The sequence below is a fragment of the Paroedura picta genome, chromosome 6, assembly GCF_049243985.1.
Source record: "Paroedura picta isolate Pp20150507F chromosome 6, Ppicta_v3.0, whole genome shotgun sequence".
NCBI classification, from domain to species: domain Eukaryota; kingdom Metazoa; phylum Chordata; class Lepidosauria; order Squamata; family Gekkonidae; genus Paroedura; species Paroedura picta.
Genome location: NC_135374.1, coordinates 9,826,758 through 10,115,115, shown reverse-complemented (window position 1 = coordinate 10,115,115; position 288,358 = coordinate 9,826,758). Strand labels below are relative to the sequence as shown.

Genomic DNA, 288,358 nt, shown 5'->3' with positions numbered 1-288,358 from the left:
AATGAGTAAGATGCCAAGGAATTGCTGAGCTGGTGGTATCCAGAAAGCTGCTTCATGATGCAATTTTCCTCCCGACCCCCCCCAATATTGCTAATAATACAATGCAAAGAGATCCCTGACAATGAGAATGAAAAGGAGAGCTGACTTTGGCTTGGGGAAAAAAGATGCTCGTTTCTGCACATCTATAACAGCACAGCCTCTTGTGGCACAGAGTGGTAAGGCAGCAGAAATGCTGTCTGAAGCTGTCCACCCATGAGGATGGGAGTTCGATCCCAGCAGCCAGCTCATGGTTGACTCAGCCTTCCATCCTTCCGAGGTCGGTAAAATGAGTACCCAGCTTGCTGGGGGGTAAACGGTAATGACTAGGGAAGGGAATGGCCAACCACCCCGTATTGAGTCTGCCATGAAAACGCTAGAGGGCATCACCCCAAGGGTCAGACATGACTCGGTGCTTGCACAGGAGATACCTTTAACAGCACAGCAGAAAACTGGCCATCTGTCGGAGTGCCACGCTGTCTGCTGTTCAAGGAAGAAGCCAGTGAATAAGGATGGACATGAACTTAACCATGAAGCAAAATTCACCCTGTTCGTGGTTCATGAACCGAAATTCATGACAGGTCATCTGTCACAAACTCCCACAAAGTTTGAAAGCAGAATGTGGTAGTTGGAGGACAAAGCAGGGGTTTAAAGAGACTCCAAGTCTCTTTAACCCACTGTTTTCCGTTTCCGATGAAAACTGCAAAATCAGCTGCTCTCCATTGTTCATCTTCTGGGGACCTTTTTGTGCAGTCAGTTGTTTTTTGGCCTTTCGGCAAATGCTGTTGAAAGGGACTGTGGTGTATGTGGGGCCGTGAATAAGTTCAGTTCACAAACGAATCTCCCAGTTTGATTGAATTTGTGGTTCAGTTCACGGTTCGGGAATCAACCATGAACCATCACAAATCACACTTTCCCAGTTTGTGCCCATCCCTGGAGGTGAAACCTGTTGGGCCACAGGGACAAGAGGAATGTCCTTGGGAGAGTCCTTCACAACATTGTGCAAGGGGTGAGAGAATTAGTGGGGTGTCACAAGATATCGGTTCAAAAAGCTATTTAAAGGGCCCAGGGGTAGTCAAACTGCGGCCCTCCGGATGTCCATGGACTGCATTCGCTGGCAGGGGGCTCCTGGGAATTGTAGTCCATGGACATCTGGAGGGCCGCAGTTTGACTACCCCTGCTTTAAAGGCATCCCCCAGCAGGAATGGGCAGAAATCCAATTAGGCTGGAGAACAGACAGTATCTCTGCACTGAATTTCCCAAATTAACCTCTAGCAAGATTCATGTACCTGCATTTTAAAGTGGGGGAACCAATTGGTGTTTTGTATTGTATTTGCTCCTGTGGAATGGATCGTGGGTCGAAATGGAGACAGCTTCAGCTACGTTAAGGACTAAACTGAACATGAAGCGGGAAACCCATGTTCTGGATTTCCTTTTTTTTAATGCTCAAAACCACCAAAGGAAGGAACAGGCTGGCAGTAGGAATTGGGTCCAAATCCTTCCCAAGCAGTATTTTTTAATCTCAACCCATTTTCCCCTCCCTCCACCAACTGCTACATGCCCTGCAGGGGGAACATACCAGGGCAAGATGAATTTGTAGCCAATGCAGTTCAGACATTCCGTTTCAAAAGCCTCCGTTCCTCTTGTTAGGGGGCTGAAAAATAAATTGGCTCATAGCAGATAGTATGTAAATAAATGCCAGTAAATTTTAATATGGGTTCGAGAAGGCCACAGGGAGGAGAATTGAGATTAAACTGACACCAAACCTTTCCAGTCATCAAAGTAAAACAAAATCATGGAACGGAAGAAATTCTCTGATGCGCTTCCACTGAGAAACGAATTAGATTTTTTTCCCCCCAAGCCCTATGTGTTCAGGAATCAAAATTGAATAAAACAAAATGGAAATGAACTTTGGAACAAACAAACAAACACACACACAAACAACCCCTGTATCTGAAATTATTTATTTAAATATTCACATCAGTAAACAATGGTGCTCCTTCCAAACTACAGACGTCCTTGGTGCTGAAATGCATTTCGCCCCAGTATTTATAGAATCAAGGCGATACTAATTAGGTCTACGTTCTTCTCATGGCCAGAGGGCAAAATTAAGCTCCTTTAGCAGCCGGAACAGACACAAAGAAGAGATGCAGGTGTGAGATGAGTCCCTTCCCAGAACCACTATAATTCAGCTCCTAGGAAATATAGGGGGACCAAGGCAGGGGAATACAGAGGAAGCTGACGGCCTCCTTTACAACCAGAGTTGCCTTAGAGCAAGGGTGGCTAAACTGTGAATCTCCATGGCTGATTCTGCACTTTATTTTTTCCATTGTGGATCCTGCTGAATTCAGATCGATTTGAATTTGGGTCTTCCTCTATTTCCCCCACCCCCAATTGAAGCAGAAGGTGTTCTGCAATTGATTGGGAAAGCTCAGGTAAGGGAGGGGAGCCAAACACAGCAGGTGTCTCTTTCTTTTCTTGAATGAAGGTGGGAGGGGGAGGATTGGAGACAACAGATGAGGGGGAATAAATCCAAGAGGCAAATCTCTGCTGCGGGAAGTTAGGGCTTCTGGAGCACAGTCACTTTAAGGGAAGCCTTGCAACCGGGAACCAGGAAGTCTTTGAAGTGTCGCCCTGGCCAATCAGGGAAGACTGCTTTGCTACAAGGCACGGAAAAGGAAGTTAATTTGCAAAAAGCAGAAATCTGCACACTTACTGATGGCCATTTTTCAAATATTGAGGGTTACATCCACTTCTGGATATCGTGGGGGCAAGGTAAGGTCACTCTGGATCAATCATGCATGTTGCAGAGGGAAAATTTAAAGCGCCGAAAATCAAAATGGAAATCGAATTCAGTGTAGACGAGAGGGATTTACTCAAGCTGTCAGTGGATAAAAAGCCCTGTGCAGACTACACCCATATGTCCATGGACTACAATTCCCATGAGCCCCTGTGGTTATGGAGAGCCAGAATTTGGTCACCCATGCTATAAAGCCATAAGGCATGGAAGAGCACAGGCTGGAAATGCTTTCTCTGAAACAGGAAGGGACAAGGAGGTCATCCCAAGGGGAAGGGGAAAAGATACAGGTCAAATCCATTCTGTTTTCTTTTAACCACCTATTTTCTAACTGAACTCCATCATGTTGGCAGCCATTACCACATATACAGAGAATAATGGGCCAGATTCCCCCAATCAGGGGTATGGCCATCTGTTGGAGGTTGGAGGTGGTGAGCTCCCCCTCACTGGCAGTCTTCAAGCAAAGGCTGGATACACATTTTTCTTGGATGCTTTAGGATGCTTAGGGCTGATCCTGCGTTGAGCAGGGGGTTGGACTAGATGGCCTCTGCGGCCCCTTCCAACTCTATGATTCTATGATTCTATGATTCTATGCTTCAGGGTGATCCTCCACTGAGCATGGGGGAGACTAGATGGCCTGTATGGCCCCTTCCAACTCTATGATTCTATGATGGATCATTTCTGACTATTGCCGTTTCAGGACTTAAACTGCCTCTTCTTAGTGCATATTCTTAATCGCATATTGACATGATTTCCTCTCGTCTGTGAACAGAGAAGACAGCCAAATGGTCCCCTTCAAAGAAGAAGATGAGGCCCAAAATGCTTCAGTGCTTGCGAGGAGAGGAAGGGGTCATGAGGACAAGGCCTCAGCGAATTGTGGCCAACAACTGATTGCATATTTGCTTATAGCTCTCCTATGTACAACAAAACCATAGTCCAGTGGCACCTTTAAGACCAACAAAGATTTATTCAAGGCATGAGCTTTCAAGTAGAAGCCCTCTTCCTCAGATTAAGTCTTCGTTGGTCTTAAAGGTGCTAATGGATTCTGATTTTATTGTGCTACTTCAGACCAACACGGCTACTCATTTGAATCTCCTCTGTAGACATCTTTATTGAACCCAAAATGTTTCCCATGCAGTTCAATCTCAAGTGAATACAAACATATCCCAAGGGCTGTTTTTCCCCCCAATTTATCTCTCAAACCTGTTATTCATTTTCATTATGTGTGGCATAATGGGTAAGAGCGATGGCTTCTAATCTGGTTTGATTCCACATGCAGCCTGCTGGGTGACTTTGGGCTTGTCACAGCCTTGATAGTACTGTTCTCACAGAGCTCTCTCAGCCTCACGTCCCTCACAGGGTGCCTGTTGTGGGGAGAGAGGGATATAAAAACCAACTCTTCTTCTTCATTTGCTCTCACACTTTGCCTAATAGTATGAACTGATTGCTTCCATTCCGTGACATAGTACCTGAGAAAGTTTGCACGCTCACAAAAGCTCATCCCTTGCATAAAACTTGGTTGGTCTTAAAGGTGCCCCTGGACTCAAAACTTTCTCTGCTGCTTCAAACCGACAGGGCGGCCCACTTGAATCTGTCTTTAGCTATTTCATTCCCCATCTGGCTCGTGTAAGGTTTCTTATGATATATGAAGAAGTCATGCATGGGCTAGTCCCGGTTCCAAAGAGCCATCTGCTGGAATGGCAAATTTCACTTCGATGCGCTTTTTCACTATTGTCATTAATGCAAAAAAAAAAAAAAACACACAAAAACCCCCAAAAGAAAACAAATCCTGCGTCTTGACAAATGCATTAATGTTCATCGTCTTTCACTGGGCTGTAATGGCTTTTTTCCCATTAATGAGCCCTTTCTTGTGTGAGAGCTCATGCAAACTTCTCCTTTTCCATTAGAAGACCAGTTTGGTGTCATTACTCCTTGTGGTCTCGTTTTCAAAATCAATTACGCCTCTATTATCTGTAAGATCACGCGGCACTTTATAGGCATGTAAAGTTTAATGCGTGGACTTCAAACCCCTTGGAATGCAATTTCTCCCCATTATTTCTCACTCATTTGGAAATCAAGTTATACGGCCAAGCGCCCTGCAGATATTTCAATTATGAAATCGGCTTTATTAAAACAAATGAGAGGAAGTGGCCATTTGAAAAATCCACGAGAATCTTTTCCTCCCTTCCCATCCTTAGAAAATCTGTTGTGGCAAGTAAACATTATCACCTACAATTATGGAACTAACTTATATGTTTTCACATGGCGTCTCCTTTGTTCCTTCAAGCAATTGAGGGTGCTGAACGTGATCCCCTTTCTCCTTCATTTTGGTTTCACGTGAGGCTAAACAAAAAGGAGCTCTGACTCTCAAATGCTTATACCCCCCAAATATTGTTGATTTGAATCTAGCTGTATAACGTTGTGAGGTTGCTTTGGCCAAGAGGCTGTAGAAGGCCCAAGGTGTCCCATTGAGAAGGGCTGCAAAATCTGGGGGTTGCAAACACAGCAGTTTGCATCAGAAATAATAAAATAACAATAAAACAATAACAAAGATAAGAGTCTCAAATCCTCCCCCGGAGACCACCCCATGAGGCTCAATAGCCTGACCAAGTTCTATACCATAGGGTGGGAAACAGATGTTAATCCCATGAAATCTCCAAGGTTTCTGGCAGTTTGGTAGAGGGGACATCTTCTATGCCCTGGCTTCAACGCCTGGTGGAAGAGCTCCATCTTTCAGGCCCTGTGGAACTGTGATAGCTCTGTCAGGGCCATCAGCAATCCCAGGAGCTCATTCCATCAGGTAGGGGCCAAGGCCAGGTTTACCTCACCTGGGCCAGGGATTACCAACGTGTTTAGACTAGCAGAGCGGAGAGAACTGTGAGGGACATTAGGGAGTTAAGTGGTCCCACAGATTCACCAGGCCCAAACCGTGGATGGGTGAGGCACCCAATTATTCTGGGTATCCACTTATTATGGGTGAGGTACTGAATCATTCCTTTTTTAATTTAGAGGAATACAACATAAATGCTACATATGATACACTACAAAACTGCTATTTAGAAAAAGGATACACATAAAGCTTGCATTTAAGAAGAAGAAGAAGAGTTGGTTCTTATATGCCACTTTTCCCTACTCGAAGGAGGCTCAAAGTGGCTTACAGTCGCCTTCCCTTTCCTCTCCCCACAACAGACACCCTGTGGGGTGGGTGACGCTGAGAGAGCGCTGATATCACTGCCCGGTCAGAACAGTTTTATCAGTGCCGTGGCGAGCCCAAGGTCACCCAGCTGGTTGCATGTGGGGGAGTGCAGAATCGAACCTGGCATGCCAGATTAGAAGTCCGCACTCCTAACCACTACACCAAACTGGCTCTCTTAATGTTACAGACTGCAAATTGCATTTCCCCCATAGTTAACATATCCAAACCAGTGATCACTTGTTTCTTTCCATCTCAGTTTCTGCTGTTGGTTCTTATATGCCGCTTTTCTCTACCCAGAGGAGTCTCAAAGCAGCTTACATTCGCCTTCCCTTTCCTCTCCCCACAACAGACACCCTGTGAGGTGGGTGAGGCTGAGAGAGCCCTGATATTACTGAAGAAGAAGAAGAGTTGGTTCTTATATGCCGCTTTTCTCTACCCAGAGGAGTCTCAAAGCAGCTTACAGTCACCTTCCCTTTCCTCTCCCCACAACAGACACCCTGTGAGGTGGGTGAGGCTGAGAGAGCCTTGATATTACTGAAGAAGAAGAAAAGTTGGTTCTTACTGAAAAAGAGTTGGTTCTTATATGCCACTTTTCTCTACCAGAAGGAGTCTCAAAGCGGCTTATAATTGCCTTCCCTTTCCTCTCCTCACAACAGACACCCTGTGAGGGAGGTGAGGCTGAGAGAGCCCCTGATATTCCTGCTCGATCAGAACAGCTTTATCAGCTGGCTGCATGTGGGGGAGCGCAGAATTGAACCCAGCATGCCAGATTAGAAGTCCGCACTCCTAGCCACTACACCAAGCTGTAAATATATTACAAAAAGTAATATTTGGAAGTCCAGTGCTTATTGGTGAACCCCATGTTTTGAAGGCCAACCTCTTCTCCGTGCTGTGTGGTTTCTATGGACCATGTAATGGCTTTCCCCTGGTCCACAAGCTTCCAGTATATTGGGACTTCTTTCATGAAGAAGCACAAAGCTGTCAAGAGCTACGAAAGACCTCCAACAAAGATTCTTAAGGTGTCTGTTGTGGGGAGAGGAAGGGAAGGCGATAGTCAGTCATTTTGAGATATATGAAGCCAGTCACAGTTCTCCCAGAACTCTCTCAGCCCCACCAGCCTTACAAGAGGCCTTTTATGGGGAGATGAAGGGAAGTCAGTTGTCAGCTGCTGGGACACACATGAGGCCTGCTCGATGACTTTGGGCCAGTCACAGGGTGTCTGTTGTCGGGAGAAGAAGGGTAGGCAATTATAAGCCGCTTTGGGGCTCCTTTTTGGTAGAGAAAAGCAGGATACAAAAAAAAAATACAAAACCCCAGCTCTTCCATTAATATTTTTAAAGCTTGAACGGATAGCTACTTTTTCCTGGTTAATCTGTTTAACTAAGTACTCCACCTTGCCTAAATTGTGCATATTGAAAGCGAATAGTGTGATCCTCGCTGTAAAGTGAACCATTCAACTGCCGATTTCATGGAACACCCACGGGAGATTTAACTTTGGATGGGACTGAATGAATGCCGATTTAGGTTCAGGTTTCTCTGTGGGTCTTTGCAAGGAATGGGAAGAAATTCAACCAAGAATGTATTCAGGCTGCAAATTGGCAATTTGAATTTTGTTGCAGCATGGTTACAAAAAGAGAGAGAGAGAGAGAGAGAGAGAGAGAGAGAGAGAGAGAGAGAGAAGGAAAGTCGTTTAATTAGCTCGCTAGGATTGCCTCCCAAATGCGGAGAGGGCCGCTGGAGACCCCGAAGACGGAGGCTGTGGCCTCATTATTCACTGCTTTCTTCTTATAGATGCCACATTTAAATAACAGAATTTGCAAAAAAGGATCACACTGCCTTTTGACAAAATAAAAGCACCCTAAGTTACACCAAGCTGTTCTTAAGGGAGCTGGATATTGAGGCCGAGAGGCTGCCCCTATGGAGAACGATGGCTCGAAAAGAGCAGAGAGTTAGTTGTGCAAGAGGTCTGTTTGGAAAGGAATTAAAATCTGCTTTTGGAATGGCTTCTTGCGTCAGGAGCACGAGGCGTATGTCAGAGCCCTGTCAAATTTCTGGCAGCTGGCAGAACATTACAAAGTCCTTTGCTGTGTGAATGCTGGTAACCAACAGCTGCCATTTTGGTGGTGTTGGAATAGACAACGTCCAGTGTACAAAGAAGAAGAGAAAAAGACTCTGCAGGGGGCAGCAAGAAGACTGTTATATAGGATAGTGAGGTCAGGACCTTCTCTCCCGTTCAGTGTCATTCTTTGGCTCCAGATTGCTGCTCTCAGGGGCAATTTCCTGCTTCTTCTCAGAAGCCACAGTGCCAATCTATTCCAACTGGGCCCACCTCCTGCAGCAGCCATTTTGTGGAAGCCATTTTGAGGAAACCACTGTGTGGCAGCCATTGTGTGGTAGCCATTGTGGGGAAGCCATTTTGAGGAAACCACTGTGTGGCTGCCATTTTGTAGCCGCCATGGTGTAACAATCATTTTGTGGCAGTCAATGTGTGGAAACTGTTGTGTGGCTGCCATTTTTGCGGCTGGGTCCACCTCCTGCAGCAGCCATTGTGTGGCAACCATTGGGTGGCGGCCATTTTGTGGCAGCCATTTTGAGGAAACCACTGTGTGGCAGCCATTGTGTGCTAGCCATTGTGGGGAAGCCATTGTGTGGATGCCATTTTGTAGCCGCCATGGTGTAACAATCATCTTGTGGCAGTCAATGTGTGGAAACTGTTGTGTGGCTGCCATTTTTGCGGCTGGGTCCACCTCCTGCAGCAGCCATTGTGTGGCAACCATTGGGTGGCGGCCATTTTGTGGCAGCCATTTTGAGGAAACCACTGTGTGGCAGCCATTGTGTGCTAGCCATTGTGGGGAAGCCATTGTGTGGCTGCCATTTTGTAGCCGCCATGGTGTAACAATCATCTTGTGGCAGTCAATGTGTGGAAACTGTTGTGTGGCTGCCATTTTTGCGGCTGGGTCCACCCACTGCAGCAGCCATTGTGTGGCAGCCATTGAGTGGTGGCCATTTTGCGGCAGCCATGGTGTGGCAGCCATTTTGCGTCTGCGCTCACCATGCTGTATCAGAATCTCAAAGGTGCCTGCAGACTCAAAAAAGCTGAGGTCGCCTGCTTCAGTGGGCCAATAATCTGACACAGAGAGACACATCTTTGTAAGTGCCTCATTTCCAGTTATCAGACCTCTCGCCCAGAACTGCACACAAGTTTGAAGCCCATGGAGAGACGGGGATCTTCTACTTTAAAACGGAAGCAGTGATGCGTGGGTCTCTTGAATTGTGCCTCCTCTGGGGCCCTTTGTGTGATTTTCTTTTCATTTTTGCGTACTGCTTATTCGAACGCTCCACCATTAGCTACCTCAGGCCACTAATCATCCGCAATCCTCATTTCTGAAACCAACATGGGTCTTTGGAAGGCCGGCTGCAGTAGCTGAAATGAATGACTAGACACAGATTTTAAAAAACCATTCCGAAGCAATATCGCCATCTAGGAGCTCCCCAATATCCGCTCAAAAGCACAGCCGTGGCTTAGTTTCAGAACCTCATTAAGAAAGCGGCAGGACGTCGCTGCTGAGAGCCCTACACTGCTTCTAATTAGCTCCCATTTTGTAATGAGGTGCTGCTGGAGTGAAGAGGGTGCAGCCCTCACTGTGCCTCATTGCATCCAAAGGGAATTTTGCCAGAATGCAGCGAATCTCCATATCCAACCGACAGCTGGCTGGTGTTGTGTTGGGAATTCCACCTCCCCCCCCCAAAAAATTCCCTTTTTTAGAGGGAGTCATTGATTCCTCTTACTCTTTTTTTCTTCTCTTCGCCAAGAGGGCTTTCGCTTTATAGAGAAACCAGAGCACCATTTCATATATTCAGCCTTTGCCGTCGTTCGGCAGGCTGGTGCTGGAGGAGGTGGGTAAGAAATTTTGAAGCCTCCGAAACTGTGCCTTAATTAATTAATTAGTTAGTTAATTAATGTATTTATTCCCTGCCACTCCCAAGCTGGCTGGCTTGTGGCGGGTTACAATGTTTAAAAGCCCACAATATAACACGAATAAAATTCCAATCCCTTAAGGAGAAGTCCTCATTGGACCACCCGCACCCCTTTCCCATAGCTCAATGCATCCTTTCTAGCTATCCCGTGCCCCTAGGGGGGGGGGATATGGGGGTCAGCATGTTGTCCCATCTGTGGCAAGGGAGAGCCCATAGATTTGCTCCAGCCTCAATCAGATACCTGGCGGAAGAGCTCCGTTTTACAGGCCCTGTGGAATGTCGAGAATTCCTGCAGGGCGCTTCATTCATTCATTCATTCATTCATTCATTCATTCATTCATTCATTCATTCATTCATTCATTCATTCATTCATTCATTCATTCATTCCATTTATCTATAGCCCTCCCCTAAGGCTCAGAGCAGTTCACATGAAACAAAGGAACAAGAAACAATACAGAGGAAATGAACCTTGAACCTTCACAGAATCAGTCTCTCCGTCAGATGGCTCTCCAGCCTCTGTTTAAAAATCTCCAAAGATGGAGAACCCACCACCTCCCGAGGAAGCCTGTTCCATTGGGAAACCGCTCTAACTGTCAAGAACTTCTTCCGGATGCTGAGACGGAATTTCTTTTGAAGTAATTTCATCCCATGAGTTCTGGTCTATCCCTCTGGGGCAAGAGAGAACAACTCTGTTCCATCCTCTATATGGCAGCCTTTTAAATACTTGAAGATGGTTATCAGATCCCCTCTCAGTCGTCTCCTCTCTAGGCTAAACAGACCAAGCTCCCCCAGCCTTTCCTCATATGTCTTGGTCTCCAAACCCCTCACAATAAAGGGTCACAATAAAGAGCTCAAATTACTTCCAGTTTCTGTGCCCTCCCCACAAACTCTAAAACCAGAGCAACCAAAAAAACTAAATTAGGAGGGTTTTTTTTGTGGGGGGAGTTCAGTTGTTTTGTGGGGGGAGTTTTTTTGTAGGAGGGGTTTTTTGTGGGGGGAGTTCAGAGAGCCAATTTGGTGTAGTGGTTAGGAGTGTGGACTTCTAATCTGGCATGCCGGGTTCGATTCTGCGCTCCCCCACATGCAGCCAGCTGGGTGACCTTGGGCTCAACACGGCACTGATAAAACCGTTCTGACCGAGCAGGAATATCAGGGCTCTCTCAGCCTCACCCACCCCACAGGGTGTCTGTTGTGGGGAGAGGAAAGGAAAGGCGACTGTAAGCCACTTTGAGACTCCTTCGGGTAGGGAAAAGTGGCATATAAGAACCAACTCTTCTTCTTCTTCTTTTGCCTCTTATACCATCATGCTGAGATCGCAATAAAAAGCAGTGTCCTGGCTTTCTTTGAACCCATGGATTTGAACACCAACCTTTCAGGACTTCCAAAGAGGAAAGGTGTGGTGAGTGGTTAAGAAGGCAGCCTCTAATCTGGAGAACCAGATCTGATTCCCCACTCTTCTGCACACAGCCAGCTGGGTGACCTTGGGCTAGTCCTAGTTCCCAGAGCTCTCTCAGACCCAGCTGCCTCACAGGGTGTCTGGTGTGGGGAGAGGAAAGGACTTCTTCGGGTAGTGAAAAGCGGGGTATAAAAACAAATTCCTCATCATCTGACTCCACTGTGTTTCTCCACTGTAATAATTCCTGAGTTAAATTCTGTAGCCTGATGAAGGACCTGCTCACAAGGCGTTCCACTATCGGCAGGCTGCCAGCAATTCCCAAAGATAAGAACTTCTCACGATCAAGGGACGAAAAAATAAACGATTATCTTGCCTTATCAAAGAGATAACTTATCAGCAAGCTTCCTGCCCAGTGTTTGAATGAGATTATATTCCAGCAATAATCGGAGATTATAATCTCACCGTCGCTGTTATGTCCTTGATGGAGAGCACGTGTATCACCCTTCCTTCCCGTCTGTAACATCTCATGCACCTTCCTTAGGAACGTCAAAATATTTCATTTGCTTCCACCACCCGCTGTCAGCAACCAACCATTTGGAGTGAGGGCAGGGATACATAAAAAAATTCATGCCACGAGTTTTGGGAGATTGTATTAATTAATTAATTGATTGATTGATTGATTGATTGATTGATTAATTTTTACATTTGTATCCCACCGCTCCTGGCAACTCCCGGCCCAAGGTGACTCACAACAAAACAGTAAAAACAACAGTCTGAACGTATCAACAGTTAAAACATCCCCAACCACAATTAAAACAATCTCATATTAAACGACATCAAGATGGCGGAACGGTACAAAAAAGAAACCCCATAATTCCGCCGCTCCAGACAACATGGCCTACCACGGTTCTCATGTGGTGAGATTAGGGCTGTGCGCTCCGGCTGGTTCGGCAAACACCGAAGCCTGAGGCATCCAGCGCCATGGTGCGGCACAGAGGTGAGGAGCACCGGCTGCCGCACTGCCACCGGTGATGCCCCTTCCCTCTGCGTCACGGCGCTGGCTGCCTCGGGCTCACCAAAGTGGCCAAAGCACGCCGGACTGTGCAATCCTAGGTGAGATCTTCCATAGTATATACCAGGGGTAGTCAAACTGCGGCCCTCCAGATGTCCATGGACTACAATTCCCAGGAGCCCCTGCCAGCATTCGCTGGCAGGGGGCTCCTGGGAATTGTAGTCCATGGACATCTGGAGGGCCGCAGTTTGACTACCCCTGGTATATAGTTTATAATACGGCAGGACCCCAGAATTGTGATTCTGGGCACAATTATGGAGCTGGGACAAAAAATTACATGCAAGTTAGTTACTTGGGTGGGAATGTTATGCTGATCTAGGCTGAATTGTCCCTGCAGCAAACCATGCCAAGCAACACGTCAAGAATAAGACTAGGCAAGTGAGAGTCAAGCAGGATCACAACTGTGAATGCCTAGGAGCAGCGGCCTCTAATCTGAAGAACTGGGTTTGATTCCCCGCTCCTCCACAGGCAGCCAGCTGGGTGTCCTAGGGCTAGTCACAGTTCTGTTAAACATGTCCTTGCATAGTAGTTCTGATAGAGCTCTCTCAGCCTCACCTACCTCACAGGGTGTCTGTTTTTGGGGAGAGGAAGGGAAGGCGATTGGAAGCCACTTTGAGACTCTTTGGCCACTGAAGAGTAGAGTCTAAAAACCAAGTCTTCTTCTTCTTCTTCTTCTTCTTCTTCTTCTCCTTCTCCTTCTCCTTCTCCTTCTCCTTCTTCTTCTTCCAAACTTTCTTGGTCTCAAAGGTGCCAGCGGACCCAAAGTTCATTCAACAGAGCCTCCATTTGTCAGATCAATAGGATACCGCCTGGACTTGCTTGACAATTGTTTGCCAAGAGAGTTGGATGAAATACCATGTTCTGTTCCCAGCCCAAAAGATGAAAGTTCACTCGGGATGCTTATGCCAAGACCAGGCATTCGATCAGATAATGTGTTTTCATTAGGCTTCTTTGATGGAACTACAGCGTGATCGCATCGGGCTACGTGACCTTGCTTTCACACAGGTCGGCTTCATCTCCTGCTTTAATCATTCAAAGGCATTCTGGGAGGGACAGGCTCGGTCGACATGGAGAGGCCCCGCCTTCATCGCAATCGGCAGCGACTCTGCGACGCTGCTGAATTTTTCATGTCCGGTGGGCTTTCGTACCTCGATAACAAGTTTTGTTTTTCTACATTTGTAAAAGAAATGTCATACTCAGCTGCCTCTGTTTTAAAAAGCAAGTGCAAAAAGAACCCATCCATCCCGGCAGCAGAACAAAAGAGGCAGCAGGAGCTGAAAAAAACAAATCTCTGATAGATTTCTGCTCCTATCCTCAAAGGTCAGGCAGACGAAGACTCTGACTGAGATGAAGGTAGACTGAAGATTTATAGACTACCAAGGCTGCTGCAGAAGAGATTTTGCTGCATTATCATTCCAAGGGGCCTTTATCTCTTCCGAGGCAAGATCTGGACAAAACCTGCAGCTGCTTCAGAATGATGAATTGAGACGCGGGGAAAGGTGTCTGGGAACAGCACTGATTGGTTAATACCGGTGACGTTGCCAACCTCATTCCTGGAAATCTTTTCAAGCCTTTTGGGAAAGTTTTCATTTCATTTCGTGCGAGTGGTTGTTTCAACATGAAGTTTCACGCTTGAAAATTCAGGAGGTCAGGCAAATTGAAAATGAAAATTAAAAACTGGCAAATTACCAGTCCCAGATGGCATACATCCAAGAGTTCAGAAAGAAATCAAATGTGAATGTCTCGATCTCCTGATGAAAACATGTAATCATATCACAAAAATCTGCTTCCATTCCTGAGGATGGGAAGGTTCTAAAAGGGTTCTAAAAGTTTCCGGATGACATACAGGAAATGAAAGGCCAGTGAGTCTGGGTAAATTGGGGAATCTAGGCCAGCCTTTCTCAGCTTTTTAACCATTGAGAAAGCCCTGAAACGTTCTTCAGGCTTGGATACGTCCCAGAAGAATATGGTTGGAAATCATAGTTGTGTGCACGCACACCCAGGACCACTCCCCTCCAGGCCCATCATTAGACATCTGGGGGGGGGGGGATTGACATGACCATTGTTAAAATAATGGGTTCAGAGGTGGACACGGACACAGGAAGTGATTTGAGCTCTTCATTATGACCCCAGCATGGTATAAGAAGAACTGAATTGAACCAAAGCTGATTGGATCCAGCAGATGGGATCTAGCCATGCATAAATCAATTACCATGCAGGCTTATGATCCTGCCTTGGACCTCAAGCTTGGTCCTCAGCAGAACTGCAGTTCACTTCTCATACGTGACCAGCAATTAATTTAAAACAGGAGCCATCTGATCTTCTAATCTGGCAAGCCGGGTTTGATTCTGCACTCCCCCACATGCAGCCAGCTGGGTGACCTTGGGCTTGCCACAGCACTGATAAACCTGTTCTGACCGAGCAGGAATATTAGGGCTCTCTCAGCCTCACCCACATCACAGGGTGTCTGTTGTGGGGAGAGGAAAGGGAAGGTGACTGTGAGCCGCTTTGAGCCTCCTTCGGGTAGGGAAAAGCGGCATATAAGAACCAGCTCTTCTTCTTCTTCTTCTTCTTTGAGTAGAGAAAAGCGGCATATAAGAACCAACTCTTCTTCTTCTTCGAGTAGAGAAAAGCGGCATATAAGAACCAACTCTTCTTCTTCTTCTTCTTCTTCTTCTTCTTCTTCTTCTTCTTCTTCTTCTTCTTCTTCTTCTTCTTCTTCTTCTTCTGGTATGAACCATCCCTCTGTTCTGCTTCCTAAAACAAGCCTATAGAGCAACTATTCTTTCTGACGAGGGACATGCGGGTAGGTTGTTGTCTCAGGGGTTGCCAGGTTATGTTTGGATGTTCCTGCCCATTTGGGGGAGGGAGGGGCTTAGGAAGAGGAGGCACCTCATTGGTTGGCATGTTACATTATGCTTGTGATATTTGTTACAATGCTCTCTGTACCTACCCTATGTAAACTGCCCAGAGCAGTATGGAAGGACAGTATAAAAATCTAAATAAATAAATTAGGATATGATACTATAAAATCCACCTTCTGAAGCAGCCATTTTCTCTGTTGCCTGGAAGTCAGTTGAATTCCCGGAAGATCTCCATGCCCCACCTACAGGACGACAACCCTGCCTTGCCAGTTTTCTCCAGAAATACCGTCTGTGTGGTTCAAGTTTTTTTAAAAATAGCACAGGCAGGAAAACTTACCACCACCACCAACAACACCCCTTTTCCTTCCAGTTTGGTCTGGTCCAAATCAGGACCTTTGCAACTGGGCTATTTGAAATAAAAAGGTTGCGGGGTCCATTTACAGAATTCTCCACCTGCCATCTGGTTTTCCTCTCAGTTGCCTTCCCTGGGCTGTACCAGGGTACATCACGCCACGAACTGTGGAGCTGACCCGAACGCTCGTCCTCAAACGCCGCCGAAATGCAAAAGATTGCCAGAAACCCCTTGGCGTAATTTTCTTTTAATTAAGAAAGAGGATCTTGAGCGACAATAGAGAAGAGAGCGCCTTGGCAAACAATGCCATATGTTCGGAGACAGAAAGTGGAGGCCCATTCTCTCGGGTATCAGGGATGGATTGGTTAGGCCTGGAGGGCAGTAAGATGCGGAGGGAACGGAATCTTCAATAAAGCATCCGGGGCTACAGCTGGCATTCTCATTTGCTTTCTTCCCTGCTTCCCTGGGAGCTGTGCTTTTAAAAATAACTTCTCCACGCTTCCCCTTCCCTGTGCGTTCAGCTCCGGAATAAATTCCCTTTTTGACCCATCCCTCGTTTCCCGCTTCTCTCAGTTGGAGATATCGTCGAGAATTGTCAAGACGCCCTAGGAGTTGTCATAGCCGTTCTATACCTGTCGTAAGCAGGTTTGTTCGTAGATCCGGGTCTAAATTAACTGTCAGGAAATTAATGAACAAGCGATTGCTGCATCAGTTTCTTCTAATTTTAACAGCCGAATCACCGTGTGTTTTCAGGAGATGACCAAGTATCATAGAGTTGGAAGGGGCCAGAGAGGCCATCGACTCCAACCCCCTGCTCAAAGCAGGATCAGCCAAAACCAGTCTTTCTCATCTTGTTTACCATTGAGAAACCACTGGAACATTCTTGAGGCTTTGAGAAACCCCAGAAGCGACGCAATCGTCCAGAATATCGCTGGGAAGCATAGCGGTGCACATGCCCACCTGGGACCCCTCCCTTTCCCACACCAACTGTTCTTCGTCTACAATGTCCCATCACTCTGAGGACCGGGAAAGAAAACCTGTCTTCTTCCCCTGGATTAATCTAACTCCTCTGAGCTGCATGAAGCAAGACAATCTCATCTTGTGCTCTGCGGGTGAAAATCTGTTGGTCGTTCCCGGTCCTAGGGAAGCACGCCTGGCCTCGACCAGGGCCAGGGCCTTTTCGGTCCTGGCCCCGACCTGGTGGAATGAGCTCCCGGGAGAACTGCGGGCCCTGCGGGATCTTTCAACGTTCCGCAGGGCCTGCAAGACGGAGCTCTTCCGCCAGTCTATGGTTGAGGCCAGGGCTGATAATAGATCTATGCCTCCCCCAGGGACTCAGGTTCTGGACCCGAAGCAAAACATCATCAGGACCTCCTCTCCACCCGCTAGTAGTGGGAGGGAGGGAGGGGAAGTTGAGCTGCCATTCTTGCCATGCCGGTAATATTGGCAATGTTATTATTGTTTTTATAGGGTTTTAATGGGGATTTGTGATATTGTTACCCGCCACAAGCCGCAAGGGAATGGTGGGATATAAATCTAATCATCATCATCATCATCATCATCATCATCATCTCCAATCCGGTCCTCATTTGTTGAGAAGCAGATCCCAGCCTGGGCAGGATCTACAAAGCAACAATGCAGGAAGTCACTTCAAGTCACTTCAGAACCAACCCCCAAAGCCCCATGAAAGTGCTGACTGAGGGAGGGCTAGGAGAGGTTCATGGCTTTGAGCATCGCCAAGTGGCTTCCTGAAATAAATGGGAAAGCCGATAGCCTGATACCCTCAAGAGGTTCGAGCAGAAGGCCGCCTGATCATCACTCTCTCTATTTAGAAGTGGCAAAATGGAGGCAGGTTCAGGGCTTCCAGAAAGCCCCTGGCCAATGATGTTCATGAGAGCCAGCATGGTATAGATCTGGAGAACTGTGTTTGATCCCCCTTTCCTCCACATGCAGCCAGCTGGGTGACCTTGAGCTAGTCACAGTCCTGTTAGAGCTTTTTCTCACCGAGCAGCGCTGCCAGAGCTCTCTCAGCCCCACCTACCTCACAGGGTGTCTGTTCTGGGGAGAGGAAGGGAAGACGATTTTAAGCCGCCACTCTGAGACTCCCGCAGATAGTGAAAAGCTGGGTACAAAACACATTTCTTCTCCTCCTTTTCAACCAGGCCAGTAGCCAGCGGTTGTGTCGACGTGTCAAGAAGCATTGTTTGTTTCTTTGAAACGGGAGCCTGTAAAATTGGGACCGAATGCCAGCACTGTGAGATAATGACAAAGGTCTCGCATCTGGGAAATCAGTTAGCTCTTCTCGCCTTGGAGGCCTGGGGGCAGCGCAAACCCATTAGACGGCCATGCCCTGAAATTGCGCATCAGGAAAGCGGCCCAGATGACAGCAGTTGTGAAGATGAAGGGCATATCCTCGCAAACGAACAGCTGGCATGAGCCTTACGGCTGCAGTAAAAAGCTCTCCCAAAGAAGTGTTGTGAATGAAATCCAGATCTTCTGAGTTCACAAGAGTGACGTCTGGGAGGGATTTCCATCAAATGTTGAACTTGAAATCTCTCGAGGCCGAAGCATCTCAAAGACATGTTTGAGTATTTGTTTGCACAACTCCCAACGTACCTTTTAAAAAAAGAAAATTTAAGAGATGCTTACATGCCACTTAAATTGCACAACAAGGGAATTCCATTAGAGAAGAAGAAGAAGAGTTGGTTCTTATATGCCACTTTTCCCTACCTGAAGGAGTCTCAAAGCGGCTTGCAGTCGCCTTCCCTTTCCTCTCCCCACAACAGACACCCTGTGAGGGAAGAGAGCCTAAGAGAGACCTGAGATTACTGAAGAAGAAGAGTTGGTTCTTATATGCCGCTTTTCTCTACCTGTAAGCCGCTTTGAGACTCCTTCAGGTAGAGAAAAGCGGCATATAAGAACCAACTCTTCTTCTTCTTCAGTAATATCAGAGCTCTCTCAGCCTCCCCTCCCTCACAGGGTGTCTGTTGTGGGGAGAGGAAAGGGAAGGTGAATGTAAGCTGCTTTGAGACTCCTTTGGGTAGAGAAAAGTGGCATTTAAGAATCCATCCATCTATCCCTCTAAGACAAGCCTACTTACCTAAAACTGTCAACCCGCAAAGATATGGAAGGCTCTTTGGCAATTAAGCTCTGGATAGACCACCAAAATGTGGTTCATAAGCACATAGAGAACCATAGTTCTAAGAGTGGTTTGATAGTGTGCAAATTCTGCAGGTTTTCCTTTTGATTGTTGGAAGATGCAAACGCTGCGATGTGCATGATTCAAAAGCATGTGAAGAACATCCTACAGTGGGCAGTGAGGGAGGTCCATATCACATTTAGATTAGGAACTTCCTGATATTTTCAAATCATCTCCTCCTGTGTCCCAATAGGCTCAGTTGAAGGCTTCCTGCTCCTTTGAGCACATTTCCTGCCTGTTTCCTTCCAGAATGTTAGTCAGTTAGACCGCTGGGACTATCTCTCTCCCCCCTTGCTCACAAACTTTGTTTCCCTTCTCAGTAAAGCTATTTTGCTCTTTTAATCAGCCTGGTGTTCCGCCCTCTTGCATATTTAAACTCGGCCGACATTGACGGCTTACGGAGATCTAACAAACCCACTTGCTTTGGTGCTGTAGCTGTGGAGGTGGAACCGACAGATCAAGGCCCGAAAAGGGGACTTCTGCCTAGATGTCACAACGATCTGAATCCACAGCTGCTACAAGCATCCAGAGACTTCTGCATGCTTTGGACGCTCCAGTGTGAACTGGCCTGGACACAAATGACAAATAGCCACCCGTGCGGTTATCCATCCTTATTCCCTTGCATATTTTCTCCTGTTGCTATCGATCCTTTGGGTGATGTATCCTCATCTGTGAAGGTCTGGCTTTTGCCGGGTGCCATCGGTCCCGTGCCTACAGAGACCGGGCGCTCCTGACCCCATCCCATTGCGCTTAATCAAAAAGCTGTTCAAAATGCATTGATCTCGCTTGATTCCCAGATGGTCTCTGATAATTGCTCCAAACCAGCTGGCCTGTCCAGATGGTACCTCTACCCCCGATCAGCCGTGCGGAAGCTTTTCTGTCTGAACCATCCTGGTTAGCAGCAAACTTTAGATCCATCGGCTCTTGCCAACTCTCTGCTCAGTTGTCATCAGTCCAGCAGATTCGCTTCCTGCGGCCTCCATCCGCGGCCTCCATCCTTCTGAAGTTCACACAAAATAAAGTCTTTCAGGCTTGACAAGACCGTGGCCTTTGGTGGATGAGGAAGGCGGGAGGGTGAATCCATTCATTTATAGAATCATAGAGTTGGAAGGGGCCATGCAGGCCATCTAGACCAACCCCCTGCTCACCGCAGGATCAGCCCAAAGCATCCTAAAGCATCCAAGAAAAGTGTGTATCCAACCTTTGCTTGAAGACTGCCAGTGAGGGGGAGCTCACCACCTCCTTAGGCTGCCTATTCCACTGCTGAACTACTCTGACTGTGAAAAATTTTTTCCTTATAAGGTAAAGGTAAAGGTATCCCCTGTGCAAGCACCAAGTCATGTCTGACCCTTGGGATGACGCCCTCTAGCGTTTTCATGGCAGACTCAATACGGGGTGGTTTGCCAGTGCCTTCCCCAGTCATTACCGTTTACCCCCCAGCAGCAAGCTGGGTACTCATTTTACCGACCTCGGAAGGATGGAAGGCTGAGTCAACCTTGAGCCGGCTGCTGGGATTGAACTGCCAGCCTCATGGGCAAAGCTTTCAGACAGCTGCATTACCACTCTGCGCCACAAGAGGCTCTTTTCCTTATATCTAGCCTATATCGTTGTACTTGTAGTTTAGATCCATTACTGCTCGTCCTTTTCTCTGCAGCCAACAGAAACAGCCTCCTGCCCGCTTCCAAGTGACAACCTTTCAAATACTTAAAGAGGGCTATCATGTCCCCTCTCAACCTCCTTTTCTCCAGGCTGAACATTCCCAAGTCCCTCAACCTATCTTCATAGGGCTTGGTCCCTTGGCCCCAGATCATCCTCGTCGCTCTCCTCTGTACCCTTTCAATTTTATCTACGTACTTCTTGAAGTGAGGCCTCCACAACTGCACACAGTACTCCAGGTGTGGTCTGACCAGTGCCGTATACAATGGGACTATGACATCTTTTGATTTTGATGTGATGCCCCTGTTGATACAGCCCAAAATGGCATTCGCCTTTTTTACCGCTGCATCACACTGCCTGCTCATGTTTAGTTTACAGTCCACAAGTATCCCAAGGTCTCGTTCACATTTAAAGGTGAATGTTCCAAATAAATCCCTAAGGGGTTCTTGCCATTAGCCCATGTCATGATGAACAGTTGTGATCTAGCAGAACATATGGTTTTTTTGCCCAACACCAATTCAGTTTTGTCCTCACAATGATCCCGTGACAGAGAGCTTTTTACCCACCCCCAGTTTGAATGAATCCCTCCCGTCTACACTGAATACGATTTCCACTTTGATTTTGGGCGCTTTATATTTTCCCTCTGCAACAAGCATGATTGATCCAGAGTGACCTTACCTTGCCCCCGTTTCACTCCAGAAGCCCTAACTTCTCTCAGCAGAGATTTGCCTCTTGGATTTATTCCCTCTCCTCTGCTGTCTCCAATCCTCTTCCCCCCCCCCATCCGAAAAAGAAAGAGCCTCCAGCTGTACTTGTCACCCCTCCCCATTCTGAGATTTCCCAATCACGTGCAGAACACTTTTTGTTTAAAAGGGGGCGGGAGTGGGATAGAGGAAGATCCGAGTTCAAATCGATCTGAGTTCAGCAGGATCCACATTGGAAAAAACAAAGAAAGTGCAGAATCAGCCCAGCTCGAGGTTAGCTAGTGAGTTTTATTACTGAGTGCAGACTCTCAGATCCTACCCCGTTGTTTCTGCTTCATTCAGCAGTTTTTCCTTCCAAGCGTTGTGGTGTGGAATCTGGAGAGCAAAATCTCCTGTCAATACAGGGCACAATTTGTTGTATCACAGATCTGGGTCTGCATCAACTTCGGAGCACTTCCCCTTCTAAATAGAACACTTTTTAACATTACCATTAGGTCATGGCGACAGGGAACAATTTACTGTTTCTCAAACAGCAGCCTGTAATGAGATGGAGTCAGAATTATAGCCTGTCGGGGCCTGTCATGTGAAGTCGACCTCCTTGAACAGGTTCCCGTTAATTCTCCTCCGTTGCTGTTCATTTGGTTGAACTTCGGTCTCTGTGGGTTTTCCTTTGCAGTTGAGTTCACTGGTATTTTTTTTCCAAGCTAATTTGTGCCTCTGTGGCCATGTTATTTGAACTGATAAAATACAGAGTGCCATCTATTCTGTTCAACAGAAAAAAGAGAGAACCTGTCCCAGGCTCTCAAAAACTATATAGTATAATATTTATGCAACTAGGGGCAAAGCCCGTTGTCCCCAAGAATACAACGGGCGCTAGAGCTTGGCAGTGGGAAGAGGAAGGGGAGGAGTTGTCCAGTCTGTAAGGGCATGGGGTTGAATGTTGAGGTCTACTGCACAAGGTTGTTGTGCAGATGAAACAGTAGACAAAAAAACCAGTTTCATCTGCAGAATAACGCTGTGCAGTGGCCTCAAACCTGTAGAGAGTTGCAAAGAAGAAAGACACATGGCTTGGCTGTGTCTAACCCCTGGCCAGAGCAGTATTTTAAGTGAAAAGGGGCTTTTCTGTGGCCTCCCTGTCAGCCAACTGTTTGGCAGAAGGGGAAAGCCCCTCCCCCTCAAAAGGAAGGCCCTCAGGCTCCCCTGCGTTGCTCTTGGAAAGGCCTCCCTCCCCTCAGTCAGGGCCTGTCAGAGGCTCCTTCGCAGCAGGCCTGAAGGGAGGGAGGGGGAGGGAGCACACTCTGCAGCCTCCTGCCAGCTCTGTCATGGTTATGAGGCAATTTGCTGTTGGACATGACAGTTAGGACAGCCTTGGGGCGAAAAGGGCTGGCACAGCCTGTCCAAGCCTCTGTTCTCATCCCCCTTGGCAGCCTTACTGACCTCCTCTCCCTGCGGTGGTCAGGAGCAGACTGGCAGCCAGACTGGGCTAGGTGAATGGAATTTTGGTCTGTCCTGGTGAGGGGCCAATAGGAAGGCGCTTTGCACGCCTCCCCATTGGCTGCTTGGCCCTGGATGGACACTTGGCGGGCCCAAGCAGGAGCTGCTTCACTTCGCGGCTCCTGATTGGGCCCTCTGAGTTTTTATCCTGGACAGGGCCCGCCCTAACTCCTCCCCAGGTGGCCTCACCCTTTTATTTAACCACAGGAGCGGTTAAAGATACTCCTTAATAAGATATTGAATCCAACCTCAAAATGTGTCTTATCTCTATTTTAATGATTAATGAAGCAACCCAAATGGACTCTAGATTTGTGCCATTTTCAATGTAGAATTTTCATCATTGGCTGTTTCCTCCTATGATTGTGAAACTTAACCTAGCAAGTTTCCGATATTTCAATATTCATCCAACTCAAAGTTGCAACATGAACTCTATTCAAATAACACCGGCCTTCAGCTCGCAGGTATGGGAGAGCGTTGTCAAGAGACTGCTCCCCGATCATAGGAGGAAACAACCACTGATGAAAATTCAGCATTGAAAACGGCATAAATCTAGAGTCCGTTTTTGTTGATCTGTAGTTATGGAAGATTTGTAGTGTGTAGGATTTAAAAGCATATGGAGAACATCCCACAGGGGGCATCAAAGGAGATGTGGTCCCCAACCTTTTTATCATTGGGGACCGGTCAGTGCTTGACAATTTTACTGAGGCCCGGGGGGGGGGTAGTCTTTTGCCAAGGAACATCGGCGCTGCAGCTTGAGGCCCTGCTCCATTTGCTTTCCCACTGGCGCTCCTGACTTCCTGGCCCCCACTGGGGGGCGCTGCCAGCAGCAGCTGCGCAGTGTCACGCCGAGGGGGAGCCCCAGCCATGGCGGCCGCCACAGAGCACCAAAGGTAAGCTGGCGGCAGAGGAGCAGGGCCTCCCCCGAGGCAGTAGCCGGGGAGGAGGGTGAGGAGGAGCCGCAGCCCGGTACTTAAGTACAGTGCCTAAAATGACCTTATGGTGCCATTGGCTAAACAGCTGCCAATTGAAGAAGAAGAAGAAGAAGAAGAAGAGTTGGGTTTCATTCCCTGCTTTTTAACTGCCAGGAGGAGTCTCAAAGCAGCTTACATTTGCCTTCCGTTTCCTCTCCCCACAACAGACACCCTGTGAGGTGGGTGAGCCCTGATATTACTGAAGAAGAAGAAGAGTTGGTTCTTATATGCCACTTTTCTCTACCCAAAGGAGTCTCAAAGCAGCTTACATTTGCCTTCCCTTTCCTCTCCCCACAACAGACGCCCTGTGAAGTAGGCAGGGCTGCTAGAGAGCTCTGACAAGACTGCTCTGAGAGAACAGCACTATCAGGGCTGTGATGAGCCCAAGGTCTCCCAGCTAGCTGCAAGTGGAGGAGGAGCGGGGAATCAAACCCAGCTCACCAGATTAGAAGACACCATTTTTAACCACTACACCCTGCTGGCTCTCCCTCCCTATCACAGCCTTTTCCAAGTTTTTGCCATGGAGGAGCCCTTGAAATAATGTCTCGGGCTTAGAGGAGCCTCATAAGTGATGTCAACTGACCATGCTTCCCTGCCACGCTCCTGGAAGTGACATCACCGCCCATGTTAACAGGCAGGCTTATGGAGGACTGAAGGGGGGGAGAGATGGGAGGCGGGTAAAGGTGGGAGTAGGAGGGCAGGCTCCAGCTCCTCCTAGGTGCAGAAACCACGGGAAAACTAACTCGTGCTTGGAAGGGGACGAGATGAGCCCCAGCTTGTGGCTAAGGCAGGAGAAGAAAGGCCGCGGACCCCCTCCAGAGCTCCTGCAGACGCCAGGTTGGGAATCCCTGCCCTAAAGGCTAAAAGTGAGAATGCCTCCTACCATCACGGCCATATTCTGCATTTCTTTTGCTGGCAGACTTCTGGCACATCCGTACCGTGATCTTTCTCTTCGGCTCAGTTCTCCAGCTTTCTTGCAACAAGCTGCCTGCGTACTTCGGCTGCTCGTTCAACACTCTGAACTTGATGGCATGTTAGCCGCGAGTCCTACATGGGCCTGATGGCGTTAGGGGAGCCGAAGTGCGAGAACATGAAATTACCTTCCTAGGAAGTCATTCGGTGAGACATTAGGGGAATCACAGCCCTTGCCAAGGAAGTGGAGTCTTCCTGGGTGAATTCTGACACCTGCTGGAATAGATGGGGTAAAATGCAGGCAGCTGACATGGAATATATAAAATAAATAATAAATGTTAGTTTGATACCCTGCCCTTCCCACGGAGCTCGGGGCAGATGGCAACACAATAATGTACGATCTATGAAGTCCTGAAAAACAGACATTGCAATTTCCCCTAGCCAAATCAACAGATCAACTGGGGGGGGGGGATCAAAGTTCTCATAACAGGTCTTCCTCAGTTCCCAGCAGCAGGGCCACAACCATATGCCTGGAGGAACGACTCTGCAGAACTGGTTAAGATCCCACATGGCCCTTCTGTCTTCTCCCAGAGGATTCCTGCAGGCTGGTCGAGGCCAGATTCACCTCCTTTGGGCCAGGGGTCCTAAGCAGGTTTTGGTCCACTGATCATAACACAGAAGAAGAAGAAGAAGAAGAAGAAGAAGAAGAAGAAGAAGAAGAAGAAGAAGAAGAAGAAGAAGAAGAAGAAGAACAACAACAACAACAACAACAACAACAACAACAACAACAACAACTGTTTTTTATACACTGCTTTTCCCTACCAAGACTGTGACTAGCCGGTCACCCAACTGGCTTCATGTCCAATGCTATGGGCTTCACCCTCCAAAACAGCCTTTTTCTCCAGGGGAACTGATCTCTTTAATCTAGAGATGAGCTGTAATTCCACAAGATCCCCAGGTCCCACCTGGCATCCCTAGGACAGTCACTGTCCTCTCTTCCACACACAGTTTGATTTTTACAGTAAAACTATTTTATTCCTTTATGCAGCTGGTGCTCCTCATTCTTGCATATTTAAGCTCTGGCAACAAATTTTTTTTGGATGTGTTCATTGAGAAAAGGAATGTTGACCATTCAAACCCAAGCAAAGCTAGGGATGGTGCAGTTGACTTGTGATGATCCAATAGGGCAGGGGTAATCAACCTGTGGTCCTCCAGATGTCCATGGACATCTGGAGGACTACAGATTGACTACCCCTGCCATGGAGCCTTCAAGGCCAGAGATGTTCAGAGGTGGTTTGCCAGATGCCTGCCTCTGAGTAGCCACCGTGGACCTCCTTGTCAGTCTCCCTTCCAAATACTAGCCTGGGCCAGCTGTGTTTAGCCTCTGAGATCTGGTGAGATCAGACTAGCCTGGACGATCCAGGTCAGGGCTAAGCAAAGTTGCAGCCACCTAACTCCAGTGAGGAGAGGAGATCCTAGAGGAGATCAGCCCGGATTGCTCCTTAGAAGGCCAGATCCTGAAGATGAAACTCAATTACTTTGGCTACCTCATGAGAAGGAAGGACTCCCTGGAGAAGAGCCTGATGCTGGGAGCGATCGAGGGCAAAAGAAGAAGGGGACGACAGAGAATGAGGTGGCTGGATGGAGTCACTGAAGCAGTGGGTGTGAACTTAAATGGACTCCAGGGAATGGTAGAGGACAGGAAGGCCTGGAGGATCATGGTCCATGGGGTCGTGATGGGTCGGACACGACTTCGCACCTAACATAAGGTGACCAGATTGTCCCACTTTTGGAGGGACATCTGGGGGCACCTGGCAAATTGTACTTATGTTGCAAATAAAAATATATATATTACAATACTATTTTTGCGTTCTATGCCTTCTATGAAAATTTTTGTTGCTCTATATAGACAAAATTTTTAATCAAGACCCCCCCCCCCCCCCGGCCAATCGTGTTCTGCTTTACCAATGTTAAAATCTGGTCACCTTAAACTAACAACAACAACTCCAGTGAGTTAGGAGTTAGCAACAGGCAACTTTGTTGAGGATGTCATTCCCTACTGACTGTAGCTATTCCTTTAAATAAGAAAGACAGTCTGATAATACCTAATTCAAGAACACATGTTGATCCATTGATCTGTCAGATTGGGGCCATTCTGATTTGTGGTTCTTTAGTGGGGGAATTAAGCACCGTCATTTTTAATCACAATGGCTCTTTTCCCACTTAAACGGGACGGTGGCATTTGGCTGGAACGCCACCCGACGCTCCTCTCACTTGCAAAATGCATTTGTGTGTCGGGCACGATTGAATTATTCCTCATTTTCTCCTTTTCATATTTCTTCTCAAGGGCATCGTTCCCCTGCTCTTTTTTTGTTGTGATTTGGGCTAAGGGTATGCCTGCACGGTTTGGATCGACAATTTATATGCAAGGGTTGTCATTGATTTGTGTAATGTATAATACTGGTTCACCGCTGCACAAATCAGACTGAGAAATGTGAACGTTGGGGAGGAGGGAAATGACGGGGAAAAAACAGCGAATGGCAGGGGAGAAAAGAAAGATTCACTGGTTCAGCTCACACAAGGAAGCGGCAAGAATGAAATGGAGATTTGGCAATGGACAGATACTGATAATGGATGCTTTAGGCAGGGGCTCATGGGAATTGTAGTCCATGGACATCTGGAGAGCCACAGTTTGGCCACCCCTGGGGGTTGGACTAGATGGCCTGTCTGGCCCCTTTCAACTCTATGATTCTATGTTGGAACCACAACAGGTGGAACGTCAGGGGATCGGGGGTAGAGCTTCCCGCTTCAGTTTGGGGAACCCCTGTAGATGCGGATGGAGCCCTGGGGGGACAGGAACCTCAATGGGATACAATATCATTGGCTCCACCCTCCAGAGCATCTATTTTCTCCAGGGGAGCTGATCTCTGTAGTCTGAAGATGAGCTGTAATTTCAGGGAATCCCCAGGTCCCACCTGGAAGTTTGTATCTCTAAACAGCAGGCAGGGCTGGTTCCAGGGCTTTTAGGGTGGGAGGGGCAGACAACACCCAGGGTTATTGTATTCATAGAATCATAGAATCAAAGAGTTGGAAGGGGCCCTACAGGCCATCTAGTCCAACCCCCTGCTCAACGCAGGATCAGCCCTAAGCATCCTAAAGCATCCAAGAAAAGTGTGTATCCAACCTTTGCTTGACGACTGCCAGTGAGGGGGAGCTCACCACCTCCTTAGGCAGCCTATTCCACTGCTGAACTACTCTGACTGTGAATTTTTTCCCCCTGATATCTAGCCTATATCGTTGTACTTGTAGTTTAAACCCATTACTGCGTGTCCTCTCCTCCGCAGCCAGCAGAAACAGCATCCTGCCCTCCTCCAAGTGACAACCTTTCAAATACTTAAAGAGGGCTATCATGTCCCCTCTCAGCCTCCTTTTCTCCAGGCTGAACATTCCCAAGCCCCTCAACCTGTCTTCATAGGGCTTGGTCCCTTGAAGATAGGTTGAGGGACTAGGGAATGTTCCCTCCCTTCCCCCTCACCCCTACTTATCTGTGTTTCCTTCTCCTGCTCACAGCCCCTAATCTGAGAGGGTTTATTAAAGCTGCTTTAAAATGGTAGCAGCATCCACAGGTTGGACCCATTGATGCCGTCCTAGGAAGTTCGGCTCTCACGTAACTGCAAACAGATGTCAGGGGAATCAAGGATTAGAACCGGGGTTCCCCTGGCACACGCCTGAATTTAACTGCAACCATAGGGAACTGGCACCATTACATTTCAGCTTAAAACATGGAGATAAAAGAGAGAACTCAACCAGCAAAAACCCCGGCCACTGCTCTGCACCAATTCACACTTTAAAGAGAGCGGTGCAGGTGGCTGGAAGAGAACACTGCAAAGATTAAATATGCTGGGCAACTCCAGTTGCGTTTCTATTGCGCTCTGCATTTTGCACGCTTCCTTCCTGCGGAAACCAGAGGACAGCTAGTCTGTCTGTGGCTAGGAGCATGGCTCTGGTGAGCGATTCTGCAGCTCTTCACGTTTACATTTGAGCAATTTAAACATCACTGGCGTGCAAAGTGTGCAACCTTTTAAAAGTGTCTCCATTACACCTTGAGAAATACACACGGATTTTTTAAAGGCAATAATTACTTCAATAAGGCACGCATAAACTGGAAATAAGTTCCACTGATGCCAGGAGGGAGTTGTAGTGGAACGCATAGAATCATAGAGTTGGAAGGGGACAGAGAGGCCCATCTAGTCCCACTCCCTCAGCCTCAAGCATCCAGGAGAAGGATCTGTCCAGCCGCTGCATGAAGACTGCCAGTGAGGGGGAGCTCCCCATCTCCTTAGGCAGCCCATTCCATGGCTGAACTAGACTCAGAGACTCCTAGAGTGGGAAGGGGCCATGCAGGCCATCTAGTCCCACCCCCTCCTCAATGCAGGATCATCCTAAAGCATCCAGGAGAACGATCTGTCCAGCCGCTGCATGAAGACTGCCAGTGAGGGGGAGCTCCTCACCTCCTTAGGCAGCACATTCCACGGCTGAGCTATTCTGACTGTCTCCAAATATTTCCTGATATCTAGCTGGTACCATTCTACACTTAGTTTAAAGCCATTACTGCGGGTCCTTTCCTCTTCTGCCTAGAGGAACTTCTCCCTGCCCTCCTCTAAGTGACAACCATTGAAATCCCTAAAGACAGCAATCATGTCCCCTTTCAACCTCCTCTTCTCCAGGCTAAACAGCCCCAAGGACCTCAGCCTTTATGTACAGGTATATAATTTTTTCCCCAGTGAACTAAATCGATGGTGTTTAAATACACTTAACTATGGCCAGATTATAGAGATTTCAATTTTTAATGTCTCTCATTCAAATCTTGTCCTACCAGAGTGCTCAAGAAGTCTTACACGTGTGACAGGTGAATGCACAAAGAAAACTAAGAATCTGATGCCATCCATCCAAATACCATCAGGATGAAAGCTGAGAGCAAAAGACAATATTAAGCCAGGGGTGCCTACTATAGCAGTGGTCCCCAACCCGCTGGCCGCGGCCAGGTGCGGGGCCGCAAACGCCTTAGTGCCCGGCCGCGGCTCCCTCTCCCCGCCCCCCCCCCCCGCAGTAAAAAACTTCCCGGGCCGCAAGCTTGCGGCCCAGGAAGCTTCTTACTGCGGGGGGGGGGGAGAGGGAATCAGGGCCGCGCCCACGCATTGCGCATGCGCGAAAGTGCCGTGCATGAGCGATTTCGGCTGTGCATGGTGCATGTGTGCATGCGTAGCCCTGTCTCCTATGTGCAATGCGCGGTCCACTCCATGCTGCTGCAGCCAGCACCTCACCGCGGCGGGGGAGGGAGGGTGCGCGGTTGTGCACCCTCCCTCTCCCCTGCGGTGAGGTGCTGGCTACAGCAGCACGGAGCAGCCGATTGGGCCAGCCAGCCGCACAACCCTATTCCCAACCTAGAATTAGCAACCTTCTGTGAAACTATTGCTAAATAATTAAGCTCAAGAGCCAGTCGTCCAGGGGAGCCACCCTGTCTAATCAAGTCCTTCAAACAGGGCTTGTCCTTCTCTATCTTCTCCGCCCTCTTGCCCTCATGAAAAGGACATGACCTGTGGGTGAAGGAGATTCCCCTCCCTTGCCAGATGCCAATTTCAATGAATGAACTCAGTGACAAGACGCCAGTCCAATTAACGCTAATATAGATGAACGGGTAACCTCGGGGGTTCTGCGCTCTGGTCTTGCTCAGTTTTTAAAAGCAAAATACTTGACTTGTATGATCTCTCTGTCCATTCTTTCATAGCCATTAGCATGCAGTGATTAAAACTATTCAAAGAAAGGGACAAACCAGGGGAAATTTGACTGTCAAGAGTCAGAGCGACCCTGTGTGGGCTTATTTGGAAGTTAGCCCTAATGAAGGGGTGGCCAAGCTGTGGCTCTCCAGATATCTACAGACTACAACCGGAACAATACAGGGGTGCACGAAAACCATACAGGACAGAAAAGAACCAGTGATCTGTGCATGGCCAATATCTATTTGGAGAATAAAGCGCGCAAGTAATTTTTAAAAGTCTTGTTTATTCCCTGTCAAATCTTGATAATCGAACCTGGGAGGCCAGATTAGAAGTCCGCACTCCTAACTACTACACCAAACTGGCTTAATTATACCAAAGAGGAGGTTCGATTCTGCGCTCCCCCACATGCAGCCAGCTGGGTGACCTTGGGCTCGCCACGGCACTGATAAAGCTGTTCTGACTGAGCCGTGATATCAGGGCTCTCTCAGCCTCACCCACCTCACAGGGTGTCTGTTGTGGGGAGATTAAAGGGCAGGTGATTGGAAGGCACCTTGAGACTCCTTCGAGTAGGGAAAAGCGGCATATAAGAACCAACTCTTCTTCTTCTTCTTCTTCTTCTATGATTCTAGCCTATCCTCCTAAAATCTGTCTAGGTGAAGCATCTCAGACAGCATTTGCCAGTATATCTTGTGGCAGAGAATTCCATAGGTCAATTCCATGTTGCATCAATATGTCCTTTCATTGGTTTCCACAGAACCAATTGCCTCTCCACAAAGAAGAAGGAGAAGAACAAATGATTTTATATCTTGCTTTTCATTGCCCAAAGGAGTTGCAAAGTGGCGTACAGTCACCATCCCTTCCTCTCCCCAAAACGTACCCTGTGAGGCAGGTGGGGCTAAGAGAGCTCTGTGGGAACTGCTCTGAGAGAACAGCTCTAAAAGAACTGTGACTAGCCCAGGGTCTCCCACCTGGATTTATGGGGAAGAGGAGTGGGGGATCAAACTGGATTCTCTCAATTAGAAGCTGCCACTCTTAATCCCTGACTCTCTATTGGATGCACAGGGGATTAGACAAGCACTTTAAAGAGATCCCTGCAGCATGGGGTTAATTTATTTTTTTCTTAATGAGTGAAACAAATCTCAGTGCGATGCCTAGCTGTTTAATGCGTGAAGAAAACAGTAAATCCAAGAAGCTGATTGCTCTTTTATAGGAGGAAATAAAATTCATGAATAATGGAACTTCAGAGTTAGTGGTTCCAAGACAAGGAATTTCAGGCTTAATAAGAGAAGCTGGCATCTCTTTAAAGTGAAGGCCAAAATGTCTGCCTGCTAATGTCAAAGATCAGCATTGGTACCCAGCCAGGACAGCTCATGGCTTAAGCCCCATAAGAGGCCTCTTAGGGGGGTGGCCATTCACCCCCATTGCCCCCTGGCTTCTGGGCCACCCCATCTATTCGACAGACATAGACTCATAGAATCATAGACTCATAGAGTTGGAAAAGGCCATACAGGCCATCTAGTCCAACCCCCTGCTCAACGCAGGATCAGCCCTAAGCATCCTAAAGCATCCAAGAAAAGTGTGTATCCAACCTTTGCTTGAAGACTGCCAGTGAGGGGGAGCTCACCACCTCCTTAGGCAGCCTCTTCCACTGCTGAACTACTCTGAATGTGAAAATTTTTTTCCTGATATCTAGCCTATATCGTTGTACTTGAAGTTTAAACCCATTACTGCGTGTCCTCTCCTCTGCAGCCAAGTTAGGGGCACATGGTTAATGGGATTAAGTGAACTATTCCCTCAGTGTAAAAGGAATGCCCATTGAGGAGGGATGTCACAGCGGAAATGCACGTACCCCATTGGACTTTCAGGTGTAAGGTTTGTTCGCCATTTGAAGACACCGAGATAGACTTCCCTGTTTGCTAAATAATGCAGATCAACTTCAGCAACCGTTTGCAAATGGATTCGGCCACTGTGCAGTCATTTCGTTAGTGGGCCCTTCATCTGCTAGGCTACAGGTAGTGTCATTTTTCTTGCCCATGGTTAAAGTTTGTATCATTTAGAAAAGCTTGAGTTGAGTTAGTCCGTCGTTTTCTTGGCCAGTAGGATCTACAATACCCACTAAGGCGTTCTCAGTGAACACACTGGGCATTAGCAACAAAATCACTCCATTGAGGTCGCAATAGGAAGCTCATGATTATTCTTGCTGAAACTAAGTTGGTAGGCAATACACTGCTCAATATAACTCAAGAACCCCCACCCCTCAACTGACAACAGGCGGTGTTCCCCCATTCCCAGGAAAAGGCAGGCTCTCCCCCGTTTCCAGAGGAAACCGTACAAACTAGACCTGCGCCCAGGTGCACATGACATCATATTTGCAAGGCTGACTCAAGGCCAGCCTCACCGATATCGTCTAGATGAAGAAAAAGAAGAAGAGTTGGTTCTTATATGCCACTTTCCCCTACCTGAAGGAGGCTCAAAGCGGCTTATATTCGCCTTCCCTTTCCTCTCCCCACAACAGGCACCCTGTGGGGTGGGTGAGGCTGAGAGAGCCCTGATATCACTGCTCTGTGAGAACAGCTCCATCAGGGCTGTGGCAAGGCCAAGGTCACCCAGCTGGCTGCATGTGGGGGAGCGCAGAATTGAACCCGCCATGCCAGATTAGAAGTCCGCACTCCTAACCACTACACCAAACTGGCTCTAAGCTCCCCTCTCCCATAGCTCCATCCGCCCAAGAGAAAATTGGCAATTAGATGACAATACACAGAAGGACAAGGGACACTGGGAGCTGGCACTGACTGGTGACCCCAGTCTGGTGACGATACCAGACTGGTGACAATACCAAGTGACAAGTGAGAGGTCACCGGGCAAGCGAAAAGCAACCATGCAGATTCTGACTCTAAGGGCAGGGGAAAGAATGGAGGTTTATAAAATAATGCATGGGGTGGATACAGAATCCCTCCCCCCCCCACACACACACACCTCTGAATATATTGGAATTCAGGGGCACTCAATAAAATTGATTGGCTGTAGCTTCAGGATGGTTAAATGGAAGTATTTTTCACGCAACTTCTAATTATTTTGTGGCATTCTCCACGCCGAGAGGCAATGCAAAGCAGAGCGACTCCCTCCTAGGTTCATTGAAGTCAAATAAATTAATGGCACAGGAAAATGAAACCAAAATAGCGGGTCATAATTCTAGTCAGAGTTAACAGTGTCTGTTCAGTCCTGTGTAAATATGTCCATTATTTGTGATGAATGAGGACAAGTGGGCCGTATTTAAGAAACAAAATGGATGGCCTTAAAAACAACAACAACCCAGCGGCACTTAAAAGCACACTATTCACACCAGGATGGAGACTTCACATTTCAGCACAATGTGTATTTTCCCCTAGTTTGTATTGATCTGAGGAAAGAGGCCATAAAATATATTTATTGGTCTGTAACTGAACGGCAATTATCAGAAACGTTTCTGCGTAAAGTCTCTGGTTGTCCTTCTCTGTCTCTTTTATTTAAGACAGGCCTGCTGAGAAGGAGGAAGTTGAGGTGTGTCGTGGAGAACAAAAATTATATAAATCTGCTCGATTTGTTTTTCATTACCCAAATTGCCTCTAGTTTACATATAAATCAGAGGGGTAGGTGTGTTAATCCGGAGTGTTCTGGCACCAACCTGAAGCTGAAATCGGCACTGTTCAATGGAAGGCCATTTCATGGAATCATAGAATCATAGAGTTGGAAGGGGCCATAGAGGCCATCTAGTCCAACCCCTGCTCAACGCAGGATCAGCCCTAAGCATCCTAAAGCATCCAAGAAAAGTGTGCATCCAACCTTTGCTTGAAGACTGCCAGTGAGGGGGAGCTCACCACCTCCTTAGGCAGCCTATTCCACTGCTGAACTACTCTGACTGTGAAAAATGTTTTCCTGATATCTAGCCTATATCGTTGTACTTGAAGTTTAAACCCATTACTGCGTGTCCTCTCCTCTGCAGCCAGCAGAAACAGCATCCTGCCCTCCTCCAAGTGACAACCTTTCAAATACCTAAAGAGGGCTATCATGTCCCCTCTCAACCTCCTTTTCTCCAGGCTGAACATTCCCAAGTCCCTCAACCTATCTTCATAGGGCTTGGTCCCTTGGCCCCAGATCATCTTCGTCGCTCTCCTCTGTACCCTTTCAATTTTATCTATGTCCTTCTTGAAGTGAAGCCTCCAGAACTGCACACAGTACTCCAGGTGTGGTCAAAATTTCAGTTTGACAGCATACCAAAACATCCCCATCCTTCTGCAAAAAGACTTCAAAGGGAGATTTCACTGTGACGCTGCTGAGCTGGAATTTGTCAAGACATTTGCAAGGATGTAAGATTCTTCAAGAAACTCAGGGAGATTTTGATCTCGCCAATTTCTGTCCCTGTGAATGGTCATAGAATCATAGAATCATAGAATCATAGAGTTGGAAGGGACCTCCTGGGTCATCTAGTCCAACCCCCTCCACTATGCAGGACACTCACAACCCTATTGCTCATCCACTGTCATTTGCCACCCCCTTTAATCTTCATAGAATCAGCCTCTCCATCAGATGGCTATCCAGCTTCTGTTTAAAAATGTCCAAAGATGGAGAACCCATCACCTTCCGAGGAAGCCTGTTCCACTGAGGAACCACTCTAACTGTCAGGAATTTCTTCCGGATGTTTAGACGGAATTTCTTTCCTAGAGCTGTTTTCTATGCCTCGTAGGCTTTGCCGCTGAGGAAATCTTTTTGAAACAGGGATTTACCAGAACCTTCTTTGGCTTTCAACATCAGCTTTCAGCATTGCTTAAAAGCAGCCTCCTTGTCCATGGATTATTCCCTCTGGATTAATTTTGTTTAGGATGAAGATTTGTTAACATAATACAGATCCTTTTTACATACCCTTTCTTCATCGTGGTCCTAAAAGACATAGATCCATATCTCGACAACACGATTGGTTGTGTCATTTATGTTACTGTTGCCAACAAACTATACAGGAAGCTTTTGCATACGTGTCGTGGAGATTCCGCATCCATGATCAAGCCAGAAACCTATCAGCAATAATCAAATAACCATGTGAATTCCATTTGATTCATCGGTTGCTTAAGCTCTGGGCAAATGGGTGTGTTTGTCAAGAGCTAGCTCTGAAGGAAAAGAAAACATGCTTTTATTGGTTATCTATTGCATTTTTATCCCTATTGCCCTCTGAAGAACTCAGAGCAGCATATATCATGTTTCTCTCATCTATTTTATTCTCACAGCCACCCTGAGAGGTAGGTTGGGGTGAGATAAGTACTGTTTCTGCACTAGGATTTCCATCTGTAAAGGATTGAGCTTTTTCATAACAAAATTCAACTTTTCAGGCGCAGTTCCAAATTGCCCTGAGAGCAAGGGAATCCACAGAAATCCAGTTTTCCGCCATTTTGTATCCCCACCAACTTGTATGTGTTATTACACTTTAGCATTGTAACGCGATTGGAGCAATTTTCTTTTTAAGAAAGATCTCATACTCGGAAGGGGGTGGCATTCAAAGGCAACAAAATGGCACTGGCAGATGATTGTGTAGTTTTGTCACATGACAAAGATGGAAGAGGTTTTTTTTTTTTTTTAATGGCTGCCGGGAAGTTTCCGCTTCCTGTCCCTCGGCTTCAGTGCAGAAACAAATGAGGGCTCAGTTTGGGGGCAAAAAGAAGGGAAAGGGAGTCAAAGGCTCCCAATGCAGAATGTGGAAACAATCCAGGGAGGGATCCCAAACTTTAAAAACAGGAATCATCGCAAAATGACGGCTGGATGAGTCATCAATGCGGAAACGGTCGGAGACTGCCTCAGGGAATTTCACGGCGAAGGGGTAATCAAATCTGGGTCTCCTTGTTCCAGTTCTCCAATCACTACACCACTTTGTCTTTTCAGTGTGTTTCGGCAAAACCCACCCCAGAAGAGGTTTCCTTCTGGGGAAGAATGAGTGAGATGGAATGCCAATTCTAAAATGGCACCTGCCGTCCCAATTGCTCGTATTCAAAAATAACTAATGTTCAAAAAAAAAAAGTCTGCTCCTTGATTAATTCAGGGAGCATTTTGAATAGATCTGAATTATTTTTTCTCCAGCTGATGAATTGCCATAACACTGCAACCTCTGTGGGAGTCTAGACACCATCTACAGTCTCATAATTAACAAGTATGTCTTTGCCCCTGCTGAGTTAAAGATGCTCTCCTTCCCTACGTGATTAATCTCCCAAGTCCTTTGTTTAATTTGAAATATAAACGGGGCAGGAGGAGGGGGAATCGGCAGACATGTTGAGCAGTATCGCGCTGGCATGGTTTCCCCACAGAGTGCCGTTCTTTCTCCCACCCCCCACCCCTGCCAATGGCAGCTCTCCCACACTGCTGGCTCCTGGATTTGGCAACATCTTTAGCTTGCCACCCTTCCAAGGATATAAGGGCCATGTAGGTGGTTCTCACGTGCCTGTTTTCTCCTCATGACAACCTGGAGAAGTAAGTCACTGTGTGTGTGTGTGTGTATGTGTGTGAGAGAGAGAGAGGGGGGGGGAGAAAGACCTCTGTTTGTCACATCTGGGGCATCGGAGTGACACTCTGTGGCAGATACCAAATTTATCATAAAGTTTTTGCCCAAATACCAGAGCATCGCCCTTTATGTCCCGGGTGCAATGACGTCATTTCTGAGTCATATGGGCAGTGACATGGATACATTGCTGAATAGAATCACAGAATCATAGACTTGGAAGGGACCTCATGGGTCATCTAGTCCAACCCCCTGCACTGTGCAGGACACTCACAACCCTCTCGCTCATCCACTGTCACCTGCCGCCCCCTTGAGCCTTCACAGAATCAGCCTCTCCGTCGGATGGCTCTCCAGCCTCTGTTTAAAAATCTCCAAAGATGGAGAACCCACCACCTCCCAAGGAAGCCTATTCCACTGAGAAACCGCTCTAACTGTCAGGAACTTCTTCCAGATGTTTAGACGGAATTTCTTTTGCATTAATTTCATCCCATTGGTTCTGCTTTGTCCCTCTGGGGCAAGAGAGATCAGCTCTGCTCCATCCTCCATATGGCACCCTTTTAAATACTTGATGGTTATCAGATCCCCTCTCAGTCGTCTCCTCGCATAGAATCATAGTTGAAGGTTCTTAATATGTAGTTGTTTTTATGGTCTGTTTGTTGCCTGACAGCTTTTATGGATATTGCTTTAAGATACTAGATGTTGTTTTATGCTTCTTCTTCTTCTTCATCTTTTTTGCCCTGGGCTTGTTTTATTACTGAAAATGATGTGGCTGTTTCCAGATTTGATTGCATTGCTAGACTTTGGGAGCCATCACAAACTGATCTGTGGTCAGGTGGCATAGTTTTAAAAAAATTAAATTGATGTGCAAGCAGGCATTTGGACATGGCTCTCCTCAGATGGTCTCCAGGACATCTAGTCCCATCCCTGCTCAATGCAGGATCAGCCTCAAGCATCCAGGATAAGAATCTATCTATCTAGCCGCTGCTTGAAGACCACCAGAGAGGGGGAGCTCCCCACCTCCTTAGGCAGCCCATTCCACTGCTGAACTAGACTCCTAGAATCCTAGAGTGGGAAGGGGCCATGCAGGCCATCTAGTCCCACCCGCTGCTCAAGGCAGGATCAGCCTCAAGCATCCAGGAGAAGGATCTGTCCATCTGCTGCTTGAAGACCACCAGAGAGGAGGAGCTCCCCACCTCCTTAGGCAGCCCATTCCACTGCTGAACTAGACTCCTAGAATCCTAGAGTGGGAAGGGGCCACACAGGCCATCTAGTCCCACCCCCTGCTCAATGCAGGATCAGCCTCAGCATCCAGGATAAGAATCTATCTATCTAGCCGCTGCTTGAAGACCACCAGAGAGGGGGAGCTCCCCACCTCCTTAGGCAGCCCATTCCACTGCTGAACTAGACTCCTAGAATCCTAGAGTGGGAAGGGGCCACACAGGCCATCTAGTCCCACCCCCTGCTCAATGCAGGATCAGCCTCAAGCATCCAGGATAAGAATCTATCTATCTAGCCGCTGCTTGAAGACCACCAGAGAGGGGGAGCTCCCCACCTCCTTAGGCAGCCCATTCCACTGCTGAACTAGACTCCTAGAATCCTAGAGTGGGAAGGGGCCATGCAGGCCATCTATTCCCACCCGCTGCTCAAGGCAGGATCAGCCTCAAGCATCCAGGAGAAGGATCTGTCCATCTGCTGCTTGAAGACCACCAGAGAGGGGGAGCTCCCCACCTCCTTAGGCAGCCCATTCCACTGCTGAACTAGACTCCTAGAATCCTAGAGTGGGAAGGGGCCACACAGGCCATCTAGTCCCACCCCCTGCTCAATGCAGGATCAGCCTCAAGCATCCAGGATAAGAATCTATCTTTCTAGCCGCTGCTTGAAGACCACCAGAGAGGGGGAGCTCCCCACCTCCTTAGGCAGCCCATTCCACTGCTGAACTAGACTCCTAGAATCCTAGAGTGGGAAGGGGCCATGCAGGCCATCTAGTCCCACCCCCTGCTCAGTGCAGGATCAGCCTCAAGCATCCAGGATAAGAATTTATCTATCTAGCCGCTGCTTGAAGACCACCAGAGAGGGGGAGCTCCCCACCTCCTTAGGCAGCCCATTCCACTGCTGAACTAGACTCCTAGAATCCTAGAGTGGGAAGGGGCCACACAGGCCATCTAGTCCCACCCGCTGCTCAAGGCAGGATCAGCCTCAAGCATCCAGGAGAAGGATCTGTCCAGCCCCTGCTTGAAGACGGCCAGTGAGGGGGAGCTCCCCACCTCCTTAGGCAGCCCCTTCCACAGCTGAACTATGCTGGCAGTTAACATTTTCCCCCTAATATCTAGCAGGTATGGTTCGATATGTAGTTTAACGCCATTTCTGCGGGTCCTCTCCTCTGCTGCCAACAGAAACCTTTACCTCCAAGTGACAACCGTTCAAATACTTAAAGAGAGCCATCCTGTCCCTTCTCATCCTCCTCTTCTCCAGGCTGAACATTCCCAGGTCCCTCAGCCTTTCCTCTCAGGACTTGGTCTCTAGGCCCCGGATCCTCCTCTTTGCTCTCCTCTGCCCCCTCTCCGTTTTGTCCACATCCTTTCTGAACTGAGGCCTCCAGAACTGCACCCAGGACTCCAGGTGGGGTCTGACCAATGAGGTATGCAGCTGGACTATGACATCTTGTGACTTTGATGCAATGCCTCCCTTGATGTGAGAGTTGGGAGGGGCCATCCAGGTCATCTAGTCCCACCCCCTGCTCAGTGCAGGATCAGCCGAAAGCATCCAGGAGACGTCTCTGTCCTGAGGCTGCTTGAAGACCACCAGTGATGGGGAGCTCCCCACCTCCTTAGGCAACCCATTCCACGGCTGAACTACTCGGCCTGTGTGTGTGTGTGTGTGTGTGTGTGTGTGTGAATTTCCTGATATCAAGCCGCAAAGTCTGAGGCCATTAAAGCCCTTCGGTGTTATAATGAATGTCACCACAGTGCTGTTACCAATAATAGGAGCCAATATAGACCAGATTGTTTCCATCTTCATTTAGTTCTATGGCCACCAGTTCTAAAAATCTTCCACATTTGGTAATTGCCCATCGAATATAGAATCAGCCCAAATTAGAATCTACAAATAGACCTGCTCATAGCCGTACTAGCAAGCATGTGACCGGCATTATTCTAATACACGCTTGTCCATCATCTGAAGCAGAAGAAATCTGCCTGCAAGAGTCTACCCGAGAACAATCCGTTTCACACAGAAGTCAGCTGGCAAACTTTCCCCCGCTCTGAGCGGCCGTGGAATTGTTCCCAGTGGAATTTTGCTGCCGTCCTTTGGAAAGGAAAGAATTATGGAGCTCCAGCATCAAGAGGCTGGAGGCATAAAGGGATGACTTTACCCCTTTGCCTTTTTTAAATCAAGCGATGAATATGTATTTTGTTGTCTTTTGTTTTAAGCAACAGGCTTCAGCAACAGGTTTCCAAAGGAAAAACTCTCCTTTTCCCCAAAAGAACATCTGGCGGAGTAGATGATTGTCAATCAATGCTCTTTTGCAGAACACGTGCATGCAAACGCAGGCACGCACGCTGTCACACACAGACACGTACACACACGTACACACAGACACACAGACACACACACCGAGTGAGGGGGATACTTGGGTGTTTCCAAGCCAAACTGTGGGTAGCCGTGTTGGTCTGAAGCAGCACAACGAAACAAAATCAGAGTCCGGTGGCATCTTTAAGACCAACAAAGATTTATTCAAGGCGTGAGCTTTCGAGTACAAGTACTCATCTGAGGAAGAGGGCTTGCACTCAAAAACTCACGCCTTGAATAAATCTTTGTTGCTCTTAAAGGTGCCATTGGACTCAAATTTTGCTGCGCTACTTCAGACCAACACGGCTACCCACTTGAATCTAAGCTGTAACAGTTCAGCTGTTGACCAGTCCTGCTTCCTTAGCATTCTCAGTCAGATCATAGTCTGACAAAGGAAGCTTGCACTCGAAAGCTCACGCCTTGAATAAATCTTTGTTGGTCTTAAAGGTGCCACCGGACTCTGATTTTATTTTGTTGTGCCGAGTGACTAGTTTTTCTCACCCATAAAATGCTTTGCTTCCCTAGTGCCCGCTGCCAAGATGTTTCCGGTGGGCTCAGGGGGACTCGCCATTTGACACCAGGGAAGGCTGGTCTGCAACCCAATTTTAGAGGATCCCTAACCCACTTTGGGGTCCCCACCTATCAGTGAGGAAAGACTGCCCTAGCCTATTCTGTGGTGTGGCAGCAGCTTAGCGACCCTGCCTGGCATTAGAGGGCCTTTTTATTGCTTTGCTGACATCGAAGGAGGCACCAGGGCCCATTCTGCACATATTGGATAATGCACTTTCAATGCACAGGAAAATCCAGCTGCAAAAGTGCATTATCCAACGTGCACAGAATGGGTCTTCTCGTCTGTCCTCAGTTTGCGGCTGGACTAAGGGCCTTTAAAAATAAAAATTAAGCCTCCTCTTTGGTAGAATTAAGCCAGCTTGGTATAGTGGTTAGGAATGCAGGCTTCTAATCTGGCAAGCCGGGTTTGATTCCCTGCTCCCCCACATGCAGCCAGCTGGGTGACCTTGGGCACTGATAAAGCTGTTCTGACCGTGGCAGGAATATCAGGGCTCTCTCAGCCTCACCCCACCCCACAGGGTGTCTGTTGGGGGGAGAGGAAAGGGAAGGCGACTGGAAGCCACTTTGAGATTCCTTCAGGTAGAGAAAAGCGGCATGTAAGAACCAACTCTTCTTCTTCTTCAGTAATATCAGGGCTCTCTCAGCCTCCCCTCCCTCACAGGGTGTCTGTTGTGGGGAGAGGAAAGGGAAGGCGACTGTAAGCCGCTTTGAGACTCCTTCAGGTATAGAAAAGTTGCATATAAGAACCGACTCTTATTCATCTTCTTCTTCTTTAGGACCAAGGCTGAAAGGTCCCAATCCTTACCCAACATCGTTAGGGATGAGTAGGGATCTGATGCTTCTGTCTCTATAACTCAGTTGTTACCCTTTCCAAATTCTTGGCAAACGCTAGCTGTTTGTAGTCTGTGAAATGCCATCTTTTAAGTATTTCCTGGTCCTGCCGTCCCTTTAATCAATAGCACAATGAAACTCCCCGTTCACACGCAGAACGAACAAAACCGGACAATTACAATAAAAACTGTCACAGGAGAGCTAATAAGGCTTTCGAGAAGCCATATACCTTTAATTCAAATGACAAGATCGCATTGGTTGCTAGGAGACGAGCCTCTATCTATAATTGTCGTTTATCTAAGCAATGATGTCTTGTCAGTGCTGGCAAAAAGTTTCCTGAGGAACGCTGCCCCCTCTTCCTGGTGTCATCCAGCTCAAAAATTACATCCTAATGACTTGACTGGGAAAAAGATAAGACAAATCCCACACAGGGCGTGTAATACCAAGGATAAGGATGTGTCTGAACACCAGAAATTGATGTATACCTAGCTGTCAGAGGGCTAGAGGATGGAATATTTCATATTGACAGGACTCTGGTCAATAGAGTAGCTGTTTCAGTGGAAAGCGATTTCAGAAACAGACTAGAACAGGAGAATGCTGAATGACAAGTTCTAACAGCACTCAGGACAATGGAACCCCCAGGTCTTAACAGAGATATTGGGTTCTTATTTTACTACACATGCTAAATCAGTGCTCCCTTGTACCCAGAATTGAACTTCGTTGGTCTTAAAAGTACCACTGGACTCAAATTCTGTTCTCACACCTGTTTGTTAACTCTTTTACTGTCTGTGTGCTATTAGCTGCTCTTCATGGATCTTACCAGCTGCTTTAATCCAATGTCATCTATACCTGTTGCTCAATTACTTATGCAGCTTGCCTCTAATTCCTGGGAACTCATCCACCTGCCCTCTTTCTACTCATATGTAATGGGTGAGGAAGTCTAATACCCAGAATGGACTTTTGTTGGTCTTAAAGGTGCTCCTGGACTCAAACTTGTTTCTGTTGCTTTAGATTGACCCGGCTGCCCAACTGAAGGAGTCTTGTAAATTGTTCTCATTCAAGCGAAATCACCACCAGCGTCTTGCAGGAAACCCGCCGGGCAAAGGAGAAATAGTGCAAAGAAAGGAGGGCTAATAAATCATCTATGGTATCTATGTCTTCTGGTCAGCCAAATAACTCATGAGTGAATGAAGAAGAAGAAGAAGAAGAAGAAGAAGAAGAAGAAGAAGAAGAAGAAGAAGAAGAAGAAGAAGAAGAAGAAGAAGAGTTGGTTCTTATATGCTGCTTTTCCGTACCCAAAGGAGGCTCAAAGCGGCTTACATTCGCCTTCCCCTTCCTCTCCCCACAACAGACACCCTGTGGGGTGGGTGAGGCTGAGAGAGCCCAGATATCACTGCTCTTTCAGAACAGTTTTATCAGTGCTGTGGCGAGCCCAAGGTCACCCAGCTGGTTGCATGTGGGGGAGTGCAGAATTGAACCCGGCATGCCAGATTAGAAGTTCGCACTCCTAACCACTACACCAAACTGGCTCTTGTTCCAGTTGCCCTGGAAACCCCTTGCTGGGGTCACTGTAAACTGGAAGCTCCAAGGGAGACCTCCAGGGAAGACTCTGCAGAGCAAGGCAATGACAAGCCACCTTAGAATCTAAGCTGGGTGGGTTCTTGGAAGGGGCACCCCCAAGGAAGGCTCTGCAGAGGGAGACCACGGCCAACCACCCCTGTTACCCACTGGCCTCAGAAGCCCCTGGCTGGTATTGATCATAAGTTGGAAGCCAAGTTGTGTCACAACGCTGTGTACCAATTTGAAAGGGAGACCACCAAGGGAGACCTGCAAGGAAGGCCCTGCAGAGGAAGGCCATGACCAACCACCTCTACTTCTCACTTGCCTTGCAAACCCCTTACTGGGGTTGCCATAAGTTGGAAGCTAATCAGGGTGGTACTTGGATGGGGGACCTCCAAGGAACGCTCTGCAGAGGAAAGCAATGGGAGACCACCTTAGCAGCCAAGCTGGGTTGGTACTTGGAATGGAGATCTCCGAGGAAGACTGCAGAGGGAGACCAGGGCCAACCACCTCTGCTACTCACTGGTCTTGAAAGCCCCTTGCTGGCATTGTCATAAATTGGAAGCCAAGCTGGATTGGTACTTGGAAGGGAGACCTCCAAGGAAGGCTCTGCAGAGGGAGACCTCTGGAGATGGAGTATCTGGTGTACCAAGTTAAGAGGAAGAAGAAGACCCTGAAGGGGGCAGCAAGAAGACTGTTAGATAGGTCAGAGAGTTCAGGACCTTTCTACCTTTTAGGTGTGCCTTTTTGTCTGTCCCAAGACTGATACTCACAGGGCAATTTCCTGCTTCTTCTAAGGAAGCTTCTCTCACTCCTCCTTTTTCTCTCCTTGAGCTAGGATGTAGACAGCATCTATCCTCTCCTCTGCCCTACCTGAAATGTCCTTCCATAAATAAACCTTTTCCTCCTTTAACCTAAAATACAGCGTGTGCATGTCAATGACTTATCCGCTCTGCCAATCACCTCTTATCCCTTGCCTTGGAAGCCTTCTGCTGGGGTCGCCACAAGCCGGCTGTGACCGGACAGTCCTTCACACACCCATTCCAAGGAATAGCACTTGTCCCTTGATGTACGATCCTATACTCCATTGATGCTGTTCCATAGTGCAAGACGCAGACTGGCAGTCATCAAGCAAAGGTTGGATACACACTTTTCTTGGATGCTTTTAGGATGCTTAGGGCTGATCCTGCGTTGAGCAGGGGGTTGGACTAGATGACCCATGAGGTCCCTTCCAACTCTATGATTCTATGTTTCTATGATTCTATGATTCTATGACTGAATCCCAGGCTCAGAATAAAAATCATTGAAGGCTGTTTTAAAACCACGACCTTTTTTGTCCATTACTGACCTTCATTCGCTGGGGTTTTTTTTCAAACCCTCATTTGGACAGCTTGCAAATCAAGAAGCGAGCCTGATGAACGGCCGTTTTTCCTGGTGCCAAATTTCTCATTTATGAGAGCACTCAGAAGCTGGCGATATTTCTTTCCAACAGGAAACAAATCACATGGATTCTTTTTTTCTTTTTCTTTCTTTTTTTGTAAGCGCTCGTCGGAGAAGCTAGAAATTGCGGAGGTCTCCTCTGGCATCCCTGACCTCTCTTGCCAACGCAGACTGTGAAATATTTTCAAGAGCTTAGCGGTGGCCAGATTTTAATGACCCCAATAATTGTTCCAAGGGAAGCAGAGGCTTTGCTCCTGCTTTTGGCTAATGTTAGAAGCCGTTTGCATCAGGAAACGAGGAGGGGACCTCAGCAACTGGCAGCGTGGCCACAGCAAACGCCATTGAGAACCGGAGTTAGATTTACGGAGGGACTGGCAATAACTGGTTGTGGGAAGCGCCGTCTTCCCAGGACGGACAGAGATGGCTTGCTGTCGCCTGCTTCTCTGTGGTCCCACCCTGCTCAGCTTTCAAGATCGGATGAGATCCGGCTCGTCGGGGCCGTTCAGGTCAAGTGGGAAAGAGAAGAGTTCTGTAAATCTCTTAGGTCCTTCACATCCTCATCTGTGCCTACACAACAGGGCTGGTGCTGTTTCTCAACCTCAATTCTTTGACTCTCAGCCTTCCTTATGGTCCAACTTTCGCAGCCATACATTGCAACTGGGAAGACCATAGCCTTGATTAAACGCACTGACCATATATCAGCCTTTCTCAACTTTGTTTCTGTTGAGAAACCCCTGGAACATTCTTCAGGCTTCGAGAAACCCCAGAAGTGGTGCGACTGTGCAGGATGTGGCTGGGAAGCAGAGCTGTCCACCCATGTGCTGAGAAGGTGGGTAAGATGCTCTCCATGTGCGCACAAGGAAAGTGGGAAGACTGGGAGTTCACTACCAGCTGTGGCAGGATGCAAGCAGATGCATTGGGGGCTTGGCCTGTAAGTAACAACAGCAAGTACTTCAGTTGAAGCCACCCCAACCTCTGTTAAAATGGGGCCTGCCACTGAGTACTTAGAGAACCTTCTGTGTCCCCCCAATCCAGGGCCTGGGGCAGCTCCCCCAGTTGCCACTTACCTAAAACCATCCCTCTGTCTACCAGGACATTCATCTGCCCTATTTTCTGATACCAGTCCAAGTAAAACACTTTTCCCATTTTAATTTTATTTATTTTTCTTGGAAAGGTTGTTGTTGTTTTTAGTTGCAAAGTCATGTCTGACCCATCGCGACCCCATGGACAATGATCCTCCAGGCCTTCCTGTCCTCTACCAATCACCGGAGTCAATTTAAGCTCTCACCGATTGCTTCAGTGACTCCATCCAGCCACCTCATTCTCTGTCGTCCCCTTCTTCTTTTGCCCTCGATCGCTCCCAGCATTAGGCTCTTCTCCAGGGAGTCCTTCCTTCTCATGAGGTGGGCAAAGTATTTGAGTTTCATCTTCAGGATCTGGCCTTCTAAGGAGCAGTCAGGGCTGATCTCCTCTAGGACTGACCGGTTTGTTCGCCTTGCAGTCCAAGGGACTCGCAAGAGTCTTCTCCAGCACCAGAGTTCAAAAGCCTCAATTCTTTGACGTTCGGCCTTCCTTATGGTCCAACTTTCGCAGCCATACATTGCAACTGGGAATACCATAGCCTTGACTAGACACACTTTAGTTGGCAGGGTGATGTCTCTGCTTTTTAGGATGCTGTCTAAATTTGCTATTGCTTTCCTCCCCAGGAGCAAGCGTCTTTTAATTTCTTTGCTGCAGTCCCCATCTGCAGTGATCTTGGAGCCCAGGAAAATAAAATCTCTCGCTACCCCAATTTCTTCCCCATCTGAATCTCAGAGTTTCATCCCGAGAGCCAGCTTAGTGGCACTTTGTAAGGATTTATATCATGTGTGATTTATCTTTGTAGCTGGAGACTTTTTTCTTCTACTTTATCACCTGTGACATGCAAAAAGGGGTCTACATCTCTCGCCCTGGGGGGGCGGTTATCAACCCACAAAGTCTTCCACATCCTACTGTTTCATGTTTCATGAAAAGGTCCTGACCAATCAGAGTTGCAGAGCTGGCTCAATTGCTAATTAGGGGATCCATTTCTAGGTCAAGGAAAGCGATTTGCAGGCAAGGGTAACTTGGGGCTCTTCCGTTTTCATGATTAAAATGGCCATCTCTCCCACGTCTCAGGTTTTCAGTTTTGACTCCCACCTGAGCATCTCTCCAGAGAAGGGAGACATGCCTGCATGGACAAAAGGCTTGTGGTGTGATTGCCAGCAAACAGCAGATGTTGTGTCACTCTGCAAAAAGACATGGCATCTTATTTATTTATTTATTGAATGTATATACGGTCGTTCCAATTGGGCTCACAGCGGTTTACATAAGGGGCCAGGGGAGGGGGCCCCTTCACGGCCCGTTCTTAGGAACGGGCTTTGAAGCTAGTAAAAGAATAAAAACACAATAAAAACCCCATAATGCCCTTAATACATTATTAAAGTCTTCTAAGACTTCTGTGCACACCTGCTTGTGAGAACAACAGCAGAGGTCAGCGGAAGGTTATCTGGCACTAATAGCTCAGAAAGCCAGTTTGGTGAAGTGTTGTTGTTTTATTTATAGGCCGCCCTTTCCAGCAACAATCTCGGCACAGCTAACAACAGTTAAGACAGGTGGCCTCTAACCTGGCGAGCCTGGTAAAAAAGGCAAATGCCATTTGGGGCTGTATCTACAGGGGCATCACATCAAAATCACAAGATGTCATAGTCCCATTGTATACGGCACTGGTCAGACCACACCTGGAGTACTGTGTGCAGTTCTGGAGGCCTCACTTCAAGAAGGACGTAGATAAAATTGAAAGGGTACAGAGGAGAGCGACGAGGATGATCTGGGGCCAAGGGACCAAGCCCTATGAAGATAGGTTGAAGGACTTGGGAATGTTCAGCCTGGAGAAAAGGAGGTTGAGAGGGGACATGAGAGCCCTCTTTAAGTATTTGAAAGGTTGTCATTTGGAGGAGGGCAGGATGCTGTTCCCGTTGGCTGCAGAGGAGAGGACACGCAGTAATGGGTTTAAACTTCAAGTACAACGATATAGGCTAGATATCAGGAAAAAGTTTTTCACAGTCAGAGTAGTTCAGCAGTGGAATAGGCTGCCTAAGGAGGTGGTGAGCTCACTGGCAGTCTTCAAGCAAAGGTTGGATACACACTTTTCTTGGATGCTTTAGGATGCTTAGGGCTGATCCTGCATTGAGCAGGGGGTTGGACTAGATGGCCTGTATGGCCCCTTCCAACTCTATGATTCTATGATTCCCCGGTCCTTCACATGCAGGCGCTGGATGACCTTGGGCTATTCTTAGAGAGCAATTTCTCTCAGAGCTCTCTCAGCCCCACCTACCTCACAGGGTGTCTGTTGAGAGGAGAGGAAGGGAAGGTGATTGGAAGCTGCTTTGAGACGGCCAATCCAGGAGTGGCAGCATACAAATATTATTTATAAATACAATATGATTATGAGGCCTGCTGGATGACTATGGGCTAGTCACGGAAAGATTAGAAGCTGTTCTTATAGAGCAATTTCTCTCAGAGCTGTCTCAGCTCCACCTACCTCGCAGGGGGGTTGTTACTGGGAGAGGAAAGGAAGGCGAATGAACACCACTTTCCATTGACATGCCTGCTTGTCGCTGTGTAAATGCCAACAGGTCATGCCCTAAAAGCGAAAGCTTTTCTAAAGTTTCCAAGCTGGTCGCCTGGAGAACATTTCGATTCACTGCAGGTGATCCAGACCAGCCTCAAGCGAATGCGATGGTTTCTCAATGACTACAAGAATCATCTTGGAAAAATGCAACAGCAATTTCTCTCCTTTTTAAAATGCATTTCGCTTTGTTGGAAAAGCCAGGTGCTATTACAAATGGCAGGTGATGGGAGAGGGCCCATCCATATGTTTCCTTTGGCTCCTGTTCTCATGCATCCGCTCTTCATTAAGCAATCTGTATACAAAATCAGCCGTCCCTCCAGGAAGGGGGTTCCCACCAGAGACAACTTCCCCAAGGCTCTCTCAGCGCGTCTCTATTACGGTTGGCAAACTGCATTCTTTTTCTCTCATTACCACAAGGGCCAACAAAATACCGGTACTCTGCCAGGCCAGTATTTTACTTGTGATGCAGCTGAGCTGATTCTCATCCAATTTGTTCGGTTTTTTTTTTTAAACACACAAACCCCTTAAGAGATTTGGAGATAGTTACTGTAAGCACGGGAACAACAGACCTGTCGGAGATACCGCTGGCCTTAACCTGTGGCTATTTCTTTGCCGAAAATAATTGTAAATGGCCTCAAACAGGGCTCTGAGGAGGTGGCAGAGAAACGAGCTAAACAAACAATCTAATAAAATAATATTTAAAAACTAGCTAACAAATCCTTGGCAGAACTGGTGCAAGCCTCTTCCCAGAAGAAGAAGAAGAAGAAGAAGAAGAAGAAGAGGCAGCAACAGCAGCGTTGGTTCTTACATGCCACTTTTCTCCACCCAAAGGAGCCTCAAAGCGGCTTACAGTCTCCTTCCCTTTCCTCTCCCCACAACAGACACCCTTTAAGGGAGGGGAGGCTGAGAGAGCCCTGATATTACTGAAGAAGAAAAAGAGTTGGTTCTTATATGCCGCTTTTCTCTACCTGAAGGAGTCTCAGTGGCTTCCATTTGCCTTCCCCTTCCTCTCCCCACACCCTGTGGGATGGGTGAGGCTGAGAGAGCCCTGATATTCCTGCTCAGTCACTACAGCTTTATCAGTGCTGTGGTGAGCCCAAGGTCACCCAGCTGGCTGCATGTGGGGGAGTGCAGAATCGAACACGGCTCACCAGGTTAGAAGTCGGTGCTCCTAACCACTACACCCAGCTGGCTCTTGGTGCAGACACGCTGTGAGGTAGGGGAGGCTGAGAGCGCTGTGACAGAACTCCTCTGTGAGAACAGCTCTAAGGGAACTGTGACTGGCTCAAGGTCACCCAGTTGGCGACATGTGGGGGAGGAATCGGGAATCGAACCCAGCTCTGCAGATTAGAGGCCGCCACTCTCAACCACAACACCATGCTGGCTCTCACACGAACACACATGAAGCTGCCTTTTGCTGAATCAGACTCTTGCTCCATCAAGATCAGAATTGTCTACTCTGACTAGCAGCAGCTCTGCAGGGTCTTATATAGAAAATCTTTCACATCACCTACTGCTAGGGCTGCCAGCTCTTGGTTGGGAGATACCTGAAGACTTTGAGGGTAAAGCCAGAAGTGGGTGGCATTTGGAGTCGGGAGGGACCTCAGTGGTGCGTATTGCTAAGGAGTCCCCCCTCCAAAGCAGCCATTTTCTCCAGGGGAACTGATCTCTGTCACCTGGAGATGAGCTATGATTCCAGGGGATCCCCAGGTCCTTCCTGGGGACTGGCATCCAGACCTACTGGCTAGTCCTTTTAACTGGAGATACTGGGGATTGAACCTGGGACCTTCCACATAACAAAGCAGATGTGAGCCACACAGGGGAGAGGAAGGGCAGGCATTTGTAACCTACTTTGAGACTCCTTCAAGTAGTGAAAGTTGAGGTATAAAAAACACTTCTTCTTCTTCTTCTTCTTCTTCTTCTTCTTCTTCTATGGAGCACCTGTCTCAGACTTTAAACTTCAAACCATTGATATGACCCAGCAGACTGGAAAGTTTTTCTTTCGCAGTTTGGGTCAATCTGCAGCCCTGCATTCATTCGCTGGGACTGGTGGCTAAAGGGCAGTCTTCATACTTGGGAATAATCACAGATGAATCAATGCCTATATTATTATGGCCACCAACTTTGATTGTTCAGGCCTGGACGGGAACGAGGCTACGTCACTTCTGGGTGAGGCAGGGACATCACACACTTCCTGGTTCTTCCCTCCTTGGTCCCATCCCCCATCAGCTGGTCCCACGAACCCAACAACCATTCTTCCCCCCTCCCCCAAGGAATGTCCAAACTTGAAGTTGGGGACTCTAGACTGTACCACCAAGGACACCCAACTGACCTTGATGGCCAAAGGGGGACCTAAATCCCAGTTTTCTTAGCCAAAGAATTGAATAGCATTCATCATCACTACAGCTCCATCATCTAACGGTTCTAACCCATCAGCCTAAAAGCAGCAGATTTTGTTTCTCGCTTCCAGGCCCACATGAACGCAATCCAAACTGCTCTCCCCAACTTTGCAAAATTATTTCCTGGCATCGACGTTCAGCTCTCTGTGGTTTGCCCGAGTTTTAAAGTAAGGGATGAGAAAGCAAGTAGAAATAATTCATTTCAAGGCTCCTGTTCTTTATTGGTTGTGCTCCATGCTGGCTTCAGGGCGGTTATTACAAAGCGCACAGCGGCCCCGAACCTAGAACTAGAGGCGAAATTAAGCACTTGATGTACAGGGATGCTTTTTCCTGCCAGATGTTGAAAAAAAAGGAAACAGTACAAGCCACTGTTAAGACTGGGATTTCTCAGCAGCAGACCCAGTCCCAAGTAAAAAACAAATGAACCAACAGACCAGGGATTTCGAGCGCAGTAGCAGATTCCCAATTCCCTAAAGCTGGGGTAGTCAACCTGTGGTCCTTCAGATGTTCGTGGACTACAATTCCCATGAGCCCCTGCCAGAGAATTCTGGCAGGGGCTCATGGGAATTGTAGTCCATTGACATCTGGAGGACCACAGGTTGACTACCCCTGCCCTAAAGCGAAGTAAAATGTTGCAGGAGTCTTGCAGAACTTTACAAACTAATAGGATTTTATTTCAAAATAGGTTGGTGTTTGTGTTTGCGTGTGAGTGTGTAGACTTTAGCCAACAATCATGAAGGTTGTGTAGGATCATAAAAGTCATGGCATAGGGGTTAAAAAGGTCAAAGTAGGATCTGGGAGACCTTGGGTCCAAATCTCAGCTCTGTCATGGAAGCAGGGAGCTTCAGAATCATACAATCATTGAATCCTAGAGTTGGAAGGAACCGCATGGGTCATCTAGTCTAACCCCTTGCACTATGCAGGACACTCACAACCCTATCACTCATCCAATGTCACCTTCCACCCCCTCGAACCTTCACAGAATCAGCCTCTCCGTCAGGTGGCTCTCCAGCCTCTGTTTAAAAATCTCCAGAGATGGAGAACCCACCACCTCCCGAGGAAGCCTGTTCCACTGAGGAACCGCTCTAGCTGTCAGGAACTTCTTCCGGATGTTTAGACGGAACCCTGGGTTGCTGCATCCCCACAGAAGACTGGATCCGGAGGTGGACAGTCCCTAAATGGATCGAGGCAAAAACTTGCATTTCTTTTGGCACAGTTTGGACAAGGGGGCCTTACAAGCACAAGCAGTGGATGGAATATGCAGTGCAAAAAAAAAACAGGAACAATCAGCAATGAAATCACGGAGACATCATCGGTGGGATGGTCTGAAAATCCCTCCTCAAGGATCCCCATCCTCCCAGAACAGCAATATCAGCAAAAAAGCAGTTTTGCAAAATTGTGTGGATCTTTGCCAGCCTAAGCAAAAATGCACAGCATCTGTTTGGAGACTGAAGAGTATATTTGCAGTGAGGGAACCATTTTCGAAAAGATTTATTCTCCTGGAAAACAGTATGGCCCGAAACAAATGCCAAAACAATGCAATTAGGAGTTTTATTGTCGAGGCCCCAAAGTTGGCGGAGCAGCTGCAGATGGTGGGGCAGAACCTCAGCCTGTGCAAATTGGCGTCCCTCCAGTGATTTCAAATGTGGACGTGGGGAGGGAACGATGAGAAGATGAAAGAACAAATGTATGCTGGGCATTTTCCATCCCGGCCCCTACCTCGGGGGTCCCCAACCTTTTGGTACGTGGGGGCCTAATTAGCATGTCTAGGGCCTAAAGAGGGCCACATCTTAAACCAGAATGTAACGAATTATTAACCTCTTTAGATCAAAAGTAAAAACATTCAATGGTAAATGAAGAAATGTTAACTTTAATGCAATCCATTTGGGAACAATATTTTACTGTGGAATCCTTTTATTTAGCTACACATGCTAGTCAGTATGATTTTTGTGGCTGTTTTCTGTTAGCCAAGTCAAGGTTTCTGACAGACACTCTTAAAATGTCATGTAAATGTTCATCTGTAAGCCCTGAGTTACACTTCGATTTCACAATTTTCATCTTGGAAAATGTTTGTTCACGGATGTATGTGGTGCCAAAGACTGTAAATATGCCTTCAGCAAATTTCTTTAGGTTGATAAAAATATCAAGTAGACCCAAATAGAAATATAACAGACTATTTTCTTTGTAAATATCTCTGAGATGATCACTGGTTTGCAAATATCTCTGAGATGATCACTGGTTTGCAAATCAATTAGTTCCATCTGAAAAAAAAAATTACTTGCATCTTCTGGTGCTACTTCAAATGGATTCTAAACATTCTTATTTCCTTTCCAGGCTTATGGCAATCAGTGAATCTGTTCTGAAATTCCACCAGCAATAGGTTTAGTGTGTTGATGTGCCTTTCAACATTGAATTGTAAATTCCCATTCTTCTCAAATTTTAGTCTATTGCAGCTTGAGAAGTTTGAAAAGTTACCTTCACTAACTTGCTTCATGAAAATGTTTAGTTTTGTTTCAAAAGCTTTCAATTCAGTATACATGTCACATACAAGCTTTCTTTTCTTTGGAACGTTTTAAACTGAGGCTAGATAGCCATCTGATGCAGAGGCTGATTCTGTGAAGGCAAAGAGGTGCCAGGTTACAGTAGATGAGCGATTGGGATGTGAGTGTCCTGCATAGTGCAGGGGGTTGGACTAGATGACCCATGAGGTCCATTCCAACTCTATTATTCTATGATTCTATGATTTTCCGTTGCAACCTTAGATTGAATGTGTTCAGATGCTCTGTGATATCGTTAAGAAAGCCAAATCAAAAATCTATTCAGGGTCAGAAAGTGCTTCTTGACTTTTTTCTTTCTCTTTAAGACAGACATCAATTTCATGATGAAGACTGAAATAACATTTGAGGATTTTGGCTCTGCTAAGCCACCTGAATTCTGTATGATACAATACATCATATTCTACATCTATCTCTGAGAGAAAAATTTGAAACTGACAATGAGCAAGGCCATGATGCCTGATATAATTAATGCTAGATACAATAATATGCATCACGCTTTTCCCACTGAATAATCTTACTACACAAAAAGAAGAAGAAGAAAAAGAAGAAGAAGAAGAGTTGGTTCTTATATGCTGCTTTTCTCTACCTGAAGGAGGCTCAAAGCGGCTTACAGTCACCTTCCCTTTCCTCTCCCCACAACAGGCACCCTGTGAGGAGGGTGAGGCTGAGAGAGCCCTGATTTTCCTGCTTGGTCAGAATAGTTTTATCAGTGCCGTGGTGAGCCCAAGTTCACCCAGCTGGCTGCACGTGGGGGAGCGCAGAATCGAACCCAGCTCGCCGGATTAAAAGTCCACATTCCTAACCACTACACCAAACTGGCTCTCCGTGAGCCAATTCGTGAGCCAAACCACCGCGAGCCAGTTCGCTGGGAGCAGTAGTCCAGAAATCAAATTATAAATGAATAAATAAATAAATAACCAAGAGGAGAAAGAAACTCTTTGGGTCCTGAGGTAAGTTCTGGAAGGTTCCACAGCTAGCCTGTTTATGTTCTCTCTGAGGCGCTGCACAGAGCAGCCATGTAAAAGATCGTCTCAGCCAAGTAAGTTGTTCATTATGGGAACCTTAAACTTAGATTGGGAGTCGATTTGTTTTCATCACAGGCAGGGAAGCCAAAAGATCTTGTATTTCATCCAGACTGCAAATTAAACGCTATGGCATCACCTGTGAGGCATTCATAAGCAACCCCAAAGCCTTTCCAGACAATTTGCAATCCCAATTGAATTTTAATGATTTATTCACAGGTGGGCTCCCGAAAGTCTTCTGTGACAAGGATGCGGCATCTTCCTTAAGAAGCTGCATTTATGAAGTCGGTGTACAGCTTCCTTCACAACAAGAGAATGGAATTAATTTTAGGCATGGTTTCTTCCATTTAATTTGAACTAATTGAGGAACCTTTTGCAGGCTTGGGTGCCACCTTGTGATGACATGTGCATACTGCAATCTTTCCTTTATTTCTCTGTGATACTTTACATCCTGTTCTGGGATAGGAAAGCAATGTTAGACATGAACCAAATATGGAAGAGTGAGGATATCAGCCTTAATACAAAATGCCGACTAGTCAACGCCATTGTCTTTCCCATAACATCCTATGGATGTGAAAGTTGGACTCTGAAGAAGGAAGACAGGAGGAGAATAGATGCTTTGGAATTATGGTGTTGGAGACAAATGCTGCGAATCCCATGGACAGCCAAAGTTACCAACAAGAGAGTTTTAGAGAGGAGCAAACCATCTATGTCATTAGAAGGTAAGATGTTGCAGCTAAAGCTCACTTACTTTGGACACATCACGAATCACACAAGTTAGAAAAATCATTAATGCTCGGCAGGGTCAATGGCAAAAGGAAACGTGGTCACTAAAGGATCCGCTGGCTCGACACAATCAAAGCCGACACAGGGATGACCATAAACCAACTAAAAGAAGCAATCAGAAACAGGGATGCTAGAGCTAGACTATAGGTGTACATGGTGATGGATAAATACCGGATGGGAAAAACTATGAGGTTTAGTGAATTGAATTAAGTGTTGCTTAATTAAGGTAAATGAGTGCAGGAAATTGCTGATGAGATTAATCCAAAGTGAGTCAGTAGGTTCTTGGGAAACCCATTGTCCTAAATTTTGCATATACACACACAGAGGGTGTGGGCAGTTCTGTAGCCAGAATTTTTTTGCTAGGGGCAGTAAGCACAGTGTTAAGGGCGGTAGCACAATGTTGGCCTGGGGCCCCCTGGGAGCCCAACCAATGACAACTCCCCACCACATGACCCACAGCCCCTTCCATCACTGGTCCAATTACCCTAGGAAGCCCTGCCAATGCAGGCAACCCCCTCAGCCACCCAACAGCAGCTCATCAACCAGAGGCAGTAGCACAGTGTGGGCCTGGGGACTCCCCATCTAACCCTTGACCCTAATTCCCAGTTGCCCAAGTACCCTGGTGAGCCCTGCCAATGCAGTCCCCCCTCCCCCACTCCATTGACTGACACCAGCCCATCTACCAGGCCCATGGCTCAAGTATCCCCATTTGTGAGCTAGAAAAATTCTAAAAGGAATACCTGTTATTGAAGAAATTGTTTTCTGAAAACAGTTATAGAACCAGGGGACACTCCAGTGAGTCCTCTACCTGTTTACTAGCATTAAAGGGCATGAAGATATTCGAATGGGGCAGCGTTCGGTTCCAACTTTTGCAGTCTTTGTTTGTGTATCTATCGTTCCCATGAGTATCTGCAATAGATACAGAAACTGTGAGCATCACATTTCTGCTAGGCTCCAAAAGGGAACAGAACAATTACACGAAGAACCATTTCCTGGAGATTCTCGATACCTTTCCAGTGCCGTAACAGGATTGTGCTCCTCTGCCAATTATATACACCAGTGGGGGTTTTCTATTTGTTTTTTCCATCAAAAACGCCAACCTGTCCAAGTGGCCTAATGCAGAATAGCCTTTTGTGTTGGGCTAAACCGTTGCAAACAAACACCCACCAACGGGATTCAGTGGCTCCTGCCAGGCATGCTCAGTTGTTAATGAGCATGCTCGGTAGTACTTAGCAGAAAATATCCCTGGTGTGTATTTTGAGCCGCAAGTGTAGTTTCCCCGGCTCTGTACATTTGTCCCATTTCCCAAGAACAGGAGGAAATAGGCATTTGATTCCAAAAGCCCCGCAAATTTCTCTCCTGATCTCAGTGGAGTAGCTTAAAGTTTGGAATTTAATTTCTGAGAACGTTGCCAGCTCGGGGGAAATGGCTTGAATTAGGCCCCTGGCTGTTGTTCCAGTTCTGCTGCGCTAAACTTTTTTTTGCCAGTCCTGTTTCTGATGTCTCCCTTGGGAACTGGTTGCACCCCTGTTATTCGCTACTCATGATAGGCGATTGCCTGTACATCATGCCTAGAGCCTTTTACATGCTTGGCTATTAACTAGAGAGATTTCCCGCAAGAACTCTTCTTGGTTTCCTCTAATCCCTTTCATGGCTAGCCTCTCTCTCACAGTAGCTCCACTGCCCGTTGTAAATTAATACTAACTTAACTATCAAGTATGTGGTTATTGTGTACCGCTCCATTGCTGACTTTCTTAGAATCATAAAGTTGGAAGGGACCTCCAGGGTCATCTAGTCCAACCCCCTGCAGAATGCTGTTTTTGCTAGTTTCCCCATCTCCACGTCATCCAGTCTGTTGTGTGCATAGGTCTGAGACAGGATTGTAATCCTGAGCACGCAACTGGCCAGTGCGGGGGAGAATTCCACCTGTTTGATCCAGTCAGTTTAAAGTGAAGCTGACCAATAGCATATTCCGGTGGGACGATCCTTTTGTTCATTTGTGTATATAAACTGTGGGTCTGTGTGCTTTTCTCAGTTCAGTTTCTACCACTTGTTTCTTTGAAATGGAGTCACAAGAAAGCTGAAATGAACTCCCAGTGTCTGGTCTGGTCTCTGAACCCAGGGATTTAACATGGTCTGTTTCTCAGAACTCCGGGGGCTTCTCCTGTGCCATGTTCTCATACCTAACAAATACACAATCCTAAATCCCTCGTAATGCTTACAAGGACTATTGAGCTCAGACTTGCCCAGGGCGTTGGTCCTGGATTCTAATCCTGGCTTTTCCATGTGATAGTTCCTTAGTTTCCAAAATTCAGACTGGAGGGGAAAGAGGGTCTGCACATTCAGAAGTCTTGACAAGGAAGGGACACAGTTCGGTGGTAGAGTATCCACTTTGTATACTGAAGATCCCAGATTCAACCCCCTGCATCTCTAGGTAACAATGTCAAGAAGCAGTTAATGCACCTTACACACTGAAGAACTGAAGCCAGCATAGACTATGGCAGAGTCTGCACTTACTTTGTTTATTCCATTGTCAATCCTGTTGAATTCAGATCTATTTGAACTCGGGTCTTCCTGTCCCCCCTCCCCCCACTGAAACAGAAAAGTGTTCTGCACCTGGTTAGGTTAGTTCAGAAGGGGGGGGGGAGGCAAACGGAGCCTCTTTCTTTGTTTTCTTGAAGGGGGGGGAGAGGATCGAAAAAGGCAGAGGAGGGAGAAAAAAATCCAAGACCGACAGAAGTTGAGAAAAATTAGGGGCTTCTCCTTTAAGGCAAGCTTGTCACATGAGCAGCTTTGGCCAATCAGAGGTTCTCTACCACAGAGGAGAGCCCAGGTTCAAAACAGCCTGCTTTCTCAAGCCGAATCTTAAAATATTGAGGTTTAAAAGCACTCTAAGATATCACACAATAAAGGCAGGGTTACTCCGGATCAATCCTTCTTGTTGCAGAAGGAAAATTTAAATCGCCTAAAATCAAAATGGAAATTGCATTCTGTGTAGACGGCAGGAACTGAATCGACCTGGGATTGGAATAAAAGCTCCGTGCAGTTTACACCCAGGACCTCAGGTATTTAGATTCACATTCCCATTTACTGTGGAAACTATTGGAATTAACTGCCTTTACAAGAATTAAAATCTACCAGTAGGCAGCCAGACCTCACACTCTTGGTTCAATCCCAGGTGAAGCTCGGTGTGCATCAGGGGAGGCCAAACTGTGGCTCTCCAGATGTCCATGGACTACAATTCCCATGAGCCCCTGCCAGCTTGGACAATGTCCATTGTCTGAGGAAGTCTGCATGCACACAAAAGCTCACACCTTGAATAAAACTCTGTTGGTCTTAAAGGTGCCATTGGATTCAAATGTTGCTCTGATATTCACCTGAATCTATCTCCCCTGTGAAAGGTGGGGCTGAGAGACTTCTAAGAGAAATGCTCCGCAAGAACAGCTCTAACAGGACTGTGACTAGCTATAGGTCACCCAGCTGGCTGGATGTGGAGGAATTCAAAACCAAACCTGATTCGGCAGATTGGAGGCCACTATTCTTAACTACTATCCCACACTGGCTCCCACAGGACAGATATATGAAACCACATCCTCCAGTCTCTATAAATTTCACTGTTTTTTTCAGGCATACATGGCTGTAATTGCTGACCAGGAGAGGGCAGCAGAGAATAACATTTGGTGTTTTAATCGGCCTGCTATATGCTTCATAAAGCAAGAGTCAATATCAGGCACCTGGAGTCCTGTATGCAGTTCTGGAGGCCTCCCTTCTAAAAGGATGTGGGCAAAACTGAGAAGGTGCAGAGGAGAGTGATGAGGATAATCCGGGGCCCGGGGACCAAGCCCTGGGAGGAAAGGCTGAGGGACTGGTGGCCTGGTGGTAAAGAAAACGATTGCAACCTTCCGATTGATCATGCGGTTATTAGAAATCGACTATAGTTTTGCATATTGGTGTGATTGTTTTTGACCCTTGGTTCTTATCAAGAATTCCTCTCCAGAATGCATCTTCCCCATGAGTTGGATGGAATTTTTTGAGCAGGGTCAAGCCGGTCTTATCTGGTATGCAAAGGCCAGAAGGCATGAGGAAGCCATTACAATATGTAAACCTTGAAGCCTGAAGTTCCTGTCAACTGTTCCTGGAAGGCTGGTGTAAGGACTGTAGGGTGTTCCCGGGAGGTGGAGTGGGGAGGTAGAGACCCCAGGCTATTGGCTCATCCTGCAAAGGGCATCATCTTTCCCAGCTTCCAAGGAAAGGGTATTTAGCACTATGCGATCTTATTGTTCTTTGCGCAGATTTGGGAACTCCCCTGTGTCTATGTCTTTGCTGCGGTAAATAAATATTGAAAAGGCTTTTATCTCAGTGTGATCAAATTGGGAGTGTTACCCTGAGTAGGCTGCTGGGCTCTCAGGACTTGGGAATGTTCAGCCTGGAGAAGAGGAGGTTGAGAGGGGACATGACTGCTCTCCTGAAGGATTTGAAAGGCTGTCACTTGGAGGAGGGCAGGGAGCGGTTCCTGTTGGCAGCAGAGGAGAGGACCTGCAGTAATGGGTTTAAACTATGTATAGAATGATATAGGCTAGATATCAGGAAAAATAATTTCACGACCAGAGTAGTTCAGCAGTGGAATAGGCTGCCTAAGGAGGTGGTGAGCTCCCTCTCACTGGCGGTCTTCAAGCAGCGGCTGGACAGATATTTACCGTAGATGCTTGACTGATCCTGTACTGAGCAGGGGGTAGGACTAGATGGCCCACTTCACTTAATGTAGTGGTTAGGAGTGTGGACTTCTAATCTGGCATGCCAATTCTGCACTCCCCCACATGCAACCAGCTGGGTGACCTTGGGCTCGCCACGGCACTGATAAAACTGTTCTGACTGAGCAGTGATATCAGGGCTCTCTCAGCCTCACCCACCCCACAGGGTGTCTGTTGTGGGGAGAGGAAAGGGAAGGCAACTATAAGCCACTTTGAGACTCCTTCGGGTAGAGAAAAGCAGCACATAAGAACCAACTCTTCTTCTTCTTCAGCAAACTCAGGGCTCTCTCAGCCTCCCCTCCCTCACAGGGTGTCTGTTGTGGGGAGAGGAAAGGGAAGGTGACTGAAAGCTACTTTGAGACTCCTTCAGGTAGAAAAGAGTGGCATATAAGAATCAACTGCTCCTCCTCCTCTTCTTCTTCTTCTGTTTCTATATAATAATTTTGCTCATCAGAGTTGGCTTCCTTAACATTCAGGATTCTTGCAGCAGAGCTTTCACTATCCAGAATTATCAGCTACCTCTCACCCTGAGAGTTTAGAAAGTGTTCATTCACAGCCAGTTCAGATCTCCCTAAAATGGGGCAACCTGCTTTGATTGCTGCGTCCGGTTGGGTCAATCTCAGACCTGTCTGGAAAGTACTCTTGTCTTATCCTGGGCCAAAGTCTTTGCCTTCCAAGGCCCATATATTCTGGGTATGGCTTAATCCAGTTGCTGGCTTTGCCTGTAGATTCCAGCCCTGAAATTAAGAGCTGCCCGAGAGGACATTTTTAATGTGCCCCACACAAATGGAAATGCAGAGCCACAAAGGAGGTGGCCTTTCATGGGATAGGTCACACAGAGTTGCCAACCTCTGCAATCTCTTGTATGTTACTCGGGAGACTTTGAGCTCGGCCTGAATTTATCGATTTCACTGCTCGAAGTGCTTTTACAAAGTACTTGGGGTTTAGGCTTTGGTTCAAAATAACCAAGAAGGTTTATTTAATAAGAACAGATCTCTTGAACCGTAAAAGCACAGTGCCACCTTGTGGCAGCATGTGTCAATGCACAAACTAGATCAACAAAGAACTGAGATTTTAATAGGGCAACGTGGATCCGTTATAAAGGGAAGAGATATCTCAAAGCAATAAATGCTTCAGCCTTCTAAATTTCTTACATAATTACCAAAGTCACCCCTGCAATGATTTTTCACCAGCCTTTGCACTTCCAAACTGACATCTCGGCCAGCGCATTGTTATAAAATAAAATGAAGACATGCCGCCAATACGTTGCATAGATCTTTCATACAGTAATTTTTGTTTAAATTAAATGTTATAGCATCTTTATACTTTAAAATCATGGCAAATTTTAAATGTGTGCCGAACAGTTTACATTTTGTAAACGAAATAGCTTATTTTATCTCTTGTATCTTTTAAGCATATTTTAAGTGTATTTTAAGTGGAGCTCCTCCACCAGGTTTTCACTTGAGGCCGACTGACTGAGAACATCTGCTGGGCCCCCCCCCCCTCAGACGCCCTTCCATGACTGAACAAATTTGATCTCCCCAGTGTTGTTGTTATTTAGGTTGTGTCATAAATTGTTACTTGGTTGTTGTGATGTTGTATTGAAACTTGTATGTTATAGATTATTATAATGTTCCATGTAAAATTACATAATGTTCAATGTAAGCTGTCCAGAGCTGTAAAGAATGGGTGGTATAAAAATACAAATAAACAAACAAACAAACAAGTGCTGTTTTCACAGTCAGAGCAGTTCAGCAGTGGAATGGGCTGCCTAAGGAGGTGGTGAGCTCCCCCTCACTGGCATTTCTTGGATGCTTTAGGATGCTTAGGGCTGATCCTGCCTTGAGCAGGGGGTTGGACTAGATGGCCTGCATGGCCCCTTCCTACTCTATGATTCTGTGATTCTGTGATCTTCTCAACTGGAGATCCTGGCTATTGTGCCTGGTCCTTCTGCATGCCAAGCAGATGCTCTGCTTCTGAGCCACAGCCCCTCCCCACAAACTCTGTCCGCCTGAGCCTAGATTTTCTTAATTAACAGAGTTTATTTTTCCTGTACCATTACAGCCAAATCCCAAACTTTAAACTGAGCCAGACTGCTAGTCCCTCTAGTTTTATACATTCTGGCAACATCTCTGCAGGGGCTTTCCCTGGCACATGCTTAATTGAGATTCTGCAAATAAGAAAATACCTGGGATTTGTTGAAAGTATTTTTAAACCTTCTTTCCCAACCCCCAAAACTGGTGCTCAAAGCTACAGGTGGTGGTTGTGAGAATTAAGTTGAGGGAGGGACTATGTGAATAGCCATCTTGAGTCCCTAACCAACGAGAAAAGAGGGACAGACATACCTACACCAGTTTGGAGCGCAGACTCCAAATCTGGTGAGCTGGGTTTGATTCCCTGCTCCCCCACATGTAGCCAGCTGGGTGACCTTGGGCTAGTCACAGCACTAATAAAGCTGTTGTGGGGATGGTGTTTTTAGGCATCAGCCGTGTCACAAATCAACTTTCATGGCCATCAAAAAGAGTACGGTCTTATTAGAAGAAGGGAAGAGGTGCTTTTTTGTACCCTGATATTTTACTACCCAAAGGAATCTCAAAGGTGTTTACAATTCTCTACCCTTCCTCTCCCCACAACAGACACCCTGTGAGGGAGGTGAGGCTGAGGAAGCTTTGAGAGAAATGTGACTGGCCCAAAGTCACCCAGCTGACTACATGTGTAGGAGATTTGGGGAATCAGACCCAGTTTTTCAGATTAGAGGCTGCCACTATTAACCAGTACTCCAAGCTTAGCTCAGTATTACAGCTGGAAAGGCCACTGGGCTGACCCAGCAGGGCTCTTCTGATGTTCTTATGAAGGCCTCAACCTCTATGCCCTGTTGTTGGTTGTCCAGAGGAACTGGTTGGCCCTCAAGACAGGATGCTGGACTAGAAGGACCACTGGTCTGATCCAGCAGGGCTCTTTTTATGTTCTCATGAAGGCCTCAGTCTCTATGCCCTGTTGTTGGCCCTCATGAGGAACTGGTTGGCCACTGTGTGAGGCAGGATGCTAGACCAGATGAACAACTGTTCTGATCCAGCAAGGAACTTCTTATATTCGTGAATGCCTATTTCAATATTTTATCTCCTACCATTATATGGTTTATTTATTATTATACTTCTTTTGCAATGGTGCCTTTGGGAGCAGACTGCGGTAGGAAGGCCCGACACAAGGTTCTACTGGGTCCTATTGAACATCGGGGTTGACTTCTCAGCGGACATGTCTGTGTTTATTTAATTTACAGCCCAAGTTTAGACACGTTTACTCAAAAGCCCGGGGAAATGTGCACAGGGCTGTCACTTTAGGCGTCACCGTGCGCTCAAGAGTGCGAGGACGTGGCCAAAGAATTCTCTCCAACCCCAAACACATGCAACAATTCAAAGAATTTCTTCCCTTCAGAAAATCCACGCCAGCTCAGGAACAACTGGTTTGGGAATTTTTGTCCCATTAATATAAATTGGGGAGGGGGAGGGGGGGTTAGCTGTCAGTCATGGCTCACCAGCCTCCCCCTCCTCCCCGTCGCCCCCATTTTCTGGTTTTCCAGCCAGTCTGCTGTATCTGACGGAAGGTCTGCTAAACCAGGCCCAAATCCCTCCTGTGAAATAGCCTCACGTATCTCCTCAGGCCCTGAGAGGGAAATGCCGTGACTCATTACCCTGCTTGTGCAAGAAGGAAGGGGAGCGAAGGGGAGCGGAGGGGAGGGGGGCAGGGAGGGAACAAGGACTGGATTGAAAACTTCCTGTCGAAACAAAGAAACTAAGTGTTGCTCCGAGGAGCCCTGCCAAGAGTTAAACCCTCTAAATCACAGTGAAATTGCTCCAAGTCAACTGGCACGGAGACTAGTCTTGCCCCAGCTGTCATGGCAGCCATAAATAAGGCCGGGGTGTCCAAGCCACGTCAGCGAGAATTTCGGAAAGCGGGATAAACAACGGTGGAAACGGTTCCTCGGGCGGACTTTGCCGAGTCCCCCTGGCCCCGACTCAAAAACTGGCTCGGTTTCTGGGTTTCGACAGCCTTTCTTAGGCCGAGGCCAAACTAATCGCTAAAACATTCTTGCGGCGAAGTGTATGCAGAGATATAGCCTCGCGCATGTCAAAACCCAAACAGGTAGACTTGTTTTTGAAATAATAGGCGAAAGCAAGCCGACCCTGGGGGGGATGAAGTCAGCCAGGGCTCCGAAGAAGCCAAATCGCTCTGCCTTTGAGCTGGATGTCAGAGTTCAACTGGGAGAATCATAGAATCATAGAATCCTAGAGTGGGAAGAGGCCACACAGGCCATCTAGTCCAACCCCCTGCTCAACGCAGGATTAGCCCAGAGCATCCTAAAGCATCCAAGAAAAGTGGGTATCCAACCTTTGCTTGAAGACTGCCAGTGAGGGGGAGCTCACCACCTCCTTAGGCAGCCTATTCCACTGCTGAACTACTCCGACTGTGAAAAACTTTTTCCTGATATCTAGCCTATATCGTTGTAGAATTTTAATGAATTTTAATGTCCTTTGGGACTTGAACCAATAAATTCCCCTATCGATATGGAAGCAACAGAACTCCTTAATTGAGGAGGAGGAGGAGGAGGAGGGGGTTGGCAATCCGCTTTTTACTACCCAAAGGAATCTGACAGCGGTTCATGACCGGCACCCTGTGAGGCAGGTGAGGCTGAGAGAGCTCTGACAGGAATGCTCTGTGAGAGCAGCTCTAACGGGACCGTGACAAGCTGATTCTGGGAAGGCTTAAGGGGGCGGCAGGTTACAGTGGATGAGTGATAGGGTTGTGGAGGGGGTTGGACTAGAGGGGGTTGGACTAGATGACCCATAGGGTTGTGCAGGGGGCTGGATTAGATGACCCATGCGGTCCCTTCCAACTCTATGATTCTATGATTCGATGCCCAAGGTCACCCAGCTGGCTGCATGGGGAGGAGGAGGGGGGAATAATAATAATAATAATAATGATAATGATGATGATTTTGCTTTCTATCCCACCCTTCCTATGCTCAGGGCGGGTAACAACTATCAATAGCAATGCATTCTTAAAAACAGTATAAATACAATCAAAACATTCTGCTACATATAGCCCCCAACTAAATTCAAGGGTTTTTAAATGTTATTAATTGCATTTCTAGACTGCCGCTCTTTATATCAGAATACCAGTTATTCTAGATTGTTTGATATTCTTGAGTTTTATTGTTTTTACATCAGGGGTTTTAATGGGATTTATTTTTAGATTTTATGTGATATTTGTAACCCGCCACGAGCCTTTGGGGAGTGGCGGGAAATCAATCACAAAATAAATTAAAAATAAAAATAAATACAAGCTTACCTTGTAAGGATCAACCCTGACTGCTCTTTAGAAGGCCAGATCCTGAAGATGAAACTCAAATACTTTGGCCACCTCATGAGAAGGAAGGACTCCCTGGAGAAGAGCCTAATGCTGGGAGCAATCGAGGGCAAAAGAAGAAGGGGACGACAGAGAATGAGGTGGGTGGATGGAGTCACTGAAGCAGTCGGTGCAAACTTAAATGGACTCTGGGGAATGGTAGAGGACAGGAAGGCCTGGAGGATCATTGTCCATGGGGTCGCGATGGGTCGGACACGACTTCGCAATTAACAACAACAACAACAAGCTTACCTAACACAGAAAGCTGCCTTGTATGTCATCAGCTCTTTGGGTCATTCCTATGAGGGCGGTCTAAGATCAGGGGTCGTCAAACTGCGGCCCTCCAGATATCCATGGACTACAATTCCCATGAGCCCCTGCCAGCCTTTGCTGGCAGGGGCTCATGGGAATTGTAGTCCATGGACATCTGGAGGGCCGCAGTTTGACTTATGGAACCTGCCCCTTGCTTTTCTAACAGCCCCCACTAAAACCCAACTAACCCTCTCTTGAAAACATATTGCATCAGCCCTACATTGGATGCTGTGAAGATAACCCTTCCGGCTCGAAAGAAAGTGGGAGGGGAGTCTATCGGGAAGAGCATTCCTGCGGCAGTGCTAATATCTGGGAGGGATTTAATAGAAGCATCTGATACAATCCCAGCAGGAATCTCCTGCCAGAAGCTGCCAAGATACACTACACTGTTCCATTATAGTCTTGGGCAGGGAGTTAAGTGAGACCATGTGATGCTGTGTCTGGGAATCTACTGGCACTTTCCTTGGGAGAGACAATAAAAATCCACCTGCCAATTTTTAACTTTTTTCGTAATGATAATGAAGAATACCAACTTGAGTGGGGTTAGGTTCCGGCTGCTTGTCTCCTGTTTGGTTCCCTACAAGCCCTTGCAAATAGAAAGCCCAGCTGCAGAACACCACAGCCACAACCCAAGAACTAGTGACAAATTATCCGAGTAAAGAAGGAATTAATACAATCCTAGAGTGGGAAGGGGCCAGACAGGCCATCTCATCCCACCCCCTGCTCAGTGCAAGATCAGCCTCAAGGATCCAGGAGAAGGATCTGTCCAGCCGTGGCTTGAAGACCACCAGTAAGGGGGAGCTCACCACCTCCTTAGGCAGCCCATTCCACTGCTGAACTACTCTGTGAAATCCCCCTCCCCGGTCCTCTCCTCTGCTGCCAACAGGAACCTTTCCCTGCCCTCCTCCAAATGACAACCTTTCAAATACTTCAAGAGAGCCATCCTGTCCCCTCTCAGCCTCCTCTTCTCCAGACTGAACATTCCCAAGTCCCTCAGCCTTTCCTCCTAGGACTTGGTTCCTGGATCATCCCCGTCACTCTCCTCTGCACCTCCTCAATTTTGTCCACAGCTTTTTTGAAGTGAGGTCCTCCAGAACTGCACACAGGACTCCAGGTTGGTTCTGACCAACACAGCAGGACATCTTGCGATTTTGAAAAATTTACTTTGTTATTTCTAGCCCGCCCCTCTCCAAAATTGGTTTCAGGGCAGGGTACATCAGTAAGACATACAAATTATTTTGATGTGTTGCCTCCACTGATACAGCCCAAGACTGCATTCGCCTTCTTTACTGCCGCATCACACTGTGTGCTCATATTTAGCTTCCAGTCCACAAGGACCCCAACATCTCGTTCACACACATGGCTACCCAGAAGAGTCTCTCCCATCTGGTATGCATGCTTCTCATTTTTGTGACCAAGATGTAGAACTCTGCTCTTCTCCTTATTGAATTGCATCTTGTTCTCCTTTATCTTCTGGGGAGTTCCCAACCAGGGGTCTGCAGGAGCTCCAGCAGGGGTCTGTGGCCTTCCCTGTCCTGCCTTAATGAACTCAGTCAAAAGCTAGGGAACCCTCTGCTTCCATTGCTCCTCCTCTCCCCCTCTGAAGCATGAGTGAGATCTCTCATGGTTTCCGTGCCTGGAAGGGGGTGGAGCCTGCAGGCCTACTCTCGGCTTAAACCTCCTCCTGTGTCTCCCCCTCCTTTCACGCCTGCCTGTTAATACAGGTGATGTCACTTCCAGGGGTGTGGCAGGGAGGTGTGGCCAGCGGGCATCACTTGCAGGGTTCCTTGAAGCCTGAAAAATTATTTTAGGGGCTCTTCCACATTCAAAAGTTTGGAAAAGGCTATTTTCAAACTGTGGTGTGTGCTTGTGAGATACTGGGAAGGAGGGAGGTCCCAGGAAGCAAAAGGATCCTGCAGCTGGCAGATCCCCAAATATTTTTATTTCGGTGTTTCAGGTAGGATTGCGGTGAAAGAGAAGGCTGAATTTTGCAAACCCTTCTTCCATCAGCCTTGAAAGGTTTCCTACAGCTCTGAGTAAGGGTCATTTGTAAAAGAACAACCCTCTTTTGTCTATTCAAGAAATAGGCTTAGTTCTGCCCCCATCTGATCCTGCGTTGAGCAGGGGGTTGGACTAGATGGCCTGTATGGCCCCTTCCAACTCTATGATTCTATGATCCTGCGTTGAGCAGGGGGTGGGACTAGATGGCCTGTATGGCCCCTTCCAACTCTATGATTCTATGATCCTGCGTTGAGCAGGGGGTTGGACTAGATGGCCTGTATGGCCCCTTCCAACTCTATGATTCTATGATCTTCCGGATTGGAAGGCTTTGTTCTGCCCCATCTTCCAGCCTAGGAAGTCAACATTCCCTTGAAAGGCCATTTCTGTAAATTAACCAGGCCTGATAGGCTATGCCCATCAATGCGTTTGCTGCGCGATCCCTGACTGGCTAGGATCCTGTCATAAATATAGCAGAAAACGTGCCTTAAGAAAGCTGGCAAAACGGCACTACAGCTACAGCAGGAATGGGGAACAGCGACTGTAGTTCTAGGCAGGGGGAAGTCAGACATTTTAAGCTGTAGGGCAGGGGTAGCCAAACCGCAGCCCTTCAGATGTCCATGGACTACAATTCCCATGAGCCTCTGCCAGCATTCACTGGCAGGGGCTCATGGGAATTGTAGTCCATGGACATCTGGAGGGCTGCAATTTGACTACCCTGCTGTAGGTTCTCCTGAAGCATTATGGGCAGCCTGAAAAACAGATGAATGTTCAAGTCAACCCCATTGCAGCCGATATAAGGGTCCTTGGCTGGCTGGCTGGCTTCAAGAAGTTCAAACGCCCCGTTTCAGCTCTCTTCTAATCCCAGAGTCAGATGCGAGCCATGACTCAAAGGTTACACTGCAGAAAGACACGGGAAACATTTGTGTCCGGGCTCTATCTGCTTGTGTCCCAGGAGGACAGCTGTGGCACATGGGGCTCGGAACACGGGACAAGGGGAGACATTTGAAAGAGTGTGATGAAGGAAAGATCCCGCAGAGATTTGGTTAGGGCTTTGTGCGGCCAACCCATAAGTGTGCACCATAAGTGGTAGGAAACAATTCCAGGAACCTTTTCAAGATGGGTGACGGGTCTTTTTCCATGGTGGCCCCTTGCTTTTGGAATGCCCTCCCACAAGGTTCACTTGATACTTATTTTCCTCCCACCTGTCCCAGCTCCAGGTTATAACAGTCCTTCATAGCCAAGCTTTTAAGGGGTTTTTTAGGTACAGGTAAAGGTATCCCCTGTGCAAGCACCAGGTCATGTCTGACCCTTGGGGTGACACCCTCCAGCGTTTTCATGGCAGACTCAATAGGGGGTGGTTTGCCAGTGCCTTCCCCAGTCATGACCGTTTACCCCCCAGCAAGCTGGGTCCTCATTTTACCGACCTCGGAAGGATGGAAGGCTGAGTCAACCTTGAGCCGGCTGCTGGGATTGAACTCCCAGCCTCATGGGCAGAGCTTCAGACTGCATGTCTTGCTGCCTTACCACTCTGCGCCACAAGAGGCTAGGGTTTTTTTTTTAAACTATTTAATGGTCTGCTTTTGGCACAAGGATCATCTGACCTACATTCTAGGCCGTGCAGTGTGTGTTTTATGCGACTTCTATGCCGTCAGTCTGCAGATGATTTTTGAGGCGCTTTTTGCATCGACCCTAGAGAAAGACTGGGGTGGGAGGGGGGGGGGTAAAGATGTAATTTAAACAGAGAATTACCATGTGGCTCTGTGCAACTCTCAACTCCATGGAAACTTTTTCTTCCCAAACAACGAGTCAACAAGGGTGCGTGACAGACATTCACACTTTTCTTGGATGCTTTAGGATGCTTAGGGCTGATCCTGCGTTGAGCAGGGGGTTGGACTAGATGGCCTTTGTGGCCCCTTCCAACTCTATGATTCTATGATTCTATGACACTGCAAGAGAGTGAACGTTCCCCTTGGGAGAGAAAAAAACACACACACACCCTTTCCCAGGACAAGAAATCCCAGGATGGAGAAATGGAACTCCTTTTAAGCCAGGAAGGTTTACATGCATTGCAAACACAGGCAATATTCTTTCCCTAAGGGATGGTGCTTGCATGGTGGAAATTTTACCCGCACACACGCAAATTTCGCAAATGTTTGGTGAGGGCTTTGATGAGGAGCGATCATTTCGGACTAGCAAAATTTAATTCTGGAAAAACAAAATTTCACAAACGTTCGGCGGGGGCCTTGCTGAAGGGCAATCATTTTGCTCTGTCCAAATTCAATTCTGAAAAAACAAATTTCGCAAAGGTTCGGCGGGTGCCTTGATGAATAGCGATAATTTTGGTCTAGCAAAATTTAAATCTGGATATAAGCCAGGGGTGGCCAAATTGTGGCTCTCCAAAGGTCCATGGACTACAAATTGTGGCTCTCCAGAGGTCCATGGGCTACCATTCCTATGAGCCCCTGGCTCATAGGAATGGTAGTCCATGGACCTCTGGAGGGCCACAGTTTGGCTACTAGCCAGTTTGGCCACCCCTGGTACAAGCTTTTGTGTGCATGCACATTTCATCAGGCTGGTCTTCGAGATGCCACTGGACTCAAAGCTGATTCTGTGGCTTCGGTTCAATGCATGAATCTTCATTTTAGCCAGTTTGCCTTTTAAAGATTGCCCTGGGATGGGGTCTTTTCCAGTCTGTGGTGGCAGATCTGCCTGCTTAGAGCGGAAACTGTGCTCTGCTAAGAGGCAATTCTCTGTGTTAGAGAGAAAACTGCACGGCTTCAGCTGGGTTACGGTAAACTTGCTTGCGAACGGAAAGCTGAAATGCTGCTAGACCAATAAACCGAAACTCCCATTCCATTAACCTTCTAGAGCAGCCTTTCTTGACTTTATGACTATTGAGAAACCCCTGAAACGTTCTCCAGGATTCGAGAAATCCCAGAAGTGGTACAATCGTGCAGAATATGGTTGGGAAGCAGAGCTGTGGACACGCCCACCCGGGGCTCCTCCCCTTCCTGTCCCCTCCAGGCCCCTCATTGGCCATTATGTGAAGGGGTGGGTGGGTGAACATGATGACCTTTATTGGCATAAAATGGCAAAGCATAAATCTAAAATTTTAAACTAGTCCAGTTACATATTCCATCATGGAAAGATATTCACCTGTGGTCCTATCATCAAATAAACGTTCCACAAATTAAAAAAATATATATTTAAAAAATTAACTCCCATCCCTTCGGGAAACCTCCGGGAAACCCTTCCAGGGCCATCAAGAAACCCCAGGGTTTCACAAAACCCTGGTTGAAAAAGCCTCCTCTAGAGCAATGGTGACTGAGCCCCTTGGTCCTCTTGGAACCAGATAGTGACCCAGTCTCACAAAGGTGCTCTCTTACAAAAGGTTCTCCCCTTAGGACTTTAGATCTAGGCACTGATAGGCCTATCCAGTTGATATGGAACATCCTTTCAGTTTAGCCTAGCTTTGCCCAGGGCCCAGAGAATATAGAAGTATGGAACAAGAGTTTGTGGGCAACTCTGTGAGCCAGCTGGGTTCTCTCAGAGCTCTCTCAGCCCCACCTGCCTCACAGGTTGGGTAGAGAGGAAGGGAAGGCAATTGGAAGCGGCTTTAAGGCTCTTTGGGGTAGATGAAAGAAGGGTGTAAGAGCCTACCTTTCTTCTTGCATGCATTATTTACTCTAATCAAGATTCCACACAAGAGCCTGGGATCCTCAATGCTCTTTAGGGCAGGGGTAGTCAACCTGTGGTCCTCCAGATGTTCATGGACTACAACTCCCATGAGCCCCTGCCAGCAAATGCTGGCAGGGGCTCATGGGAGTTGTAGTTCATGAACATCTGGAGGACCACAGGTTGACTACCCCTGCTTTAGGGAGCGTCTGAATCTGGTTCTGGCCAACACTGCTGGCTGCAGCCACTATCTTTAGGTGGGCTTAAGGATGCCAATGACTCTATGCCCCTTACATCTAGCCAGTGTGCTGTAGTGGTTAAGAAAGGCAGCTTCTAATCTGGGGAGCCAAGTTTGCTTCCCTACTCCTCCACATGGTGCCAACTGGGTGACCTTGGGCTTGTCACAGCCCTGATAGTGCTGTTCTCACAGAGCAGTGATATCAGAGCTCTCTCAGCCTCTCCTCCCTCACAGGGGGTCTGTTCTGGGGAGAGGAAAGGGAAGGTGACTGGAAGCCCCTTTGAGACTCCTTTTGGTAGAGAAAAGGGGCATATAAGAACCAACTCTTATTCTTCCTCAGTAATATCAGGGCTCTCTCAGCCTCACCCACCTCACAGGGTGTCATTTGTGGGGAGAGGAAAGGGAAAGCGACTGTAAGCCTCTTTGAGACTCCTTCGGGTAGAGAAAAGCAGCATATAAGAACCAACTCTTCTTCTTCTTCTTCTCCTTCTCCTTCTCCTTCAGTAATATCAGGGCTCTCTCAGCCTCATCCCCCTCACAGGGAGATGTTGTGGGGATAGGAAAGGGAAGGTGATTGTAAGCTGCTTTGAGACTCATTAGGACAGAGAAAAGCAGCATACAATAACCAACTCTTCTTCTTTGGTGGCCTCCTATCCAAATACTGAACCAGGCTGACCATGTTTAGCATCAGACCTCTGACAAGATCAGCTAACCTGGACCATTGAGGTCACGAGAACTACTGATGCTTGTGAATACAGCTGCTATAAAGTCTCCCTCCACCCACATCCACATGTTATTTAGAATTGGGGGGGGGGGTTTTGCATACAGAGGTTACGTCAATATGTCTCCAAGCCCCACCAGTATGAGCTCCCCATTCCCAGCAAAGGGGTGAGACAAATCCCTGAGTTCAACGTGGCCTCGGTAGGCACATGTTCAGTTAGCACAGTGGTTCTCCACCTTCCTAATGCCACAACCCTTTAATACCACTCCTCCTGTTGTGGGGACCCCCAACCATAAAACTATGCAAGGGTTCTTTCACAGAAATTAAACTGAAGCTGACCAATGGCATGAAGATCCAGTGTTCATGATTGCATGGAGAGCCAGTTTGGTGTAGTGGTTAGGAGTGTGGACTTCTAATCTGGCATGCTGGGTTCGATTCTGCACTCCCCCACATGCAGCCAGCTGGGTGACCTTGGGCTCACCACGGCAATGATAAAGCTGTTCTGACCGGGCAGTGATATCAGCGCTCTCTCAGCCTCACCCACCCCACAGGGTATCTGTTGTGGGGAGAGGAATGGGAAGGCGACTGTAAGCTGCTTTGAGATTCCTTCGGGTAGAGAATCTAAGAACCAACTCTTCGTCTTCTTCTTCTTCAGTAACCTCAGGGCTCTCTCAGCCTCTCCTCCCTCCCAGGGTGTCTGTTCTGGGGAGAGGAAAGGGAAGGCGACTGGAAGCCGCTTTGAGCCTCGTTTGGGTAGGGAAAAGCGGCATATCAGAACCAACTCTTCTTCTTCTTCTTCTTCTTCTTCTTCTTCTTCTTCTAAATTGGTTTTTTTCCAGGGTTTCTCAGTTCAACTCTGCCTCTTGTCCCATCACGCTGATCTTGCTCTTTTCCACTGCTCCAGACAGACGAACGCTCTATCTTGATCTACCCCGCAAGGCTGTTGTGTAGATGGCAGCCCCCCAGCCAAGCTGCTTGCCCTGCCGTGACCCCTGTTAAAGGGTCATTCAACCCCCAAAGGGGTCCCGACCCCCAGGTTGAGAACCCCTGAGCTAGCGAGTCTCAGCAAGTGACCCTGTGCCCAAATGATGGCCAACCATTTGGGCCCACACTCTGCACAGTGAGCAATCAACTGCTCAACCGCTCCCGTACAAGCAGTCACTGGAAGATGAAACAGTGTCGTGCTGTTAAACACCAAGGAAAACCGACTTCTCCTCCGCTCCTCTGAAGGGCAGGTGCAGGTTCAGAACCGCCGGCGTGAGAAATAAACCCAAAGCGTAATATTTAATGAGGACGCGTAGAATTCTCTTTAAACTTTTGCAAAACGGGCAAAAATAAAAATAATAATAAAAATAAAAATACCGGCAGCTATGTTGGTCCATCTGGAATTATAATAAAATAAAAAAAACATTCAAAGAGCATCGTGACACTTTTATTGGGACTAGTAAAAAATAAACCCTCGCGAATCAGATGCTAACAACTCGGTGACTTTTCCTCGGTCCTAGTGGCAGGGCGGCTGCAATATAAGCGTCATTGTTACAGTGTTTGAGGGGGAGAAAGATTCTGTCATATAGATATATATTATTTATATATATATATATATATACTCTATATCTTCTATCTATCTATATACATACATAATTTGTTTTTTTGGGGGGGGGGAATAACTTACAGCACTTAAGTCAGAATCTGCACAATCAAGCCCGCCCCCCCTCAATCTTTTTCAGGTTCACCAGGAGGATATTTTATTTTTGGCAGGACAGATGGATCCATGCTTCAAACTGCGGCCCTCCAGCTGTCCATGGACTACCATTCCCATGAGCCCCTGCCAGCGAACGCTGGCAGGGGCTCATGGGAATTGTAGTCCATGGACAGCTGGAGGGCCGCAGTTTGACTACCCCTGGATTAGAGAATCCAGCAGGGGTAAGAGGGAAATGGATTCTGAGCAGTGGCCCGCATTCCCTGTTTGCCCGTACGTATGGCCGCTGGACCCTTTCCAAAACGATTCAACAGGTAAACGATATTGATGGAAAGCAAACAGCTTCGTTGTTCTAACAAATCGGCCTGTTTCGCTTCGCTTCACCTGTTGAACTGCGGGCCTTGGATTCCTTTCGAAGGCCACTCGACTGCCGACGCGGCGTGCAGGCTGGCCGAACAAAGTCCGTTACAGACGGAACGATGCATCAGTTTTCTCGAGTTTTTTGCATGTGCTTTCTTGTTGTTCTTCAAAAAGATCCGGTATTTCGCAAGACTTCCGTACACATAACGCGATGTTCCCTTCCCAAGGCGATTTTGTCCCTTGCATTTATCTATCCCGAGGTCTCAAAAACCTTTGTTACCAGGACCTGTGTTTTCGGTGTTTCTTCTCAGTCTTTTGGCGGAAACTCCAGCTCTGAAACTGGATTTAGGAGAAACCCAGTTGTTCTCGGAAGGCAGTTTGCCCCAGCCAAATCTGGACGCGAACAGTCCAGCCATCAATCAAATATGAGATATTCTTTAAACATTTTCCAGTGACTGAATAAAAAACAACAACAGTATTCTCCTCCCTCCCTCCCAATACTATCTGGAACTAGGAAAAAAAAATCTTATTCTTAAAATAAAATTCATAGCGACCACCAATATATATATTCAATGTTCCTTTCGTTTTTTTTTTCTAAATGCAAAAATATTCTTAGTCCTTTTTTTTTTTTTAAACTACCCACTGGAATGAATCAAAACGAATTGTTTCGGGGGAGGAAAAGTGTTATTTTGATTTTAAGCACACTTAGGTACCCTCCTTTTCATTGTTGATATATTAATTCAATGATAGAGAATTCTGTCCAAAAAAATCTACTCTCTTGTCAACCAATCACAGTGATCCAGTGTCAATTTTTTTTTCTCTACTAAAGGCCGGGACAGAACTACAGCCTGAGTTTTCCTACGGTGCTTCTTCGGTATGCTTTGATTGGTAAGAAACGACTCACGGAAACAATTCTGAAGCAGAATACTGTCCCTCTTCCGTATACGCGACGGTTACAATTGATTTAGCTCTCCCGGACAGACATTGGTAAGATTTCTTCACCGGCTGTTGCATCACTTCCAAGACCGTTCAATGGGTAGCTCTGGAGGCTCGACGGTGTATCTTGGGTCAAGTTTAGGGATGAAATCCTTGAAATGCATAGAAGCTTCAGTTCCAAACACATCTAAAACTCTTCTGTTCATCAGGGCAAACCTGGGAGGGGGGAAGGAAGAGATTCAAGATGAAATTAATTGGTCTTCGCACCAATATTGTAAGAAGTTTTGTTTGGGTTTATTTCTTAAATCTGTTTAGCCTGGCGAGAAGATGACTGAGAGGTGATATGAGAACCATCTTCAAATACTTGAAGGGCTGTTACATAGAGCAGTGGTCCCCAACCTTTCTGAGGCTGGGGACCGGCAGGGAACTGACTATATATTATTTGGGATAATAATAGATTGTATCCTTATAAGTATTAACAATTACTTGGCTAAGAAAGTCAACAGTAACTTTTAGATTAGGACTAACATGCGATGGGAACGGAATGTTTTTTTCTTCTTCTTTAAGATAATAACAGACTATACTTTTACATGTATCAACAATTACTCTCTCAGCTGGTTGTTTCTTTTTCTCTTTCTTTCTACCTTTGTAAGCGCTTTATATACAATATAAAAATATATATATTAAAAAAAAAGAAAGAAAAATTGTGGCAAACCAACTTTGGGAAATGAAGCCCTGAGAGGAGGGCAGAAACGTAGGAAACTTAAAACGGAACACAAGTTGGGAGGAAATTCCCCGGGACTCCGATAATGCTGACAATACAGTCACTGCAAAAATGTACTAGTCTCACTCATTCAACCTGGTCTTTCTTCAGAAGACAAATGAACGGTAGGGGCAGTGCCCTTCTGCGGAAGTGCCCCTGTCCCACGGAAATCTCCCTCTGTTACTTACTTACCTGCCCTTTGTTAACCGTAACAGGAATTTCCAGTAGGAAGGTCTCAGGTTCTGAATTTCCATAACAGCCTGTCACAAGAACGCCGAGTTTAGTTTAAACAGCCAGGAACACTCCTGTCAAACTGCTCTCGACCTGCAGTTCTTATTCCCCTTTGTCCGAATGATCTTTTCTTCCTAAGATGTTTCTGCTCATGTACAGTCGGCCAAAGCACCACTGACACAGGGTCAGTAAGCGCCATCTGCCTCCATAATAATATTTCTCAACGTTTCTTCCCATGTGGCGTTTATCTGCACTTCCCTTTGCGACACGGGGCCGAATTGCATGTTTTGCGAACCGCAGGATGGCCACAGGACCTTGCTGCCAGATGAGGAGAAGCTCTACTGAGAACTTCAGGGGGCTCCATTCAGATTGGGACCAGGGTGCCATGGGAGGAGGGCCTCTTACATTCCTCCTCCTCATGCACACCAATTCCTCCTCCTCACGCACACTCCTCCTCATGCACACCTCCTCATGCATACCTACATTCCTCCTCCTCATGCACACTGCCCAAAAATGGCTTTGCAGGAAGATTATTTGTCTTACTAGGGCCCAAGCCCATTGCCTTCAGGAATACAATGGGTGCTAGATTAAGGGAGTGGAGTGGAAGAACTCTGCAGACGGGCTCCCTCTCCCCCCAGGACCTGGAAAGGCTGCAGGCAGCTGTTAGGGAACTCACCGGCAAGGGTAGCTCTCCCGCAGCAGGGATCTGCAGCCTCCGAGCCTCAGAAGGAAATGGATGGAGGAGGGGGTGGTCAGGGGTGGGGGATGGAAGGTGATTGGCTGGCTGCTGGACAGACAGGCAAGCCGGCTGGAGAAGGAGGCACTTGGGGGTGGGACAGCCGCCCTGAGTGGGTGTTAAGCGCTGAGTGGCGCTTAAGCCATGAGACATGCTCCTCCTTACCAGAAATATATTTTGTGGAACAGATTTGGAGGCTGGGTGTGCAAATATTCAGTGCTTTTGGAGTGGGAAAATGCTGGGACGGGGGCAGGCTCCTCCTCCCTGTATGCCATGATTCCAATCTGAATAACTTTTAACTTGAGCTGCTGCAGAGAACTCACAACTGTCCTGTACCTGCGAGCTACCATGGGCAATCGCGTGATAGACAGCTCGGGCTGCAGATGCACGGCTGGTTCTGGTGATGCAAAAGGGACGCCCCTTCTGCAAATCACTTCTCACACAGAGCGGTGCCATGGTGTGAGCAAGCAAGCAACCTGGGAGCTGGAAAGGGCATCCACAGCTCAGTTGAGGAAAGGGAAACGACACGCCTGCATGCATTGGATCAGGGGTAGTCAAACTGCGGCCCTCCAGATGTCCATGGACTACAATTCCCATGAGCCCCTGCCAGCTGGCAGGGGCTCATGGGAATTGTAGTCCACGGACATCTGGAGGGCCGCAGTTTGACTACCCCTGCATTGCATGATCATGAAGGATCATGTGTGCAGATATTGGTTGAAGTGGCAGCGGAAACCGTTCCTTATTGTTTTTAGCATTCACGGTCTCTCCCTTCTTCTGCAGTAGTGTAAAAGCGATTAATGGGGAATGCACAGCCAAGCACCAGGTAAATGCATGACTACGAATGCTTCCACGCACGCCGAATGACACTGCTTGAATCCACTTTCAATGGGCTTTAATGGTCCTTTGCTAGTGGATTTTGCCGTGTCACAACATTAAGAAGAAGAAGAGTTGGTTCTTATATGCCGCTTTTCCCTACCCGAAGGAGGCTCAAAGCGGCTTACATTCGCCTTCCCTTTTCTCTCCCCACAACAGACACCCTGTGAGGTGGGTGAGGTTGAGAGAGCCCTGATATCACTGCCCGGTCAGAACAGCTTTATCAGTGCTATGGCGAGCCCAAGGTCACCCAGCTGGTTGCATGTGGGGGAGTGCAGAATCGAACCTGGCATGCCAGATTAGAAGTCCACACTCCTAGCCACTATACCAAACTGGCTCTTAAATTAAAACATTGCAAAGTGTGCTGAAGTTTCATTACTCAGCGTGCCTCCTTCTCCTCAAGTTTCCTTTTGCTCTACTGTCACCAACTGAAGCGACTGTGTCGGTGCTTAGCTCTCGTGGCCCTTTCTTGGATGCCCAGGGAAAGGCCCATTGCCCCTTTGGGGTCGGGAGGCAAATTTCTGCCAGGCCAGACTGGCCAGGGACTCTGGTTTAGGTGGGTTCATCATCTGGACAAGGAATAGGGGTCACTGTGGGTGGGCAAATAGTTGCGAATTTCCTGCATTCTGCAGGGGGTCGGACTCGATGACCCTGAAGGTCCCTTCCAACTCTATGATTCTACGATACTGCAGCAAAGCGATTTTCCATTCCGACGGAAGACCAAACGCTCACCGCTTGGAAGCAGATTGCTGTGGACACAGCATAGATCACGCTGTCTGCATGAGGGAAATAGGGAACCTTTCCTGCTTCAATGCCTTTGAAATACATAGCCTGAAAAAAAAAAAGAAAAAGAAAGGAACCATCTGTACAGGAGTTTCCAGAAAGGCAGGGGATGCACCGAAGAAGAGCAAGGCAGGTACGCCGCCGTGTCCCGAGAAAGGAGACTTTTCACAGAAGGGTCTGAGCATCCTCTGACTATGTGCTTATGTGGAAGGAGTGGGGGGGGGGGGGGGGAGAACCAGAATTGGGAACAAACAGCTGCGACACAACTCGGGAGGCTGCCAATTGGTTGCCCTGGTCTTAGAATCTCTTGCCATCAGATGTAACTTTATTCAGCCAGTTTTGAACACCTCCCCAAGATCTTCCCCAAAGGTGAAAGGCAAGGTGCTGCTTCAAGACGAAGACAGGCAAAGAACTCTCTGCACAGCTAAATTCTGCACTGCCGCCGTGAATATTGTGTACCATGTATGTAGATCAGGAAATTTCTCTCCGATGCAATTTCAAAAGTACAAAGAGCCAATTGTCACTGGCAACTTAAACTATGTTTTAAATATTGAATCTAACATCTTCAAGTGTTTATGTTGTCAGATCTTTTAAAAAAATATATATAGCATTATTACTGTTTTTTTCTCTTTTTAAATTGTCTTCGTTTTTAATTGCATGTATTTGAAGTTTAGAGCCTCTTGTGGCGCAGAGTGGTAAGGCAGCCGTCTGAAAGCTTTACCCATGAGGCTGGGAGTTCAATCCCAGCAGCCGGCTCAAGGTTGACTCAGCCTTCCATCCTTCCGAGGTCGGTAAAATGAGTACCCAGCTTACTTGCTGGGGGGTAAACGGAAATGACTGGGGAAGGCACTGGCAAACCACCCCGTATTGAGTCTGCCATGAAAACGCTGGAGGGTGTCACCCCAACGGTCAGACATGACTCGGTGCTTGCACAGGGGATACCTTTACCTTTACCTTATTTGAAGTTTGGTCTGAAGGACCGTAAATAGATACTGATTGATTGAACCTGGTGACTGGGTGAGATTCCTCTGTATCTTCCGCTCCCGTGAAAACCAGCAAGCTTTGTTTTCTTCCTCGGCGTCACTAAGTAACTTCAGATGCTCTCTTCTGCTGACTGTGACACATTCGCGCACACGTCCCTCGTATGCACTGAGATCGCTCCGGTGGGAGCAGAGGCAGGGCGCTACATGTTTGAATCCAGGAACAAACGAAGAGGTAAAACTTACCTCCACTAGTTTGGAAGCCAGGTACATGGAGATAGTCGTACTTTTGTAAAACATCATTGAAACTCCTGCCAAGGACCCTGCAGCAACAAGAAACCGTGTTTGTGCTATTGCAGGGAGCAGAACTCTAGAGCCACGATAGCCAAATAAAGTGAGAACCATCCAGTGCCTCCTCTCACCACCACCTGTCTCACGCACCTAATATTTGTGACGCTGCCCACTCTCTTTTTCATTTTATGTTTCCACTCTCTGCTATTTCCTTGGATCCTGGCCAACACCTTGGACTCCCAGCCAACCCTATCCAGTTTCTCCTGTCCCTGTGGCCCGTGAGAACATTCTCCCCGGCCAATCTTTCAGTCCGCATTGCTCACAGGAGCAAACATTCTGTTCCTGACAGCTTCATTCCCTCTGCTGACAGAATGTTTGTGGTCATTCTATGGCATCACGGGAGCTGAGCCCATCCAATGACTTACCCCTTCTTAATGCTGCACGGCCACACACAAAACCCAAAATTGTTCTAAATATGATGGTTGGGTCTCTGGATTTAAGCCATGATCCTTTTGGCATACATAAAAAAAAAAAATTCCTAGTCCTGGGGATTAGGAACACCACAACAGGGGGACTTGTTTGGTTTCCTTTGCCAGCTAAAGACATGTGATGCAAATTATTTTAAACGCTAGACTAGATGTAACAGTGCACAGATTTACCAGCAATAAGTGCATGTAGTTCATCATCCAAGTTCCGCACCCAGCGCAAGAAGCAGCTCGTACCCTGTATTTTTCAGGATAAGCACAGTAAGCTTTGTTAGACGAGACAGCACTATAGTCCAATCACAAAACTCTCTATAAAATCTAAAAAAAAAAATCAAGTAGAGACAGAGTAATTATGACTACAGCCACAGCTCTATGGAGCCCCTTAGTAACAGCTTTGCAACACTGCAATTTATAATTAAAAAAAAAACAGTATTTGGGGCACAGCCGTTACATGAAAAGGTCATTCTTCAACAAGACAGCAAAGCCTCAACGAAATCAAACAGATCTCTTTAGTGTGATTTTTAACACAAGGCAGTTTTGCCACCACCTTAACTTCTTGGATATGGACTATCACAGCCAGAGTAGTTCAGCAGTGGAATAGGCTGCCTAAGGAGGTGGTGAGCTCCCCCTCACTGGCGGTCTTCAAGCAAAGGTTGGATGCACAGTTTTCTTGGATGCTTAGGGCTGATCCTGCATTGAGCAGGGGGTTGGACTAGATGGCCTGTGTGGCCCCTTTCAACTCTATGATTCTATGATTCTATAATGTCTTTCTTGTTCCAGAGTATGCCTACTGCTACGATGATGCTTTGGGCTGATCCTGCGTTGAGCAGGGAGTTGGACTAGATGGCCTGTATGGCCCCTTCCAACTCTATGATTCTATGATCCTATGATCACACCAGTATTCAACAGTTCACAATATTTTACCCAAATCTCTCTTTGCTCCAGTCCACCTTCTGCTTAGTCATCTGTGAAGTTCAAATCTGGAGGTGTGCCAAGAGAAGATGCCTCTACCCCTCCCTTGCAATGTCTTTTGACTTGAAACAGTCATGGGGAATGGCTGTCTGTTCCACTAATACCTCACCAGCACACATGGAGGTTCCAACAGACAGCGGACGTGGTTAAGAGCGGTGGCTTCTGATCAGGTGACCTGAGTTTGATTCCGCACTCCTCGGGCCCATCACAGCACTGATAGAACTGTTCTCACAGAGCAGTTCTGTCAAGAGCTCTCACCCTCACCTCCCTCACAGGGTGTCTGTGGCGGGGAGAGGAAGGGAAGGTGAGTGTCAGCCGCTCTGAGACTCCCTCAGACAGTGAAAAAGTGGGGTATAAAAACCAATCCTACTTCTTCATACAGCACCCCACTGAGGCTGTTTCAGGCCAGGAAATTGGGGCCGGGGGGAGGGGAGGGGGGGGAGGCAAAAATCCTCCCTGCAGTCCTGATCTAAATCAGACCCCGCATGCCTGGGACGGAGCTCACAGCTGAAAACTCAAAGGCGCATCTGGATCACGAGGACCCGGGAAAGCCCAAAGTATGTATTCAGGCCCTAAATCTGGGCTGGATATCTCCCCCTCTGCAAGAAGGGCTGTGTAAATTGTGACTAATCTTCAACTAATGCTCTCTGAAAAGGGAAACTGTTCCTTCCTCCTCCCCGTCTAGGGTTTTTTCTTTAAAAACTGCCTGGAATCTCATGCTAATGGTTATATTTTACAAGAAGGATGATTAACACGTGTGCCGGCCAAACGGACCGGTCCCCAGCCCCGCAGCAAGAGGGATGCAGGTTCAACGCTGCAGCTGCTGGGAATGAGTAACTTTAGAAACCTTTCGCATTCGTTCTGTCTCCCCACCCCCCCCGCCCTCGAAGTTTTCAGCACTTGAGAAACTTACTTTGTATATACTGACAAATGACCCCAGAAAAGCCCCGAGCTGGAAATTTTCTTTGTTGTAGAAGAGCGAGAGCAGCCGGGAAGGTTTCGTAAACAGATGCCGGAAAGCTGACGGGATCCGAAGGCAGCACTGGATCAAGTATCCGACGCTAAACATCCTAATGAAGCCCTAGAGAAGACATTAAGAACGTGAGGGGAGCCGGAGCGAAGGGGGGGGGGGGAGGCGGGAGAGGCCAGCTGTCTTGAGGAGCCCCACCAATAAACCTCCCCATAAAAACCAAAAACCTCTGGAAAAAAAGCGGTCTGCTTTGTGAAACGTTCGCGGGCCCATCTTAGAAACCCAGTTTTCGTCTAATACTCATTTGAGGCCATTAAAGGAAATAGCAAAGATGGCGTCCCCCATACAGATGCAAAATGGCTGCTGAGGGAGGAGGGAAGCGGCCTCAGATGAAAGTCCCTGGAATTCCTACTGATTTCCAGGTGGCAAAGGTCATTCCCCCTGCAAAAAATGGTTGCTTTGGCCTTGTTGAGGTCTCTTCCCCTCCAATCCCGCCCCCTAACGCTGAGTCCTGAGGCTCCCTCGCCAAGGTTACTGGAATTTTCCAACCTGAAGATGGCAAGTCTAGGAGCAAAACTGCTTCTCTTACCCTAACCCAGATCTTTGGTCTGCTATGCCTGGAGGGTTGAGTGGGGACCTCCCGCTCATGGTAGCCTCCAAGCAGTGACTTGACAAGATACATATCCTGGATGCTTTAGGACGGTGGTCCCCAACCACCGGGCCGCGGCTCCCTCTCCCCGCCCCCCCCAGGCCACAGGCTTCTTTTTGCGGGAGGAGGGGAGAGAGGGAAGTGCGGCCGCATGCGCAAATGTGCATACGTGGCCTGGCCATGCATGCTCGTTTGCGGCAAGCACGGCCGCATGTGCGCATACGCGGTCCTTTTGCGCAGGTGCGCATGCACGGCCGTTTCGCGCAGGCGCGTTTGTGGCCGCGCGTGCGTGCATTTGTGGAACGGCACTGTGCGGCCGCCAGGTCGCCCTCCCACACCCACCGGTCCGCAGCCTAAAAAAGGTTGCGGATCACTGCTTTAGGATGATCCTGCCCCGAGCAAGGGGTTGGACTAGATGGCCTGTATGGGCCCTTCCCACTCTAGGAGTCTATGAAACTAGTTCAGCCAGGGAATGAGCTCCCTCTCACTGGTGGTCTTCAAGCAGTGGCTGGACAGATCCTTATCCTGGATCCTTGAGGCTGATCCTGCACTGCACAGGGGGTGGGACTAGATGGCCTGTGTGGCCCCTTTACACTCTAGGATACTATGAGTCTACTTCAGCTGTGGAATGGGCTGCCTAAGGAGGTGGACAGCTCTCCCACCCTGGCAATATTCAAGCAGCAGCTGGACAGAGGCATCCTGGATGCTTGGGGCTGATCCTGCCCTGAGCAGGGGGGTGGACTAGATGGCCTGTGTGGCCGCTTCCCACTCTAGGATTCTATGAGTCTAGTTCAACAGTGGAATGGGCTGCTTCAGGAGGTGGGGAGCTTCGCCTCACTTACAATCTTTAAGCAGATCCTTCTCCTGGATACTTTAGGATGAACCTGACTTGAGCAAGGAGTGGGACGGAATGGCCTGGATGGCCCCTTCCAACTCTGCAATTTAATGAGTGTGTGTGTGTGTGTGTGTGTGTGTGTGGCAGTCTAGGTGCAATCCAAACACTCTCTCAGCCACACGACAGTCCCCCAAAATCATTCTGTACAGGATGTGGGGTGGGTTTAGGCTGCGTTGTTTGAAAGAGACCCCACAGTGAAGCCTCTCTGCTTGTAGAAGGCCTACTGTCCCGTTGTAGCACTTTCCTGGGTTTGCCAGTAGAGAAGAAAGTCCCCTCCCTCACAGGGTGTCTGTTGTGGGGAGAGGAAAGGGAAGGCGAATGTATGCCACTTTGAGACTCCTTTGGGTAGAGAAATATTTGTTTTTACAAAAAACACCTATGCACGCACACAGAAGTTTATACCAGAATTAGACTTGGTTGGTCTCAAAGGTGCCCCCGGACTTTGCTGTACTGTTTCAGGCCAACGCATCTACCCACCTGAATCTACCTTTCAAAAATAGTTTGAACCAGCTCTTGGAAGCCACTGCAGGCTACCCCTCCAGGTTCTTAGTGCAAATTTCTATCGGGCAGATCCTGTTGAGTGATAAATTGCAGTGGGAGTTGCAGTTTAGTAAGAGAACCAAGAGAACGAAAAGAGAGCCTCTTGTGGCGCAGAGTGGTAAGGCAGCCGTCTGAAAGCTTTGTCCATGAGACTGGGAGTTCAATCCCAACAGCCGGCTCAAGCTTGACTCAGCCTTCCATCTTTCCGAGGTTGGTAAAATGAGTACCCAGCTTGCTGGGGGGTAAACGGTAATGACTGGGGAAGGCACTGGCAAACCACCCCGTATTGAGTCTGCCATGAAAACGCTAGAGGGCGTCACCCCAAGGGTCAGACATGACTCGGTGCTTGCACAGGGGATACCTTTACCTTTACCTTTAAGAGAACCAATTATGGGAGGAATCCCTAAAATTCTTTCACTGATGCATTACTTAGAATTAAAAGTATTCTTCCCCTATCTATGGAATATTTTTTTTACAAAGCAACAAAGGGTCTGAACCATACATTTATGGCTCTGCGCTCCTTCTCTGTAAAAATTAATATGCGCGGCAGAAAGCTTTTGGTTTTGAAAGCTTCAAAGGAGTCCTCGATGGGGGAAAGTTACACATTGGTAAATAACACCATTTTTCTGAAGCAGATCCATTTTTCAAAGGGCCAGCAACCAAGTTCTGTTCCAGGACTGCAACTCAATATGAGGCAGCATATTCCAAAAAGAGTTTGGTAATGAAGCAGACGCTTTGGACATCTGCAGAAAAACATTCGGATGGGGATAAAGCAAAGGAAAAGTTTTATTGAGGCCCCCGTCTTTATGGGCCAGCTCGCCTGGGCCTCCGCTAACCCAGCCGAGTTCTCAAAACAGTCTAGAGGCATGAAAAAGTCTTGAGTCCAGAGACGCCATTAAGGCCAACAAAGTTTCAGCGTGGTGTAGTGATGAAAGGCGGCAGCTTCTAATCTGGCCAGCCTAATTCAGCCTGCTGAGTGACCTTGGCCTACTCACAGCCCTGATAGTGCTGTTCTGACCGAGCAGTCCTGTCAGGGCTCTCTCAGCCTCACCCACCTCACAGGGTGTCTGTTGGGGGGAGAGGAAAGGGAAAGCGAATGGAAGCCGCTTTGAGACTCCTTTGGGTAGAGAAAAGCGGAATATAAGAACCAATTCTTCTTCTTCTTCAGTAATATCTGGGCTCTCTCAGCCTCACCTCCCTCACAGGGGGTCTGTTGTGGGGAGAGGAAAGGGAAGGTGAATGTAAGCTGCTCTGAGACTCCTTTGGGTAGAGAAAAGCGGCATATAAGAACCAGCTCTTCTTCTTCTTCAGTAATCTCAGGGCTCTCTCAGCCTCCCCTCCCTCCCAGGGTGTCTTTTATGGGGAGAGGAAAGGGAAGGCGACTGTAAGCCGCTTTGAGACTCCTTCGGGTAGAGAAAAGCGGCATCTAAGAACCAACTCTTCTTGTTCTTGTTCTTCTTCTTCTTCAGTAATCTCAGGGCTCTCTCAGCCTTTCCTCCCTCCCAGGGTGTCTGTTGTGGGGAGAGGAAAGGGAAGCCGAATGTAAGCCACTTTGAGACCCCTTTGGGCACTGAAAATCGGGGTATAAAAAACCAGCTCTTCTTTTTTCCTACAACTCACTCCCTCTTTCCCTTCTTTATCCTTCGTACCTCACCTGTAACTCACTTCTCCCGGTTCATTTAATTCTTTACTTCCCTTGCCCTTCTTCGCTCACTGTGCGGAACGCTCACGAGAGCGATGTCAAATCCGACTGTCGAATTGGGGCTCTCGTAATCCCCGCTCCCCACGGATGAGCCCGCACCGGGTCGATTACGTTCTGGCAGAGAGCAGGGGGAAAGAGAGCGCGGCCAACCCAAAACTAGACGGCTCCGGAGGACAAGAAGCGCCGAGTGGAGCCAAACCACACGCTGAAAGGAGAAGGCAAAAAAAAAAAAACACAAAAACCCCTCCAGGGTGCCTGACTTGAAGGAAAACGCTTTCCAAACCCCAAATGAGGCATGGGGAAAACAAGGCTTTTCAATAAATTAATAGCTCTGGAGCTTGTACAGCTCCCAACGTATGTTGCATGCCCTGGGGGTTTGTGCAGGGAAGAAGAAGAAGGAGAAGGAGAAGAAGGAGAAGGAGAAGGAGAAGAAGAAGAAGAAGAAGAAGAAGAAGAAGAAGAAGAAGAAGAAGAAGAGGAGGAGGAGGAAGAGGAAGAAGAAGAAGAAGAAGAAGAAGAAGAAGAAGAAGAAGAAGAAGAAGAAGAAGAAGAAGAAGAAGAAGAAGAAGAAGAGGAAGAAGAAGAAGAAGAAGAAGAGGAGGAGGAGGAGGAGGAGGAGGAGGAGGAGGAGGAAGGGGAGGAGGAGGAGGAAGGGGAGTTGGTTCTTATATGCTGCTTTTCTGTACCTGAAGGAGTCTCAAAGCAGCTCACATTTGCCTTCCCTTTCCTCTCCCCACAACAGACACCCTGCAAAGTAAGGGAGGCCAAGAGAGCCCCGATATTACTGAAGAAGGAGAAGAGTTGGTTCTTATATGCTGCTTTTCTCTATCTGAAGGAGTCTCAAAGCAGCTTACGATCTCCTTCCCTTTCCTCTCCCCACAACAGGCACCTTGTGAGGGAGTTGGGGCTGAGAGAGCGCTGGGAGAACTGCTCTGCGATAACAGCCGGAACAAGACTGTGACTAGCCCAAGGTCACCCAGCTGGCTGCGTGCGGAGGACTAGCCCAAGGTCACCCAGCAACTGCTCTTAACTACGACCCCAGGCTGGCTCTCCAGAGCCATGGGAGGCCCTTGGAGAAAGAGTAAATCAACAGAGAGTAACCATCTATCAAGCGAGCCCTTTAAGCCGCTCCTCGCAGTACAGCGACTAGTGAAAAAAGCCGCCCACGTCAGTACTGAAGCAGGTATCCAGATGGGAAGTCAAGATGTTGGGCGGGTAGGGAAAGAACGACAAACAGGGGGAAGCCACTGGCAAGCCACCCTTTGCAGAAATGGTAAACGCAACCCCTTCATAAAGAAAATTACAAAACCACGCTGGCCCTTCCCAGAGCAGACGGCTCCTGCTGATCCTGTCCAGACACATCCCGAGGAACAGCCCAACCAAAATCGCCAGTCCCACACGCTGCCGCAAGACGGGAATTCGTTATCCAAACAACAGAAGGCATTCTGCCTCTGCAGAACTGATATGAAGACAGGACCAAGGGACTGCAGCCTTTTCCACCCAGAACCGGATGGAGTATCAGAGATGGATTCCTCCTAACAGGAATTTAAGATCCCGGGGTTAACCTAGGGGGAAGATCATCTCTAACTGCGGCTGACCTCAGTGCGAAGGTCAAGGTTGAACGGAAGCAGGTCAGAGGGGTAGGTGGCGGGATCCGAGCGGGAGGAGATCAGGCCGTTCCAAACCAGTTAGCCGCCGTCCAGCGACTGGCACCAGCAGCACCCATGCGCCGGTTCCAAAATGCGGTGGCGAACCCAGAAAAGCAACAGAAGAGCAACATCGGATGTGGTTTCTTGCCCTGCAGGCGGAAGGGGGCCTTTCCCAGTGTCCGGATATTATCGGGAGCCACGGCGAACCGCAGGAAGCAATCCAGAAATGGCAATGTACCGTTTCGGGGGAAACCACATGCGAGTCGTTTCTGGCAGGCATTTGCAGGCGCTCAGCATGAACCGAAGATACCGAGGCATCGGCTTGCGACTGACTGCACCGTCCAACGGCATCACAGCAAAATTCGCAGACTTCTTAAAGGATGGGTCTGTTTTTGCTGGCTTTTCCGCCGTTTTGCGCTTCTTCAGATCAGTTATACCACTGAAGTGTCTTCTGGGGACCAGGAGGGGAATCGGCATACCTGGAGTCTACTGCAGGGGTAGTCAACCTGTGGTCCTCCAGATGTCCATGGACTACAATTCCCATGAGCCCCTGCCAGCAAACGCTGGCAGGGGCTCATGGGAATTGTAGTCCATGGACATCTGGAGGACCACAGGTTGACTACCTCTGGCCTACAGGGTCTAGAAATCACGAGCCCAGGTTGCTATGTTGCTTTAGGATGCTTAGGGCTAATCCTGCAGGGGGTTGGACTAGATGGCCTGTATGGCCCCTTCCAACTCTATGATTCTATGATTCTATGTCTATTAATCCAGACCCCGGAAGGTGTGGTTCATTTCGAGGACCTCCGAATTGCACAGGAGCACCACAACGCTGCAAGCTCCTTCTCCCTTCTCCTCTTCCTACCAGCCTCCTGATAGTTCCCCTCCCTTTTTAGCGCCCCAGCCTTGAACCTGGCCCTTGAGCAAAGCTCCACCCTCCCCTTCTCTGTTCCCTGCCCTGCCTCAAAACACCTGGGCCCAAAGAGCCGTGATTCTTCCATCTAAGCTTGCTAGCTGCCTCCACACACTCAGAGTTTCCCTGGGACAGACTGGACAGGCTGCGCCCTGTCTCTGAGGCTACTGCATCTTCCCAGCCTGGAGAGCCCGGTTTGATTTCCCACTCTTCCTCCCCAGGCTGGGCGACCTTGGGCCAGTCCCAGCTCTCTCAGAGCTCTCTCGGCCCCACTGACCTCACAGGGCGCCTGTTCTGGGGAGAGGAAAGGAAGGCGACCGTAAGCCGCTTTGAGACTCCTTCGGGCAGTGGGAAGTGGGGTACAAAACACCGGTTCTTCTGCTTCTTTCAGCAACCTGGTCGCACCCTGCCAGGCAGTTTGTTTCCACACCTACCTGCACCCTGATGTAATCTACAATGGACTCTGCAGCACCTTAAAGACTAACAAAACTTGTGCTGGTGGGCAGGAGGAGGAGGAGGGCAGGAGTGGTTCCTGTTGGCAGCAGAGGAGAGGGCCCGCAGAAATGGCTTTAAACTACATGTGGAACAGTAACAGCAAGTTAGCGGGGGGGGGGGGGAATTCACAGTCAGAGTAGTCCTGCAGCAGAATTGGTTGCCTAATGAAGTGGGGAGCTCCCCTTCATTGATGGTCTTCAAGCAGCAGCTGGACAGGTCCTTCTCCTGGCTGCTTGAGGCTGATCCTGCACTGAACAGGGGGTGGGACTAAATGGCCTGGATGGCCCCTTCCCACTCTAGGATTCTAGGAGTCTAGTTCAGCCATGGAATGGGCTGCCTAAAGAGGTGGGGAGCTCCCCCTCACTGATGGTCTTTAAGCAGCAGCTGGACAGATCCTTCTTCTGGATGCTTGAGGTTGATCCTGCACTGAGCAGGGGGAGGGACTAGGTGGCCTGCATGGCCCCTTCCCTCTCTAGTATTCTAAGAGTCTAGTTCAGCAGTGGAATAGGCTTCCTCAGGAGATGGGGAGTTCTCCCTCACTGGCAGTCTCCAAGCAGCAGCTGGACAGATCCTTATCCTGGATGCTTGAGGCTGATCCTGCACTGAGCAGGGGGTGGGACTAGATGGCCTGTACGGCCCCTTCCTACTCTAGGATTCTAGGATTCTATATTGCACAAACTCAGAATTTTATGTTTCAATACTGTTTTTAATCTTCTTCACGTGCACTTAATGGATATCTGTATTTTAATATATTTTGTTGCTCAGCTTTCGGGTTCCTGATTTGTTTTCTTGGAGGGGGGGGCTGTTCCCTTCTTGTTTTTCATTTTACTTTGCCACATTTACTGGCCGAATGTCTTGGCGTTCGCTTCTTCAGAAACAGACAGGGCCTGCCGTGAATGGTCGGTTAGTACTTGCGAGGGTAGGAGGTTCCTTGCTATTTTAAATATACGGTCTGGGGCGGGGGGCGGGGGGAATCTCCGAGATATATTTATCGGGCTGTTCGCTGTGAGTGTATCACTTTCCTTGCTCAGTGGGTAAGAATTTTGGGTGTGATTAAAAGGGACCTTTGCGCGCTGGGAGAGGCGCGGGCAGGCACTCCTCGAAATATGCGTGTGCAGTGAAATTCAAACCGAGGAAGACGGTTTCGAGCTGAAAGGACTTGCGTCTTGAGGAGGGCTTAAGCATACTCAGTGCGGAAAGTCAGGGCCGTGGCTGAATCAGTCCACACATTACAACTAGCTCTAACCATCAAGGGTCTTTCGGTATATTGTCTCGCCCCTCCAAGAAGCTTTTCGCACCCAAACAAAAATAGAGACGCCGTCATGCGCCATGTGCTTTCATTTGCTCGTAGGAAACGTAAGAGCAAGTGATCCGAAGAAAGTCTTTGAGAAGTAGATTCCATTTTCATTATGCCCCCTCAGTTTGGTGTAGTGGTTAGGAGTGTGGACTTCTAATCTGGTATGCCAGGTTAGATTCTGCACTCCCCCACATGCAGCCAGCTGGGTGACCTTGTGCACTGAGAAAGCTGTTCTGACTGAGCTGGAAAATCAGGGCTCTCTCAGCCTCACCCACCTCACAGGGTCTCCTTTGTGGGGAGAGGAAAGGGAAGGGGATTGGAAGCCACTCTGAGACTCCTTCGGGTAGAGAAAAGCGGTATACAAGAACCAACTCCTCCTCCTCCTCCTCTTCTTCTTCTTCTTCTTCTTCTTCTTCTTCTCCTTCTCCTTCTCCTTCTCCTCTTCCTCCTCCTCCTCTTCTTCTTCTTCGTCTCCTTCTCCTCTTCCTCCTCCTCCTCCTCCTCTTCTTCTTCTTCTTCTACTTCTTCTTCTTCTTCTTCCACTCCTTTCTATCTGCTCCGTATCTAGGTACCGAAATGCAATTATTCGAGAATTTGCAACTCTCATCTGCTTGCAATGTCAAAATGTTGCCTGAAAGATTCAGTGGGGGTAACTGAAAATGCAACAAAAAGAACCGCACAGAACTAGTCAGTTTCCTTCTCTCCCATGATGCTCCTGCTATTTCATGACCACCAGCAGCATCTGAATTTGGCTATAGCATGAAGATGGGTAGCAACCAGCGTTTCCCAACACTGCCTTGGCAAATGCCAGGGGATTCCGGAGGTGGTACCTTGTGGGGGACAGAGTTTTGGAAGGGTGTGATGTCACTGCAGTATGACACTCTAGGCTGCCTCCCCTGGTCTCTGTGGTCTTTACCACGGAGACAAGAGGACATTCATCAAACATCATAAACATGGCCATTCCACACTGGTGGGAGTCATGATTTCCAGGAAACCTGCCAACCAACCGGTTTTGACGTACATTCAATAAGGCTGTGAAATCTGTGCTTATTTGACAGCAAGGGCTGGAGGGTGAGCTTCGCGCAGCTCTCCCAGGATGGGGTCGTGTTGCCGACCAGCTGGTAGCGAAGCGCTCCGGAGAGCCGACACATGGCACCCGTCTAAAGGAGAGAACGGCCCAGCGCAACCCAGATTCCGTATCGAAACTATGCAGACGACTCAGCCGCGCCATCTCGTTCACATGCTGTTCTTTGCGCTCGCCGTGGAAACCGATTAAGTGTGAAAATTCAGACGGGGAGAAGCAGCATCGCGCTGTGGCAAATGCAACAGCAGACGCCTCCGCGCCCACCCCGCCCCAGGGAAAAAGCTGGCCTGACCGTTCACGCCTTTGTCCAAGAGGCAAAACCCCAAAGCTGCTGGAGAGCCACCAAAGAAAGGCCGCGAAAGCAGGTGTGCCCACCTGTGTGAGCCAAACCAGATCTCCCCGCACAGTTGGCTCCCGCGTAAAGGAAGAAAACCACCACCGATCGTATTCTTGGGGGGGGCGCGGAGGAGAGAGTCATTTATATCAACCGCCCTCCCTTCGTGCAACAACTGCGCCGTTTCTCCCGTTACCCTTAAAATACATTTGGAGGCTGAGAGCGTCTAAGGGAGCGGGAACCTTGCCCCATGTGCCAGAGAGGCACAGCTGTATGGGTGCCACTGCCCACTTCAAACTGCTGAGTGCAGCACATTCCCAGCACTTGCGCTGGGGGGGGCGGGAAGGGGGGGAGAAAGGCTGCAAGTGGGATCTGTTACACAGCTGTGTGTGTAATCAGATTAGTCAAGATTCTCAAGGCCCTGCTTTTCACTCACTTTGAGCGCTTAAAAAAGGAACAGGAGCTTCTGGGGTGCTTGTAAGCTGCTCCTCTTGGTAATGGTATACGGCAGGGGTAGTCAACCTGAGGTCCTCCAGACGTCCATGGACTACAATCCCCACGAGCCCCTGCCAGCAAACGCTGGCAGGGGCTCGTGGGAATTGTAGTCCATGGATGTCTGGAGGACCACAGGTTGACTACCCCTGGTATACGGTATGCCTGGATGTTTTGGCCCACAAAATAAATAAATACGCAACTGACCCTGGCTGGATCGCATCGAGATCCATCTAGCTTAGCGTCCTGTCTGCGACGTCTCTCGGCCAGATGCCTCAAAGTGCTCAGAGACAGGGAGTAAAGCTGCCGCCGTTGGTCACGTGTTTTCAGCATGGTCCTTCTTCGGCACATGGAGGTCCCTTTAAGATTTCAGGGCTTAGAACTGTTGATGGGGTCCTTCTCTGGGATGGACCCCTTTGGCATAAGGACCGGGCAATGTGCAAAGACCCTTTCAGAGCTCCTCACACACATCCGCGCTTTGTGAAAGAAGAAGCAGCAGCAGCGTTGGTTCTTATATGCCGCTTTTCCCTACCTGAAGGAGGCTCAAAGCGGCTTACAGTCGCCTTCCCAAGCCTCTCCTAATGCGCATTTGAGTCTTGAGCTTGGCACAGGAACATTCCTTCCTTTTAAGAAGCTCACGTGCCTGCACTAGCCCTAATATAGGTCAGTGGGGGGGATCAGTAACAAAGGAAGCTGGTAAGCTGTAATGTATCCCATCGCAGTGGTCCCCAACCCCTGGTCCGGGGACCGGGAGCGGTCTGTGGATCAGTTGATACCGGGCCATGGCTCCTCCTCATCCTCCTCCCTGGCTGCTGCCTCGGGGGCTGCCCTGCCACTCTGCCGCTGGCTCACCTTTGGTGCTCTCCGGCGGCCGCCATGGCTGGGGCTCCCCCTTGGAGTGGCACTGCGCAGCTGCTGCTGGCAGCATCCCCTAGTGGGCGGGAGGAAGTCAGGGGCGCTGGAGGGAAAGCAAGTGGAACTGGGGCTCAGGTGGTGGTGACGTCCCTCAGCAAAAATCTACCCCTCCCCCGGGCCTCTGTAAAATTGTCAAGTGTTGACCGGTCCCCGATGATAAAAAGGTTAGGGACCACTGTCCCACCGCATCTAAACCAAAATCAACAAAAATGCTATAAGAATCGGAAAGGACAAGTGGAGGCCTATGAGATTTCCAGGGAGGAGATCTCATCCCTCATCTGACTGTTCCCTTGCTTGTCCTCTACTTTTGGTCTGGTCTCCCGCTCCTCTCCTCCACGGGGCCCCAAGGTAATTCTGCACATCCCTCTCCCACTTGTTTACCTGTTCCTCTCCTCCCAAAGTTCTGGACTCCTACTTGTCCCCCTCCCCCATCACTTGGCCTGCTATTCTGTCTGCTCCCCTCCAGCTCTGCCAACCCACCCAAGTCCCTGCCACTCTGTCCTCCCAGTTGTCTGCCTCACTGACCCTCTGCCCACCAGCGCCTGCTTCCCCGCCGTTCTGCTTCCACTGCTGCTCTGACCTCTTGTCTGTCCCCCTCCCCTACTCTGACTGCCACCCCTGGAGCCCTGTCTGTGCAGCTGTGGAGAGCAGCAGAAGGAGCAGTTCCAAATTTCCCTTCCCCGCTCCCATGCAGCATTGCCTCCTGCAGTTCTCTTGATGGGCTAACAGAGGCGCATTGTCTGGTCCTTCCACAAACAATGCTCATCCATTTAGGGGGAAATGAAACCCCCTCCAATTTTTAAACCTTTAAAATTTTTCTACAAACCAGGGGGGAGGGGAGTTGCCGGGGGTGAATCTCCCATCTGTCTACATGGCCCCAATCTGTAAACTTAAGTATCTGCAGATGAGACCATTCCGACTTTGAGATATAGTGATGAAACCAAACAGCACATGGACATATTCTGTCAAGATAATTTCTGAATACTATTAATAGACCTCATCGCAAAGAAAGTGACTTATCAGAACATGAAAACCTGCACATTGCAGTTGAGTCAATATGAGACATTCAGCAGCTAAATACTTTTGTAGGACATGTCTACATTCAAGCCCTAAGTACATATCTAAGGCTTCCAGGTTTGCTCCACCAGGCGCCGTTAAACCAGATGTATGCTAGGAGTTGTGCCTTGCAATTTACACCTGGCGACAATTTGGATTGGACACCTCTGTGCTTGGGGAGAAAGGGCTTGACCCCCCTCTCTGTGGCCAGGCGATTATCTTAACCTGAAATGGCCCCTGGAAAGACGTATTTGCTCTTTCAGGAAACATTTGCATGTTTGTGGTAAGTGTAATCAGGTCTCCTCTGATTTATGGCAACTCTATGAATTGAGGACCTCCGAAAAATCCTTTCGTCAGCACCCTGGCTCAGGTCTTATAAACTGAGGGGCACCGTTTCCACAAAAGAGGTGTGACCCGCCCCCTGTCCCAGGAAGAGGAAGTTGGGGAAATGACATGTGGGAAGCTGGGAGGGGACTATGAGTTTCATGATTGGATAATCATCTGGCTCGAAAATGTAAAATGCAGTCAATCACCCCAGAGAAACAGAACGGGACAATATCTCTGCTATCCACTTGTTAATTATTGCGTAAATTTGGGGGGGGAGTTGTCTCATTACAGCTCATAAATTATCTCTCAGCAAATCAGGGGGCACTCACCTTAATGCAATAGGAGATGCAGTTGTCTTCGTAGTGCTTGCAACATCTGTGCCTCGGCCCATGCTTACATCTGAAAAGAAGAATCAAAGTAAATTCAGTACGAGTCCCAGTCAGGTAATGGGTTGTTTTCTTTTTTCTCTCTTTCTCTTCCTTCCCAGCTTCAAAAGGGAGCACAGTTTACCTTCTCCAATTCTCTTGCTACTTCCTTATTCGTTGTCTGTTACGAATAAAAAAAATCTTGCTTTACAGTAACTGCCAGAGATATGAAAATACCTTTGTGATATCAGTGATATCAGGGCTCTCTCAGCCTCACCCACCTCACAGGGTGCCTGTTGTGGGGAGAGGAAAGGGAAGGCGATTGGAAGCCACTTTGAGACTCCTTCGGGTAGAGAAAAGCGGCATATAAGAACCAACTCTTCTTTTTCATCTATGGTCATGTTGACCTGCCTCTCCCCCTCCCAAAATGGCCACTGATAGTCCTGAAGGGGGTGGGAAGGGGAGGGGCCTCAGGTGGGCGTGTCCACAGCTCTGCTTCCCAACCATCTTCTGCACGATCGCGCCACTTCTGGGGTTTCTCGAAGCCTGAAGAATATTTCAGGGGTTTCTCGAAGGGAAAAGAAAGTTGAGCAAGGCAGGTTTAGGGAAACGACTTTCAGGCCTGCCGACATGGGCCCTCTTCACAAAAGCTCCCAACAAGGAGCTGCTTCCCCTCGGTTTCCCTTTTTTTTTGAGCAGCAGAACTGTGCAATTGCTACTGCCGTCTCGATTTCCAGCAGAATGACTTTGGGCAGGGAATTTAAGAGAGATCAATGCTTTGGGGAGCACCCTCCAGTTGCTAGACCCATCAAGTGGCATTACGAGGCAATCAATATGATCCCGGCCCTGGAAATGACGCTTTCTTGTAGTCGAGTATTTGTGGTCGGAGCACAAAATAACATTACTCCATCGCTGTGACCGTGCCAAAATATTTCTGGAAGCTTTGAATTATGCGCTATAAAGCATATCGGTCATAAATCACCCGTGAGGTCAGTTTGTGTAGCCCAAAAAGAAAAAGAAAAAATCATAATGAGGAAGCGATTGAGTTACAGGCATTTAGAGTTAGTTGTATCTGAAAGGAAACACATGGGAGAGAAACCCGATAGAGGATTAGGATTAAGAACACAATGGTTTTCCAGGCATACGCAAGTGGGAAGTTAGAAATACCAGTGAAAGTTCATTCCTCTTGTTTGTTGGGTGAGCGTTTGGGCCTTTCTGTGAAAGGGAGAATTTTCTGCTGGTGCTTTGCCGGCTTTCTAGCTGTATTCCGTGTGCCCGTCGAGAGAATTAGAAGTCCTGTTTATTTGTCTGGGGCTAAAATGAGTACCCAGCTTGCTGGGGGGTAAACGGTAATGACTGGGGAAGGCACTGGCAAACCACCCCGTATTGAGTCTGCCATGAAAATGCTGGGTCAGACATGACCCGGTGCTTGCACAGGGGATACCTTTACCTTTTTAAACCTACTTTGGCCACTTCATGAGAAGGAAGGACTCCCTGGAGAAGAGCCTAATGCTGGGAGTGATCGAGGGCAAAAGAAGAAGGGGACGACAGAGAATGAGGTGGCTGGATGGAGTCACTGAAGCAGTCGGTGCAAACTTAAATGGACTCCGGGGAATGGTAGAGGACAGGAAGGCCTGGAGGATCATTGTCCATGGGGTCGCGATGGGTCATACACGACTTTGCACCTAACAACAACAATAAACCTAGCTGTACACGGAAATTATCTTTTCAAACCGATGGCCCAATGAATGGAGCCAACGTTCAAAACTCTGCTTCTCCAACCCCGTGTTTCTTGAATTTGTCGCGTCACGTGAAGATCAAGCTTGAATCACCGGTTTGAGACATGAGTCCTGTAGCTTCTACCATGGATGGCCAGAAGGCAGAATAGGAAGAAGAGTTGGTTTTTATGCCTTGCTTTTCACTGCCTTTCAGGCTCAAAGCGGCTGATGATTGCTGAGTGAGCTTCTGATAGGAGTGCTCTGTGAGAACAGAGCTGTCAGGCCTGTGACTGGCCCAAGGTCACCCAGCTGGTTGCACATGGAGGAGTGGGGAATCTAACCCAGCTTGCCAGATTAGAAGCCGCTGCTCCTAGCTACTATTATTATTATTATTATTATTATTATTATTATTATTTAATTTTTAGACCGCCCTTCTCCCAATAGGTCTCAGGGCGGTTTACAACATAAATAGTTAAAACACAATAAAATCCCCATAAAAACCCCAATTAAAAGTTACATATAACATATCACATAACATATAGCGGCGGTGGTCACAATTCTGATCTTAGTTCAGCCTGGTGGAGAGATGCTGTCTCTCGAAAGATAACATCCGGGGACAACAGGGCTTGTACTGGGCCCTTTTGACATTGTCAACAGTGGTCTGGCCTTACATGCCCAGTTGCTCAGATACCATCCTGCCCTGTTTTCAGGCTGCCTGAAGTCACTTGTCTACCTACCCAAGGACCAGCTTGGCTGCCCACACAAGTGCCTGATTCCCGGCTTTTCTGCCTGCCTTGCCAGTACCACGGCCAGTGTGGCATCGTGGTTCAGAGTGGCAGCCTCTAATCTGGAGAGCCGGGATTGATTCCCCGCTCTGGCACATATAGCCGGCGGTGTGATCTTGGGTCAGATGAACGAATGATTTGTCGTTGCTCAAGCCCTCCCAAAAAAACAAGAAACGGAATGCATGCAGAACTAATGCTATTAAGATGTGAGCACACACAACGTCAACGTTTGACTCCTTTAAAAAGTGGCACCTACACGTTGTCCACCAGCTTCTTTGTTACAGCCATTATGTTCATTCTCTGTGTGACTTCTTCGTGGTGCTTCCCTCTCTTCTCCCTTCGTAGAAACATCGCTTCCGGTGCAAACGAATGTGTGGGGATTTCTTCTTTTCCTACAATGAACCTGGAGGGGGGAAAAAAAGAAATTGACCATCACCTGATCAGTGTGAACACCCTTAAACAGAAAAGAGGCTTGCAAGCCCTACGCTTTCATTCAGGGCTCACACGTGAAGCTGCCTTAAACTGAGTCAGGCCTTTGGTCCATCAAGGTCAGTATTGTCTACTCAGAAAGCAGCAGCTCCCTAGTTCGCTGGCTGGGGGCTCATGGGAATTGTAGTCCTTGGACATCTGGAGGGCCACAGTTTGACTACCCCTGATCTAGATGGAACTCTTTCCCATTCTCTAGGGCCTTTAACTGGAGAGGTCGGGAACTGAACCTGGGACCTTCTGCATGACAAGCAGATGTTCTACTGCCGAGCGACGGCCTCTTCCTGAGCTTGGACCATCCAAGTTGCCATCTCATGTCCCAGACACTGCTGAGTGTATGCATTTAGGATCCTTCCCTTCTGGAGGTTGTGTAAAGAGGCTCTTGTCCAGGGTAGTCAAATTGTGGCTCTCCAGATGTTTGTGGACTACATTTCCCAGGAGCCTTTGCCAGCACATGCTGGCAGAGGCTCATGGGAATTGTAGCCCATGGACATCCAGACATATTATACATGGAAGTGCTCCAGAAAAATAACTCCCAGGAAACTCAACAGCAATCATGATGTTGCAAAATAATTTGAAAATGTTCTTTACATAACAGTTCATATGTATCTATATTGTTTATTTATTTTATTGCATTTATATACTGCCCTCCCCTTGCAACTCAGGTTTCTTTAAAGTTATTTTAAAGGTTTCCTAAAGGCAAGATTCCATAAATAGTTCACTCAAATTGGGATGATCCCTTCGGGTTAAAAAAAAGGCACAATGCTTATTCTGTTTGCTTACTTAAGTGCTGAGAATGTGAATCCTTTCAAGCCGTCCTTGCACCTGAAACACAAAAACAAACATCTTTGACTACATTTTGACTCGGTACAGAACCTGCCTCTGATAGTGACCACAACCTATTTGTCAATACACATCAAGCCTTGGAATGGGAAGGAATGATTAATTAAGGTCTACCTTTCTTTGCAGGGACTCCCGGAAGATTGCCCATAGTTCAGTCAATAAATGGGACATTCAGCAACAGAAGAAGAGGAGGAGGAAGAGGAGGAGGAGGACTTGTTTTTTATACCCCACATTTCACTTCCCTAATGAGTCTCAAAGCGGCTTACAATCGCCTTCCCTTCCTCTCCCCACAACAGACACCCTGCAAAGTGGGTGATGCTGAGAGAGCTCTAAGCACAACTGCTCTGTGAGAACAGTTTCTAACAGGACTGTGAGTAGCGCAAGGTCGCCCAGCTGGCTGCATATGGAGGAGTAGGGAGCTGGACCCGGCTCACCAGATTAGAAACCGCTGCACTTAACCACTATACCCCGCTGGCTCTAGGATTTTATAAGTCTGGAATTCAGCACCTGTATTCACATGACACATTTAGTGGGACAGAAAGTACATAAATATGATCCTTATAATACGCTGGACACAGAAGTATATGGGCAGTTTTATAAAAGGGTTTTGTATAGAAAGGCCCTCCTGGATACCTGAGTTTTGCATTTCAGTGTATTTGAAGAAATGTGCGTACATGCAAACCCTGGCAACTTGAATGCAGCTTTGGTGGTCATCAGGGTGCCACTGGCCTTGTACTTGGTTCAGTTTTGCATCGTTTGCAGAAATCTGATTATCATTACAATCTTGATAAGAAAGATCATGCAACAATGGCGCTTAATGTACAGATTTCAGAAAAGCGGTTCAAAACATCTACAAAAAGGAACAAAACCCCTCCAGTTTACCAAAGTTACAACAGAACGCTTAAGTTCCACCGTTCCACCAGTAGATGTCTCTCAGAAGCAGCAATTCGAGAGAAGCCATTTGTATGACCCCGAAACCGTTTTTCCAGGAAACCAAAAGAGAAACTTTGCTACCATATTTATTCCCCCTCTCATTAGCGGACATGGGATATTACTTCCGGAGACACAGGTAACAGTTCGTGCAGGAAAACCATCTGCCATACTGTTTTGCAAAGCGTGGTTCCTGCCAAGATAGGAAATGAAATGTAGACACACCTGAACTACAGATTTAAATGTCTCCAGCCTCGGGGTAAGACATTGGAACTGGCCTTCTATGAAAGAATTAAGGATCCTTAAATTTCTTAAATGCCTAAAGGAGGCTGACACACAGAACCATAGAATCATAAGAGTTGGGAAGGGACCTCTGGGGTCATCTAGTCCAAACCTCTGCACAATGCATGAACTCACAATTAACTGTCCACCCGCAGTGACCCCAGTTTCATGCCCAAGTAATCCCCCCCTCCAAAAAAAATCTCCAGAATTCAGCCTGACCTGGAGGGAATTTGCCTACCATCCCACAGTGGCGATCAGCAATTCCCTGGGTGTGCAAGGAAGGGCCACAAGAGACAAACACTGGCACATCCCCTCCTGCCCACCCACTCACAACCTGCCTATGTTCATGAAATCAGCATTTCCCCTGGAGGAAAGGGCTGCTTTGGAGGCTGGACTCCATAACACTAATCTCCGCTCTCCCAACCCCAAATCCCACCCAGTCCTGGCCCCCCCCCCCCAAAGTCTCCTGGTATTTCCAAAACCCTACCTGGCGAACCTACCCTCTGTAATCACTATCTTTGCAGGTCCCTTTCCCTGTAACGTGTAAACACACTTGTTGTGGAAAGCCTTTGCCTGTATCGATTGCTGCCTCAAGGCTTAATGTTATTAGCTGTCAATGTTTTGTTCAATTTACTGATTTGCAGTGCCAGGATCTCCTGCAGCCTCGCTAGCTTCAAAAAATGAAAGGCAGGATATAAATCTACTACATCAGGCTTTCTCAACCAGGGTTTCATGCAAGCCTGGGGTTTCTGGACAAGCTTGGAAGGGTTTCCCAAATGGGCGGGGTTAATTAAGCAGGCGACATCACCATATATGGTCATGTCGACCTGCAGCCCCTCCCTTCAAAATGGCCAATGTTGGGCCTGGAGGGGGTGGGAAGGGGAGGGGCCCCGGGTGGGTGTGTCCACAGCTCTGCTTCCCAACCCTACTCTGTATGATGGTGCCACTTCTGGGGTGTCTCGAAGCTGGAAGAATGTTTCCGGGGTTTCTCGATGGAAAAAAAATTGAGAAAGGCTGTATTCCATAAAGGGATGGACAAATTTCTAACCAGGAATTGTCAGGAGGCTGTCTGTCTGTCTGTCTGACATAAATAGGCAAGCAATAGGCAAAAGACTATTGAACTTATCCTTACCCCACGAAAAAATGTCTCTGGGCTGTATTCACAACAATATAAGCTGTAGCTGCAAAAACCACACTTCCAACGATAGGACAGGCCCTCCCCAGCCCCCCCCCCCCCAAATTGGTGTAGCCCAGGAGCAAGCTCTGCCCGACGGGAGACTACTCATGAAGTAAGTCTAATTGCTCTTGGGCTGACCACGCAGGCGTGCCTAATTTCCACCCCACCGCCTCCCATTGTGTGGGAAGGCAAAGAGGTCTCCATGCCACGTTGTAGGGCTAAATGTCAGCAATTAGGGCCTCCGATTAGTGCTTTTTAGCCGAATGCCTTTCAAAGGCTCTCGGAGATGGCCAGTGGCCCGTCTGCAAGAACCCCGATGACAAGGATTAATTATTGGGGAACGCAACAACATGCATGGCGTGTCAAAACAGAATCAAAGGTAATCTTATGGTGCAAGAGTGCATTAGGAGGGGGGAAACCACTACTCCAGAACACCTTTACATTAATGAATCTTGTATTTAAAGGGCAGGGGTGGCCAAACTGTGGCTGTCCAGATGTCCAAGGACTACAATGCCTATGAGTCCCTGCCAGCATGGACATCTAGAGAGCTCCAGTTTGGCCACTGTGGTTTGCCATTGCCTGCCTCCTGCGGGGCAACCTCAACTACCTTAGTGGTCTCTAATCGCAGCACTATCAACGGCTGGCCCTGTTTATCTTCCAAGAGCCAATGAAAGGGGCTAGCCTGCACTGTGCAGTCAAGGCGCAACAATGCTGCATTATTCAGTTATTTAGAATCATAGAATCATAGAGTTAGAAGGGGCCACACAGGCCATCTAGCCCAACCCCCTGCTCAATGCAGGATCAGCCCTAAGCATCCTAAAGCATCCAAGAAAAGTGTGTATCCCACCTTTGCTTGAAGGCTGCCAGTGAGGGGGAGCTCACACCTCCTTAGGCAGCCTATTCCATTGCTGAACTACTCTGACTGTGAAAAAATTTTTCCTGATATCTAGCCTATATTGTTGTACTTGTAGTTTAAACCCATTACTGCGTGTCCTCTCCTCTGCAGCCAACGGGAACAGCATCCTGCCCTCCTCCAAGTGACAACCTTTCAAATACTTAAAGAGGGCTATCATGTCCCCTCTCAACCTCCTTTTCTCCAGGCTGAACATTCCCAAGTCCCTCAACCTATCTTCATAGGGCTTGGTCCCTTGACCCCAGATCATCCTCGTCGCTGTCCTCTGTACCCTTTCAATTTTATCTACGTCCTTCTTGAAGTGAGGCCTCCAGAACTGCACACAGTACTCCAGGTGTGGTCTGACCAGTGCCGTATACAATGGTCAGGCCACACCTGGAGTACTGTGTACAGTTCTGGAGGCCTCACTTGTAATCCAGGGTTCCCTGGATCCCTGGTTAGGAATCTCTGACAGACGGGGAACCCATTCATGGGATTCATGAGATCTCTGGCAGAAGGGGCACCTATTTATGGGAGCCGACCCGTGTTTTATTTTATTTATAAGAAGTTAAACATTGACATTTCTAGCTTTGCAAGTGTTTCTGTAGAGCTATACTTGTCAGATTTGGCCGTCCTGAAGGATCTATGAACAGGATATGAGGTTCCGGTAGGATTTTTCTCAGGGGACTGTCCAGAAAGGCCGGGGGGAGGTGGGGGGGGGGGGAGAATCAATGGCAGACAATTTACTGTTCACTTGCACATTTCCACTGGAGTTACAACAAGTGATCTGAGCTGGGCGAAACAGCCGAGGCAATTTTGAAAAACAAAAGGGAATTTTTTTAAACCAAAAAATTAAGATCGCAATCTTGTCCCTCTCCCCCTCCATAGTCAACTTTGGGTTTCGTTTCTTCCTCTAATTGCCCATGGAGCTTTATTGTTATGGGGACGATCAACAGAAAGATCTTGTTCCCATCCCTATTTTATTACAAATTCGTATCACATTGGCTGACGTCACCCTGCGCTGGATAAAAAGAGGAATTCAGTGTTTAGGTGGTGGTGGGGGGGGGGGGGAGAAACGTTAGAGGTTCAATTTCAAGGAAGGGAATAAAAGGAGCCGAACAGAAAACTGAAGAGTTGAAGCCCTTTTTTTAAAAAAAAAGAAGTGCTCTTGTCAAGTAACCTGCTTTTAACAACTGACGTTTAGAAATTATATGAAAAAGAACAGGACCTCAACTCAAAGTAGGTTCAGGTGTGCGGCCGTGTTGATCGGAAGCAGCAGAACAAAGTCTTGAGTCCAGAGCACTTTCAAGACCCACAAAATTTTATTTAAGCTGTAAGCTTTCATTTGCATGCATCTGATGAAGTGTGCATACACATGAACCCTTATACCAGGCTTTGTCAACCAGGGTTTTGTGAAACTCTGGAGTTTCTTGATGGCCCTGGGAGAGTTTTCCCGAGTCTGTCTGTCTGTCTGTCTGTCTGTCTGTCTGTCTGTCTGTCTGTCTATCTATCTATCTATCTATCTATCTATCTACATATATTTAAAATCTGTTAAACATTTATTGGGTGATGATATTACTACTACTACTACTACTACTACTACTACTACTACTACTACTACTACTACTACTACTACATTTCCCGCCACTCCTGAGCCAGGCTCCTGGCGGGCTACAGACGTCCAATAAAAAATCCTGTTAAAGCGGGCAACCGGAAGGAGTCTCAAAGCGGTTTCCAATCTCCTTCCCTTTCCTCTCCCCACAACAGACACCCTGTGAGGGAGGTGAGGCTGAGAGAGCCTGAGATTCCTGAAGAAGAAGAAGAAGAGTTGGTTCTTAGATGCCGCTTTTCTCTACCCGAAGGAGTCTCAAAGCGGCTTCCAATAGCCTTCCCTTTCCTCTCCCCACAACAGACACCCTGTGAGGTGGGTGAGGCTGAGAGAGCCCTGATATCACTGCTCAGTCAGAACAACTTTATCAGTGTTGTGGCGAGCCCAAGGTCACATGTGGGGGTGCGCAGACTCAAACCCGGCTCGCCAGATTAGCAGTCCACACTCCTAACCACTATACCAAGATGGCTCTCAAGGGGAGAAGGGGAGGGACCTAAGGTGGGCGTGTCCACAGCTCTGCTTCCCAACCGTATTCTGCATGGTTGTGCCACTTGGGGGGTGTCTCAAAGCCTTGAGAATGTTTCAAAGGTTTCTCAACACTAAAAAAAAGTTGAGAAAGGTTGCCTTAGATGCCCTGCACAGATAGGGAAGAACCAGAAAACATTTCCCAGTGCAGTTAAAATGAATTAAGGAAAGCAGTTAAGTATTCCTACATAATCATTACGTCATAATAACTAGTACAAAAACAAGTTTTCCCTCAGGCCTGCCCCTGCCATGAAGCCTGCACGGCGTAAACATATCCTGTTTATTTCTACAAAATTTGAGCCCCGTGGCACCTTTAAGACCAACAAAGATTTATCCAAGGCGTGAGCTTTCGTGGGCATGCAAAGTCAGCAGAATGTCCATTTCTGATACTCTTAAAGTTCCAATATAAAATCTTTTCGGACAGGGCGAACAATTTGCCAGAGGTAAACAGGAAACAATTTATCAAGAACAGGAATGTTATCTGAACACAGGAGAGCCATAAACCTGGAAGGAAACGGAGAGGTGAAGGTTGAAGGGAAACCTGGGAAAGACTTTTTTTTTGGGGGGGGGGGGTAGGGTTATCTCAATGCAGTCTGGAAGAAATATTAGAAATGTGGGGGGGGGGGGGGGGTGAAGGGAGACACTGACATCCAGAGGGGCAGCTTCGTAAATCCTTGCTGAAGAATATGCTCTGGTCAGAGTTTGTGGTCAGCGCTGTTTCCACCAGAATAGGAAAACATTCTCTATTTGCACATTCCCCGGGACCTGAGTAAGCCAGGCAAGTCCCATCATGCCAGATCTCAGTAGCTAAGCTAGGTCGGCCCGGGTTATTTGGATGGGAGACCTCTAAGGAACGCCAGGGTTGTGATGCGGAGGGAGGCCATGGAAAAGCACCTCTGAAGGTCTTTGGCCTTGCAAACGCTACGGGGTGGCCAAAGGTTGTCTGCGACTTCTCGGCAATAAATAAACAAATAAAGCCCATGCAAAATGTGTCTCGGGCTCTGAGCATATGAAGTGCTTCTCCAAGTCAAGGGCCAGTGTGGTATTAGTGTTAAGAGTGGCAGTTTCTAATCTGGCAAGCTGGGTTTGATTCCCCATGTGCAGCCAGCTGGGTGACCTTGGGCTCACCACAGCACTGGTAAAGCTGTTCAGATCGAGCAGGAATATCAGGGCTCTCTCAGCCTCACCCACCTCACAGGGTGTCGGTTGTGGGGAGAGGAAAGGGAAGGCGACTGTAAGCCGCTTTGAGCCTCTTTTGGGTAGAGAAAAGCGGCATAAAAGAACCAACTCTTCTACTTCTTCTTCAGTAATATCAGGGCTCTCTCAGCCGCACCTCCCCCACAGGATGTCTGTTGTGGGGAGAGGAAAGGGAAGGCAATTGGAAGCCGCTTTGAGACTCCTTCGGGTAAAGAAGACCATTCCCCTTTGACTAACATTCTTTGACTAACATTCCCCAGTACCTTTGAGCCAATGGCCTATTGATATTAAAACAGTATATAAGGAAAGGCTGTTGGATTTTCCCACTATTGTTACAACAAACTGATATTGGAGGACTCGACCACTGAAGAAGTCACTGAAAACGGAAATTATCTAGAAACCGTTACGGTTGATCATTCATGTATATAAAAGAAATTGTATTGGACTTGAATATATACAGTAATTGCTGGCATATAAGACTACTTTCCCCCCTGAAAAACATGCCTCCAAGTGGGGGGGTCGTCCTATACGCCGGGTGCACTTCAGTTGGGATAGACATAGCTGCCCATAGTGGCCCATAGTACTGTAATGTAATGTGACAAACTCTATATTTTGAGTGGAAATGTTGGGGGGTCGTCTTATACGCCCAGTCGTCTTATACGCGGCAAATACGGGTATATATATTATTACAAGAACATTGCCTTGGAAAGGTTCCTTGTTTTTCTGTTGACACCCCTGCTCTAGTAGCAGGCCATGAATCGCCACTGTTGCAGTACAAGAACCCATAAACACAATGGGATCCACTGGAGGAAGGCATTACGGGGTTTCTGAGGCTCGAGGTGCCTGTGAGCTAGCCTACATATTGAAGATGCTGGAGGACAAAGAGCAAAGTAAAATCATGGGCCCTAATGACAGGTTCGCATTCTTTGCACAGAGTTAGAAAGAGGATTACAGATGTCTATTGGCAAGTGTGAACCTTTTAAACAAATGAGGGTTGGGTTTTCGGGGGGGAAAGACATGGTAATTGTCAAAACTAAGCCCTCCCAGCATGAAGAACGGCTTTTTTCTACAGCAGAAACCAGGACCATTCTCTTCCCCCCCCCCCCCCCGTCAAGTTATGGGTCTCAGATATTCAGAATAACGAAGGGATTCATAGCACGGATTAGGATGCCACAAATCACGGCTGACACGTGAAAGGGAGTCTGTTCTCCCGGCATCAATGGGCATTTTAATTGCTGAACGAGCATCTATATTTAGCGCGCATATTTCCTCAGAGAACGCTGCTGGCCTAACTACGTACTAAATCACAACTTCGGATAGGGCGAAATGTAGCCGTCTTCTTGCAATTGCCTCTGTCTGCTGAGATGGTCCTTCAAGTGGACTCCTTGTTTTGTCTTGCTCTTGCGGAGCATCAAGGGCAGAAGTGAAATAACAGTTCCGAAAATGCTTGCACAAGAGTTCACACGGTGAAATAAGGACTTCATTAATGGATTTGCGTGAATTGCATCCCCGTCCAACAAAACGGCTCAGGGTGGCTCGTGACATAAAAGATTATTATTAATTTTTTTAAAGAACACATTCTGAGTCCCGCTTTAGAACAGGTGGGCAGCCGTGTTGGCCTAAAACAGCAGGACAAAATTTGAGTCTGGTGGCACCTTTAAGACCAGCAAAGATTTATGTAAGGTGTGAACTTTTGTGTGCAGGCACACTGCCTCCGACAATGGAACAAGGATCACAAGAGTACAGATATAAGGAGAGAGTAAATTAGTAGTAAATTACCAAACAGCTTCACGACAAGTATGCAGCGTTCTAAAGACGATCGGATAGTTCCTTGCTAGAATAACAAATTAGCTGATTACTAATTTACTACTAACTTACTCTCGACTTGCTTATGATTCTTCTTCCATTGTGCATGCAAAAGCTCACACCTTACATAAAACTTGGTTGGTCTTCAAGGTGACCCTGGACTCAAATTCTGTTCTGCCTCTGAACAGTTTATAATATTTTGTGAACCAGAGGAAAAGTAAGGAGATCTGCACCCCTGGCTTTCTGCCTTGTTAAATTCAGGGGCGCTCACTCACTGCACTGTTTGAAGAAGGCCACGTTTGTACTTAGCCTCAATCAAAGCAACCACTGAGACTTCCATCCCCTGCAGAAATTCTGTGCCTCAGATGGGCCGGCTGCTCATCTCTTCCATGATCAAAACCACCTGCCAGCCACAAGCTCCACGAGGCAACGGCCTCACCCGCTCCACTGAAACATGGGTAAGATGCCCCACTGGTGTGCAATGTTCACATAGAGCTACAACAGGCATGTCAGAGGGTCACATGTTGCTCTTGAGCCACTAAGGGAGTCTCACTGGTTCAGATATTTGATACGTGGCCGTCTCAATAAGAAGAGGAGTTGGTTTTTATGCCCCACTTTTCTCTACCCGAAGGAGTTTCAAAGTGGCTGACATTCGCCTTTGCTTCCTCTCCCCACCACAGGCACCTTGTGAGGCAGGTGGGACTGAGAGAGCTCTAACAGAACTGTGACTAGCCCAAGGTCATCCAGCAGGCCTCAGGTGTCTCAGAGAGGCTGATAATCTCCTTCCTTTCCTCTCCCCACCACAGGCCCCTTGTAAGGCAGATGGGGCTGAGAGAGCTCTGAGAGAACTGTGACTAGCCCAAGGTCATCCAGCAAACCTCAGGTGTCTCAGAGAGGCTGACAATCTCCTTCCCTTCCTCTCCCCACCACAGGCAGCTTGTGAGGCAGGTGGGGCTGAGAGAGCTCTGAGAGAACCGTGACTAGCCCAAGGTCATTCAGCAGGCCTCAGGTGTCTCAAAGAGGCTGACAATCTCCTTCCCTTCCTTTCCCCGCAACAGGCACCATGACCAGGCCAAGGTCACCCAGCAAGCTTCACATGGAACAGGAGTGGGGACTCAAACCCGCTATACCAGGTGTAGTCAACCTGTGGTCCTCCAGATGTCCATGGACTACAATTCCCATGAGCCCCTGCCAGCCTTTGCTGGCAGGGGCTCACGGGAATTGTAGTCCATGGACATCTGGGGGACCACAGGTTGACTACTCCTGCGCTATACCACACTGGCAAGGACAACAACAAAAAAGTACATCCGCGCAGCTAGACTCCAGTTTTAAAAAAACACACGACGAATCATATGAAAAAAAACCCAAACGCTAGCCTGCAAAAATCCCGATGCTCAATCGCCATGCCAGAACCCGCAACAGGTAATTGCATGGAGCCAGCCTATCAAAATAAAGCTTCACGGAATACTGCTTAAGCACAGCTGGAGACCCAACACACAACTGTCAAAAACAAACACTGGCCACAAAGAACAGTAACCGTCCGGGGTAACCTGTTTACTACTCCTGTCGCCTCAACAGGAAAGCACGGGGTTGAATGGAGCTGTCAGATAAGACCGCGCCACCCTTGCTGCCCGCACAATACCCTCCAGCCCCCGGAGGTCACCACCTTTGCCCTCCAATCAATCACATAATGGAGACAGGAGTTCTCCTCCTTCACTTAAAACCTTTGTAATTATTTGCTGGACACTTCGGTAATTGAGAAAGCACACAGGCTGCAACCGAATGCTGGCTGTTTGCAAATGACATGGGGTGGGGTGGGGAAGAAAAGGCATCACTTTACAGTTCCAGTTGTGAAAAAAAAAAGAAAACAGTATGTGGACAAAGCTGCCGCCCTGTGTGCGCTCCCAGAACGTTTCCCCCCTTGAAAGCATCTGCGTTTTAGGTAGCCTTGCGGAAGATGGAAATAGGGGTGTGCTTTTGGATCTTCCTGAGCAGTAATGACGTCCTTGTTAATTTTTAGGGAGCTACGGGACTCTTTGTTTTTTCTACTGTCCTGGATAGACTAACCCCGGGGTAGTCAAAGTGCGGCCCTCCAGATGTCCATGGACTACAATTCCCATGAGCCCCTGGAGGGCTGCAGTTTGACTGCCCATGGACTAACTCCTCTTAGAATCATAGAATCATAGAGTTGGAAGGGGCCACACAGGCCATCTAGTCCAACCCCCCCGCTCAACGCAGGATCAGCCCAGAGCATCCTAAAGCATCCAAGAAAAGTGTGTATCCAACCTTTGCTTGAAGACTGCCAGTGAAGACCTCTTGATCTACCTCGAGCAGGGATTCCCCACCAGGGGTCCGTGGATCCCTAGGGGTCCCCAGGAGCTCCAGAGGAGGGTCCGTAGCCTTTCCCCTTCTCCCTTAATGGACTCAGCCACACGTTAGAGAGCCCCTCCCAAGCATGCGTGAGTCTTCTAATTTCTGGGCCTGGGAAGGGGGCAGAACCCACATGCCTACTCCTACTTTAAACAGGCTCCTATCTTTCCCTCTTCGGTCCTCCTCGAGCCTGCCTACTAACATGGGCAGTGATGTCACTTCCGGTGACAACTTCCGGGGGTGCGGCAGGAAGATGCGGCCAGCTGGCAGCATTTCCGGGTCTTCTTGAAAACCTGAAAAAAATTATTTCAGGGGCTTCTCCATGGTCAAAAGGTTGAAAAAGGCAGACCTTGAGTCTATTCAAGCATCCCAAAGGTATCCAGGATTTCATGAGAAAACTGAAAAAAAATCCCGGATATATTCGGGAATGACCTGGTAGACCCACAAAACAATAGAGAGGCTGTCTGTTGGGCTTTAAAGCCAGAGGATCAGCAGTGCTGTCTGGGAGTAGAGCCCTCCCCCACCGGGATCTTGTCTTCTTGGGCAGCCCCACTTAAACAGAATTGCTGGAGAAGCCGGCTCAAAGACTGCACACCCCGAGATGAAAACTGACCCTAATCTAGACAGATACAGGCAGTCCTGCACAATGAAAACAAAACATAAGAATTCATTCTGACAGAGGCACTAAAACGGTAATGATGGTTTCTCAGCAGCCTAACATCAGCCGTTATAGCCTGGCTAGCCAAGAGTCAGAGCAAAGAAAACATTAAAAGATATTTTAAACCATCTAAGCACACATCACTTAATTTTATTTTTTGTTTTGAATACTTTGGGATTTCCCAAAGTTAGGATAAAGGGAAAGGAGGACCAGGCGACAGGAATTTATCAGAAACTTTGGTCACCGGCCAGCCAGGGGGAATTTCACTGGAATCAAGTCCAGAGTTGTTGTTATGTGCGAAGTCGTGTCCGACCCATCGCAACCCCATGGACAATGATCCTCCAGAGAGCCAGATTTTATTCATGATGGTGCCTGACTCCATGAGAAGACTCCCTGGGAACGACAACAATGCTAGGAAGAAGGCAGCAGGAAATGAGGATGACCTCGCAGGAGAAAGCCACCACCAAAACTTGGCAAGACCTGGACAAAGCTGTTAATGATCAGACGGACGTTTTGGGGGACGTTAATTCGTGGGGGGGTTGTCATAAATCAGAAGCAGCTTGGAGGCACATCATGCACATGCGCACACGGACACAACTCCAAAACAGGACCAAATCTGGACTGGTAAGCTATATACAAGATGATATCCGTTCAGTCGTGTCCGACCCTCGGCGATTCTATAGGAAAGTTTTCGCCATACATTTCTGCCAATGACTGCTTCTTTCAGTTGGTTCACGGTCATCCCTGTATCGGCTTTGATCGTGTCGAGCCAGTGGATCCTTTGGAGACCACATTTCCTTTTGCCGCTGACCATGCCGAGCATTAATGATTTTTCTAGTGAGTTTGATCGCATGATGTGTCCAAAGTAAGTGAGCTTCAGCCGTAATATCTTGCCTTCTAATGACATAGTTGGTTTGCTCCTCTCTAAAGCTGTCTTCTGGGTAACTTTGGCTGATACAAGAGGCTGCCTCTGAATCGCTTCTCAGTATCCTAGCAGTGTGCAATAGTTTACATCATATTTTTGGATACGGCGTCACTAATCAGGTTGGATCTTGGTTAAGATTTCCATGCACAGATGCATGACTTCTCCCATTTCCCAATGCAGCATTGGAAGTCCCCTCAGCATACTTCCCATGTTGATTGGACGTGGACAATGAAAGTGCAAACCAGAGCATGACCATAGCCTGTTTATGAGAATTTAGAGGCTCCTGTTTATTTTATCTGGCCTGCTGGTCCACATATGTGACCAACAGTGCACAGAGTATCCATTGTCAATGTCTGCTAAGGCAGGGGTAGTCAACCTGTGGTCCTCCAGATGTTCAAGGACTACAATTCCCATGAGCCCCCACCAGCATTTGCTTATGGGCATTGTATTCCATGGAAATCTGGAGGACCACAGGTTGACTACCCCTGTGCTAAGGTTCTGTTGATGTATTGTAAAGGAGCTAATATATTACAACATTTATTGAACATGTACTTATATATATCCCTCCTCAGGATGCCCTGAACATCTAGGGCAGGAAGTACTCTCCCCCTACCTGAGGTGGGCTGGCAGTGGGTGCTGGGGTGATGGACTGGTGAAGGGGAGAGGGAGTTAGATGGGTGTAGTGGTTAGGAGCACAGGAGGAGATGGGGGGTTAATTTTAATGAATTGCCATCTTTTATGTCTGGGGATTTTAAGGATTGTTGTTTTATTCTTTTATTGTAAACTGCCACGGGTCTTTGAGAGCGGTGGTATATGTAAAAATATAAATAAATCAGTAAGTAATTGACCAAATACCCTATGGTGTTAAAAGACTAAAATCATTCATTGTTGTTGTTAGTAGTAGTGAAGTCGTGTTCGACCCATCGCGACCCATGGACAATGATCCTTCAGGCCTTCCTGTCCTCTACCATTCCCCGGAGTCCATTTAAGCTCGCACAGACTGCTTCAGTGACTCCATCCAGCCACCTCATTCTCTGTCGTCCCCTTCTCCTTTTGCCCTCGATCGCTCCCAGCATCAGGCTCTTCTCCAGGGAGTCCTTCCTTCTCATGAGGTGGCCAAAGTATTTGAGTTTCATCTTCAGGATCTGGCCTTCTAAGGAGCAGGCAGGGCCGATCTCCTCTAGGACTGACCGGTTTGTTTGCCTTGCAGCCCAAGGGACTTGCAAGAGTCTTCTCCAGCACCAGAATTCAAAAGCCGCAATCCTTTGACGCTCGGCCGTCCTTATGGTCCAACATTCACAGCCATACATTGCAACTGGGAAGACCATAGCCTTGACTAGATCATTAATAAAGCATTCGAAACCTTATAATCCAAACTGTGCTCCGAATACCAAGCTGAGGAGCTACTCCTCTCCGGGACGAGAATTACATTCGTACGAGAACATAGTCGGTTTTGTCAACGGTGGCCATTCTCCCCTTTCGCTACAGCCCTCTGAACTCAATCCACCGGAAAGCCACCTTTAAAGAAGCAGCCGAACAGGGAATGAAAACTATGTTTAGCGCTTCCAGATTTTGAAAAAAAAAAAGGTTAGCTAGACAGAACAAAGAGCTCGCGCTCTTGCTGGATCTATTTAGATCTACCAGGAATAAAACCTGGTCCCTTTGGGCTTGGGTGGTCTGCCTAACATCCAGAAATATACGAGCTGGCATCCTCACAAAGTAAATATTTCCCTTTTCCTTAACAAAAGAAATTGCCTTCTTATCCTCGCAGCAGAAAAAAAAAGCAGGTTACAATGAAGGCCTGACGACTCGGCTCCTGGATAAACCATCCAGTGTTTGATACGGCCCCAGAGCTGGCGTATCTTGCCGAGAGATCTCATTTCCACCTTCCGGGGAGACGCAACGGGGCAGCCTCGTGGAGCTTTGAATGCAGAAGTCAGACGCCTTCGTGCACACATACACAAAACTTTAATCAAGCAGGTATGGAAATGAAATTGGGAAAGTCATTTTGGGGCCGGGCTTTGAACGATTGTTTAGCCACGTCCCTGGAATCCGACAATGTGGCCTCTATTTTCCCGACGTTGCTGATGAAAGGGTGGAAAACTGGTAGGTCTTGCCAGCCGAAAGCAAGGATTGCCTAAATCTTGGACAAGCCAACAAGAGGCTTTCAAACCTTTATCTACTGTAGCTTCCCTACTTCTTCACCGAAAAGAGGAGGAAAAAAATCACAAATGAAGACAGCGCAGCAAGACGCATAATAAGCCCACTGCCACTGTGACCTGCAAATCCCAGATTCATAGCCCAATCTCATAAGATCCCAGAAGCTGAGCAGAGTTGAGGCCAATATCTTATCCAGTCCAAAACTGTGTCGTGCAATGGACCCAGGGGCCATCAGTAGGTCCCAGTGGGTCCAGAACCCAGAAGTCCTCCTACTGTTGCCCCCCCCAAGCACCAAAAATATAGAGCATCACTGCCCTAGACATAAGAACAAAAGAGAAGCCATGTTGGATGTCCCACCCAGTCTAACACTCTGTGTCATACAATGGACAAAACCCAGGGGCCATCAGTGGGTCCCAATGGGGCCAGAACCCAGAAGACCTCCTACTATCGCCCCCGAAGCACCAAGAATACAAGGCATAAGAACACGAGAAGCCATGATGGATCAGGCCAACTACCCACCAAGTCCAACACTCTGTGTCATAAAGGTAAAGGTATCCCCTGTGCAAGCACCAGGTCATGTCTGACCCTTGGGGTGACGCCCTCCAGCGTTTTCATGGCAGACTCAACACGGGGTGGTTTGCCAGTGCCTTCCCCAGCCATTATCGTTTACCCCCCAGCAAGCTGGGTACTCATTTTACCGACCTCGGAAGGATGGAAGGCTGAGTCAACTTTGAGCCGGCTGCTGGGATTGAACTCCCAGCCTCATGGGCAGACAGCTTCAGACAGCATTTCTGCTGCCTTACCACTCTGCGCCACAAGAGGCTCTGTGTCATACAGTGGCCAAAACCCAGGTGCCATCAGGAGGTCCACCAGAACTCCAGAAGCCCTCCCACAGTTGCCCCACCAAGAACCAATCCCAGTGTTGTGATGTGTAGGCATGTGATGGCAAACCATCTTTGAATGTCTCTCGCCTTCAAAACCCTACTGAGTCATCACAAGTCACCGATGACTTGATAGCGTGTTCCACCACCAACCTGACAGCCTGGCTGCTTTATGCATGACTAAGGGCTTAGGGAGAGTGTAGTGGAAATGTTGACCTCCTGCCCCCCACTTCGAACAGCAGACTCCATCAATAAACTCCTTGAGAAATCTCCCTCCCTTTCAAAAACTGGGTCGTCATGCAGCGGGGCGGCTTAACAAGTCCAAACATTCCATGTACCCACAGACCAATTCTGCAGTGCACTGGCTCCAAGCCACGAGATTTAAAGCGGTCGTCTTATTTGCTTAACATTTAATGTGCATCCAAGTCAAACAACACACTACGCTTAAAGCGATCGAGGGAGAGACAGGGAATAGGATACAGGAGTTATGAGCATGGGATTGGACAAGCGACCGCAAGGCAAGGGATGGGTGGTGATGAGGAGGGGGGAGTCAACCTGTGGCACAATAGAGGGGTTTGTTACCACCTTAAAGCAGGCTTTCTCAACCAGGGGTTTCTGAAACCCTGGGGTTTCCTGATGGCCTTGGAAGGGTTTCCCAAAGGGGTGGGAGTTAATTCATTTTTTAATATCTTTTTGAAATTTTGTTGTTGTTAGGTGCAAACTCGTGTTCGACCGATCGTGACACCATGATCCTTCAGGCCTTCCTGTCCTCTACCATTCCCCGGAGTCCATTTAAGCTTGCACCGACTGCTTCAGTGACTCCATCCAGCCACCTCATTCTCTGTCATCCCCTTCTTCTTTTGCCCTCAATCGCTCCCAGCATTAGGCTCTTCTCCAGGGAGTCCTTCCTTCTCATGAGGGGACCAAAGTATTTGAGTTTCATCTTCAGGATCTGGCCTTCTAAGGGGCAGTCTGGGCTGATCTCCTCTAGGACTGACCGGTTTGTTCGCCTTGCAGTCCAAGGGACTCACAAGAGTCTTCTCCAGCACCAGAGTTCAATTTTGAAATTCGTTTAACATTTATTGGGTGATATGCTCATGTTGACCTGATCCCCACAATGGCCACGATGGGACTGGAGAGGGTGGGGAAGGGGAGGGGCCCCGGGTGGGTATGTATGCAGTCGCACCACTTCCGGGGTTTCTCAAAGCCTGAGGAATGTTTCAGGGGTTTCTCGATGGTAAAAAAAGTTGAGAAAGGCTGACCTGAATGTTAAGGCAGGAATATATTTTTAAAAATTCCCATTTCTATGAAAATAGGAGCACTGGGATTACCAGAATTCGCAGTCAGGTATCTCTCTGACTTTTAACTTCAGTAAACTTTGCCTCTTGTGGCGCAGAGTGGTAAGTGGCAGAAATGCAATCTGAAGCTGTCTGCCCATGAGGCTGGGAGTTCGATCCCAGCAGCCGGCTCAAGGTTGACTCAGCCTTCCATCCTTCCGAGGTTGGTAAAATGAGTACCCAGCTTGCTGGGGGGTAAACGGTAATGACTGGGGAAGGGAATGGCAAACCACCCCGTATTGAGTCTGCCATGAAAACGCTCGAGGGCATCAGCCCAAGGGCCAGACATGACTCGGTGCTTGCACAGAGGATACCTTTACCTTTTTAAAACTTTGCCTGATTTAATCTAATCTCAGAAATGCAAAATGTTGACTGCTTTAGACTTGGGAAGCACTAGGTGGGGTGCATATCTCTTTGCCAACGTTAACCTCAGCAGGGCCAGAGAGGAGCCAAAGTACACACAAGCAATTTGAGGTATTACTCAGTGCTGCTGCTGAAGATGAAAATGGAACCTCCAGATTAATCCACGTGAAGCTGGCCCTTGGTCCACCCCACTCAGTATTGTCTACGCCAGGGGTGGGCAAACTGTGGCCCTCCAGATGTCCATGGACTACAATTCGCTGGCAGGGACTCATGGGAATTGTAGTCCATGGACATCTGGAGGGCCGCAGTTTGCCCACCCCTGGTCTACGCGGACGGGCAGAGGTTCTCCGGCTCTCAGTCTGAGATCTTTCACATCACGTCCTACCTGCCGCCTTTTCACTAGACATGCCGGGGATTGAACCTCAGACCTTCTGATGCCAAGCAGATGCTCTGCCAGTGAACCACAGCCCCTCCCTAACCTGCCCATACTTGTGCAATCAAAGGGTTCATTGGCACAGGTTCCAAAAGCAAAGCAAAAGGTAGGGGTGGGGGGCAGAACAATGACTTGAAGCGATTTCCTGTGATGGAGCCCAGCACAAACCATCCAGCATCCTTCACATATGGAAGAGGTTCAACTCGTCCCGTGGGCTTTGAGTTCGCTCACTAGATACCTCCTTGATGACTCTGCCAGACGGTTTTCTAAACAACCAAAATATAACACTGTCAATGATGAAAAGGTCCCGTAAAACGCCGCAGCCAGATGTACCTGATCTGCCTACGCGGTTAAGCTGGATGAACGGAGAGCGAGGATAGACAGTCTGCAGCCAGCCGTCTTTGGAATCCCGTGCGGAAACAAACAAAACCCCCCGAAAAGCATTTTCCATATTCTGTAGCAAATGGGTTAAAAGTAATGAAGACTGCTTGCAATGAAAGACAGTTTAGTGCAGGGGTAGTCAATCTGTGGTCCTCCAGATGTCCATGGACTACAATTCCCATGAGCCCCTGCCAGCATTTGCTTTAAAGGCATCCATCCCCCTGCTTTAGTGCACAGGTGGCCAAAGTCTGGCTTTCCAGATGTCTGTGGACTACAATTCCCATGAGCTCCTGCCAGCATGATGGCACGTGGGAATTGTAGTCCATGGACATCTGGAAAGCCACCATTTGGCCACACACTATTTTAGAGTTTGGGTAACTGTGTTCTATTTTAAGGCAGAGGATTTAAGTGGGTTCCTTTCCTCTCCCAGCTAATAGTACTTCTTCCATAGCTTTAAACCTAAGTTCTCCAGATCTAGACCATACTGCGCATGTTCAGAATCCAAAGATCTTAAGAAGAAGAAGAAGAAGAGTTGGTTCTTATATGCCACTTTTCTCTACCTGAAGGAGTCTCAAAGTGGCTTACATTCGCCTTCCCTTCCTCTCCCCACAACAGACACCCTGTGAGGTGGGTGAGGCTGAGAGAGCCCTGATATTACTGCTCAGTCAGAACAGTTTTATCAGTGCTGTCTTGAGCCCAAGGTCACCCAGCTGGCTGCATGTGGGGGAGCGCAGAATCAAACCCGGCTTGCCAGATTAGAAGTCCGCACTCCTAACCATTACACCAAACTGGCATACATACTGTGCATGTTATCACAGAAGGGAACCTGAAATGGACACATCAACAAGATCCGAATCATAATAGCCAGATATCATAAGAATGGTGGCATAACGGCCAAAGGGCATTTATCACCTAGGAGAGCTTGTGACTCCTGCAACCGGTCAGGTTAACCCCAGTCATTGAGGTTTGTAGTCACCAGGTGTTTCTCGGTTACACAAGTGTAGTTTGCTGAAAGAGCCAACATGCCTTTACCAGTTCTATTTGCCGAGGTGGGTGCAGCCCTTTCATTCATTGAGGACCTAAAATCTTGACTAGAAGAAGAAGAGTTGGTTCTTATATGCTGCTTTTCCCTACCCGAAGGAGGCTCAAAGCGGCTTACGGTCGCCTTCCCTTTCCTCTCCCCACAACAGTCACCCTGTGAGGTGGGTGAGGCTGAGAGAGCCCTGATATTACTGCTCGGTCAGAACAGCTTTATCAGCGCCGTGGCAAGCCCAAGGTCACCCAGCTGGCTGCATGTGGGGGAGTGCAGAATCGAACCCGGCATGCCAGATTAGAAGTCCGCACTCCTAACCACTACACCAGACTGGCTCTCTAGACACCAGCAATGATTTCTAAGTGATTTCTGACCCGCTTTCCTCACAGAGGCAAAACATTGGAAACAGGTTCCCACATCTGTACTGGCTCCCCGGGGCATAACACAAGGGGCTGAGCTGAATTTCTAGAGACCAAACCGTTTAGGGCCAAGTTGTCTTGGAGAGCTGCCGTTTTCCATGTGTTCCGTTACGATCTTCCCCCATCTATTGGGGCTTTTCGAGGCCATTATTCTTTACGGCAGTGGTCCCCAACCTTTTTATCACCGGGGACCGGTCAACGCTTAAAAATTTTACTGAGGCCCGGGGGGGGGGTAGTCTTTTGCTGAGGGACGTCGCTGCCGCCGCCTGAGCCTCTGCCGTTCATTGGGGGGCGCTGCCAGCAGCAACTGTGCAGTGTCATGCTGAGGGGGAGCCCCAGCCATGGCGCCTGCTGGAGAGCACCAAAGGTGAGCCGGCGGCAGAGTGGCAGGGCAGCCCCCGAGGCAGCAGCCATGGAGGACGACGAGGAGAAGCTGCGGCCCGGTACCGACTGATTTACGGACTGGTACCGGTCCCCGGACCGGGGGTTTGGGACCACTGCTTTACGGAATGTGTTTCTAATCTGGATTCTGCCAAAGTCCAAAACTTGAGCGCTTGGAGGAAGCGAAGGGAGACTGATGTGGAACAGGGCTGGATTTGGGGACAACGTGTTTTAACGATATTCTCATGCTGCGGAGTTTGGGTTTCGTTGGAGGTGCTGTGCCTCGATCCCCTTGAGGATGGGGCAGACTATACACATGCCAAAAAAAGAGAGAAAAAGAACAACAACTGCTCTAGCTAAAGTCTACAATGGCACAGCCAGCTGTTTCCAAAGCATCCTCTGTGATTCTCTTCCTCCACTCCCAGCACGAGACCGGAGAGAGAAGGAATCATGCAAGTGTTTAGAAACAATCAGCCGCTCAATGAGCCTGAAATTGTGTAGGAGGTGGTGGGTCCGGAGTCATTCTCCGATTTGCATATTGCTCACCCTCCAACCATCTTGCATTTATCTGTTGGCAAAATGCTCCTGGAAAGAAAGGGGGGGAGCCACAAACATCTAACCACAACATGGCTTTTCCTTTCCTACTACGGCCTGCGAATTAGCTCACAGAAACAGAACTCTAAGTATTTTCCAGTGTCCGCGGAAATAGATATGCCTTTCCAATGTGCTAATTGTTGGGCACCTCTCAAGGCTAGCAAAGGGTCTCCAAAAATATCCTGCAGAAACATGCTTTGCCTAAACTGCACGTTACTGGGCCAACTGGTTAATGCAGGGGTAGTCAAACTGCGGCCCTCCGGATGTTTATGGACTACAATTCCCATGAGCGCCTGCCAGCTTCACCCTAATTGGCCCTGCCCCTGCAGCTCCCACCCTCTGCCCCTGGACTCTACCCTCTTTGCTCTCAGACGCCTCAGTGCCTGGAGCCAGCAACTGGTAAGGGCCCTGGGCAAAGGGTCATGGTGAAGGGCTTGCTAATGTGGGCCTCTTGGTGGGCTATGCTGGGCCTGTTGATGAGGGCCTCCTGGCCTGCTGACTGCCTGCTAAGGAGCTCTGTCCTGGGCCTGCTAACAAGCTGCCCAGCCCCTGCTCGCCCCACTTGATCTGGCTACGAGCTGCCACCAAAAGCCACCTTAAGCTGCCTGGCCAGAGGCCAGGGGAGTGGGCCCTTTCAAGGCCCGTTCTTAGGAACGGGCTTTGAAGCTAGTAGCTTGAATAAAACTTGGTTGGTCTTAAAGATGCTCCCTGGACTCAAAATTTGTTCTGCTGCTTCAGACCAACATGGCTCCCCACTTGAATCAATTCCCCCCGTTACACAATTAAAAAAACCGCTGATACTTAATCTCAAAGCTGCCTGCCGGAATTTTAGAGTTCCCGCTTTCAAGCTGTGCCTCTCCAAAGGGAGAAATCAAATCCGTAAGGCTCAATTGCTTTCCCATCATCGGCCATGTTCTCAGCAATGCCTCGGGAACTGTAAGACGGCGCGGGGGAATGTGCATCATTGTTAGGGATCCGGTCCCTGCGCTGGGGGAGGGAGAAGCGGCCCGGGCAGGCAGCTGGGTCCCAGAGGTCTGTTTTAGCCCCCAGCGACTTCTCCTCTGAGCCCTGAGAACCAAGGGAGTGATTCTCCTCCCCTCTTTTATTTTGCATTTGAGGATGACAGGAACATGATTAACAGCCAAAGGCCAGTCACATCAATGCAGTCAGAGGACAAAGGGGCTTAGTGAATGAAGGGATCTAAGCCCAGAGGGAGACCCACTTGTCCTTCCTCCGGGAATGGCCCCGGACAGAGACGTCTGAAACATTAGCCCTTAAAAGCCTCTCCCATTACAAACCGGCTCACCTTGCAGGTAAACACCTTCCTGGTTCAGAGCGCCCGCCGCATATCTGAAACCGAATCTTGGCTGAAAACGGATAATGGCTGGGGGGGGGGGGGGGGACAAAACAAAATAAAATGCCATGCCCGGTTTTGCCGCCGTAATTTTTGCAACCCTTGTCTACGGCCGGCGCGCTTCCTCTCTTCCGGCAAGGTGGAAATCAATACAGTCAAGGAGGGGACAGGATGTCCTCTCCGGAGAGGACCGGCATCAATGACTTCCAGGTGTCCAACTGAAGCAGCCTTGACGGAGCTCGACATGGGAGAAGCTGTTTATTTTTAGGCTGAAGGGGCGAATGTGTTAGTTTGGGTAACCGACAACAGCTGCGTTCACGGATTGGGATTAAAAAGGCCATTGGAATTTAAACATTTTGACAGGCTATGTGCTCTAATTTCTCCAGGAGGGATCTTTAAAAGGAGCGGGTGCGGAATTACCGGTGCATTTTAATGGTTAACTTCATACAGGCTACTCATCAACCTCACCCTCGATGCCTGCTTCTTCAAATCATAGAAGAGAAAACCTGCAAATTCAATTCCAAAAAATAGTATCGCCAGAATAAATAGAGTGGAATGAGGTTTTATGCCCAGAGGTCTTCCCTTTTTCTTCCTTGTGCATACAGCATTCGGTGGTCCTCCAGACATCCATGGACCACAATGACCATGAGCCCCAGCTAGGCGGCTTATGCAACCTCATGGTAATTGCAGTCCATGGTCCCCCTCCTGCCATATGTCATATACTCGTAATTTTGTCTTTAAAACGTGTGTGTGCCCGTCCTGAGTGCCATCAAGTTGCTTCTGACGAATGGTGACTCTCTGAATTATTCTCCTCCAAAACATCCAAAATGGCTAAGGCCTTTTTGATCCTAGCCCCTCTCGGGGGAATGAGCTAAGTGCCCTGACAGAGTTATCACAGTCCCCCAGGGCCTGTAAGGCGGAGACTCCAAACTGGCGAATCCCCTGGCCCCAACTGGGGATTGGCAACCCTAGAAGAAAGCAAACAGCCAATTCCCATGATTCAATCTGCCCCAAGCTGGTGGACCTTAGCTTTGCCCGTTTCCTTTAGAAAATCCATCCCTACTTAACAAAACCCAGAAAGAAGGGAAAGGAAGGAGACGGTAAGTGAATTGCGGCCACGTGAGTCGAAGGGGAGTGGGCCTTATTGAACTAGGAGGCCCCCACAACTCAGGCCATAAAGCAATGGGTCGGGGACCAGATGTTCCTCGGGCTCTTCAAATGTTACTCTGATTTCACATTTCTCTTGACAGCTTCATCAAGAGAAACCTGCGGAGATACGAAGCTCAAAAAGATCCCTTGAAAGAATGCCAGATGCAGGAAACAACAACCAATAGTAACTATTATTTACAGGTTTCATATAAAGCGCAGAGGCCAAGCCTAAAGAAAGCCATCCCCCTGGAGATTTTCTTTTTGCAAAAATTGAACGAGTCAGCAGGATTCAAAAGGACAGGGTCTTAAGATGTATACAATATGGTTCCCATTCACCAACTCTGGTCCCCCCCCCCTCTTTTTAAAAGAAAGCACAGTAGCAGTTACTGGAAATAAGAAGAAACTTCTAAACATCAGCTGTACAATGCAAGGACTTCAGTATGGAAAGTGGAAGCTTATTAAATTAGAGCTTGTATAATAAAACACTCTCAGAAGAAGAATCCTGGCTCAAAAATATCAGATGTGCCTCGCCCTGGCACAGCTAATGGAATTACAGCAAGAGTTAAATTTCACCCATGGAGACTTCCAAGTCATTAATGCAGAATACATTTTAAATTCATGTGGTATGTTGTCAGACGTTTCCACTTCTCTCGGGAGACTACAGATAACTCGGCCGCTCTTGGGAGAGCGATCGAGACGGCAGCCATGTGAGTCTGTCTGTGGCAGGAGAAGAGAGCAAGAGTCCGGGAGAATCTTGAGGACTAGCAACATGTGGGGTGGGTGCGGAGCTTTTGTGAATCACTGCTCACTTCTTCAGATACAGCTAGACTGTGAGTCCACTGGTCCTATACACTGGAAACTGATTTCAGAAGCCAAATTACATTAGCAGGCACATGACAATAGCAGGTGTGGTGATATGAGGGGCAGTATGCATGGAGAGAAGAGCCTCTTGTGGCCGAGAGTGGTAATGCAGCAGACATGCAGTCTGAAAGCTCTGCCCATGAGGCTGGGAGTTCGATCCCAGCAGCCAGCTCAAGGTCGACTCAGCCTTCCATCCTTCCGAGGTCGGTAAAATGAGGACCCAGCTTGCTGGGGGGTAAACGGTAATGACTGGGGAAGGCACTGGCAAACCACCCCGTATTGAGTCTGCCATGAAAACGCTAGAGGGCGTCACCCCAAGGGTCAAACATGACTCGGCGCTTGCACAGGGGATACCTTCACCTTTACCTTTAGGCATGGAGAAATCAGCATTGCTAATGAGACAGGAAGCAGTGTCATTTAGTGGGGGGTGTTTTGTAGGGGAAGATGTAATTAAGTCACTGGCCCCAACCAGAAGCTTGGTGGAAGAGCGCCATCTTTCAGGCCCTGTGGAACTACGCCAGCTCTGACGGGACTCGGAACTCCTCCGGGAGCTCGTTCCACCAAGCAGGCGGAATCCTCAATGGGCTGATTGAGGCCAAACATGCTTCCTTGGGCCCGGGGACCACCGGACGCTTGGAATTTGCAGAGCACTCTTGGGGGGATATAGGCAAAGAAGGGTCCCTCAGGTACGCCGGTCCCAGATGACCTTGAAAGTAAGAACCCAAACCTTCAACCTGGTCTAGAATTTGGTTGGAAGCCAGTGCAGCCGCCTGTAAGTCAGCTCCAACTTACCCACCCCCAAATTCCTGGCCTCGGCAGCAGTGTCAGTCTCCTGTAACCACGGACGTGGAACCAGTCGAGATGGAGAAAGTAAATATAGCCCTTCATGCGGGTGTTCCCGGCTCGACCTCTAAAATTAACATCTGGAGGACCACAGGATGCTGCAGGGGAAAGGACACGCAGTAATGGGTTTAAACTACAAGTACAACGATACAGGCTAGATATCAGGAAATAATTTTCACAGTCAGAGTAGTTCAGCAGTGGAATAGGCTGCCTAAGGAGGTGGTGAGCTCCCCCTCACTGGCAGTCTTCAAGCAAAGGTTGGATACACACTTTTCTTGGATGCTTTAGGATGCTTTGGGCTGAACCTGCGTTGAGCAGGGGGTTGGACTAGATGGCCTGTATGGCCCCTTCCAACCCTATGATTCTATGATTCACAACAATGTGGGGATGGTTTTTCCATCCTTACAGCTTATCTTAACCCTTATAGGCTTATTTCATTATTGCACTAATCAACGTCAGTCCTCATTAGCCAGCAGAATGAGCATCACTGACTTCCTCAAGAAACGACGAGAATCAAGTCAACCGTACAAATCTATTAACATTCCTTCATCTCAATATGTCAGGCCGATGGGTGAGCGTTTCTTGTTCTCTTTCTTAAACGGCTAAAGTCATAAGAATTCTACTCCAATGTCAAGACTTTATAGGTAGAACTAGAAAACAGAAGCTGCAACTGGTGTGGTGGAGTGGTCAAAGGGTTGGACTAGGCTCTGGGAGGTCAGGTCAGAATGTTCAGTCTGCCACGGAAGCTTACTTGGCAATCCTCGGCCAGTCACACACCTCTCAGCCTCAACTACCTCACAGGATTGTTGTGAGAATCATAGAATCATAGAGTTGGAAGGGGCCATACAGGCCATCTAGTCCAACCCCCTGCTCAACGCAGGATCAGCCCTAAGGATCCTAAAGCATCCAAGAAAAGTGTGTATCCAACCTTTGCTTGAAGACTGCCAGTGAGGGGGAGCTCACCACCTCCTTAGGCAGCCTATTCCACTGCTGAACTACTCTGAAAATGTTTTTCCTGATATCTAGCCTATATCGTTGTACTTGTACTTTAAACCCATTACTGCGTGTCCTCTCCTCTGCAGCCAGCAGAAACAGCATCCTGCCCTCCTCCAAGTGACACCCTTTCAAATACTTAAAGAGGGCTATCATGTCCCCTCTCAACTTCCTTTTCTCCAGGCTGAACATTCCCAAGTCTCTCAACCTATCTTCATAGGGCTTGGTCCCTTGGCCCCAGATCATCCTCGTCGCTCTCCTCTGTACCCTTTCAATTTTATCTACGTCCTTCTTGAAGTGAGGCCTCCAGAACTGCACACAGTACTCCAGGTGTGGTCTGACCAGTGCCGAATACAATGGGACTATGACATCAAACAGAGGAATGGTGTAAGTTGCTTTGGGAGAAAGGTGGGTTTGAGTAGCTGCAAGTTTTGTGGAAAGCAGGTTAAGAACATAACATCAGAAGAGCTCTGCTGGATTAGACCAATGTTCCATCTAGTCCAGCATCCTGTCTCACACAGTGCCCAGCAGTTCAACAAATACCAGGAACAGGACATAGTGGCTGAGGCCTTCTTAAGAATGTAAGAAGAGCCCTCCTGAATCAGACCAACCAGTCCATCTAGTCCAACATCCTGTCTCATGCTGTGGTCAACCAGTTCTTCTGGATGGCCCACAACAGGGCTTCATAAGAACATAAGAAGAGCCTGCTGGATCAGACTAAGGGTTCATCTCTCACACCATGGCCAACCATTTCCTATGGACAGCCAATAACAGGTCATAGAGGCTATGGCCTTCATGAGAATGTAATAAGAGCCTTGCTGGATCAGATCAATGATCCATCTAGGCCAGCATCCTGTCTCACGCAGCATATGGCAGATGGAAAAAAGACAACAGCAGGATACAATAAGCAAGGACTGGGGTGTTACCAAGATTGCCTTATTTTCATTTCTGAAGCACTACGCGGATATGCCATTTGCTGTTTGTCAAACAATAATATGACCCAAATCAGAATGGCCATTAACTAGGGAAGTCAACAAATGCTGAACCCAACCTTCCAACATAGGCTGAAGGAGTCACTGAACAAACGACAGAATCACAAGACCATCAGCCACTAGTTGATGTTTCACAAACCCATTCTCGAAAATAAACAGCTTCTAACCTTGACATCCGCTGAGAAGGTCACCGTGTTCGATGGCCAAATAGCTCCGATCCGAGCATGTTAGATTAGATATCATGCCTTTACCAACCTTACACAGAGCTTAGTTTATTCCAGGACAAAAATAATCTCATGGGCTCATTTACTAGCAAACAGCCAGTACTCTAATTCAGGAGTAGTGAACCGGCGGTCCTCCAGATGTTCATGGACTACATTTCCCATGAGCCCCTGCCAGCAGTTGCTGGCAGGGGCTCATGGGAATTGTAGTCCATGAACATCTGGAAGACCACAGGTTGACTACCCCTGCTCTAATTCACTGAAATTAGAGATTGGTGGAAGAGTTCAATCCTTGTTTGGTTTACATCCTACAATGGCATACGGTTAATGCCACCCTTTGAGAAATCAGTGCTAAAGATGCCCTGCAAACCACTTCATATGCTCCTTCAACACCCAAAGATGATAAATTAAGACAGGTAGGACTCAGTGAAGGATCAAATACAAATCAATGCCTTAAGCTAGGAGTAGCTGCTATGATGATCTTATACTCTGTCTGAGAGACATATATTTACTTATATGAAGTTTGTCTGAAACACTAATAGACACTAATAATTTAAGGTCCCTTGACAAAGCCAGGGTGTGAAACGGGTTACGCATTGGGACTGCTTTGTACAATTAAGGATAAAGAAATAACAGAAGATTCAAGACTCTACAGAAGTCTATTTTGGATATTGTGCTTGCCAGTGCCTTTGTACTTGATTTGTATTTGATTCTTAAACACCCAAGGCAAGGTATTTTATTTTTAATGGAAGCCAAATGACAAATTTTCCATTTGTGTGCCTTTTGAAATCTTCTCTGCTCCCATCATTCTTCCCTGTCTTGCAAGCTGTCCTTGAAATCAGGAGAAGGGCTCAAATGCGTCATCTTCAATTAACTTCTTACACAGCAGCAAGACGCAGGAAAAAGATGCTTGCAAAGTGATGTGGCATGCCTGTTATGGGAGACCCAGAATTTATGACCCGCCAGGCACCGAAGGACAGGAGGAAGCAGCTTTCCCTGACGCTACAGAGGGGGATTACAAATTTATTTCATGCCCTGCAGGAAACCACTTGTGTGGTACATCTTGTTCGCCATTGGTGTTCGCTAATCTGGATAATCACTGAATAGGTCTGTTGTGTACGGGGCCTGGCTTGTTGAGAATGTTTTGGGCGTGGGGCATCCATCTAAAACTCATCAAAATAACTCATGTTGTTAGAGAGTCTCAGACAGAGGCACCCAAGCGGAGAGTCACAAAGGGAACTTTGTTATCGCGCGACTCTTGGCCAATGGCAACATGGTTTCAACCATTAAAATGACGGTTGCGCTTTCTGAGTTCACTGCTTTTTTTATGTACCCAAGGAAGCTTCTTGCTAAATGTCTAGATCAGGCTTTCTCAGCCAGGGTTTCATGAAGCGCTGGGGTTTCTTGATGGCCCCTGAATGGGTTTCCCGAATGGGTAGGAGTTAATTTTATAATTTGTTCAACGTTTATCGGGTGATGTGACCATATATGGTCATGTCGACCCACCCACCTCTCCCCAAAGGGCCAATGATGGACCTGGTGGGGAGGGGAGAGGAGGGGCTCCGGGTGGGCATGTCCACACCTATGCTCCTCAACCAAATTTTGCAATGTCGTGCCACTTCCGGGGTTTCCTGAAGCTGGAAGAATTATTTATTTATTTAATTAATTTGTATGCTGCCCTCCCCTGAGGCTAAGGGCAGTTTTTTAAAAAATATATTTTAAAACACTGCTTATCAAATTTTTATTTCTGTTATTTACATTCACTGCAGGGTTTCCATAGCTGGACACCAGCTCACATCTTTAATTTCCCCCCATTTCAACCACTACAGTTTATCTCCTGTTATTTCTTGCTACTTTTTTTACAAACCTGCCGTCTGCCAAAGCCTTGTTCTCTTTCTTTCCGTTAGACGTGATCTGGTTCCCCTTTTCCTTCCTTGCATAATTTTGCCTTTTCCTCTCTTGACATGACTTTCCCCCTCCCCTTCCTTGTGGCCTAATTCCCTATTTTATAGTGCTGTCATCTATTCCCCCATCGGCTCGGAAATTTGTTTCTGCTTCAGTCTCCAGCTCCCTTTATTCTTTCAATCCATGCCGCTTGTGAACAGTTAGCTGCAGTTTTTCAAATTTATACACCTGTCAAACCAACTCGCTTTTCCCGTGGTCTCATCTATTCCCCGAATTCCCTTATGCCATCATTTTTCTTTCTTTCCATGTCTTCATGTTTCCTGTCTCTTCATTTATCCCTTGGAGGAGGTTTAGAAACGCAGAGAACGGTTGTGATTTCCTGGCATTCTCGCTGTCCTAAGGCAGTGATCTTCTGACGTTGTAGATCCGGGACTCTACTTTCACCTCTGCACGGGAGTGTAGAACCCATGGACCTGCAAGCATGTGACATCATTGTCATGTGACGAGGAGAGGTGGAGCCAAAGTTGTGATATAATAATGGTGATCCCCCTATACGGTTTTGAAGACAGAGTGGACTGTCATGGCCTGTGTCTAGTCTAGCGACCCTGGAGTTCTTTGGTGGTCTCCCACCCAGGTACTGAGGCCTGATCCTGCTTAGCTTCTGAGATCTGAGATATGGGTATCCTGGGCCAGAAGAATGGGCAGCGGACCAAGAAACTTGGAAGATAGGCTGATGAACAAGAGATACACTGTAGTGAAGAACAAGCTATGCGCTAGACCTGTGGATGAATCATCTTCTCTACTGCATGACTCTGCTTTGCATTCCTAATGCGTGTTGTCATTTGCAAGCACTGTGGAACACATGCACGCTAGCAGCTCCCCAACAACCCCCCCCCAAAAAAGAGCTTTGTATGATCTTTTGATTCAGCAGGTAGGGCTCAATGACCCATTGGTGTCTCCCAATCCAAGAGCTGAATACCGTGTTCCTGTTGGCTGCAGAGGATAGGACCCACAGTAATAGGTTTAAACTACATGTAGAATGGTATTGGCTAGATATCAGGATAAACATTTCCACAGTCCAAGTAATTCAGCCGTGGAATGGGCTGCCTCAGGAGGTGGGGAACTCCCCCTCACTGGTGGTCTTCAAGCAGCGGCTGGACAGATCCTTCTCCTGGATGCATGAGGCTGATCCTGCACTGAGCAGGGGGTGGGACTAGATGACCTGGATGGCCCCTTCCCACTCTAGGATTGTGAGCCTAGCTCAGCCATGGAATGGGCTGCCTAAGGAGGTGGGGAGCTCCCCCTCACTGGCCATCTTCAAGCAGCGGCTGGACAGATCCTTATCCTGGATGCTTGAGGCTGATCCTGCATTGAGCAGGGGGTGGGGCTCGATGGCCTGCATGGCCCCTTCCTTCTCTTGGATTCTATAGTTCAGCTGTGGAATGGGCTACAGGCTGATCCTGCATTGAGCAGTGCATTTGACCCCTTCCAATTCTATGACTCTATGTCCTAGTGTGGAAATTTCAACTACCACTCTTTGCCCTTAAAACCTTAGAATCATAGAATCATAGAGTTGGAAGGGGCCATACAGGCCATCTAGTCCTCCCCCATGCTCAACGCAGGATCACAGAATCATAGAATCATAGAGTTGGAAGGGGCCATATAGGCCATCTAGTCCAACCCCCTTGCTCAACGCAGGATCAGCCCATCCAACTGCATAATGAATAGCTAGACATTTCCTCAAGTCTTTTGTTTAATATCACTTTTGTTTAACAGGGACCCAATCCTGCCCCCTCTCCGAATCCCCTCCATGCCCATTGCACCTACATGTGGGATAGCAGCTGCTTTGGCAGTTTGGGGAGTGAACGATGCAAACTCAGCTCCTCTGGAAGGCAATTTGTCTCCCAGCGGAATTCCTTCCTATGTCGATACCGCATGCAGCGCACTCACAAAACCATGATGGGCTTTCCGATGGTTGTTTCAGACCTTGAAAAGGGGGAGAGGGGGGGGGAAACGGGATTACCGAGCCGTGGGCCCCATCAGGATTGGGTCTTCACGACACCATGAATCATCTTTAAAATGGCGGCCGCGGCCACAAGGACTCCGTCACACTTCGATCGGCCCTGACTCATACAAGGTCACGGTGAACTGTTCACCACAGCCAAAGGTTAATGGTTATGACTAAGAAATTGGGAGGATTTATTGGTATGCTTTTTCTCAAGAGCCGGAGCAGGATTAAAATGCCACTGATGTCATACATTTGAACCTCAAATGTTTTTGTTATCTATATATATATATATATATATTTAAGCATGCACAATCGTTCAGAGCAAAAGGAGAGGAAGCCGTTCCGCTGAGCGTCCCTGTCCAGATTGCGGGGCATTCGGTCCGGAGAACAAAGGACGGGTGACGCCAGTCATTACCTGAATCACATGCCGAAACAGACCCACGGCTCGTATTTCCTTAAGCTCCACAGAACCATTAGTGCTGCAAATAAAATTATGCGCCGACCAGAATGCCTTCTGAATTGGGCCCTCTATCTCAAGTTCCATTAGGATTTTGCAGGGAACAGAACAGATAAGACACAAAAAAAACCCCATGGCAATTAAACTGGCACTGATTATTTTATAAGGTTTCCCACGTTCATCTGCACAGAAGTGGCTTTGGACTTTGATCTTTAGAACAATCACTGAAGTTAAGAGGGCGGCTCTAGAACTAGCTCGAAAGGCTTTTTGCTCTCAGACTCCAATCCCCTTGCGTATATACATGAAAGAAATTCAACAGAAGTCTATGAGACTTACAGGCAAAGAAATGCATTTAAGGATCGGGGAATTTGCGCTCGTGAGCAGATAGAAACGTCTTGCTTCCTTAATAACAAGTTTCGGCATGCAACCTTAGCTTTACACTTTCCTTTCCAGCGTTTAGAATACGCGAATTAAGATACCTCCATTGTGAATCACTACTAAGGATTAACTGCCATGGCAACAAAGCTAGGGCCATTGTCCAAGCAACTGCAAGGAAACCGCTGGATTCTCTCAAAAGTATGTAGCAGGGAGCTTGTATGCTGAAGGTTGTTACAAACTGAAGAGGTTTTTGCAACTGTCGGCTTTATACAGCCTTATCGGTAGACTTTGTTTCATCTGCTTTACTAAAACGCTTAATGGGGAACAATTGAACAATACGGAACAACAAGCTGGAGAAATGCATGCAAATATTCTTCCTTAAAAAAAGTGAGACTCGCTAGTTTTCATTTTCAAGAAGATACGGATCAATATCAAGGGAATGGGTACCACATTATTTCTGGATGAACACTGTCCGGCCAAAGGAAACGACGAAATTTGGATATTGCTCTGTAAACCCCGGGGACAGCCAAATGCATGCAATAGCTACATCAGGGTTTCACAACCGGGGTTTCGTGAAGCCCTGGGGTTTCTTGATGGTCCTGGAAGGGTTTCCCGAATGGGAGGGAGTTGGCCCTATTGGCCCTATTCCAACTTGGACAGCCGGACACATTCCAACCCCCCAGGCTGTTTCACAAATATATAGAGGAACCATGGATGGATAAGGATGGTAAATACATGAATCGGTCCAACACGGTACATATGGTCTATTCAGTCTGGCAGCCCCTCTCCATGATTTCCGGGTCTTTCCCTACTACCTGATTGTTTAACTGGAGTGGCTGGAGATTGAATCTGGAATGTTTTGCATGTCGAGAAGACTTTTTCCTGCTGGGCCACAATAACTCCCCTTAGAACGTATACTCAAGGTTAACAAACAACACAACAAAATGTCTGTTGAAATGACCTTCTGCTCCAAAGGAATTTAGCATTAAAAAATAAATAATAATCCAAATCTGATTCCAAACATAAGCAGCCCAGTTCCCGATGAGAGACGGCCAACAAGAGCTGACTACATGTAAGCGGAGAGCGGCCTTATTACAATTCATAATTCAGCAGTCTACATAAGGCTTTTGGAATCTGAAACTGAAATATCGTTTAATACAGGTGTAGTCAAACTGCGTCCCTCCAGATGTCCATGGACTACAATTCCCAGGAGCCCCTGCCAGCGTTTGAGGGGCTCATGGGAATTGTAGTTCATGGACATCTGGAGGGACGCAGTTTGACTACCCCTGGAAACTTTAATATTTTAGTACAAAGTTCTCTTAACCTTTGGGGGAATTTCCTGTGTTTATGGCTTGTGGGGGTGGGAGAGGAAACCAGACTTCACATCACTAGAGGAATCCTGAAGACAAATACTTGTTTCCTTCAGCAAGAAGATTTATTTTCCTGGAGGACCACCAAACCCAAATGGGATTATCCCATCTTGGAACAGAACTGCCAGTCTCCATGCAGGATCTGGAGATCTCCTGGGATTTGAACTGACTTCCAAATGGCAGAGATCAGCTCCCCTGGAGAAACTGGCTGCTTCAGAGGGTGGACTGTATGCCCCTATATTTTCCTGAGGACCCTCCCCCACCCCAAGTCCATCATCCCCAGGCTCTTCCCCCCAAAAACATCATCAGAAATGTCCCAAACCTGGACAACCCTACCAGATAAGCATTATGGCGGCAACAGGATAAGTAGCACCTCATTTTTGAACTGTGCATATTAATCTTGTTTATTAGTGTCATTACTTGCCCCAGTACCCTGGGCCAAAGGTAGGATTAATTACAGGGAAAGAATGCATGTTTAGATTTATGAATCTTTAGATTTACGATCTTTTTTAATGTAGATCATTCCAAAATAAATAAATCAGCCTCCTTCCACATGCCAGTTTCCAAGCTACTCTTCAACACTGCCCCCAAAAGTTGAGAAACAACGGATTTGAATTCTGAGTCTCATTCAGGACCTTCCGTAAACTTATCTTCCATATAGTTTCTGGGTTTTTTTTTCTTATTGGATTAACCTAAGCAGGTGCCAAGCATCAAGTACTTCAAGGTCCATGATGTCTAAGAATCACAGGCTCCAGGCTAGCAGAAACAAAAGAAAACAAAGAGAAAGTCTCTGGCTACGAGGGAGAATCACGCTTTTCAAAACCATTTCCCTTCCCTCCTCCCCCGGCGCATGTCGAGCGTATTCCTGGCTAGCTTTCGCAAATGGTTTTATGACGGGGAATTATTAAAAACAAACACACAAAGCTCCTGGGTTTGGTGTCGGGCTTTTCTTGCAGACATCTGGGGGAGTCACAAAGGAAGAATTCAGGCAGCTACTGACACTTTGTGCAGAAAAGCTTTTTGACTCCAGAAGTTAACAAAGTTACAAAAAAGAAATTGTAGACATAATGAAACAATTTAGGGAAAGCAGGCAGCAGTGAGCCCAAGAGTTTTGGGGCATCTCAACAGTGGTACCCTATGCAGAGCTACTCCGGTTTACATCTATTGAAATCAAGGCGTTTAGACTGGAGTGACTCCGCTTTGGAGGACTGCACAACTTTCTAGATTGTACCGTTTAGATTTGGGTCTAAAAGGTAAAGGTAAAGGTATCCCCTGTGCAAGCACCGGGTCATGTCTGACCTTTGGGGTGACGCCCTCCAGCGTTTTCATGGCAGACTCAATATGGGGTATTTTGCCATTCCCTTCCCCAGTCATTACCATTTACCCCCCAGCAGCAAGCTGGGTACTCATTTTACCGACCTCGGAAGGATGGAAGGCTGAGTCAACCTTGAGCCGGCTGCTGGGATCGAACTCCCAGCCTCATGGGCAGAGCTTTCAGACTGCATGTCTGCTGCCTTACCACTCTGCGCCACAAGAGGCTCTTTAGCTTCGGGTCTAGAGACTGTTAAATGGTATTCAACAAAGTGTGAATCTAGATCAGCCCTTTTTAACAGTTGACAAACCCCTGAAATATTCTTCAGGCTTCAAGAAATGCCAGAAGTGGCACCACCGTGCAGAATAGCTTGGGAGGCATAACTGTGTATACACCGGTTCTATGATTCTATGATTCTATGAATACACTTTTGCTCATCGGTGTTCCCAGACATAGGAACTAATGGTGGAAAGCCACCGCCAACTTTCAGCATAGATTTACATACACTGAGTCTTCTAGGGTCAGTTTCCCGTAATTATTTCCTTGCATCTCTTTCATGTTTTCACAAGGCATCAAAACGTATTATGCTGTGAGTCACCACAAGCCACCTGAGTAGATCACCCGTAAGGCCCAAAGTCCAAGCATTCCAACACTGGCCAAGATCACCTAGTTATGTACTAGAATCACAGAATAGAATCATAGAATCATAGAGTTGGAAGGGGCCATAGAGGCCATCTAGTCCAACCCCCCGCTCAACGCAGGATCAGCCCAAAGCATCCTAAAGCATCCAAGAAAAGTGTGTATCCAACCTTTGCTTGAAGACTGCCAGTGAGGGGGAGCTCACCACCTCCTTAGGCAGCCTATTCCACTGCTGAACTACTCTGACTGTGAAATTTTTTTCCCTGATATCTAGCCTATATTGTTGTACTTGAAGTTTAAACCCATTACTGCGTGTCCTCTCCTCTGCAGCCAACAGAAACAGCATCCTGCCCTCCTCCAAGTGACAGCCTTTCAAATACTTAAAGAGGGCTATCATGTCCCCTCTCAACCTCCTTTTCTCCAGGCTGAACATTCCCAAGTCCCTCAACCTATCTTCATAGGGCTTGGTCCCTTGGCCCCAGATCATCTTCGTCGCTCTCCTCTGTACCCTTTCAATTTTATCTACGTCCTTCTTGAAGTGAGGCCTCCAGAACTGTACACAGTACTCCAGGTGTGGTCTGACCAGTGCCGTATACAATGGGACTATGACATCTTGTGATTTTGATGTGATGCCCCTGTTGATACAGCCCAAAATGGCATTCGCCTTTTTTACCGCTGCATCACACTGCCTGTGTAGAGTATTACACTTCACAACGTAGAGTGTTACACTTCACAAAGCGCAACGGTTGCCTCTCCGAATCCATCTGGTAAAAGACCCTGACATTGGGCCCTCATTTCCAAAGTAAGTTCTGGGGTTCGTCAAAGGATATTAGACGTGGCAGGAAAGCTTCCTCGGGAGGAAAAGAAATTCTGGTTTTGATTTTCCTTTGCAGTACGTATTAGGAGAGGATTGTTGAGGACAAGAAGGGAATAGGCTCAGCTCAGATGGCCCGATGTCACGGCCCAGAAGATTTCCACTGGCATCCTCCCAAGATCTAGGAGTTTATAGCAGCCCAATGCAGACTCTCGGTCTGTAGGAGTAGCTACACATTATGAGAACACAAAGAATCCCCATCCATATATTTCTAAAGAGGAGAACCGGGAGATTGCTTATACTTTTCCCCACCCATAATTCCTTCCCTATACATTGTCCCCCCACTTCAACAGGGGATACGATCCCTCACAATTTCCTTCAAAATCAGAAGGAAATCTGGACTGCAGAGGAGGGGACCAACCAAAGAAGAAGAAGAAGAAGAAGAAGAAGAAGAAGAAGAAGAAGAAGAAGAAGAAGAAGAAGAAGAGCTGGTTATACCCCACTTTTTACTACTCAAAGGAGTCTCAAAGCGCTTACAATTGCCTACCCTTCCTCACTGGCAGTCTTCAAGCAAAGCTTGGATACACACTTTTCTTGGATGCTTTAGGATGCTTTGGGCTAATCCTGCGTTGAGCAGGGGGTTGGGCTAGATGGCCTGTATGGCCCCTTCCAACTCTAGGATTCTATGATTCCCCACAACAGACACCCTGTGAGGGAGGGGAGGCTGAGAGAGCCCTGATATTACTGAAGAAGAAGAAGAGTTGGTTCTTATATGCCACTTTTCTCTACCCAAAGGAGTCTCAAAGTGGCTCACACTCGCTTTCCCTCCCTCTCCCCACATCAGACACCCTGTGAGGGAGGTGAGGCTGAGAGAGCTCTGGTTGTCCAGGCTAGAAGCCACCGCTCTTAACCGCTGCAGCAAGCTGGCTCTTGGAGGCATTACCAGTGATGAATTTGTAGGTGTGTGGGATAAGAGTTTGCCGACCCTCAAAGAGGGCCTCCTCCCCCGCCTCGCATGCTAATTTCTCAAATGGGTTTGGGAAAACCCCATTTGCCATGATAATCTGCAGTTCCGAGCTGTATTATGGTGGAGAGCAGCTAAGCAAGGCAGAGTCGGTTTCCTGCATAAGTCAATATTTTGACAGAAGGACATGAGCATAGTGTTTTCGAAAAGCAGAAAGACAGCAACAGAAAGACAGCAGATTCCCACAGCTCCAAGACAAGTCCTACATGACCTCCGAACATCCTGACAAGTGCAGGCAGGAAAATCGGAATCCTTTCTAGTCCCCACAACCACATGTTTCCCGGCCTGTCTGAAATTCACAACATTTCCACTGACTGTGGTGGGTGCGGACGGGGACAGATCTAACCTACAGGAATAATCCAATTTATCCCTTTGTTTATTAGCTCTTGCCTCCTTTCGCCAACCTGTAAGGTGCAGGACCTTCTTTTTCTTCCCTGAATTTTTTTGCCAAGGTAATTAAGGCAGGAAACAGGAGCTAAACCCAAGTTCCATCTGCGCAAGTAAAACATAACATTCTCTAAGAAGGGACTCCTGCAAAAAGCACTTTATACTATACTAGTATCAAAGCCCATCTTAAAAATGGGCTTTGAAAGGGGTGGCAGGCAGGAGGGCGTGAGAGGCTATGCGCGGCCCCACCGGCAGTGGCGCTGCTGCAGAAGGCTCAGGAAGCCCTCCTCCTGGCAGTGGTGATAGGGCTTTGTGGCCCGCAGGGAAGCTCTAAACTCCCCACCCCGGGCTCCCTCCCAGGAGGAGCGTACTTGCGGGCCGCCAAGCCCTGCCGCTGCCTCTCTCCTCGTGGGTGACAATGGAGGCCGTAGCCACAAGCTTCTAGCAGGCAAGGAGGGAGGGAGGGAGCTGGAGGGGGAGGGCCAATCAGGGTGGACCTGGACAGACAGGGCCCCGGACAGTCTCCTCCCAGGAGGCTGTTTCCCAAATATATAAGGGAGCAAAATATTGTTAAGGATGCGTCTTCTGATAATTTTTCCTAACTCCAGATGTATTTAGAAGCTCTTATTTTGCTTTTCAGAACTCATATAAGGTTTCAAACCTCAGTGGCATGTCAAGGTCCAGAAATAATACTAGGTATTATTTTGAGCCCCATTCACAAGTTACAGTGAAATGTACATACACTCTGTGTATAACGTTCTCTTTGTTCTCTGTATATGTGTTATAATGATGCTCATGTCATAGTCAGGCGGTGTAATGGTTGGAGTCACAGCTTCTAATCTGGCATGCTGTGTTCGATTCCCCACTCCTCCACGTGCAGCCAGCTGGGTGACCTTGGCCTCTTCACAGGACTGATAGTGCTGTTCTTGTTACCCTAAAGGTAGCCCCTAATGGAAGGGTGCCTCACACAGAGACACCTTCATGCACAGAAGCCCATGACTGGACTCAGGTTGGTACACACAGAAACCAGCCTGGCAGAGACTGACTATGGAGTCAGTAGGGCCCCTCAAGAAACCTAAGAAGCCAAGCCAGGTCTCCGTCTTGTTTGGGCTTCACTAGATTTCTTACATTTCCTCCTTGCCCAACTGACTGAGCTAAATGTGCATGTTATCTAAATCACACACCCCTCCCCCAGCCAAAGACCATTAGACTATCTACAGGAAAGGAATATCCCTTCAAGGTACTAACTGCAACTTCTTTTGTCTCTCTTGCCCAGTGTAACTTCTACCTAGCAGCATCTCTTATCCCCAAATGTCTTCCCCCAGTCCTTCCTGATAAAACAAAGACAGGGTCATTAGCGACACATTAAACCTAGCCAAGGTATTGTTCTACTTGATGAGATTACTCCACACCTCCCACTCTAGTGACCTCACAGTTCAAACTCACCTATCAGGTACTCATATTATCAGAGACCAATCATCAATCACGTACCTCCTAGTGGGCAGTCCCTGGGGATGGCCTGGGAATTTCAAACATTATATCAAGCCTTGCGCACACCCCAGTGTATGTGTGTGTGTTGTTGTCCACACCCAGCATCCTGTCCGCCCCCTGATGTCGTCAACCCTGTGTCTTGGCTGCTTGGATCCAAAAAAGGTGCAGTTATCTTGTCCCCCCTGTAGAACTTAGTGTAACTTGTCCTCCTGTAGAACTTAGTGTATTATGTTTTTGCTTCTGTCTGTGTTTTGAATGTAATCCTGATATTTTCCCCAAATAAATCCCCTGAGTGTAAGCTTAACTGCCTTCTTTGTTTAAGAAGGGTTTCTTCCAGGGAAAGGAGCCCGTAAAAATTGGTAGTAAAAGATCCTGTGTTACCCAGCCTCTTGCTATATTTATGATTCCCCAGCAATTTGGGTAACATTCTCACAGAACAGCCCCATCAGAGCTCTCTCAGCCTCACCTCCCTCACAGAGAGTCTGTTGTGGGGAGAGGAAAGGGAAGGCGACCGTGAGCTGCTTTGGGACTCCGTCAGGTAGTAAGAAACCGGGTATAAAAGCCCACCTTTCTTCTACTACTGGAACTGAATACACAATACAATATCCACATTTATCCAGGTACTAATTCCTGATTTCAATCATGTGTTGGCACTTCCTTACAAATCATAGAATCATAGAATCATAGAGTTGGAAGGGGCCACACAGGCCATCTAGTCCAACCCCCTGCTCAACGCAGGATCAGCCCAAAGCATCCTAAAGCATCCAAGAAAAGTGTGCATCCAACCTTTGCTTGAAGACTGCCAGTGAGGGGGAGCTCACCACCTCCTTAGGCAGCCTATTCCACTGCTGAACTACTCTGACTGTGAAAATTTTTTTCCTGATTTCTAGCCTATATCGTTGTACTTGAAGTTTAAACCCATTACTGCGTGTCCTCTCCTCTGCAGCCAGCAGAAACAGCCTCCTGCCCTCCTCCAAGTGACAACCTTTCAAATACTTAAAGAGGGCTATCCTGTCCCCTCTCAACCTCCTTTTCTCCAGGCTGAACATTCCCAAGTCCCTCAACCTATCTTCATAGGGCTTGGTCTAAAAAATAGATGTTTGCACATACAGGCAGGCTGCACATGAGTCTAAAGCAGTGGTTCTCAACCTTGCTAATGCCGCGACCCTTTAATACAGTTCCTCATGTCGTGGTGACCCCCAACCATAAAATTATGCAAAGGTTCTTTCACAGAAATTAAACCGAAGCTGACCAATGGCATGAAGAGCCATTGTTCAGGATTGTATATAAATTGGTTTTTTCCTGGGGTTTCTCAGTTCAGTTCTGCCTCTTATCCCACCATGCCGATCTCACTCTTTTCCGCTGCTCCAGACAGATGAACGCTCTATCTCGATCTACCCCGCAAGGCTGTTGTGTAGATGGTGCCCCCCCCCCCCCCGCAGCCAAGCTGGTTGAGAACCACTGGTCTACAGTAACACATTGACAGGGTGTTTATTGAAACAAAATGAAATTATTAATCAGGCCATTTCAGAAGATTTCATGAATATTTTAAAATTTTCTGTTCAGCCACAAGTCCAATTCAGGATTTTGAAGACACTTTCAATACCACCTAATCTTGTAATATAAAGTGTGTGTGTGTGTGGGGGGGGGATATAGGCAACATACCTGAAAAAGAACATAAACAGCGCAGATGTGATGCAGAACAAAAGGACCTATGAAGAAGAAGAAAAAGAACAGCATGTAAAAAGAGGATACCAACAACTGTTCACAAGTGTAAATAAACTAAAATTAGCTCTTCAGTAAAGGTGTCCCTTCTTCAATCGGTGATGTTAAATCTTTATATTAAGACTGTTATTTCAACCGCTGAAGAAGAAACAGAAAGCGGGGTTGAATACCCAGGAGCCCGTTCTTGCTGCAAAAGCATTTAAATAACCTAGGACTGCATTTAATAAATTCCAAGAAGATACCACTTTTTGCCTATTGGTTTCGTTTGCTTGTGGGTATGTTTCCACAAGAAACTAACGGTGTTTCTTTATATGGACGGGCTCGGATAAAGCATACCAGAAAAGTGTGCATCCAACCTTTGCTTGAAGACTGCCAGTGAGGGGGAGCTCACCACCTCCTTAGGCAGCCTATTCCACTGCTGAACTACTCTGACTGTGAACATTCTAGCCTATATCGTTGTACTTGAAGTTTAAACCCATTACTGCGTGTCCTCTCCTCTGCAGCCAGCAGAAACAGCATCCTGCCCTCCTCCAAGTGACAACCTTTCAAATACTTAAAGAGGGCCATCATGTCCCCTCTCAACCTCCTTTTCTCAGATAAGTCCTCCAGGTTAACTTTGTCCAAAATATACACTTATTTTTTGGGACGGCAGTTTTACCACAACTGTTTTTTGTACGAATGGGTTTACTATGGTTCATGTCATAGGCTGGTGAATGTATTTCTAATTTCATTTACTGCATTAAATATTTGTTTTGTGTGACAAGCCTAGTTGTTCACAGACTTTCTTCTTTAGTTTGGGCTTGTTCCTGCCCCTAAATAAACAGCAGTAAAGCAATGCAGGGATGCCCTGGGGGCACACCAAGAGGATAACATGTACAAGGTGAAGGATGAGACATATTGGGGAAGGGGGCAGGTGCTAGAAGTGTGCAACGCTAGAATCATACAATCATAGAGTTGGAAGGGACCTCCAGGGTCATCTAGTCCAACTCCCTGCAGAATGCAGAAAATTTACAACTACCTGCCCACCCACAGTGACCCCAATTCCATGGCCAGATGATGCCCCCCCCCCCAAAAAAATCCCAGAATCCCTGGCCAGTCTGGCCTGAAAGAATTTTGCCTCCCCATCCCAAAATGGTGATCGGCATTTCCTTGGGTGTGCTATAAAGGGCCAGAAGAACTTCTAAGGGACCAAGAACCGAGATGCAGATTCAAGATCACTGGCAGTCTTCAAGCAAAGGTTGGATACACACTTTTCTTGGATGCTTTAGGATGCTTTGGGCTGATCCTGCGTTGAGCAGGGGGTTGGACTAGATGGCCTGTATGGCCCCTTCCAACTCTATGATTCTATGATTCTATGCAACCAGCACACCCTTGCAGCCAATCCGGATATTTCTTCCTGAACTTCAAACAGACTGCTAGTAAGGGAACATGTGATATGTCAACAGGGGAAGCAGCAGAGAAATTAAGATGAGCCTAATGTTGCTGACAACAGCAAAAAGTACTGGTTGTGAATTCTCGTCCTAAGAAAGGATTAGCAGCAGACACAGCATAGGGTAAATATTGAGTGATCACCCAGAAGTGTGTGCGAAACATCCAAGCTGAACCTCTGGAGCTTCCTGCCACACGGACCCTCAGCCTCAAACAATGCATATTTGAACCACCGTGTTTCCCCGAAAATAAGACTGTGTCTTATATTAATTTTAGGTTTTAAAAAATGCACTAGGACTTATTTTCAGGTAGGTCTTATACTTGTTGATGTCCCCCAAAAATGTTACATTTGTTACAGTCCCCCCACCCCACCCCGGAACCCCATTAAAGCCTTTTTGGTCCTGGCCCCAACTTGGTGAAATGAGCTCCCGGAGGAGCTAAGGGCCCTGTCGGAACTACCAGCTTTCCGCAGGGCCTGTAAGATGGAGCTCTTCCGCCAGGCATAGGGTTGAGGCCAGGGCAGAGCCCGGGTTCCATCCAAGATGCCTAATCCATCGGCCAGTCTTTCTCTCCCCTCTCTCTTACAGAATTAATGCCCGACCTCTCTCTGAACAAGCGGGGAAAGTGGGAGAGTTATAGAATAGAACGCCATCTTTTTATTGTAATAATGGGGTATTTATGGGATTTTATGGGATTTTATTTTGATTTTATATTTTACTAGATCTAAAGCCCATTTCACTGAGGAATGAAATGGGCGCTAGATTGTGTGGGAGCAGGGCCACCCCCCACCCGAGGCTCTCTGGAGCCTTCTCGCGGCCGGCGGAGCGGCTTCGCCGCATCTATGACGGCCGGGAGAAGGCGGCGCGGCCCAGCGCTCACCCATGGCTGTCTGTGTGGGTGAAGCAGGCAATGCCTGCTTGGGGCGGGATGGACACTCAGAGGGGCTGATAGGCCCCTCCGAGTTTTTATCACGGACAGGGCCCGCCCTAACTCCTCCCACAGTACCCTTAGTGCTTTATTCGGTCTGTGGCGCTCTGCACCACGGGGCTGTTTAAAGATTGTGAACCGCCGTGAGACCTTTTGGCGAACGGTGGTATATAAATCCAACTACAAATAAATAAATTATACCTTAGGTGCAGGGCACAGCTTATGCCAAGTCGGGGGATGCTGGGATTGTAGGCGGAGCTGACAGAGGCTGAGTGAGCAGGGGCAGGGCACTGCAGTGAGTATCGCTGTCAGCAGGGAGACCAGCAGCACAGCAGCACAGCATATATGTGTGCTGCAGATCTGAATTTCGGCTGGCCCTGCACCCTGTATGACCGCAAACACCCCTACAAGAACACCCCTAAGGCCGGCCCTGGCTCTAAGGACCAATTAGAATCATAGAATCTTAGAATCATAGAGTTGGAGGTAGGTCTAATTTTCAGAGGAGGGCTTATTCTACCGGTGCATTAAATAGTACCGCTAGGTCTTACTTTCGGAGTAGGTCTTATTTTGGGGGAAACACGGTATCTGCCAGGTTTTGGATCTAATGATAATCAGCCAGTCTATGGAAGTATCCATGTTTGGGGCTTACGCTCTTGTCTCAGCCCTTAACGAAACCACAGTGGCACACGCAAACGGGGTGGGTGACTCCCTGCTGTCTTCTCCGCGTGTTTCCATTGCTACCTACTGGAACGGGTCCAAACACAATTTCCAAAACATGCGGCCTCGGTTGCATCTCAGCACGTCGGGTCGAGTTAATGATTTTATTTTTTTCCAGCAGCGGGTGTCGCTGGCAGCCGCCCAACTTGCTACAAGGTCTTTTGGATGGCGAACAGCCGATTGAGGAGACGGTGATCAGATAAAGGCCGCGCCTAGAACAGACTCGCGCCAGAGAGATTTTTTTTTAAGACATAGGAGCCGGTTCAGATGTAGGTAACCACCCAAAAAGCTGCAGACGGTGTCATTGGTATTGTTTGCATAGGCCGCGCAAGAAGCAAGGAACAATTTTGAATGCCTGTACAGTCCTCGAGGTCACCTGCAGGTACAAGGGTGTTCACAAGCTAACCTTTGATGTTTACCACCTCCACAAAACAAACTCTTCTCGGCAGGGTACTTGGCTTGGACACGGAGTACTGTGCACCGCAAAGGCATCACAACCCCCTAGGTAACCTCGTTGTAGGACGATTAAGAGGTCAGGAAAAAAAAAAGATCGCTGCCATTGTCTAGGAGAGTATTATATTCATGGACTTTCTAGTCAGTTGAACGCCGAGACCAAACTTTGGATGCAGCTACTTAAAGTCGGTTTAAGCAGCTAGGACCACTGGATCGCACCAGATTTTCTCAGGGACAGAAAGAGGCAATGGTTGAGCCCCTTTATGTGTCTACATTTTCCCACTTATCACTATGCAGGCTTCCAGTAGCAACTTCACAATGAAAGAGAATAGCTGGGATCTAAAGAAAGCCAGCTTGGTGTTGTGGTTAGCAGCGCTGACTTCTAATCTGGTGAGCTGGGTTTGATTCCCCGCTCTGCTTCCACATGCAGCCAGCTGGGTGATCTTGGGCTCGCCACAGCACTGATAAAGCTGCTCTGACCAAGCAGCAATATCAGGGCTCTCTCAGGCTCATCCACCTCACAGGGTTTCTACTGTGGGGAGAGGAAAGGGAAGGCGACTGTAAGCCACTTTGAGCTTCCTTCGGGTAGAAAAAAGTGGCACATAAGAACCAACTCTTCTTCTTCTTCAGTAATATCAGGGCTCTCTCAGCCTCACCCGCCTCACAGGGTGTCTGTTGTGGGGAGAGGAAAGGGAAGGCGACTGGAAGCCGGTTTGAGACTCCCTCTGATAGGGAAAAGCAGCATATAAGAACTACTACTACTACTACTTCTTCTTCTGGCCTAGATTCTCTCTCCACAATGGAAATGGTAAACGATCTGACGATTGATTAGCTGACTCCTACATCTTACTTCAGCGCCCCCTTCTCTGAACGGGCATGTCACCACTTCCAGGGTTCCTCAAAGCCTGAAAAATATTTCAGAGGCTCCTCCATGGTCAAGAGGTGGGAAAAGGCTGGTGTAGAGGAAGCTGCAGGAAGCGAATCTGCTCCAGGATCAGCAGGGGAGAAATTAAACCAGCAGGGAGAGCCAAGAAGACACAAACAGCTTTGCTAATAAAGACCTTCGCTGTTGTGATTGTCGGACGCTCGACTCCTTCTTACCTCGCATGACACATGCGGGACGCGCTGCACAGTTGGATCCTGGTCTTATTCCAAAGGTAACAGGCCCCTTTTTATAGTTGTTTCAGAGGGGACTTACATTGGTCTACAGCCCTATAGCGTGTTAGAGCACGACAAGATTTTTGGCGTCTCTGTTAAAGGGAGTCTTTATTCCCCAAAGCTAACTACCACCACCCCCCATTTTGGTGTCTGATATGCTACTGGGCCCAGATACAGTTCATTTAGTGTGGCAAGACTTCTGATGCTCATTCTTCAGATCCCAAGATCTGCAGCTGAATTACAGCAGATATCGGCTGTCCCAAATGGCCTCCGTGGAAGACCAGCCCACCTGAACTTACAGTAGTTGCTGGCGTATAAGGCTACTTTCCCCCCCTGAAAAACATGCCTCCAAGTGGGGGGGTCGTCCTATACGCCGGGTGCACTTCAGTTGGGATACACATAGCTGCCCATAGTGGCCCATAGTACTGTAATGTAATGTAACAAGAAGAAGAAGAAGAAGAGTTGGTTCTTATATGCCGCTTTTCCCTACCCGAAGGTGGCTCAAAGCGGCTTACAGTCGCCTTCCCATTCCTCTCCCCACAACAGACACCCTGTGGGGTGGGTGAGGCTGATACAACTTTGTACATACAACAAATACAACTTTGTTGGTCTTAAGGGTGTCTGATATTGCCCTTCATATCAGGTTTTAAAACACCCCTTTCTGGTGGCCAAGGAGGTACAGCAAGCAAAAAGCAATCCATTGGCAGAAAGTGAGATCAAGTCACAGTTAACTCATAGCTATTAGACACGAGAAAAACCCACTGTGTTAAATCTGCCTACATTATAATCCCGAACTCTCAGTTTTTAAAAAAAAAATCCCAATAATATAATTGCATCCAGACACAGTTGGTAAGTGGATAACTGAAAGCGAAGCTAAAAAAGAAGGACAGGGGCTTTGCTTGAATAATTTCTCTTAGGAAAACGTCAAGCTTTCCCTGCCCCCTCCCGAAAACAAAGACCAATGTAGTTTGCAGCATCTACAAGCATTGCTGTGTTTTCAGAGGAAACCGAAGCTTTAAATTAACCTACACTCTGTTGGAATTCTACTCCAGCCTTTTCCTTGCCATGACCCATTCAGAGTTGATTGATGTCAGGAGGTCAACAAATGGAGCAGGACTTGACATCTTCCAGCTGTACAAACAGCCTCAGCCACTAGGAAGGCTGAGACTCCAACCCTGCCTGAATTTACCTGGGAGTCGGTCGGTCGCATGGAACACAGTAGGGTCTTATTTCTGAGCAAACACCCCTTGGAGTGGGCTGCAACTGTATCTTCAACCAGTGACGGATATTTTGGGGGGTTGCTTTAACGCTGCTCGATTTTTCTACACGGTTTCATTAGGGACAGGCACACCGACAAATGAAGCAGAACCAATTTAAAGTCCAGGGGGGCACCTTGAAGACCAACCAAGCTTTCTTCAAGGGATGAGTTTTCATGGGCAGGCACGCTCCCTTGGATACAAAGTCATGGGATGGAAGGAGTCATTTCATACTTACAGGCAAAGGGTGAGAGCGAATCAACACGCAGCGTAATGAAAACGGGTAACAGAGAGAAATTGGGGGGGATGGGATGGCAATTGGGGGGGGGGACGGGATGGCAATTCTGCTTTAGGATGCTTAGGGCTGATCCTGCGTTGAGCAGGGGGTTGGACTAGATGGCCTGTATGGCCCCTTCCAATTCTATGATTCTATGATTCTAAGATTCTATAATTCAGATTTGTTTGTATTTATTGAGAATGAATTGCACGGGAAACATACTGTGTACAATAAATATGTCCGCGTTAAAGAGAATAAAAAGCGAATAGAACGACAATTGCTAACGGAAGTTGGCTGAGACCTTGAATGCAACGTTACAAGTTATACTTTAAAGCAGGGGCAGTCAAACTGCAGCCCTCCATGGACTACAATTCCCATGAGACCCTGCCAGCATTCGCAGGGTTGTAGTCCATGGGCATCTGGAGGGCCGCAATTTGACTACCCCTGCTTTAAATGTTAGTTATTTTATCTGATGTTTCATCCCCCTTCCTCCACATGAAGTGAGATCGGTGATCTTCGGCCACTCATGGTTCTCTCAGAACTTTCCCAGCCCCACCTCCCTCACAAGGTGCTTGTGGTGGGGAGAGGAAGGGAAAGACTTTGAGACTCCTTAGGGTAGAGAAAAACAGGATAAAAACCAACCTTCCTTCTTCAGATTTTAGGTACCAGGTCAAAACTTAGAATCTCCTTTAAATTGGAGCCAACGGAACTACTAGTCTATAGTAACAGAACAAAATTCCAGCCCAGTAGCACCAGAAAGGACAACAAAATGGCCATCCTAGGAATCTTGTAAGTCAAGCGTCATTTCCTTGATCTGGGGCTAAGCACTATGAAGATAGGTTGAGGGACTTGGGAATGTTCAGCCTGGAGAAAAGGAGGTTGAGAGGGGACATGATAGCCCTCTTTAAGTATTTGAAAGGTTGTCACTTGGAGGAGGACAGGATGCTGTTTCCGATGGCTGCAGAGGAGAGGACACGCAGTAATGGGTTTAAGCTACAAGTACAACAATATAGACTAGATATCAGGGGAAAAAATTTCACAGTCAGAGTAGTTCAGCAGTGAAATAGGCTGCCTAAGGAGGTGGTGAGCTCCCCCTCACTGGCAGTCTTCAAGCAAAGGTTGGATGCACACTTTTCTTGGATGCTTTAGGATGCTTTGGGCTGATCCTGCGTTGAGCAAGGGGTTGGACTAGATGGCCTACATGGCCCCTTCCCACTCTATGATTCTATGCTTCTATTCCGTATGTCACTACCTAGAAAGCTGGTTGAAGGAGAGAATTCCACACAGTTCAAGCAAGGACACCAGATCTAATGACCAGAACCCCTCCTGATCCTGGAAAACCATAGGATTCCGGAGAGTCCCTTTCAAGCTCCAAGATCTCCTGGCTCTGCCTACCCTGGGCAATCTGTCCCTGGCCCTGAATAGGCTCTCTCCTCTTTATTTCTCTGAGGGTGGCTTCCCTCCTGCTCCTGCTCCTGCTCCGGCTCCAGCTCCCAGGAGCTGCTCAAAACGGTGGGAAAGTGGACACTGCCGGCACTTACCCTCGGGCACCCGATGGGGGCTTCGGCGTCGGCAGGATGCCTGGGCTGCTAAAATAAGCTTGTTGCCAAAAAGCTCGCCCCGGACCTTTCCCACAATGAACCAATTACTTCCTAGCTGCTTGAGGTATGCGCTTTTTAATACGCAACACAAAGGAATTTTAATGTCTGCAAATTGCTGCCCGAGCAGAAAATGTGGCGAATGCAAGCTCAAGTTTTAGGAACATGAGGTGGCTAAATTTCTCCTTAATTTTTTTTTTTTTCCTCTTTCACATGCCCCCATGCAGCTGCTTCGGGTTTATCGTGGAACAGCTGTTTCGGATATCACTAACAGGGCCCGAGCACCTCAGCGCTGACTGGATGCTTAAAAAGGAAGGGAGTGGGGAGGGGGGAGTCTTCTACATATTCTTCAGGCACAAAAATGGGAGAGGGGAAGAAACAGCGAGAAATACAGAATCTTAAAGTTGTTTCTGTGCACTCAAGACAGCCAGTTTGGTGTAGTGATCAAGGGGACCTGAGGGACTGCCTCGCTGTCTATCCCCCTCAAAGAGCCTTACGCTCTGCCACTTCCAATGGCTGGTGATCCCTGGCCCCAAGGAAGCTCGTCGGACCTCAACCAGGGCCAGAGCTTTCTCTGACCTGGGCTTAGTCTGCACACAATAGATAATCCACTTTCAATGCACTTTAGAAGTAGATTTTCCTGTTCCGCACAGGAAAATCCAGCTGCCAAAACACATTGAAAGTGCATTATCCTTTGTGTGCAGACTAGGCCCTGTGCACAATGCACTTTCAGTGCACTTTAGAAGTAGATTTTCCTGTTCTGCACTGGAACATCCAGCTGCCAAAGCACATTGAAAGTGCATTATCCTTTGTGTGCAGACTAGGCCCTGGGCTTAGTCTGCACACAATAGATAATGCACTTTCAATGCACTTTAGAAGTAGATTTTCCTGTTCCGCACAGGAAAATCCAGCTGCCAAAGCACATTGAAAGTGCATTATCCTATGTGTGCAGACTAGGCCCTGGTCTCCACCTGGTGGAATGAGCTCCCTGAAGAGATCAGGGCCCTGACGGCGCTAGCACAGTCCCACAGGACCTGCAAAATAGAGCTCTTCTGCCAGGCATTGAGCTCCTGCCCTTCCAATATGTTGAATAACTTCCCTCCCACAGCCCCTTAAGCCTGGGGTATTAAGTACTGCCAGTGTGTGTCCATTTTGTATGTCCGTTGTCATTCTCACACACACAAGACAATGAAGGAAATTTAACGGAAGGGAAGCTCAAAAGTAGCCTCTCTCAACTTTTATTATCATGGAGAAACCCCTGAAACATTCTTCAGGCTTTGAGAAACCCCAAAAATGGCATGAAAGTACAGAATATGATTGGGAAGCACAGCTGTAGACATGCCCACCTGGGGCCCAAACCCTTCCCTACCCCTCTAGGCCCAACACTGGCCATTTGGGGAAGGGCAGTCAGGACATATCATATACTGTCGTATTGTATCGTCTGAATAATGTTTAACAAATTTTAAAAGATATACTGAAAAATAGTTAACTCCCAATCATTTGGGGAAACCTTCCAGGCTCATCAAGAAACCCCAGGGTTTCACAAAACCCTGCTCTACAATGATACAGAGATGTTGCCCTGTCGGAAGGAAGGGATGTGTGGAAGGTGGCCTAGAGCCACAGGCAGCCCAGTCCCAATGGATATTTGGGCACAGGAAAAAGCTGTAACCAATGACCTTTCTGCATTGTGTTAATTGTGTTAATTGCGCTGTGGTAGCATGCAAAACTCAAATACTTTGGCCACCTCACGAGAAGGAAGGACTCCCTGGAGAAGAGCCTAATGCTGGGAGCGATCGAGGGCAAAAGAAGAAGGGGACAACAGAGAATGAGGTGGCTGGATGGAGTCCCTGAAGCAGGCGGTGCAAACTTAAATGGACTCCGGGGAATGGTAGAGGACAGGAAGGCCTGGAGGATCATTGTCCATGGACACGACTTCGCACCTAAGAACAACAAAGCATGCAATTGCTATGGCCACAGATGGGAGTTGTTTCTACAACTCACTAAGAGGCTGCTGGTCATCACTGGAAAAAGCACATTGCCTTTTTATGACCCAAGCCCCCTGAGCTTCCCTGGATATAGGAATGCCAGTCTTCAGATGGGACATGATGATCCACTAAAGTGACTGCTCATCTCCAGAATGCAGATATCAGTTTCCCTAGAGAAAAAGGTTGCTTTGGAGGGTGGAGCCTATGGCTTTGTGCCCCATGGAGGATGGCCCTTTCCTCCCCAGGCTCTATCCCCCACACCTCCAAAACTTTCCCAACCTACATCTGTCAGCTCTACACACCCACCCTACATTCTCCAGGCTTCAAGAAACCCAAGAAGTGGCCAAATCGTGCAGAATATGGTTGGGAAGCAGAACTGTGGACATGCCCACCTGGGGCCTCTCCCTTTCCCACCCCCTCCAGGCCCATCGTTGGCCATTTTGGGAGGGGCAGGCGGGTCAGCATGATCATATATGGTCATATCACCTGGAAAATGTTTAACAGATTTTTAAAATATATATAAAGAATAATTGACTCCCACCCACTTGGGAAAACCGTCAAGAAACCCTTCCAGGGCCATTGAGGAAGGCTGCCCACTATTTCACCCCAGAGGCCAAGTTCCTGTTCTTTCGATCCAGTTTGAAACCACTGTTTACAAACTGTGTCTGAGTCCTGAGTTCAGCCTGGAATGTTCAGCCTGGAGAAAAGGAGGTTGAGAGGGGTCATGATAGCCCGCTTTAAGTATTTGAAAGGTTGTCACTTGGAGGAGGGCAGGATGCTGTTTCTGCTGGCTGCAGAGGAAAGGACACGCAGTAATGGGTTTAAACTACAAGTACAACGATATAGGCTAGATATCAGGAAAACAATTTTCACAGTCAGAGTAGTTCAGCAGTGGAATAGGCTGCCTAAGGAGGTGGTGAGCTCCCCCTCACTGGCAGTCTTCAAGCAAAGGTTGGATGCACACTTTTCTTGGATGCTTTAGGATGCTTAGGGCTGATCCTGTGTTGAGCAGGGGGTTGGACTAGATGGCCTGTATGGCCCCTTCCAACTCTATGATTCTGTGATTGTGCATGCTACAGGAGGCCCCTTCTAGCACAAGAATTCCCTGCGACAGCAGCCAGAATCGGTAAAAGGCCCTAACTTGATTGACAACACTGGATTAGGGCTGCACTGGTTTCATGATTCTTGAAAGTGATGCCTTCCGTCCTCCAGGGTGCATATATTTAAAAAAGAGAAATGGGAAAAGTACACTACGTGCAAGAGCAGGGTTCAAAATTCATTGGGTCTAAATTTCAAAGAGCCGGGGAAGGGGGGAGGGGGAGGGGGGGAGGAGAGAGAGATGCCCGTGAAATGTGTTTGTACACAAGTCAAAATTCTTAAGTACCTCCCTCTTTATCCATCCTCTCAGCTATCTCGAAACCCTTTTAGTGGGTGCAGAATCGGAGCGCATGTTTTTGTGCCTGTTGCCTATGGCTAAGAGGGGCTTGCCCTGCAAGAACTGTCAAGCTTCCCTGGACTTCTTAAGATCAGCAGTCAGGACGGTGTCCAGTATTTCACATGCTCTCCGGCAGCATGTCGAGAGAAAGGAGATACCCAAGAGGCAATTCACCAGAGCTTCTTGACCTTTGCATGAAAGGCTCCATGCGACCTTCATCCCGTTCACTTCTATAATTGTTTAATTGACTTTTTTTCCACACAAGAAAAGAGATAAGGAGGTGTGTATGTGCGTAGGGGGGGTATTTAGACCCGCATTGAACTGGAAACTCCAGCTGGGTGAACGAGCTGCTGGCAGAAACCAGGGCCATTATAGAAGCCGCAATGTTCTGAAGGGCCTGGAAAACAGAGCTAATCCACCAGGCATTTGGTTGAGGTTCGGGCTGCACTTCAATTCTCCACCTGGGCTCCCTGCCTACCTCCGCTTTGGGTAAATAAACAGAACGAAATTTCCAAGCTGGCGATGGCAAAAAGCTTTCTTCAGAACGAGTCCATATCAAAGGTCCATAAGTAGAGTCATTTAGGTCCATAACGGGGTAATTTATAACAGTGCTCCTCAACCCCCGGTCCGGAGACCGGTCTCGGTCCGTAGATCAGTTGGTACCGGGCTGCAGCTCCTCCTCATCCTCCTCCCCGGCTGCAGCCTCGGGGGCTGCCCTGCCACTCTGCCGCCGGCTCACCTTTGGTGATCTCCAGTGGCCGCCATGGCTGGGGCTCCCCCTTAGTGTGGCACTGTGCAGCTGCTGCTGGCAGTGCCCTCCAGTGGCCAGTGGGAAGTCAGGGGCGCTGGCAGGAAAGCAAGCGGAGCAGGGGCTCAGGGGTGGTAGCAACGTCCCTCAGCAAAAGACTACCCCCCACCCCCCGGGCCTCAGCAAAATTGTCAAGCGTTGATCCCTGATGATAAAAAGGTTGGGGACCGCTGATTTATAAGAGAGTTACCTTGATGGACCTTTGATACTAATAGACCTAAATTATATGACTTAAAATATAAAATATGTTGTTGTTGTTATGTGCGAAGTCGTGTCCGACCCATCGCGACCCCATGGACAATGATCCTCCAGGCCTTCCTGTCCTCTACCATTCCCCGGAGTCCATCTAAGTTTGCACCGACTGCTTCAGTGACTCCATCCAGCCACCTCATTCTCTGTTGTCCCCTTCTTCTTTTGCCCTCAGTCGCTCCCAGCATTAGGCTCTTCTCCAGGGAGTCCTTCCTTCTCATGAGGTGGCCAAAGGATTTGAGTTTCATCTTCAGGATCTGGCCTTCTAAGGAGCAGGCAGGGCTGATCTCCTCTAGGACTGACCGGTTTGGTCGCCTTGCAGTCCAAGGGACTCGCAAGAGTCTTCTCCAGCACCAGAGTTCAAAAGCCTCAATTCTTTGACGCTCGGCCTTCCTTGTGGTCCAACTTTCGCAGCCATACATTGCAACTGGGAATACCATAGCCTTGACTAAAAGCACTTTTGTTGGCAGGGTGATGTCTCTGCTTTTTAGGATGCTGTCTAGATTTGCCATAGCTTTCCTCCCCAGGAGCAAGCGTCTTTTAATTTCTTTGCTACAGTCCCCATCTGCAGTGATCTTGGAGCCCAGGAAAATAAAATCTGTCACTATCTCCATTTCTTCCCCAATATAAAATATAAGGTATATAAAATATAAGAATTAGGTAGTGGGTTGAAGACTTTGTATCCCTGAAAAAAAAAAAAACCAATTCAGAAACAAGTTTACTGAGGAAGTAAAATACGAAAACGAGGTTTTATACCTAGGAACTCGTTCTGAATAAAGCTTTTTGCCATCGCCAGCTTGGAAATTTCTTTCTGTTTATTCATCTTCGGCTGACGGGTTGTCTCTGCTTGTACCTCCACTTTGGGGGCTGTTGTGAGATGGGGACCCTCCTCACTGGACCCTTCTCATATATTTTTCAACTTGTTTGCCTGGCTCATTGACGTGTCCCTGCCTAGAACAAAGTGGGCGAGCAGGCGTAAATGAAATTGGTTTTAGACTAATTTTTAGAATTTTATCTCGATTTCTATGTCTATTGTATTTTGTCGACGTCGTATTGTACTGCTATTTTACTACACCCTGTCTTGAGACCAATTTCAGAGAGGGGCGGGTTAGTAATCTCAAAAGCAAATAAAATATAAAAATAAAATAATAAGATGAATCCTGCATGAGTCTCTGGAGGTGGCCTATTCCATTCGCTTCGACTTATACAAGTTTGTTCAAAATTAGAACTCAGTCCCAGATGGCAGAAAAGGTTGATACTGAAAACAACATTAAAATATAGAATCGAAGCTTAGGAAGTTTGTGTCTATGTATAGACTGGCCTTGACGTAGAAGCAGCTCTTCCTTGTACACATTTCAACACCTCCAAAGCAATTCTGCCTTGTAACACAGACATACCTCTCAGTGTTCATTTTTTATATACTCTGTGGCTATTTCGTTTGCCTACTAGAGTTAAGCGGAATTTCCCTTCTTTGGAAGTTTTTAAGCAGAGACTAGATGGTAATCTGACAGAAATGCCAATTCTGTGAACTTGCCAATTACCACTCTGGGTTCAGAAGGCGAATTTCCTCCTGGTCAAAGTGGCCAGGGATTCTGGCTTTCTTGCAGTAGGGGGCATCATCTGGACATGAAATTGGGGTCACTGTGGGTGGGCAGGTAGTTGTGAATTTCCTGCATTCTGCAGGGGGTTGGACTAGATGGCCCTGGAGGCCCCTTCCATCTCTATGATTCTGCCACACAAGGTGTTCTGCAACATGGAAAATCTGTTTGGGAAAATGCAAACGGGCAACAAATTTGGTCTGCTCCTGCTTTTTTTTACGTTTGGACATTTCTCCAGGTCAGGAAACAAAAGGCAACAGGACAAAGCTGCTTTAGCCAATTCCTTCCTCTTCAATTTCCCCACTCAGGAAACCGGGAGAGACATGAAATGACAGCCCAGGGGTCTGTAATTCCTAGGGCTCTATTTTTGTCACGGTCATTAGGAACTTCCATGCAATTCAGCAACTTTGCGAAGGCTGGTTTCCTAGCCTGCCCTGACCTGGTTGGCCCAGCCTATCCTGATCTCCGGAGATCTCAAAAGCTAAGTAGGGTCGGTCCTGGTTAGCGTTTAGATGGGAGACCACCAAGAATAGTCGAGAGCTGCTACACAGAGGCTGGTGATGGCGATCCACCTCGGCTCCTCTCTTGCCTTGAAAACTCTATGGAGCTGCCATGAATCAGCCGCCACTTGATGCCACATTCTACCACTGCTTCCTAGCACTGCCAGCTTATAAGCTATAGAGCAGGGGTAGTCAACCTGTGGTCCTCCAGATGTTCATGGACTACAATTCCCAAGACAATTGTAGTCCATGAACATCTGGAGGACCACAGGTTGGCTACCCCTGCTACAGAGGAATTACACATTGTGATGTTAATATCAGAAGACCCCTACAAATTTGAATTCATGCAACCAGTTTGGGATTGAACTATATACCCAAGACATTATAAGAGACTAAGTTTATTTCCAACAATCATAAAAACACTATTAGAGAAGTCTGAGTTATTACAATATTGAGATTTCACTGATGAAGATATCGAAAACGGACTACACCTGGGAATCAGTTTTGAAATTGCTTTGAACATTGTGACGTTGTTTTGAACATTAAATCGCTTTGCCACCACCAGCTTGAGACTTTTTTTCTTCTACTTGAAAACTCAATGGAGCTGCCATAAATCAGCCGCCATGACACAACTTTCCACCACTGCTTCCTTGCATTGCCAGCTTTACCTCTGATTATGAGTCTGCTACTCTTTGAGCACTAAACGTGGTTATCCAAGACCTGGGCCAAAGACTTACTTCAGGAATAGCAAGGAAAAAACAGAGGTATTTCCCATGAATCAAGGAAGCAAGGCCCTTCCATGTCCAGCTACGACCTATGTCCACATTACTCTAACTCACTAATAATCAAGGGCATGGGAACCACATCTGACTCTTGGACGTGCCACCTGCCTCTCATCTGAGCATAGCTCCCCAGGGCAATGCTTTCAGGAAAGTGAGCCAGCCCCTTGCCCAATGGAACTTGCGGCTGGCAGGTGGTACTTATCTTGAAACAGCTGCCGATGGAGAGACAGATAAGCAAGCACTTCTCAGAGAAGTACAGGCCTCATGCAGAGATGGAAGTCCATCTGGCTCTTTTGTGGAAAGAGAATCAAGTTTCTTGTGCAGCCATAGGCCTTTACGAAGCACAAAAAGACAACCAGAGGCAATCAAGGCAGCTCATTAGATAAAAGCTAGAATCCATACAACAGAATATCACAGAGCATGAGAATCAGCCATCGGCCCTCACCTTAGACCTCACCTGTCTGGCAGCCAGAAGCAAACTGTACAACCCTATTAGAAAGGTATGGATTGTTCTCAGGCAATAGAAGAATCACCTTCTTGGGATCTGGAATGCCAGAGGTCCATGCTTTGAGCATTGGTTTATGGGCACCTGAAGCCTCCTGCCCTTGGTTCCATTTGAACCATCCTTCCTAGGCAGGCCATCTATATTCGCTCTTGACACCAGCACAACAATTGCACTTGACCTTTGTGTAGCTGATCCATACATTACTATTTCTGAATTCCTCAGGGCTGGCCTCAAGTATTATTGAGAACCCTCTCAAAGATGTCCACTGACCTGGTCGAATCGCTCTGGGACGCTCAGCAGTGATAATCTTGAACTGAGCATGGAAAAGCAACGACTAAATCCTGATCTGGATTTGCTTAAGGATGCTTTTGGGCTGATCCTGCGTTGAGCAGGGGGTTGGACTAGATGGCCTGTGTGGCCCCTTCCAACTCTATGATTCTATGATTACCAAATGTGGATTAGTTCGATCGATTATAGAATCATACATTTGGAAGGGACCTCCAAGTACATCTCGTCCACCCCCCTGCAGAATGCGGGAAATTCACAACTACCTGCCCACCACAGTGACCCCAATTCCATGCCCCCCCCCAAACCAATCCCTGGTCAGTCTTGCCTGGAGGAAATTTTCCTCACAACCCCAAAGTGGCTTCCAGCATTCTCCTAGACACGCGAGAAAGGGACACAAGAGCCAAGGAACAACACAATCCCTTCTGCCCACCCACTCACCATCTGCCGACCTTCATATTTCCAAAAGCCACTTCTGGCTGCGAAGGTCGGATGATGAAGAAATCGGACAGGAGAGAAGTTGATTCATTTGAACTCTGGTGCTGGAGAAGGCTTCTGCAGAATCGACTGACAGCAAACGTCACAAAAATGGGGCGCTTGAAGCCTGATATATCTCTGGAAGGCCAAATCACCAAACTCACTGACTTTGGCCATCTCATGCCATCCAACTCAATGGAGAGAGCAATCATGCTGGGACCGGTCAATGGTAAGAGGAAACCAGGCCGACAAAGAACGTGGTGGTTAGATACGATCCAAACGGACCCTGGCCAGAGCATTCTACAACGACAAGCAGCAGTGCACGCTCAAAAAAACATGGTGGCATTTGACCCGTCGGACCGCCAAGACTGAATGGCTAACATCATCGTCACCTACACACACATTACACACACAGGGAAGAATCCTACATGCCCGTCTGTGTGCGGCATTCTAACATGAGCTCCTGTTTTTCAAAGCTATTGGCTTGGAGATTGTTAGAATCATAGAATCACAGAATCATAGAGTTGGAAGGGACCACACAGGCCATCTAGTCCAACCCCCTGCTCTACGCAGGATCAGCCCTAAGCATCCTAAAGCATCCAAGAAAAGTGTGTATCCAACCTTTGCTTGAAGACTGCCAGTGAGGGGGAGCTCACCACCTCCTTAGGCAGCCTATTCCACTGCTGAACTACTCTGACTGTGAAATTTTTTTTCCTGATATCTAGCCTATATCGTTGTACTTGTAGTTTAAACCCATCACTGCGTGTCCTCTCCTCTGCAGCCAACAGAAACAGCATCCTGCCCTCCTCCAAGTGACACCCTTTCAAATACTCAAAGAGGGCCATCATGTCCCCTCTCAACCTCCTTTTCTCCAGGCTGAACATTCCCAAGTCCCTCAACCTATCTTCATAGGGCTTGGTCCCTTGGCCCCAGATCATTACCACTCTTCCGGCCTGCGGAAAGCCTCTCCTAACAGCGGCCCATCATTGCTTCTGCCTCCTAAATTGACATGTTTTACGAGAAAGGAATAAAACGATTTGTTAGGCACGGGTTGGGCACTGGGCCAAGACGGCTACACCTACACCACCGCAGCTGTTAAAGACGCTCTGGAGCAGATCTGCCAACAAGCCCCAAGCAAACGGCACGTAGATAAGATCAAAAGGATGACTAATACATGATATTAAACAAGAGATTATGCAGATTCTTGTTAAGGCAGCGTTGTCTGATCACGGTGAAATTATTAGAACTGGCAGCTCCAGGAGTGGGCTGAGCCAAAACGGAGAACACCTGTCATTAAAGAGAGAGGAGGGAGGCAATTTCGTTGAATCTTTAGGATTTTCTGGTTCAGTTCCTCGATGCAAGCCCAAGTATAGTGAAAGCATTGCATTTTTTTTTTATTTTACAAAATCCAAATCCAGTTTATCTGTCTTAGTGGCCTATAGATTGCATTGCCCCTTGGTATCTCAGTTAAAAGAGGAAAATGACAGTGGAACAATTCTTTAACGCTCTGGTTTTGTCCCCTTTGGCCTTCTGCATGTTATCCCATTCACATGCGCACAACGCATTCCTGATATGCTGAAGCGCACAGGACTCACCCATGCTGCTTCTCTACCTCTCCCATCATTCAGACGCTGGCACCCTGTGGAATCCTCGTCCTATCAGCATGAAGCTCCAGGTGAGCAATCAGAAGGCCTCACTTGAGTTGTTCTCTCTTGCCCCAGAGGGACGGACCAGAACCAATGGGATGAAATTAATTCAAAAGAAATTCCGTCTAAACATCCGGAAGAAGTTCCTGGCAGTTGGAGCAGTTCCTCAGTGGAACAGGCTTCCTCAAGAGATGGAGGGTTCTCCATCTCTGGAAATTTTTAAACAGAGGCTGGATAGCCATCTGATGGAGAGGCTGATTCTGTGAAGGCTCAAAGGGGGGGCAGGTGACAGTGGATGAGCGAGAGGGTTGTGAGTGTCCCGCATAGTGCAGGGGGTTGGACTAGATGACCCAGGAGGTCCCTTTCAACTTGATGATTCTATGATAAAATGGACCAGAATTACCATGAGCCCCTGCCAGCATGGCCAACCAGCAGAGACTCATGGTAACTGTAGTTCATGAACTTCTGGATACATATCATATACTGTCGTATCGTATCGTCTGAGTAATATTTAACAGCAGTTTGCCCACCCCTGTGATATACAATCCAAGGAAGTAATTTTTCATTACACTGCAGGAGAGAGAGAGAGAGAGACTCTTGACTCACTTGCCAGTAGTTTGAGAATCAATTCTCACTCCCCCTCCCCCCCAAAAATGCAACTATAAAAAATAAACCTTATCCCACCACAACACTAGCCCCCCCCCTACCCCGCCCCAGCCCTAGCTATTTATCAAGGTCCCTTCCCGTTCTCCAAATTAAACCCCTTTTCAGATGAGCTTCTGCAAAGCACGGGACAATCTTCTCTGGGCTGTTTCCAAAACTCCCAAATCCGTGTAAAGGTCAGCCTGGCCATGTCTAAATGCCACGGGGTCGCCTCCGCCCGAGGAGTGGAAACGAGGCGAACAAGAAGGGCCGCAGCGTGGCGGAACCACTCAATAACTTCACGCTGAGATGATGATTAGTGGTGAAGCACCGCCAGCCATAGGGGCCCATGTAATCCCTTGCCGAGCGCTCCCCGGCGCTCTCGCTGGAACGCAAGCTCTTTTTCGGCTTCTGGGAGCCAGAGGCTCACAATGTTTTTTAAAAAAGCAGGTCTAATTGGTGTGGTGAGGCAGAGAACTACCCACGAACCGTGTTTTGCAAGATCCTTGCAAATGGCTTCGGAGGGGCTTTCTCCTTTTAGATAAAAGGGCAAGCAAGCAAGGAGGGAAGGAATTGGGGGGGGGGGGGGGATGAGATGAAAACATGGGGAGGGGGAGGGGCAAAACACCAAATTCATTTAAGCTAATGCTTTAATGGGAAATGCCCTTGAGGAGAGCAGGTGGTGACTCCCGGGTACAGGCCGTTTAGCGGCTACATGAGACTTGGGGGCAGTGCTGAACACGGGCATTCCTCCCCTCTAATGAAATTAGGACATTGCTGGAAGAAATTAAGCTGGTGCCTCCCCCAGGTTGTGGAATCAAGACCGAAAATAGGTGTCAACACCATGTGTTCAAGCTGCACCCACACAACTCACAGCAATTCCCTTACGGCAGGGGTAGTCAAACTGCGCCCCCCCAGATGTCCATGGACTACAATTCCCATGAGCCCCTGCCAGCATTCGCTGGCAGGGGCTCATGAGAACTGTAGTCCATGGACATCTGGAGGGCCGCAGTTTGACCTCCCCTGCCTTATGGTTTTGGATAAAGTCCCGTAAACTCATGGAAAACAGCAGACAGTAAAACGGCATTTTATTTAAAGAACTGTATACTGCTTTCCCCAGTGATAGAGGCAGCTTGTTTGTTCTCTATAGGTAAAGGAATTACTGCCCTCACCTGGATAGGCCATGTAAACCTGATTTTGTCAAATCTTGGAAACTAAGCAGGGTCAGCCTTGAGCAGTATTTGGATGGGAGACCTCTAAGGAATACTAGCACGTTACAGAGGCACCCCCCCCCCCTCCGAATGTCTCCAGCCTTGAAACCCATTAGTTGCCCTTAGTCTGCCATTAGTTGCCATTCGTCTGTCATTAGTTGCCATTAGTCTGTCATTAGTTGCCATTAGTCTGCTGCAAGATGACAGCCCCATACTTCCCCCCCCCCCAAAAAAAAGGAATTACTAAAATGCACAAGGCCATAAAGAAGATGAAGAGCTGGCATTTTATATCCTGCTTTTCACTACCCAAAGGAGTCCCAAAGCAGTTTACGAACACCTTTTCCTTCCTCTCCCCACAACAGACACATCCTGTGAGGTGGGTGGGGCTGAGAGAGATCTAAGAGAACTGCTCTGCAATGAAAACGTTGTTGGTCATAAAGCTGCCAATCGACTCTGAATTTCTTCAGCTCAAAGAGAACTGTGACTAGCCCAAGGTGCTGCAGCTGGCTGCATGAGGAGGAAGGGAGAGGGGGATCAAATCTGGTTCTCCAGATTAGAGTCCGCCTATCTCAGGGGTAGTCAGTCCAACTGTGGCCCTCCAGATGTCCACGGACTACAATTCCCATGAGCCCCTGCCAGCATTTGCATTGAACTACCCCTGCTTTAGAAGGTAATCAGACCCAAGAGTTAAGAGACTGAAAGCAGGGGCTCATGGGAATTGTAGTCCATGGACATCTGGAGGGCCCCTGCTTTAGAAGGTAATCGGACCCAAGAGTTAAGAGACTGAAACAACAAATGCCATGACTAATGTAAATGTATTAGTTGGTCTTCCCTTGCACTTAATGTAATTGCTCTACCTTACAAACATAATGCTTCTCAGAACGAACCGAATGGCACATTTTTTTCTCTCTGATCTCCATTTGTTCGAAATCAACCGACATTCTTTATTTAATTCGTCAGAATTTCTCCCCCCATGTTTGGGCCAAAGGAATATTAGTTTGCCTCCTCGGAACCAGAAGCCCGTTCCTTCCCAAAATGGGGCATATACATTTGTCTTGCTAGAACAGTGGTTCTCAACCTGGGGGCCGTGACCCCTTTGGGGGTCGATTGACCCTTTTCCCAGGGGCTGGCAAGGCTGCCGACTCCATCTTCCTAATGGCACAAGGGTTGCGTGGGCGGCAAAGTGCCTCCCGACTCGTCAGTCCGGGGGCAAGGGGCCAATCGTTGCCCCCCCATCCCAGACCGACCCCTCCCCCACACCCATTACTGTTTTATTTATACTGCTCCCGCGGAGCGGTATAAAGATTGTATTGTATTGTATTGTATTGTATTGTATTGTATTGTATTGTATTGTATTGTATTGTATTGTATTGTATTGTATTGTATTGTATTAATATCCTGCCCTCCTGCTCAGTTTACACTGGAACTATCATGAAAACCGTACAATATAATAGAAATCTTATTTTGACTACGTAACACTCTGAACAACAGGAACCTGAGAAAAAAACATTTTTAACAATAGGAACTTGTTGTATGCATAACCTCACTTCTTGGCACTCTGAGGGTGGCTCCACCTCCTATGGCAGGCCATTTTGTTGCTGTACCCACTACCAATTTTGCCCGTGAGCTCAGAAAGATTGGGGACCACTGCTCAAACCTCTCTCATGGAGTTGTAATATTAGGCTGGAAGAGAACTACATATGAGAGCCCGCTTAGTGTGAGAGCCAGCTTGCTGTAGTGGTTAGGAGTGCGGACTTCTAATCTGGTGAGCTGGGTTTGATTCTGCGCTCCTCCACATGCAGCCAGCTGGGTGATCTTGGGCTTGCCATGGCACTGATAAAACTGTTCTGACCGAGCAGTGATATCAGCGCTCTCTCAGCCTCACCTCACCTTCAAGTAGAGAAATGTGGCATATAAGAACCAACTCTTCTTCTTCTTCTTCAGTAATATCAGGGCTCTCTCAGCCTCACCTACCTCACAGGGTGTTTGTTGTGGGGAGAGGAAAGGGAAGGCGACTGTAAGCCACTTTGAGACTCCTTTGGGTTGAGAAAAGTGGCATAAAGAACCAAACCCCTCTTCCTGCTGCTGCTGCTGCTGCTGCTGCTACTGCTGCTGCTACTGCTGCTGCTACTACTACTACTACTACTACTACTACTACTACTACTACTACTGAGCATTTTCGAGGAACAATCTATTTACTTGAATAGGTGTCGTGGGCCAGCTTGGTGTAGTCGTTAAGAGTGGCAGCTTCTAATCTGGCGAGCTGGGTTTGATTCCCCGCTTCTCCACATGTGGCCAACTGGGTGACCTTGGGTTAGTCACAGTCCCGTTAGAGCTGGCTGTTCTCAGAGAGCAATCTTGTCACAGCTCTCTCAGCCTCACCTGCCACAAAGGGTATCCCTTGTCGGAAGAGGAAGGGAAAGCTACTGTAAGCCACTTTGAGACACCATCCGGTAGTGAAAAGCAGGGTATAAAAAACAACTCCTCTTCTGAAAAATGAAATATTTCTCTAGGGTTTTTTTTTTTTAACCGTAAAGTTCTACCAAGCTTGAATTTGAAACAGCGCTTAATACTGTGTGTTAGAAAAAAAGAAAGGGGGGCAGTCTTGTTATTGCTGGCAAATACACTTCCATTTCACGCAGTAATTGTACACATGATGTGGATTTTATCACTGGGAATACAAAGTAACTCAGCAACGGTTTTATGTAAAGCCCACTTGGTAACATAAGCCAGGTTTTATTTTAATCAAGCCATGAAGTCCATGGAGTTTCTGTTAAGTAGTGGCTTCCTGTGAACATGTTGGGGGAAAGGAGCCCAAAATGCTCCATAAGCACAAATCTAAAATGCCTCTCACATTTCCCAGGACAGGAAACTCCATAATGTACAGCTGACATTAGCTGTCACCGTATGATAAAATTAGCTCCTGGGGGTAACAAAGCTTCTGAACAATTAACATTTTATACTCGCCGATGATTATACTCAGAAAAGCTACAGAGTCAAAAGAATTATTTCAAGAATGAAAGCAGAGATAACGACTCGTGTTGAATGGAAAATTGCAAAAATGTCGTTTTCTTGAAGCTGCCTGAGAAGAAATGGAATTTTCAAACAGTAATCTGGACACTTTGGGGAATTATTAAATAAGAAGATTTAAACCAGCGCTACTGTGAGAAAGAATACACGAAAATATAGGCCCGTTTTATGCCCACACAAAAGAACGGGAAAGCCAAGGAATACCAAACTCAAAGCAAGTTTGAAATGCCTTCCTTCGAAACAGAGGTTAAGAGATCAACATCTTTCATTTTACGAAACTTCAGTGTGTTTTATGATAAAATGTTCTACCACCATTTGTGTGTTCGTTTAATTATATTGTGGCTTGCGGCTCAGGACGGTTTACACTGATATTTTCATAATATGTTACAATATAATAGCAACTTGATTTGAACGTACAACCCATAACATCTAACATGGGGTTCCGCATAACCTCCTGTCCTCAGCAAGGAATTTGGGTGTGATTCTGGACTCCTCCTTATCTATGGAGTCCCAGGTCATGGGAGTAGCTCACACGGTGTTTCGTCATCTGCTCCAGGGAAAGCTACAAGCGCCCTATCTTCCCCAGACAGCTTGGCCACAGTGATCCATGCAATTGTCACCTCTAGATTGGACTTCTGTAATTCTCTCTACAAAGGCCTGCCCTTGTGCCTGACAACGAAACTCCAGCTAGTGCAGAATGCCGCTCCTTGGGTCCTCACAGGACACCGTGGAGGGCCCATGTCCAGCCTGTGCTGAGGCAGCTGCATTGGTTACCAGTTCGGGCCCGGATCAGGTTCACGATTTTGGTATCGACCTTTAAGGCCATATGCAGCTTGAATCCAACCTACCTGAGGGACCGCTTGTCTCCTTATGCACCCAGCAGAGCCCTTCACTCTGCAGGTACAAATCTGTCGGAGGTTCCTGGCTCTGAGGAAGTACACCTGGCCTCGACTAGGGCCGGGGCTTTTTCAGTCGTGGCCCCGATCTGGTGGAATGAGCTCCAGGGAGACCTGAGGGCCCTGACAGAGTTGTCCCAGTTCCGCAAGGCCCGCAAAACAGAGCTCTTCCGCCAGGTCCTAGGTTGAGGCCAGAGCCAAGGTCAACATGGCCCCTCCTCAGGATCTCTGCACCCCATCCCTATGTGACTCTGTTCGGGACGTAGAGGGTATTTTCGCTGCCGATCTTGGAGGGTTTTTTTGGGGGGGGGGGTTGTTAGGGGTTTTATTGATTTATGAAATTTTGTAATTGTAAGCCGCCACAAGTGTCTTGAGAGTGGTGGAATATAAATCTATGAATGAATGAATGAATGAATGAATGAATGAATGAATGAATGAATGAATGAATGAATGAAAAAGTGCGTGCGTGCGTGCGTGTGTGTGTGTGTGTGTGTGTGTGTGTGTGTGTGTGTGTTTATAATGGATGATATGACTTCTTTTTATTTCCCTTGGTTAAGATTGAACTTTCTAGCAACTGATGATGTAATACATGACAAATTGGGTATTTCATCGGTTCAGTTACCAGGGCCCTCCGTACACACTTTGGGTTCCCCTTCTCACATTATTTCAGTCTGTGGCCCCCTTCAAATGTGCTAGGTCCCCCCCCCTCAAGGATCCATATGGCCCCCACTGAGAATGGCTGGTTTACTGGATATACCATCCCGTCAATTGCATTGGCTCCCTCTGTGGAGTCTGCCTTGAATTCCAGCACTACAGAGCAGAGCAGCCCAATTCCCCCCCCCCTTAATTGTTGCCTCTCTTGAGTTTGCAAAAAAAATCAACTGCAAAACTCCAAATAGACTGAAGAACAAAGGAGTGGGGGTGCAGGGCTGGCCCCAAGGCTGTGATATATAGAGGTTCATTAATGCCTTTGAGGCATTCCTTTCAAATCTGTGGCTGCAGTTTTTTGCACTGTCACCCCATTAATCACGCAGCTATCTTTGATTAGCTCTGGCCGGGATAGCCCTATCTTGCAGGGGTCAGTGCAAAGTGGTTTCAAAATTCCTTCTTTTAACTTATCTCGCTTGAAACTCGAAGCGGCTTTTGGCTTTACTAATGCGGAGGACCCCCCCTCAATCCCCCCCCCCCACAATTTCCTCACAGGTTCACTGCCCTCTTCCAGCCCTCCTGAGCTTACCTTCTGTTTCCTGGCCTCACAGACCTACACGGTTTATTAGAAAGAGGAGCAGGAAAACACAAGCATGCAACACAAACATATACATGATTCCTACAGGAAACATATATTGGGTGATATGGCCATATAATAGAGCCTCTTGTGGCGCAGAATGGTAAGGCGGCAGACATGCAGTCTGAAAGCGCTGCCCGTGAGGCTGGGAGTTCAATCCCAGCAGCCGGCTCAAGGTTGACTCAGCCTTCCATCCTTCCGAGGGCGGTAAAATGAGAACCCAGCTTGCTGCTGGGGGGTAAACGGTAATGACTGGGGAAGGCACTGGCAAACCACCCCATATTGAGTCTGCCATGAAAACGCTAGAGGGCGTCACCCGAAGGATCAGACATGACCCGGTGCTTGCACAGGGGATACCTTTACCTTTACCTATGGCCATATATGGTCAGGGCCACCCACCTCCAAAAATGGCCATGGATGGGCCTAGATCGGGTGGGAAGGGGAGGGGCACCAGGTGGGCGTGTCCACAGCTCTGCTTCCCAACCATATTCTGCAAAATCGCGCCACTTCTGGGGTTTCTTAAAGCCTGAAAAATGTTTCAGTAGTTTCCCAATGGTAAAAAAAAAAAGTTGTGACAGGCTGGGGTAGGGCTTTCAAGACAAGAAATATCGAAAGGTATTTGCCATTGACCCCTCTGATCCAACTACTAGCCAGGGCCAACCCTACTTAGCTTACAAGATCTGCCAAGATGGGGGCTGACCTAGGCTATCCAGGTCAGGAACTAAGGAAGGGCCAACAGACTCTTCTGGAAACTCAGAGGAAAGGATACTAGCCAAAAATGTTAATTCGTTATTATAGTGGTTAGGAGTACCGACTTCTCATCTGGCGACCCGGGTTTGATTCCCCACTCTGCCACAGTCACAGTCCTGTTAGAGCTGTTCTTACAGAGCAGTCCTGTCGGAGCTCTCTCAGCCCCACCTGCCTCACAGGGAGTCGGTTGTGGGGAGAGGAAAGGCGATTGGAAGCTGCTTTCAGACTCCTTTGGGTAGAGAAAAGCAGCATATAAGAACCAACTCTTCTTCTTCTTCAGTGATATCAGGGCTCTCTCAGCCTCACCTCCCTCACAAGGTTACTGTTGTGGGGAGAGGAAAGGGAAGGCGAATGTAAGCCACTGAGACTCCTTCGGGTAGAGAAAAGCGGCATATAAAAACCAACTCTTCTTCTCTATATGAACATGAATATGATATGCTAATATGATGATTGCTAAACCTAGTTTAGAAAATTCATGGAGATTTGGGGCAGTAGGGCTTGGGGAGGCAGCTTTTAGAAAGGGGCGGGATCTCAGAGGGATGTAACAGCATACTGTTTGCCTGTCAAAGTATTTTTTAATGAAATCACTGAACTTTTTTCGATGTGATATCTTGGTCATATCTGAGGTCATTTTTTGATATTGTAGTGGCCCATTCTTTAACCATGGTTTTATTAGCTACCACAAGAGCCTCTTATGGTGCAGAGTGGTAAGGCGGCAGACATGCTGTCTGAAAGCTCTGCCCATGAGGCTGGGAGTTCAATCCCAGCAGCCGGCTCAAGGTTGACTCAGCCTTCCATCCTTCCGAGGTTGGTAAAATGAGTACCCAGCTTGCTGTTGGGGGGTAAACGGTAATGACTGGGGAAGGCACTGGCAAACCACCCCGTATTGAGTCTGCCATGAAAACGCTGGAGGGCGTCACCCCGAGGGTCAGACATGACCCGGTGCTTGCACAGGGGATACCATTACCTTTACCTTTATTCTACCTCAAAAATATTATTTCCCTGCTATACAAGAAACACTCTTCTATAGCAAGCATTCTTCCATGGAATGTATATGAGGTCATGAGTAATGGTCCCTAATATGATAAAAAAATAAGTGGGCAAAATTGCGATTTTTCAAATTAAACTACTCACTAGATCAATCTGTCCACGTTTACGCCAGTTACACTAACAAGTTCGTTCCAAAACAAAGCAGAATGCCGTTCTAAAGGAACTGATAGATGGGACAGAACTGTTTGATGTCTCTGTTTGAAGATTTCACTATTAAATCCCCCTTGTTTCCCAACAAAGGCAGTCTCTATTTATTCTTCCCTGCATTGAAGGAAAGCATCAAGCCGCTTTTGTAGAATTGGTCCAATGACAAAAAAAATAAAATAAAACAAAGTAAGTTTTAAAAACATCTGTTGTTAAGATTATGGCAAGAGTTTTATTTACTGAAACGGCAGCTCCCGGGTTGCTGGTCGCTCTGTCATGGAAAGGCCCAATTTAAATGTTAAAAGAATGTGTTGAGTAAACCTCTAGTCATGCTTTTGAGTGCCAGGGGAAATCCGCAGTAGGCAAAAGAGCAAATGTTGAATTCTTCCCTCCCTCCCAACGTAGGATCAAACCGGACGGTGTGATCCAGAGCTTAGAAGAGCATTTTTTTGCTCATTCAGTTAGCAAATGGGTAAGAGAGTTAGAAAATGGGTATAGAATCATAGTTGGAAGGGGCCATACAGGCCATCTAGTCCAACCCCCTGCTCAATGCAGGATCAGCCCAAAGCATCCTAAAGCATCCAAGAAAAGTGTGTATCCAACCTTTGTTTGAAGACTGCCAGTGAGGGGGAGCTCACCACTTCCTTAGGCAGCCTATTCCTTAGGATCATACATTCTTGTATTTTAAAGACGACACAGTGGACTTTGTGTTCATTGTGCTGTACAAGAAGACCGGTTTCAGGTACATGTTTTTGTGATCTTCCTGACACTTCAGCGAGCAGAGTGATTTTATTAGAGTGATAAAGTGATTTTATTTTGCTCTGAACAGAAGCCCTTTTGGACCAAATACAACTCACGTTTGGCTTAACAATAACATGTTGATCTCCAAACAATGGGCAAATATCTGCTGACTTAGGGCCCTTGCCAAGAGGAGGAGAAAGGTGAGAAGACCAGATGCTATTGAATCATCCCCCATGGAAACTTACTTAGGTTTGATTTTTTTCAAAGGTAATTCCTTAAAAAATAAAAAAGCAATGGTAGGCTGTACTGTGTGCCCGACGCCCTGTTGCGTAAGACAGGCCAGTGTCAAAATTAGTGACCTAGAGCTCACCTCTGTACAGCCTATCACGTCTGCTTGAAAAGCAACCACTATCCTAGAATCATAGAATCATAGAGTTGGAAGGGGCCATATAGGCCATCTAGCCCAACCCCCTGCTCAACGCAGGATTAGCCCTAAGCATCCTAAAGCATCCAAGAAAAGTGTGTATCCAACCTTTGCTTGAAGACTGCCAGTGAGGGGGAGCTCACCACCTCCTTAGGCAGCCTATTCCACTGCTGAACTACTCTGACTGTGAAAATCTTTTTCCTGATATCTAGCCTATATCGTTGTACTTGCAGTTTAAACCCATTACTGTGTGTCTTCTCTTCTGCAGCCAACAGAAACAGCATCCTGCCCTCCTCCAAGTGACCACCTTTCAAATACTTAAAGAGGGCTATCATGTCCCCTCTCAACCTCCTTTTCTCCAGGCTGAACATTCCCAAGTCCCTCAACCTATCTTCATAGGGCTTGGTCCTTTGGCCCCAGATCATCTTCGTCGCTCTCCTCTGTACCTTTTTCCAGGGCATTGTTTCCAGGGCATTGGAATCAAAAGGCTTTCCTGAGCAGCCACCCTGAGCTTAGCTCTACGGACAGCCCTGACAACTACAGTAAGATGCAATGCAGGAGAATCGCAGCAGAAGGGAAGGACAACAGGCATGTGGACTCCCCTTATCTTGCCTTTCCTGCAGGATTGGCCGTGGCTCAGCGGATTATCTACTTAGAGTTCAGAAGGTCCCAGGTTCGACCCCCAGCATCTCCATTTTTAGAAATTGCAGGCCATGGGTGTTGTGAAAGTTTTCTGGATTTTTGTCTCCTCGATATTGTCTACTCCAATGGTTCTCAACCTTCCTAACGCAGTGACCCTTTCATGCAGTTCCTCATGTTGTGGTGACCCCCAATCATAAAATTATGCCAGGTGTTCTTTTGCAGAAATTAAACCAAAAATGACCAATGGCGTGAAGATCCATTGTTCATGATTGGATATAAATTGGGTTTTTCTGGGGTTTCTTAGTTCAGTCCTGCCTCTTGTCCCACCATGCCGATCTCGCTCTTTTCTGCTGCTCCAGACAGACGAACGCTCTATCTCGATCTACTCCATAAGGCTACTGTGTGGATGGCAACCCCCCCCCCAAGCTGCTTACCCTGCCACGATCTCTGTGAAAGGGTCGCTCGACCCCCAAAGGGGTCCCAACCCCCAGGGTAGGAACCACTGGACTACTCAGATCTGCTGCATACCTGAGCATCTTAAGCTCTATACACAAACAGGAACGTCAATAAAATAAAATAAACACAGATCAACCCAGAAAATTTCAATTACCAAATGCCTCAATACAGACTGCCAAAAATAGCACCACATGGAAACCTCAACCCTCAACAAAAACCTCTCTGAAAAACAACAGCCTATAATAACAAAAGAGGTTATACTAGAAAGAAAGAAAGAAAGAAAGAAAGAAAGAAAGAAAGAAAGAAAGAAAGAAAGAAAGAAAGAAAGAAAGAAAGAAAGAAAGAAAGAAAGAAAGAAAGAAAGAAAGAAAGAATCATAGAATCAAAGAGTTGGAAGGGGCCATACAGGCCATCTAGTCCAACCCTCTGCTCAACGCAGGATCAGCCCAAAGCATCCTAAAGCATCCAAGAAAAGTGTGCATCCAACCTTTGCTTGAAAACTGCCAGTGACGCAGAAAGAAAGAAAGAAAGAAAGAAAGAAAGAAAGAAAGAAAGAAAGAAAGAAAGAAAGAAAGAAAGAAAGAAAGAAAGAAAGAAAGAAAGAAAGAGGGAGGGAGGGAGGGAGGGAGGGAGGGAGGGAGGGAGGGAGGAAGGAAGGAAGGAAGGAAGGAAGGAAGGAAGGAAGGAAGGAAGGAAGGAAGGAAGGAAGGAAGGAAGGAAGGAAGGAAGGAAGGACCTGCGTAGTTTAGAGCAAAGCACCTAGTGTAGTCCAGCAACACCTGAAGCACAAATCTGGGCATAAACTTTCATGTGCATGCACGCTTCCTCAGATACCTGAAGAGGTGTGCATACACAAAAAAGCTTGCTCACAAGATTAAACTTGGTGAGTCAACTTTGTTGGGTACAAAAGTGGTCCTATCGCTTCAGACCAACACAGCTGCCCCCCCGGCTCTGGGGCATGGCTCAGCCGCTTCATTTGTTCTAGAGGCCCGCTGAACAAAGACAGAAAGACTGCCGTATTGTTGACGTAACAACCAGGCCGCGAGCACCGTGCCTAACCGTGCTATCATTCAAGCGATTTCGGGCCAAGAAATCTCAGGAACTGCCTCCGCCTCCATGAACATTTCAGTCAGGTAATTGATGTTAAACTTTTCGTCTTTCATCAGGGAACAGGAAGCCCTAAATAAGTCGGCCGCTTTTGCATAATTATATTTCTGGTCCGTTTCCTGTGAACTCTCAGTAGACTTTTCTGTAAAATGCAGCCCAAAAGTTCACATCCTCTGCGACCAGGGTCCCAAACCTTCCCCCCCCCCGCCACAGGGCGGGAGGGGCAGGGAGCCTAACTGGTTTCAGGCACGTACGTGAGAAACAATTTTTTAACCAGCCAAAGCACGCAGGAGTGATTAGGTCAAACAAAAACAGGGATTTTGCCAAGAAGCCGAGGTATGTTTTAACAGAGGCTTGCAGTGACTTTGCTGCTAAAAAACAAATATTCCATTTATTCGTTCTTTTTCCAAAAAAATTATCCATCGCTAAGAAAGTAATCCAATATCGAAACTGAAGTGTCAAGGAACTTTGGGCAATCAAGATTAAACTTCCTAGAGAGCTGCAGATTTAAACACAAAAATAAAGGGAGCTCCCCCACCAGGCATTTGGTTGAGGTTGACCGGAATCTGTAACAATGACTGGGCCCCTGAACCTCCCTCCCCGAATCTGTGTACCATAATCTATACTATGGACCTGTTTGATTACTAGGGACCTGTCTGATTACAGATGTGTTCAACTAAAGGAAGGAGACTGTAAGCATTTGAGACTCCTTCGGGTAGAGAAAAGTGGCTTCTAAGAACCAACTCTTCTTCTTCTTCTTCAGTAATCTCAGGGCTCACTCAGCCTCACCTCCCTCACAGGGTGTCTGTTGTGGGGAGAGGAAAGGGAAGGCGACTGTAAGCCGAGTTGAGACTCCTTCGGGTAGAGAAAAGCGGCATATAAGAACCAACTCTTCTTCTTCTTCTTCAGTAATATCAGGGCTATCTCAGCCTCCCCTCCCTCACAGGGTGTCTGTTGTGGGGAGAGGAAAGGGAAAGCGATTGAAAGCCGGGTTGAGACTCCTTTGGGTAGAGAAAAGCGGCATATAAGAACCAACTCCTCTTCTTCTACTTCTTTAGTAATATCAGGATTCTCTCGGCCTCACCTCCCTCATAGGGTGTCTGTTGTGGGAAGATGAAAGGAAAGGTGATTGTAAGCCGCTTTGAGACTCCTTTGGGTTGAGAAAAGCGGCATATAAAACCCAACTCTTCTTCTTCTACCCTCTTTTTTACATTAGCTGAAGGCAGTTCAATAGTTTACCATAGTTCTAACAGACGGGCAGTAGAATATTATGGTATATTTCCTGCTGGACAATTAAGGTCTTCTTCCTTCCTTCCTGACATGCTGGTTTGGGGGAAGTACTAAAACACCCAGCTATATGCCTGTAGTTTGAAGTTGTGTTATCCAGAAAGAGTTCCACCGCACAATTCTGCTGGCTGCGTGTCGGACAACCCCACAGGACCCAGGGAAGACTCTTTTGTTTCAGAGGTCTGGTGTTGCCTCAACCAAAACAGAACAGATGTGTTCAACTAAATGAAGTCTTTTACCCTGCCTATGTGGGCTCTCCGCAGCAATTAAAGAACAATATTATTCCCAAGCTGTTCTAATTTCCTCTTCACACTATTGAATCGAGGTGCTCCCTAACCAGAAACAGGTTTGCGGGCCCTTAGCTTGATTGAAAACACTGGAAGCAAACATGTGCCAAGAGGAAACAGGCAAAACCTAGAAGGAAAATAAAATTAAAAAAAAAATCCCTTCCCAACAGCTCTGAGAAAGCATTTAAACAATGGGGGGTTTTTCAAAACACCGGCCAAAGACTCCAATCTGAACTCGGAGATAAATTCTGAACTTTGCTCTTTATTTTGATAAGTCTGAACGGCCCCGTACGGTCAAAATCGCCAACGACCGAAACATTTGGAAGAAACAGGAAACACCTCGCCGGCACTTCATATGCGTTGTTTTTTTGAAAAGTATAACCTGACCTCAAGAGGACCTTAATGTTTACGGGCCAAAGGGAATAATTACCAAAAGTGAAAACAACTGAGGCCAAACCAGAACAGACCAAGGGAAGCAACATATGGCTGCAAAACAGGCCAAAATCTGAAAGTGGGATCCAGCGAGGCAGGCCGGCGCTGACGGACTTCATCACTTTGCATCCGAGCGAGATATAAATTGATATTCGGAGCTATCACGTTACTGGAAAGAGCTGGGAGAAATGCGGCCTTTTCACACAAAATTATCTTTCGGCCGCCGAGCAGGTAATTTTAAACGTAGCCGACTGGAGCCTGCTTAGCCTGAGGCATCTGGGGAGGAATTTCATTACGGTATTGTATTTGAGGAGCTCAATGCTTTAAGACCAAAAAAAAAAAAAAAAAGTGATGTGTTTTTGTGTGTGTGTGTGTGTGTTGAGTGAAGCCAAAATTCTACCCTCTCTTGCTCACTGTGCTAATTTCTAGTGTGGAACAACAGCGGGGAACGTAGAGGCATGCATCCTCGTTCCAACCAAATCAACATCTCTGAATATCTCATCCTGATCCAATTTAACACCTAATTTTTTTTTAATGGATGGGCGGGTTCATCGGGGAGCACCCTTAACACAGATTGCTCTCAGAAACCTTTGTGCTAAAAAGAAATCCAGCCCAATATTATATCAAGAGGTCCTGAGCTCCCAGCAACATTATATGCCGTTGAGCAGGTAGGGTTCAGTGGAATGCCGCCCAGCACCGAAGGAGCACCCCCTCCATGCCTCCCCTCATCTACAATACAGCCAATTAGCACCTGGCATAGGAATTTCTAGCATACTGGGCACATAACATTAAGCTTTTGTTGATCCTGACCAGAAGTCCAGGCGCTTGCATCCTCCCCCTCTGACCTTCTAGTGAACATCTTAAAGGTGAAAAGTTCCGGACTCACTCACTCAACCAACCAACCAACCAACCAACCAACCAACCATCCAACCAACCAACCAACCAACCAACCATCCATCCAACCAACCAACCAACCAACCAACCAACCAACCAACCAACCAACCAACCATCCATCCATCCATCCATCCATCCATCCATCCATCCATCCATCCAACCAACCAACCAACCAACCATCCATCCATCCATCCATCCATCCATCCATCCATCCATCCATCCATCCATCCATCCATCCAACCAACCAACCAACCAACCAACCAACCAACCAACCAACCAACCAACCATCCAACCATCCATCCATCCATCCATCCATCCATCCATCCATCCATCCATCCATCCATCCATCCATCCATCCATCCAACCAACCAACCAACCAACCAACCAACCATGCATTCATTCATTCATTCATTCATTCATTCATTCATTCATTCATTCATTCATTCATTCATTCATTCATATTGCGATTTATAAACCACCCCTCTCCAAAAGGGGTCCCAGGGCAGTGTACAACAGCAAAAAGTACAAAGTATAAAATAACGACAAATATGAACACTAAAATTCAATTAAAAATCAAATCCTAAAAATCCTAATAGTCACTTCTCCTTAGACAAGAAAACAATTCAGCGAGCCAGGCAGATAAACTGAAATGTATTTTATGAGAGCCTGGCTGTAGGGGCTCCTCATCCATTACTAGCCCCCAAATGGGGGTAGCCAGGGGGCCAGGTGGATAACTGAGGTGTAGCCTGGACCTCAACCAAATGCCTGGTGGAAGAGCGCAGTTTTGCAGGCCCTTCGGAACTTTGGGAGCTCCATAAGGGACCGTATTTCTGCCGTCAGCTGATTTCTCCATGCCAGAGCCCAAGTTGGAAAGGTCCTGGCTCTGGTTGGAGCCAGGTGCACCTCTTTAGAGCCAGGGAACATCAGCAGGTTAGAATTTGCTGGCTGCAGATCTATATTTTCCTGGAAACCAGGATTCAAGCTAGAATTAGGCCATGGCTTGGAATAACAAACCACAGCATGTGATTTGGAAGGAGACACAAACCCTAGTTTCCTGCAAAAGTGGAAGGCTTTCCTTATCAAGCTATATGTCAAAAGAGTAGGGAAAGCAGCAGGACTGTCCTATAATATCCCAGGCCTTATTCCCATATGTTCTTAGCGTAAAAAGTAATGATTATGCAAGGCATGTGTGTTTAGCTTCTAAAAAGAGCTTACTAAAGGAACTATGAAGGCTTACATGAAAGGACAAAAGAAAACAATGTGCTGACTAGCTCATCTTTGTATCTCTACACCAGGCTTTCTCAACCAAGGTTTCATAAAACCCTGGGGTTTCTTGACGGGTCTGTAAGGGTTGTCCTGCCCCCCATCCCAAAATGGCCAATGATGGGCCTGGAGGGGGTGGGGAGGGGAGGGGCCCCGGGTGGGCGTGTCCACAGCTCTGCTTCCCAACCATATTCTGCACGATCACGCCACTTCTGGGGTTTCTCAAAGTCTGAAGAATGTTTCAGGGGTTTCTCAGTGGTAAACAAAAGTTGAGAAAAACTGCTCTAAACCATTTGGTTTCTTCTTGGAGACCCTGAGAAAGATTACAAAGACACAGGAAATTGCACCCAAATCTCCACCCTTGTGAACATGACCACAAACAGGTATACATCTCCAATATATTAAGAAGAAGAAGAAGAGTTTGTTCTTATATGCCGCTTTCCCCTACCCAAAGTAGGCTCAAAGCGGCTTACAGTTGCCTTCCCATTCCTCTCCCCAAAACAGACACCCTGTGAGGGAGGTGAGGCTGAGAGAGCCCTGATATCACTGCTCGGTCAGAACAGCTTTATCAGTGCTATGGCGAGCCCAAGGTCACCCAGCTGGCTGCATGTGGGAGAGCGCAGAATCGAACCTGGCATGCCAGATTAGAAGTCCGCACTCCTAACCACTACACCAAACCGGCTCTGTATTAACTGACCAATCAGTGATCCTAAGACTACTTCTGTATTAACTGACCAATCAGTGATCCTAAGACTACTTCATTATGAAACAGAATTAATCTGTTTCAGAGATGGCCTGAAACAATTCAGGACGAATCTGTAACACACGAATAATTCTTACTTTTTGGGGGGAGGGGGGCTGCATGACAACAACATGGCCTGGGAGAGAGCTTGCCCTAATCCTCAAAAGCCTTTGCAGCAAATGGGGTTGGATCCCGCCAACTTGCTAGTCTCCGGATTCTCCTTGCAGTGCTCAGCAAGTCCTCTACAGCTGATGGGGGGACGGGACCATGGGGCCCTCCCAAGGCGAGGAGGGAAAGGGGAAAATTCATGTATGCCTCTTGCTATAAGCAACGCCAGCTACACTCAAGCCAAGGGACTCAACTCTATTGCACGACTCAACATTCCGCAATAAAAATATTACAATCTTCCGTAATAAGAGTGAGTAACAGGAGGGAGTTCGGCATTGATGTTTGAGCATTGATCATTATATGACAACATTGTGCTGAAGGGAGGGGGAAAATGTTTTTTTTTTAAATAAAGGGAGCTTCATGCAGCTAGTATGGCTTTTAGCTAGACAGACTTTTAAAGCCGGCATTCTAATAAATAACGTATCAGGTTAACTTTTCCCGAGTCTGATTTAAATGCAATTACGTAAAACAACGAGGGGGGGGGGGGGAGACCGTCACTGCTATAAAAGATTAGACAATGGAACAAGATAGCCAGAAAGCTGCCAGAAGGGCTGTCAATAGACCTATTCAAATCAGGAGAAGCCATCCATCCACCAACAGCTATTTAGGAATAATTAACTCAACTGTAGAACAATGAGGGTTGATAGGCCAGCCTACTCATTAGGGGCCCAGCTTGAGCATTGCTGATTATATGACAACTTGGTGCTGAAGAGGGAGAAAATAATGGTTTTCAAAAGAAAGGAAACTTGACTCAACTGATACTTCAAGTTTGGCAACTGTAAATAGCATCACAGAGGGCCAATTATTGAAAATTAAAGTGCATTAGCCCGATGCGGTTAATAAGCAAGAGAGCTCCAGAAAATGAACCAGGAAGAAATGGCGGAGCATTCAGCCGTCACGGCCAGCAAGCATGGGATATTTCCAATGGAGATTACTAGGTAGGCAGGCAAGACACAAGTCCACTGGAACCTTAATGAACTAAGAAAGTTTTGACTCTCGAAAGATTACACCAGGCTTTCTCAAACCTGGGGTTTCTTGCCAGCCCTGGAGGGGTTTCCCGAATGGATAGGAGTGAATTAATTTTAATATATTTTTAAAATTTGTGAAATTATTTTAAATTATTAAACATTTATCGGGTGATATGGCCATATATAGTCACGTAGACCAGGGGTAGTCAACCTGTGGTCCTCCAGATATCCATGGACTACAATTCCCGTGAGCCCCTGCCAGTGTTTGCTGGCAGGGGGTCATGGGAATTGTATTCCATGAACATCTCAAGGACTACAGGTTGACGACCCCTGATGTAGACCCTTCCCCATAATAAGTGGCATAATCACGCCACTCCTGGGGTTACTCAAAGCCTGAAGAATTTTTCAAGAGTTCTCTCAATGGTAAAACGTTGAGAAAGGCTAGCTTATATCATAGAAATCCGGTTGGTCGGGTGCTGTTAGACCCGAATCATGCTCTTCTACTGCAGACCGACATGGCTATCCACCTGAAGCTACCTTGATGGGTGGGCAGAAAAGCTCACCTGTAAGCTGGGATCTGGGAAAGTTGGACCATAATTCGGCAGAAAGAAATTGGCCCATGAGTAGGTCAACCAGTGCCAATTCAAATTCTCTGAATTTCTACAATAGCAACGTTTTCAGACATTACAGAAATGGTGACATTATCAGAATACAAATTCAGGTGGATACCCATGTTGGTCTGAAGCAGCAGGAAATGTCTTCAGTTCAGTGGAATCTTTGAGACCAAGCAAGTTTTATTCTGGGTATAAGCTTATAGAATCATAGAATCATAGAGTTGGAAGGGGCCATAGAGGCCATCTAGTCCAACCCCCTGCTCAATGCAGGATCAGCCCAGAGCATCCTAAAGCATCCAAGAAAAGTGTGTATCCAACCTTTGCTTGAAGACTGCCAGTGAGGGGAAGCTCACCACCTCCTTAGGCAGCCTATTCCACTGCTGAACTACTCTGACTGTGAAAATCTTGTTCCTGATATCTTGCCTATATCGTTGTACTTGTAGTTTAAACCCATTACTACGTCCTCTCCAAGCTTTCGGACGCATGCATAAAACTTGGTTGGTCTCAAGGTGCCACGGGCCTCAAATTTTGTTCCACTATCAGAGTACTGCACGAGAAATGATCAACAACTTGTAGACTCCTTCCAGAGGACTTGCAATTACATACTGGCTTTACGAAGGCAAGATACCACATGAATCCCATATTGGCACTGAAGTTTCTCAGTTCTGTAATTTATCGATCTAATTGCACGTCTTCACCTTACAGGCTTTTCTGTTTGTTTCTTTTTAGCTAAAATCTCTTAGAAGAAACCCAGTGTCACTCCCCTTTCTGTTCTTCACCAGCCCTTGAAATCCTTTTCTGAGCAGCCCTTCCACAAATTACATCCACATAATTGTTAGTTGTGAGCTCAGTCCATGTGGGCTAGAAGGAGCGCAACCATTATAAGAGATTAAAAACTTTGGAGAACAACAAGCAGTTCGCACTCATAGAATCATAGAGTTGGAAGGGACTTCCTGGGTCATCTAGTCCAACCCCCTGCACTGTGCAAGACACTCTCAACCCTCTCGCTCATCCACTGTCACCTGCCACCCCCTTGAACCTTCACAGAATCAGCCTCTCTGTCAGACGGCTCTCCAGCCTCTGTTTTAAAATTTCCAAAGGTAGAGAACCCACCACCTCCTGAGGAAGCCCACTGAGAAACCGCTCTAACTGTTGGGAATTTCTTCCGGATGTTGAGACGGAATTTCTTTTGAAGTAATTTCATCCAATTGGTTCTGATCCGTCCCTCCGCCCGACTCACTTTTGACATGACATTGCTGGACCCTGGGGCTATTGCAGCATGACAAACTCCATTGCAGCTCACAAGGTAACTTCCAAAGCCCAACAACGATAAGGAAGGAGCTGGGGATCCCCATACCAGTATCACTCCAGTCAATGGGGAGCTATCCATAACCTACTTCCACAAAACCTGGAACTAGAGTTGGAAGCCTCAAGGTGAAGACTGGAGATCTCTCAGTTATATAGATCAGGGATGGTCAAACTGTGGCTCTCCAGATGTTCATGGATTCTAATTCCCATAACCCCCTGTCAACATTTATTCCTTTGCAGTTTCGGAAGGTGAGCTGGATGGCATAATACCGTACCCAGGTCCTTCCTCTCCCTAGAGAGCCAGTTTGGTGTAGTGGTTAGGAGTGCAGACTTCTAATCTGGCATGCCAGGTTCGATTCTGCGCTCCCCCACATGCAACCAGCTGGGTGACCTTGGGCTCGCCACGGCACTGATAAAACTGTTCTGACCAAGCAGGGATATCAGCGCTCTCTCAGCCTCACCCACCCCACAGGGTGTCTGTTGTGGGGAGAGGAATGGGAAGGCGACTGTAAGCCGCTTTGAGCCTCCTTCGGGTAGGGAAAAGCGGCATATAAGAACCAACTCTTCTTCTTCTTCTTCTTCTAAACCCCACCCTCCCAGGATGAACCTTCAAATCTCCAGGTATTGCCGAACCCGGATTTGGCAACTCAACCTCACCTTGCTCTACCTTACTCTGTTCTTCTAGCGGCATCCGTAGGAGCTATGCTACAAAGATACTATGGCCTCCCATGTAGCATAAGAAGGGGGTCCCATTTCACAGCTTCTCTGCTTCTGCATTAACCACCAAGGTGGGGAGAGCACATGGCTCCCAACCACAGTGGGGACACGGTCCCCCCAGTCCATGTCCTTACAGGGCAACTGCTGGACTCGGTTTCCAAACAACCATGCCCTCCCATCTGAAAATGGCCAATGATGGGCCTGGAAGGGGTGGGAAGTGGAAGGGCCAAAATGAACCACGAAAAACCAAAGGTCCAAGCAACCATGTTGGCTCACATGCAGGAAACCGGGTTGAAGTTCCTGACAGTTAGAGTGGTTCCTCAATGGAACAGGCTTCCTCGGGAGGTGGTGGGTTCTCCTTCTTTGGAAGTTTTTAAGCAGAGGCTGGAGAGCCATCTGACAGAGAGGCTGATTCTGTGATTTTGAGTGGGTGGGCAGAAGGGACTGTTGTCAATGCTTGGTTCTTGTGGGCCTTTCTTGCAGGCGCAGGGAAATGCTGAACACCACTTTGGGGTCTGGAGGCAAATTTCCTCCAGGACTGGCCAGGAATTCTGGGGAGGGGGCATCATCTGGGCATGAAACTCGGGTCACTGTGGGTGGGCAGGTAGTTATGACTTTCCTGCTTTGTGACAATTCTAGGATGGGACAGCAGTGGCTGTTCTTGGGAGAATGGAGTTGCAGCTCTTTCAAGGTTAGAAAAGTTAAAGTTTAAAAAAAAAAAGCCATGGGAGAGGTGATTCATCAGTACTTGTCACTGCAGGGTTTTTATCAAAGGCTGAGTCAGGCCATCACAGGCTGTTTATTAAAGGGCGGGATCCCCCTTCTTTTGGAGAGTTCTGCCCCCTCCCCCATTAATTAGAGAGCAGAACAAGAACTGTAGTTCCCCAAGCGGGCTTCTCTCCTCCACCCCCTTCGCCCCTGGACAACAGTAGCAGGAACTTCCTCTGGCCCTCCCCCCACCAATGTTCTGGGTGCCTAGTGAGCAACTAGGGAGAAGGAAGCCTGGGCTTATGGGGCATGTATTTATTTATTCGGGTGGGCATTTATTTCCAGCCCTCTCTCTAGGGCAGGGGTAGTCAAACTGCGGCCCTCCAGATGTCCATGGACTACAATTCCCAGGAGCCCCTGCCAGCATTCGCTGGCAGGGGCTCCTGGGAATTGTAGTCCATGGACATCTGGAGGGCCGCAGTTTGACTACCCCTGCTCTAGGGACTCAGGACAGGTTACAACAAAGCAAGGATGCATGTACAGCTTATCACGTCTGCTTGAAAAGCAACCACTATCCTAGAATCACAGAATCATAGAGTTGGAAGGGGCCATACAGGCCATCTAGTCCAACCCCCTGCTCAACGCAGGATCAGCCCAAAGCACCCTAAAGCAGGGGTAGTCAACCTGTGGTCCTCCAGATGTTCATGGACTACAATTCCCATGAGCCCCTGCCAGCGGACGGACGGACGGACGGACAGATAGATGTGTTCTACCCTGTATAGGCTTAAGTTCATTACCCTGTTCTTGACCGTTTTAGGTTCTTGACTTTTGTCTTGTTCGGGATATTTTCTCCTTTCTGTTTTAGCCATACCACTGACCTAACGCTCTACCTTGCCCTCTTTTGCCCACCGCTTAAGATCTACGTACCCCTGAAAGCACCCCGTTTGGTCCATCGGTGACCCTTGCTTCCTGATGCTCAAGCAGGGAGGACTGAATGGTTCCGGTCCCCTTTTGCTCCCTTAATTTGGGAGCCTAGCGGAGCGTGGGAACATACCCGCCCATGCACACACACACACAGAGGGGAGAAAAACGTTGAGGAGGCCCTTCTACACGCTGCTGTGAGTCTCTACAATCTGGTAGCGGCCACAAAGCGACCGAGTTCCAGTAGCCGGAACATATGGAGGCCTCTCAAAAAATGGTCATATTTACATGTCTGTTTCTGTGTAATGAATGGAAAGACAGACCCACTGCTATAATAGGAGCTTCTATAGAGGAGACTAATTGATGCCATATGTCTGAGTAAATTGCTAAACCAGATGTATCCTTTTGGGGGGGGGGATAAATGTTCCTGTTTTTCCCTCCCAAAAGCATCTTTGGGAGGGGGGGGGTGAGAAATGAGCCACAGTACAAAGCCACTGACTAGATAGTAAAATATATTGGGATGGGCATTGATCACAGCATCGCCAAAGTATATGGACTCCTGATATGCCCCTGGGCAGAAGGAGAGAATGTGAATTAAGACCAGAGTCCAGCGGTTCCTGCAAGCCGGACACACACAAGCCGGGGAATTGACACTTTCACTGTTTGCGATCTCTTTTGCCAAAGAAACAAAAAAAAAACACCCAAATGAACAAAGAGATTTAAACATATTTAAAAGCAGTTATGGCTAAAGGGAAAAGGTGCACCGAACAGGCACATCTGCACCAAGTCCAGAGAGCAAATCTGCTGACCGGCAGACAGAGAGTTAAAGGGAAGAAGACGGACAGAAAGTCTTGAGAGCAGGGCCGCTGTTCTCCAGGGGCTTCCCCTGGGCTGAATCCAAACATCCCCGATTCTTTTCCAGATGCCGGCTCTGAAAATACGGCACATTTCAAAGCGGAAGCGCACGGCGCTGGCTGGCTGCACGTCCCTGATGTTCCCAAGAAACCTCTCCCTGCTCCCCTTGCTGGTTTTCTGATTTTTTAATTAAAAGGAAGCAGACGGCAACAAAATGAATTGAGCGAGATCGTCAGGCAGCTCTCTGTAAAGTTCACAAAGCAGGCAGGCTACCTGAAGTCCCGCAAATAGGCAGCATTCGGTTCCACTTGTTTTTACATCTGTTGCTTTAGTGTAAGGGCGGAAAATACTTTCCCCAGAGCTCAGCAATGACATCCGACATCCGTTCTTTAATTTCAGACTTCCGGGACTGGGAATCCTACATGAAAACGCTCTTAAAGGCGATGCCTGCCCTCTCTCAGTGGGCTTCCAGGGAAAATGACTTGTGATCTTTGCACTTGTGTGACGTTTGAGTAGAACAGTTTTCTCAACCAGGGTTTTCGTGAAACCCTGGGGTTTCGTGACGGCCCGGGAAGAGTTTCCTGAATGGGTGGGAGTTAATTGATTTTGCATATGTTTTAAAAAATTTGCTAAACATTTCTCAGGTGATATGAACATGTATGGTCATTTCGACCCAACTGCCCCCCCCCCATGGCCAATGATGGGCCTGGAGGGGGTGGGAAGGGGAGGGGACCTGAGTGGGCATGTACACTACTCTGCTTCCCAACCATATTCTGCACGATCTGCCTCTTCTGGGGTTGCTCAAAGCCTGAAGAATGTTTCAGGGGTTTCTCAATGGTAAAAGAAAGGTGAGAAAAGCTGGTGTAGACTGAAAATATCTTTTCCTCCTCACTGCACCCACAGAGAAAAAAAGGAGCCATCATAATGATTAAGGGGAAATATTTCTGAACTATATGGCTACTTGGTCTTCTAAATGAAATGCATTCTTCGTTCGGGAACACAGTGGCCAGCTGAGAATAAATTGGCCCAGCAGGCTTTTTGCTCCCTGGATCATAGAATCATAGAATCATAGAATCATAGAATCATAGAATCATAGAATCATAGAATCATAGAATCATAGAATCATAGAATCATAGAATCATAGAATCATAGAATCATAGAATCATAGAATCATAGAATCATAGAGTTGGAAGGGGCCATACAGGCCATTCAGTCCAACCCCCTGCTCTACGCAGGATCACCCCTAAGCATCCTAAAGCAGTAAATCTTAAATCTTCTGCTAGTATGGTGCAGTGGTTAAGAATGGCAAACTCCAATCTGGAGAACCAGGTTTGATTCCCCATTCCTCTTCCACAGGAAGCCCGCTTGGTGACCTTGGGCCAGTCATGGTTCTCCCAGAGTTCCCTCAATCCCACCAGCCTCATGTGATGCCTGCTGTGGGGAGAGGAAGGGAAGGGATTCTATATATTGTCATATCAATCAATACATTTTCAACAAATTTTTACAATACATTTTTTAAATAATTATCTCCCCCCCCCCCCCCATTCAGGAAACCTTTCCAGGGCTCACAAGAATCATAGAATCATAGAACCATAGAGTTGGAAGGGGCCATACAGGCCATCTAGTCCAACCCCCTGCTCAACGCAGGATTAGCCCAAAGCATCCTAAAGCGTCCAAGAAAAGTGTGTATCCAACCTTTGCTTGAAGACTGCCAGTGAGGGGGAGCTCACCACCTCCTTAGGCAGCCTATTCCACTGCTGAACTACTCTGACTGTGAAAAATGTTTTCCTGATATCTAGCCTATATCGTTGTACTTGAAGTTTAAACCCATGACTGCGTGTCCTCTCCTCTGCAGCCAACAGAAACAGCATCCTGCCCTCCTCCAAGTGACAACCTTTCAAATACTTAAAGAGGGCTATCATGTCCCCTCTCAACCTCCTTTTCTCCAGGCTGAACATTCCCAAGTCCCTCAACCTATCTTCATAGGGCTTGGTCCCTTGGCCACAGATCATCCTCATTGCTCTCCTCTGTACCCTTTCAATTTTATCTACGTCCTTCTTGAAGTGAGGCCTCCAGAACTGCACACAGAAGCCCCAGGGTTGCATGAAACCCTGTTTGAGAAAGCACGTTCTACCATCTTTACTGAACTACGGGACATGTCCAGGTACTGGCCTTTTTAGAGTCAAAAGTTGGCCACCCTGCTGGCAGCCAACGAGTACAAATTCTGAGAAGCAGAACCGTTAAGCGCTTGCAGATGTCCGATCTCGTCACGAGCTGACAACGTCCCCGCAGCGTTCCAAATAGCTTTTGCCGTCCAGCTGAAATGTTTGGGGTCACTGCATTTCTCAACGCATCCTTCATTTCGATAGGGCTATGGGTTTCCAGGAAATGCTTTCTGCAATTGTTCTCTAGGAGAAATAACCGGGAGTTTCCCATTCCCTAAACCCACGATGGGCTTGTAATTTCACATCTGCCAGTTAATATCTCATGATTCCTTGGCTTTCGTGGACAGGCAACACGCCAGCCAAAGGCGCTGCTCTCGCAAGTTCTGAAAGGCACGAAATGGGAACAGAGGTAATCTCCGTTTCTTCCTCCAACAGAATGCTGATCCCCAGCATACAATATATCCAACCCAGAAACTTAAAGGTTATATTTGCATAAGTGTACCTCCATAACAGAGCCTCTTGTGGTGCAGAGTGGTAAGGCAGCAGAAATGCAGTCTGAAAGCTCTGCCCATGAGGCTGGGAGTTCGATCCAGGTTGACTCAGCCTTCCATCCTTCCGAGGTCGGTAAAATGAGTACCCAGCTTGCTGGGGGGTAAACGGTAATGACTGGGGAAGGCACTGGCAAACCACCCCGTATTGAGTCTGCCATGAAAACGCTGGAGGGCGTCATCCCAAGGGTCAGACATGACCCGGTGCTTGCACAGAGGATACCTTTACCTTTACCAAGAGTTTCAGGACTCACACAGATAAAAAGTCATGCAGCTGGGAATAGATGTCACTTCGGAAAAAAGCCCTGTCCTCTCTTTCACTGCTGTTGCTTCTGGTAACACAAGAAGCTGTGGTGACTCACAAGAAAGTGATGGGAGATGCAGCTCAGTTCCCACTTCTCAGTTTTGGTCTTTGTTTTTTTTGGATTTGGTTTGGATTTTGGATCCCACAGGTCTGTTTCAGTAACCAGGGACAAGTTCCTCTGGTGGAGGACATCAGAGAAGGCATCTTCCACCCCAGGAAAGTACCTCCCCCAGTGGAACAAACTAGCAGGATTCAACCCTCTCCTCCTTCACTTAAAAATCTCCCTTTAAGCTTATATCATCATCATCATTATTCCACCTCTCACTTGTGGTCTCGGGGCAGCTCACGAGACAATTATAAATACAATTTGAAGTACATTAAGACAGTAAAAACATAATATGAAACCTAACTACCAATAAAACTAAGATTAATACCTCGACCACCAATGGTTGCCCACTGTTTATCAGAGTAGTTCCTAATGGAACAATGGGAATAGGGAGTGTGTGTTTAGGGGAAGGCCCATGTTTCCTCGATTATATCTGCACCGGCCTCAACCAAAGGCTTGGTGGAAGAGCTCTGTTTTACAGGTCCAGCGGAACTGTTGGAAGTTCCTACAGGACCCTGATCTCACTTGGGAGTTCATTCCACCACGCTGGGGCTAGGACCAGATGTACTTCTTTAGGGCCACGGATCAGGTGGCAGAACATAATGTCCTTTGGGGGGGGGCCGTATTCACATAGGTGGTCCTTGAGATACACTGGACTGCATATGGCCTTGAAGGTTGACTTTTGCGATACATCACTGCACATGCATAGATTAAAGAGGGCAGTCATGCTGGCCTACAGCAGAAGAGCAAAATTTAAATACACCACACCTTAAAACCAAGAAGATTTCCCCGGGTATAAACGTTTGAGGATCACAAATATTGGACAAAGAGAATTTTTGACTCTCAAAAGGTCATGCCCTGGGAAATCTTCTTGATCTCTGAGGTGCTACTAGATTCAAACTTTGCCCTTTTACAGGGATAGAGACTGATATAGACCCATTTACAAATTGTAAGGTAAAGGTAAAGGTATCCCCTGTGCAAGCACCGAGTCATGTCTGACCCTTGGGGTGACGCCCTCTAGCGTTTTCTTGGCAGACTCAATACGGGGTGGTTTGCCAGTGCCTTCCCCAGTCATTACCGTTCACCCCCCAGCAAGCTGGGTACTCATTTTACCGACCTCGGAAGGATGGAAGGCTGAGTCAACCTTGAGCCGGCTGCTGGGATTGAACTCCCAACCTCATGGGCAGACAGATTCAGACAGCATATCGCTGCCTTACCACTCTGCGCCACAAGAGGCTCTTCTACAAATTTACAGGCTCTTCTACAAATTTAATTTACAGTTCTCTTACAAATTGTAAGAGAACTGTAAATTATCTGACTCTAGGATTAATCATGTACGACAATGAAATCTCGCCGGTTCGGGGCGTGCCTGCAGTTGGCGAAATGAACAAAACCCGGCACGTAAACCAACGTGAATCGGCTGGCGTTCTCATCGGCCCTCATGATGCAATCAGAGGGGAAATTCCACAGTATTAACTTGCAGTTAATCTTCATTTTGTCAAGAGTGAAAATTCTTCAAGCCTTCGTGTCAGCAGAGTTACCGGGATTCCGGATTTCTAGAAAAAGCATTATTTCTCACACTCGGATCAAGCATTCCAGGGAATCTTTACAGGGCTCGGGTTTCCATGCACACACAAAAAGTGAACATTTGAGACGGGGCCCATAATTTAATCTCAATTTAATCAATTTCTGAAAATGGGGGGGGGGCTCCCAAGTGCTTTCTAAACCAGCCTTTGCTGATGCACGGCGATAACGGCAAGAATTAAATGTAGGTAACAAAAGAGGGGGGGTGGGAATTAACTTTAAAATGGACCTTTGCTATCTGCTCCACTAATTAACGTGACGGGCAAGAAAGGCATTTCAGAGAACTTGGGTGGAAACTGGAGAAGATCAAGCTCATCCGTGAGAACAGAACTTTTGAACCCACGATAATAATGACATCTTTGTGATAGGAAGGAGAGGGGTGAGGAGCTCAGATATCTAGGATCACATCCTCGTTTTCCCTTTGCCTGTGACTGGGCTGGGCATGCCCTCAAGCTGAAACCATACCAAAAAAAAAGGGGGGGGGGAGAGAAAGGCAGAGACAGGGAAGTGGGGGGGGGGCAGACAGAGGGCTGAGAAAAACATTAATTAAATCACAATCAGCTTCACTTTCACTGCTCTTTCAGTCGAAATAAACTGCGTGTCTCTGGCGGTACACAAACAGCTGGCTAACCCTGCTAAGTCAAAAGTTAAACATAAAAGACAGCAGAATAATTCAATTGCATCAACAATGAGATCCTATGCCAGATATACGCCTCGTTTAAAACAATGGCTTGAGCCCCAGAAATATTCTGGCATGCGAGAGAGACCTATCAGGGTTACGGATCTGTTTACATACGTCTAATCCCATGCCCTGGAACAAGTGGCATGCCGGTACGTTAGATTTTGTCATCTGGTTATTAGGTTTGCATCCACCTCATCCCCTAAGGTCCTGGCAAATGGATGGGGAAGAAATGGAGGTAGTGACAGATTTTATTTTCCTCGGTTGCAAGATCACTGCAGATGGGGACTGCAGCAAAGAAATTAAAAGACGCTTGTTCCTGGGGAGGAAAGCTATGGCATATCTAGACAGCAGCCTAAAAAGCAGAGACATCACCCTGCCCACAAAAGTGTATCTAGTCAAGGCTATGGTCTTGCCAGTTGCAATGTATGGCTGCGAAAGTAGGACCATAAGGAAGGCCGAGCGTCAAAGAATTGAGGCTTTTGAACTCTGGTACCAGAGAAGACTCTTGCGAGTCCCTTGGACTGCAAGGCGAACAAACCGGTCAGTCCTAGAGGAGATCAGCCCTGACTGCTCCTTAGAAGGCCAGATCCTGAAGATGAAACTCAAATACTTTGGCCACCTCATGAGAAGGAAGGACTCCCTGGAGAAGAGCCTAATGCTGGGAGTGATCGAGGGCAAAAGAAGAAGGGGACGACAGAGAATGAGGTGGCTGGATGGATTCACTGAAGCAGTAGGTGCAAACTTAAATGGACTCCGGGGAATGGTAGAGGACAGGAAGGCCTGGAGGATCATTGTCCATGGGGTCACAATGGGTCGGACACAACTTTGCACCTAACAACAACAACGACAACTCTACCCTAAGGAAAAGTTTTGTTCATCACAACCTCCCAAGTTCATCCGGCAAGTTTCACCGGATAACTTGGGAAACATGCATAGCTTTGAGGGGGACGGAGGGGGAATTTCTGTTAAATAATAGAGTTTTTTAAGTGAATTTATCTCTGCATCAAAAAGATATCTGCACAGCTGGAAACCAGATTTATTTCCTTCATTTAGACCAGGGGTAGTCAAACTGCGGCCCTCCAGATGTCCATGGACTACAATTCCCAGGAGCCCTTGTCAGCATTCGCCAGCGAATGCTGGCAAGGGCTCCTGGGAATTGTAGTCCATGGACATCTGGAGGGCCGCAGTTTGACTACCCCTGATTTAGACCCTGCCTTTTGCTCAAGTTTATATTCTTCTCCTCTCCACCATATTTTTTCATTGTATTAATATACTAATACAATGAAAGACAAAGCAGCCCAATTCACTTGTACCTTTAGGGCGGTCAATCATCTATAGAATTATTCTGATCTAAGCCCATCGATTTCAATGGCTTTAGACCAGAGTAACTGCCTTAAGATTACACTGCAAGACTCATAGTGGGTTAAGGTTTCTCTCTGAAAACTAGCAAGCAGGCTGTTTGACAGGTTTGGAGTTTCAGTGAGCTAATCCTATCATGGAACATTTTACAGGTTCCTGAGACCACCAGTTACCTGCTCTAGGGACTATGCAGTAAACAGGGCTTGTCGGACAGCTGCGCTGATATTACTTCAACCCTGGCCATCTCTCAGTTGTTTGGCCGCCGCAAGCAACGTGATCTGGGCAGAAATCGTAACGCTATTAGCGCATTCATTAGAGCATAGATAGGCAGGAGAGAGAGAGAGAGAAAGAGAGAGAGAACCTTGAAAATTCGGCTTTTGGTAGATAACCTGGAGGCAGGCCAGGTTCCGCTCAACCAAAGGTTGAAAACGCTGGCATTTTTTAGAGATGAGTTTTGACCCCATTAGGCCGAGATAGAAAGGTGTGTGAGGCCAGCCCTAGAAAACCAAGCTGGCCACTTGCCCTAAGAGAAAAGGGAGATGCTGGGAAGAATCAGGAGGATAGCGTCACAATGTTTTGGGAAAACAAATCCTTCCTTACCACAGCAACCGAGCATCAATGCCTACCCGCAGCCAGAATGCGCTCTTCTATGGGGATACGGATAGCTTATACATCCCAATTTTCTTTCTGCACACCCACTGCTAATAAACTGCAGGTTTATTCGCTGGCAGGGGCTCCTGGGAATTGTAGTCCATGGACATCTGGAGGGCTGCAGTTCGACTACCCCTGGGCTAGACAGACAACATCATCATTCTTCATGAAAGTCTTATAATATTACGGCTAAAGCTCCATGTGATCCGATGACAAACCAGAAGTTATGACGGGGAGATTTCAGAAGATCCCTTACATACAGAGACACTGCCCATGTAAACAAGGTTTTACAGAAACCACACACCATGTTGTTGTTTTTTCACTGCCCCATATACGATGCTATTCGGGCTGAAGCTCTAGATTTAGAGAGCTCTAGATTTAGAGAGCCAGTTTGGTGTAGTGGTTAGGAGTGCTGACTTCTAATCTGGCATGCCAGGTTCAATTCTGCGCTCCCCCACATGCAACCAGCTGGGTGACCTTGGGCTCGCCACGGCACTGATAAAACTGCTCTGACCGGGCAGTGATATCAGCGCTCTCTCAGCCTCACCCACCCCACAGGGTGTCTGTTGTGGGGAGAGGAATGGGAAGGCGACTGTAAGCCGCTTTGAGCCTCCTTCGGGTAGGGAAAAGCGGCATATAAGAACCAACTCTTCTTCTTCTTCTTCTTTACTCTTAGTTAAATATGGTTAAATATATTAGCCTCTTGTGGTGCAGAGTGGTAAGGCAGCCGCCTGAAAGCTTTGCTCATGAGGCTGGGAGTTCAATCCCAGCAGCCGGCTCAAGGTTGACTCAGCCTTCCATCCTTCCGAGGTCGGTAAAATGAGTCCCCAGCTTGCTGGGGGGGTAAACGGCAATGACTGGGGAAGGCACTGGCAAACCACCCCGTATTGTGTCTGCCATGAAAACGCTAGAGGGCGTCACCCCAAGGGTCAGACATGACTCGGTGCTTGCACAGGGGATACCTTTACCTTTACCTAAATATAGTGGCTGCTCTGATAACTACAAGGTACAGTTCCTTCTCTCCAACCAGGATCCAGATACAACTGATGACGTGGCTACGTTCTTACAAATGGCAATTAAGCTGCATGAACTTAAGAACTGATTGATTGTATTCTGATTTGGAGCTTTAAATTTAGAGCCTTGATGGGATTCACAGGGATTCATAACTAAGGAGGACGTCGCTTAGCAACAAGCAAACAGAAGTGATTCCTCCTCCAAGAACTTTCTCGAGAAAGTTCGGGCAACGTCCAAAAGGAACAAAGTTGAGTTTGCCCAGAAAAACTGCTACTTCCAGCTTTCTATAAATCTGATATAAACTGGCAGAATTAAAAAAAAAAGAAATGATGTTATGAAACAAGGCTTCAAGGCTTCAATTTGGGCTGATCCTGCGTTGAGCAGGGGGTTGGACTAGATGGCCTCTATGGCCCCTTCCAACTCTATGATTCTATGATTCAATGGGCTTCTTGGGAGGCTGCTGGGCTTCAAGAAGTATGAACTTTTGACCAATCTCCCTGCATCTTCTAATCTACAGTCCCTTTGCGGCATTCCTCGAACCAAACTCAAAAGATTTATTTATAACTTTAAAAATAATGATGAAAAACGACCCAGAAAGGCTGGGTAATTAGAATTTTTAAAAAATTTAATAAAACCCATGGCTCTTAAGGTAAATTTCTATTCCTCTTAAATGACGTTAAAAGTCTAATGAAATCTTTACTGGATACAAAAAACAGCCAGGCGTCTACATAACGTCGAGGAGATGAAATGGATAGCCCCTGATCCAATACGCCTTTTCCAAGAAATAAGTTTTGATGGAAAGGCTTCAGCAAGGGCGACAGAAGTAAGTTGAATCCTGAACTTAATTATATTCTTACGTTTCATTACCTCCCCTGATACTATTTGCCTTCTCGGAGATCGGTTAGCTTCAAGACGATTACTGGTTCCAAGGCAATTTTTCATGACCCTGTGGATGCAGCCGAACAGGGAAACTTTCTAGCTTGGATGAGTGACGCTTGGCCACGGCGTTTCCAAACCTCCGGCCAAAACCCTGTCAATAATTTCGTAATCCACATGTAAACAGCAAATAAGACAGCTCTCGCCATAAAGAGGCCTGATTTCTCCCGTGGAAAGGCTGACATGAGAAACATTGTGTTCCTAGTCCGGGAGACGGAGGAGATGAATCCCCTGGCGTGTAGAAAACCTGCAAGCAGGAAGTGAGGGGAGATATTTTCCCTCAAATATTCAGCGGTAGGAACCGCAAATCCATCTGGTCTTGGAAACAGGCCAAATCTTCATGATTTCTTGGGGGGGGGGGCAGATAGGATCTGTTTTAAATATGTTTAGTATACTGTCACTTAGAGATCTATAATTAGCTCAGACTCCAGTCTTGCTTTGCTCCCACAGCTTTGCAATTTTAGCCACCGTTTACCATACTGGCAGGGGGGAAAATTAAATCTGAATAATTATTAGGCTGTATTGGCGTCACCCCAAGGGTCAGACATGACTCGGTGCTTGCACAGGGGATATCTTTACCTCTTTCTTATTCATTCATTCATTCATTCATTCATTCATTCATTCATTCATTCATTCATTCATTCATTCATTACCCACCACTCCCTGACGGCTCATGGCGGTTTACATAGGTCTGAATAAAACCCCATTAAAACTCCAGGCATAAAATGACAATCATAAATCAAAACCAGAAGGAAGACGATACGGCAAAAAAACAAAACCCTCGCTATTCTCAGTCCCCCCAAAAGAACATGTCATAGAGGGGTGGGAGGGAGGAGGGTGCAGATGTCGCTTGCAAACCGTCACTCATGCCGCTGTCCTGGAAGGGGCGCCCTACGGATCTCCCTGGCCATACTGACCTTAACCATAGACCTAGTGGAAGAGCTCCGTTTTACAGGCCCTGCGGATCTCACTTTTAGGTTGGAGGAAATAATTCAAAGGAGCTTTCCTCCGCCAAGTGGCTCTTCCGTTGGATGAAGGACCGCTTAAAATCAGGGAAGGACTGTAAGCTTAGCTTAGGGCAGTGGTATGATACAGCCCGTCCTTTATCATTTTTACAGAGCTTATCATGGTATTAGGCACCGGATCAAGGCCTCTCCTTCTAGTCTGCACCTCCTCCAATTTTTTACAACCATCCGTCTAGCCTGTTTGACTTTGGCTGTCAAAATGGTGCTCCAGAGTTGACAGTGAGCAGCTGGGATTTCACTGAAAGCTTTAAAAAAAAAAAAGTTCATTCTGACTCCAATTGCATTTTTGGTCGGGGCACCATTCAACCGCCCCACCTATCTTTCAGCCTGTCTTCATGCCTAAAGACCAGTAGACGTTTGGAGGAAAGGTAGAAGTAAAGCTGAGTAAGGAAGATAGAACAAAAGCCTAGCTGGATACAGCAAAGGGTTGCAGACGACGTTGCTAAGACTGCATTGTTTTTACTCAGATTGTAATGGTATGTTTGTGCCAGGATGTAAACCGCCCTGAGCTTCCTGGAAGGGAAGTATAAAAATGTCTAAAAGAAGTATTAAAATGTTGAAATAAATAAATTAAAAGACGCTTGCTCCTGGGAGGAAAGCTATGGCAAATCTAGACAGCAGCCTAAAAAGCAGAGACATCACCCTGCCCCCAAAAGTGCATCTAGTCATGGCTATGGTATTCCCAGTTGCAATGTATGGCTGCGAAAGTTGGACCATAAGGATGGCCAAGCGTCAAAGAATTGAGGCTTTTGAACTCTGGTGCTGGAGAAGACTCTTGCGAGTCCCTTGGACTGCAAGGTGAACAAACCGGTCAGTCCTAGAGGAGATCAGCCCTGCCTGCTCCTTAGAAGGCCAGATCCTGAAGATGAAACTCAAATACTTTGGCCACTTCATGAAAAGGAAGGACTCCCTGGAGAAAAGCCTAATGCTGGGAGCGATTGAGGGCAAAAGAAGAAGGGGACGACAGAGAATGAGGTGGCTGGATGGAGTCACTGAAGCAGTAGGTGCAAACTTAAATGGACTCCGGGGAATGGTAGAGGACAGGAAGGACTGGAGGATCATTGTCCACGGGGTCGCGATGGGTAGGACACGACTTCACAACTAACAACAACAACAAAATAAATAAATGTCTTAAAACATACAGAATGGGCTCCATGATGTAGGCATGAGTGTTAGCAACCCTTCCCTCAAGCTGGGTGGCATAATGCTTTAACTGAACTCTATAATGTTACGAACTCTGCTTTGCATAGGTGAACAGACACAAAAGCACACCTGAACAGAGGTAAAAAAGAATCATTATAGTGTTGGGAGGGACTATGTAGGCTTTCTAGTCCAACCTCCAGTTCAATACAGGATCAGCCTAAAGAACAAATACTTCTCATGGATGCTTTAGGCCTAGGGTGTCCAAACTGTGACTCTTCAGATGTCCATGGACTACAATTCCCATGAGCTCTTGCAAGCATGGTCAATTGGCAGGGACTCATGGGAATTTTAGTCCATGGACATCTGGAGAAGCACAGTTTGGACACCCCAGGCCTAAGGCATCCATGAAAAGTATTTGTTCAGCCATTGCTTAAAGACCACCAGTGAGGGGAGCCCACCACTTCCTTAGGCAGCCAATTCCACTGCTGGGCTGTTCTGACTGTGATTTTTTTTTCCTGATATCTAGCCGGCACTGCTCTATACAAAGTTTAAACCCATTACTGAGGTTCTGCTGCCAACAGGATCCGCTCCCTGCTCTCCTACAAGGAGAGCTATCATGTCCCCTTTCAACCGCCTCTTCTCCAGGTTGAACATTCCCAAGTCCTTCAGCCTTTCCTCATAGGACTTGGTCCCCAGGCCCCAGATCATCCTCATCACTTCTCTGCACCCTCTCCATTTTGTCCATGTCCTTTTTGAAACGAAGAAGGATGAAGGAAAGGAAGGTTTTGAAAGAAGAAAAGTTTATGTTACACTCATGGTTCTCAAATGGCACTATGAATCTCCTAAACATCAAGTAGTGAATGCACAAGTTTCTTCTAGATGTAGACTCTGACCATTCATTCATTCATTCATTCATTCACTCACTCACTCACTCACTCACTCACTCACTCACTCACTCACTCACTCACTCACTCATTCACTGGATTTCTAGGCCGTCCCTCTCCAAGAAGGTCTTGGGGTGGTTTACAACAAGAGGAATAATCTTGTACGATAAAACATTTAAAATCTTACAATTCTAGTAATATACTAGGATGACCGTACCTGTATAACAGCAACCAGGGATAGCAAACCAGATTCAAAACCAGTAATATTACCCCTTATACAGTCTACAAATATATATATATTTCTCAAATTCCCCCCACCCCCAAACATTTCTCGATAACTGTGTTTTTTAATCCAAGATTATTTTGGGGGGGGGGGGGATTTGCACCCAACCACCGCACATAAAAGCATTAAAATGTAGAGTCTTACTTCTCCGTGTCTTAAAGGAGTAATTGTTCCTCTCGACACCCCCATGCGAAATAGCGTTTCTGTAGCCTGTATACAAAAAAAATAAATAAAAATAAAACCTCGGAGCAGTCACATTTGGCAGATTCTCACCCTACCCTCCAAAAGAAACCCCAAAATCTATAAATCGCAGTATACTCAGCATTCTTACACATGTTTGCCAAGGAAGGAGTTCTGCAAAACTCAGCAGAAATTACTCATGAGTAAACACACTGGCTCCTGCCTGTAAATTGAGTAAATGTTACCAAGTTGTTGAATAAGGTTATTACCCAACACCACGTTCCGTTCTTACAAAGGAATCCGAAGGGCTGGTGGAAGGAAATTTCTGCACTTAACAGTCGATGCCGCAGATCAGGGGTAGTCAAACTGCGGCCCTCCAGATGTCCATGGACTACAATTCCCAGAAGCCCCTGCCAGCGAATGCTGGCAGGGGCTTCTGGGAATTGTAGTCCATGGACATCTGGAGGGCCGCAGTTTGACTACCCCTGCCGCAGATGAAAACAGGCAAATGGAAAGAAATTACAATTCCTGTTACACCCTGTCAAAAAACCCCGGATTGTTAAAAAAGAAAATGGAGCCCATTACACTAAAAGGGTTAAGGCTTTTAACATTTTTACAGCTATCTTATGCAGCGGGAGGCTCTGTCTTCTGTATCGCCTCGTGTATTAACAGGTTTCTGATAAAGCAAATCATAAACACAGACCTTCCCGACTACTGTCTCTGAAGCGAAAAAAGACACTGATTAACCCCTTTCTTCCCCTAAACACCACTAATACCATGGGACTGGTTCAGAACAAAATCAGAGATACAGGGACCCTCCAGGGAAGGGGAGTCCTTGCTGGTTTTCGTTTCTGATTTTCTTTTTAGGAAAGTTTCTGATTTAGCCAAGACCTAAGCAGTTACACAACACAAAGAGTCATTCTGCCATAAGAGAAGCATGCTAGATGCGTTCATTCTGAACCAGGAGTCGTCAAACTGCGGCCCTCCAGATGTCCATGGACTACAATTCCCATGAGCCCCTGCCAGCGAACGCCCCTGTTCCAAACCCTGGACAAGGGACAGGTGAATCAGGTCGATAACTTTTGAAAATGGCACCACGTTGGTGCTATGAGAACTATTTTCCTTTACAAAAAAAAGTCAGAGTAGGGTGCTGACGGGGAGGGGGGTCCATATATCCTCAATTTCACCCCACCCCCTTGGTGCCCCAGTAGGTCTGCGAACATTTGTAATCCCTTTGTCCTTTTAGCATTTGTTGCCAATGAAGGACAACTGCCTCCTCGTAATCTTCCATTTATTAGCTCGCATCCACCCACGGTTAGCCCATGCCACCGCAAGACCCTCTTGAAGATTAAAGGGGGGTGAGAATCTCATGCAACCTTTTGTGTGCCTTCAGAATCGAGTCCTTTCATCGGCTCTTTCCACCAACGTTTCAAGGATGTTTTGGCCAAAGAAAGTGTTCTGTCAATGCCGCTAAGCCCCCTTTGTTTCCATTGAGAGCTGGTGGGGTGTGTGACTTTCCTCCTTCTCCTACCGGTAAGAGATCTCTTTTAATAGACTTGTTTTCCGCACAGCTAAAACTAATTGCTCAAAGCTCCCTTAGTGAAAGGCGGCGATTCGCCCGCATTTGTGAATCCAGGACCAGACGTTTCTTGGTAGGATGGCCACTCCCATGGGTTGCCTGCTTCTAAACAGATTAGGATTATACTTACATCTTCCCATTCAGAGGAATTTGGGGCTCTGCTCACAAAGTCCCTACGCTGTTTTGTTTCCTTTCCAATCTACATAGAGGCCGCTGTCTATTTAAAGGGGTAATGTAATTAGGTATTTTTGAGAGGCGGTGCTGACATTAAAAAGAAGCCTGATAACGGAGGGGGAAGAATTTTTGGAAAGTTTAGCAGAAAGATCCCTTTAGCATAAAGGCCCTTAAAAAGAAAAGAAAAAGGAAAGACAATGGCATTTCAGAATATTAAAGGGCAGCATACACATTTTCAGATCATTAAAGGGCAGCATGCAAATTTTCAGAATATTAAAGGGCAGGGCATAAATTTTAATGCAAATAAAATAAAAAAATGTAAATATAATAAAAATAAACAAACAAACAACTGACGCGTTTCAAAAACCATTTACAGCTGAATGCAAATCTCTAGGCATAAATGCCAATTCTTCACACACAACTCGAACGAAAAAACAGAATACATTTCACTTTGGTATACCTTCCTAATATTTTAGTAGCAAACGTCTGCTGTGCAGATTAGAATTCTGCACCCGACCTTGATTTTGTGGAACCTTCCGTGTGTGCATACGTGTGTGAGCGTACGTGTGTGCGTGTTTTTAATCCACAACACTTTTCAATGTAAACCATCTTTATCAAACAGTCTGTGCAAGCGCTAAGAAAGGAAATGTGAAACAAGGCTCTTCCAACAATGGCTAGCTTGCTTCTAGGAGACAGTCTATTGTTATGGGATCCATTTAAGTCAAACATAACCTTGTCCGTACTTCAGAAGCATTACAGCTTTAAATACATTGTAATCAATAAAGGTAAAGGTCTCCCCTGTGCAAGCACCGGGTCATTTCTGACCCTTGGGGTGACGCCCTCCAGCGTTTTCATGGCAGACTCAAAACGGGGTGGTTTGCCAGTGCCTTCCCCAGTCATTACCCTTTACCCCCCCAGCAAGCAAGCTGGGTACTCATTTTACCGACCTCGGAAGGATGGAAGGCTGAGTCGACCTTGAGCCGGCTGCTGGGATCGAACTCCCAGCCTCATGGGCAGAGCTTTCAGACAGCATGTCTGCTGCCTTACCACTCTGCGCCTTTGTAATCACTACATACATACAAATCGTCGAGAAGTCCTAGCTGTTACACCTTCATTCCCAATCGAGATTTTGACTGACTACTACCATAAAAGGCGGCTGTCCAGGAGGGAAAAACAGGATGCTCCTGTTTCTGTCTCGATAACAATCTTGCGAACTGTGAACTGAACGTCTACTTTAACGGCACCTGAATTACACACAGTCTTACACCTAGGGACTTTGCCATTGCCCCACACACAGGACGTAGAGCTATAAACATCATCTTACCGATGCCGCAGCAAAAATACACACCCAAAACAACATTCTCCAAAAATGATGCAGTACAACTTGGGGTGGATCTGATACAACACTTGGAGGCTCAGCTTTGGCGATTGTACACACAACTGTGGAATATGGTGCTTCAGTGTGGCTCAACAAGCCCCCGTGTTCTGGCACACAAAGTCCAGCTAGCACCAAATCCAGCAGCAGGAACTACACTCTCTTCCTCTTGCAAGGTACACCTGTATCATACATAAGCATATCACACTTTGGGGACGTGGGTGGGGCAGATGGGTAGAAGATCCTCCATAGATAAAACAAACAACACAATAGGAGTTCAGGTGGAATTGCCAAGAGAGAACACATTAAATGTGTCTGCGTAAACCAGAGGTAGTCAAACTGCGGCCCTCCAGATGTCCATGGACTTCTGGAGGGCCGCAGTTTGACTACCCCTGGCATAAGCCATCGGCTACAGGTCTGTGAACGTTCTCAGGACTTGGATGGACAATCGCACAAATACTTGAGCTACTTTCTGTCCCTGAGGTTAGACAGTATTTCTCCATTCTGCCGTGCCTCTAAGGCAGGGGTAGTCAAACTGCGGCCCTCCAGATGTCCATGGACTACAATTCCCAGAAGCCCCTGCCAGCATTTGCTGGCAGGGGCTTCTGGGAATTGTGGTCCGTGGACATCTGGAGGGCCGCAGTTTGACTACCCCTGCTCTAAGGGAAAGTTGCTAAGCTTGGCCCCAGTTGCGGCGTCCCAGATGAGGTTCAACAGACTACTAAACAGACAGCTCATAACCGATTGAGGTCCTTTCTCAGCAGTCCTCCTTCTGTTACAAGGCTCCAGGCAGGAAGCAGCTGATGGGGCAGCAGTTCCCCAGCCTTCCTTAAGCTGATCCTGGTGCACCAGAGCAAAGTAGATCAGCTGCCACCTGCGTGCAGATAAAAGGTAAAGGTCAAGGTATCCCCTGTGCAAGCACCGGGTCATGTCTGACCCTTGGGGTGACGCCCTCTAGCGTTTTCATGGCAGACTCAATACGGGGTGGTTTGCCAGTGCCTTCCCCAGTCATTACCGTTTACCCCCCCAGCAAGCTGGGTACTCATTTTACCGACCTCAGAAGGATGGAAGGTTGAGTCAACCTTGAGCCGGCTGCTGGGATCGCACTCCCAGCCTCATGGGCAGAGCTTTCAGATTGCATGTCTGCTGCCTTACCACTCTGCGCCACAAGAGGCTCTTCCTGCGTGCAGAAGCATGTGCCAATTAAGTGAAGAATGGGAGTGTCACTCTATTCCATTTTCTACAGTTCTTGTCATATGAAGGGATTTGAAGATGAGGATGAAACACAAAGAAATCCTGCTTTATAAGAGCGTAACTTGGCCATCTTGGCCATGCAGACCAAAATGTGTGTGTGTGTGTGTGTGTGTGTGTACACCAGCCTTCTGTGACTTTTTGTACCATTAATAAACCACTGAAAATGTTTTTCAGGCTTCGAGAAACAGCAGAAGTGGCGCCATCATGCAGAATATAATTGGGAAGCAGAGCTGTAGACACACCCACCCAGGGCCCCGCCCCTTTCCACGCCTTCCCACCCCCGTCCAGGCCATTATTGACCATTTTGGGATAGGGAAAAATGGGCCGACATGACCATATATGGTCATATCACCCAATAAATGTTTAGCCAATTTTAATATGCGAACTAAATTACTTAATCCCCACTCATTCGGGAGTCAAGAAACCCCAGGGTTCCTCGAAAATCTGCTTGAGAAAGCCTGGTGTACCTACAGACGTACATGGTGGGAGGCGGGGAGGGGAGAACCCAGTCCGAAACAGACCCATAATATCTTCACTGACGTTAAAGGGACTTTTTATTTCACAGGAGGCAATTTCCTTGGGATCGCCATAAACAATGTGAACTTTTTAAAAAATTCAAAGCCATTTCTTTCGCAACTAAATAGGGCTTTGTCCTTTAACAGACTGAGCGTCTACTTAACCCAAATGGGTGTTGATTAGCCTATGGCAGGGATGAATGATTGGGCTCAAGGGAATGACCCCATGTAACAAGTGTACGGAATGTTATTCCAGGCAGTCAAATCAGTAAGCTCAAAATACAATGTTCTGTGAAAAACTGGCACAACAACAAAAAAGGAATTGCAGAGAATTTAAAACCTTTAAAAGAACCTGGATTTTCCACATTCAGTTAAAGATTGTTGGGGGGGGGGTTATCCTCAAATCCTAGCCAGAGACTGGTGTCCACACACAGTAAATGCTAAGAATTATCTGGGAATGACTGAATGTTAAACAGCCAATACTGTAACGTCCTTGTATAGCACTCTAGTGCAACCTCATCTGGAATACAATCTCTCAAAAAGAATATAGCTGAAAAAGAAGCTATATTAGAGCACCTTTCCTGTAAGGCTGTGGTTCTCAACATTTCTAATGCTGTGACCCTTTAATACAGTTCCTCCTCTTGGGGTGACCCCCAACCATAAAATTATGCAAGGGTTCTTTTATGGAAATTAAACCAAAACTGACCCATGGCGTCAAGATCCACTTTTCAAGATTGTCTATAAATTGTGTTTTTCCGGGGTTTCTCCGTTCAGTTCTGCCTCTTGTCCCACCATGCCGATCTCGCTCTTTTCCGCTGCTCCAGACAGTCAAATGCTCTATCTCGATCTACCCCGCAAGGCTGTTGTGTGGATGCCACCCCCCCCCCCGGCCAAGTTGCTTGCTCTGCCGCGCGCCCTGTGAAAGGGTCATTCGACCCCGAAAGGGATCCCAATCCCCAGGTTGAGAACCACTGCTGTAAGGAGAGGCTGAAGAGACTAGAACTTAATAGTTTAGAAAAAACACAAGGAGGGGTATATATCATAGATGTTTACACAATTATGCATGGTGAAAACAAGCGATTAGCCAGCACACTTTCCTCACTCTGTTATAAGGATACTAGAACTTGAGGTCACCGAATGAAGATGATGTGCAACAGGATCAAGATGGACAAAACTTAATATAACTTTACTCAGTGAATAGTTAAATCAGGCTGTCTCCACCAGGGTTTCTTGACAGCCTAGAAGGGTCTCCTGAATGGGGGATTGTTAATTGATATATATATAAATTAGTTTAACATATATTGGGTGATATGACCATCTATGGTCAGGTCAATCCATCACCACCACCATCACCCCCCAAATGGCCAATGATGAGCCTGGAAGTTGTGGGAAGGGGAGGGGCCCCAGGTGGGCGTGTCCAGAACTATGCTTCTCAACCATATTATGCATGATTGCACCACTTCCAGGGTTTTTCAAAGCCTGAAGAATTTTTCAGGGGTTTCTCGATGGTAAAAAAAGTGGAGAAAGGGTGGAAGGAAGGAAGGAAGGAAGGAAGGAAGGAAGGAAGGAAGGAAGGAAGGAAGGAAGGAAGGAAGGAAGGAAGGAAGGAAGGAAGGAAGGAAGGAAGGAAGGAAGGTTCATCAACCACAACTAGCTATGATGAACATACCAAATTTTCATCTTCAGAGGCAGTGAAGAAGAAGAAGAAGAAGAAGAAGAAGAAGAAGAAGAAGAAGAGGGGGAGTGCGAAATCAAACCCAGTTTGCCAGATTAGAAGTCCGCACTCCTAACCACTGCACCAAGCTGGGTGCTATCAGAGGAAGGCCTTGGTCTCTATGCCCTGCTTGTAGTTCTCCCCCTACCCCTACCCCCGAACTGGTTGGCTGAAGTTTGAAACAGGATTCTAGATTAGATGGAATACTCATCTGATCTAGCAGGATTCTTCTAACGTTCTTAAAGACTGACACACGTATTATAGCACAAGCTTTAACGGGCCCATCCCAGCAGAGGAACAGGAATATTGCAAACCCTACCCCACATACACACATTCACCCCACGTACACACGCCCCACCACCACCCCAGAAATGCGTATTACTTAATCACACACCAGATGCAGCCTGACAGCGGGTTGCCGTATCATCTTTCCTCGTGCCATTTTAATAGCATGCCAATTATTCTGCCCGATAGCATGCCAATTATTTTGCCCGTATCGGCTTTCTATCATGTGCGATGGGAGTCCGACCTAGAAAGTGGGCAGCGCTCCTGCCAACTCATGAAACCTTCTAGTTCGTATCTATCAAAAAGATTTCAACACCTCGCTTTCAAAGACATCAGGTGCAATTATGTGAGAACTTGATATCCCGTTTTTAAGGAAATGGGGCCCTGCGTGGGACGTGATTTGAAAAAGAAAGGGAAATCTTCGACTATACGACCAACATGTATGTTCAGATCAGACATTTTATTAAAAACTAGAGGAAAATGTTCAAATGGGACAGTTGGAAATGTTGTTTTAAAATGAGAGAAAAAATGATTTCCCCCCACTGAATACCACTTTTAGTCTAAACTCTCTTCTCAGCGTAGTTTAGTGCTTAAAGGGTGGTGGACTCTAATCTGGAGAACCAGGTTTGATTCCCCGCTCCTCCATATGCAGGCAACTGGGGAAGCTTGGGCCAGTCACAGTCCTATTAGAGCTGTTCTCGCAGAGCACTTCTGTCAGAGCTCTCTCAGCCCCACCTCCCTCACAGGGTGTCTGCTGTGGGAAAGGAAGGGAAGAGGATTGTAAGCCGCTTTAAGACACCTTCAGGTACTGAAAAACGTGATATAAAGACCAACTCTTATTCTTTTCTTCGTTAACAAGCCCTCGATCAGTTCTGCTGTTCTCTGTCCAAAAAATCCACCTAACTAATCCATCTAAGAATATATATGTCCTCTTCTCTTTTCTCCCAAGAGAAAATTAATTTAGAATTTTTACAATTTTTCCATTTCAGATGCCTTAAATTCCTCCTACATATATATTAAGTTGTGCATTTTTAATTGATGTAATTAGCCTTGAGCCTTCACGGAAGGGTAGAATATAAATATTATTAATATAATAAGAAACAAGCATGACAGAACTATTATTAACATGCCAGTCTTACAAAATGTATCCTAACGTGCAGTAATTTGCTGGAAGTAGCCACATGAGATTTCTGCACTTTTTTAAACTTTTTTTTTTTTTTTTACTTTACCGCCAAATGAGACCCTTCGGGGAAGACATTTCGCACAGACTGAGAGAGGTAAGTGGCTGTGTGTTATCTGAGAACCCTAAAGATATTTTGCTTGGTTATTTAAACGACATTGTAAATCATTCGGGCCTTGAGCTAGTGATGAATGTACTTATTGCTGCTTACTGTTGCATTCTTCCGGAAAACCCGACACCTTCCCCTCCTCTCAGACAGGAAGAGAAGGGCTAACGAATTGTTCATTGTTGCTGTTGACATTAGATTGTGGGACTTAAATTATACAGATGATATATTTGTGGAGAGGCGGGAACAATATATTTCAGGATAATATGCGTCCATATGATTTTCTGTTTGTTCTAAGACAACTTATGCCTTGTAATCATGCATATAACCGGCACTTGGCTACATATGAGGTTTGAAAGGCGAGCTCAGCATGTGCTCAGTTTCCCTTCTGGAAGTTCAGTTTATTTAAAGGAAATTGCCACTGGGATACTTCAACATACACTGTACACTACTCCCCTATCCTTTCCTTTTCACCTCTTAATAATTAGGGGAGGGATGGGATTTTTAGCCGCCATGTTAGTAGAGTGATGTTTTAATGGGAATTTTAATGGGATTAGTTGTTGTGACCCGCCTCAAGCCTATCGGGAGAGGCGGGAAATAAATCTAATAATAATAATAATAATAATAATAATAATAATAACTGTCCAGATTTTGCCAAAATTAAGTTGCAGCAGGCATACGGGCCATCTAGTCCAACCCCCTGCTCAACGCAGGATCAGCCCAAAGCATCCTAAAGCATCCAAGAAAAGTCTGTATCCAACCTTTGCTTGAAGACTGCCAGTGAGGGGGAGCTCCCCACCTCCTTAGGCAGCCTATTCCACTGCTGAACTACTCTGACTGTGAACATTTTTTTCCTGATATCTAGCCTATATCGTTGTACTTGTAGTTTAAACCCATTACTGCGTGTCCTCTCCTCTGCAGCCAACAGAAACAGCCTCCTTCCCTCCTCCAAGTGCCAACCTTTCAAATACTAAAAGAGGGCTATCATGTCCCCTCTCAACCTCCTTTTCTCCAGGCTGAACATTCCCAAGTCCCTCAACCTATCTTCATAGGGCCTGATCCCTTGGCCCCAGATCATAATGGTAGTATTTTCTTCTGCTGGCTGAAGAGCCTCTTTCGTCAGAAGAAGACAACCCCTTGAGCAGACTTGGGCAATCTTTAGAGCCAGTGCGGTGTGGTGGTTAAGAGCAGCGGCTTCTAACCTGGCGAGCCGGGTCTGATTCCCCGCTGCTCTACATGCAGCCAGCTGGGTGACCTTGGGCTCGTCACAGCCCTGATAGTACAGTTTTCACACAGCAGTAATATCAGGGCTCCCTCAGTCCCACCTACCTCACAGGATGCCTGTTGGGGGGAGAGGAAGGGAAGGCAACTGTAAACCTCTTTGATTCTCCTATTAGAGAAAAGCTGGGGATAAAACTACTACTACTACTACTACTACTACTACTACTAGTAGTAGTAGTAGTAGTAGTAGTAGTAGTAGTAGTAGTTCCTCTTCTTCTTCTTCTTCTTCCTCCTCCTCCTCTTCCCCCCATTTTCATTTGTGTTGTGAATATCCAGCCAAAAGAAAAGTTCTAAAGCGCTCAAGGTTTATTTGGTTTTGGCATTACTGCATTTGCAGTTTTTTTCCTCTGTGGGCCAACACCTCTGTCTACAATTTTTGCTGTTTGCGTATATATTGCTGTACAAATGAGACCCCTGTTCCCTGCACTTTGCCTCTGGCCTCCTGACCTGACAAACACAGAGAAGTTCAATGTTAGCACAAGTTTCAGGGTCAGCACAAGACATGCCAACATTTGCAGAGCTCCGGAATTTGTTTTCAAAAAGGTTGCAATTCTTCCTTTCTATCAGGATGCTCCAAAGAGATGGCAGTAGAGCACAGCTTTTCTGCAAGGGCTCGGTTTTGCAGCAGGGGCATTTAAAGGCACTGTGAGAAATCAGCATATAGGCTTCTTGCCTGTCACCATTTTTGCAAACATAGCTTCTTTGGAAATTTTTAAACAGAGGCTAGATAAGTCATCTGATGGAGTGGCTGATTCTGTGAAGGCTCAAGGGGGTGGCAGGTGACAGTGGATGAGCGATAGGATTGTGAGTGTCCTGCATAGTGCAGGGGGTTGGACTAGACTAGATGACCCATGAGGTCCCTTCCATCTCTATGATTCTATGATTCTCTCAAGACCAGCTTGAGTTCAAGAGCACCAAGGTTAGCAAGCGCAAGCTGCAGACAAGTAACAAAGTCAAGGGGGGAAATGGAGGAAGAGTAGTGCCTCTTACAAACCCTTGTCAGGACGTCAAGAGAAGAGGGTGGTAATGGCAACAAGGGAAGGGACACTGCAAGACTCAGGTGGACATGGAAGGCACAAAAAGTGGTAGCCCTCCCCGAAGATTCAGTATCTATTCTTATTATTAGAAACTCTGGTTATCGGGATTCTTTGGCGAAGGCCGAAACAAATACCACTATGGACGGCCTTTCTACTTCTGTTGGTATTAAAGCATCAAGACGAGAATCGTTAGTGGAAAGGTGGTTTGAGTCAAAAGAGGAAAGTTTGAGACCAGGAACACCTTTAAGACCAAGCAAGTTTTCCTTGAGGTATAAGCTTTCGTGTGCATGCATGCTTCTTCAGATCCGTGAAAAATGCACGCAAAAGCTGACACCTTGAAAAAGACTCTGTTGGATTTAAAAGTACCACTGGATTTGAACTCTGTTCTGTCGCGTCAGATCCTGCTTGAATCTCTCTGCACTGGCCAAAACAAGACTGGCTTCTCGAACTCGCAGAGAAAGCATGACAATATCGCCTTCCCTGAAGGTAAAACTGTTTCCCCGCACCAGGTTACCTGAGCAACTAGCTTTTCTCTGTTCCATAAATTGCCTAATTGCAGAGTATTGCTCAGAGATAAATGTCACATAACAAAAAGTTGTGGCTTTAACTGATACGGTGGGAGAGGGGAGACAAAAACAGCTGGCCACGCCCACTGTCACGCTCAACACAGGTAGCTCTGAAAGACCGAAAACAATATTGAGTAGATATAACAGTACACGTTAAAGACTTAGATGTAACAGGATCCTATAAATATAATTTCCAATTGAAATGGGGCACCATTACTTTTCTCTGGGGTTTGTAAGAGGCACTGCTCTTCTCCCATTTTTTATTTATTTTTTTTTTATTTTTATAATCAATTTTATATTCTGCCGCTCCCAACATTGTTGGCTCGTGGCAGTTGACAGTCAATAAGAAACATAAAAACATCACGAACACTAAAAACATCTTAAAACATACACTAAAACCCCACCGTACCATGGGTACAAAGATTCCCCCAAAAGGTCAAAAGGATCAAGATGGCGGACTACCCCTGGACTAGATGACCCTGGAGTTCCCTTCCAATGATGAGTCTATGATTCTATGCTCCACTGAACCACAACACTAGCTCAGGAAAAGACTGTCCCGGAGGAGTCACTGCAGTCCTTATGCATCTTTCAGGAAGGTTTACTCCACGTTTTGAAAATCGTTGAGCCTAGACCTGGAGCAAACATTCATTTGCAGCCCAGATCCCTTTTTTTTTCCGCCAGAGGCGGTCTCAGCTGTAAAGAGGCTCTGAGGGGATGCCACAACACATCCTTCCCTAGGCACACGGGGCTCTGACCGTCAGTGGAGAAATGGACTCAACAAACGGCTGAATGTTATAAACAGGAAAACCATGCTACTTCCTACAAAATGGCGGCGGTGCAGCGATGCACAAACAAATTATTAGAGTCCAGGAGTTGGGGAGCCTCAGAGGCTGGCGCCTGTGGATCTAATAATTCAGGAATGAAAGAGTCCCTCAGTGCGTTCTGCAGCAATTAAAATATGTACATTTTATAAACTGGCACTCCTGTCGCTTCGTTCGCGCTAATTGACCAGAATGCAAACGCATTATACTGATATGCCAAACTACACATTTTAATAGCCTTATAAACTGGGCACCGGGACAGAATTCCTTGGGTGATTAAAGGGTAAAAAAGGGACCAGATTAATTTGTCACTGAGGGGAAGGGGGGGGGGGAGAGGCCAGGTCTGGAAACAAGCCAAAGCCTCTTGATAAGTGTAGCTTTACTAGCATGGGACTGCTGTTCAACACACCGTAAATGAACTTCCAGCCTGCCTAGGTGAGTATTAGGAAACAATTGTGTCACTGTTCTCATAAACGTAAGGCGTTCCAATACACCCCTACCCCCAGTTCCCCCTAACCCCGCTTCCTGCACCAGCTTACCTTAACAACTGACTTTTATTTGGGCCGTAAATCTCCTAAATGCAGATTATTACAGAGAGACACAACTCAAACACGGGACAAGTAGTGCATGGCCCCGTAGCAAACAAGAGCACAGCTCCGAGAAGTAAGCATTCTCCTCCTCTTGCTAATAATTATGGACGGAGCGAAAATAATTTTGTTACCAGTATTTTTTTTTTAAAAATCAACTTTCCTCTGGAATTCCACAGGTGTTTCTGAAACCAAAAAGGTCTTCATTTCAAAACTTGTATGCATCTAATTGTATACTCCAAGGCCCAGTTCACCAAGTGGGAGACCAAGACGTATGAGGAAAGTTTGAGGGAGTCTGTTTGGCCTGGAGAGAAGACGACTAAGAGGTGATATGATAACCACCAAGTACTCGAAGGGCTGCCCTATAGAGCAGGAGTAGTCGACCTGTGGTCCTCAAGATGTTCATGGACTACAATTCCCATGAGCCCCTGCCAGCAAACGCTGGCAGGGGCTCATGGGAATTGTAGTCCACGAACATCTGGAGGACCACAGGTTGACTACCCCTGCTATAGAGGATGGAGCAGAGGCCCCAGATGGTCAGACCAGAAACAATATGTTGAAATTAATTCAAAAGAATTTCTGGCTAAACATCCGGAAGACGTTCCTGACAGTTAGAGCAGTTCCTCAGTGGAACAGGCTTCCTTGGGAGGTGGTGGGTTCTTCTTCTTTGGAAGTTTGTAAGCAGAGGCCAGATAGCCATCTGACAGAATTGCTCATTCTATGAACTTTGGCAGATGGTGAGTGGGTGGGCAGAAGGGACTGTGTCCATGCTTGGCTCTTGTGGCGCTTTCTTGCATGCCCAGGAAATCACAATCGCCACTTTGGGATCAGGAATACCAGTGATTCTGGTATTGGGGAGGGGGGGAGTCATCTGGGCATGAAATTGGGGTCACTGTGGGTGGGCAGGTAGTTGTGAATTTCCTGCACTCTGCAGGGGGTTGGTCTAGGTGACCCTGGAGGTCCCTTCCAACTCTATTGTTCTATGATTCTTTCAAGAGGAGCCGTCCTGCTTTTGATTTTTTTTTAAATACACATATCGTTTGGATGTTAAAACATAGTGTTGGGCATGCCTGGCTCCTCCCACTGGATGAGAGAGTGCTGGGTAATTACACTGCTTTCTTTGGCATTGGTTTTCTTTTCCAATTTACAGGTAAAACACAGGATTGAGGCACAGAGCCATTCCAATGGACAGCAAACAAGCCACCCCACGTCGGATACCAGGAGAGACCTGGTACCACTCCCCAATGTGCTGCAATCAGAAACTTCATGGCACTGGCTGCTTTTGAGTTTTTTCTAGACTCGGAACTGGCCTTCCCTCTTTTAACTCAGACGCCTGTCTGCTCCCTCTCCCTCCGGCTAGGCGAGAGGTTCACCTCTCCAAAAAACCCCGGGCACGTGAGCAAACCCATTTCCTGGCGCTCATTATTTTTATTTGTGGTCGTGTAAGATAAAGCCCTTCGCGGTGATGAGAGGTCAAGACTGCGACATTGTAATTACGGAGCGAAAACACGGGGAACAAAGCTCGGGGAACAGTGAAACAGGCACTTGCGAATTAAAGCATTGTAGCTGAAGGAAGCGGAAAGGAAGAATGCAGATTCATTGGAGGGGGCGAGGGTTTTATGGAGACCCCGGACAAATAAAGCAGATTCTAGATCAGTCAAGTCTGAACTCTTCCTAAGGCAGCCTTTCTCAATGTTTTTACCATTGAGAGACCCCTGAGACATTCTTCGGGCTTTGAGAAATCCCAGAAGTGCCACGATCGTGCAGAATATGTTTGGGAAGCAGAGCTGTGGACACGCCCACCTGGGGCACTCCCCTTCCCCGCCTCCAGGCCTATCATAGGACTTGGGGGGGGAGTCAACATGACCATATATGGTCATGTCATAGAATAAATGTTGAACAAATTTTAAAAATACATAAAAAATTGACTGCTACCCATTCAGGAAGCTCTTCCATCAAGAAATCCTGCACTAAGGCTAAAATGAGGTCAATGGACTTTGTTTACATTATGAGAACACAAGGCTCACTGGAAAGGACAATAATGCTAGGAAAAGTTAAAGGCGGCACAAAAACAGGAAGATCCAACGTGAGGTAGTCTGATCCAATCAAGGGAGCCATGGTCCTCAGTTGCCGCCAGACCTGAGCAAGGCTTTGAGATTAATTCATAGGGCCCACTGGAAGTCAGAAGCAATTTGGTGGAACTTAACACAGATATGTTCATAAACTGCAATTAAAATGTATGGGGTCAAAGTTCAATTGATAAGACTGAAAATGAGGTGAGATCAGAACTTTATCACGGCTGCGAATGCTGGACCATAAGGAAGGCCGAGCGTCAAAGAATTGAGGCTTTTGAACTCTGGTGCTGGAGAAGACTCTTGCGAGTCCCTTGGACTGCAAGGCGAACAAACCAGTCAGTCCTAGAGGAGATCAACCCTGACTGCTCCTTAGAGGGCCAGATCCTGAAGATGAAACTCAAATACTTTGGCCACCTCATGAGAAGGAAGGACTCCCTGGAGAAGAGCCTAATGCTGGGAGCGATCGAGGGCAAAAGAAGAAGGGGACGACAGAGAATGAGGTGGCTGGATGGAGTCACTGAAGCAGTTGGTGCAAACTTAAATGGACTCCGGGGAATTGTAGACAGAAAGGCCTGGAGGATCATTGTCCATGGGGTCGCGATGGGTCGGACATGACTTTGCACCTAACAACAACAAGCACTAAGGGCAGGCTTGCCCCTGCAGCATAGCAGAAACTTCCATCGATAGTGACCATATAAGGGCATCTTCCATCAACATCAGTTTTCATGTACAAGAGGAAAACTTATTTATTTGTCGGATTCGTAAGCCATCCTTCTCTCACAACAGTCAGGACGGCTAACTTTTTCAAAAATCCATCCATTCATAGTTTAAAACAGTACAACAATACAAACTAACCTATTTAAAATAGAAATGTTCCCGTCATCCCACCAAATGTAGTTATAAGATTGAGTTTGGGGTCTGAATATCCAGGTGAAGGGAAGGTAGAGAGGAAGGCTGTGAGGCCTGCTTTGATGTTACAGTGTGCTTACGTTGGCCTCAACCATTAACCTGGCAGAGGAGCGCCATTTTGTAGGCCCTTCAGAACTGTGATGGCTCCGATACGGCTCAGATCTATGCCGATACGGCCCAGATCTCATTCCACCAGGCTGGAGTCAAGGACCTCCACCAAGTTGGAATTTGCTGATCGTAGTGCTCTTCGGGGGACATATTCGAAGACGCGGTCCCTCAGGTATACTGGTTTACAGAATTCCTCCATGGGATCCAGCCATATGCCTATTTAGGCAACACAGCCAAAAGTTTACTCAGATGTCCTCAGCCGTGAGCCCAGTTATTATTATTATTATTATTATTATTATTATTATTATTATTATTATTAAAAGGTAAAGGTATCCCCTGTGCAAGCACCGAGTCATGTCTGACCCTTGGGGTGACGCCCTCTAGCGTTTTCTTGGCAGACTCAATACGGGGTGGTTTGCCAGTGCCTTCCCCAGTCATTACCGTTTACCCCCCAGCAAGCTGGGTACTCATTTTACCGACCTCGGAAGGATGGAAGGCTGAGTCAACCTTGAGCCGGCTGCTGGGATCGAACTCCCAGCCTCATGGGCAAAGCTGTCAGACAGCTGCCTTACCACTCTGCGCCACAAGAGGCTCTTTATTATTATTATTATTATTATTATTATTATTATTATTATTATTATTATTATTATTATTATTATTGAATTTGTTATCCCCACCCCCAAGCAAGCTCGTGGGGGGTTACAGAGGTCCAGTTGAAACTCCCATTGAAATTGACAAGAAATACCAATATAGAAACCAACAACCCAGCAACATGGCGGAACCCCCCCCCCCCAATCCCCAATTCATAGAACCATAGAGTCAGAAGGGGACATGCAGGCCATCTAGTCCAACCCCCTGCTCAACGCAGGATCAGACCAAAGCATCCTAAAGCATCCAAGAAAAGTGTGTATCCAACCTTTGCTTGAAGACTGCCAGTGAATGAAGACTGCCAATTCTTACTACTATCTCCAGAGGGATGAGAGACAAGATACCCAAAAGTTGTAGCTAGACACCAGGGGGGCCCATCGATCCCCCCCCCATGTTTTTATTCAGAATCAAACAAATCAACACACATACACGAATTTCCCAATACTCTAATGAGTTGCTGCTACCCAAGTTTTGGTATTTTAACCAGCTTAAGCCGTTCCCTCATGATCGCTTATCTTCTATATGTGTGAATGTATCCATCAGCTTACAGGGTGGGGGGTTATAATCTGCGGTAATAGGATGTGTGTCTTACACGGGTATTTAACCTCCTCAAAAGCATTTAATCTGTCCTGACATCTCTGCAGCAGGCTCAAACTAACACTGCCTGCACTTATTCAGCTGTAAAACCTTCGAAAGGGGGAATAAATGATTTACTGAAAAACAGAGCGGGCGAGAACAAGGGTTTGTTTTCAAAAGCGGTCTCGGGTAAACCAGGGAGGAGGATTACTCCCACCGCAATCGTTGGAGACAGACATTAAGAGCTGACAGCTTCATTCCCCTCCGAGGCAGACACCCAGTTCAACGTGGGCAAGGCTATCGGTCGAAAAACCATTTCAAGTTTTCAAAATATCTGGAACCAATTAGGAGAGGGGGGGAAAGTTTCCAAAGGGCCACCCATTAATAAACACAAAATAATTTGTGTCTGCTGTCTTGTTTGTGATAATTTTTTTATTGCTACCTCAGTTTCAGATGTCACGGTAATTGCTTCCACATTCTGATTAAAACAGGAATTGAAGCCACATGTGTACCAGGCGCTGTTTTCCCGTCAAAAAAAACGAGGAATAAGGGTAGGTTTTGAAGTCCCTGAAACACTGACAGCTCAAAAGAGTGTTGTCTCCTTTCTGAACTTTTCTTTTTTTTAAGAAAGAAAGAAAGAAAAATTATCCAAACAACTGGACTCCTAAATTTCGGCTGCCCTAAAGCAATAAACCATTGTAATAGCTCCTAATTGAATCCCTTCAGAAGAAAATGAGTTAACCCTTGGAAGAAAAGCACAACTAGTCTCTCGCAAAGCCCCGCCGTAATTAGAAGATCAAGAGCTTTATTGAAGACAGACTTCACCACTGAGGTAAACATGGACACCAAGCCCAGGAGGTCAACACCCTCCGTTATTTTAGGTATCATGGATATGGCCTGGAACTTCCCAGACATTTAGGAATCAATGAGCTCAAGATCAGTATCAGAAAGGTAGAAAAAGAAAAATCTTCAACCACAAAAAAAAAGTAATAAGGGAAGATAAAGTTATATTGGACAGGCTGCTGTAGAAGGCCGTTTCCATGAATATAGGTTCAGGTGAGTAGCTGGGCCTGGGCCCGGCAAATCTGCAGGACCACTTGTCTGCCTATGCCCCTCGCAGGGCACTCTGCTCTGCAGGTATGAATCTGCTGGTGGTCCCGGACCCCCGGGAAATTCGCCGAGTCTTGACCAGGGCCAGGGCTTTTTCAGCCATGACCACAGCCTGGTGGAATGAGCTCCTGGAAGAACTAAAGGCCCTGCCGGAGTTATCAGCTTTCCGCAGGGCCTGTAAGACGGAGCTCTTCCGCCAGGCATTTGGTTGAGACCAGGTGGAGGTCCTGGAACTATCATCAGAGGATCCCGTAGAGCTGGTGAGATCAGGTCCCCCACTTCTAAGGAAAGAGCTCCGGGCTGCTACCTGGACAGGGGTGGGGGGAGAAGATGGGGGGGGTTAATTTCAACCATTACCCATCATTTAATTTTTTTTATGTGTGCCGGGGGTTTTAAGGGTTCTGTGTTTATTATTTTATTGTAAGCCCCTGCGAGTCTTTTGAGAGCAGTGATATATAAATCAAAGAATAAATAAATAAACAAACAAACAAAGCCGGAGACCTTGGCATCTTTAAGACCAACTAAGTCAAATGACATGCAGTCTGAAAGCTCTGCCCATGAGGCTGGGAGTTCGATCCCAGCAACCGGCTCAAGGTTGACTCAGCCTTCCAAGGTCGGTAAAATGAGTACCCAGCTTGCTGGGGGGTAAACGGTAATGACTGGGGAAGGCACTGGCAAACCACCCCGTATTGAATCTGCCATGAAAACGCTAGAGGGCGTCACCCCAAGGGTCAGACATGACCCAGTGCTTGCACAGGGGATGCCTTTACCTTTATCTTTAAATCAAATGATAAGTCCTAGACTGGCTCCTATCTCGGACTGGTAATGGACTGGTAATTTCCATCTCATTGTCTTTGACAAAGTGTGGATGCACACAAATGTTTGTACCTTGAATAAGACTTTGTTGGTCTCAAAGATGCCACTGGACTGACTCTGTTAGACCGTTTCCAGTTAGAGATGGCGCTGGCCTCATTTTCGGTGGAGTCTCTCTTTCCAAGAAGAGTTGCTTCACTCTCTGTGCTACAGTGAGGGACAGAGCCTTGCTACATGATCTAGCGGAGTCTTCCTACGTGGTAACTCATTAATAAATTGCTACTAGCAACTTTGTAAACACTGCTAATGAGGAAAGCATTGCAAACGTAGTTTATATAACCGGTACACGTCTTGGCAATGTTCAATTTTTCCACTGGATGTTTACAATCATGGTTTGCACTGTGAGAACTGTAGACTCAGAAGTAAAGAGGGGAGAATAGTTTGGGCATGAAACTGGGGTCACTGTGGGTAGGCAGGTAGTTGTGAGTTCCTGCATTGAGCAGGCGGTTGAACTAGACGACCGTGTAGGTCCCTTCCAAACTCGATGATTCCAAGATCTGCGCTAGACAAGCCTGTCTGTCGGTTTCTTCGCTTTGGGGCTGCAGGCTCCACTGAAAGGTCCTTCTCGTTTTGCTCACCTGGAAGGTAGCACCCCTAGGAAGATACCGCAGCAGACTGTGAACCTCAAAAGGGATGAAACAACCACTACTCAATATGGACAAAGGAGGTGAAATGTATTCTGGGTCTGGGGCCAAAGTTCTTCGCTATCTGGGCTAGGTGAACATATCTGGGCATATTCTGGGCTAGGTGAACATTCCAAACAGCCTTTCGTAGGTGTAGTACCCAGGTGGAAATACTCACACCGAACGTAGTCACGAACCGGCGTCATTAAGGAAACAAAAATTGTTTATGGCCGCTGCCCACCAAACCGCCACTAAAAGCTTTCACCGGGGCCCCCCGAAACGTGCTGAATGCCGAACATCTCAATGTTTGCTGAGAATTTTATGTGGCAGCTCTCACGTACGGAAAGCCGTGACAAAGACGCAACCCCTACTCATACCGGATGGCGAGGACCTCCCCGCCAATCTTATTTAAATCCTTTTGTGATGGAAACAACTTTGCCCCCTCCGAGTTTAAAAGGTGACGCGGCTTCAAAGCCGGAAGGTTCTTAACTCTTCCATTATTTGAGTTTATAGGGAGTTTTTACTACGTTTGGCCTTTCATTCAATTATGCATTCCCCAAGAATCTGGAATGGGGGGGAGGGAATCCCTTCCTGGCTCATGTAAACAGCGTGTGGCTCTCTCAAGAAGCTGACTCCCTTCAGTATGAGGAGGGAGGGGGAAAGTGAATGCGCTTAAGTAGTTTGTGGAATGCGGGCTCTCCTCTGCAACTGTGCCCTCTCAAATACCTAAATCCATGTGATGCGTCTCAGATCCCAAAAGGTCACTGACCGAGATAGGAGCCAGCAAGCAATTCTGAAATAGCTGAGATAACTTCTGGACAAAAGAGGTAACGCAGAAGGCGCAAAAGTATCCTTCTCATGGATGGGGCGGGCAAGCTGAACCGATCTGAAGAAGGGAGCATCCATGCAAAGGCTCTTGAATAAAAAGAGAGTCAAGCGGGTAGCCGTGGGGGTCTGAATCAGAACGTAAAGGTGCCACGGGACTCGAAATTCGTTCACCTTGAATAAAACTTGGTTGGTCTTAAAGGTGCCATGCACCCAAAGGCTTCCACCTTGAATAAAAAGAGAGTCAAGCGGGTAGCCGTGTTGGTCTGAATCAGAACGTAAAGGTGCCACGGGACTCGAAATTTCTTCACCTTGAATAAAACTTTGTTCGTCTTAAAGGTGTCGTGTACACAAAGGCTTACACTTTGAATAAAAAGAGAGTCAAGTCAGTAGCCATGTGAGTCTGAATCACAACGTAAAGGTGCCACGGGACTCGAAATTTGTTCACCTTGAATAAAACTTTGTTGGCCTTAAAGACGCCACTGGACTCAAACTTTGGCCTGGTCCTCTCATAAGGTGGTCCCAAATGTACATGCTTTCACAAGGAGGGTTTCAAGCGAGCATTACAAAAAAAAAAAACATTTGTGTGTGTGTTTTTTTTTTTAAGGTACCAATCAACTCTGGAGAAGGCCTCTCCATCGTCAGAGTTTGCAAAGCCAATTCTCCCCACAAACTCACTGCCTTCCATCAATATTGACATTTACAAGCTTTGCTAAAGCCGGCCTCCCTCTGCCTTCCACCATTAATCAAGGCCATAAGGAGCGTGTCACTGAGACGGGGTTCCAAGCGCTCTGCCTCCCTCCCCCCACAAGGTCAACCCGGACCGCTGTGGACATAATCAGCCTCGCTCTGAAGTGCAGCTCAAAAACTCAGCTTGCTTTCAAAACATTACCGTTTTTTACAAACCTTGCAGCCCAGAATTTTTAACAGTGGGAATGCATCATTTTTGGAATTAAAATCAGAAACCTGCTTCACTCTTACGTCCCCCCCCCCCCAAAGGATACTCCTAAAAATTTTGCAAAAATTGTTGTTAGTTGCAAAGTCGTGTCCGACCCATCGCGACTCCATGGACAATGATCCTCCAGGCCTTCCTGTCCTCTACCATTCCCCGGAGTCCATTTAAGTTTGCATCTACTGCTTCAGTGACTCCATCCAGCCACCTCATTCTCTGTCGTCCCCTTCTTCTTTTGCCCTCAATCGCTCCCAGCAATAGGCTCTTCTTCAGGGAGTCCTTCCTTCCCATGACAGCCCTGGAAGGGTTTCCCAAATGGGTGGGCGCTAATTACCGTATTTGCCGGCGTATAACTGGGCGTATAAGACGACCCCCCAACATTTCCACTCAAAATACAGTACTATGGGCCACTATGGGCAGCTATGTCTATCCCAACTGAAGTGCACCCGGCGTATAAGATGACCCCTCCACTTGGAGGCATGTTTTTCAGGGGGGGAAAGTAGTCTTATACACCAGCAAATATTGTAAATTTTTATATTTTTTTTAAAAATTGTTAAACATGGATCGGGTGATATGACCACATATGGCCATGTCAACCCACCCACCCCGATGGCCAATGATGGGCCAACTGAGGGTGAGAAAGGGAGGGGAGGTCCGCAGTACTGCTACCCAACTGTGTACTGCACAAACTCACCACTTCTGGAAGCCTGGAGAATATTTCAAGGATTTCTCAAGGGTAAGAAAGTTGAGAACGGCTGGTAAGGGTAGAGGGTGGAGAGGGGGTTGCCTGGAGAGACCAATTAGAGGGAAGATGCAGAAGTAACTGAGCAGTAAATAAAGCTAAGATTGGGTTAAGTCAATTGGCAAGACCTGCAAACAGCTGCAAATCAAGACACAGCATGACAGAAGAGTTGACAAACAGGTGCAAGAACTGGATGCCGTTAGCATGTGTACTGAGAAAAGAAACCGAGATCTCTGTTAAGCCTTGTGGGTCCCAGCATCCCGAGGGCTGTAATAACTAGCTATCTCCTCTTGTAGTCTTTTCTGAAGTTCCATAGCAATCAAATAGCCATTTCAGAGTTGGGTCGGGAGATAGCTTTGTTTGGTGTAGTGGTTAGGACTTCTAAAATGGCAAGACAGGTTTGATTCCCTGCTTCCCCACATGCAGCCAGCAGGGTGACCTTGGGCTCACTACAGTGCTGATAAAGCTGTTCTGACCGGGCAGGAATATCAGGGCTCTCTCAGCCTCAACCACCCCATAGGGTGTCTGTTGTGGGGAGAGGAAAGGGAAGGCAACTGTAAGCCGTTTTGAGCCTCCTTAGGGTAGGGAAAAGCAGCATATAAGAACCAACTCTTCTTCTTCTTCAGTAATCTCAGGGCTCTTAATGACCATTGGGGGGGGGGGTGTAGTGGAAATGGTTGTTCCATAGATTCACTGGCTCCATTGAGGACACTGAAGGTTAGTACCGAAACCTTGAACTTGATCCAGTCTCCAATGTGGAGGCAATGCAGCGGGTCAAGCACCGGTGTCATTTGCACCCTCCACGAGGTCCCCATTAGGGAGGAAGAAGTAAAATACATTGGGCGGGGGCGTAGGGAATTGTCGGTTATCCTTTTAAATATCTTAATTTAATTTAAATGTGCCATCTGATTTCATACATTATTTATTTGTTTGTTTATTTAGGATTTTTATTATATATATATATATATATATATATATATATATATATATATATATATATATATATATATATATATGTATATGTATATGTATATGTATATGTATATGTATATGTATATGTATATGTATATGTATATGTATATGTATATGTATATATGCATTATATCTTAAAATAGCAAAATGTTTAGGTCTGATAGGGAAGTCAATATTAGAAGAAGAAGAGTTGGTTCTTATATGCCGCTTTTCCCTACCCGAAGGAGTCTCAAAGCAGATTACGATCGCCTTCCCTTTCCTCTCCCCACAACAGACACCCTGTGAGGGAGGGGAGGCTGAGAGAGCCCTGATATTACTGAAGAAGAAGAGTTGGTTCTTATATGCCGCTTTTCCCTACCCGAAGGAGTCTCAAAGCGGCTTAGATTCGCCTTCCCATTCCTCTCCACACAACAGACACCCTGTGGGGTGGGTGAGGCTGAGAGAGCGCTGATATTCCTGCTCGGTCAGAACAGTTTTATCAGTGCCGTGGCGAGCCCAAGGTCACCCAGCTGGCTGCATGTGGGGGAGCGCAGAATCGAACCCGGCATGCCAGATTAGAAGTCCGCACTCCTAACCACTACACCAAACTGGCTCTCAAAATTACCTATTTCAGCTTTTCACACATACACCCCAAATCAACTTTTCCTTTAAACACCCCCACCAGAGAGTATGGCTTCAATATGTCAGGGAAACTGACTTCTCAAGAAGTGGTTCTGAAAACCACATAGAACCTGCTGGTAGAAAGGTCAAGTCACAGCCAGCTTATGGGATCCCCATAGGGTTCTCGAAGCAAGACACAAACTAAGGTGGTTTGCCACAGCTTGCTCTGCAGAGCAACTTCAGACTGTCTCGGGGATCTCCCCTTTAAGCAGCAGCAGAAGAAGAGTTGGCTTTTCATGATACGGAAGAGCCTCAGAGCAGCCTGCAATCCCCTTCCCTTACTCTCCCCACAACAGACATCCCTTGAGGTAGGGGAGGCTGAGAGAGCTCTAATAGGACTGCTCTGGAAGAACAGCACTATCACGGCTGTGACTGGCCCAAGGTCACCCAGCTGGCTGCATGTGTATATACGAGATCTATTTTCATTTGGAGTTATTCTTTTTCCAATGACCTCATTTTTGGTTTCGCTCTTGTACGTTCAAGTGCCAAGGTCAACAGCGGGCAAGAATAGAAGGAACAGAATCGCTACAGGCTACTTAAAGATTTCGAAGAGGATTCAATAACCTTACGCCGTGAAGTACTCCGCTTCGGGACTGTGGGGGCTGCAATCCTGTAAAAAAACCCAAAAATCTCCCAAATTGGCAGGATGGATGGTAAAGACACAACCTGCTGGGCTGCAAGCAGTTCATCGGAGCAAATACCCTTGACTTGTCCGTATGTCTTTTTTTTTTTTTCAAATGTTTAAATTTCTGCCTCCTCGGTTACAATTCGAGCGGCTGGTTTAAGTCGCTGTAGGAAACCACTGCGGTAAACGCGAGTAGCTCTCTGCAATAAAGCCATCTGTGTTTGCAGCTTCCGAAGAGCTCCTTCGGAGAGTTTCAAAACGGGCAAGGCAGCCTCACGTAAAAGGCAAAGTCCTAACCGCTTTGCCTGGCTCCTGCCAGAATTTCGGGGCTGAGTGACGGATGAGGTTTCCTGGGGCCAATTAGCCATGTCAATCTGCAAGTACACCAGCTGTCAGGGCCTAACTTTATTACTGCATGATTTCAAAAAGCAAAGACATCAGCAATGTGGGGAGAGTTCACATGACTCCTAATTTTAAAATCTCAGAAAGATCTGCTGGGGGCGAGGGGGGGCAGAGGCATGGCCTTTGGAGAAGTCGATCCTGGGGCTCTCCATTTTCGATAACTCGATTATATCGGGCGCTGTTAATCAAATTAGCTTAGGTTTCAGCCCTTGAATGAGCCCAAACGGAATCATCCTAGAGAGGTTCCGCCCCCCCCTTGCTTCTGTTTCATATAACTTTCTTATTTTAAGACTATCACGGCAGCGTGCTCCTCGCTGTGCTTCAAACTGCTTATTCGACAAAATATGAGATGTTTAATATATACACGGCTAACCGTTTAGGGCATCGGTTTTCAAAGAGCGAGATGCACGTGGGGGGAAGGGTTTCGAGCGCTGAACGCACTAATGTAAAACATGCTGCGGCGTGGTCGCTTGAAAAGACGTGCGTTTGAAAAGACATGGTCGCTTGAAAAGACGTCCGAGGATCTTGGTCACATGGCCCGTTCCAAAGTCACCAAAACAAACTCGAAGGACGAGTCAAAAAAGAGCAGAGAAAGGCCGTCCCCCCGTTTCGTAAACAAACTGTTTAACTACGAAATAAATACTAATAATTTTAACAGAGCAACAGAAATGGTCTCTGAATCCACTCATGATCCAAGCAATAGGCAGAAGATGATCTTCCCAAGAGTAGGCACGAGCTACTCAAGAGAGCTTTTTTTTAATTAAACTTGACTTGGCTTCCATCTTTAAAAACTGAAATAGTTACCGTCAGACCAAACTGGGTAGTGTTTCCACCCCCCCCCTCTGTCGAGAGGACTGATACAAAATTATCGATGCAGCTATGGGGTTTGCGGACTCTGCTAACTAAGCACAATCCATATCAGGAATCAGGAGGACGGAATAAAATGTTATTGCTCATGACCACAATTTCCCCCAATACATGAGTTGGCGGGACAGACCCTGCTTGCATGAAGATTCCGCTGAATGTCACGATGGTTTAAAAAAAAAAATTCACTGAGCAGATCTACTTAACAAGGGGTCAGCGATCAGGGATGGGCTGTACTATTAACCACTCTCCTCCCCCCGCTGTATATCTGCCGCCCAAAAGAACCATCATTGTCTTGGGTGAATGTTTAGCACCATCCCGTAACTACAGTTAATGCTAACCAGCAATTCTGCAACCAGCTTCAAATCCTAGTTAACAATTAAGCCCAGTTAATGTTTACCGTGATTACGGGATGCCAGGATAAGGAAAAATGGGATTAAAATCCCAAAATATATAAATGGGTACGAAGGAGGGAGAAACCCATGAGGAGGGCTTAGACAGTTAGAGTGGTTCCTCAGTGGAACAGGCTTCCTTGGGAGGTGGTGGGTTCTCATTCTCTGGAAGTTTTTAAGCAGGGGCTAGATAGTCATCTAAAAGAACTGCTGATATTGTGAATTTAGGCAGATTGTGAGTGGGTGGGCAGAAAGGGATGTGCCAGGGTTTGTCTCTTGTGGCCGTTTCTTGCATACCCAGGGAACTGCTAATTGCTGCTGTGGGATGGTAGGTGAATTTCTTCCAGCCCAGGCTGGATTCTGGATATTTTTGGTGGGGGTATGAAATTGGCGTCAACGTGGGTAGACAGGTAGTTGTGAGTTTCTGCACTGAGCAGGGGTTGGACTAGATGACCCAGGAGATCCCTTCCAACTCTATGATTGTAAGGGAATGGGCAACATCACAAGCAATTCTACTTCCCATCCCCAGTTCACTACATCAGACTGGGGACAGAGTTGCTCAATATTAAAGAATCCTCTGCAAAAGAATGACCTAAAGAAGGAGAAGAAAAAGAAGAAGAGATGGTTCTTATATGCCACTTTTCTCTACCCGAAGGAGGCTCAAAGTAGCTTACAGTCACCTTCCCATTCCTCTCCCCACAACAGACACCCTGTGGGGTGGGTGAGGCTGAGAGAGCCCTGGTATTCCTGCTCGGTCAGAACAGCTTTATCAGTGCCATGGCAATCCCAAGGTCATCCAGCTGGCTGCATGTGGGGGAGCCCAGATTCAAATCCGGCTCGCCAGTCCACACTCCTAAGCACTACACCAAGCTGGCTCTCAGGCAATCCTCAAGCGGTCTTCAAAAGGGAAAACAACATTTTTTAAAATACTGATATCTGTCAATGTCACAAAACAATAAAAATCAATTTGTCAGCACTGCTTCAATCAGGCTTACTCAACCGGGATTCTGTGAAACCCTGGGGTTTCTTGACAGCCCTGGGTTTCCCAAGTGGATGTTAATTAATTTTTATATTTATTTTAAATTTGTTAAACATTTATCAGGTGATATAACCATATATGGTTATGTTGACCCTCCCACCCCCTTCCTCTCAAAATGGCCAATGAGGGGCCTGGAGTGGGTGGGAAGGGGAGGGGCCCCAGGTGGGTGTGTCCACAGCTCTGCTTCCCAACCATATTCTGCACCATCGTGCCACTTCTGGGGTTTATCGAAGCCTGAAGAATATTTCGGGGGTTTCTCAATGCTAAGAAAAATTTGGGAAAGGCTGGCTTCGAATGATAAGTTTTAAGTGTATGGCAGTGCTTTGTGTGCAATTAGACCAGGGGTAGTCAAACTGCGGCCCTCCAGATGTCCATGGACTACAATTCCCATGAGCCCCTGCCAGCATTCGCGAATGCTGGCAGGGGCTCATGGGAATTGTAGTCCATGGTCATCTGGAGGGCCGCGGTTTGACTACCCCTTTATTAGACCTTAATATTTTTATCCAGATTTTACATGTATTGTTGTGATATTACATTACACTGCTTTACACCACATCAGTGGCAGGGAGTAACAAAAATATGAATTTCGAAATAAAACTATCAGAAGCCACTCAAATTGCAGCTTGGATCCACATATCCCAGGGACAGAATGGAGCTCTCACTTTCCACTCTGTTAAATTCTGCCAGGGGGAGGATGGATAAAGGACCCTAAGGAATGAGAATCAGCAGCAGGAACAGAGAATTGGCCAAATCACCAATTCAGTCTGCTTGCAGACTTTGGGAATTTAAAAAAAAAAACACTTGCTGTTCAAAAACAAACTTTAAAGCAAACTACTTATCAGATTCTTTACCAATGTTTTGCAATCTAGAAACAATCTAGAAATTGTTGGGAGTGCACAATTTCTCCCTCACAACAATATACTGAGGTTTACTGAAGATTTCCCAGTTTGCACTTTCAGTGTTTCACACCAGATAAGGAAGGCCACAAGCTCATTGCAAAGAAACAGAGGTTTACCTGGTGTCTGCATGAATTTGCTGCCTTGAAGCCATCACAAAGCATGGCAGAATGCGGCTTGCATCCGTACTGGACTCTTCCCTCGGCCTGTTTACAAAATGGTGGCCCAGTCTTCATGAATACTACTTAAAGGTTACGTAATTCAGAGTGGTGAGGCAGTAGACATGCTGTCTGCAGCTCTGCCCATGAGGCTGGGAGTTCAACCCCAGTAGCCGGCTCAAGGTTGACTCAGCCTTCCATCCTTCCGAGGTCGGTGAAATGAGTACCCAGCTTGCTGGGGGGGTAAACGGTAATGACTGGGGAAGGCACTGGCAAACCACCCCGTATTGAGTCTGCCATGAAAACGCTGGAGGGCGTCACCCCAAGGGTCAGACATGACCTAGTGCTTGCACAGGGGATACCTTTACCTTTAATTCAGACTCCTGACCTGCTCTGTGGACATGCTCTTGACTTTCTCCTGTGTTCCTAAAGAGTATTTCACATTTGTAAAACGTCTGGCAAAATATTTAGGAACGGTTTTATATATTACGGAGCCATTAATAAGTGACACAAAATATGTGACCTCGTTAATGAAAGGGTTTTTCAATCGTTTCAGGCACCTTGCTCAACGATGCGTTTCATTTGTCTTAGGTGTTTTCCTGAAACACGGAAAACCCTAGATTTAATGAACACTTATTGCATTCCATTTTTCTCTTTTTTAAAAAAATGAACCATAATAAAAGTATGTTTAAGCTGTTCACGCTCGGGGCTGACCTGTATTTGAACTGTTTCTCCATATGAGGGTAACTTGACAAAACTTCATAAATATGAAAATGTGGCACAGCCTTCTCAACTAGCAATTTACCCCAACCTCTGCTCCACCCCAAATCCTCACTTGTCCCACCTTACCAAAAACCATTTTTGATGGCAATGAGCTACAAGCTCTCTAAAAATATATAAATTAATTAAATATTTATTAATGAAGATGTCTCCCTCTAAGGCTCCTGGTTGGGGCCAGTGAAATGTTTAACACAGTGGTCCCCAACCTTTTTCCGGCTGGGGACCGGCGGGGCAACTCGCGCAGCACGCATGCGCGGCCAGCCGCGAATGGGTACATGCGCGATGCATGGCCAAAATCACGCATACGCGGCACTTTCGCACATGCGCGAAAGTGCCGCGCATGTGTGATTTCAGCTGCGCATCACGCATGTACGCATGCGCGGCCGGGCCACGCATTCCCTCTCCCCCCCTCCCGCAGTAAGAAGCTTTTACTGCGGGGGGGCGGGGAGAGGGAACCGCAGCCCTGCACCCTGGCCTTCGTGACCTGGCACCGGGCCACGGACCGCAGGTTGGGGACCACTGGTTTAACATGTACTGCCCCCCCTATCAAAGTTGCCCCCTGACTGCAGTCTAGCTCCAGGAGATCTGAAGGTGTCTCAACAATTTCTATACAGCCATCCCAGCAAGCCAGCTCAGGCCGGTGTACAACATATTAAAAACATCATAAAATAATTCAGTTAACTAAACTTTTTAAAAAAATTAAGATTAAATTAAAAGAACAATGAAAATTAATATAATCAACAGTGTCAATATCCACAATTCCGGGACTGCTAAAGTGTCCTTGCTCACAGAGTAGCCGATGGTCATTGTAAAATTCAAGAATTTCTTGGTGGTAGAACCCCATTTATGGTATTCCGAAGCATCATTAGAAGGTTATTGGAAATAACTCTTTCCTGAAGATTGTTTTGTTTGTTTGCTATATTTCAGTTCGTTATATTTTTAGACCGCCCTCCCAGCAAGCTCGCTTAGGGTGGTATACCAAATGACATAAAATACAAAATTAAAAGACGGAATTAAGTTTTAAAATTAATTTAAATAAATAATAACAGTACGTATATAGATGGACAGATGGGTGGGTAGGACCATAAATAGATAGTTAAGTAGATGTTTAACTTTAAAAAGGTAAAGGTATCCCCTGTGCAAGCACCGGGTCATGTCTGACCCTTGGGGTGACGCCCTCCAGCGTTTTCATGGCAGACTCAATACGGGGTGGTTTGCCAGGGCCTTCCCCAGTCATTACTGTTTTACCCCCCAGCAAGCTGGGTACTCATTTTACCGACCTCGGAAGGATGGAAGGCTGAGTCAGCCTTGAACCGGCTGCTGGGATTGAACTCCCAGCCTCATGGGCAGAGCTTTCAGACTGCATGTCTGCTGCCTTACCACTCTGCACCACAAGAGGCTCTATGTTTAACTTTGGCCCCAACCAAAACCTTAGCAGAAGAGCTCCATCATTCAGAACCTATGATATTGTGCTAACTCCAGCAGGGCTCTGATGTCCTCTGGGAGCTCATTCCACCAAGCTTGCAAAGAGAAATCATTGGCGTAACCTTGTTTATTTATTTATACCATACACTGAACATGTCAGCAGTGTGACTTGGTGGTTCAAAAGCAAAATGGGCTTCTATGCTGTATTAAAAGGTGTACAGTGTCCAGATCACGCAAGGTGAAGATACTTCTTTACTCTACTCTGCTTAGACCTCGCTGTTTAGTTTTGGGCACCACAAGGAAGCAGCATATAACAATATAAATTAAAAAGTAGTTTGCGTGCCACTGGCTGTGCCAGCATACAGAATACCGGCAGTCTTCAAGCAAAGGTTGGAGACACACTTTTCTTGGATACTTTAGGATGCTTTGGGCTGATCCTGCGTTGAGCAGGGGGTTGGACTAGACGGCCTGCGTGGCCCCTTCCAACTCTATGATTCTGTGATTCTGTGACTACAGTAGCAGTGCCCTATTTTCTGGATGGCTCCTCTCCACTCATTCATTTTCAATCTTCCACGCAAGATTCCAACCTTCCACTCATCTACTTCAAATATTTATATGACCACCTTTCCCCTGACCAAATTCCCCAAGGCGGGCAACAACAGTGCTATATAAAATACAATAAAACTGTGCTCAGCCACATAATTTAAAACATTACAAAAGATAAACACGTTAAAAACTACATTAATATGCTCCTCCTCAAAACACCTCCGGGTGCAGCTGGGAAAACATTCCGTTTGGCCGGGATTCAAAGTACCCCCCCCCCCCCCGCACACAAAATCTCTATGGGATAATTCTGCTTTCCAGCCCCACCAGAAAACCAGGAGGCTGGGAGACCCTTGACCTCTTCCAGAAGGCTGTTCCGCAGGCAGGGCAGAGCCACTGAAGGAGCCTACATCCAAGGCCTTTGCAGAATGTGTCCTAGACCAGAGACCAGAAGCTCCTGCACGGGGACGTACATTTCACACATTTTTCCCCGCCTCCCCTCCCCTCTCCCGTCCAAAACACTCCCCTGCAAAAGACAGCCCTTGGCAGCTTCTCATCTGCTGTGCTCCTGACTTTTCGGAACTGCTACGAGGGGGGGGGGATCTTATTCGGGAGCCCTCCCCCTCCGCGGTAACTGCGGTGATCGCGTTTCACTTTCGCCCTCGGATGGAATCCTGGAGTTCTCTTTGATCCCGATATATCTTTAAAGGATTGTCTTATATACACATATATGTTACCAATACATCCCCTTTTACCATCTTAGAAATGTCTTGATTCCAACATGTGCGCTCCAAAATAGATCCGGGGAGGCTCGTGAATGTTCGCTCCGCCTCGGGGACCAGCCACTATCAATTCTCCGTCCCTTGGTATTATAAACATGTTGATTCATTGATTGCAACTAGTTGAGATTCTGGAGCCCGCATTCTGAGCGACATTTGCTCTAAAATTACTTTATGTCCCCCCCTCTTCTTTTTTTTTTTTTTTGGCACCAACTTCCTGAGAGGTCAACGGATGGTTATGAAAGATTCGTGTCTCAAATAAAGTTCTTACGCTGCGGTGCTGACTTTATTTACAGCCATTTAGACCAGGAGTGCTAAGTGAGATGTTGAATGCGTTTGAAACGCAGAATCCTAACATCGTAATTAAACAGTAATTTATATAACGTTTGCAAACTTAGGACTGTGATAAAAAAACGCACCAAATTTTAGTTCCCTGTGAAATTTTTGAGGAAGAAGAAGAAGAGTTGGTTCTTATATGCTGCTTTTCTCCACCAGAAGGAGTCTCAAAGCGGCTTACAGTCTCCTTCCCTTTCCTCTCCCCACAACAGACACCCTGTAAGGGAGGGGAGGCTGAGAGAGCCCTGATATTACTGAAGAAGAAGAAGAGTTGGTTCTTATATGCCGCTTTTCCCTACCCGAAGGAGGCTCAAAGTGGCTTACAGACACCTTCCCATTCCTCTCCCCACAACAGACACCCTGTGGGGTGGGTGAGGCTGAGAGAGCCCTGATATTACTGCTCGGTCAGAACAGCTTTATCAGTGCTGTGGGAAGCCCAAGGTCACCCAGCTGGTTGCATGTGGGGGGGGGGGGGGGCACAGAATCAAACCTGGCTCGCCAGATTACAAATCCGCACTCCTAACCACTACACTAAGCTGGCTTTGCGCATCTTAATGGCTGCAGCACAGAATTTAGCAGTACCTAGGACAGTTCGGGGATCCTCCACCGCTGAAAATAAAAGAAAAATGTAACTCAAGGGTTAAAAAACAGATCCAATATTATTTACCCATACATGGGCTGCTTACAACAACTGCATCCACCATCCATGGCCCTAGGGACGGGGAGGGGGCCGGGATATTACTGCTTGGCCAGAACATTTCTATCAGGCTGTGACAAGCCCAAGGTCACCCAGCTGGCTGCACATGGAGGAGCGGGGAATCAAACCTGGATCGCCAGCTTAGAAGCTGCTGCTCTTAACCACTTCTAGGACCACCAAGTAATCCCAGGGTTTCATAAAACCTTTGGAAAGCCTGATCTATGGGCTGTGGCTCAATGGCAGAGGATCTGCTTCGCATGCAGAAGGTCCCAAGTCCAATCCTTGGCATCTCCAGTTAAAAACGACCAGGCAGTAGGGGACGTGAAAGACCTCTGCCTCAGACTTTGGAGCCTCTGCCGATCGGAGTCGAGAATACCGACTTTGACGGGCCAAAGGTCAGATTCGGTATCAGGCAGCCTGATGTATTCATGACTACAGGCTTGAAATAGCTGAAGGACTCTCACGTGGGAGAGGGCAAAGATTTAGTGCCTGTGGCTCCTAAGGGCAGGACTAGAGCTATTTTCCAGGAGGGTCGATGTTGCCTGAACATTAAAAAGGAACTTCCTAAGAATAGCCCCACAATGGAAGTAATTTTCAAAAGGAAGGGAGGCTCTTGATCATTGGAAGGTTTCAAACAGTCATCTGTCAGGAATGCTCTAATTTTGGATATCCTGTACTGGGGGCGGGGGGGGGGGGGGGTGAACCAGAACCTACGACATCCCTTCCAACTCTAGGTTTCCATACCCATTGGCTGATTACTAGTTTCATTACGGAGAAGGGGATTTCTTTCTCTAAAATTCATGGCTACCTCTTATTCTCTCATCTCTTTTGAAAGAGGAATTTCTCCTTGAGGAGAAATCAATGCACCTTTTTGTAACCGCAGTCCTTACGGCTGTTCTGTGTTGTACCCCACAAAGTTGTTGGTCTTGCAGGAGGACAGGAACGTGTTGGTGGCCTTTGAACATCTACGGAGTGAAATCTCGATCCTCCTGTCTTTGTTCTTAGTTCCCGTGGGTGGGAAGGGTGTAATTGCCTAGGGTGACGCTATAAGTGAGCCGACTACATAGAATCATAGAGTTGGAAGGGGCCACACAGGCCATCTAGTCCAACCCCCTGCTCAACGCAGGATCAGCCCTAAGCATCCTAAAGCATCCAAGAAAAATGTGTATCCAACCTTTGCTTGAAGACCACCAGTGAGGGGGAGCTCACCACCTCCTTAGGCAGCCTAGTCCACTGCTGAACTACTCTGACTGTGAACATTTTTTTCCTGATATCTAGCCTATATCGTTGTAGTAAAGGTAAAGGTATCCCCTGTGCAAGCACCGAGTCATGTCTGACCCTTGGGGGTGACGCCCTCCAGCGTTTTCATGGCAGACTCAATACGGGGTGGTTTGCCAGTGCCTTCCCCAGTCATTACCGTTTACCCCCCAGCAAGCTGGGTACTCATTTTACCGACCTTGGAAGGATGGAAGGCTGAGTCAACCTTGAGCCGGCTGCTGGGATTGAACTCCCAGCCTCATGGGCAGAGCTTTCAGACAACATTTCTGCTGCCTTACCACTCTACGCCACAAGAGGCTCTTAAATATCGTTGTACTTGTAGTTTAAACCTATTACTGCGTGTCCTCTCCTCTGCAGCCAACGGAAACAGCCTCCTGCCCTCCTCCAAGTGACAACCTTTTAAATACTTAAAGAGGGCTATCATGTCCCCATGGATGGTGACTGGACATTTCTTACCCAATTGACACCTTGTCCAGCAACTATTCCTTGTGCATTGTTGAATGTGGAAACTATAAAAGAATAATAAACTCTGAAGCTGCTATGCAGTGGTAGAAAGTGCCACTGAATGCCAGCCAATTTACAGTGACTCCACAGAGTACTCAAGACATGTTCAAAATTGATGGTGATGATATTAAACCATTCAGTTACAGCTGACTCTTGGTGATCCTATGACACACCATGATTTCGCCATGATTTCGCCATGATTTCCGATGTTGCGCTGTTTCTTTTAGTGGTTCTGTCCAGTGTCCATTTTGATCATGTCTCACCACCGCGTTCTTGGTCAGCCTGGTTTCCTTTTTCCTCTGAGCAATCCTAGCACAATTGCTTTCTCCATTGAGTTGGATTGCATCATATGGCCAAAGTAAGTGAGCTGGATGCACAGCTGCCTGAAATTACATAGGCTCTTCTGCATTTCTTAAGTGATGGTGAATGCATGTTGTTGTTATTGTTTCACATGTGTTGGTCTGAAGTAGCACAATAAAATCAGAGTCCAGTAGCACCTTTAAGACCAACAAAGATTTATTCAAGGAAGAGGGCTTGCACTTGAAAGCTCATGCCTTGAATAAATTTTTGTTGGTCTCAAAGGAGCTACTGGACTCTGATTTTATTGTATTGTGTTTTTGTGTTGTGTTGTTGTGTTGTTGTTAAAATGCTGCCTAAGAGTGGATTTTTCGGCAGGGAGGCCTCAACCATCGGCCTGGTGGAACAACTCTGTTTTGCAAACCCTGCGGAACTGATCAAGGTCCCGCAGGGCCCTGATGTCATCTGACATTGTGCTCCACCAGACATCTTCATCCCTGGACCTAGGTGAAGCCAATTTCACCTTTTTGGAGCCAGGGACCTTAGCACTCTTTGAGGGGCATATTGGGAGAGTTGGTCCTGAAGATACGAGGGTCCTAGACCTTGAACCTGATCCACCAAAACTTGAACCCGATCCAGCCTCCAATCTGGAGCCAATACATTTGGGAGAGCACAGGTTGAATATGCACTTTCCAGTGGTACCCAAGCAGCTGCATTACAACCAAATTTAGCAGAGACTCGTTTTGAAAGACACGTGTGAATGGTAGAAGCTCTGAATAATACGATAATGATGACACTTTTTTGAACTGCAATTAGTTTCAAATTTCGCTGAGACAACTATACAAAAGCGATATCAAAACCATATCCAGAATGAAGTCCCACTGACCACAGTAAGATGATTTTTAAAAAGAATTGAGCGAATTGTGTAACCAGGTTAACCACCATGTGCTATATAAAAAGCTATAAACACAGTCATATTGTTGGTAGCAGAAATTCAGATTCCCAGAATTAGAGGGAAGAAAAGTCACTAGATTTATTGATCTACGGCTCCAAGCCAGGTACAAAAGCACTTTAAAAAACTCAGCAACTATGATATCATCATCACATTTGTGGAAAATTACAACTAAAAAGATTCAAAACAGATCCTAACATTATCCCCTTCATACGCATGTCTTTGGAACACTGCTACTTACCAAATTAGCCATGTAAATTGTAAGCAGTCCTCTCCTACAGACAGAAAAATACACAGAATAATTATTACAGCCATATTGAGGCATTTTTCCCCACAACACAACCAATAATTAGCATAGTCCCGCAGGGCCTGCAAAACGCCAAGATTTTGGTTTGGGCCAGTGAACTGATAACATCATACAGGCAACGCGACTGGACCACAGCTCAATTCTGATGGTTTTAAATGCTTCAAAAACTGTTTTAGAGGTAAATGACTAATTTTTATCTTCTGTATCATATTGTATGTGATGTTTACTGCCCTAAGTCGCAATGGATGAGCCATATGCGAATTGAACTATTATTGATAACTAGTCCTAAAGCCCGTTGCGCCCAGGGATGCAACGGGTGCTAGCAGGGGGAGACCACAATGTTCACACTGTCGCCCTACCTGTCTGGGGCACTGGTGGAATGAGCAACGTTCACTGCAGGTGGCCAAGCCACCACGTGAGCTGGCAGCCAACCGGCTGGAGCATCGGGCTGGGCAGGTTGGCGTGGTCACCTCCCCTATGCAGCTAGGGAGCATCTGGCTGTGAGCGCACCTCGTGGCTGGCTCCTGGGGGTGGGCACTCCATGGGCCAGCCCAAACCGGGTGCACCCCAGCTTTGCTGGGCACACCTGGATTGGCCTGTGCTGCCGGAAATGGTGCCCGTACACCCAGACGTGTCCCGGACACCGCTCCGCCCTTAGTGGCTCTACCAAAATATTAGAGCCACTAATGGTTAAGATGATGATGATGATGATGATGATAATAATAATAATAATAATAATAATTAATAAATTAATTAATTAATTAATTAATAAATAAATAAATAAATAAATAAATAAATAACATTGCTGTCTAGGGCAGGCTTTCTCAACTAGGGTTTCTTGACGGCCCCGGAAGAGTTTCCCGAACGTGTGGGAGTCAACTAATATTTTAATATATTTTTTAATTTGTTAAACATTTATCAGGTCATATGAGATTGAGTCAAAAGAACACACTAACAAAACTACAGGGGGTTAAATAAAAAATCAGATCAGATTGACAGTTAAAAACACATTAAAACAGACACGCCCAAACCAATTCCAGCACCCCATAAACTCTGCCACTTAGTCTTCCAGCCTCACGGAAGGACCCAAAGAGGCCTGTCTCACCGATTCCAGGAAGCTGTTTCATAACACTGCTGCAGCAGCAGAAAATGCCCAGGGCATTGCAAGTTTTATCCTATAGAATGAAGGCTCTATTAGGAGATGGGGCTGTAAGGAATGTAACTGAAAGATGGGCTCATACCAGGACAGACGGTCCTTCAACAATGTCAGCCAGGGTCAAGAAGGGCTTTAAAGATAAGCTCCAGTGCCAGAAATAAGACTCAGAAACAAACAGTAAAGGATGTCTTGCACCCTGATTAGCAAAGCTTGAAAGCCAAGTAGGCCACTGCAATTTTGTGCGGATTAAATTTCCAAATAATCTTCAAGGGCAGCCACACAGTAATCTAACCCTGAAGTCCCCATAGGAAGGATCAGAACGGCCAGATTATATTTTCCTCATTTTTCCTCATGATGGACGGCTACCTTGACTCACCCCAAGACTCATTAGCCAGATGTCTGGAAGCAGTGGCACAATGAGCCAGGAACCTGGGTCTGATCTTCAACACCTCCCTCTCAATGGAGGGACAGGTCACTAGAGTAGCAAGGCTGGTGTTCTTCTCCCAATGCCAAGCTAAGCTACTAGTGCCCTACCTGGACCCAGAACACCTAGTCAGTGATCCAGGTGACAGTCACCTCTAGGCTGGACTTCTGCAACTCACTCCATGCAGGCCTACCCGTATCCCTGACCCTGAAACTACAACTTTTTGAGAATGCAGCAGCCAGGGTTCTTACGAGAACACCTTGGAAGGACCACATCTGGCCCGCACTCCAACAGCTGCACTGATTACCAGCTGAATACTGGATCAGGCTAAAGATTCTGGTAATCACCTTCTAGGCCATACGCAATCTGGGCCCTGAGTATCCGAAGGACCGCCTCCTATGCCCCCAAAGAGCATTACGCTCTGCAGGCGCCAGCATGCTGGCGATCCCTGGCCCCAGGGAGGCTCGTCTGTCCTCAACCACAGCCAGGGCCTTCTCTGCCCTGACCCCCATCTGGTGGAATGAGCTCCCAGAAGAGATCGGGGCCCTGACAGAACGCAAATGCAGCTCTTCCACCAGGATTTCGGTTGAGGCCCATGAAGCAATTCCACCAAACAGACCCGGTTAGGCGTATACACAGCTATACTTCTGAGGTTTCTCGAAGCCTGAAGAAAGTGTCATGGGTAAACAAGTTGAGAAAGGCTGCCCTAGATATTTATACATCACGTTAACATTAACACGGCATATTTTTTGTAAGTTTGTTTATTGAATGTACCTTTTTTTTGGGGGGGGGGGATAAAGCCATGCAAATAGACTCTCATTTAGCATTCAAAATCTTAATAGGAATCTTTCAGATCGCTTGAGAAAACAGATCTCCTCACAATAGATCAGCTAGCTTGATCCAAGGGCTGAGAAAGCCTGCTGTAGACGAAGAAGAAGAAGAGTTGGTTCTTATATGCCGCTTTTCCCTACCTGAAGGAGGCTCAAAGCGGCTTACTGTAGCCTTCCCTTTCCTCTCCCCACAACAGACACCCTGTGGGGTGGGTGAGGCTGAGAGAGCCCTGATATCACTGCCCGGTCAGAACAGTTTTATCAGTGCCGTGGCGAGCCCAAGGTCACCCAGCTGGTTGCATGTGGGGATACATGCCTGGACCCTGTGGAACAAAAATAAGGAAGTGCCAACCTGGATGCCGTTTCCTGAACTATAAAGTGGCCCAAAACTATTTGTGCAGAAAGCTTAACCTTCTCTGAGAAAGCCTGCGTATTCCCACCTTGGAATCTCCAGGACGAAATCAAATGCATAAACGGTATCGAATTCAACCCCACACGCAAATCGAGAAATTACCATTTCCCTCCCTAACAGCTGCTGGGTGCCCAAGTGGACCTGAGCTCCAGATCTAGAACTATGAAACGGGGCTGTCTGGAGGACGTCCGAAATAGCAAAGCGTGTTTAAGGTCCGCTTAATCATTCACACCCACCTATTTCCTACTTTTAGCTGAATCCCCGACGGTGACATGCCGGTGCAAAAGTTCACTGAACAGCAACAAGGGCAGCTAAGCTTTCGAACACATTACGGAGGACCCAAAACGCCAACTTAAGCGGGGAGTTCCCAATACTTCAAACAAAAAACCCCAAGGAAAAGTTGTTATGAAACCAAATATCTACAACACATGGCTCACGGATTCCTGGCCGGCACTTTTTTTTGCCACTTCAGACCTCAAAAGACTGCTTTGGAGTACCGTAGACTAAATATTACAACGGGATACGTCCTTATTTAACTTTATTATCTTTAAAAGTGTGGCCGATCTGCCGACTGCGCTGTTGCATGCACATCGCAATCTTTTTTTATGCTGCCCAGTTGCTTTGTATGATGTAGGCTCCATCCCTCGCATCTCCAGGTAAACATTCTTTTGTAAAATGTTAGCGATGCCAGCCTCCAGGTGGGACGTGGGGATCCCCTTGAATTTCGGCTCATCTGCAGGCTACAGGGATCTGTTCCCCTGGAGAAAATGGATGCTTTGGGGGGGAGGGGCTGGACTCCATGGCTTTGTCCTCCCCAGATATCCCTTTCCTTCTTGAGCTCCATTCTCAAATCCCCTACAATTTCCTAACCTGGATCCGGCAACCCTAGTAAATGTGCATCAGAAAAGACCCTTTGGGTTGCTATCCTGGAGAGCTTGCTGCAAGTCCAATTGTCTGACTCAGTAGAAGGCAGTTTTTCTGGGTCCACATGATCCCCTTTTGATTGCCCGGACAACCGCCATCTTAGAATCCCCTCACTAATGGTGGTGCCTCCCTCTGGCACAAAGAGCCTTCTGCTGTTGTTCTGGGAGATGGTAGCACTTTGAAGCCTATTCGTGTTACTGGGCATGCACCCATGTAGTCTCCTTGGCTCAATCCTGTTAAGCACTTTGGCTCCTTTATGCCGCCTCGGCGGTCACCGACACCCACACTGGCCAGCAATGCAGCAAATAGAGGAGGGGTGGTAGCATGCCAGTTGGCAGGCACACACAGGCGCACTGCACCTGCATGCAGCTGCCAGCTGGCGCACCACCGCCACCACCCCTTCCTCTCTGCGCCGCTGGCCTCCTACGCACTGCTTCAGGCTCCGGTTATCACCAAGCCCAAGCGCTCAACCCTAACCCTGTCTAAGAAACATGGCACAAGTCAGTGGATTCCATGTGCCTGACCATCATGCCTTCACGGGTTTCTATAGCTCAAATATTTGTGTTAGGCTGCTTGGTGGAGTGGTTAAGGGTGGCGGCTTCTAATCTGGTGAGCCGGGTTTGATTCCCCGCTCCTCCTCTACATGCAGCCAGCTGGGTGACCTTGGGCTCGCCACAACCCTGATAGTGCTGTTCTGACCAAGCAGTGATATCTGGGCTCTATCAGCCTCACCCACCTCACAGAGGGTCTGTTGTGGGGAGAGGAAGGAGATTGTAAGTCGCTTTGAAATTCCTTCAGGTAGGACAAAGCAGGGTATAAAACCCAACTCTTCTTCTTCTTCTATCTAGCGGGTCTTGTATGCATCAGTCAAACCCCAATTGGTGCATCAACCAATTTCCAAGGCTGGATTTTTTTATGGTATTGTTATACACCATATAACACTATACACCATGGAGTCAGAGCCATCTGGGGCTTTGTGAAACAGGCTGAAGAACTTCCAGGACATGTCAGTCATGAACTGTACTTAATATTTACACCCTACTAAAAAGAAAGTCAAGGAATCCCATACTTTCTTATTTTTTCTAGCTTCTGCAATAATTCTTCGTAAGAGTACACCCACAGTTCATACGAGAGCCTGCCTCTTTCAGGAGCAGGTTTGCAACATGAGCCCAGAATCTTGGTCAGAAGAGACAAGACAGTTCTTCCCCCAAATCTACTTTTTAATGGGATGGTGGCGGTACTTCAACAGAGAGGGAGGAGAGAAAGAGAGAGAGAATAGAGAGCTTTCCAAAGGACGGTCTTCTATTTCAGCCTCTGAGCGCAAAAGCCAACAAACAACATGAATGTATCTTTGAGAGAAGTCCGAAATGAAATCATCACAAACCAATGTGATATATATATGAGAAAATGACTGATCTTCCACCCCTCCACCTTTACAACAACACTGAAAAGTTCAAATACTTTAAAGATGAGACAAGCAACTCCTACATCTCCGGTACATGAGCATTCATCTAAAAATTCCCAGGACCTTTATAAAAACTGCTTCGATGGTCAAAGGCTTTCTACCACTCTCATATACGCTGAGTGGGAGAGTTTCAAAGGCTAGCGATATTGAAGGGAAGCTCCCCAGCTCATTTTCAATGAAATTCAGGCATCCGTCTTTTTTAACCTTTTGCAAAGGGGGCGTGGGGGGGGGGGCGAGGCAACACTGCTTGGAAAGTTTAAGATGGATTCTATGGTTCGTGTACAGCCAAGATCTTGACTTCATACTTACAGTTTACTTTTTGTAGAAATTTTCTATCTAACAAATAAAATAAATAAGAGACTTAAACCAATATATCTTACTGGATTGTCCCTTGTTCATTGTCCAGCGAAAGGCATATTATACCTTTTACACCGAAATGGAGAAACCATTCAAAAGACCTGATCTGCCTATTTTTATTGAGTGATGGCAATGTCACTTTTATATGACTGAATTTCGGTCTTCAGTCTTTAAATTTATAGAATCACAGAATCATAGAGTTGGAAGGGGCCATACAGGCCATCTAGTCCAACCCCCTGCTCAATGCAGGATCAGCCCAAAGCATCCTAAAGCATCCAAGAAAAGTGTGTATCCAACCTTTGCTTGAAGACTGCCAGTGAGGGGGAGCTCACCACCTCCTTAGGCAGCCTATTCCACTGCTGAACTACTCTGACTGTGAAATTTTTTTTCCTGATATCTAGCCTATATCGTTGTACTTGAAGTTTAAACCCATTACTGCATGTCCTCCCCTCTGCAGCCAACAGGAACAGACTGTTTAAACTGACTGTTGTATCTTGATTATCTTTGTTTACCTTGCTAATCTGCTTTATGCCAATAAAGGTGTGTGTGTGTGTGTGTGTGTGTGTGTGTGTGTGTGTGTGTGTGTGTGTGTGTGGCCCAGATGCACGTGCAGCTTCAGACTTCACTGACATGTCACCTTTTCTGACATCTACAGCACCATCCCCAAAAGCACACAAATCCTCATAGGCCTGTTTGAAAGCTGCGCTTAAAGCTGGAACTGAGATGAGGCAGAAACAGAACATGCTACTCAAACTTCCCATTTTGGGGAACAACGCAGCAAGGAATATTGGACAATGTTAAACAAGATCCTTTAGTCCTTAGATTACATGAAAAAAAGGGTTATTCACTAATGGGAAGGCGACTGTAAGCCGCTTTGAGCCTCCAACGGGTAGGGAAAAGCGGCATATAAGAACCAACTCTTCTTCTTCTAAGAACCAACTCTTCTAATTGTTGGACAGCCAGTAGATTCCTTAAATAGGGACAATCGTGCTTGGATAGACAGGCATTAGAAGTGCAAGTAGAGAAGACCAAATCATGATATTTGGTCCGAAATGTTTGGATTTATCTGCATAAAAGAGGGGGGAAATGCCATTTTCCAGCCGGACAAGCCTTCCTCCAACAACAACATATGGAAGAGCCATTTAACGTGGAGAAAGAGTCCTTAGATTTGAGTGGGGATTCTCAACCGGGGGCCCCTGGGGCTCCAAGAGAGCTCCCCAGGAATCCCCAGCATTTCCCCTATATGCTGCCTTAATAGACTGGGCCACAAGCTATTCCCAGCATTGCCATGAGAGCAGGGACTGGCCACTTCCATTGCCCCGGGGGTGGCGTTCTCACGTGGTTACCCTTGCCTGGAAAAGGGGGTGGAGCCCAGATTCCTCCTCCTGCCTCAGACTGCCTCCGGATTTAAGATTCTCGCAACCACTGTACCCTATACTAAATTCTATCTTAATTTCTGGTGCTGGCGCAAAAATCCACACACACCTGTTTGAATGGTGCCTTCACACAATGTTGGCTTCTTCGGTGATTTCTCACTATTGCATTAATTCTACAGCGTTGGCCTCTCTTCCTCCAAATAGAACCCAAAGCTTTAAAAGCACAACAGTCCCAAGAAGCGATAGCTGAATTATGGTATTAAACGAAGTTTAAGGCCCGCAGTAGCCCAAATACAACGGGAGTTAGCGGGCAGGCGGCTGGGTGCGGGAGGGACCTCCCGGCCCCCCTCCCCCTCTCCCCGAGGCCCCGGCTTCGTCCCAGAAAGCCCCCACCACCACCTCCAAGGCCCCGGCTTCATCCCGGAGAAAGGAGCAGGCCCGCCGACTCAGAGATGCGACGGGCCTGCTCCTTTTGCCCCCCCCCCACTCTCCCTCCGAGGCCCCGGCTTCATCTCGGGGAAAGGAGCAGGCCCACCGCGTCACAAACACGAGGCCCTGGGCCCTCACCTACCGGACTGACACTCAGGGGGGCCAATCAGGAGCCACTTCGCGGTTTCTGATTGGCCCCTTCGGGTTTTTATCCCGGACTCTCCCCGCCCCTTTCTCCTCCCACATTGCCCTTACTGCTTCATTACTACTGCTCCTGCAGAGCAGTTTACAGATGCTTTCTTGTAATCATTAAAAAATAAAGGCTTCTCCACCTCTTCCCTTCACTCATTGGTTACACTTTTCTTCCCCTCCCTCTCTGTAACCTTTCCCACCACCTCTCTCCGGTCACCTTCTTGGATTTCCCCCTTCCCTTTTGAGAAGTGACCACATTAGAGTTATATCTGGAGCCAGGTTAATGCTAACCCTGGCTAACATTAACCAAAGAATTGTAACAGAGCACGAGTTGTAAGCAAGCATGTTTTCACATGAAAACGCACATTTAACAGGCAAAAATCTTGACTTGCTTAAAACAGAAAGTTCTGATCTTGCACCTCTGCAAAAAAAATACACAGGAGGCACAATATAAAGCCGGGGAGATGAGGGAGCAAATGGTTTTATTCAGACTTGAACAAAAATCCAGCCTGATCCAAAATGGCTGCTCTACCAAAGCCCTGAAAAACAGGAAACGTGTTATGGAATTAGCTGGTAAAGTTTAAATATACCATACTGCCACAAACATTAATTTGCAATAACATTTTAGCCCACATACTATTTGTGTTTAAGTTGTCAAAGCCACAAAAGCCACAAAAATTCTCGTGGTTGTTTAGCTTACAGCACATATACTGTTGGAACACTTAATAGGTAGCATATCGTAATCAGTAATAACAGCATGCTGTGCAAACAATCTTTGTTGAAAGAACTGTTTCTTCGTGCACCTGGAAACAAAGGGCTACGTATACAAGCCTGCCAGTTTTATATGGGCAATTACGAATATCCCATGGGTAACTTTCCCGATTGTGCAAACGTGTACGGGGGGGGGGGGGGGTGCAATCAAGAATTCTGTTAAGATCTTATACGTTTTTAGTCTTATATATTTAAGTACAAGTTAGGACAGTTTTTAGGATGGACACATTAAGCCCGTGCGATTATTCCCACCCACCCAAGCCCCCAAAGAAGGCTCTGAAGCCAAATTCTGTTCAGAAGTAGCCCCAGGTCCCTTTATTTTTATAACTAAACCATACAGCCTTCAAGTCCAGGTTTTATAACGGCCTCAGTGACACAGCCTGCACCGGTGTGACGACACAGGCGCCGGCTGTAATGTTAACAGCTACTAAGTAAACCCTAATTTCGCCTAGAGGGCACTTGAAGGGGACACACAGGGACACACACACAGGGGATGGGGGGGTGTCCCTTAAAGCCACACTAACTCTTTTGTTTTGATTAAGTTAAAATTGAGAGTTCTTTGCTGCTGATTCATGGCAATTAATACCCCAGTGAAAAGCACATGAGGCTAGATTAGGGCAAACAATACAACAGAGCGGCCTAATTGCCTTTCTCTAAGCACTGTTTAAAATAACACACTTTCCTGATATGCAGGGCAACTTGACTGGTTGCTAGGCCAGGTAAGGAGCAGCGTTCTTGCAATGCACAAACTGCTAAAGTCCAGAGAAATCAAACCCCGTTTCTTGGATCTAGGTACTGCTAGAACTAGCTGGGTATAGTGGTTAAGAGTGGCAGCTTCTAATCTGGAGAGCCAATTTCCCTCCCCCTCCTTCACATGCAGCCAGCTAAGTGACCTTTGGCTAGTCACAGTCCCGATAGCGCTGTTCTCACAGAGCTGGCCTGTCAGATCTCTATCAGCCCCACCTACTTCACATGGAGAGGAAGGGAAGGTGACTGTAAGCCGCTTTGAGACTCCTCCAGGTAGTGAAAAGTGGGGTATAACAATGAAGAAGAAGGAAGAAGGAAGAAGGAAGAAGGAAGAAAGAAGAAGAAGAAGAAGAAGAAGAAGAAGAAGAAGAAGAAGAAGAAGAAGAAGAAGAAGAAGAAGAAGAAGCCCATCGCCGCCATGGCTGGTTTCAAGATGGTAATTTTGAATTCTGGGTGCAGTTTGGGGGGGGGGGATATTTCTGTTTTGTTACATGCAGATTTTGCTCTGTTAGTTTGCCACTTACAGTGCCAGAAGAAAACCAAAAGGGCAGGGATTTTGACATGTCCTGGAAGTTCTTCAGGCTGTTTTACAAAGCCCCAGATGGCTCTGACTCCATGGTTTCTAGGGGTTACCCTTAAGTTGGAGCAGTTCTAACAAAACCATTAAAAAATCCTGCCTTGGAAATTGGTTGACGCACCAATTAGAGTTTGACTGATGCATACGAGACCCGCTAGACAGAAGAAGAAGAAGAGTTGGGTTTTATACCCTGCTTTACCCTACCGGAAGGAATCTCAAAGCGACTTACACACTGAGAACAATGCTCTGATCTGATCTAGAACCAAGAAATATGAACACTTGCGCTGGAGACCTGATGGTTGCGCATTTCATTCCTCAGTTCAGCCCCCGGTGGGGATGCTGTGCAGGCGGATCTCTACGGGGAGCTGAAAACAGGCTGCCCACCGGCAAGAGAGGGATGTGATTACAGGCTGCGGGCGGCAAGGTATGTTTAGAAGGCCAGAAAACATGCTGATGATTTAAAAGCAAAATAACCACTGGCTTCTCCCTCCCACCCCCGATGTATTTTGCACACCGAGAGACAATCTTTTCCAGTATTTCTTTCTGCAAAGCATCCGCTGCAGTGACACAGAAAACCAAGGGATTTGGTCCTGGCAGAGGGTTTTGTTTCGGGCTTCAGCACAATCTAGGCTGAACAACGCTCTGAGTCATGTCACAACCAGGCAAAACAGTGGATTCATCCAGACCTCCGTTGAACAGCCTATCTTCCGGAAACTGCCCGGTCCGAGTAACTTTCAGGTCATTCAAGAAGATTACAACCCATGCCTCAAAACCAGAAAATGTGCAGATTGACATTGTCTCCTAGAGCAGGCTGTTTGAGCTGCTGGGTATAGCAAGAGGTTTGGTATGCATATGAAAGAAAAGGGCATTCCGAGCTGGGAGATGGTTTTTCATGCCCCTCGTTTTACGACCCAAAGGAGTCTCAACGCGGTTTACAATCGCCTGCCTTTCCTCTCCCCACAACACCCTGTGAGGTAGGTGGGGCTGAGAGAGCTCTCAGAGAACTGTGACTGGCTCTCAGAGAACTGTGACTGGCCCAAGGTCACCCTGGTGGCTGCACGTGGAGAAGTGGGGAATCTCCAGATTGGAGGCTGCTGCTCTAGTCTTAACCACTACCCCACACTGGCTTTAAGTAATACACAACTGGTAGTCAAGGGAAAACTGCAAAATATACAAACTAGATTAGACTCTCTGCCTTTCGTGTTTACTGACAGGCATGAGCCCCGTATCCAGTTGTGGACTTCCGGGCTTGTTATTTCCATACAATGCGCACAGCCATAAACTAGCTGGCTCTTAAGCGGTTTACTTTGACTGAGGCCTTCCCACAGTTCTTGACGCTGGACTTCACTTTGGACTTGAGCAGGTAATAAGATCCCTGCATGATTAGGACGCTGCTTGCTGAACGGGAAATTCAAGGTTATCACCCCGGAAGCCTGGTCAAACATCCATTTATTCTCACGTGTCCGGGGAACTCGATTTAATGCAAGTTTACAGCTGAGGAAACAAAGCATCAACTAATCATGGTTTCAGAGCAGGGGTAGTCAAACTGCGGCCCTCCAGATGTCCGTGGACTACAATTCCCATGAGCCCCTGCGAGCATTCGCACCCCTGTTTTAGAGGGTAGACAGAGCGGTCTGCAGTAGAACAATGACGTTAAATGTCCAGCAGGGTTTGAGGAGCCCCGGAAGTGAGGTAAGCTGGCCACACCTCCCAGCCACACCCTGTGGAAGTGACATCACTGCCCCTGAGTCACCTTGGGCTGGTCACAGCACTGATAGAGCTGTTCTAACCGAGCAGTAATATCAGGGGTCTCTCAGCCTCACCTGTTGTGGGGAGAGGAAATGAAAGGCAAATGTCCGCTGCTTTGAGACTCCTTTGGGACGTAAAAAGCGGGGTATTAAAACCAATTCTTCTCCTTAAAAATATAACCTGCACTCTTCCAACATGGGCTAGAAAACTGATGGAAATATGGAAATATGCTGCTAAGATCTGGCTCGTGCTTAACTTAAATGTGGATTTCCCCCCCCCTAAGCAACACTTCTTTCCCCTAAGTTTTCGACGTGCCATACAATGAAGTTCAAATTGTCCTTGGCACAGACGCAAAAAGCCGTCCTGACTCTACTTGAGGAATGAAACAATGAAAGCCAACTGGAGCGATAACGTCTGAGCAGATCACTCTCAGAAACCCTACAAATCCACCATCTGGAATGCAGTCACAGCAGAAGGAATGTTAAATAGGTTTTAACCATTAGAAACAGAAGCCGGGAGAAGGAAAGTCCTCTTGAGCAGGGGTAGTCAACCTGTGGTCCTCCAGATGTCCATGGGCTACAATTCCCAGGAGCCCCTGCCAGCAGTTGCTGGCAGGGGCTCATGGGAATTGTAGTCCATGGACATCTGGAGGACCACAAGTTGACTACCCCTGCTCTTGAGGGACTGGACTGATCTAAGGACATTAAACCAAGGCCATTCCCCCCTAAGACTGAGCCACCTTTAGGCACAGGCTGTGGTCTTTTCAGAGATAGTATCTGCTTCTGTTCACGGGACAAATATCTGAAGGAGCAGCTTCAACTGCAACGTCAGCTGGGATTTATTATTCCAAACAAAGATGACGTTAATTAATAATTGCAAAACAGTTTGAACGCAAAGTAAATGAAGCAATATTCCAGTAAGTGAAAAGGAATACGCTGCACTCTGCAAGAGAAAAGCAAACAATTGGTTGATATTAATGGGAAAGGATTACGTTATAGGAATATAAGAACAGCTCTGCTGGATCAGACCAGTGGTCCCTCTAGTCCAGCATCCTGTCTCACACAACGGCCAGCCAGTTCCTCTGGAGGACCAACAACAGGGCACAGAGGCTGAGGCCTTCATAAGAACATAAGAAGAGCCCTGCTGAATCAGATCAATGGTCCATCTAGTCCAGCATCCTGTCTCACACAACGGCCAGCCAGTTCCTCTGGAGGACCAACAACAGGGCACAGAGGCTGAGGCCTTCATAAGAACATAAGAAGAGCCCTGCTGGATCAGATCAATGGTCCATCTAGTCCAGCATCCTGCCTCACACAGCAGCCAGCCAATTCTTCTGCTGGGCCAGCAACAGGGCATAGAGGCCGAGGGCTACATCTGAAGAACCCTGCTGGATCAGACCAGTGGTCCCTCTAGTCCAGCATCCTGTCTCACACAGTGGCCAACCAGTTCCTCTGGAGGACCAACAACAGAGTCCAAGGACTTGAGCTCGATAAGGACATCAGAAGAGCCCTGGTGTATCAGACTAGTGGTCCATCTAATTCACCCTTCTGTCTCACACAGTGGCCAACCAGATCCCCTGGACAGCCAACAACAGGGTATAGAGGCTGAGGCCTCCCCTTGGTGTTGTCTACTGGCACTGGGATTATTCAGAGGTTAACTGCCTCGGCATGTGGGGGTTCTTTAGTCAACATGACTAGTAGCCACTGATAGACCGTTCCTCTATGAATCTATCTAATCCCCCTCTAATGCTGTCTGTGCCTGAGGCCAGCACTGTATCCTCTGGCAGCAAATCCCACATTTCAATCACTGGGTGCATGAGAAGTATTTCCTTTTGTCCCTCTTGAGTCTTCGGCCCGTTTTAGACTCCACACAGTGATAACAATCTGTTGCTTTTTATCACGTACAACACGGGTCCCCAACATGGTACCAGTGGGCACCAAGGCTGCCACAAGCACCTTTCCTGGTGCCCACCAAGCGTTGTTCAAAAGCCGGCAGGGCCAGGTAGGGTTGGAACACAGCAGGGCACCTGATTGCAAGCGCAGATTAAAAACCAATCAGTTGAACAGAGAGAGCTACTGTGGGAGTCAGGCCTAACCCTGCTCCCGGAAACGTTGCGGTAGGCCCCGCCTTCAGAGGCAGCCATTTGGTTGGTGAGACCACCACCCCGCGTCAGAATTCCCAAAGCATTTGCAGGCTCAAAAAGGCTGTCAATCCCTGACTTATGTCTTCAGGATGATCCTCTTACAAAGTACATTAGGCTGGAAATGTGCCACCTGGGGACAATGGAACCCAAGTTACCTTATTAGCATGGAACATCTACTGGCACGGTCCCGCCAACGGAAGTCTACGGACATGATGTCTGTAGTCCCGCCCCCAGGGACCGCACCAGTAGATTGGCAGCAGCGCCAGAGCACTGAGGCGCGTTTCGTGTTCTGGCATCACTGCCAATCTTCCAAGATGGCTCCCGCCCTCCGGACACCGGGGGGGGGGAAGCCTCAGGAGACAGGGGTGGGGCCAGCCCAGTGAGACAAAGCGCTGTGTTGCGCCAGACTGGCCCTTCCCCTGCTCTGCCTCTTAGGCTGCTCCCGCCCTCTGGAGAGCAGGGCCAGCCTTGGGAGACAGGTTGGGGTGGGGCCAGCCCAGCATGACCCGCCACCAGGTAAGGAAAAGGGGTGGGGTGAGGTTGGAGGAGGGAGGGGGCAGGGAACAAGGATTCTTACCCCTTATGTGGATGTTCCACATAAGGGGCGAGAATCCTTGTTGATAGATTTTTTCTTATAGATAGCTTTAAGGGGGAACTGGATAAACTTATGGGGCAGAGGTATGGAAGGTAAGCTATGTCTAGGGCAGCGTTGTTCTGTATTCTTGGTGCTTGGAGAGCAACAGCGGGAGGGCTTCTGGAGTTCTAGCCAGGCTGGTGGACATCCTGATGGCACCCAGATTTTGGTCACTTGTGTGCCAAAGAGTGTTGGCCCAGATGGACCAGTGGCCTGACCCAACATTGCTCCCCTTATGTACCCCAACCCCAGGAGTCTAGTGGATGGATCTCAAAGGGTAAAGAAGGAGGCCTCTGACACATTTATGAAACATCCACTAGAGATTATTTTGTAACGTCTATCCAGAAATAACTCTTCTGCAGGTGTTTGTTCAGCTTCTCTCGGCTGAAAAGGGGCCCATATAGCCTTATTCGGTTTTTTTGGCACTCGGAAGGCCAGGGGAGGGAGGCGCGGAGCACGGAAGGAACCCGAAGCTCTGCTGCAAAATTGAAACAGGTCTGACCACCCTGATTCCCAACAGGTGCCAGCCACGAATAGTTTCTGATGCTCTTCCAGAGTCCTTGATCTTGGGGATTCGGTGAACCTTTCCTTGGGCACAGTCGGTCAGGTACGGTGCAGAACGCTCCCTCTCCAAAGAACGCCTCTACCACGAAGATATACGCCACCTGCTTCTGAAGCAATGAACACGCCCCCGATCGGCCACGGAGATAAAGAAAGACTGGCGCTACGCCTGCTACTTCTTTCTGCCCTCAGGGGTAGTCAAACTGCGGCCCTCCAGATGTCCATGGACTACAATTCCCAGGAGCCTCTGCCAGCGATGGCATACCCTGGACTCGACATGGACACCAATTTTTTTATCTCACTCTGCATGCTGACCTCATTCAACTGTTATATCCACATTCCTTTAAACCCCCTCTTCTTTTTGGGGCAATGTAACTGTAACTGTAATGCGATGTAAGTAGCATGTAATGCAATTCAGAATCTAATTCTCTAGTCTCAGGACAAGATAACTGGGCAGCACAGCTTGTCTCTTGCAGGAATGCTTCCACACTCGGGTGGGAGATAGATGGGACAAGCCACAAGTCTCTCTTAATTATTTCTTTTCACAACCGGGGAAAGTGTCTGCCATTAATTACTGACATGGGCAGTTTTATTTCTCCCATTGTTTTTGTGAACTATAGCTGAACTCAAAAGGACTGATTAGCTGTTTTAGGAAAGAATTGTCCTACAGCATCATATGGCTGAATTTGGATGTTGAGACACAGTTTACTAATTTGCCCCTCATTTACTTTTTTTTTCTCTATGTTTTTTTATTATTTATTTTATTAGATTTTTATACCACCCTTTCCATAAGGCCCAGGACGGTTTATGCTGTCATGATCCTTGTTCCATTTTGTCTGAGGAAGAGTGCCTGCACTCGAAAGCTCATGCCTTTAATAAATCCTTGCTGGTTTTAAGGTGCTACTGGACTAAATTTTTGTTGTTCTCCGAGACCAGGAGAGGAAAGCCTGGTTTTGCAACATCTTCACGGGTTACCTACCTCTTCCACCTTAAAACAGTGGTTCTCAACCTTCCTAATGCCACGACCCTTTAATACACTTCCTCATGTTAGGGTGACCCCCAACCATAAAATTATGCAAGGGTTCTTTCACAGAAATTAAACCAAAACTGACCAATGGCATGAAGGTCCATGGTTCATGATTGTATATCAATTGAAGTCCAGTAGCACCTTTAAGACCAACAAAGATTTATTCAGGGCATGAGCTTTCGAGTGCAAGCACTCTTCCTCAGACTAACTTGCTTGCACTCGAAAGCTCACGCCCTGAATAAATCTTTTTTGGTTTTAAAGGTGCTACTGGACTCTGATTTTACTGTGCTACTTCAGACCAACACGGCTACACATTTCAAAATATATAAATGGGTTATTTTCCGGGGTTTCTCAATTCAGTTCTGCCTCTTTTCCCACCATGCCGATCTCGCTCTTTTCCGCTGCTCCAGACAGACGAATGCTCTATCTAGACCTACCCTGCAAGGCTGTTGTGTGGATGGCGCCCCCCTGCCAAGCAGCTTGCCCTGCCGCGACCCAGGTGAAAGGGTCATTTGACCCCCAAAGGGGGCTTGACCCCCAGGTTGACAACCACTGCCTTAAAAGCTCTATGTGGCCTGGAACCTCTGTGATGGTTGGACCACATCTCATAGAATCATAGAATCATAGAGTTGGAAGGGGCCATACAGGCCATCTAGTCCAACCCCCTGCTCAATACAGGATCAGCCCAAAGCATCCTAAAGCATCCAAGAAAAGTGTGTATCCAAACCTTTGCTTGAAGACTGCCAGTGAGGGGGAGCTCACCACCTCCTTAGGCAGCCTATTCCACTGCTGAACTACTCTGACTGTGAAATTTTTTTTCCTGATCTCTAGCCTATATCGTTGTACTTGAAGTTTAAGCCCATTACTGCATGTTCTTTCCTCTGCAGCCAATGGGAACAGCATCCTGCCCTCCTCCAAGTGACAACCTTTCAAATACTTAAAGAGGGCTATCATGTCCCCTCTCAACCTCCTTTTCTCCAGGCTGAACATTCCCAAGTCCCTCAACCTGTCTTCATAGGGTTTGGTCCCTTGGCCCCAGATCATCTCCCAACATACTCCCATGCCATACGTGTGCTCCCTGCATAACCTGTGCCCTTTGAGCAGTTTTGCTGTGTCACAATCAGGAGGAGAGCACTAGCCCTGTCTGGGCCTACATTAGGCAACAGCCTGCCGGGACAGGTTACGACCACACCTCTTCCCATTTCCGGAGAATGGGCGAGACGGCTGCCTTCTAACAAGCTCTCTTCCAAGGGCCATGCAATCGTTGGAGGAAGTTTTCTGCTGCAATTCTGTCCTGATGGGTGGTTCTGTTGATTTTCATGATGCGGTAGTTTATGGTATTCCTGTTTTGTTTTCATTGCAGCTTGTCGGGGATTATGCACTGCTGCCTTGAGCCTTGGGAGAAAGATGAGGCGATAGACGCTTTTCAGTAAAGAAGTGTCAGGCAAGATGTGTGGGCTGATTTGCCTGAGGAGTTTCCCTTTCAATTATTCAACAGGAAACCAAGAGGAGGAAGAAGCACTGCGGGGGTTACAGGCGTGAATCCCAAGGGGAAGGAAAGAATGGCAGAGGAAACTGCCTCAGATGGGACTTTTCTCATTCTGAGAAAATCCACCCACCTCATCCACCCACCTTTATGCACCGACTACCTTTCAAAACTCAGGTCTGTGTTTTGTTTTGCTTTTTGCTTTTTGTTTTGTGTTTTTTTTAGGGGAGGGCGTCAGGTTACAGCCAACTTATGCACCCCATCTGAGTGAATAAACAAACTCTTGTCAAAATAAATATATAGTTTACTGGAAGAAATTTAGAAGTATCGATGGATGGATGGATGGATGGATGGATGGATGGATGGATGGATGGATGGATGGATGGATGGATGGATGGATGGATGGATGGATGGATGGATGGATGGATGGATGGATGGATGGATGGATGGATGGATGGATGGATGGGTGAGTGGATGGATGGATGGATGGATGGATGGATGGATGGATGGATGGATGGATGGATGGGTGAGTGAGTGGATGGATGGATGGGTGAGTGAGTGGATGGATGGATGGGTGAGTGGATGGATGGGTGAGTGGATGGATGGATGGGTGAGTGGATGGATGGATGGGTGAGTGGATGGATGGATGGGTGAGTGGATGGATGGATAGATGGGTGAGTGGATGGATGGATGGATGGATGGATGGATGGGTGAGTGGATGGATGGATGGATGGATGGATGGATGGATGGATTGAAGGGTGGATGGAAGGATAGATGGATGGATGGTTGGATGGATGGATGGATGGATGGGTGAGTGGATGGATGGATGGATGGATGGATTGAAGGGTGGATGGATGGATGGATGGATGGATAGATGGATGGGTGGGTGAGTGGATGGATGGATGGATGGATGGATGGATGGATGGATGGATGGATGGATGGATGGATGGATGGATGGATGGATGGATGGATGGATGGATGGATGGATGGATGGATGGATGGATGGATGGATGGGCACAATTCTCTAAAGCCAAGCAACTCGGAAAATAACGGCAGCTCGCTCATTGCCTAATGCTTTAAAGATTGCACTAGAAGACAGGCTTACACTCATGGCTTTCTTTGATGCTGACAGAACTTCACAGGTCTCTCCACAAATCCCAGCTGGCCTCCAGTTTCCAACTTCCTAGGCCAGTTATAATTATAGGCCTACCTGTGTCAGGTGCTGACAATGAATCAATCAGAACGCGTCCCAATCAGAATCCTCTGGAAAATTACCTCACCACTCTGCTTCTCCCGCTCCCATTCTGCAGCACTCTGGTTCTCTGAGAGAGCCAATTATCTAATTTCTACATGTAGTTTAAACCTATTACTGCGAGGGGGGGATGAGAGGAGGAGCCAGTGGGGGGAGTGCGGCAGAATCAGCTCTCCCCTCCCACTGCTTTTCCATGGTGTGTGACTTCAACAAGACCTCTGCAGACCATGCATAAGAGCAGACAGCTACTCTGTCCTCCTGACTTCTCCCCAAGTTAGTTAAAAAAAATTAATATATATATATTTTTAAAATTAAATCCCCTACAAATGGAGTTACCCTGGCTCTGGAGGAACCCTGGAGTTCCTAGTAACCCTGGTTGAGAATGACAGTCCTAAACCCACACTACAGCATTCAATTTCTCGGGGTGGGGAGGCAAGACCCTCCATGAAGCTTCCCGCCTCCAAGTGGAAGAACAAGAACAAGTTTTATACGTCTGTTGACACTCTCACAGCAGCGTGCTTTTATTCATCATTTCACGCTCGGCGCAATATGGCCGACTGTGTGAATTCCATCGCTCTCCATCAAACATACATTAATCAACACCAGTGCTGGAATTCACCGGTAAAAGGTAAAGTTAAAGGTCTCCCCTGTGCAAGCACCGAGTCATGTCTGACCCTTGGGGTGACGCCCTCTAGCATTTTCATGGCAGACTCAGTACGGGGTGGTTTGCCAGTGCCTTCCCCAGTCAAGCTGGGTACTCATTTGACTGACCTCGGAAGGATGGAAGGCTGAGTCAACCTTGAGCCGGCAGCTGAGATCAAACTCCCAGCCTCATGGGCAGAGCTTTCAGACTGCATTTCTGCTGCCTTACCACTCTGCGCCACAAGAGGCTCATGGAATTCACTGGACATGCCCCTATTTTTCGCGTTTTCTTCAGCACTACCATCTTGGCATCCCTTGAAGACTGAGGAGGCCTCATTCCCACAACCATTTGCCCAAGAAACTGAGTGACTCCCTACCGACTAACATAAGCCACTGCAAAAAGAGCTAGCAGTTAAGCTCAAGGAGGAATATAAACTACAACCGGCTAACCTTTAGATGCTAAATGACCAGTCATCTGAAAATTCTTGCGGTGACTAAGCCTAAATTACACACAAGTGGCGTCCAAATGACAGCAGCCACCGACGTTAATGGTTTGTTGGGACTCGCAGAGTTTATTGATTTATTTAGCTTGAAGGACAATATTAAAGTAGCCTTTTTAACCTGGTAACCTCGGACTGCCAAGCACTCCCAGCTCTGGCTCAGCAATCGTCGGCAGACTCATCCTGTCCACCACGCTTAGAGAGGGTGTTGCCTATCCCCAAAATCTGGCGAGCCGGGTTCGATTCTGCTCTCCCCCACATGCAGCCAGCTGGGTGGCCTTGGGCTGGCCACAGCACTGATAAAGCTGTTCTGACCGAGCAGGAATGTCAGGGATCTCTCAGCCTCACCCACCCCACAGGGTGTCTGTTGTGGGGAGAGGAAAGGGAAGGCGACTGTAAGCCACTTTGAGCCTCCTCAAAGTGTATCGACTACGATCTGTCAGCTACCCTACTACTTAGAGCTGACCAGAGCCCCGACCTTTCCTGTTTTGGCTCCGGCAATATGGGGGCTCCCCTGAAGAGGCCAGAGGGCCCCGCTTCTCCAGAAGCACTGCAAGGCCTGCCTGTTTGTCAGAGCTTTCAAGGAGAACTAAATGGCCGGCATCTTTTCAGAGGAGAGGTTATTTGGGGCCTTGAGGTTTTCTCTTTCGTTTTAGCTGGAGATGCTTTAACTATGATGGTAAGCCGCTGGGAACCAAGAGGAAAGGTGGGATGTAGATGTTCTCATCAATAAATAACTGCCAACAATGCATTGAAATCAGAGGCAGCCTCTACCCAGGTCAGAACCCCTACCCCAGGGTTGGCCAAACTGTGGCCCTGCAGATGTCCATGAACTATAATACCCATGAGCCCCACAGACCCTAGCCTCCGGATTGCTTTCAAAACTTTCAAGGCATCATAGATGGCTTATTTTTCATGATATCTTTACCATTTGCCTGGAGAAAAGGAGGTTGAGAGGGGACATGATAGCCCTCTTTAAGTATTTGAAAGGTTGTCACTTGGAGGAGGGCAGGATGCTGTTTCCGTTGGCTGCAGAGGAGAGGACACGCAGTAATGGGTTTAAACTACAAGTACAACGATATAGGCTAGATATCAGGAAAAATATTTCACAGTCAGAGTAGTTCAGCAGTGGAATAGGCTGCCTAAGGAGGTGGTGAGCTCCCCCTCACTGGCAGTCTTCAAGCAAAGGTTGGATGCACACTTTTCTTGGATGCTTTAGGATGCTTTGGGCTAATCCTGCATTGAGCAGGGGGTTGGACTAGATGGCCTGTATGGCCCCTTCCAACTCTATGATTCTATGATTTGCACCCCGAAAAATGGGATTTCGGACTGTATTGTGTCCAGATCACAGGAGGTGATGGTACCGCTTTACTCTGCTCTGGTTGCATACCCTGCAGAAATTAAACAAGTCCAACAGTGAATACGTCTTATCCGACATGGTAGGGGCCACAACCAAGAAGGCCCTTCTCCTGGTGACTGAGCCATCCTGAGGCCAGGCACCTGCAAGAGGCCCCTAGACAGTGACCTAAGTGAGTGCAGGGAGTTGTAACAAACACGTACCTGCTCTTCCTTTCGATAAGGATAGCCACATAAGAAGCTGGTAAGGCAGCACCAAAACCCGGAGTCCAAAAATAGAATTTTCCAAGTATCCGCCTGAAAAAAAATTATATTTAAATTTAATTGAAAAAAATTTAAAAATCAAATCAATGTGTGCCAAAAGGGAGGAAGGAAGTGGTACAAATTTACCCTTCTGTGTATATACACATCAAGAATACATTCATTGTTGTAGGATGACATTCATAGGTATATCTGACAACCCAAAAGGTACCGGTTACAGATGCTGCCTTGGACAATAAAGCAGCCCTTACTCGTCTCAGGACGCTTTTTGCCAAATACAACAGAGGACCTCATGAAACCCATTCACCCAAGGAAGAACATCACTTCTACAGCTGCTGTGTTTCAAAGCTCCGTGCTTCTATAAAGTGCCGCCAAGTCATAGAACAGAATCATAAAATCACAGAGTTGGAAGGGTCCTCCTGGGTCATCTAGTCCAGGGGTAATCAAACTGTGGCCCTCCTGATGTCCATGGACTACAATTCCCATGAGCCCCTGCCAGCGAACACTCTTCCAGCGAACGCTGGCAGGAGCTCATGGGAATTGTAGTCCATGGACATCTGGAGGGCCGCAGTTTGACTACCCCTGATCTAGTCCAACCCCCTGCACTATGCAGGACACTCCCAACCCTATCGCTCATCCACTGTCTCCTGCCACCCCCTTGGACCTTCATAGAATCAGCCTCTCCATTAGATGGCTATCCAGCCTCTGTTTAAAAATCTCCAAAGATGGAGAACCCACCACCTCCCAAGGAAGCCTGTTCCACTGAGAAACCGCTCTGTCAGGAATTTCTTCCAGAGGTTTAGACGGAATTTCTTTTGCATTAATTTCATCCCATTGCTTCTGGTCTGTCCCTCCGGGACAAGAGAGAACAACTCTGCTCCATCCTCTACATGGCAGCCTTTTAAATACTTGAAGATGGTTATCAGATCCCCTCTCAGTCGTCTCCTCTGCAGGCTAAGCAGACCAAGCTCCCCCAACCTTTCCTCCTACGTCTTGGTCTCCAAGCCCCTCACCATCTTTGTTGCCCTCCTTTGGACATGCTCCAGTTTGTCTGAAGTCATGGCTGACCTTTGGCAACTTGTCTAGAGCGAAGGAAGGAAGGAAGGAAGGAAGGAAGGAAGGAAGGAAGGAAGGAAGGAAGGAAGGAAGGAAGGAAGGAAGGAAGGAAGGAAGGAAGGAAGGAAGGAAGGAAGGAAGGAAGGAAGGAAGGAAGGAAGGAAGGAAGGAAGGAAGGAAGGAAGGAAGGAAGGAAGGAAGGAAGGAAGGAAGGAAGGAAGGAAGGAAGGAAACTGCTCCTGTAATTAGGATATTTCTTTCTTCCACAGACTCCCCCCTTTCCATCTCCTTGGATTTTCAGTTAAGCCTTCAGTGTCCTCTTTATGCCATCTATTTTCACATTTTGCATTGGAGCATTTTATACTGTTTACCGCTTTGACCTCTAAAGACAGACCTGGTTAGCTATGAAAATACATACACTTATTCTGCATTCATGGGACTCTACACCGTGGAAATGTCATGTGTGTTTCAAACAGCAGCCTCCCACTCACAGTTGTAATAAAAAGCCATTTTTGCCCAGCTGCTTGTAGTATCTAAGAGTCCCCTTCAGGGACCCAGGTTTCACAAGAATTTGTTTCCCCCTGCTTTTAAACCATAAATGAGTAACTGATATACATGGGCAGGTAAAACCAGTAAAAAATGTTTATGGGGTAGGAACTTTACAAGTTCTCTACAGCTCAGAGCTCCGTTCTACAGTTCAAAGAGGAGCCAAAATAAACTCCCTGCTTTTCCCGTCCGTTCGGAGTCAATACTTGGTTTTACAGAATCTCCCTTGGCTTTACTTTTCAGATTGGACAGACACCACCTATAGAGTTCCACAGCGCTTTCTAAACTTCTGACTGCCGAATCACACTTTCTTCCTGAGGACGTGCTCTTCACGGATCCATACTCTAAAACAGAAGCTTTTAAGTAACAATTATCTAGTTCCCGGAAAGAGATCAGCCTGGTTTTCTACACGAGGTACTGCTGAGAACACATCCTGGCTGGAAGGAGACAAGCCTAGAGCTGTGAGTCATGATGAGATGCGACAGACAGCCTCGGAAGGAGGGTTATTTCGATGCATTTATGCACTGAGTTGAATGAAAGATCCAAACTGATGAACAGATGAACCAGCATGACTTGTTCACAGAAGAGGCCATCCTCTCCAGGCGAGAATGGTTTTTCGGGCTCACAGGAGACTTTAGGCAATTTCAAGCTCATATAGCAGGCTTTGACAGCCAGGGTTTCGCAAATCCTGAGGGTTCTTGGCGGCCCTGAAAGGGTTTCCTGAAGGGGGGGGGGAGTTAATTACACCTGAATCGGTGGAAGTTAATTCTGGCTTGGTGTAGTGATTAGGAGGTCAGACTTCTAATCTGGCAAGCCGGGTTTGATTCTGCGCTCCCCCACATGCAACCAGCTGGGTGACCTTGGGCTCATCACAGCACTGATGAAGCTGTTCTGACTGAGCAGTGATATCAGGGCTCTCTCAGCCTCACCCACCCCACAGGGTGTCTGTTGTGGGGAGAGGAAAGGGAAGGTGATTGGAAGCCGCTTTGAGACTCCTTTGGGTAGAGAAAAGCAGCATATAAGAACCAACTCTTCTTCTTCTTCTTCAATAATCTCAGGGCTCTCTTAGTCTCCCCTCCCTGACAGGGTGTCTGTTGTGGGGAGAGGAAAGGGAAGGGTGGAGAAAAGCGGCATATAAGAACCAACTCTTCTTCATATGTTATTTTTAATTGGTTAAACATTTATCAGGTGACATGGCCATATATAGTCCCCAAATGGCCAATGATGGACCTGGAGGGGGTGGGAAAGTGAAGGGCCCGGGGTGGGTGTGTACACAGCCTTGCTATCCTACAATATTCTGCATAACCACACTACTTCTGGAATTTCCTGAAGCTTGACGAATGCTTCAGGGGCTTCTTAACAGTGGTGGCAGTGTTCCCCAACCCCCGGGTTATGGCCCAGTACCGGGCTGTGGAGCCCTCGGTACCGGGCCACAGTGGGGGGGAGGGAGGTGCCGGTGGGCCTACCCACACCCTGCAGCGCAGCTGTGCCGGGAGCTATCAGCTGCTTTGGTGGCCAAATCACTCAAGCCTAGCCACACTGCGGGGGAGGGGGGGAGGCGCAGGCACCAACACACAGGCGCAGAAGCTCCGCACCTGCACATTTGTGCCCAACGGCGAGCGCTGCTCTCCCTCTCCCCCCCCCCCCGGTCCCCGGCCTGAAAAAGGTTGGGGACCACATATAGCATAGGAGCTGAGCACGCTCAACCTGGGAATCACTGTACATAGCCAGAGTTTAGAGGAGGTCTCCTAGCTGATTGAAGAAGAACGATAGGGATTGATTCCTATCCTCTGCACTCGCTTTGCCCTTTCTGCTTCCCCCTAGCAACTGGCCCTAATTCCAAATGTTAACTTACTTAATTTACTTATCCCTTGGCTTGTGTGTCATATAGTCTTGAATCCAAATGGTGAGCAGCAAACAAACCATAGACCGACCAAGCAACATCTACTGGTCCCCAGTCACTCATCGCAATGATCTGAGTCCAAACCAACCTCCGTTAGGGTTCATGTTAGAAATTATAAAAGTCATTGTCACACTATAAACTATTGTAAACATGTTGTTAACTTGAAACCCAGCGTTATGATTATTGTATTATTGTTCCCATTCAATGTATACCTCCACTTTCTATGTAAATTGCCCTGAGCCTTATGGGAGGGCAGTCTAGAAATATTATTGGATGGATGGATGGATGGATGGATGGATGGATGGATGGATGGATGGATGGATGGATGGATGGATGGATGGATGGATGGATGGATGGATGGATGAATGGATGGATGGATGAATGAATGAATGAATGAATGAATGAATGAATGAATGAGGCATATTTGACCACTGATGAAGGCTGTCTGGGTTGAAAAGCATTTGGCCTGCTACGGTGATACCATGTGCAACCATTGAGATTGTACATGCAACACTGCACAGATTGTGCCTTACGTTTTAATGTTGGTTTTGATGTCAATGCACATTTAATGATAAGGATTTATATTTTAATTTTAATATATATTGGCTGTTCAACCTTTGGGCTCCTAACTTATTCTCTCTGACTGGGTTCTCAGTCCAGGGGCCCGGGGCCAATCGGAAGGCGCGCTGTGTGTGCCTTCCGATTGGCCCCTGAGGGTTTCTATCCCAGACAGCCCACCCCCCTTAGCAAATTATTTAGTGTACAGATGCTTAGGCCGTTCCATGTATTACCCCAAAACGTTACATGGAAACTGACCTGAGCCTTATGGGAGGGCGGTATAAAGATCTAATAAATAAAATAAAAGCTGCTAACCCATTCTAAGGAAAGGGTAAAAAGACATTCCCCGAAAATAAAAAAATGGTTTGTTTTAACAACCCCACAGGATGATATCCAATGGCAAGTAAACCCTTTTTAGCTAGGAAATAGGAAACAGAACTTGTCTGCCGTCTCCGGAATAGTGGTTTTTGTTTTTGAATGTTACGCTAGTAAGCTCAGTAAATGAGCCCTGGGGATGGGGTGGGAACAGCGATTGAAACATTATGTTAACAATAATATATAATGATGGGAAGGGGCTACTCTGGCATGGATATTCAGGAATATCACAATTTGAAAGATTTAAAAGATAATCTAACTTCATTGGCGTTATTTATTCATTTATAGCTGGATTTCCAGACTGTCCCTCCCCACAAGCAGACTCAGGCCAATTTACAACATGCATAGAAGTATAAGAAGAAGAGTTGGTTCTTATAGGCCGCTTTTCTCCACCCGAAGGAGTCTCAAAGCAGCTTCCAATCGCCTTCCCCTTCCTCTCCCCACAACAGACACCCTGTGAGGTGGGTGAGGCTGAGAGCCCTGATATCACTGCTCGGTCAGAACAGTTTTATCAACACCGTGGCGAGCCCAAGGTCACCCAGCTGGCTGCATGTGGGGGAGCGCAGAATCGAACCTGGCATGCCAGATTAGAAGTCCGCACTCCTAACCACTACACCAACCTGGCATTAGAACCACTTAAAAAAACATAATGATGTAATGTAATGTAATGATTCTGTTTCCATTGCCCCCGTTCTCCTGTTGGTCTGTTCAGTTGCCCATCATGGTGGGATGACCTCCAAAGAGGTGCGGGGGGGGGGGGAGCTGAAGTAGAGAGACGGGGCATGAAGAGGGGAGGTAGAGGGAGGCACAGAGTTGTTCCTCAGTTGTTCTGGCCTCATCCATAGGCCTGATGGAAGAAAGCCAGTCTTCGTTAGTTCCATGAGGGCCTGGGTCTCTACTGGCAACTCGTTCCACCAGGTAGAGCCAAGGTCAAAAAGGCCCTGCCTCTGACTGAGGCCAGCTGGATTCCTCTGGAGCAAGGAACAGGCCGGTGTTGGCAGAGCGTGGAACTCTTTGGAGGACATACTGGGAGAGATGTTAAACGTGGAACAGGCTATTTCCCTTTACTCAGATTCTCACTAAATAAAATAATAATGAATAATAATAAATATAACAATGATTTGTTTTAACTTTAAGCCGCCTCGAGACCACAAGGAAAAGGGCAGCCTAGAGATCAAAACATAGATAAAATTATTAAATAAATAAAATCAAGTTTTCCTAACCTTAGAATGCAGAAGAATGCAATATATAGACTTCCATTTGCGGTCAGAAAGGACGTCGATTGCAGGATCTCAGGAAGCAGTTTGTGCAGATAATAGTCAAGTTTTCGCTTCCGGAGAATTGCAGCAATCTGAAAGAATGCAAATGCGTTGATTATATTGATATTGCACATTTCCTCCAATGAGTTCAAGGCAGCTCAGGTAGGGATTTCCCCCTCTTCACAACTTTATTCTAAAAACATCTGTAATAGGAATATCAAGGACAATTTTTTCTGCATGCACAGAAGAACCCCCAGGTTTTGCACAAGAAAGATGGACAGGCAGGCAGACAATCGATGATGGATGAGGGAGGGAGGGAGGGAGGGAGGGAAGTAGATGGGTAAATGATGGATGGATGGATGGATGGATGGATGGATAGCTATGGGAACCCAAATGGATGGATGGATGGATGGATGGATGGATGGATGGATGGATGGATGGATGGATGGATGGATGGATGGATGGATGGATGGATGGGTGGCTGGGTGGGTGGGTGGCTGGGTGGGTGGGTAGGTATGGGAACCCAAATGGATGGATGGATGGATGGATGGGTGGGGGGGGGTGGGGGGGGGTGGATGTGTGGGTGGATGGATGGATGAACCCAAAAGAACAATGTCTGCATGTGCAGAGTTATCACAGAGTAAAACAATATATTGTCTGGCTGCTAACAAACAGTTAAGGGAATGAAGAAAACAGGAGTCAAAGAGAAAGGAAAGGAAGATGACATACTAATGGAGCTTAAAAGTGGGAATGAAACAGAGCTGGAAAGGGAGGATTCAAAAAAAAAAAGGAGGGGAGGGGCAAAATGGCAATAAAGGATGGAAGAAAAACAGAAAGTTCAGCAAGGAGGGAAAGAAGGGACAGCAACATCCAGGAATGCAGGATGGGAAGCAGACAAAGTATGGCGCCTGGCCTAAAGGGAATGTGATCTCCAAGCCCTTGCAGGTCGCCTTCAGTAATTAATTCCTGCCAAAAAAAATCCCCAGCATGCAATCCAAAACTGTGCTCTTGCATGGGACATTACCACCTCCTCTCTTACTAAATTTAGAAGCCTAGTCGATCTAATTATGTACAGAGCCTGCTTTGCTGTAATTAAGCCTGCAAGCTAGTTGGGCTTCAGTACGTTGAACTATTTCACAACTCTACGTGAGAAATACATGCCTACCTTCACTGGGAAGACGTCAATATTGGCTTTAAAAGCACCAATATTTTAATTCCTTAAGTCTGTCCTTATGTAAAACAGTGTAGGTACTGGTTACGGTGCTGAACGAGGATGTGGGAGACACAGGTTCGAATCCCCACTCTGCCACGGAAGCCTCGCTGGACCTTGGACCAGTCACATGCTCTCAGACTAATCTACATCACAGGATTGTTGTGAATATAAAATGGAGGAAAGTGGAGCTACGTGAGCCGATTTGGGTCTCACTGGGAAGCAAGGCCGGTGGTTTAAAAAGAATAAAAGAAAATGAATAAACATATGCTGAACTTGGGAGTTAAATTCCTATGAGAGCCATGGGACATACTTCTGAGTAAACATGCAAGAAGCACACAGGACAGCTTCTACAACAGCTTCTCTCAACTTTTTTACCCCTGAGAAACCCCTGAGACATTCTTCAGGGCTCGAGAAACCCCAGAAGTGGCACGATCATGCAGAATATGGTTGGAAAGCAGAGCTGTGGACACGCCCACCCAGGGCTACCCAGGGCCCCTCCCCTTCCCACCCGCTCCAGGCCCAGCACTGGCCATTTGGGGAAGGGGGGGGGCATATCAGCAAGACCATATATGGTATATCACCCTGTTTAACAAATTAAAAACCTATCTAAATAATATTAACCCCCACCTATCCGGGAAGCCCTTCCAGGGCCGTCAAGAAACCCCAGGGTTTCATGAACCCCTGGTTGAGAAAGTCTGTTTTATAAGCCTCAATACCAACCCACCAGTTTGGTGTAGTGGTTAGGAGTGTGGACTTCTAATCTGGCATGCCAGGTTCGATTCTGCGCTCCCCCACATGCAACCAGCTGGGTGACCTTGGGCTCGTCACAATGCTGATAAAGCTGTTCTGACCATGTAGTAATATCAGGGCTCTCTCATCCTTTCCTCCCTCACAGGGTGTCTGTTGTGGGGAGAGGAAAGAGAAGGTGACTGTAAGCCACTCTGAACCTCCTCCGGGTAAAGAAAAGCAGCATATAAGAACCAATTCTTCTTCTTCTTCAGTAATATCAGGGCTCTCTCAGCTTCCCCTCCCTCACAGGGTGTCTGTTGTGGGGAGAGGAAGGGAAGGCGATAGTAAGCTGCTTTGAGACTCCTTCGGGTAGAGAAAAGCAGCATATAAGAACCAACTCTTCTTCTTCTTCAGTAATCTCAGGGCTCTCTCAGCTTCACCCACCTCACAGGGTGTCTGTTGTTGGGAGAGGAAAGGGAAGGCAAATGTAAGCCGCTTTGAGACTCCTTCGGGTAGAGAAAAGCGGCATATAAGAACCAACTCTTCTTCTTCTCTGTGTTTCCAGGTTGTTGAGAACAAACAAATCACCTCCATAAAGACTTTTCATTTGTTACGTGTATAAACTAAAGGGAGATGCAGACAGACAGAAACACAGACAGACACACACAAACACACACTCAAAACAGGTTCAAACAGCAAATAAACTATGAATCTGGCCTGCTTCCGGATTATATTCCTTGCCACAAACACTGGGCATTCAGGAAGACTCAGTGTGCACTATGAACTTCCCAACTGGGGGGGAGGGGGGTGCTCCTTTTTCACATTGTGCTTGTTCAGCCCTAAAAGAGCCACGCTTTCCCTTGACATTTTTCCACCCCTGCCTTTTCTGCACTTTTCCTTTCTTAAATTATGATGACAATCGAGGCAAGCTGAAACAACAAGGCCTGCACTGAGAGCGCCTGATACCTCCGACAGGAACCGAGGAGCGCCTGGTGCCAGCAACAACACAGCGATGACAGGCAGCAATCAAGGCGTGGCCCAAAGGCCCCTTTCTAACACACACAACCCCGAACAACATTTCAGAAGAATACGCCAAGAACCCTTTCTGCGTACGAAGGAAGCCTGCGGGGCCTAGAATCATAGAACAGTGTTGGAAGGGACCTCCTGGGTCATCTAGTCCAACCCCCTGCCCTATGCAGGACACTCACATCCCTATTACTCATCTCCTGTAACCTGCTACCCCCTTACTGGACTTCAAGTCTCAGGGGAAGCTCACTCGCAACAGGTTTGCTGCCTCTGGAGATGTGGGTTCCCCTTCCTCTTCGTGGCTAGTAGATGTCATAATTCAAGCCGGTCACAGTGAACTCCACTTTCATTGCTCAGTAGGGAAACATCCCCCTCGACATTCAGGTGGTCCCAGTTTGAAGGTCTAACATTTCCCGTTAAAAGCATTAGGTAGTAGGTCAAACCTGAGATCTCCAAGCTGGGGACCCTGGGGCGGGGGTAGTCAGCCCGTGGTCCTCCAGATGTCCATGGACTACAATACCCATGTGCAGATGCTGGCAGGGGCTCATGGGAATTGTAGTCCATGGACATCTGGAGGACCACGGGTTGACTACCCCTGCCCTGGGGAGCTCTTGCGTGACCCTGGAACCCTGGGGTTATGTGGCAGCCCTCCAGGCAAGAAACCACCCAGGGGTTACATGTGAGACCCCAACAGGGGTTATATGAGAGCCCCACCCCTGGGTTCATGCAAGAGACCACCCAGGGGTTATACAAGAAGCTCCCCACCCAGGGGTTCATGGCCCAGAAGTTCAAAGGTCTGTGAAGGTCCAAGGGGGTGGCAGGTTACAGTGGGTGAGCGAGAGGGTTGTGAGTGTCCTGCATAGTGCAGGGGGTTGGACTAGATGACCCAGGAGATCCCTTCCAACTCTGTTATTCTATCATTCTAAAATATTGTCCACATTTTCCAAAATCGATTGAGAAGTGGGGGGAGGCCAGAACTCAGGAAGGTCACAGTGCAGGCTTATGTGCTACCACCCATTGTATTCCTGGGTGCAACAGCCTTGCCTAGGAGTTTCATAAACCTCTATCCTGTAGCTTTTCAGCCCTCTTTTTCTAAACCCAACCACCTCTCCCTCACACACACACACACACACACACAGAGGAAAGGTGTGCTCACCCCCCCCCCCCGATTCTTTTGGTTGCCATCTTCTGCATTTTTTCTAGCTCTGCAGCATTCTTTCTGAGACCCTTCAGACCAACTTAAGGTAAAGGTAAAGGTATCCCCTGTGCAAGCACCGAGTCATGTCTGATCCTTGGGGTGACGCCCTCCAGCGTTTTCATGGCAGACTCAAAACGGGGTGGTTTGCCAGTGCCTTCCCCAGTCATTACCGTTTACCCCCCAGCAAGCAAGCTGGGTACTCATTTTACCAACCACGGAAGGATGGAAGGCTGAGTCAACCTTGAGCCGGCTGCTGGGATCGAACTCCCAGCCTCATGGGCAGAGCTGCAGACAGCATGTCTGCTGCCTTACCACTCTGCGCCACAAGAGGCTCTTTCAGACCGATGTAGAGTTTGCCATTTCCAGAGCTGCCACGCATGATGTTGATGTTTTCACAGGGCTTTCCACTACAACCCCAAGATCTCTTTCTGTCTCAATCCTGTCCAATTCAGATCTCATCAGCATATGTCTAGACAACCCTTTCTCAACTTTTTTACCATTGAGAAACCCCTGAAACATTCTTCTGTCTTCATAAAACCCCAGCAGTGGCACAATCATGCAGAATATGGTTGGGAAGCATAGATGTGCACATGTCCACCCAGAACCTCTCCCCTTCCCACGCTCTTCAGGCCTAGCATTGGCCATTTTGGGAGAAGGGGTTAACACAGAATCATAGAATAATAGAGTTGGAAGGGACCTCCTGGGCTATCTAGTCCAACCCCCTGCACTATGCAGGACACTCACAACCCTATCGCTCACCCACTGTCACCTGCCACCCCCTTGAGCCTTCACAGAATCAGCCTCTCCGTCAGATGGCTCTCCAGCCTCTGTTTAAAAATCTCCAAAGATGGAGAATATGGTCATATCACCCGATACATGTTTTATCACATTTAAAATAAATTTTAAAAATTAACACCCACTCATTCGTGAAACCCTTCCAGGAATGTCAAGAAACGCCAGGGTTTACAAAACCCTGGATGAGAAAGCCTGGTTTAGATTTAAGAATTTCTGTTCCAACATGCATCCACCTTACACTTCTCAACACTGAAATCCCTTTGTCATGATGTTTGTTGCCCATTCACCCAGTCTGTGGATATCATAGAATCATAGAGTTGGAAGGGGGCCACAAAGGCCATCTAGTCCAACCCCCTGCTCAGAATCAGAATCACAGAATCATAGAGTTGGAAGGGGCCATACAGACCATCTAGTCCAACCCCCTGCTCAGAATCAGAATCACAGAATCATAGAGTTGGAAGGGGCCACACAGGCCATCTAGTCCCACCCCCTGCTCAACGCAGGATCAGCCCAAAGCTTCCTAAACACTCCTTATGGGAGCGTTTCACAATCCACCTTGGTTTTCACCATCCGGGATAATTTGTTGTCGTAAGCAAACCTGGCTGTTACACACTGCTCACCCACAATCTTAAATCATTTATGATCGGATTAAATATCACAGGTCCCAACCCTGATGCTTGTGGGACCCAGCTGCTCACTTCCACCCGCTGCGAAAACTGTCTATTTAGTCCTACCCGTAAAACCACATCATTTTTTTTAAGTGTTGCTCACAACACAATTCATATGCATAATAAAAGATTACTATCAGAGTTCAGAGGAAAGCCTTTAAATATTTGACCAAGTTCCAAGGTATTTAGTTAAGATTTCCAAGAAACAAAGAGGAAAGCGAGGCTGGAGCAAACAAGAAACTAAGTCTTAAATCAGCCCCAGGCACAATTATTTTTTACTTTAAACAGGGTGCATCCCACCTCTATCAAAACAAGGCAGTTAACAACATTGTTAAAACAGTTACGATACAGGAAAACGTCTTCTGAAGGATACAAATCTAGGCGTCTGTCTTCAGAAGAAAATAGTCAAAAGCATCTCCACCAACTCAGGCAAATTAAAAACAACTTGTCCACACCCACTGAGCCTGTGAGGGGGGGGGGGGGAGAAGATGAAGGAGGAGGTTTTTGCACCCCATTTTTATTACCTAAAGAAATCTCAAAGCGGCTTACAATTGCCTTCACTTCTTCTTCCAACAACAGACACCCTGTGAGGAAGGTAAGGCAGAGAGAGCTCTGAAAGAACTGTGACTGGTCCAAGGTAACCCAGCTGGTTGCAGCTGGAGGAGGAGTGGGGCATCACGCCGTGTTCTCCAGATTAGGTGAGACTGAGAGAGCTCTGAAAGAACTGTGACCGAGCCAAGGTCATCCAGCAGGCCTCTTGAGTCTCCACTCAGCTTACAATCCCCTTTCCTTCTTCTCTCCACAACAGACACCTTGTGAGGTAGGTGAGGCTGAGAGAGCTCTGAGAGAACCGTAACTGATCCGAGGTCACCCGGCAAGCCTCTTGAGTCTCAAAGTGGCTTACAATCCCCTTCCCTTCTTCTTCCCACAACAGACACCCTGTGAGGAAGGCAAGGCTGAGAGAGCTCTGACAGAACTGTGACTGGTCCAAGGTGGCCCAGCTGACTGCAGCTGGAGGAGGAATGGGGCATCACACCTTGTTCTCCAGATTAGAGGCCCTCATTCTTAACCACTACCCCATGCAGGTTCTCTTGCTGGTATATATATCACGATAAATATATATGCTGCTGTAGGGGTCGTAGCATTAGGGCAATTGAGAACTGCTGATGTAAGGGGTGTCAGTTGTGACTTGACGACCAAAAACGACAACAAATAAAGATTTACAAACCAGAGGGTGCAGTGGAGACAGAGGGTTCCTGCCCGGGCTGTTTCATTTATCTACTTCAATTATATCCCAACTAGATCCCAAAGGAAAGGCTTTGAAGGGGTCCCCGCACACCCCGGGGGGCCAGTGCAGGGACCCCCCCCCACCCGCCTGCCCCCCTCCCGGCCTCAGCCCGCAGGGAAGCCTCCCCCGCTTGCCTGTCCCCCTCCCCGCCAAGTCCCCAGCTTCCCTGCGGGCCTCAGAGCAGGCCCGCCGCATCCCCAACGCGGTGGGCCTGCTCTGAGGCCTGCAGGGAAGCCTCCGCCAGCCGGGCCACTCCCCACCAAACTCCAGCCCGTCGGGTAATGGGCCAATCACGCCTTCCGATTGGCTCCTCACCCGGACTGGCCTCACCCAATTCTCCGCCCACTTAGGCCTTAACCAATTATGAATACCGCTCCTAGCGATTACAGATGAAGTCTTTCTCCCCAGAGGGGATCTGTAGCAGCCGATTCCATTCAACCCCCTTTGTTCAAGAAGCCCAGCAGATATACAGCTATCAAAAGCCCTCCACTGCCACTACAGGCAAACAAACCTAAGCTTCAAAGCTGCAGATAGCAGTTTGATAACCTTGGGGTACTCAAAAACAAAATGAAGGAAAGACCCGGGGACATCTGGCTCCACCACCACTTACATTCCCCTGCAAAGTGCCAGCTCCTTGGGAACAAGAAATGGAAGCTGTCAAAATATCTGGCTAACCCACTAATTCCCAAACCCAGAATAGCTTTCACTCTGGCCCGTTTTAAGGCTCTCCCATCCGTCTTATTAGACGGGAGGGACCAAAATATCCCATTTCACAAGCACTTCTGCCCCTGTGCTACTGAGGAAGGTGAAACAGTTGGAAGTTTTTAAGCAGAGGCCAGGTAGCCATCTAACCGAAATGCTGATTCTGTGAAGTTAGGCAGATGATGAGTGGGGGGGCAGGAAGAGATTGTGTCGGTGCTTGGGCCTGGTGCCCTTTCTTGCATGCCCAGGGAAATGCCGATCGCCACTTTGGGGTCAGGAGGCAAATTTCTTCCAGGCCAGACTGGCCAGGATTCTGGGGGGGGGGGGGTTTGGGGGGGTATCATCTGGGCATGGAATTGGGGCCACTGTGGGTGAGCAGGTACTTGCGAGCATCCTGCACTGAGCAGGAGGTTGGACTAGATCAGTGGTCCCCAACCTTTTTATCACCGGGGACCACTCAACGCCGGGGACCACTCAACGCCTTTTACTGAGGCCCGGTGGGGGGGGGTCGTTTACTCCTCTACTCTCAACCACTGCCCTAATGCTCTCTGATCGCTATGGTAATGTTTAAACATCCCTTCAAAATAAGATACAGACACACCACAACAATGAACATCAGGAACATTTTATTTTCATGGAAATTTTAACTCATGACAATGACAAATCAATGGGAACCCTGAGCTTGTTTCTCTGCAACGAGATAGTCCCGTCTGGGAGTGATGGGAGACAAGGACACCTGAAGTGTGTTGTAAAGGGCCGGGGGGGGGGGGAGAAAGGCGTCCTTCGGGGCCCACCTCCAATTAGTCGAAGGACCACATGTGGTCCGTAGCCCACAGGTTGGGGATCGCTAGACTAGATGACCCTTCCAACCCTATGATTCTATGACACGTGTTGCTGCGTTACTCATTTTATGAAGACCTCAGATCCACTTTTATTCAGCCAGCGCTCCATAACATTCCCGGAAGATTCTCCTTTCTTCCAGCTGACCTTGAGCCTGGAACCTCAGACGCTGTTTCAAGATTCTGCACCGCTGCCAGACTGAGGTACGTATTTACTAGCTTTGCATTTTAGCTGAATTCATTATTGTACATGCATGCTTTTAGAACGGTCTTGTTGGTACGCCTAGCTATTTGATTTTGTATTCCTGAGTCTGCTGGCCTTCGACCTTAAGAAAGGGAGCTCATGGCTTGAGGCTTAAAGCCAAAGCGCATTAGAAAGGAGAGGGAAAATGGAGCTGAACTGAACATATTCAGATCCGCCAAGCAATAAAGAATGCAGGATTCAGGCCAAGTTTGCTAAAAGTTTCAAGGTCGCTTTTTCCGACACTATCCTTCTCCCCTGCAGTCTGACTTTGGGGGAGGCGAGGGTCAGGCCCCAGGTGTGTGCATCCCACACACACTCAGACATCATAACCTGTGAGAAGGCGCTATCCACCGAACGGATAGCTCTTGGGTGTGTTTCAAGATGCCCCAGTTAAGGATGCAACCAGCGCAATTAAGACATGCTAAGCTGCAAATGATAACAAGAAGCATTGCGCACTCTGGCCAGCGTGAAAGCCTGCCTTGTTGATAACGTGATTGGCAGACTGAAGGTCAGTGTGCTCACTAGCAATGCTGTATAAGTGACTGAGAGCATGCCCACCCAGCGCCCCTCCTTGGCCTACCCCCTCCAGGCCCGTCATTGGCCATTTCAGGAGGGAAGGGGCAGGTCAACATGACTCCACTGGCTGTCATTCCACTGGCTGCCCATCAGTTACGGGGCTCGATTTAAAGTACTGGGTATCACACACCAAACCTTCCATGGCATAGAGACCCTCATATCTGCAAGCCCGTCTCTCCCCCTAAAGCTCCACGACATTTGCTCACCTGAGCAGGGCCTTTTGTAGGCGACGTCTGCATGCATGCTACAATGCACCTAGGCAGGGGTAGTCAACCTGTGGTCCTCCAGATGTTCATGGACTACAATTCCCACGAGCCCCTGCCAGCATTTGCTGGCAGGGCCTCGTGGGAATTGTAGTCCATGAACATCTGGAGGACCACAGGTTGACTACCCCTGCACATAGGGACTAGCCACCTTGGTGTGGTGGTTGAGCTGGGAGCTAATCTGATCTAGGGAGCTGGGTTTGATTCCCTGCTCCTCCACATCCAATCAGCAGGGTGACCTTGGGCCAGTCCCAGCCCTAACAGGGGTGTTCTGATTGAGCCGCTCTGTCAGAGCTCTCTGAGCCGCACCTACCCTACCTCTGTTGTGGGGAGAGGAAGGGAAGGCGATTGTAAACTGCTTTGAGTCTCCTTCAAGTAGCACAAAGCGGGGCCTAAAAACCAGGCTTCTTCTTCATTTTGAAATTAAATACAGCAATTTCTTTTCCTTTTTACTTCTAAGCCCTGATCTGGACAGCCCAGGCTAGTCCAGGCTCTTCAAATCTCAGAGACTACGCCCTGGTTAAGATTTGGATGGAAAACCAGCAAGGAAGTGCAGAGTCGCTATGCAGAGGTAGGCCATGGCTAACCACCTCCAGATGTCTCTTTAATTTGAAAATCCGATGGGATCACCTACAACGTGAAGGGAACACCCCCCGCCCAATATATACACAACCTTTTAAGGCTGTAGGCCTGGCTCTCTCAACCTGGGTTCTTGACAGCCCTGAAAGGGTTTCCCGCATGGGTGGAAGTCAATTAATTTTTAGTATATTTTTTTACATTTCTTAAAGAAATGACATATATGGTCATGTCAACTTGCTCCCCCCTCCTAATCTGGTGCTGGAGGGGGTGGGAAGGGGAGGGGCCCCAACCATATTAGAAGAAGGAGGAGGAGGAGGAGGAGAGTTGGTTCTTATATGCCGCTTTTCCCTACCCGAAGGAGTCTCAAAGTGGCTTCCAATCGCCTTCCCCTTCCTCTCCCCACAACAGACACCCTGTGAGGTGGGTGAGGCTGAGAGAGCCCTGATATTACTGAAGAAGAAGAAGAGTTGGTTCTTATATGCCGCTTTTCTCTACCCGAAGGAGTCTCAAAGTGGCTTCCAATTGCCTTCCCTTTCCTCTCCCCACATCAGATACCCTGTGAGGGAGGTGAGGCTGAGAGAGCCCTGAGATTACTGAAGAAGAAGAAGAGTTGGTTCTTATATGCCGCTTTTCTCTACCCGAAGGAGTCTCAAAGTGACTTCCAATCGCCTTCCCTTTCCTCTCCCCACAACAGATATCCTGTGGGGTGGGTGAGGCTGAGAGAGCCCTGATATTACTGAAGAAGAAGAACAGTTGGTTCTTATATGCCGCTTTTCTCTGCCCGAAGGAGTCTCAAAGTGGCTTCCAAACGCCTTCCCCTTCCTCTCCCCACAACAGACACCCTATGAGGTGAGTGAGGCTGAGAGAGCCCTGACATTCCTGCTCAGTCAGAACAGCTGGCTGCATGTGGGGGAGTGCAGAAACAAACCCGGCTCACCAGTTTAGAAGTCCGAACTCCTAACCACTACACCAAACTGGCTCTCATTATCCACAACTGCCCCGTTTCTGGGCTTCCTCAGAGCCTAAAGAATGCTCCAGGGGTTTCTCAACGGTAAAGCAGTTGACAAAACCAGCTGTAGGGCTATGAATCCCATCGCCACCATGTGCACTTGTACCCAGGAGTTTAATAATGTGCAACAAAACAAAACAAAACAAGTAGCCCTAATAAGGGGAAGGGGGAAATGCAGGATGGAAGTGCTACACGAGCAGAGTTGGAACGTTCAGAAGCATCCAAAGAAAATTACAGAGCAGCAGTTTCTCAGCCACAGGAACCAGATTTCCCTGACTCAAGCCAAGGCTGCTCTCGCCTAACCACTCATTACTCCGTCTTTAAGGCACAAAGAGTCCAGGAAGAGGTGCCCAAACTAGCCTCTCCCCATCGGCACAGGAAAGGGAGGGTGAGGCAAGCTCTGACCACTGGAGATAGAATCTGCAGCTAATAAAATGAAGGCGTAAAAAGAACAGCACAGAAGCCCGCCTTCCACCCCAGCAGAGACCCAAAGCAGCTGATATCATTCACCACATCCGCATTTTATCCCCACGACAACCCTGCGATCCAGTCCCCTTAGGCCGCTTGCTCCAGTGAGTCTGTCTTGGCCATCTGGGAGAGGCCCAGAAAGCCACGTTCTCAGCTTGGAGTGATCGGTGCAACTAGTTGTATACGGCACTGGTCAGACCACACCTGGAGTACTGTGTGCAGTTCTGGAGGCCTCGCTTCAAGAAGGACGTAGATAAAATTGAAAGAGTACAGAGGAGAGCGACTAGGATGATCTGGGGCCAAGGGGACAAGCCCTATGAAGATAGGTTGAGGGACTTGGGAATGTTCAGCCTGGAGAAAAGGAGCTTGAGAGGGGACATGATAGCCCTCTTTAAGTATTTGAAAGGCTGTCACTTGGAGGAGGGCAGGATGCTGCTTCTGTTGGCTGCAGAGGAGAGGACACGCAGTAATGGGTTTAAACTTCAAGTACAACGATATAGGCTAGATATCAGGAAAACATTTTCACAGTCAGAGTAGTTCAGCAGTGGAATAGGCTGCCTAAGGAGGTGGTGAGCTCCCCCTCACTGGCAGTCTTCAAGCAAAGGTTGGATACACACTTTTCTTGGATGCTTTAGGATGCTTAGGGCTGATCCTGCGTAGAGCAGGGGGTTGGACTAGATGACCTGTATGGCCCCTTCCAACTCTATGATTCTATGATTCCATTTTTTTCTACCTGTGACTTTTGGGAATGAGGGGTCTGTTTGGCACAGTGATGCTGACTCAGTGGCTTGGAAGCAGCCTCTGGCTCTTCTGAGCACTAAGTGGCACAGTCCTCATGCTTCAGGAAGGTGGGGTGGGCACGGCCTCAGAAGCAGTCACCTCTGGAGAACAGCTTGACTTTCTGAGACATGGTGCTAAGGATGGAAATAAACATGAGCCTGTTGGTTGGCAGTCCTTACACACGTCTCTCACCCTGAACCACAGAGTCAATACTACTAATTAACTTTATCCTTTACTAGCCTTATCTGATGTAGCCGAGGAACTGTAGAAATGAAATGTAGATGAGAGCAAGAGCTCATGAACACCTTGAAGACTAACAAAATCTGTGGCAGGGGAGGAGCTTGTGTGAGTCACTGTTTGCTTCTTGATACAGCTAGAATATTTATTCTATCAATATTTATTATGAATTAGATTTGTGGACCGCTGCTCTCGGGCCAGCTGATTTGCGGCATTTTGCAGCAGAATAAGTAAAACAGCGATAATAAAATAACAATAATAGTGATCAGGAATAAAAGCCCGTCCCAATAACCACATTCAACCTAGCTCCCTGCGACAAGGTAGGTGTTTGCAGGTGAGGCCAAACAGATCTTCCTTGCCCTGGCATCAACCAGTCACCTGGTAGGAGAGTTCCACCTTGTAGGCCCTGCAGAACTGAGAAAGCTCTGACAGAGCCCTCAGGAGGCCTGTTCCACTGAGGAACCGCTCTAACGGTCAGGAACTTCTTGCGGATGTTTAGATGGAATTTCTTTTGCGTCTGATTGGCACCTCATTCCCTACCGGAGGGTTGATTGGATGGAATCATAGGATCATAGTGTTAGAAGGGACTCCAAAGGTCATTTAGCCCAGCCTCTGTAGAATGCAGGAAATTCACCACTCCCTGCCCACCCACAGAGGCGCCAATTCTCAAAGGAGTCTCAAAGCGGCTTACAATCTCCTTCCCTTTCCTCCCCCCGCGACAACCCTGTTAGGTTGGTGAGGCTGAGAGAGCCCTGACATCACTGCTCGGTCAGAACAGCTTTATCAGTGCTGTGGCAAGCCCAAGGTCACCCAGCTGGCTGCATGTGGGGGAGTGGGGAATCAGACCTGGTTTGGCAGATTAGAAGCCGCCGCTCCCAACCACTACACCAAGCTGGATATTGAGACTGGCCTAGCCTGGGCCAACACGTCAGGGCAGCTCTAGGAATCCTAATTTGTTGTCTCGTAACCAAGAGGTTAGAGCCTCTTGTGGCGCAGAGTGGTAAGGCAGCGATATGCTGTCTGAATCTGTCTGCCCATGAGGTTGGGAGTTCGATCCCAGCAGCCGGCTCAAGGTTGACTCAGCCTTCCATCCTTCCGAGGTCGGTAAAATGAGTACCCAGCTTGCTGGGGGGTAAACGGTGATGACCGGGGAAGGCACTGGCAAACCACCCCGTATTGAGTCTGCCATGAAAACGCTAGAGGGCGTCACCCCAAGGGTCAGACATGACTCGGTGCTTGCACAGGGGATACCTTTACCTTTAACCAAGAGGTGCAGTCCTAATGCAGTCATCCTATCATCATAGGGTGGTATAAAACTGACCTGCTTCTCCTTCTATTTAGCAGCGGAGAGGAGCAGACCATAGGCTCAGGAGAGGAGAGCATGCCTCTCCGCATCCGTGGACTATAAAACCTCACGGCAAACTTCATTTGAATGCTGCAAGTTCAGGTTTTAATGTGATGTTGATCTTTCCGGGCTCCTTCCCATCCCTGCTCAGCTGGCCTCTACTTAGAAGTTATTAACCAAGGGAGACGTTCCTTGCTGTGTCAGTGTAAAGTCCTGTCCACTCAGTTGCCCCCGAGACCTTGTAGCCTAGGCTGTCTTCAGGCAAAGAAGAACTTTTCCTGGGACCTTCTTTTAAAGTGTCGTCTGGCTGTATTGCACCCTTTCGTTTGCCATTGGAAACAGTAGAGGTCAGATGGGGGCGCCCTCTTGGGTTCCCATAGAATTGGAACTCTTGGTCCAATTTATTTGAAATTTGATGCCTCTTCCTCAACCCCCCCCCCTCCCCCGGACCATGGAAGAGATGGAAAAGGAAATTTTCGGTCCCTTCTAACTGCCCGATCCTCAGCATGGCGAATCGCGGTTCGGCCAAGGCTGCTTCAGTACAACTGCTGGGGAGAACATCGATTCGGACCGGATGAGTCAAAATAGTATCCGAATCAACCATCTGAACTGAAACACAGATGCCTAGTGGGCCCAGGAGTAAAATGCAGGAGCCAGGTGATCAATCGATCCTTTACTGTTTCCATTGTAGAGAAAGAGACTAGGTCTGTGGAGCACCAGGTGATGTCTACAGAGGCCAGCATCCATCTGAACTTCTGGGAAATGCTACATACCCTCCTGGGCAGCTCTCGCATAACTCCATGACTCCAGCTGTTTCAATGCACCATTGACAGGGTGCTTTAACAAAGTTTCAGTCCAGTGTCTCCCGAGACCCAGGTTTGAATCCTTATTCCAAAGCATTCTGCGTGGCTTTGGGCCAGTCATGTGCTCCTCAGCCTCACAGGGTTGTGGTGAGGATAAAATTGAGTTTAAAAATAATTATATGATTGTTGGCCTTAGATGAGCTCGAACTTTATTCTGCAGCTTCAGGCCAACACGTCCACTCCTCTGAATCAGGCAGGGTGGTTTGTCGCCAGCTTCCTTCCTGTTCACGCCTCTCTTTCTCCTCCCATCCCCTGCTTCCGCCATTTAATTCCTTCCTCCCGGTTAATTTCTTCCTGCCCGCCCTATCCCTAGGCACTTGTCCTGGATTGGAAGAAACAGGGACATCTAGAATCATAGAATCATAGAGTTGGAAGGGGCCATACAGGCCATCTAGTCCAACCCCCTGCTCAACGCAGGATCAGCCCAAAGCATCCTAAAGCATCCAAGAAAAGTGTGTATCCAACCTTTGCTTGAAGACTGCCAGTGAGGGGGAGCTCACCACCTCCTTAGGCAGCCTATTCCACTGCTGAACTACTCTGACTGTGAAAAATTTTTTCCTGATATCTAACCTATATCGTTGTACTTGTAGTTTAAGCCCATTACTGCGTGTCCTCCCCTCTGCAGCCAACGGGAACAGCATCCTGCCCTCCTCCAAGTGACAACCTTTCAAATACTTAAAGAGGGCTATCATGTCCCCTCTCAACTTCCTTTTCTCCAGGCTGAACATTCCCAAGTCCCTCAACCTATCTTCATAGGGCTTGGTCCCTTGGCCCCAGATCATCCTCGTCGCTCTCCTCTGTACCCTCTCCTCTGACCAGTGCCGTATACAATGGGACTATGACATCTTGTGATTTTGATGTGATGCCCCTGTTGATACAGCCCAAAATGGCATTCGCCTTTTTTACCGCTGCATCACACTGCCTGCTCATGTTTAGCTTACAATCCACAAGTACCCCAAGGTCTCTTTCACACAGAGGGGTCATAATCACATGAACCAGAAGATGTGGGCTACACCCTCCAAACTCCTCGTTGAGCTGTTCCCTACACCGCTACTGGCACCGACGCAGTACAAGGATCAAAACCATCGCAGGCCAACCCGACGTAGATAAATTTGAGCGAACAGCCATTAGCGTATTCCAGACAAATTACCGCAGGAAAAATGAGCCATTGCTCATCCCACAGCAGGCATGCATCAAAGCTCAATGGAAAGAACAAACTTCAGATGACGGCTTGGCAAAGAGGCCGCCCTTCTCCTGGAGGAAAAATAAACTTAGAGGCAGGCTGCAGATGTTGAAAATAAGTTCCCTGCAACCATTTCAGTCAATCCACCAGATCTGCTCAACAGCTGGTCAAAATCCAAAACCACAACCACGTACTGACAGTAGAACATACGTGAAGTGCCGTTTCACCATCGGTTCAAGGGTGACCGAAATTGTCTATGGGTGATTTCAGGGATTCATAATGAAAACCTGTCATTACCACTATGGCAAGTCTTCAAAAAACCTATTTCTTTCAATGAGCAGTCTGTAAGAGAGGCACGCTAATTATTCTCCAAGCACCATCCAATGACTCAGCTACGCTTCAGGTATCTGGTTGAGGGAGCAGCCTGGAGAGAAGGCGACTAAGAGGTGATAGGATAACAATCTTCAAATACTTGAAGGGCTGTCCTATAGAGCAGGGGTAGTCAACCTGTGGTCCCCCAGATGTCCATGGACTACAATTCCCACGAGCCCCTGCCAGCAAACGCTGGCAGGGGCTCATGGGAATTGTAGTCCATGGACATCTGGAGGGCCACAGGTTGACTACCCCTGATGTATATGGGTATAGTATTTCTTTCTCCTTTTCTATCTAGAGACTTACGGCTGTCTTCCTGGTTCACAGTCTTCACTTTGTAAGCATTCCATGCGTCAAATTACAGCACATGTTCAAGAGCAAATTTGCAGCAGACATGACATAGTTGTACGAGACAGATAAAACGATTACGAGGCCAAAAGCCGTGTCCTGACCATGGTTTCCGACGTGTTCCTGACACTCCAGCCCTGGCTAGTTTGGTCTCATCAAATCTTGGAAGTTAAGCAGTGTTGGCCATGCTGGATGCTGGGATGAGAAACCATCAAGGAAGTACAGTATTTGCTGGCGTATAAGACTACTTTTTTCCCCCTGGAAAAACATGCCTCCAAGTGAGGGGGTCGTCCTATACGCCGGGTGCACTTCAGTTGGGATAGACATAGCTGCCCATAGTGGCCCATAGTACTGTAATGTAATGTGACAAACTCTATATTTTGAGTGGAAATGTTGGGGGGTCGTCTTATACGCCCAGTCGTCTTATACGCCGGCAAATACGGTAAATCATTGCTACGCAGAGGTGGCCAATAGACAACCATTTCAGGTTGTTTCTGCCTGAAAACTCTACGGGGTCACCATTAAGCTGATTGAAACTCGACAGCACATTCTACTGCCAGGCTGACCAAGTTTGCTACTTTTGGAGGGAATGTAGCTGGACAGAGTGATAAACAGCCTCAAAACTGACTTTGAAGGTCAGTGTTGACGTTGGCACCCACCCACATCGTCACTGCTTGGCAGAGGAAAAAATGGTACTGTGGACGGCCTACTGCAAGGCTTCAGAAAGAGAGGGCTATCTTCCCAACTGGAAAGCTAAGGACAGAGTTCTTTGTACCCAAAGCCATTCTTTCCCTAAGGAGCATTTGTCCCTCATGTGCTCATCATACCATATACCCGGGGTGGCCAAAATGGGAGCTCTCCAGATGCCCGTGGACTACAATTCCCATGAGCCTCTGACAGTGCTGGCAAGCGTTCATGGGAATTGTAGTCCATGGACATCTGGAGAACCCCAGTTTGGCTATTTACAAAGGATATTTACAACAACCCACCAGCACATACACAATCAATGTTGATAATGACGCATCAAAAGACTGTGCAAAGCTAGCCATACCGAGGACAGTCTACACAACTTTAGGATGCTTAGGGCCGATCCTGCGTTGAGCAGGGGGTTGGACTAGATGGCCTGTGTGGCCCCTTCCAACTCTATGGTTCTATGATTCTATGATTCTAACTCACTGGCTACATCATGAGAACCAAATCCTTTTAGGAAGTGGATGGGGCCAAATAGGACGATTTCATTGGCCATGCAGTTTCTTTTAAACATTGGCAGCTGCCACGACAGCACAAGCACCTCCCCCAAGTTACTGAAGTGACGCTATGGCGATCATGTTGTGGTTCGCTCCACCTCCTGCCACTGCCATTTTGCGGGAGCCATTTTGTTGCCGCACCCGCCGTGCCGTGTCGTAGCTCCAGATGTGCCCACAGGCTCAAAAGGGTCGGGGACCCCTGAGCTACAGGTTTCCGGTTCACGCATGCACAGTTTACAAGCAAGTGTTCAGTGGATTCCCCAGGAGAGGGGAAGAATGCTCCAGCACTTTGTTAATACATAGCTTAAGGGAGTGCTTTTACTGTACTAAGGTGGCATGTTTTCATAGTTTAAGCCTCTGTCAAACAAGAAAGATAGCATGACATAATGCACAGAGCAGCGTATAGAGATTCCGTCCATGTTTGCGGAGCGCCTTTGAGCAAGTCTCCTGCCACATGAGTTTAAAAAAGCAAAAGTAATCACGTACAAGTTCTTGGTAATCCATATAACAGTCCTTGCAAGTCAAGACACCTTCATTGTACCCACTTTGCCAAAGGAGGCAAAGTAAAGCAGTGGCTTGCTTAGAAGCCATCAACCACGCTTACGGCCAAGGCTAAGGTTTGAGACGGTGACTCTCTGCTCATTTTCTGTTACCACGCCGTGCGTACTCTAACCATCGCTCATATACCCAACCTTCAAATCTGCTTGTATCTCTCGGGCTGCAAAGAGAATTATCGCTTAGAGCTGGACTTTGAACAACTACTGATAGAGGCAAAGATGAACCGGGGAGCCCTTACATAAGATATCAGGCCTAACGAAAGCCAAAGACTGACAAACAAGCCTCTCACCCTTCGGATATCTGAAGTATTCTCAGATACCACCGAAACTGTCCAATGACACTGGACATTTTTTGTCCTTAGTACGTCTCCTGAATAAGAGCCTATTGTGGCGCAGAGTGGTAAGACAGCCGTCTGAAAGCTTTGCCCATGAGGCTGGGAGTTCAATCCCAGCAGCCGGCTCAAGGTTGGCTCAGCCTTCCATCCTTCCGAGGTCGGTAAAATGAGGACCCAGCTTGCTGGGGGGTAAACAGTAATGACTGGGGAAGGCACTGGCAAACCACCCCATATTGAGTCTGCCATGAAAACGCTGGAGGGCGTCACCCCAAGGGTCAGACATGACCCGGTGCTTGCACAGGGGATACCTTTACCTTTACGTCTCCTGTGTTCTTCAAAACTGAATGAAAATCAGAAACGCACAGCTTGGGAGGGTGGGCACAAAAGTCATGGAAGGACACAAAATAGCGTGCAAGTTTTCAAATTCTCTAGAACGTACAAGACTTGTTTCAGGCATTTGGCTCTTAAGCTATCAACCCAATTACTACACCTAATTGTTCCAGAAAGATCGACATGAAAACCTGAAGCTGCCATCTGATAGATCTTGGTCTAGCTAGGTCAGGATTGCCAACTCTGACCGGCAGCCGTTCCCCAGGTTCTGTCTTCCACATAACCTAAAAGCGGGCCCTTTGAACGGAAGAACTTTCAACATGCTATGCTGATGCCCTGCCTGAGCCACAGCCTCACTCACTCTCCACTTGACTGGCTTCAGGTGTTTAGCCCATCCTACAACCTGACCTTTGAAGCTCCGTGATGCCAGGGACTGAACCCAGAAACCTTTCCCTTGCAAACAATATGCTTTTCCTTGCACAAACAACCTTCCACATGTATATAGCACTACCCCAACACCATGAAGCCCACCCAGCCCCCAGATTCCTTCCCACAGCTCCTAACCACTGGATCTCATCCTGTTACCCAACAAGATAAGTGCATCAGCATCCTCTGTCCACACAACTCCTCTCCATCTCTCTCACTGCCTGCCTCCCCAACAAGACTCTAGAGTTGACAGTGGGGATGTAGGGTGGCCAGATCCAAGCTGGGTACAATGCCCTAAAGCAGGGGTAGTCAACCTGTGGTTCTCCAGATGTCCATGGACTACAATTCCCATGAGCCCCTGCCAGCAAACGCTGGCAGGGGCTCATGGGAATCATAGTCCATGGACATCTGGAGGACCACAGGTTGACTACCCCTGCCCTAAAGACCACCCTTCCTCTTTCTCTGGGGGAACTGATCTCTGTAGTTTGGAGAGGAGCTGGAATTCGGGGGATGCCCAGCTCCTCTGAACCTCAGAGGGGTACATCAGTATCTTCACAGCATCCCTTTTACCCAGGACGGGTGGATCTCTGAAGTCTGGAGCTGGGTCCCAATTCCAAGGGATCCCCAGATTCCCTCTGGAGGCTGGCACCCCCCTGAACCCCAGTGCGGCGCAATGCCATCAAATCCACCTTCCAGAGCACCCTCTTTCTCCAGGGGACCTGCTCTCTGCAGCTGGAAATGGGCTGCAATTCCAGGGGGGTCCCCAGCTCCCCCCTGGAGACCCAGAGGGGGTGCAATACCATGAAATGCCCCGTGCAAAGCATCCCTTTTCCTGCAGGGAAACTGGTCCCTGAAGCCTGGAGGTGGGCTGTCATTGCAGGGGTGCATTCCAGCCCCGGCCCCCCTCACCCCTTCCCCCCCAGGGGGGCTCACCAGGTAGAGGGTCCCATAGATCCGGAGCGACTCTCCCAGCGCCCCCTGGGTGATGTGCAGGAAGGCCCGCCCGCAGTGGGGGTGCCAGGTGTGCCCGATCTCGTAGCAGCTGTGGGGGATGGACTTGCTCAGCGCCGCCATCTTGATCTCGCGCTGACCGGGGAGGGGGGGGCGGACGGAGGAGGAGGAGGGAGGGGGGCAGAGAGAGAGAGAGAGAGAGAGAGCGGCTGAGAGGAAGGAGGGACGGAGCGCGCGCGCGGGCGCGCCCAAGTGCGCATGCGCGCGCCAGTCGCCCGGCCGCGCGGGGCGGCTCGGGGGAAGCCGGCCGGGGTTACTCTCGGCCAAGCCGGCCCCTCCCCTTCACCTCGTCCCCCTTTCGCCGGGCTGGGCTCGCGTGAGCCGCGCCGGCCAATCGGAGGGCAGAAGGGGAGAGGGGGCGGGGCGACGGCTGCCGGCACGTGCGCCGCTCCCCTCCCGGGCTTGTCCTTGGGGCGACCTGGTCTGGCTGGCTGGCTGGTTGGTTGGCGCGCGCGCGCCTGCAAAGCCTTCCCCCGCCGCCTTGCCCGTAGGGGGGGACGGTAATTTGATTAATGCTGTTTTTTTTCCTCCCGCAGAGGAAACAAGAGCGGCGGACTGTGATCTGGAGAGCCGGGGTTGGTGCCCCGCTCCTCCGCGTGCAGCCAGCTGGGGGGGGGCCTGGCGCTGGTTACAGTTCTCTCAGAACTCATTGGCAGTTCTCCCAGAGCTCTCGGCCCCCCTTACCTCGCAGGATGTCTGTTGTGGGGGAGAGGAAGGGAAAGGGGTGTGTGAGCTGTTTTGGAACTCCTTCCGATGTTAGATCTATTGCATTGGCGCCACCCTCTTCTGAATATTATTCTCCCCACCAGGCTGAACTTGGGGGGAAGTCGAGTAAATACGATCAGAATTGTGACCACCGCCGCTTATATGTTATATGTGACTTGTTGCTGTAAATTGGGGGTTTTATGGGGATTTTATTGTGTTTTAACTGTTATGTTGTAAACCGCCCTGAGACCTATTTGGAGAAGGGCGGTCTAAAAAATTAAATAATAATAATAATAATAAAAGCCGGATATAAAAACCAGCTCTTCTTCCACCTCACAGGGTGTTGGTTGTGAACAGGAGGAGGGAAAGTTGCTTTGGGGCTCCAGGAAGTGAAAAGCAGGGTGCAAAACCCAATTCATCTATTTCTGCTTCTTTCTTTTTTTTAAGAAGTAGGATGTGAACACATGCAATCAGGGCCGGTTGCAGAGTAACAATCTGTACATGAGGCACATGGATATGCACACACACACTCCCCGAGTGTACACTATGGACTCCTGTCCAGGAAATCGCGCAGCACCCAAGTGGCATCCCAAGGTGCCACCAGAAATATATTCGGCACGCCAAAGCATGCACAGTGCAACCAATAAAAGTCAAATATGTAATAATTTTATTTTTACGTATCCTGCCCTTCCCTATTCGGTTCAGGTCAGGTAACATCAGAATGTAAAGAGATTCACTATGTATGCATGTAGCTAGACCTTTGTAAGGAATGTCGGGTGTAAGCAACGCCAAATTAGGGGGGGGGGGGTAATATGCGACGCACCCACAATTGTTGGCAGCAGTATCTGCAGGAGAGGAGTATCAAGGAAGAGGCTGCCTCTGACAAGGAATTGGCGCCTGCCCCAGACGTTGTGTGCCCATCCCTCTGCCCACAGCAACCAGGTTTGGCGGTAATCCTGTGCCCATTAAGTACAGCATTAACATCTACTTGCTAGAGGCATTTATGTAGGCCTTTCTAACACAGAAGCCGACAAGCAGCTTTTGCAGTGTCGGCAAAGCACATGAATGACGTGGAATAAGGCGGCCAAGAGTCCTGTGGCACCAGAAAGATGAACACATTAATTGGGGCTGCAGGTGCTTAATTGGCCGGGGGTGTGAGAGTGGCACAGATGAAAGCAAGGGCCCCAGTCAAAAAGGAAAAGGATCCCATCCGGCTGTCAAACCGAGGTACATTAACATGAAGAAGAAGAGTTGGCTTTTACACTCCACTTTTCACTACACGCATTGATCAGTCGCATTGTAAGCTACTATCCTGCCTCAGATCTCAAGCTCAGTCCTTGGCAAGTGTACAGATGCAGCAGTATTGCTGAAGAAGAAGAGCTGGTTCTTACATGCCGCTTTTCTCTACCCGAAGAAGTCTCAAAGCGGCTTACGATCGCCTTCCCTTTCCTCTCCCCACAACAGACACCCAGTGGATTAGGTGGGGCTGAGAGAGCTCTGATAGGACTGCTCAGTCAGAACAGTTCTACCAGGGCAGTGATGAGCCCAAGGTCACCCAGCTGGCTGCATGTGGAAGAGCGGGAAATCAAGCCTGGCTTGCCAAATTAGAAGCCGCCACTCTTAACCACTACACCACGGAAGACTAGCACCAGTGGCTTGCATATCAGATTAACATCTGGAAGCCTCAGGTTCAGATTCCCAATCAGTTTCATTGGATGGCCTGAGGCTAGTCATGTTTTCTCTGCCTGGCCTACCTTGCAGGGTTATTGTCAGGATAAAACAAGAGGGAAGAACAACGGGTCCTGCCCTTTGAAGGAAGGGTTGAATAATAATGCAGACCTGGAGAAAATTCCTTCCTGACCCCAAAGTGATCATTGGTAGTCCCCTGGACAACGTTTTGACCATAGAGGTATTGCTGAAATATTTTTCAGGCTTCGAAGTACCGAGAAGTGTAGTCAGATGGCCACACCCGCCTGCTACACAACCCCAGGAGTCAAAGGAACCTTGGACTGCAAATGTTTAAATGGCCCTCCACTTTCCACCCCTTCAGGCCCGTCATTGGCCACTTTGGGAGGGGGTGGGTCAACCTTCCCAAATAAAGGTAGAATGTCTTGAAATTAAAATCTTTTTCTTTCACAGGTTATATAAGACCAAATATATCTTGAAGATCCCTGTGGGATTTAAAAGTTAATTGAAAACAAAATTGGCACGGAGGCCATACAGATCGCACACTCCGCAGTACACATGACATTATTTGTTGTTGTCGTCAGCCATTCGGTAACAACACTGGCTATCCAATGGCACAGCCCCCACCCCAATCCCCCACCACCTCCCTCAGCTGTGCAATATCCTGGCTGGTGTCCACTCTGATGGAACCGCCAGGAACCTGGGCGTGATCCCGGATGCTCCCCTTACAATGGAGGCCCAGGTCACAAAGATAGCACGGCTGGCATTCTACCACCTCCGCCAAGCCAAGCTACTAGCGCCCTACCTGGACCCAGAGCACCTAGCCACAGTGATCCACGCAACGGTCACCTCTAGGCTGGACTTCTGCAACTTGCTCTATGCGGGCCTACCATCGTCCTTGATCTGGAAACGACAACTGGTGCAGAATGCTGCAGCCAGAATTCTCACTAAAACATCATGGAGATCCCAAGATGGCTGGCTCCCAGTTGAATTCCAGATCAAGCTTAAGGTTCTGGTAATCACCTTTAAGGCCATACGCGGTTTGAGCCCAATGTATTTAAAAGACCGCCTCCCTGCCTATACCCCCAAAAGTGTCTTACGCTCCACCACCTTCAACTGGCTGCGGATCCCTGGCCCCAGAGAAGCACGTCGGTCCTCTACAAGGGCCGGAGCCTTCTCGGTCCTGGCCCCCACCTGGTGGAACAAGCTCCCTGAGGAGATCAGAGCCCTGCCTGAACTTCCACAGTTCCGCAGGGCCTGCAAGAGGGAGCTCTTCCACCAGGCATTCGCTTGAGGCCGACCGACTGAGAACACCTGCTGGTCCCCCAAACGCCCCCTCCATGACTGAAAGAATTAACCTCCCAATGTTACGGTTAATTGTTATTTATATATTATGAATGTGGTTTTGTAATCTTTCGATGCCTTATTTGAAAGTTGTTGATGTTACAGTCTGTATATCGTTCCATGTAAGTTATATAATGTTCAATGTAAACCGCCCAGAACTGCAAAGAAATGGGCGGTATAGAAATCTAAATAAATAAATAAATGGTGTCCAACCATCTGTCGTCCTTGCTTCCTTTCCCCACTGACCAGTCCTAGCCTGATTGCCTTCTCCGTTGAGATGGATCACATGATGGGGTGGAAGTAAGTGAGCCGGAGTTTCACGATTTTACCTACAAGTGATAGATCAGGATTCATGCGCTGTCGTATTTCCTCCTTTGTGACATTTGCTGCCTATGGAACCTGTAGAAGCTTTCTCCAGCACAAGAGTTCAAATGAATCGATTCATTACATTACGTTACAATGCAGTATGCTATTTGTAGCCCCAATTGAAGAAGAGTTGGTTCTTATATGACGCTTTTCTCTACCCAAAGGAGTCTCAAAGTAGCTTACAGTCCCCTGCCCTTTCCTCTCCCCACAACAGACACCCTGTGAGGGAGGGGAGGCTGAGAGAGCCCTGAGATTACTGAAAAAGAAGAGTTGGTTCTTATATTCTGCTTTTCTCTACCCAAAGGAGTCTCAAAGAGGCATAAAATTGCCTTCCCTTCCTCCCCACAACAGACACCCCGTGCGGGAGGGGAGGCTGAGAGAGTCCTGAGATTCGTGAAGACTTGGTTCTTAGATGCCGCTTTTCTCTACCCAAAGGAGTCTCAAAGCAGCTTCCAATTGCCTTCCCTTTCCTCTCCCCACAACAGACACCCTGTAAGGGAGGTGAGGCTGAGAGAGCCCTCAGATTACTGAAGAAGAGCTGGTTCTTACCTGCTGCTTTTCTCTGCCCAAAGGAGTCTCAAAGCAGCTTCCAATTGCCTTCCCTTTTCTCTCTCAACAACAGACACCCTGTGAGGGACAGATAGATGGATAGAAAGAGAAGGAAGGAAGGGGAAGGGGAAGGGGAAGGGAGGGATGGAGAGAGAGAAAAAGAGAGAGAAACAGTGACCCAGCATAATTGGAAAGGTGGTTAAGAGGGAAGAGCAGTGCCCTTGAATGCTTAGAGCTTGTACAGCGAAGGGTGAATGCCTTCCCTAAGTGCTTTTAAAAAATGTTTACAGCCCTTCAGTGTGCTGTACAAGGAAATCACCACCCAAAATACCCATGCAGAAGCGCACAGCAAGGGTGGGGGGAGTTCCGAGATACCGGAGAGCTTGCATCAACCTGTCGAGCAAATAAATAAAATCTCTTTGCCAAGCCAGCTCAGCATATGCCAGTTTTTATCCGGCTTCCTTAGAACACGTTAACTCTGTTTCCAGAAGCAGGGACCAATTCACACATGAAATCTGGCAAGTGTATATAAGGGAAACAGAGCCAGCGCCCGGGGAGAGCTGCACTGGGTAGCTTGCAGCCCGATGCATTCCTCTGGAGTCGGTTTTACGTCATCCAAGCGGTGTAGCTGCATATGCAACGCGCCCCTCTGGGTACAGATCGCTATCCAGGTTGAAAGAGGTATAACATGAGTTTTGGTTGCTCAAGAACAGAGGCGAAGCGTGCAGGGAACCTTTAAACAGAGAATTTCCGCCTCTGCTCTGAATTTCTTCCAAACTTTGGTGCTAAACGCTGGAGACCTTTCGCATTGTTGGAAAGCGGTTTCTTTATGGCGTGAGACTGTATATGTTATTTGTTCTGTTCTCTCCCCTTTAAAAGTATAGCACATGATCTCAAAATACCCTCGTGTCTACTGATCTTTCAAGGTAAGAGAATTAACTGGAGCCGTTCCCATTTTCCAGATGTCAGTTTTCCAAAATAAATAAGGGACGAATTGTTATTCTCAGTAATATCCTGCAGTTTTGTAGAACGCTGGACTTTCTCCAACCATAAATGTGTATCCTTTCTTGCAAAGATATTCTGGAAGGGGCTAGAAGGGTGTTATAGTTCATCGTAACTCTTTCCACTTTAGAAAACAGGCAAAAGGCTCCCCCCCCCCAGAAAAGAATTGACTGTTGAGAGCCACCAAAGGGATTCTATCTAAACCATGCATTCCGAACCATTCATTCTCAGTCTCTGGCTTTTCCCCACTTTACAGAAAACCTATAGGAAACTGAAAGTAGGGTTCATAATCTACAGGTGGGGCTAGAATTTTCCTAGGACTACAACGGATCTTCACGTGGCAGCCCGAAGTAGAAGGGAAAGCCCCCGTCCCCCGTGGCAGCTTCCCATTGGGCCAAGAAATCCTCTCCGGGCGAATGGGAATGGAGGCCCCCACCCCCAGGGCACTTACATGTGTCCTGAGTAGCGTCCGGGGCAAACTGCCAGCAATGCCAGCAGAGAGCCCCTGGCTGGGTGGGCGGGAGTGGGTGTGGCCTGTTAGAGGCAGGGCCCAGTTGAGACGCGCAATTGGACCCTGCCTCGGACAGGCCACGCCCACACTCCACCAACTTAGCCCTTAGCGAATTAAAGAAAGGTATAATTTTAAAATGCCGTTAACCACCCCAAGCAAACAGGGATGGGGCAGTATAAAAATAAAATATTTAGTTATGTATATTCTGCATTCCACCCCTCCCCCCCAAAAAACAGGCTTTCAATGGTGGGGGGCATAATCTGGGTATGGAATTGGGGTCACTTTGGGTAGGCAAGTAGTTGTGAATTCTTGCATTGTGCAGGGGGTTGGGCTAGATGACCCTGGAGGTCCCTTCCAGCTCTAATTCTCTTATTTCGGCATTGTTTTGTCAGTTTAGCAGCTTAGCCTATTGGTGGGACCGGTCCACTCCCAGCTCAAGGACTGGATGTTTATGGCTCTAAGAGGCTGTTTAATGTAATCCTGAACAAAGTTACACCCTTCTAAATCTGTTCACTGCATTTGGCCTAGGAGGGTGTAACTCTGTTTAGGGTTGCATTTTATATATTCTTCTGGGACATCTCCAGCTCCAGGCCAAAAAATAATCATCTAGCGCTCTCACGGTACTCCTGCTTCTCTGATGGAGGGAAGAACTCAATGTTTCCAAAAATGGCACCACTTTTACATGGTCCCTCAATGTCAGTGCTCACAGAGGTGAAGAAGCTGTACCTGGAATGTGGAGTCTATATTTCTTACTGACACACACAGTCAAGTCCCCATGGATAGGAAATTACTGTGTAAGGGGTAACTTTATACTTTGACCACTTTTAGAGCCAGCTTGGTGTAGTGGTTAAGAGCTGCGGCTTCTAATCTGGCGAGCCAGGTTTGATTTCCCACTCCTCCACATGCGGCCAGCTGGGTGACCTGGGGCTAGTCACAGTCCTGATAGTGCTGTTCTCACAGGGCAGCCCTTCCAGAAGCTCTCTCAGCCCCACCTACCTCATGGGGTGTCTGCTGTGGGGAGAGGAAGGGAAGGGGATTGTAAAACGCTTTGAGGCTTCTTCAGGTGGGGTATAAAAACCAACTCTTCTTCTTTTCTCTGATCACTGCTTGTCTAAGTGCAGACAGTTTGAATGGCTCAGCGGGCAAATCAGAGATTCCCCCTCTGCTGTCTGAGGGGATAACTACCTTGGACGACGCTTAGCACCTCAGTGAGAATGAGGCCTCTCTCTTGGCGCATGAGTACTTCATGTTATTTATGGAAGCTAGTTAGGCACACAAATCCCAGCATCTCAGAGTCTGTATGTACAATTTTCCCAGGCTTCCAAAAAAGAAATACTCCCGAGAACGGTTTCTAGGGCCAAAGTAACTAAGGATCTCATTGTCTGGCAAAAGTTCCACCATTCAGGACCTGAGATACCACTTCCCATATTATTTTGGCTGCAAAGTTATCTCCCCGAAGAATCAAGCATTCCTGTGAGAAACTTGAAAACAAACAGTAACATTCACGTACACCCTCATTATTTACCATCCTCCTGGGTTGGCCTGCTAAATGTTTTGACAGTCTGCAGAGATAAGAAAGGCTCTAGTAGTCAAAAACAGGAGATAACTCAGAACAGCCACTATTAGCATGAGCACCCTGCGAAAGGGGGGGGGGGTGCTACTGGATCCTCCATAGAATCATAGAAACAGAGTTGGAAGGGAACTCCAGGGTCATCTAGTCCAACCCCCTGCAGAATGCTAGAAATTCACAAATACGGTTGGAACTAACCTGCGGGACTTTTGCCTGAACTATCTTTTCGAAGACCCTGATAGAGAGATTCAAAACAGAAAGTGAAAAGACTAAAAAGAGGGGAGTGTACAATAGAAAGTCTACATCCCAAAGGGAAACCAGAGTATCTGGAATCCAACGTACACTGTCATCAAAGGCACAAAGCCATTCCTGTATGGTTTATAACTCAGAATCTTCCACTTTGTACAAACTAGATTTAAATCTAGAAATTAAACATGGGTTACGAGTTGAACGAAACAAAGTCCCTTCATTTCAATGACTCTTCAAAAATATTTTGATTGAAGTCGCTCAGAAGGACTGTTGGTCGTTGGCCACTGGACTCGAATTTTGTTCTGTGGATAATACCAAATAAGAATCAACCCCCTTGATCTATCAAAGTCAGTATCATCTGCTCAAACTGACGGTCGCTCTCTCTCAGATCACAATTACAGATACTTTCAACTGGAGATGCCAGGTTTTGAACCCGGGGCCATCTGCATGCCAAGCACTGAGCCACAGTTCTTCCCCTTAAGCTAAATAGAAGAAGAGTTGTTTTTATACCCTGCTTTTCACTTGAAGAAAACTTGGTTCTTATATGCTGCTTTTCTCTACCAGGAGTGTCCAAGTGGCCTACAATTGCCTTCCCTTTCCTCTCCCTATAACAGAAACCCTGTGAGGTGGGTGTGGCTAAGAAGCCCTGATATTACTGAAGAAGAAGAAGAAGAAGAAGAAGAAGAAGAAGAAGAAGAAGAAGAAGAAGAAGAAGAGAAGAAGAAGAAGGAAAAAAAAGAAAAAGATGAAGAAAAAGAAAAAGAAGAAAATAAAGAAAAAGAAGAAGAAGAAAAAGAATAGGTTCCAGTATGCAGAAAGTTAACCAAACTTGAGGGATGACCAAACTGTGGCTCTCCAGATGTCCATGGACTACAATTCCCATGAGCCCCTGCCAGCATATGCTAGCAGGGGATCATGGGACTTGTAGTCCTTGGACAACTGGAGAACCACAGTTTGGTCCCCTCTAACCTCTTGGATTCTGTGGACCAATCAAAAGGTTTTGTTAAGGGCCAACCTTGGTGGGCCGATTAAAGTGCATATAAGCTCATGGTTCTTCCCCACCACCACCCTGTTCCTTATTCAGTCTTGGTGGTATTGGTTGGTGCTTACTATAATAAAAGAGTTGTGTTTAGAGTCTGTGCCTACCAAACCTGCAGACTTAAAAGTTGATCTTAAAGGGGCCCCTGGACTCAAACTTTGTTCACTCTAGGTGAGACCATCTTTTAAAATACCTTTGACTTTGTTGTCTATCAAACTGCAAGGGAAATGAGATAGCATCAACAAATAAACGTGAGCCTTTCGCTCCCTGCAAAGCCGGACAAGAAATGAGTCCACACTCTCCTGTCTTGTAGATCTGGGGGAGTTAACCCTTTCCTCCCATGACTTGTTGAGAGTTTAAATAGCCCTTCTGAAGGTGGAATGAGCTCCGTGGGTAGATGAATGAAACAGGTGCCAGCTTTTGAACTGTTCTTTTCCCACCTACTGCACTAATTGTGGCTTCGGAAGGGCTATTTAAATCACAGGAGAAACATGATTTCATCGCTTTATTCTCCAGTGACCTGTCCTTTGTCATCAAAGCACTCACCTGGGCTGTTTTTGGGTGATGGGAAATGCCGCCAATGGCAGCCCTGTAGGCTTTTCAAGACAAGAGGTGCCCACCTCTGTGTACTGGCCGTGATATTCCTTGGTGGTCTCCCATGCAAATACTAATCAGGGATGATCCTGCTCAGCTTCCCAGAACTGACAAGACTGGACAAGCCTTGGCTATCCAGGTCAGTGTAGGCTATTCTTTAAAGGTAAAATGTATCCCCTGTTCAAACACCAGGTCATGTCTGACCCTTGGGGTGACGCCCTCTAGCGTTTTCATGGCAGACTCAATACGGGGTGGTTTGCCAGTGCCTTCCCCAGTCATTACCGTTTACCCCCCAGCAAGCTGGATACTCATTTTACTGACCTCAGAAGGATGGAAGGCGGAGTCAACCTTGAGCCGGCTGCTGGGATCGAACTCCCAGCCTCATGGGCAGAGCTTTCAGATGGCTGCCTTACCACTCTGCGCCACAAGAGGCTATTCTTTAGCTCCCCAAAAATGTGGAAGATCCTAGGATGACCTGGAGCCAGAGGATCAAGCCCCATGAGGAAAGGCTGAGGGACTAGGGGATGATCATCCTGGAGGAGGTTGAGAGGGGACAGGATGGCTCTCTTGAAGGATTTGAAAGGTTGTCGCTTGGAGGAGGGCAGGGCAGGGTTCCTGATGGTGGCTAGTATCCACAGTAATGAGGATTTCACAGTCAGAGTAGTTCAGCAGTGGAATGGGCTGCCTCAGGAGGTGGGGAGCTCCCCCTCACTAGGGGTCTTCAGGCAGTGGCTGGACAGATCCTTATCCTGGATCTTTAGGCTGATCCTGCATTGAGCAAGGGGTGGACTAGATGGCCTGGATGGCCCCTTCCCACTCTAGGATTCTAGGAGTCAAGTTCAGCAGTGGAATGGGCTGCCTAAGGAGGTGGGGAGCTCCCCCTCACTAGCAGTCTTCAAGGAGCGGCTGGACAGGGACTTATCCTGGATGCTTCAGGTTGATCCTGCACTGAGCAGAGGGTTGGACACGATGTCCTATAGGGTCCTCCCAGCTCTATGGTTCTATGAATTACAGATCTTTAATTATCTTACTTAATGGGGACCTCAAGTTTCATTTGTTCCACCTCCTGAATGAACTTCACAAGCAAGTCCCATCCCGTAACAGAGGTTCCATTCCCACGAGCGCATTCATCCCTGTAGCCCCAGGGCGTCACTCGCATGTCTGAAGGAGTCGTCCCATCACACAAACATCCCATCCTCAAGTGGAAACTGGGCATGCCCATCCGACTGCGCTGAGACCAGGACTCCTGGCAGCAGCTGCTGCTGAATCTTAGCCCCTTGCAGCCTCAGAGAAAACACCAATAAACTTTCCCTGTTGCACTCCAGGTGCTTCTCACCGCTCCAGTGATGCAGAGCGACCGTAAAACCCCAGCTGACCCAGCCGGTTACACTGGCTTAAAGGACGCTTTGTTTTATTAAAACAACCAGAGCGAACCTGTGAATGTCAAACGAGGTCTTTTAAACCACTCTTCACCAAGCAGCTCCACGAGAGAAAAGAAAAAAGAAAGAGAAATCTATGCACGT

The 288,358-nt window shown here is 47.5% G+C and overlaps 1 protein-coding gene across 2 annotated transcripts; it reads right to left on the bottom strand.

Annotated features, from left to right (window-relative positions):
- Positions 1–73,823: 73,823 nt before the first annotated feature.
- On the bottom strand, positions 73,824–277,503 carry TMEM135 (transmembrane protein 135). 2 transcript variants are annotated; one of them, XM_077341407.1, is made up of 15 exons: positions 277,143–277,502; positions 256,554–256,681; positions 250,836–250,928; positions 229,556–229,589; positions 193,765–193,830; positions 139,251–139,297; positions 98,975–99,016; positions 97,962–98,108; positions 95,167–95,236; positions 82,436–82,603; positions 80,725–80,788; positions 80,021–80,097; positions 78,744–78,842; positions 76,364–76,431; positions 73,824–75,624 (listed from the first exon to the last, which is right to left on the bottom strand). In XM_077341407.1, exons 1-15 carry the CDS (start codon positions 277,281–277,283, stop codon positions 75,486–75,488), a joined length of 1,383 nt encoding a protein of 460 aa, XP_077197522.1. In that variant the 5' UTR covers positions 277,284–277,502; the 3' UTR covers positions 73,824–75,485. The 2 variants fall into 2 exon arrangements, with proteins under 2 accessions (XP_077197522.1, XP_077197523.1); XM_077341408.1 differs by lacking the exon at positions 193,765–193,830 and having other exon boundaries at positions 277,143–277,503.
- Positions 277,504–288,358: the final 10,855 nt, after the last annotated feature.

What these genes read in the sequence shown, in the direction of transcription:
- TMEM135 (XM_077341407.1), bottom strand. Translation starts at nt 277,283, where the DNA reads ATGGCGGCGCTGAGCAAGTCCATCCCCCACAGCTGCTACGAGATCGGG. An exon ending in TCTATGGGACCCTCTACCTG is followed by an intron (nt 256,682 to 277,142) that starts GTGAGCCCCCCT and finishes GCATTCTTTCAG; the next exon opens with ATTGCTGCAATTCTCCGGAA. An exon ending in ACTACATGCACTTATTGCTG is followed by an intron (nt 80,098 to 80,724) that starts GTAAATCTGTGC and finishes TTGTTGCTGCAG; the next exon opens with GGTCCTTGGCAGGAGTTTCA.